At 45.2% G+C, this 275,991-nt stretch overlaps 2 protein-coding genes across 2 annotated transcripts; both read left to right on the forward strand.

Moving 5' to 3' along the window:
- The first annotated feature begins 348 nt into the window (after positions 1–348).
- Positions 349–190,636, forward strand: LOC148542085 (putative ATP-dependent RNA helicase DDX43). Its single transcript, XM_088471358.1, has 17 exons — positions 349–805; positions 23,422–23,477; positions 37,230–37,344; positions 38,513–38,635; positions 58,181–58,262; positions 65,570–65,726; positions 86,228–86,346; positions 90,062–90,172; positions 127,030–127,171; positions 137,383–137,483; positions 139,113–139,200; positions 163,222–163,349; positions 174,452–174,561; positions 181,336–181,474; positions 181,631–181,718; positions 188,896–189,013; positions 190,402–190,636. Exons 1-16 carry the CDS (start codon positions 469–471, stop codon positions 189,004–189,006), a joined length of 2,007 nt encoding a protein of 668 aa, XP_088327484.1. The 5' UTR covers positions 349–468; the 3' UTR covers positions 189,007–189,013; positions 190,402–190,636.
- An 11,947-nt stretch (positions 190,637–202,583) lies between these two features.
- On the forward strand, positions 202,584–207,705 carry LOC148542086 (uncharacterized). Its single transcript, XM_088472431.1, has 2 exons — positions 202,584–203,036; positions 207,055–207,705. The coding sequence occupies exons 1-2, from the start codon at positions 202,584–202,586 to the stop codon at positions 207,703–207,705; spliced, it is 1,104 nt and encodes a 367-aa protein (XP_088328557.1).
- Positions 207,706–275,991: the final 68,286 nt, after the last annotated feature.

Here is a 275,991-nt window from a genome sequence, read left to right on the forward strand (position 1 = left end):
TTTCGCCAATTTCTAATTGAATACGGGGATAAGCAGGCACGAGCGCGATACTCTTTCCCATGGAAAACCAGCGATATCGGCGACCTAATTGAATATGCCCCAATGGTAGCAAACCATCAATAGTTCACAGCAGATGCTTTAATGACATTGATGTTAGTCACCAATGGCACAATCGATGGTCAACCCACCTATTTTGATGTTTTGTATCTTATGGTATCATACAAGATTAGCCTTTTTTTCAGCATATTTTATACTTAATTAGCTTAAAAGTCTGAAGCACAAGTGGTTGGTTACTGGTGTGTGTATTCTCTCTTAATCCAGATGTACAATATAACTATCGATAGTTCCTAGGCGGGAAGCTATTACCCATGACCGCAGGTGCAGTGCCGCCCTCCTGCTGGTGACATCGCTAGTCGGAGCCCAGGCTGGGGAAGAGCGGCGCAGACCCGCTCTGTTTGTTTGGGCGCCATGTCGGACTGGGAGGAAGAAGCTGATGGCGGCAGCGCGGCCGCTAGCTCCGGGGCCTGTGGTGTAAGTAAGCCGTGGTCACCCCCGTCACGGCAGTGGTATGGTGAGGACAGCCAGGACCGCGCACAGTATAGGGAGAGGGGCCGGGGGTCGGACTCCTGTAGATGGCAGCGAGAGGACGGTGGGAGCAGGTTCCGCAGGCCGGATACGGCCTCTGAGCAGAGGCCGGGGAGCGATGCCAAGTGGACCAGGGAATTCAGGAGAAGAGAGGGCGGCCAGGACACAACGTCTCCGATGTGCTTCCACCTGGACAGCTCGGTGATCGGGAAGGTGATCGGTGAGCAGACTCCTACACACGCTGCCATAGCTGTACACAGTGACTGTATTTATTAATTAGAAACTAAAACACATTTGTCTTAGAGCAAAAATACGAAACAAATCCGCTCTCTGCCACGTCATTATTCTTTTTCAAAAATGATTAAAATAAATCATTTTTTTATATATATATATATATATATATATATATATATATATATATATATATAATGTGTTAATTCTAGCACCCTGCACCTGTCGCAACCTGTGCACTTCCACTATTCTGCCTGGGGTGTTGCGCTCTGCTCAGGTGCTTCTAGCACACTCAGCTAATGCATCAAATTGTGACACAGACCAAAGTGTGCTAGAAGCACCAGAGTAGAGAGCAACACCCCAGGCAGGAAAGAGGAACTGCACAGATTGTGGCAGGTACAGGGTGCTAGAATGAACACTATATCATAAGGGCACGGTCTTGTCCTTATATTAAAGCTGGATTGCATAAACGGAATTCTTTCATAGGGAATTCCTGAGATGGAGGCATGGTGTTTGAGGGGCTACATCTCAAAAGCTTTTGGACGTACTGAGCTGAAATTTGGCATGGACGGGAAGAACTGTCGCTCAGTGCTGCATGCCAAATTTCAGGGCAAAAAAATAAAAATTGCGTAATACCCCTTTCAGATCGCAAATGGCGGGTCACACCCGGGTTTGTACATGCGTTGATCCTGGGTGCCACCTGCCTGGGACCCCTTTTTCGGACTGGCGACCTGACCCGGCAATAATGCCGGGTCGATGAGCCATCGCTGCTGAGCCAGCGCTTGGAGATCTTATCCGGCTTTCCCTATGCAGTGAATGGGACCCGGGTTGCCTCTACACCGTGAGCCGGGTTGAACTCAGCTCGTTACCCAGATTGAAATGCCAGGTTGCTCGACCTGGGTTATTTCAACTGGTCCCTTTCACACTGCGCAGTAACATATTGTGTCATGGAGTGCCAGGGAGAGTTCAAGGGAAATCTTTCACGATATCGCATCGTGAGCACATCGTTCTGTGTGTAGGGGCCTTAATAAGCAGTTCAGGGCTGGGACTATCCACGCCAGTGAGCCTCTCTGTCCCCCACTGCTCCGCTCCCCCGCTGCTGCGACTGACCAGCCTGCCCCCGCAGCCATCTCTTTCTGCATCACCGAAACACCTCCTGTGTGCTGTCCCCTCCACCACCAGCGCTAGTATACCATTTTGATGCTCTTCCCCCTGCGGCTAGCCTGGTTTGCTGCTCTCGTCCGTGATGGTTGATAAATTATAAAAAAGCAATGAAATTCCATAGACAAAAAATCTTAAGGTTTCACATGTCCCATTAAGGCTTCTTAGAGATGATCTGAAATTTCACAAAACCTACTGAATTTCTGCCACTCAAACTTAAAAAAGCAATGAAATTCCGATCATTAAGGCTGTCGCCTCAATGGACGTGTTCCCTGTGCAATACAGATATGGTATGCCATCACACCCTGTGGCTAACTGCAGATTCAGCACTCTCACAGAATGAGATTGCTGTCACTCACAAAATGGTGGAGCTGCTCATTGTAATACACACATGCAGTCTATGCAACTGAAGACTGAGCAGTTATGTGGCACACACATCCCACTCAGTGCCCACAATCTTCCCATTTGGTCACCACAACAATCCCACTGGGTTCCACAATCCTTTCCACTCCATACATCCTTCTCATTCAGAATACACATTCAGCTCCCTAATCGTAAAAACTATCATACTCTGTATTCCCCTATATGCCCCCATGCTGCTCTATCTTCCCCAATCCCTACTGCTGTGTGGTGTCCCAACTGTGCTAGGCCGTATTCCTTCATCTGCACCAATCTGTCTTTACCTATCTGCGCTTCTCTGTCTTCCTGTGACCATGCCACTGCACCACTGCCTTCCCCCCAGCCACGCCACTCTTTCCCTCAACTGTGCTACTCTTTCTTCCTACATCTGCACCACTCTGTCCCCCCCCCAACCGTGCCACTCTGTCTAACCCCAATCCGCACCAATCTGTCTTCCACAATCCCTGTTGTGTGTTCTCCCTTTTGTGCTAGCCTGAATTCCCTCATCTGCACCAATCTTACCCATCTGCGCTGCTGTCTTCCCACGTCTATGCCACTCTGTACCCCCCATCCACGTCCCTCTGTCACCCCATCCGCACTGTTTTCATCCACCCATCTGCATCACGTTGCCCCACCCCCATCCGCACTGTTGTTTTCCACCCATATGCATCACTTTACACCCCCCCATCTGTACAGTTTGAATCCCCCCTTCTCCACGCCTTTCTGTCTCCTCTCCCCATCCACACCTCTCTTATCCCATCTGCACAGCTCTGTCTTCTGCTTAGATCTCAGTTGCATAGACTGCATGTGTGTATCCAATGAGCACACAATTCTGTTAATTAGCAGCTCCACCATTTTGTGAGTGACGGCAATCTCACTCTGTGAGAGTGCTGAATCTGCAGTTAACCATAGGGTGTGATGGCATAACATCTGTATTGCGCAAGGAACACGTCCTAGTGTTCACTCTAGGTCCGGCACCGGACCTAGAGAAAGGGCACATCGAAAAGGGGGCGTGTCTTTAAGACGCGTTCCCTTTTCGTCACTCTTGGGGAGATGCCGAGCTGGTCCCAATTGCTGCTGTCAGTGAATCGCCCAGCATCCATTCACCGGCGGTGACCGCTACACCACAGTTTTCCCCATCCGTGGGACACTGCGACCCGGGGTTGGCCCCTTCAGGCTGTTTCAGCGGGGTGCCGCTCCGGAGGGCAGGGTGCTTTTCGCCCTTTAGAAATAGGGCAGGGCGCGGCACCCTGCTAAAACAGGTTAGCGGGAATGTCACGTCCATTAAGGCGTTGGAATTTCATTGATTTTTTTTAAGTTTCAGTGGCAGAAATTCAGTAGGTTCTGTGAAATTTTAGATCATTTCTAAGAATCCTTCGTGGGACATGTGAAACCGTAAGGTTTTTTGTCTATGGAAAATATATATAATATAAGAGAGATTGATTGATTAGTGTTCACTCCAGCTCCGGCGGCAGGCAGGGCGCCGGAGCCAGAGAGGGCATCTTTGTGCGCGCGCCGACGGCGGCGTGGTCATTGAAAAGGGGGCATGTCTATAAGATGCATCCCCTTCTCGTGACTCTTGGGGGCGTGCCCGGCACTTACGGACACGCCGGGCAGCCCCCAAGCGCTGCAGACAGGGAGAATAGATGCCGGGTCACCGCACATTTCTCCACCCGCGGAACACTGCGACCCGCGGGTGAAGACGTCACCCGTAGGCTGTGAGGGCAGGGCGCTTTTTGCCCTCCAGAAGGAGGGCAGGGCGCCGCGCCCCGCTAAAACAGCCTAGCAGGAACGCTAATTGATTAAATGTCTTGATGAAAGTGTGTATTGAAACTTCGACCAAAGTGATGGTTGTGTCGTCTCTTTATTTAATCCCTGAGTGCCATCTTCACTAGTATACTGCATGGTGTTTTCAGCATCAATTACGGAGGGCAACATTGTAAATTACTGTTATTGCAGTGAGTGCCGGATTATATTTCTCCTCGCATAATAATTAGCACCGGCTGTGGATATTTTAAAATGTGTCGGTGATTAATGAATACATCTGTGCACCTGCTGGGTGACCTGGAAAATGTGAACTGTGGCCCTCATTCAGAGTCGATCACTAGATACATGCGGTCGCTCTGAATGAGGGCGGCCGCTTGTGGTGTGAAGTGCGGCCTCCTGGTTGGTAGCTAAGCTATGGGTTACCACCCACAGCTCTAGAGAACGACCAGGTTGATGGTCGCGTTGGTCAGGACCATTGCGACCATCGGGGCTTGTGACGAGACCCTAAGGTTGGGTCTCGACAAGCGCAAGCCCCAGGGAGCTTCCTGCTCTGATCAAGCAGGAAGCTCCCCACTGACATCATTGCTGATGTCAGTGGGGCCACCCCCAAAACGGCAAGTATTCTGTCAGGAACGCCTCAGTTTGTCCAACCATCCCCCCTGCCGGCCTCCCAAACGGGGCGAGCTGTCAAACACCATCGACAGCTCGTCCCCTTTGGTGCGAGACCCGTAGCGATGGGGTGCCTGTCGCTAGCCGGGTCTCGCGCATGCGCACCTCAGAGCCGGCTCCGACGTGCGCATGCCCAGTGGGCAAACATTGACCTGTTTGCGAGCGCTCAGCACTTGCGACCGGGTCTGAATAAGGCCCTATGTGGGGTAGGGATGGACATCGGAAGTCAATGGTTGTCAACTATCGATGTTTCTGGCTCAATGGAAGTACTTTTTCCATTTTATACTGGAATTTTGATGGTTGCCAGCGATTGGATGCAGCTCTCCAATGCCCATCCGATGGCTGGCTCTGCGGGGTGAGCAGCAGAAGAATAGATGTGGTGGGTGGCACAGCATCTCGGAGAGTCCTGGATACGCCCCCACATTAACGCGAGGGTAGTGAAGCTCTGCTCCTTCAGGCCCCACCCTGTTTCTGGCGGTAGTACAACCATTGCGATGGTTATACAGATATGTCCACATACAGCTATCCACCGTGCACTACAAGTCGTGTTACACAATTTCGGAGCTCCGCGTGACTCGGTACCGCATAATGTTTTTTCGTGCTACTCTTACCTTTTAATGCGTCTTATTCACACAGCTTCTGCTGATTAAAATATTAGCATGCCTATATTCTTTGAGCGACTACACGGTACAATTTTTATAAACGATATGGCATTTTTCGACCGATTGGAAGGACGTTTAAAAAGTGCCGTGTGTGGGCATAATAGCGATGCCGATGCGCTCCCACTGTCGTGGATCGTGGTCGTTGATCTCTTGAACATGCAGAAAGATCTCGATCAGTCTTTCACGATTTGGCAAACATCGTTCCGTGTGTATGCACGATGAACGATGTAATGAACGATTTGTCGTCAATTATCCTGGCCCTTCCTCTCCTCCATTTTGTGACAGACAACGAGAACGACAACGAGGACAGTATCAGCAGCCTGCATCGTCTTTGCTCTGATATGGCAACTTGTTTATGTGAGTATACACAGTATTGTAGCGCATATGTATACCACTGCACCACCAATGCCACTGCCCCACCAATGTGATTATATCACTGCCCAACCAATGTTGTAATGGCACTGCCCTATGTGATTATGGCACGCCCAACCAATGTGATTATCCTACTGTGCCATCAATGTGATTATCCCATTGCGCCACCAATGTTGTTATGGCACTGCCCCACCAATGTATTTATTTTTACACGCCCGCCAATGCTGGCCACAAATTTAGTATTAAAATGCAATACAAAAATGTTAACACAAATAATTGAATTTTAATGTATTAAAAAACATAACAAACAATAACCAGGTCAACATTTTAAAAACTGTCATACATTAAAACACTAAAAACATTAAAACAATTAGTGTATCTAAACATTATTTTCTTTTTCTATATTGTCATGGCAAGGGCAAGAGAGCGCAAATTCTTAACCGGGTTCTTGGAGATTTACCACAACCATAATTTTTTTTTTTTTTTTTTTTTTAATTTTTGTGTTTTTATTGAAACACCATGAAATCACAACCATGAATTTTTATGGAAGGTTAAGTGGAAAGACTATAGCAACAAACAGAAGGCAGCAGCCATTGAGGAGCTTGTTGTATATAGCACGCCGAACCATCAGGAAGCGTGTCCTAAATGGGTCAAGGCCAAGGTCCAGAACGTCCGCACTGTCTACCAGAAAGAATGTAAGAAGATGCAGGACTCTTCAGGCTGGTCAGGGTCGTCTGGCATAGCTGTGCCTGATGTCCTTTGTTGGGAGGTTTTGCGCCTGAGGAAGTTGTGCAGGACACAGCATGCCAAGATGACCCAATCAATTTTTTCTACGCGCTGGTTAATGGCGGTGTGGTAGATGAGAAAGCGGTTGCCAAGAATTCCAAAGGCGTTCTCCACATTCCGTCGTGCCCTGGATAGCCTGTAATTATATATACTCTTTTCTTTGGTCAGGCCCCTTTGCGCGTATGTCTTCATTAAGTGTTCATGTTGTGCGAATGCCTCGTCGGCCACAAACACAAATTGAGCCCGAACTTCGTTTCCTCCACAGTCGGCAATTCTAGGGTATTGGTGGTTAGCCTCTCGTTGAATATGGCTTGTTTCAAAGGCCCACCATCCGAAGCATGGCCATTCTTGCCAACATCAACAAAGATGAACTTGTAGTTGGCATTCACCACCGCCATCAAAACAATACTTAAAAAACCCCCTTATAATTGTAATAATAAGATCTGCTGTAGGCAGGTGGGATTATGTGGATATACTTTCCATCAATTGCTCCCCCACAGTTTGTGAAATTCCAATGCCTATCGAAATCATCAGCGATGGTATTCCACTCCTTCATCGTTGACTGGAACTAGAATAAAATAAGAAAAAAATAATTTAGAACATATTTATGCAACTTTTTTTTTCTCTCCTCCAACAGTCTTCTACACTAGACATGGACTTGAGCCCTATCCCGCAAATGACTACGGTGACGGAAAGCGAGGGTGAGTCAAGTCAACCACCGAGCAAGCGCAGATATCGTCGCAAATCGAAAGGGCTACCAGTCAACTTCATCTCCACTAATGAAGCGGGTAGAACATGCCCTACAAAGACTGCCTGATAATTACGACAACTTCGGCACCTGTATAGTAAGCTCCTTACGACTGATGGATCAGGATCAGCAGATCCACTTTGAACGACTTCTATATGATATGGTGATAACCCAAACAACTGGCCAGTACCCCAAGGCTTACGAACCTCTGCCCCAGCCGACTGGCCAGCTCGCTCAGATCATTGGTCCCTCCCCATCACATTATGACCTACCAGCCTACTACAGTGACCCAACCCACTTACCCTGGTCTCCAACCCACATTCCCGCCCACATCCTCAGGAACCATCTAGAGCAAGCCATGCTGGAGGCAGACAAGGAGCCGCCTCAACTTTTTGATTTTTAAAATACATTTCAAAATTTAGATTTTCAAAAAGCAATTATCAACAAGTTTTATCTCTCCCAATAGCTACTCTATGGTATATTGTGGTGAAGACGCTTATTGGACATGGTCACTAAACACATGGCGTAAAGACAGATTGTTGGAAGCCAGGTCCTTAAGCTGGACTTGTGCCATGTGATTTTTGGCCTATTTCATCCGGCGCCGGACCTACCATATACCATAGAGCAGCATAGTTATTGGGACAGATTAGACTTGTTGATAATGCAGTTTTAATATTGTTATAACATAATGCTACTTTTAGGTAGCAAATGTATACAGTAAGCAGCCTTGTTGGTTGCCTCATTTACAAAATACAGCCATGTTGGTTGTGTAGTTTACAAAATGCAGCAATGTTGGTTGCCTTGTTTAGAAATTGCAGCCATGTTGGTTGCCTCGTTTACAAAATGCAGACATGTTGGTTTGCCTTCTTTACAAAATGCAGCCATGTTGGTTGTATTTTTACATTTGTGTGAAAAAAAAATTAAAATTTTCTTGCAAAAGAAAAATATGTGTATTGTGTTTTTTACTTCCCTTACAATAGTGGTACTTGAGCACATTTACAATTACTTTGCAGGTCTCAGGAATGTTCCCCAAAACTTGAGGGGAGATGAGGGTCCCTAACTTCAGGTCTCCTAGTGACCTTCCTATAGCCAGGAACCTCCAGGGTAGCAATCTGCTGGGATGGACCTCCGCATATTGGTGTTCTGCTCCGGATGTAGGGGGTCTCCAGGCCAAGCAACTCCTGGAAGGTGGCGCAGGTAGTTGCGGTAGTCATCAGGATTGTTCTCACAAATCTCCATCAGCAGCAGCATGTGGGAGCGAGTGTCCCTCATCAGCCACTCTTTCATCCGGCAGGACCTCACCCTCCTCCTTTCCTGATCCCTCTCTGCTTCATATAACTATAGGCTAGCATAAGTTTATAGCGATAGGAATACATCACCACAGAATGCAGGATAAACACCCTTTGTAAAGCCAGGCAAAGAAAGCAGAGCACAATAGCAATGCACAGCATTCAGCAGATATACACAGAGCCTCACTACAGCCATGGCCAAAAGTTTTGAGAATGACACAAGTATCGGTTTTCACAAAGTTTTCTGCTTCAGTGTTTTTAGACCTTTTTGTCAGATGTTACTATGGTATACTGAAGTAATATTACAAGCATTTCATAAGTGTCAAAGGCTTTTATGGACAATTGCATTAAGTTTATGCAAAGATTTGTGAAGGCTGTCACATAATATTGCATTTGTTGCCTTTTTAATTTGAATATGTCAAAAGGTAAAGGGAAACAGGAGGTGGAGGCCCCTGTGCTGGTTTCATATAAGTTATGTTAGGCCAGTTTGTCCCCTCAGGATATTATAAAGGATGGTTTGTGTGTTGTTTTTTATTAAGGGACACCTCACCATTCCTGTTTACCTGCCTCTGTACACGAACCATCTTGGGTGTCCTCCTTGTCTCAGGTAATGAAGCAGTTTGTGGATCGTATGGCTACTCCCATGTTGCCTCCTTGTGTGGGGTGTCCACAGCATGCCATGTTTGCACCTCCTATACATCCTTCCTGGATCCTTCATGTATATGGCCATTCTAGTCAGAGTATGGCACAGTCAACTGTTGAAAGACTGGTAGTTACTAAGGTGCCTAAAAGCAAGCTTTCTTTTTATCAGTCTGCTCAGCATATGGATTCAGACGCATCATCAGAGAAATCAGATGATGCGCAGGGTTCTTCAAGGTTTAGCTCAGGAGAAGAGGACCATCCGTCCACAGTGGATGTTCCTTCTATGGTGAGGGCGGTTAAATCAATCCTAGATATTCAGGATGATGGTTCAGCCCTTAGTATGAAGGCTCCAGTGTTTAATCACTGGAAGGTTGTCACTGAGCTTATGGAAAAGGCATGGAGTAACCTGGATAAATGGATTTTTTGTTAATAAAATACTAACATAGTTGTATCCTTTCCCATCTTCTGAATGTCAGTGGGAGGTACCTCCTACTGTGAATGCTCATGTGACGCACTTAGTCAGAAATAATACGTTTCCTATTCTGTCAGCATCTTCTCTTAAGTATTCTACAGATAGGAAGATTGAAAAATGTCTTAAGGCAATATTTTTATCATTGGAAGCTGTTACTCGTCCAACTATGGCTGGGGCCTGGGTAGCCAAAGCTGTTGAAAAATGGATGGGGGCATTGGAAGACTCTCTACCAGATGCCACCAGGGAACAGATGTATATCTCCCACATACGGGAAGCGGCCTCCTATTTGGGAGGAGCTGCAGTAGATAATGGAATTTTATCTTCTAAAGTATCAGCAGCTTCAGTTGTGGTGTGCAGGGTCCTTTGGTTAAGATCCAGGAAAGCTGATACAGGACCAGGGAAGGATCTGGAATCCTTACCTTTCTATGGAAATATACTTTTTGGAGCAGAGTTAGATAATAGCTACCCTGGTGGCTGCAGGTCTGCCATCACAGATTCTCCATCAGGTGCTGTCAAAGCCTTGCCCTTAAGGAGGCTATTCACTCCCTGCTGCAGGAAAATTTAATAATCCCGGTTCCTGTGTTGCAACAAAGAAGGGGTTATTATTCCAATCTATTTTTGGTTCAGAAACTGAATGGGTCTCATCTCTCTATTCTAAATCTAAAAAAAACTCTCTACAGGTTTATCCATGTACCCAAGTTCCGTATGGAAACTCTCTGGTCAATTATTTTGGCAATGGACCATTTAACACACAATCTATCAGTCCTGCAGCGCTGCGATATAAATGTCCAATTCTCTAAAATATTTCAATAATGTTGCATATAGAAGATGGCTCTTCTAAAACTACAAAAAAGAAGAAAACCAGTAATTGCAGGAGCTCTGTAGTGAGCTGCTGGTCACAGATTAATAGTGTTTTTCTCCTCCGTTTCACCAAAAATAATTGAAGGCTGTTATGCAATGTCTGCTGCGATCCCTCTATAGTACTGTACATCTGGGGATCCTTAATAATTGTGAGTAGCCCGCTAAAATGCCAGTTTTTGTGGAATATTCTGTAAATATTACATTTAAATCACTTCTCGCCCTTTCCACACCAAATCCACCTACTATACCATCAGTGCCAAAGATCTTGCTGTCTGCTTTAAGGACAAAATGTATAAAATCAGACATGAAATATTATCTTCTTCCTCAGTGAGAAGTCTGCTAAATTCCTTCCCTGAGCCCTCTGGCATCTTATCTTCAGTTGATCTCACACAAGGACCTGAACTATCTACTCTATTACTACCTCTCTTCTTGATTCTATACCCTCACAAAATAGTTGCAACACTGTCTTCTGTGCTTATTCCAACCTTAACTAAAATTTGTAATATCTCTTTTCTTGTATTTTTATTCTGTTATCAAGCATTCACTGATTACTTTTGTTCTGAAAAAACTAAATTCTGCCCCAAATTCTCTCAAATATCCATCTGTCAGCTCTTGAGAGTCTTGTCCACCACTCACCTTACCCATTTTCTTTCCACTCACAGCATATTTTAGTGATCAGTAAAAAGAGCACGAATGCCCGAAAAGGGGCATGGCCATGAGAAAGGGGTGTGTCCTTAAGACGCGTACCCTTTTCATCACTCTTGGGGTTGTGCCCAGCACTTACGGACATGTTGGCTGCCCCAAACGCTCCACTCACTGTGAAAAGATGCCATGCGTATAGCTGCTGTTCACTGGGCGGGTGGGGACTGCACTCAACAGGCTGTTTCAGGGGGGCGTTGTCGGGGAGCATTTTCACATTTTGAAATCGGGCAGTGCGCGGCGCCCTGCTAAACAGCCTAACGGGAACGCTATAATTGATCATCTTTAGTTAGGTTTCATTCCCAGCACTCCACTCAGACTGTATTAATGGGTTGCTCATTGACACTGAGACAGCCACTCACAGTGACTGTCTACAGCCTCAATGACCATATTCGCGACCAGTACAGTTCCAGATGCAGAGTGTGTTTGTCACTCTCACTATGCCCTGCTGCCGCTGTCACTCATTGAAGGTGCAGGGACAGACTTTAGCCGCCCTGAGTGACGTGCTTAGTAGTATATAAAGCATGTTAATTCTGCAGTAGACAGTGGTTGTCGGGATAGGGGAGAGACTGAGTGATAGTGAAGTGGGAGTGTAAGAGTCCTGGGGACAGTTGTATTTCTTGCTGTTGCAGGCTTGCAGAAGCACTTTCAAAAGAAGCAATCATCAGGACAGAATTCAGGACTGGAGTTGTAAAAATAAAATCATACAGACATTGCAGGCTACTGAGGCAGCCTTTGCATTGCTCTGCCACGGAAGAATTGTCTTAAATTTGTGGTGAACTGAGTGGCAAAGTAAAAATAAAATAAAATACAGTATATATAGAAAGTGAAAATATATCTACGTACCTACAGTTTGTATATAATAAAAATATTAAATGTTTGAATTTTTAGACACACCAACTTTTTTTTTTTCTTGTGGACTGCATGTCAAAGTGTGGCATTAGTACCATTGTGGAATTTTATTTGTGGACTTGATGTCCATAATAGCAGTAAATTTAGATAAAAAAATAACTGATATTAAACTTCCTCTCTGGTATCATAGGAATACCATTCAATATTCATATATATGCCCCCGGACTGTAATAATTACTTAGGGAAGCCAATCTTGTCCCATTTTTGTAATCCCGGGTTTTGGGATTGAAAAAAAAGTCTCATTCTCGAGTTCCTGGGATTGAATTGATCAAAGAAAAAATTATTATTCTGTCCATTTTCTAAAGTGATATTGAGTGTCTTACCTCCTTGGCTGGCCTGTCACTCATCTCAGGCTCTTCACTCAAGAGACGTCAGGCTGCAGGCAGTGAAAGAGTAGCCTTATATCCTATCCTTCCTTCGCCCTCAGCCTCCTCTGTAAAATACTGTGTGGGCTGTCTCTGTAAATCTGGAGTGCGGCGGCATGACCTATGACGTCACATCGCCGCACTGCCGTTATAGGTCATAGCTTAGGCCATAAAGTGAGCTGTAGGAAGAGCTTAGTGGTGCCCAGGGTGAAGAACAAGCAGGTACTGTTCTATAATTGGATATGCCAGAGGCCATTGCTGCGGATTTAATCCCAAATATCTCGGGGTTGGTGCCTCCAATCCTGGGATTAAAATCCTGGGCTTTTGGGCGGCGATTCAATTCAGCGCGATATTGATTAGCCCCGGAAAGGAATTGCCAGAGCTATTCGATTGACCGTGCTGTTAACTCCGACTAGAACCACTTTAGTTAGAGAATGTTGGTTACCATGCCATAAACTGGGTGTTTAGTTGCGGTAATCTGTATTCTCTGACTAAGGTGATGTGGTAAAATGGAAAACTACATTGCATGTCAGGAGGGTGCGAGCAGCAATCCTATAGTCGAACCTAACAGCGCGTTCAATTGAATAGCCTTGGTAAATCCTTCCCAGGGCTATTCAGCATAGAGCTGAATTGATTTGCCCCCATAGAGGCTAAATCCCGGGATTGGCTTCACTAATATCGATGTGTAGAAAAAATTAAAACACACTTTTTCCTTGTGGACTGCACTTCAAAGTAGATCCAGTACTATTGTGGTAGTTTATTTGTGGACTTGGGGCCTGATTCAGAGCCGGACGCAATATGCGAACGGTCGTTCTGAAAAGGGGCTGGCTATTTAAATTCACCGTTCGCTCTTTGCGGTCTGTTGACGCCTCTCTGTGTCTGAACGAGCGAACAAAACATGCGGTCTTTTTTTTTAAAAAAACGCCCCCTAGCCGTTGGCATCCTACGTCATCTCCGCTATTTATTAGATTAATCGAGTACATCGGAAGGCGTCTGAACTGCTCGCAGTGCTTGTGGTCTGGATTTTCCTACCACAATATTGCGTTCAGTTCAGGCTAAGAAACAACCAAGTGACGTGGTTGATGACTCTGCTGTGTTAATTATGCACACCCTTACAACGCCCGTTTTGGCACGCCTGCGTTCGGATCTCCACTCCCCGTTTTCAAGCACCTTCCCCCGTTACCACCCACAAACGCCTCATTCTGTCACTCAAACTAGCAGGCACTCGCTATTTTGCGAGCGCTCGATTTCAGACCGCAATGAATGGTTCGCGCATGCGTATTACGAACCGTACGCATGCGCAGTTGGACAAACATTGCTCGGAACGAACGAGCGGCCGCTTACGAACGGCTCTGAATCAGGCCCTTGGTGCACTGTTGTCTGGTGCTTAATAGCAGAAAATAGATATAAAAATTAAGATTTGAACTGCCCCTGGTTATGTTACCGTACTATCTGTACTTGCTGTCTGATTTAAATAAAGGTGTATTAGTGTAAAAAAGACGCAAACTTTAATCTCGCATTTCAATTTAAGATATGGACATGGGCTTAACCGTACTTAACGTAGAGCCTGAATGTGTGTTTCTCTGCAGCCAGGTATATAGGGAATATAATCTGAAGATGAATTAGCAATGACACCCTGGACGCCTTGCTTATTCTTAGGCCATAGTTTCAGCAAATGAAAGACTCTAGGTTTTTTTTTTTTTTAATATTGCAGTTTGCATAGAGATTTGACCTGTTTTATGGGGTTTTTTTTCTTAATGCCAGTCCCAAAGTTAGCCCGGAAATCCTGTGATTTGTAAATAATTTTGGTACTGGAATCCCTGCTCGCACAGCAAGACTTTCTCCTAGTCTCCAAACCTTTAAGTGTACCCAGAAAACTCACCTCTTGCAGCAATTTTATCAAATTGCAGAACTACCCACTTATCTTCCCTTATACTGCTTTTACACCTAAATCCTGGGTCTGACCCGAAATCTGGAACACCATTCCAAAACGGGTCAGACCCAGGAAGGACCTTTTCTACTGTGGCGCCGATCCAGATTATTCCCAGATCGGTGCCGTTCGCACTGCACACGGGTGCAGTGGAACACTTCCCCCGGCGCTTGAAGATGACATAGAGGGGTATTCAATATGGGAGCGAAAAGTCCGTGCTGGACTTTTTGCTCCACATCGGAGATTTTCCTGGGATAAAGTATCGGGCGCGCGCCTGCTTTATCCCCGTATTCAATATGAAACCTACGAAAACGGGAAGGTGCGAAGTGGGATCTGCGAAAAAAATGAATTTTTCCTTGAATAAATTGTAGGACCCCCTAAAGTTGTAAAAACATGGGGGATCACTATGGGTACCCCTGTTTTAGCCTGCAAATGAAAGTCAGGGATTTAAATAGCCGCAGCAGGTGGTTTTTCCCGACATTGAAGAAGTGTTGCAGAAGAGCACTTAGGTTATTTTTTTTTGTTTTTTTAAGTGGTCCCATCAAATTTGGGGTACATGAAAATGGGTACTAGCATATTTTTATGTCCCTAAAGTAAGTTTTAAAAAATTCTGCAACTATGCACCTGCCGCTAATAGCCTATTCGAGAATACACCTGCCGCATACTTGCAGAATAGCCCTGAACCTATTTCCCTATTTTTAAACACTTTTTTTCACAATTTTTTTTTTTTTCACCCCAATTTTTAAATTAATTTTTTGGGGTGTCCCTATTTTTTTTTTAAAAAAAACTTTTTTTGACAGTTATTTTTAAAATGTCATTCCCAGGGGTGCAGGCTATTTTTTTTAAGCCTGCAACCCTAAACCCCACTTTTTTTCACCACCTATTCAGTGGAGAAGTTATCCCCGTTTTTTTTCAAAGACTTTTTGAACCTGCGAAAGTGTTTGAAATTGAATACAGTGTAAAACCAAAACCAGCGAAAATGACGTCATTTTTTGCAAAATTATTGCAAAAAAAGACTTTTCGCTCCATATTGAATACCCCTAATAATCTCAAAGCGCCGAGAAACCCGGAAGTCCCCATGCTGTAAACGGGCCCCCGGGCGAATGACCCAGGGTTCCCGTTTACACTGCAGGGTTTCACGGGTTGTTCCCGTGTAAAATCCTGCAAATTACCTGGGTTGGATTGCCGGGTCATTTGACCCGGGAATCCAGCCCTGGCCCCTTTTACACCAAGGAGCTACCCGGGTTAACCCTGCAATAACCCGGGTTTTAGCTCTGGTGTAAAAGTGGTATAACTTTGAACATTGTTGAGGGAAGAGAATTAGTTAAACAAAATTTCCATGTTTTCTATTTATACTCAAACAACAATCAGATTCCAGGCCAAAATTACTTCTAACATTGCTATATGACTGGATAATAGCTTTTTACATGTAGCACAACCTCATGTATCAAATTCCTATTTCCCTGTAAATTGCAGGCTTGCAAATCGGGCCCACTTATCTGTCTGTTTAATACCGAGTCATATTACTATACCAATTGTAAAGCACAACGTATTCTGCTAGCAACATACAAATAAATTGACTCCTCCCATAGCATGCTAGTGATTGTGCTTGACAAGCATGCAAGAATTCAATTGCTTTTTTGGAAGCCTGATAGAGCTATACAATTGTGCCAATTGGGGCGCACCCTCCTGAGGTGGCAAGCAGAAATTTGCGAAAAGCCTAAAGCGCCCAAACTGCATTTTCAGCAGCACGTCCAATAGTTTATACAGGTTTAGCTGCTTTATGCGTCTAAACCAGGTGCATTAAGGTGTGAAATTCACGGAAAGTAATGCACCCAGTTATTCGCACCCAATCTGCTTAACAATTGAATATCACCCTGTCACTTTAGATGGGAGGTCGGGTGCGGAAGGACGCGCAAAAACAATTTAATTCTTCCTTATGAGTCGTAAGCTGGCCACACACATGGCGATTTGCACACGATCAGCCGATGTGTACGATTTGTGTACGACTTCCCTTGAAACTTTACCCAGCACACGATCTCCACACAATTTGGTGTCCAATCTTCAAGCGATCTCTCCTGCAGTCAGACTTTCACAGTGCATCGTGTCCTAGATTGTCAGATCTGCCCTACTGCACGGCAGATCTGACGATGCGATGTGCGACCAGCGGGTACGCGCATTGCATCGTGATCGTGAGTGGGGACTCAGGATTTGGCCATATTTTACACGATCTGTCGTTCCAATGTGTCGGAATCGTCCAGATCGGGTAAAATATCGCTGTGTGTGGGGCCAGCATTATGTTACAAAGCAATACGGATTGTAATGTATTTATATTGTTACAAATGCGACCTTGTTACTATTTATTTGCCATTGTTGTTCAATCTTATGATCTGCTTCATGATTCAAGCACAAGTGAAAGAAGGTAAAAACTGTTGATTAAATTTAAAAAATCGTACAGGTTTTAAAATATAGATTAAAAAAAAAAAATCTGAATCTTATAGTTTAACCCTTCCAGCCCATCCTGCAGTATCAAAACATATTATTCAAGAGTATATGTAGAAGGGAATATATTTTTGCCCTATAATTAATTTTAACCCAGTGGTTCTCAAACTCGGTCCTCAGGACCCCACACAGGTCACGTTTTCCACGTCACCCAGCAAGTGCATAGGTGTAGTAATTACTCACTGACACATTTTGAAAGAACCACAGGTGAAGCTAATTATTTCACTTGTGATTGTGAGGTGACCTGGAAAACACGCACTGTGTGGGGGTACTTAGGACCGAGTTTGACAATCTGTGTTCTAACCTATTGTGCATTATGCTCCTAGTCCGTTCACTACAATACATAAACTGAGGCGCGTTGCACTGTAATCAAGTGAACAGTGAAATGTGCATGTCTGCCTATGGAGAGACCACATTGTTGGTATGGTCAATTTAAAATTGATGAACATAGTGGGATTGGATAATCCTTATGCATTTACATTAGATAATAGCTCAGTATGGCCCAAACAAGATGCAGGGCTCTGGATCAGTAATTACAGACAGTGTTGAAATGTTGATCTTTTCATTTTATCTGCTGTTTACTGTCCAGCAGACTTGATCCAGAAGTGACTTTGGATACTATTGTGGCTTCTTCTGATAACATGAAGGTCACCTATAAACATCAGTCTTAATGACAGTGGTATGCAACCCCTGCATTTGTTAAATATAGGAGCACTTATAGATGTGTCCACATACATCTTACCTCTGTGCGCTACAAGTCACATTAAACATAACACGTGAGCACTGTGTGACTCAGCAGCCCTGAGTGTCTTTTTGTGTGACTTTTCCCCTTCAAATGCGTCTTATCCGGAATGTGATGCGAATGGGACAAACAAGCTGCTTCTGCTGAATAAAATGAAATGCGACATGCCCAAACTCTTTGTGCAACTGTATTTGCATGCAAAATGCTACGTTAGAGTGTCGGTGGCTGAACATCTGAAATAAAAGCAGTCTCTGACCTCACCTGTAGAGACCGGAAAAATACGTCCAAAGTAGAGTACACACTGATAGATAAAGCTTCCAGCATGGGAGCGAAACAGGTCAGAAAACTTTTACTACCACTGGATCTTCCATTTGAAAGTGACCTTTGAATGTTACCATCATTCGCTTCCATTGTGGAATATATGCATGGCCTAATTGGAGGCCCACGATTTGAGGGGACAAATCACTGGTACACCGTCAATTGGGGCAGTCACATGCTGACTTGATTTCTGCCCACAAAATTATTGGGCCGCCCAGCCGCCACTGCACACACAGCATTATCAGCACGAGACGGTGCACTCTGCGACAGGTTCGGAGACCTGTGTACACAAGAGCGGACTCTGGTGTCCATTTTCGGTTGGATGTGGTGAGGTTTCCATGTGGACGATAAATCTGCATTTATACAGTGCATCCGGAAAGTATTCACAGCGCTTCACTTTTTCCACATTTTGTTATGTTACAGCCTTATTCCAAAATGGAATAAATAATTTTTTAATCTCAAAATTCTACACATAATACCCCATAATGACAACGTGTGAGTTTTTTTGAGATTTTTGCAAAGTTAATTTAAAAAAATAAAATAAAAAAATCACATGTACATAAGTATTCACAGCCTTTGCTCAATACTTTGTTGATGCACCTTTGGCAGCAATTACAGCCCCAAGTCTTTTTGAATTTGATGCCACAAGCTTGGCACACCTATCTTTGGGCAGTTTTGACCATTCCTCTTTGCAGCACCTTTCAAGCTCCATCAGGTTGGATGGGAAGCGTCGGTGCACAGCCATTTTCAGATCTCTCTAGAGATGTTCAATCGGATTAAAATCTGGGCTCTGGCTGGGGCCACTCAAGGACATAGAGTTGTCCTGAAGCCACTCCTTTGATATCTAGCTGTGTGATTAGGGTCGTTGTCCTGCTAAAAGATGAACTGTCGCCCCAGTCTGAGGTCAAGAGCGCTCTGGAGCAGGTTTTCATCCAGGATGTCTCTGTACATTGCTGCATTCATCTTTCCCTCTATCCTGACTAGTCTCCCAGTTCCTGCCACTGAAAAACATCCCCACGGCATTATGCTGCCACCACTATGCTTCACTGTAGGGGATGGTATTGGCCTGGTGATGAGCGGTGCCTGGTTTCCTCCAAACATAGTGCCTGGCATTGACACCAAAGAGTTCAATCTTTGTCTCATCAGACCAGAGAATTTTGTTTCTCATGGTCTGAGAGTAATTCAGGTGCATTTTGGCAAACTCCAGGCAGGCTGCCATGTGCTTTTTACTAAGGAGTGGCTTCTGTGTGGCCACTCTACCATAGAGGCCTGATTGGTGGATTGCTGCAGAGACTGTTGTCCTTCTGGAAGGTTCTCCTCTCTCCACAAAGGAATACTGTAGCGCAGACAGAATGACAATCGGGTTCTTGGTCACCTCCCTGACTAAGGGCCCTTCTCACCCGATCGCTCAGTTTAGACAGCCGGCCAACTCTAGGAAGAATCCTGGTGGTTCCGAACTTCCATTTACGGATGATGGAGGTCACTGTGCTCATTGGGACCTTCAAAGCAGCAGATATTTATCTGTACCCTTCCGCAGATTTGTGCCTCGAGATAATCCTGTCTCGGAGGTCTACAGACAATTCCTTGGACTTCATCCTTTTATATAGACAGGTGTATGCCTTTCAAAATCATGTCCAATCAACTGGTGGACTCCAGTTAAGCTGTAGGAACATCTCAAGGATGTTCAGTGGAAACAGGATGCACCTGAGCTCAATTTTGTGCTTCATGGCAAAGGTTGTGAATACTTATGTACATGTGATTTCTTTAGGTTTTTTTCTTTTAATTAATTAAATTTGCAAAAATCTTAAAAAACAAACAACTTTTTCCACGTTGTCATTATGGGCTATTGTGTGTAGAATTTTGAGGACAAAAATGAATTTGTTCCATTGTGGAATAAGGCTGTAACATAACAAAATGTGGAAAAAGTGAAGCGCTGTGAATACATCCCGGATGAGCTGTATAAACAGAATTGTACTTTTCAAAGCTGACTATTGATGGTTCAGATAGAGGGGTAAGGGGGGGAAAGAAAACACCGCACTGATCAAATAGACTCGTAAAGTCAATATTAAATCTCAAAATTACAATTAGGAAGTACATAGATTGTATGTCTGAACATCAGAACATGGTGGTGCTGCCTAGAGTAAATTATGATATAGAAAAAGAAGCGTTTGGTTGTAAAGCAACCAAACAAAAGTACTCTATAATGGTGCACTCATATGTGTAATCTGGGGAAGGTAATAAAACTTAACCTTTTATTGTTTTTGACATATTAAAAGTTAATAGCAGACATATATAGAAAGATGGACACAAAAAACACGGCATGTAGTGTGAAGCCGTATATAGTGAAAACGCTATTTGTACAAAAATCTAGGTTCTGTCCACCTTAGATTAAATCAGATGAAAGTACTTATAAGCATCACTCACAGTAAAAACACAAAACATATAAAATATAGAAACATACCAGGTAATATAGGTGCTATAGTACACTAAAGCATATAACGTTGCAAAAATTCCTATCCAAGAGAAATAAGTAAATGTCGGGAGTGGTAGAAAGTTGCTGACAGACTCTGCTTCTTACTCTCTTACTGATAAAGGAGAGAAAGTGAGAGATCTGACATAGCATACATCCCTAGAAACAACAGTCAACTGGGGTTCCCTTCATAAGCCCTAATCTCTGCTGTTATTTGTCTTGCCCCGTGGTATAGGACAAAATAATGAGGATAAAAAGGCTGGTATGAAAACCTCAGGGAGAGTATAGAACAGTAGAGAAAACAGTAGTGCTAAAGCTAGAATGTAGCTCCAAGAAATATAGATATACAGTGAAAGTCGGAGGTGGTAATAGTTGCTGGCAGACTCTGCTGCTTCTTCTCTTACTAGTTGTAGAGGAGAAAAAGTGAGAGATCTGGCCAAGCACTCATCCCTTGAAACAACAGGCAAATGTGGTTTCCTTCATAAGCCCTAATCTCTACTGCCTTTTGTCTTGCCTAATAGCATCGGACAAAATTAAGAGAAAATTAATAGGCTGGTATGAAAACCACATGGAAAGTATAGATCAGGTGAATATAAGAAAAATAACCTGGATTGAGTGTTAAATTCACAATAATTCACAATAATTACGACAACCTAGTATAAATAAACAGCTACTCAGGCAAATAGCATCTAGGGTGTACAGACATATAATGAGTGTATATGTAGTAACTAAAGGAGTGACATAGTCCAAGAAAAAAACAAAATAATGACACAATCTCTAAGATCAGAGACAGATGCAAATGCCATTCGGTATACCTAGTGAAAGTATATGGGACTATTGTATCCTGTAAGCAGCACCTTGTTCACATGTTATATTGTGTAACTATACACTAGTGAACCAATGATGTATAATATATTTAGAAATTCGACAACCTAGTAGGTACAATAACTATTAGGACACATTGCATCCTAGGTATACAGACGTATGCATGATGTTATTACCGTGACATAAAAATGAATAACTGAAGAAATAGTATATGTATGCAAAATAATATCAATATGTAGCAACTAAAAAAGTAGCAAACTGCAGGAGAGAAAAAAACAAAGTAACAAAACAGTCTCTAGATCAGGGACAGATGCAACGCTTAGAAGTATATTAAATCAAATATATATGGGACTAAAGTATCCTATAAAAAGCACCTAATGAACAGGTAATATGTGACTGCATATCAGTAAACCATATGCCAGAATCTAGTGCATCCGCACCCTAGTGCAGAGCGGCTAACTGGTATATGGTGTCCTAGGCATGTGCCTCCGTACAGATGGCACTGGTAGGTAAATAAGTCACGAAACCTGGTGTTGGGGTGTCCCGCTATGCGCAATCGCGGGGCACCCAGGGAATCCGACGCGCGTTTCGCCTGGCTTGCTTGTTCACGGAAGGTTCTCTCCTCTACTATCAGTAAGAGCGTAAGAAGCAGAGTATGTCAGCAACTTTCTACCACTCCCGATATTTACTTATTTCTCTTGGATAGGAATTTTTGCAACGTTATATGCTTTAGTGTACTATAGCACCTATATTACCTGGTGTGTTTCTATATTTTATATATTTTGTGTTGTTACTGTGAGTGATGCTTATAAGTACTTTCGTCTGATTTAATCTAAGGTGGATATAACCTAGATTTTTGTACAAATAGCGTATTCACTATATACGGCTTCACACTACATGCTTTTTTTTGTGTGTCCATCTTTCTATTTATGTCTGCTATTAACCTTTTATTGTTTTTGACATATTAAAAGTTAAGTTTTATTACCTTCCCCAGATTACACATATGAGTGCACCATTATAGAGTACTTTTGTTTGGTTGCTTTACAACCAAACGCTTCTTTTTCTATATTGATGGTTCAGGTCTGGACTCACTGGATTTCTTATAGCTCATTAGATCCCAGTGGGCTACTGCTAATATTCATGCTGCTATTACTAGATTATTAATGTGGGTGTACTGTTGTATTTTTATTGTTATGTTGTTACTTTTATTCAAAATACATATATAAACACTATATGATATTATAAATGGCGTCTTGATCTTTGTGTGGGTTCTACCATCTCCCTATTATACTTTTTATATTATCATATTTTTCAGATCAATATCAATTAGCGCAAAACCCATCTTTGTTTCTAGTATCTAGTGACCATTCTGTGTCCACAGTATTTGAGCTTACACAAGCTCATAATTGTTTTGCTGCTTTTTTTTTAGATGATGTGATATATAACCAATTTTTTATTAGCGCTGGCCTAGTGTTTTTTGTTTTGTTTTACTGATTGATATATCACCTGTTCCATTGAACAAGCGATATATCTATAGTGCATCTGTTGGTGTGTACGGCAGATATGTCTGAACAATGTTGTTCAAACATATCCAATCTGCTGTGTAGAACAGCAGATGAAGAAATATTGTTTCGTATTGTTTTATGGGTGACCTGACGATCACCCATACACATGCTGCAGGGAACAGTCTGTGAGTGACAGCTCAACTGGGCAAGCAAATTTAATTTAACTGTGCAGACACATCGCCAGAACGATTGGTAAGTAGTGTGTATCATTTAGAAGAGCACATCTGTCATATACAGATGTGTCCTCTTACGTTTATAAAGTAACCAGCTGCATGAAAAAGTATACACTTGGGAGAATTAGTTGAACACATTTCTGGCAATTTTGTAGGATTGATCTATCTATTCAACAAAAAGTGTAAATTGAAACATTCTAATGATTTGTAATTTTTTCCCCAAGCTGTACCATACATATGTTCTAATATGATACATAGGCAATGTATATGTTGCAGGTCGTGGAGGGTCTAAAATAAAAGAACTAGAAGAGGCGTCTGGTTCAAGAATAAAGGTAAAAAATCATCTAGATTATGTTTTGAATAGCAGCTGTTGAACTTTATATGCATTATCTTGTGGGTAAATAAATATGCATTGCCACAAAGGATTTAAAATGTGTATGTACAGACAGTGAACCAAATATGTATATACAAATAAAAAGTCATTTAGTAGGACATTGGGTCACTACATCAATCAGCTCTACTGGAGTTGTGCATAGAGAATTGCAGTACCATCCTTCCATAAGTGAGCCTTTTAATAAATGCCAGATTATTGTAGTGGAAAAATGCTGTATTAAGTTTCATTCCAGAATATTCCATAAATCCTCATTAGGTTACTGAGAAGGCCATGACACATGGATGACATCTGTGACCAGCCAGGTGATACATGTGCTGTGGTTGCAGGAATTGTCCTCATCCTGGAAGACACACCTCCTGCTAGGAAAAAAGTTCTGTAGCATGCGCTCAGAAAGCAGTGTCACTGAAAATAGTTGCTTAATGGTATTACGAGAAACACTGCTCCCAAGCTATACTGGGACAATGAGCCCTACAAAATACAGGTTTGCCAGAACCCTGCAGTGATGGAAACAAACATTCAAGGTTGTAGAGTTCTTCAGGTTGATGCCATGCTTGCATTTGCCCTTTTATTCCATATACTTAAGGTAGATTCATCTTACCATATCACTTTCCTCAACTGAACTTTGCAAAAGTGCATTAGCAGTTGTGATGACTAGTTTAAATACTGCTACCTGATTATATGCTTCCATGTGGAGCTCTCATCAGACTAAACTGGGTGCACAGACTACAGATGCTTGCCTGGTTTGCTGTTCACCTCAAATTAATGCATGTGTTGGATTGCAGCCTTTCTTTTTCATGGTCCAAAGGGTGACCTTTGGGTATAGCTGGATCTAGATCCACGGGCACCACGCAGTTAAAGCTTTAGCTCCAAGGATGCTCTATAACCCGCCCCCAAGCCACAGGCTCCTCAGTTTGAGTTGGTGCCTAGCCGGAGTCGGGTCACTGTTTACGCAGGGGAGGCTGATTAGCAGCCCCTAAGCTGAAATGTTTGAGTTTTAGTTTATTTTTACTTTAAACTCTTCAGACCAGGCAGCGACGGACTGTCCATTGGACGTCCGTGCAGTTGCTCCGTCACACCGCAGTTGCCGCAACGCCAGTACAGATCTGGGGATCTCCGTGGGACCCTAGAGTCTGTGCTAGCCAGACTCTGCGGGCTCCCCGGACTGCTGCCGGATCTACGGGGACAGGTAAGATCGCGGATCACAGCTTGCAGTGTTCAAGCAGTCTGTTGCCTCTGGTTGTTGGGGACACACCAGAGGTGCTGGCAGTGGCGGCGGACCCCCCATACCTCGCGCGTCCACTAGACCATCAGGGACTTAAATTTGGCAGCTGGAGCTGGCGTCCCGGGGGTTAATAGCCGGCCAGGGAAAGCAGCCTTCCCTGTATAGCAGCTCCTCCCCTCAGCTCAGCGCGCCTTTCTGCTCAAGTCTAACTTTGCTGAGCTGCTCTCCTCCTACGACCATGCCCCCTCTGAGGTCTTTGGCGTCCAACTTCTCTGGCACATCCCAGATCTCTGCGGACAGTGGCGTGGACTGGTCCCCCTGTAAACCTCTCCCCTGGGGTCAGTGTATACAGTCTATGGCCCTCCCAGACACTGAATCTGGACAGGTTGATTGTAGTGCCAAGGTGCAGTAAGTGCTTCTTCTACATTGTATTTGACTTATGCTAGCTCTGACTGTGTCTTTTTTTTTTTCTTTTCTGATTCTGTCAGTCTATACCTATCCCTTTCCTTTTCCTACAGCCCTGACAGGTGTTTGTAGGGAGGTTTCTATGACCTCTCATATATAAATTCAAGTATTTGTGAGGTCTGTCACATACGGTTGTGTGCTTCACAGTACCATATTGTTGGACCTGTGTTTCGCATACTTGTGGGTTCCCAGTGTGGCGCTTCCAGATTTCCCCTATCTATCTATCTATCTATCTATGTATCTATCTATCTATCTATCGATCAGGTTGAGTGCTCCGCTGCACCCACCGCTGCAGGGGTTGGTAAGGAGGATTTATCTCAGAATGGACTGTGTGGGATCAGTTGCCTGGTCCCTTAAACCACGCAACAATGGGACAGGACCCTCCTTGGGCAGTCTCTTCTCAGGTTCTGGCTTCCATTGCGGATCGTTTTGCAGTCCCATATGTTTTGCCCCATATGGGGTTACCCCAAACAGCCATCCTCCCCTCTCAGACTGCAATTATTGCAGTCTACTCCTGGGCCTCAGACTGTTACTCCCTGTATATGCCGTCTCCTCCTGTACCTCAACAGTCTCATTCCCTTTCAGGGAATTCCACAAGTTGGACAACCACCTTGGGAGGATGTGTTTTCTTGCTCAGTCCAGAGTCTGACGGCCTTTCAGTCCATGCTACAGAGCAGAGACCCTCAGGAGGCATCGAAACGCCCTGTAATGTCATCCCAATCTACACATCTTTCGGACACGGACGTGTCATCGGATGATGGGGAAATGTCTGAGGGGTCTGATTTGGATTCCCCTGCCTGGGAGGTGGAACTTAAATAAACTATTAATGTACCAGCGTTAGTTAGGACGGTTCGATCCATTCTTGATATAGAGGATGACGTCCCTGCCCCTAAATCCAAATACCCTGAATTTAAACAGGCAAAAGTGACTTTGGCAGTTTTTCCTCTCTGACCAGCTGACAGATCACATGGTGGAGGCCTAGTAAGAGGTTTCAACCGCAAAAGTGTTTTGGCTTCCAATTAGCCGTTCCCGGCAAGTCATTGCAAGAAGTGGGAATCGCCACCTGCGGTAGATTCTCATGTTGTTTGCCTAATTAAGAGCACTACACTGCCTAATCCTTCCATTTCATCCCTGAAAGATTCCACGGACAGGAAGGTGGAGACGTGTCTGAAATAGATTTTATTCTCTCTCAGGGACTGTGGCCCGTCCGTCCATGACTATCTCATGGGTGGCTAAGGCCATTGAGAACTGGGCCAATGTTATGGAGGATACTTTCCGTGAGGAGGCTCCTGAGGCTCAAAGATCTTTAGTGGGCCACATGAGAGATGCAGCTGCCTATATTGGTGAGGCGGCTTTGGATGCCATTCTACTGACCTCCAGAGTCTCTGTCGCAGTCGTGTCTGCTCGCCGCTCTTTGTGGTTACGCTTCTGGAGGGCGAATGCTGATTCCAAAAAGGGCCTGGAGGCCTTGCCCTTCACTGGGGAGATATTGTTTGGCCCAGACCTGGACACAATTGTAGACACCCTGGCAAAGTCTAAGTCCGCTTTTCTGCCATTGGCAGCTGCGCCTTCAAAGGCTAGAACCTCTGCATTTCGGTCCTTTCCTTCTCAAGGAAAGCCCAAAGGTAATCGGTGGCCAAGTCAACCTCTAAGCCTAAGAAACAGGCCTGGAACGCCAGACGCCCTACTTCCAAGCTGGAGGATAAACCATCTGCCTGATGGGACGGACCTCCCTCTGGGGGATCCCAGAGTGGGAGGCCGGCTTCTTCAGTTCGCCCAGTACTGGTGCAACACCACCACGGATTCTTGGGTAAAAGAAGTAGTCTCTCAGGGGTACGGCCTCTCCTTTCGTCACAGACCTCCCCTCCAGTTTTTCTGCATGAGCCCTCCCCTGGACGAGACCAAGGCCTTGCAAATTCAGGTAGCCATAGACCCTACTTAAAGCAGGAGTAAATGTTCTGCTTTCTCGGTGTGGGACTGGTTACTACTCTACTCTGTTTCTGGTTCAGAAACCCAATGGGTCTCATCGGTCTATCCTCAACCTAAAATCTCTGAACAAGTTCCTCAGAGTGCCCAGATTCAGGATGGAAACATTCTGGTCCATCATTCTGGCTATGGAACCTGGGGATTACATGGTATCACTGGACATTCAGGACTCATACCTTCATGTCCCCATAGAGCCTTCCCACCAGCGGTATCTGCGGTTTGCTATACTGCAGCAACACTTCCAGTTTTGGGTGCTGCCCTTAGGCCTCTCCACAGCTCCAAGGGTATTCACCAAAATTATGGCTGTCATGCCGGCCCACCTGCGGAGCCAGGGTATTCGGCTTCTATCATATCTAGACGACCTCCTATTGCTGGCAAGCTCTCCAGAGATACTTCTACAACATCTGCACCTGACAATAGTTTGGTTACAAGCGTACGAGTGGCTGATTAACTGGAAAAAGTCCTCCCTTATTCCAAACACAGAGGATGGTGCATTTGGCAGACCTTCTGGATTCTCATCAGCAGAGGATCTTTCTAATCCCGGAAAAGATCTCAACTCTGCAACTGCGGGTGCGCAGTCGCCTGAACAGCTGCAGGTTCTGGGATCCATGGTGTCCGCATTTGACATGGTGGAATATGCCCAGTTCCATTCAAGTCCCCTGCAGGGGCTGATCCTATCTGAAATGGAACGGGTTTCCACACCTGATCAGGACTCAGATGCTGGTACTGTCTCCGGAGGTGCGCCTGTCTCTGTCTTGGTGGCTTCAGACATCTCCTCTCACCAAGGGTTGACTCTTTTGGATCCCGGACTGGGTTCTTCTAACAACAGATGCCAATCTCCGGGGTTGGGGTGCAGTGACTGGTCTCAACGTCTGGACCTGTTGTCTCGGGGTCCTTGCCTTTACCCGGATCTGGGTCGTCTGTCTTTGACGGCGTGGCTCTTAAGACATCCATCTTAAGGTCAAAGGGCTTCTCTAGCTCGGTCATCAGCACGATGCTTCGGGCACGCAAGCCTGCCTCAGCCAGGATCTTACCACAGTGTGTGGCATACCTATTTTCAGTGGTGTAGCACAAGAAATTATGACCCTTGGCTGTTTCATATTTCTAAGATTTTGGCATTCCTTCAGTCTAGTTTGGACACTGTCTGTGTGGTTCCAGCAAAGGATAGCTCCGCTACCGAATATCCGCACCTTTTTCCAAGGTGTCCTCAGGATTCAGCCTCCCTTTGCCCCCCCCAAGTGGCGCCTTGGGATTTGGCGGTTGTTCTTCAAGCCCTCCAAGGTCCTCCTTTTGAACCGCTTGATTCTCAAGTAGTTGACGACTAAGTCGCTTTCTCTCCTGGCGATTGCTTCGGCATCAGAATTGGGGGCGCTCTCTTGTCGTCATCCCTTTTTGATATTTTACCAGGACAGGGCTGTGATTTGCACTCGCCCCCGGGTTCCTACCTGAAGTAGTGTCTAATTTCTACATTAATCAGGAAATTATTGTACCAGCCTTTCAGTCACCAGACCCCCTCGACTGGTGAGGCCTCCTTGGATGTGGTCTGTGCTCTTAGGATTTATGTGTACCGGACCAGTTCCCTTTGTTAATTGGATTCCTTATTTGTAGTCTTTGGATTTTACAACAGGGTATGGCCAGCCGACAAACAAACTTTTTGGCTAGATGGCTTCGTATGACTATCTCAGAGGCTTACACACAGGCGGGCCTGCCTGTTCTTGCTTCTGTTAAAGCTCATTCTACTCTCTGTGGGCAGCTCGCCATGGCGCCTTGGCTGTTCAGCTGTGTAAGGCAGCCACGTGGTCTTCCATCCAGACCTTTCTTGAGGTTCTATGTTTTTGACACCTTTTGTCTCTCAGGATGCTTCCTTTGGGCGCCGGATTCTCCTCTCAGCACAGGAGAGTTCCCACCTTTAATTAGACTACTTTGGGACATCCCCAAGGTCACCCTGTGGACCCCTATGGACCCTGAAGAAGAAAATGAGACAGATGGTAAGAACTTACATTTGTTATCTCTCTTTCTTCGAAGTCCATAGGGTCCACAGGGCACCCGCCCTGACTCACCTGGCTTCATATGGCTGTGTTACTGGTCACCGTTTTTTTCTGTCTCCCTTTCTGTGAGTGTGATTCTCGAGTGTTCCAGTCTTCCTTCTCTCTGTTTTTCCTCCTGTAGCCTTGGCTAATTACCACAACTGAGGTGCCTGTGGCTCGGGGGCGGGGTATAGAGGAGGATGGACCCAGTGCATCCTGGGAGCTAAAGCTTTAACTGTGTGCTGCCCGTGGATCCAGATCCAGCTATATCCCACGGTCACCCGGTGGACCCCAAGGTCACCCTGTGGACCTATGGACTTCAAAGAAAGAGAGATAACAAAGGTAAGTTCTTACCATTTTTTATTTGAGTAAATTTTTAGTTACTTTTGTTATGAATACAAACATAAAACAAAAAGACACATACAATAAAACTCTCCAGTATATCAAAATGAGTCAATGCGACACAGGTTCTTTGAACATTCAGGGTAATATACAGAACATTCAGTCAGTACAAACATTCTATAATCAACAGATCTATCCGATAACAATAAAATCAATATGAATGTTGCGAGCATAAAAAAAAAACCTTACTACAGGTAATAACTTTAACAAAAAGGGCTTGATGTGACGTACAATATATAACATATATCATATACATTATAGAAAATGTGTGCGAGATCCACGGAAACCAAAAGAAATGGTAGGAGACATACCTGTAGCATGATCCATTAAAACAAACATCCAATCAGGAAGTCTCTGAAATATAATAATACCTGGATCGAAGCCATTTGTCCCTAATAATTTAAAATTTAGACTCAGCCTTTCGGGTAATATACTGTACATATGTTTCTACTTCAGGGTCCATAGGGTATCCACAGGATACCTTGGTGTATAGGTGATGACGTCAGGCATCAGGCACCATAGAGTTAAAGTTTTCAGCCTCCCAGGATGCACTAGGGTCCCCCTCCTATACCCCGCCCCCGAGCCAAGGCATCTCAGTTTTGTTGGTGCCCGGCTCGGAGTCAGATGCACCTGTTTAGAGGGAGGCTAAGATTAGCCCCTGAAGTTTCTTCGCAAGCAGCTGTGACTACTTATCTGGAAGTACAGCATGGACAGTCAAGGCTGACGTCCATGCTGTCTTCCCTACACCCCCATCGGTACCAGAACGCCGGTACTGATCCGGGGATGCTGGTAAGCATCTGGGGTCACAGCTAGCGGTGACCTCAGATGTTTGGGACCATGGCCGGATTCAAGAGGGCAGCAGGTAAGCAGCGGGGTCCCGCGGTGGGTCCCTGCTGAGTACATGGTCCAGAGTCCCCAGGCAGGGGGCTCCCTGGGGACTGGCTGCAGCGTGGAGCCAGGTAACTAACCTGCGCTTCCACTACCCCCCTGGGACAGCGGACCGCGGCTGAGCGGTAGCGCTGCGGTGTCCCAGGGGGTTAAATGCATGCCAGGGGAGCGCGCCTTCCCTGTCTCACAGCCGGCGCCTCCCCCGCTGCACATAGCCCTCTCTGCATCTGCTGACTGGCCCTGTGGCAGCGCTACTCCCCCAGGCCGGCCTTCTCTCTGCTCCTCGGTGGCCATCTTTTGCGGGAAGCATGGTGAGCGCTGCTGGACGCTGATGATCGGTGACATTGCGGTCTGGGTCCCCCGGCATACCTCTCCTCCTTTGGTTACAGGTCTGTGTATGCAGCGCTGTGCCCTACCAGGCTCTGTGTCTGCGTAGTTGAGGATCAGTGCTGAATTGATTTCTTTGCATTGTATGTGACTTCTGCTAGCGTCTGCTGCCTGTACTTTAACTTTCTACTGTCGGCCATTTCACTGTCCCTGCTCTTCTTCTGCTAAAGCCCTTGCGGTGCGGTGATTGCAGGGTGGTTCTCCCACTATACTAACCAGTATCAGTGAGAGGGGTCACATACCATCATGTCAGAGAGTGACTTTCCTCTCCAGCTTATTTGTACTACATGCAATGTACCAAAAGCGGAGGGGGAAGGTAACGCGGAGGGGCAGTGTCATTTATTGTCTTCGGCCAATTACTGCCACGGCTCCTGTACAGGAGCCGCCCTGGGCTTGTTTCGCCAAAGCGCTTATAACCCTCGTGGGCCAGTTAGCTCCGCAGCCTGCGTTCCCACAGCTGGGATTGTCCCAGCAGTCAGTGGTGTCGTCACCCATGCAGGGTTTCCCGAGACAATTGATGGTACCCCACAGTCTCCCTATTTCCCCTCCTCAGGTCTCTCAGGAGCCTGCGTGGGTTAATTCACTAACAAGTTCTGTACAGCATTTGTCGAACGTGTTACAAGGGGACTCTGTGTTGCGGCCACATAAATGGCCGGTGGCGTCTGTCCGTTCCTTATGAGGACGAGGGCAGCCAGGCCGGCTATGGCCATTTGTTGGGTAGCCAGAGCTATGGAGCGCTGGGCTGATAGTTTGGAGGCGTCTTTGGATTCCGGCTGTTCGGCTGAACAGACCGAGTTGATAGGCAATCTCCGAGATTCGCCCACTTATATCAATGAAGCGGCCTTGGATATCAGTACCCTGACTTCTCAGATTTCTTCGGCAGCTGTAGCTGCTCGTCGCATCTTATGGCTGCGATCTTGGAAGGCGGATGCTGATTCCAAGAAGGGCTTGGAAGCTTTGCCTTTTAATGGTGATGTCCTATTTGGTCCAGATCTGGACAAAATTGTAGCCACGCTGGCGGCAACCAAATTGGCATGTCTCCTGCCTGTTGCAGTTCCTTCCAGTTCAGGTACGTCGTCCTTTCGGCCGTACAGGGCCCAGGGTAGGCCTAAGGCAGTCTTTTCCCCGACAGGCTGGCCCCAAAAAATCGGCCAAGCCCCGGAAACAGGCCTGGGGCGGGGTCTAGGAGGGGGACCCTAGTGCATCCTGGGAGGCTGAAAACTTTAACTCTATGGTGCCCGATGCCTGACGTCATCACCTATACCCCAAGGTATCCTGTGGAACCCTATGGACTACGTAGAAATAGAGATAACAAAGGTAAGTTCTTACCATATCTCATATTTTCTCATAAAGCACTGTGGGGTTAACCTGAGATTTCCATACCCTAATATCAGGATCTAAATGTGTCGTCTAGGTTTGATCTTTTATCACCTCTAAAGTATTTGGGCCCCCACATTTTAGTTATGCACTAGCTGTACTGTACTTGTAGGAAAAAAGTGCGTTTTGAGCAACTGTTCAAATGGTGCATTAATTTTTTGGACAATTGCTGCCGACATAATCTCCCCAGCCAATCGCCATCGGCAGCTTCTCCCCATTGGCCGTTAAAAGCTTCTAGCCACACCCCCAGTGTTATCTGTGGAACAGCATGATTCTCCAGTCTGACCGACACGTGGATCTCTGCTCTGAACCTGAGTTTTGTAGGTTTCTGTTCCCGGTTCTCAGTCTCACCACCAGCTGCATTACTTCACATCTGAGAGGCACCATGCTGTCAGCGTGCACACATCCAGCACAGCTAGTCAGAACACAGCCTCTCCTGTGATACTGTTGGATTCACCCACCCATGACCTCACCGGCGGCTCCGTTCGGTATGATCACGCTGTCAGTGTTTACACACAGGCTATCTGGACAATGGATCAATTCTCCTAATATACTCTGGCCGGGTGACCACTTAAAGCACAAACGCTGCTGCCAGCATTTGTATTGCCTTATCTACTTAGGCTGGAGCATTGAATCTGGGCACAGAAGGGTGAAACAGCTGGGAGTTCTACTAGGACAGCTGACTTGTGAGTCCGGAGTCTGTGAGAGAACAAGTGGCTCACGGTTCATAAATATTTTATGAACACTTTTTTTTTTTTTTTTTTTTTACTGCATTCAGCTTTCACTAACCAACAGTGGGTATTCATTAGCATTACATGAATTTATTACCACTAGCGTACATTGGTGTATTAACTTTTAAAACTAAACTATACTAATATCAGTGGGCTTCTCAATTATGTGGACCCAATTAGTCCATATATTGGAACAGAGATGGACGCTAATGCTACCGCATCTGCAATTTGCATGGACCACAGCTGCGAAAATATGCTAACAGTACCAAAGCATACCCGAGCACAGGGACGCCCACTGCTGCCTTTTCATCTGCGTCCGGCGTCGCGTACCAACGTAAATATCAGTAACATCGACTAGCCCTTGTCACTTGTCTCAAGTACAGGGTCTTTCCAGACATGCGTGGAGCTCTCGTGCTGCGTAGGAGAGCAATTGATAATTTATGTACACCCATGTAACAGCGTTTAAACTAATACACACCTGCGTTTTTCTCTAACCACCCCTTCCCCATAAATTGACTACCTGTCACTAATGCACACACCGACCGACATATCGACCGTTCAATTGAACGACCGATATATCGTGTGCACGTCCGTCAGTATGAACAATGTCGTTCGCAGACATATCGCGTCGGCTGTACAGCACAGCCGATAGCAGGTGAAACTACATATATATCTGCTCATCGTGCTGTGTGTACGGGATGCAACCCCTGAGACTGCAGTGATGATTGTTCAGTGTGTATTAACAACCATCAACTGCAGATCTATCTTTCTGGTGTGTATCCACCTTTACATTGCAAATGGAGTCTCTGTGCGTATGCACAATTGCTGCACATATGCAGTGTGGCATATATGCATGGGCAATTGCAAAACATTGCTCGATCTGCATAAAAATCGGCATTGCGAAAATTTCGGAATCGGGCCTTTAAATGCTGAATGATTATTTAGCAGTTGAAAGCGGGATGTAGTTAGTGGCAGGGATGTCGCCTGTCTGAATCCCAGCGCTGGAAGTCCAACACAGAACCTGATAGGCGTTGAAATACCAACGCCGGAATACAGACAAGACGCCAGCCCAAACCCCTGGGGAGGGGGTGGGGGTTGGCTTAGGCACCTCTAGCGGGGGTTAGTCTTAGGCACTAAGGGGTGAGGGTTAGGTTTAGGCAAGAATGGGGGACGACGACTTGGGTTTAGGCACTAACGGGGAGGGTTAGGGTGCCTGGAGGGTTAGGGTTTTGCTACAAGAAGGGAGGGTTAGGGGGAGAAGGGGGGAGGTATGCCGCTGTCGGTGTATTGACAGGAGGGATCCCGACTGTCTGTATTACATACCCATTCCGTTGAAAACCGCTTGCTTGAGCTTACTAATGCACGTAGACATCAGCACAGCAGTGTATCACATAGCTGCTGCTATTGTATTTTTTTATATTTAGTTTCTACACCATTATCATTGACTTTATTATTTTATATTGCTGGTTGATATTTGTGGATTTATCAGATTGAGACAATTTTATGTGATTATTCAATTATTGTATTCTGATATATTTTATATGTATGTCTATTTTCATTTATTGTATTATATGTATTCAATTGAGATATTACGCTGCAAGTGAACACTCCATATAATTTTTTGTTCTGTTTTAATTGCTGCCTGATACCTCCCTCCCTAAACCCAGCACTGCCTGCCCTTACCCCCTCTACCATCTCCCTGCTTCAATCACCAGCTCTACTCCAACTGCCGACTGCCTTTACCCCCAATTCTACGCAAACTGCTACCTGTCCCCAGCACTGCCCAAGCTGCCAACTGCACCAGTCCCAACTGCTGTTTGCCTTTAGCCTCCTCTCTGCCCACCTGTTGGCAATGTGAGATCAAGGAAATTTATTTTATAAGCAGTATCTGTAATTAACTGAAAATATGACTGTGGCTTTCCATAGTGTATAGGACAAGTAGGTTGGTATGATGGCATATGGGGAGCTCAAAAGCATAAATTGTGATGGGACCCTAAAACTGTGGAGTAGGACCCCAATATTTAAAGTGAGGGGTCCATGGGACCCACATTTTATTTCGTTCAGAGTGATCACAGTGATACAGATTTGACTTCAGGGAAAAGAAAGAAGTCACACGGTGCTAGGTCTGGTATGGGGTTTTTTCTAGCTCTGCAATCTGGCTTTTGGCCAAAAACTGCTTCGCAGAGAGCTGTGTGGGCTGATGCATTGTCCTGGTGGAGGATGAAACCATTTTTTCAGAACTCCCTCTTTCATCTGATTCTTTCCTACAAAGTTGCTAGAACATTTTTATAGTAATGTTGATTCACTGTTGCACCTTCTGGTACCCAGTCTTCCAAAAGAACACCCTTGATGGCAAGAAAGCATTTAACTTGGCTTTGAATTTGGATTTGCTGTGACGTGCTTTCTTCATTCGTGATGATGATGATGGTGTTTTCCAGTGCATGGACTGGCGTTCTGTCTCAGGATCGTACTGGAAAATCCATGTATCATCACCGGTTATAACGTTGTGAATCCGCTTGAATTTGTTCCAAAATGTCTGTACAAATTTGATTTTCTTTCTGCTCGGCAGTGAGAAACCTTGGAACCATTTTGGCACAAACATTTGTCATGTTAAGATCTTGCTGCAAAACTTACCTAACAGTTTTTAGTCGATGTTTACCATTCCTGTTATCATTCGGATGCTGCGTTACCTGTCAATTCGCACATTTTTCCAATTTTTTTTCCACATTTTCTTTTGTATTTGATGTGCAAGGCCTTCCTGGAGATCATCATCTTCGTCATCCTCACGACTGTTGGTAGATCTTTTGTGTCACTCAAACACACGTGTGCATTTGACGTACTGTACAGTCTGCCCTGTAAGCCTCGGTTGGCATACAGAAACATTTAGTGAGCGTTTTGTTTAATTTAACTAAACCTTTTTAGTTAACACGTTGCTCTACATTTGACCTAAGCATTTTTATGACTCACGAGAAAAACAACAAACTATGACCCGCATTCAAGTTGGAGCGAAAAGCCGGAATTGGCAAAAAAGTTTCGCCGATGACATCATTTCGTCAGGCGGAATAGTATTGCCGTATTCAATTTGAAAGACTTTCCGCCTCAATGCAATGTAATAGGCGGAAAAGTTTAGTCTATGAATAGCAGGCGGAAAAAAGTGCAGAATTGGGGTGCAACATTGCGGGAACCCCCGTGCAGCCTTCAGACATTCCCCCAAAGGTAAACTGCGTAAAAAAAAAAAAAAAATAAATAATAATAAAAAAAAAAATATATATATATATAAAAAACACCCCCCCCAAAAAATAACTTTCATTTTGGGGGTGAAAAAAAAAAAGTTGTGGGACATAGTTAAAAACTAGTGAACTAGACTCTAGGGGGGTCCCCATGTTATGCCCCAGGTGTTTTTTTCATTGCAGGTGCTTGCGGCAGGTGGATTTTCACAAATTTTTAAACTTAACTTTAGCAACTCAAAAATATGCTGGCCCCCATTTTCAAGTACCCCAAATTTGCTGGGAAAAGTTATTTTCTGCAAAAAAACGTCCTGAATACTATTCTTCACCACTTGTACAAAAACTCTATTTAGCAGCTATTGAGCCCGTTTAAAAACGACAAATACCTTCAGCAAGCCAAATCGGGGGATACCATAGCTAACCCCCATGTCAGAGCATCTTTTGGGGGGTGTCAGGCTGATTTCCCCAAATCTGACAGGACTTTCCGCTTGTTTCAATTTCGCCAGGTCCTGTTTTCGCGTACATTCAAATTGAGTACGGGCATACGCGGGCGCGCGCGTGATACTTTTCCGCATGCAAAACAGGCGAAGTTGACGGAATGTTCCGGGAGTCAAAAAAGTATCGCGGGTGTGAATCAAATTGAATACGGCTCTATCTGTGAGAGAGGGGTGAAACTTGAAAAAAAGTTTTGGGATATTCCAAGGTCAATGTTTCCCCACTCCCTTTTTTACTCAGGCAGTATGGTTTATTTTTTTACAAGTTCAGTCTCGTTGTTTAATACACACCGGAGAACAGCTGTGTATACAAAATGGCATCTGAGTGGCCCCTGCATTTGCTATTCAATAGGTGTCAGTTTAATGGGAGGGGATGGAATAGTGGTCTACAGATCTAAAACATAAGATGTGGGGACAATTTTAGTTATATCCCTGGGGCAAATTTTTTTTCCTAAAGTGTACATTTACATTTACTTTTATTCAGATTGTAAAAGAAGAACTTGATTCACAGATAACTATCTTTGGAAGCAGTGATCAACAAAGTAAAGCAAAAGCATTGATTGACAGTATTGTGGAAAGCTGTGAGAGGCCAGAAAGAGGTGAGTAAGTTGTCTGTTATAGGTAAAGTCATTAATTGAGAATTCTAACATACACTATACAATTTTCTGTCAGCTATCTGTACAATCTGGCTGGTTGGAATGAAAACCTGGTAATGTATGGGAGCAAATGACAGTCGTCCATTTGCTCACAAACACTGGAAAACAGACAAAAATGGTCGTTCAGACAAATTGGTTAAAACTCACAAGTTTAATCAATTTGAACAAATTTTTTTGTCCTTTTTTCAGTGTTTAAAACCATATGATCGACTGTCATTTGCTCCCATACATTACCAGGTTTTAATTCAAACCAGCCAGATTGGACAGATATCTGACAGAAAATTGTATAGTGGATGCCCAGCTAGTAGTTTTCAGATGCAGCTTGATTTTGGGTAATATTTTTATTCTATATAAATAATATTCAAGAACACTGCATTATCATTTAGTTTTAAATTACTTGGTCTTGGGGTGAATTTTCCTTCTGTCTTATTGTTCCATCTGGATAATTGCGATGTCAAAACCCAAATTTTGTTTAACCTGTCTATAGACAAGTTGGATGGAAAATAAGGACTAGCATTAATCTGGCTTTGTTCTTTGCATTCCCAATTTAGTGCTTACTATGTTGAATTTACAATACATAGCCACATTTGTGGGGGCCAATGTGAGCGACAGATGTTGTGCCTTAAAAAATTTAAAATCTTGTTCGGTGGCCTGCTAGTTGAAAAAGGTTGAAATACTGATCTACCCCCCCCCCCCAGGTGTCATAAATCCTAATAATAATATCCCCCACCACATTGATAGTAAAAAAAAAAATCCATGTTTTCTAAACCATCCCCCTTTGTAAAAAGACTCTTTCTTTGCCCCCCACCTTTCCTCCCATTTGACCAGTATAATTAGTTTTTTTTACTATTTTACCCTACCCCCCCCTCCCTCCAGAGTCTTAGAACTCTTTTAGACCCCCCCCCCTGGTCCCCCAGCCCCCCATGGGCATACACCCCCACCCCGCTCCCCCATATGCAGATCGCAGCGGAGCGTGTGTCGGGGGGGACTGATGATCAGTCCCGCCTGCTGAAGCTGATCTCTGCACTTGCAGAGCTGCAGGCCAGGTGTAAAATGGCAATTTAAAGAATTTTTTATTACTTTTTTTTATTTTTTATTACTGTATACGTAGGTTTTGGACAGAAGTATAATTACTCTTCCAGTTCTGCAGAGATGACTGTTCAAGATGGACCCGCTATAAACTGGGCTTCACTTCGGGAAAATAAAGCTAAATATGAAGCAATGAAGTGGGCAGGTCTGTATATGACGTAATTTTGCACTACGTCCTTAATTACTATTCCTTTAAATCTTTACTGTCCACATCATATGTCCTATGTCATATTTGCAATGTTACCTGTGTCCTAGGGCAGAGGTTCCCAAACGACGTCTTTAAGGCTCCCCAACATTTCAGGTATTCGAGATATCCATGGTTGAGCACAGGTGACTTAATTAGTACCTCAGTCAATTTGATATAACCACCTGTGTTCAATCATGGATATCTCTAAAACCTAAACTGTTGGGGAGCCTTGAGGAACTCGTTTGGCAACCTTTGTCCTAGGGTTTCATCTGATTGTCTGTTTAGATGACCACACGTGGTTGATCCTGTTACCCATTATTGTCTTTCAGTTTGGCCAAGACGCCTATTTGCACCTTTGCTCGAGCTGCCCGCATCATTGCAGTCTGTTTTGTGATATTAGATTATGCACTCCAGTAGGACCTTTATCTTTAAGCATAGTTGTTTTTGGGTAGATACCAGTGTGAGACAGCAACTTCCTTAAGTCCAGGATGCTGACTGCAATCTTGGCGAGGGGTGATTCAATGCAACGCGATGGACGCGGTGTGCCGTTACAAGCTCACCGGCATAGCAAGTGTTACTTCGCACCGAATAGATGTGGGAAGGACACTTGGGATATTGGCACTATTGTATTTGGGCGATATTTGTGCAGACAGGCATCGTGGCCAATTGAAATGTCCTTTTTGAAAGTTTCATGAATTAAAATATGTACAGTTTTGAATACTGTATTTTCATATAGTGCATTTATTATAGTAAAAATTATGCTTCAATCTATTTAAGTGAAATAAGTTGTTATACATGTCTTGGAATTCTAGATGTGTAGACTTGGTGAAAAAATTCAAAGGAATAATGAATTTGTAACTTATTCCTGTACTTTTATTTCCAATCTCCTGGCTAGATAGACATGTGTGATGGTAACTAAACTAGAATGGGGGGACACTTCAATTGTTTTGTTGCACTCTAATGTGACGGGAGATCGAGGTGCAATATTCAATTGTTTTTGGGTGCCAATGCATATATCGCAGACAAATAGACAGAGTTTAGTAGCGTAAAACAGCTAAACCCATCTAAAGTCCTGCTTTGGGCGCCCAAAAGTGCTGACTTATCGCACATTTCTACTCGCCTGCCCTGGGGGCTGCGAGCAGAAATGTGTGCTCCTGCGGCTGTATGTGTCCGAACAAATCAATTGCTCTGTTGGGTGCCTGACACCATCAGCCGTGGGCGAAAACAATTTAATTCCCCGCAATGTTTGTAAACTGAAAAGCTGAGTTGGGTGTATGAACTTAGGGCCTGTTTCAGAGCCGGACGCTATTTGCGCTCGCTCGTCCAGAAAAAGGGGCTGGATATTTAAATTTACCGTTCGCTCTTTGCGGTCTGTTCACGCCTCTATGTCTGAACGAGCGAACAAAACATGCGAACGTAATTTTGAAAAAAACGCCCCCTGGCCGCACGCATCATACGTCATGTCCGCTATTTATTAGATTAATCGAGTACATCGGACGGCGTATGAACTGCTCGCTATTCTTGTTGTTGGTTTTTCCTACCACAATCATGCGAGCAGTTCTGACTATAAAACAACCAAGTGACGTGGTCGATGACGCTGCTTTAGTAATTATGCACACCCTTAAAACGCCCGTTTTGACCGTTTGGCACGCCTGCGTTCGGATCTCCACTCCCCGTTTTCAAGCACCTTCCCCTGTTACCACCCACAAACGCCGCCTCCTGTCACTCAAAATAGCAGGCATTCGCTATTTAGCGAGCACACTATTTTCAGCCGCACTGACTGGTTCGCGCATGCGTATTAAAATCCGTACGCATGCGCAGTTGTGCGAACATCGGTCGGAACGAACGAGCGGCCGCTTACGAGCGGCTCTGAATCAGGCCCATCATGTGGAAATATTTGACAACACAATTTTCACCCATCAGAAGCCTGATATAACCACTGCTGCCGGAAGAACATTCTACTGTTTCTATAAAGATGTGTCCTCACTCTTCTTTGCTGCAGTCACTCCAAACAGCCCCTCTCTGCGCGCCAGGTCTCTTGAGAGTCTGCTAGCGCCGGGTGTCTTTTTTGCTGAAAATGTTTCTAGGTGGCAATGCAGTGTGACTAGGATGCCCCAGGAGACTTGCTGATTAATTTGATATGCAACACTATTATATCTGTGTGTGAATCACAAGTAGTCCTGAAGGGTGCTGGCACTAGGGATCTTTCCTCCACCCTACATGCAGAACTTACACAGTCTGGATTGGATCTGAGGGATCCACATAATCCAGCCTTAGGAGGCTGATTTAGGGGAAGCCCTAAATAATGAAGATTGGGAGTATAAACGGGGGTGGTTCCAAAAGTTAACAAGGTTTTGCATGTTTGTAATATTCTCTATTTCATTCTAGTTTCCCACCAAGCCAGAGCAGGTAGACCACTGCTTCCCCTCACGAACATTAGACTTCGCCTCATATTAGTCATACTGCCCCAACATCATTTGTAAGATGGTGGGGCTGGTGGAAACACGGTCAAACATTGAGGTGCGTAGTGTGATCAGATTTGTGCATCTAAAGGGCACATCGGCAACTGTATTTAATCGACAACTTGTGGAGTTCGTTGATGATTAACGTAATGTCACGGAAACAGGTTTGTATTTGGTGCACTGCCTGTGATAACTGCAGGACAGACGTTCAAGTGAGTAGCAATCTGGCCGGCCAAGCACGTCCACCACAGATGACAGTTTGTGCCACATTGAGGGTCTTAATCAGGAGGACAGACACATTTGAGTTAGTGATATTGCTGACGAACTAAACATCTCAGTGGATACTGTGCACAACATCCTTTATGAGCAACTGGGTTACAGGATAAAGTGCTAACACTGGGTACCGAAGCAACTCGCAGAAGTTCACAAAACCAATAGGATGGGATTGTCTCTCATGCAATTGATGCAGCACCATGAGGAGGGAGTGCAGTTCCTGTAGCATATTATTACAGGCGATGAAACGTGGGTGCATCATGTGACACCGGATATGAAGCAAGCATCCATGACACGGAAATGCACGTTGGCCCACTATCCGTTTCAGGCTCTGCCATTCGCTCTAGCAACGGCTATGCAAGTTTTTACAAAGATCAAGGCAGTGTTGACGTCTGTCTTGTGCATGGGGGGTATAACTAATGTACCCTACTTGGGTGATCTCATCAGGGTAGACTCTGAAAAGTCACCTCGACCGCATGGTTCAGCTGTTGCAGGAGCATGGTTGGATTCTGAACTTCATGAAGTCCCCTCTGGTACTCTGTCGACACTTGCATTTTCTGGGCTTGGTCTTCGACACCATCCTTCAGCGGGCGTTCCTTTCGCCAGATGAGGTCTGTTCCCTTTAGGCGTTGGTCCAGGGAATTCTTGCCTTGGAGCTTCTATCAATCGTATTATATATGCATATTGCTGGAGAAGAAGGTCTTGACTTTCAAGGCCATTTAGTACGCCAGGTTTCATTCCCGGAGTTTTCATGGGAAATGCTATAGGGTTGGTCTGGGTTCAACGATCACATGGAGTCTCAGCTGCTCAGCCTTTCACTGTGCACACGTCAGTCCCTGCGTTGGTGGCTCATTCCAGAGAATTTCAACAGTGGAAGCGAACTTTAGTCAGGGCAAGGAAGGTCTCTGGCCATGCCGTCCTTTGTCATGGTTTATACAAGAGTTTTCACTTCCCATCAGCTTTTTGGCGCTCTGATTTACTTTGCGCTGACCAGATCTTCTGCTGCCCGGTCCACATTCAACGAACAATGCCATGTTGATGGCGTATGTCAGCCATCAGGAGGGGCACTCGGAGCGTCAGGGCAATGGCGGAAGTGGCTTGAATATTGTCGTTGATGGAGGTGTTGGTGCCAGCACGATCATCTGTGTTCGTACCAGGGGTGAAAAATTTACAGGTTACTGAGTGCATAAAACCCGCTCTAGAGTTGTGGACCTTGAAAATATTTGCATTATCTGTCTTAGCATTTATCTTTATCTGCATATTTTTGAGGAGACAGCGTCTATTGGAGTTGATCATCTAAATAGTGGGATTAATTCTGGTAACCAAGGGCTCTCAATCTATATTCTCCTTTCCAAATAAGTGATAAATTACACTATCACATCTTCTATTACGCCAGGCTGTCCAGTGAAAATCAATTCAAGAATATATTCAACTTTGAAATTACACAATGACAACGGTATACAGTGTAGGTGTACATAAATATATATAAAAAAAACTATAACATAAATGTATAATTGTTTACCTTGACAAAGGGGTGTGCGAACCCCGAAACGTGGGCTATGACTTAATACACTTTTTCAATTTGGTTGATCAACAATGAGTGCCGCTTTTTGTTTCACATTGGATATGTACAATTGTTGCTATTGTCTTAGAAGATGTTTTAGATATGTGCACATATTCTATTTTATGCATTTAAATAGATATATAAAATAGTTTTATTTGATTTATCTGCAGTGTCAAGTATGATTTCATTATAAGCGCAGTACCATTATTTTATTGGTTATATTTTGTGGTGGACGCCATGACTGTTTTGTGACCTGGGGTATTTTTTTTTTCTCCATTGCCAATGCTGCCTTGCGTTGTCAAAAGAATTTGGTCTCTGGATACCGGTAATACTGGTGGCTCCAGATTGGCCCTGAAGGGTCCTGGTATGACGACGTTTACAAACTTGCTATGGGCCCAGGTTGGCACCTATAGCCATTTCAACACCAGGACCTTCCTCGGCTGACTTTAATGAAGTTTCTGTGGAAACCAGTATCTTTAAGGCTAAAGGGTTTTCTTCCCGCATTGTACAGACCATGTTGCAAGCCAAGGAAATTGTTTTTGCTAGAAACTACCACAGTGTGGAGGATTTAAATTTTTTTATGTGTGAAAGGAAAGGGTTCATTATTGATTTTTCGTTATTCCCGATTCCTTACTTTCCTTCACGATGGTTTGGAGACTGATCCCTGCATGAGTTCACCAGGGGTGTAAGTTTCTCTTTACTTTAAGTGCAGGTTGGCTCTCCTTCCAGAGATTCGTACTTTTTTTTGCAGTGGGTTTTGCCGGATCACCCTCTTCTTCCTTTTTTTTATTTTGTGGTTCTATGGAATCTGAATTCTAGTACTGTATGCAACTCAAAAGTCTCTCCATTCAAGCCTTTGCAGCCTGTTGCGCTCAAGTCTATTTTTTTTTTTTGTTAATCTGGAAGCTTGTTTTTTTCTGATGGCCATAGCATTGACCCGGCATGTCTCAGGGCTTGGGTTCTTGTCTTGCATGAGGATCGGGCGGTCTACAGCCATGGCCAAAAGTTTTGAGAATGAAGTTTTGGTTTTCACAAAGTTTGCTGCTTCAGTGTTTAGAACTTTTTTCTTCAGATGTTACTATGGTATACTGATATGAAATGCTTGTTATTTTACAAGTGTCAAAGGCTTTTATTGACAATTACATTACGTTTATGCAGAGAATCAATATTTGCAGTGCTGTCAATCAACTTCTGGGTCACATACTGACTGATGGCCGCCCATTCTTGCCTAATCAATGCTTGGAGTTTGTCAGAATTTGTGGGTTTTTGTTTGTCCACCCGCCTCTTGAGGTTTGACCACAAATTCTCAATGGGATTAAGGTCTGGGGTGTTTCCTTGCCATGGATCCAAAATTTTGCTGTTTTGTTCCCCGAGCCACTTAGTTATCACTTTTACCTTAGGGCAAGGTGCTCCATCATGCTGGAAAAGGCATTGCTCGTCACCAAACTGTTCTTGGATGGTTGGGAGAAGTTGCTCTTGGAGGATGTTTTGGTACCATTGTTTATTCATGGCTGTGTTCTTAGGCAAGATTGTGAGTGAGCCCATTCCCTTTGCTGAGAAGCAACCCCACACAAGAATGGTCTCAGGATGCTTTACTGTTGGCATATATATATGGGAAATTATATATATATATATAGCCAGTTGTTGCACGGTAAACGTTGGCTAGCATAAGGGGGAGTAGAGCTTAAAGTCTTGCATACTAACAAGAACAGTTGCAGCACTGTCTGTAATGAATGTGCGAGATGGATTCAGTGTTAACTGTCTCTGAAAAGCAGGTGACTCTGAAGCTTGGACATGTGTAATATAGCAACTGGAAATGTCTTCTCACCAAGCAGCATGTTGCTTCGACAGCTTCCCTTCTGATTCCAGCCTCAGCAGGCATATTGGTGGCTCTCCAAACTTCTGGAGCTCATCACTTCTCTGCAACCTGTTCCTCCACCTTTCTCTCATTTGGGATCTCTCCTGAGATTGTGAAAGCTGTTTCTCTCTCAGGATCTCTCAGACTGAAACCACTGTATGTTCTCTGCTGCTGTTCTCACAATGTCACCCTCCCTTTGCTATTCTGCCCACCTCTGCTCTATAGAAGATGGCGCCGCCACAGGATCAGGGAGCTTCTCTTCAGACGGCTGACAGTTACAGGCACTCAGCTGGCCTCTCTCCAACTGTCACTTTTGTGCACCCCAGAGGATTGTAGGGGCTCTAGTCTCCTGCAGCAGTGCAGCTCCCAGGCAAAAGAAAGTGATACCTCATGACTGTGGTGTATCGCATACAGATATAATATAATTTCTACATCAGGGTCCATAGGGTATCCACAGGATACCTTGGGGTATAGGTGTGACGTCAGTAATCGGGCACCATAGAGTTAAGCTTTCAGCCTCCCAGGATGCACTAGGGTCCCCCTCCTATACCCCGCCCCCGAGCCAAGGCACCTCAGTTTAGTTTGGTGCCCGGCCGGAGTCGGGTGCACCTGTTGGAGTGGGGGCTAAGAAGAGCCCCTGAAGTTTTCTGCATGCAGCTGTGGCTGCACATCTGGATGTACAGCATGGACAGTCAGTCCTGACGTCCATGCTGTCTTCCCTACACCCCCGCCGGTACCAGAACGCCGGTACCGATCCGGGGATGCTGGTGAGCATCTGGGGTCACAGCTAGCGGTGACCCCAGATGTTCCGGACCATGGCCGGAATCAAGGGGGACAGCAAGGTAAGCAGCGGGGTCCCGCGGTGGGTCCCCGCTGTTACATGGTTCAGAGTTTCAAGGCAGGGGGCTCCCTGGGGACTTTCTGCAGCGTGGAGCCAGGTATGTAACCTGCGCTTCCACTACCCCCCTGGGACAGCGGACCGCAGCAGAGCGGTAGCGCTGCGGCGTCCCGGGGGTTAAATGCATGCCAGGGGAGCGCGCCTTCCCTGTCTCACAGCCGGCGCCTCCCCCGCTGCACACAGCCCTCTCTGCACACTGCCGACTGGCCCTGTGGCAGCGCTCCTCCCCCAGACCAGCCTCCTCTAAGCTCCTCGGCGGCCATCTTAACAACGCATGGTGAACGCTGCTGGAAGCACTGGACGGAAGCATCGTGGTCTGGGTCCCCCCCGCATACCTCTCCTCCGATTTGGTCCAGGTCTGTGTATGCAGCGCTGTGTCCTACCAGACTCTGTGTCTGTGTAGTTGATTTATCAGCGCTGGTTAGAGCAGGAATTGAGTTTCTTTGCATTGTATGTGACTGTGCTAGCGCTGCTGCCTGTACTTTCCATTTCTGACTGTCAGCCTTATTACTGTCCCTGTTCTTTCTGCTAAAAACCCTTTGCGGTGCTGCAGGGTGCTCTCTCGCCTTTTTAAAAAACAATTGGTGAGAGGGGTCAAATACTTTGTACCATCATGTCTGAAAGTGACTTGCCTCTCCGGATACAGTGTACTACGTGTAAAGTACCTTTAGCGGAGGGGGAGGGTAGCGTGGAGGGCCTTTGCCGGCAGTGTTTGTCAATGGCGCGGCCTATTACGGTTACAGCACCGGTACAGGAGCCGCCCTGGGCTTGTTTCGCTCAGGCACTTACAACCTTAGTGGGCCAGTTAGCTCCGCAGCCCGCGTTTACACAGATGGGTTTGTCCCAGCAATCAGTGGTGTCGTCACCCATGCAGGGTTTCCCAAGACAATTGGTGGTACCCTGCAGTCTCCCTATTTCCCCTCTCCCGGTTTCTCAGGAGCCAGCGTGGTTTAACTCCCTGACGAGTTCTGTACAGCACTTGTCGGATGTGTTGCAGGGGGAGGCTGTGATGCGGCCACATAAACGGCCGGTGGCGTCTCTGTCGGCTCCTTATGAGGATAATGAAGGGACGTCTGATGATGGGGAGATTCTGGATCCTTACGATCAGGAACCTCTCCATATTAAGGACGCAGACGCTAGGTCCAAGGTATATATTCCTGGACTTATTCGGGCAGTCCGCACAGCCTTGGTGATTGAGGACGAAGTTCCCCCAGCGGCTAAATCCAAGTATGCCTTTTTTTAAGGATGTGAAGGGTGACGCCACAGTCTTTCCTCTTTCGGGTCAGTTGGTGGACCATTTAGAGGAGGCATGGAAACAGCCTGGCAAGCGATACCAACCGCAGAGGCGCCTGGCGGTGGCTTATCCGTTCGCGGATAATTATTTTGCTAAGTGGGAATCCCCTCCACAGGTGGATTCTCATGTGACACGTCTTGTCCGTAGTGCCACATTGCCAATGCCATCCATGTCCTCCCTTAAGGATGCTACGGACCGCAAGGTGGAGATCTGCCTGAAGTCCGCTTATTCCCTTGCTCGGGGGGGCAGCGCGGCCGGCTATGGCCATTTGCTGGGTTGCTAGAGCTATGGAGCGCTGGGCGGATTCATTGGAGGCGTCCTTCGATTCCGACTGTCCGGCCGAACAGGCGGAGTTGATTGGTAATCTCCGTGATTCAGCCACTTATATCAACGAGGCGGGCTTAGACATTAGTACCCTGGTGTCTCGAATTTCTTCAGCAGCGGTGGCTGCTCGTCGCACCTTGTGGTTGCGATCCTGGAAGGCGGACGCTGATTCCAAAAAGGGTTTGGAGGCGTTGCCCTTTAACGGAGAAGTTCTCTTCGGTCCAGATCTGGACAAGATTGTGGCCACGCTGGCGGCAGCCAAATCGGCATGTCTCCCGTTGGCCGCTGTTCCTTCTGGTTCAGGACCATCGTCCTTTCGGTCTTATAGGGCCCAGGGCAGGCCCAAACCTCAGTCTTTTCCCCGACAGGCTGGTCCCAAGAAATCGGCCAAGCCCCGGAAGCAGGCATGGAGTACCAGACGTCCGGCCCCTAAGCCAGATGACAAGCCTGCGGCCTGACGGTCCGGGCCTCCCTTTGGGGGATCCCAAAGTGGGAGGCCGCCTGCTGCAGTTCGCCCGGTGTTGGTCGGTCACCACGACAGACACTTGGGTTCTCGAGGTGGTCTCCCACGGGTACGCCCTCTCTTTCCGGCACATACCCCCGGCTCGTTTTTTCACCACCGGTCTACCATCAGACCAGAACAAGGCCACGGAGCTGCGGAAGGTCTTGCACACTATGCTCCAGGCTGGAGTTATAGTGCCTGTTCCATTCTCCCAGAGGGGCCAGGGTTTCTATTCCAATCTTTTTTTGGTGCAGAAACCCAATGGGTCATATCGTCCGATTCTCAACCTCAAAGCTCTCAACAAGTCTTTGCAGGTGCCGAAGTTTCGGATGGAGACCCTACGGTCCATCATTCTGGCGCTGGAACCTGGGGACTACATGGTGTCATTGGACATACAGGACGCTTACCTGTATGTCCCTATTCTTTTGCGCCATCAACAGTTCCTCAGGTTTGCAATCCGCAGCGACCACTTTCAGTTTCGGGCGTTACCTTTTGGGCTGGCGACAGCACCGCGTGTGTTCACCAAGGTGATGGCGGTCATGGCGGCTTCTCTGCGGCTGCAGGGAGTCCGCATGTTGCCGTACTTGGACGACCTTTTATTAGTGGCATGATCTCCGGAGCTCCTTCTGCGCCACTTGGACCTGACCATTGCGCTATTGCAACGGCACGGCTGGTTAATAAACTGGCAGAAGTCCACTCTAATCCCGTCTCGGCGGATTCTGCACCTCGGAGCCTTATTAGACTCGGGACAGCAAAGGATCTTTGTGACGGGGGAAAAGATCTCTGCTTTACAGTCGAGGGTGCGCAGTTGTCTGCACAGCCGCCGGGTGTCTCTACACTCGGCGATGAGGTTACTGGGCACCATGGTGTCAGTGTTCGACATGGTGGAATATGCCCAGTTTCACTCCAGACCTCTACAGCACCTGATCCTGTCCAAGTGGAACGGGCTGCCTCAGTCTCTAAAGTCCCAGACAATAGTTCTCACCCCGGAGGTTCGCCTGTCCCTTGCCTGGTGGTTGCAGACGACCCGTCTCAGCAAGGGACGTCCGTTCTGGGTACCAAATTGGGTCCTGTTGACAATGGACGCCAGTCTTCGGGGCTGGGGAGCAGTTTCGGGTCCACACTTGTTCCAGGGCAGGTGGACTCCGACAGAAGCGGAGCTTCCAATAAATATCTTGGAACTCCATGCGGTCTTCAATGCCCTCCAGCAGGCACATCGGGTTCTCCAGGGTCGCCCAGTGCAGGTTCAGTCGGACAACGCTACCACCGTGGCCTACATAAACAGGCAAGGAGGAACCCGAAGTCGGGCGGCTCTCGTAGAGGTGTCTCGGATCCTGGTATGGGCGGAGCGCAATCTTCTGGCCATATCAGCTGTCTTCATCCCGGGAGTGCTAAATTGGGAGGCGGACTTCCTAAGTCGCCAGGACGTTCAGCCGGGGGAATGGTCCCTGCACCCGGACGTTTTTCAACTGCTGGTGGACAAGTGGGATCTTCCAGAGATCGACCTCATGGCGTCCCGGCACAACAACAAGTTGCCGGTGTACGGGTCTCGCACAAGAGACGAAGAGGCGTCTCTGGTGGATGCTCTGTCCGTCCGGTGGACGTTCCGGTTCGCTTACCTGTTTCCTCCGGTTTCCCTTCTTCCACGGGTAATCCGGAAATTCAAACTGGAAAGAGGGACGCTCCTGTTGATGGCTCCTGGGTGGCCAAGACGGCACTGGTTCTCAGACCTTCAAGGTCTGTCCGTGGACAGTCCTCTGCGGTTGCCGCTACGACCGGACCTTCTGTCGCAGGGTCCTTGTCTTCACCCGGACCTGACTCGGCTGTCTTTGACGGCGTGGCTGTTGAGACGGCCATGCTGAGGTCCAGGGGGTTTTCCAGCTCTGTAGTGCGTACCATGTTACGAGCTCGGAAACAGTCTTCCGCGAGGATATACCATCGCGTTCGGCATATGTTCTTCCAGTGGTGTCGACCGAGAGGTTATGCACCGCGGGAGTTTCGTCTGTCTAGGATACTCGCCTTCCTACAAGCGGGACTAGATCATGGGCTTCGCCTTGCTTCTTTGAAGGTACAGGTTTCGGCCCTGTCTGTCTGGTTTCACCGTAGGATTGCTACAATCCAGGATGTGCGCACCTTTATGCAAGGTGTTCTCCGCATTCAGCCGCCCTTTGTTCCACCTGTGGCGCCTTGGGATTTGGCTGTGGTCCTGAGGGCTCTCCAGGGACCGCCGTTTGAACAACTGGGCTCAGTGGTTCTTAAATGGCTAACAGCTAAGACCGTTTTCCTTCTGGCCATAGCTTCGGCCAGACGTGTTTCTGATTTAGGGGCTCTTTCTTGTAGACCCCCTTTCTTGATTTTTCATGGGAACAGGGCTCCGCACTCGGCCTGAATTTCTTCCCAAAGTTGTTTCCCAGTTTCATGTTAACGAGGAAATAGTTGTTCCGGCCTTTAACTCACCTGGTCTTTCAGTGGGTGAGGCCACTTTGGATGTTGTGCGGGCCTTAAGGACTTATGTTGACCGCACTTCTTCGTTTAGGAAGTCGGACGCCTTGTTTGTCCTCTATGGCTTCCGTAAAAAGGGTTGGCCTGCTTCAAAGCAAACTTTGGCAGCCTGGATCCGTATGGCTATTTCTGAAGCTTATCTTCATGAAGGTCTGCCGGTTCCTCCTTCTTTGAAGGCTCATTCCACTAGGTCTGTGGGTCCTTCGTGGGAAGCTCGACGTGGTGCCTCTGCAGTCCAGATCTGCAAGGCTGCTACGTGGTCCTCTGTCCATACCTTCGTGAGGTATTACAGGTTTGACACCTTCGCCTCTCAGGATGCTTCCTTCGGGCGGCGGATTCTCCTTTCAGCACAGGAGCGTCCCCACCCTTAAAGGATACTGCTTTGGGACATCCCCAAGGTATCCTGTGGATACCCTATGGACCCTGATGTAGAAAATATGAGATATGGTAAGAACTTACCTTTGTTATCTCTATTTCTACGAAGTCCATAGGGTTCCACAGGACTCCCGCCCTGTCGCACCTATGCTGCAGATGGGTTTTGTTCTGGTCACCGGTTTTTCCGTCTCCCTCTGGTGAGAGTGTGATTCTTGTGTGTATCCTGATCTTCTTACTCTCTCTTCCTTCTCCTCCTCCGGCCTATGGCTTGGTAACTAACTGAGGTGTCTTTGCTCGGGGGCGGGGTATAGGAGGGGGACCCTAGTGCATCCTGGGAGGCTGAAAGCTTAACTCTATGGTGCCCGATGACTGACGTCACACCTATACCCCAAGGTATCCTGTGGAACCCTATGGACTTCGTAGAAATAGAGATAACAAAGGTAAGTTCTTACCATATCTCATACTTTTGTGTATAATTGTGCGTGTATTTTCATGGTGTGTGTGTGTGTACATTTGTGTAGTGTTTGTGTATATTTGTATTGTGTGTGTGTGTGTATATATTGTACATACAGGTGTATGTGCATTTCTTCTGTAAGTGTATGTATTTGTGCTTGTATAGTGTGTGTGTTTATTTTCTGTGTATTTAGGCGCGCCTAATAGCATAGGCTCTCAATTAGCATGCAAAGTGCTACAATGCAGCGGCAACCGCTTTTTTCCACACCAAGTTCTGTTTACAGTCTGAGGCCCCTATTCAATTACAGGCGAAAAGTCTGCGAAGTTTCGCCTGTCAGACTTTCTGCCTCATTTGAATGTTTCAGAGGCGAAATCTTTCTGTGCACGTCCCCGCTTTTCTACTTTTTTTCACCTCCTATTCATTGGAGATACTTTTTCGCCTGTTACAATGCTTAGGCGAAATCGTCCTGGAATTGAATATGGAGATACTTTGAAAACAGTCAAAGTATAAATCGGCGAAAACTTTTCTCCAAACGGCACTTTTTCGCCTCTTATTGAATCCAGCCCTGAGTTGCACACAGATATAAGTGTCACATATCAAATGAATTCAGACGCACCAGGAGGCTATGCTATGTGCATCGCACCGTGACTAGCAGCATATGTCACAGGTTCCTAAACTACGCCATTACAGTCCACGTTTTAAGGATAGCCATTTTCGAGCACTTGTGATAATTAGTACCTCAGTCAATTTGATTTAAGCACCTGAACTCAAGCATGTATAACCTTAAAACCTGGACTGTAATGGCAGAGTTTTGGAACTTCTGGTAAATGTAACAAACAAGTTTGAATTTGTACCCTGTGAACTGCTTTAATTTGAACCTTTGATGCTGTTTACTTCCTATTGGGAGGATATACCCCTTTTCAAGGATAATTGTGCAGCACTTTTCTGACTGCGTCATAATCGCGGGTTATCCTGCAATCGGAGAGTAGCGGTTGCTGCTTCTTGTTGTTCTCATCTGAACTTTTTTAATTTGTTTTGATTCTTATTTTCATCAGTGCAATATTCCAGATAATGAGGTACCATTGACCCTGTACGGATCTGAACTGGTTGGGTATCCTGTACAATCTATTGGTCCCGATTCAGATACATATATCCCCAGTTAGGGCAGGCAACAATTTGGGCAATGCTGGGTGCAGGAAGCAGTTAGGGTAGAGGGGGGTAAGGGCATTCAGCAGTTGGGGCAGGGAAGGGAGTAAGGGTAGATGGCATTTGAACAGTACTGGGGGTAGAGAGGGAGGGGGTAAGAGTAGATCGCAGAATTTTTTTTACTTTTGATTAAGCAGGCCCACTCCCCCTCCCCTGTTCACCTGTTTTGCAGTAATGCTAATACCAGCTCACAGAACACTCCAATCTCTCATCATCGGCGACCCTCCCCCATCTGCCTGTTTTGCAGCACTGTCAACTTACACCAATTTCTCATTTTAGGAGCTTCTCTATCACCCCACACCACCATTTGCATGATCATAAGCAGCTACCAGCACCCCTTCCCCCTTTGTATGATCACTTGCATGAATCCTCGTCATGGTCAGGAGCAGATTGAGGTACAATTCTGTCCTCTTGGTAAGACTTTGAGCCACTGAGCTGTATACTCCACCTTCTCCATGTCGCTGGAGCTGCCTTCTCCACTCCGCCAGATACCGCAGCTGATGCATCCAGCAGTGAAGGTGCCAACGGCTGTCTCCTCCTCCACTTCTTATAGTCAACACTGCAACGACCAGGAGACCTCACAAGAGCCACGGGATTGGGTGCAGCAGAGCGCGTCCCCAGGGACCCACCCATTCTGTAAAAGAGTCCCCAGTCATCAGTTTAGGGTAAAATACGCACTATAGCGCGTGTTTGTGATCACTGCATTTTAGTTGATATGACAAACTAAGTTAATAATTATCAATACTTTTCTTATTTTCGTAAACACATTTTATTTAAAAAATTTTGCTACATAGTATAGGGGGTCATTATCTTCAGAGCTCAGGCCCTGATTCAGAGCCGGACGCTCTGACAGAGCGCTCGCTTTGAATCAGGGCCGTCCCTGCTCCTTTTTGGAGCGGCCTCCTGGCCGCTCGCATAGCTGTGGTTGACCACCCACAGCTATAGCGAGCAGCCAAAATGATGGTCGCGATGGTCAAGACCATCGGGCTTGCGACGAGACCCTGCGGTAGGGTCTCGCTGCCGCAAGCCCTGGAGTGCTTTTGGCTCTATCAGAGCCAAAAGCACTCCCACTGACATCACTAGTGATGTCAGTGGGGCCGGTCCCAGGCGGTAGGCGTTCCCATGGGAACGCCTCCGTCTGGGCAGCCACGCCCCCGGCACGCCCACCAAAGGGGGCGTGCTGTCAATCACCATCAACAGCACGCCCCCTTTGGTGCGAGACCCATAACGACGGCTTGGCCGTCGCTATTCGGGTCTCGCACATGCGCACGACGGAGCCGCCTCCGTCATGCGCATGCGCACTTGGGCAACATCAACCCGCTTGCGAGCGGGTCTGAATCAGGCCCTCAGTTCATATATTTCTTTTCCTTCGATAAGTGTCCATTCTCGGTCTGGCGCGGGGCAGGCCTCCATACCATAGAAAGAGCACTCTAACGCGTACTCTAAAATGGGGTGTGGCCACGAGAAAAGGCGCGCGTCTTTAAGGCACACCCCTTTTATCTCTCTTGGGGGTGTGCCCAGCACTTATGGAAATGTTGGGCTGCCCCCAAGCTCTCCCATCTCATGCGCACGGCATCTATTCACTTGCGGTGAGCGCTGCACTGCAATTTTTTCCATCCGTGGAACACTTCGGCCCTCGTGTGGAGACAAAACCTGGCATGTTGTTTTAGCGGGGTGCCGACTTGCTGCTGCCAAAAGGGCAGGGCACATTCTGCCCTTTTGAAACAGCCTAAGGGGAACGCTCAATAAGATAAATAATTGTATTATAGTGATATATCAGTCTAATTGCTTTCTTGAATTAGCATCACACACCTTCTAATCAGTCATTCACATATTTAAATGGAGAAAAGTAGTCACTCTGCTATTTGATATTCTCATGCACCACTCTGAACATGGACCAGAGAAAGAAAAGGGGAGCAATGTCTGAGGAGATCAGAAAATTATAGACTAGCATTTAAAAGATAAAGGCAGTTAGACCATCTCCAAGCAGCTTGATGTTCCTGTGACAACAGTTGTACACATTAAGATGCTTAACGTTCATGGGATTGCAGCCAACCCCCCTTGACGTGGCTTGCAAGAGGAAAATCAACCACTGATTAAACAGAAGGATAATGAGAATGGTAGAAAAAGAGCCAAGGAAAACTGAAGAGGTACAGGCTGAACTCCAAGGTCAATGTCTGATTGCACCATTAAACATTTTTTGAGCAACAGTGCTCAATGGAAGAAGGTCCAAGAGGACTCCACTTTTGAAAAACAAAATAAACCTCATAAAAAAACCTTTCTGGAATTTGCTAAAATGCATACTGACAAGCCAAAATGCCTCTGGGAAAAATGTCCTTTGGACAGATGAATCAGAAGTGGAGCATTTGGCTATTCATATCAGCTCTAGTTCACAGATAGAAAAAAAATGAAGCTTTCAAAGAAAAAAATCACCATTCTTAATGTGAAACATGGAAGAAGACTGTTATGGTTTGCGACTGCTTAGCTGCATCTCGTACGGAGTGCCTTGAATCTGTGCAGGGCACAATGAAATCTCAAGACTGTCAAGGCATTCTGGAGCGAAACATACTGCCCAGTGTCGGAGAGCAACAGGTAATGACCTAACACACAGCTAGAAACACCCAAGAATGGATAAGAAGAAAACATTGGACTATTCTGAAGTTTACTTCTATGAGCTCTGATCTGAAACCTATTGTACATATATAGAACGAGCGGAAACGTGCGATCTGAAGCAGGCACTCGTAAAACATGACAGCTGACGCAGTTTGCTCAGGAAGAGTGGGCCAAACTACCTAACAAAGAAACCTTCAAGTGGTGTATTACGACCATAATTTGCTGTTAGTGTAGGGTACGCCCTTCACGTCATTGGGCGAGTATTCCAGTGTACTTGGAAGATTAAGGGACTCGGAAAAGAAACCTTTATTGGCTTATTCATACGTCACTTCACTCTGAGTTGGGTACGCTATCTCCTCTTATCAATGTGGGAGTGTTGCACTTAAACTTTTATATATTTATATTTAAACATGCCACTATTGTGTTTTGTTTTATTTCATGTGTCCGGGAGGATGTCATAATGGACTGACCACATATCCATTCCATACACTCTTAAAAATTCCAAAGGACTGAGTATTCTTATATGAAAATACATATTGTATGTTATACATTATTGACCATATATAGTTGCACTATTAGAGTTAGAGCAGCACCATCTCACATTCAGAAGTTTTTCTATAAATGTATTTATTCGAGTGTAGTGATTGGTGGATTATACATTTTTTTTCTATTCATTTGTTATGTTAAAATGCCTTTTCAACACCTAAGCGAAAATGCATGCTCTAATTTCAAGGAGATCCAATCTTCATTTTCTATTCACCAGTTAGATCTCCACTTTTGAAGTGGGCGTGAATAGAGCCTCCTGTGGCCTGTTCTATCATTGTAATGTTCACAGCAGCACTTAGTACTGGTATTATGGGAGGCATTAATGACATAATTGGTATATGTGACCATAGCAGTTTCATGGTGTGAGTAGTGAAATGTGGAGGCAAGTAGAAAGCCTTAGAGTGTAGTATGAAATTAAGTTAATACATGTAATTTAATATTTCATGTTTTCCTAGGACAGAAGTTACAACATTATATATAGTTTGAAAATAATTACAGGCACACATAGGGTGTGGATGATGATTTCTGTCACCCTTGGGGACCTATTTAGCAATAAGTGCATTTTTGCATTAAGTTTAATTTGTTCTTTACTGTAATAAGAGATTTTATCTGGGCAATTTAGCAAAATACTGGGACACAGGCTCTGAAAAGAGCCCATACTGGCGAACGGTATGCCCCCTTTTGGTAAATACTTATTCTGCTCAAAAATGCATAAATTTTTTATGAAAACACCATTTTCAGAGGTTTTGTTAAAATTTGTATTCTAATATATAAGCCCTTTGAACTGTTACAATCCCATCATGCCATGTTTGAGTGCTTTTTTGCATTTTAATAAACATTAACTTGTAAACCTAAGAGTGTGAGAATCAGGGCTGAGGAGTCGGTACACCAAACCTTCCATTCCTATTGGTTTTTTTTCTACTGTCTGAGTCTTCAATAAACAGCAACATTTATTTTTTTACATGTACAGTAGTCTATTGGACTACAATTTGGACCTTTAGGATAATTAAGTTTTTGCAATACATGATTTCATTAAGTTACAAATAGTAGGTTAGGTCATGAGATAGTGGAAGAATACATGTGAACTATAACAGCAGGAGGGGTTAGTTATATTGCAGTATAATGGGTGACTGGTAATGATCTCAGTGTAGTGGGTAATTGGGTAATTATTGCAGTCTAGTCATTTGCAACAGTTAATTATAATAGTATAATATATTACCTTTGCATACTCTTTGGACAGAAATAGTCCTTTACATTTTTGGAGGAATTAAATTACTCCTTTCAACACTGAGTGACAGATTGTGCTAGTAAGTAATTGTTTACATATTAGAAACTGTAGAGTAAATTACAGTAGGGTAATAGATGCAATACACGATTTCACTGTCATGTATTCTCCAGCAATTAATAACTAATGCTTCTAAACCTCACCCCTGCTGTACCAACATCAATTTAGTACTCATCACATATCCTTGAACTGTACTGCATTACTACCCCACCCCACTCCTATTATGTGTTACTTATTTACTCTGGCACAGATCAGTCTGGATATAGGACACTTCAACTTCACAAGACATCTAGTTATTTTTCCTGTATTTGTTTTCTTTTCATAGCAAAGGAAAAGCACTGCTGTGCTGGTCTTTTTTTTTTATTATTTATTTTTTTTGTCTTTGTCAACACGACTTTATTGGCTTTCTCCTGCTTCTGTTTAGGGTTTCTTTTCTGCAAAATAATGTTTAGGCTCATATGTTCAGAGTTACATGAGACTGAACTGGAAGAGTGCCTGGGAAATGGTGAATGATGTGTCAAACGTACCACTACATGTGTAATGCGATCACTGATATTTGAAGTTTTTTTTATTTTGAATTTAGAGTTGGTACATTTTTTCCGACTCCACAGAGCTGGTAAAAATATAGAACATGCAGTTAAATAGGGTTTTATGAGGTTGATCAGTAATGAAAATTGTGAGCAATTTCTGGAACAAATCTTTAAAATTTGTGACTGTCCCTGTGAAATAAGATTTGTTGCCAGCTAGTCCCAAAATATGATAAACCATACACTGCTAGTGCCTAACAATATATTGTGCACTTCCTCACTTGCTCCTTAAGTTCCCAATTTAATTACAAACCTAAAAACCAGTGGCATATTTCATTTAGTATTGCAGTAATACAAATGAATATGCTACTGTTATTCATCATTACTTACCCCTCCGGCGAGATCCAACGACAACATTCTCGTCGGCGATGTTCTCCGATCAACTGTTGGCAGGCTATCGTTGCCAGCAACAAGCTTTTCTGTTGTGCACATGTGCAATGGTCAGTCTGCACATGTGCATGTCTGTTTAACCCGACGGGAACCCGGCAGTGCCTGGAAGGCTTCACTGAAGATGATACAGTGACAAACGATCACCGCTGTTTGTTAAATATTTCAAGAATGACTTAACTTCAGCGAGTGCTAAAGGGGTTATGTATCATTGTTAAATGGGCTCTAATGGCTAGGTTATGCAAATAAAATGTTGGGATTCTGGGTATGTATTTAATGTGACATTTTACTGGAAATATTTGTGGTCAACTTCTGATCTGCATGTTAGCTTAAAAGTTTAAGTTGTCCTTTTCACTTTTCCCTGTCTTGCAAGACATGCCTCCAATTGAGAAAGTTTTCTACAAAGAATCTCCAAGCGTTGAATCAATGTCTGAAGACGAGGTAACAGAGTGGAGGTAAATTTTAATTTGTGCAGATTTGACATAATATGCGAGAACTTTATTGTTTATACGTGCACAACTGCCTTTGATAGCTGCCCATAGTTTTGGGAAAGTACTGTACATTACACATTCTCTAGAACTAAATAACTAGAGCCTGATGTAAGTGTTTTAAATTTATGCTATGCACATTTTTACAGGGAGCTGGAACTGTTGAAATCCTTAAACATTGTTTTGTAATATTAACACAGTTGGTTCTCTGTGTTCAAGGCTCATACTTTCAATCAATTTTACATTCTATTTCACTTACGTTCGGAAGTCGATTCGTGTGTGCACACCTGAACAATCTGACTTGCTATCCCCGAAACTCAACTCCTCTTTCTAAAATATCGGAAGAAAATATTGTAACACCGTATACAGATTTGTATATGTCGGACATACAGGACCATGCCAGCAATACACTATGTAAACTGTCCGAGATGTTTACATGTGATGTATTGTTGGCATGGTCGTATATAGCTGACATATACCACTATGGGCGGAATTCAATTCTTTCCAGCCCCTATCGCGCCCGACGGAGCTATTCTATTCTTGCTCCTGTCGGGCGCGATCAACTGCCAAGCGCTACATTTCAGCTCGCAGCCCTTGGGGGATGAGAGCTGAAATGTGCGAAAAGTGACATGTTTGGACGCCCAAACATCACTTTTCACGATCGCGCCCAGCACTTTGGTCGGGTTTAGCTGCTTTACACGGCTAAACCTGACCTCTATGGGCGCGATCAGCGTGAAAAGCTGGTACAATTGAATAGCGGCCCGCGATCTCCTGTCACTTTAGACGGGAGATGCGGGCCGCGAAATCAATTGAATTCCGCCCTATATGTTTGTAGAGCCATATAACCGTGTAGGATAGTGTCGTGTGGGGTTGGGGCGATGTTGGCAGGAAATTGGTTGGCATCCACTTACCGTCTCTAGAAGAGTGTTCCCTAGAACGGACTCCCTGTCGCTATATTATTTCTTGACACCTTTAACAGTAGTTGCAGAATAATTTCTTATGTTATATTGTTATGACATGATATTGAGTTTTCTCTTACTCATTGCATCACAATTACTTCATTACCAGGAGACTCCCATATATTGTATCCATTTATACAGTACCTGCGATTGTTCGTCTTTAAAGAAGTATTCCTGCTGGTTATAGATACGTGAATCATACACAATTTAATTGTATTATTATCTTTGCATTTATTGTCACCTTAGGACATACAAATTATTATCAACATTTGTCTGATATTACAACAATATGTGCTACTTGTATTCCTATACTGTGATCATTAATTGGTGCCAGCCAATTTCCTGCCTTTTAAACACCATTTAATTTGGGACTGGATCACCACATTGGGATAATTTAGTATAATCACTACAGTATTTAAACACTGATTCTGGATTACTACCCTAATAATTCTGTTGGGGGTTGATTATTTTCCTGAAATAACACAATAATTAATACTCACATATTGTCATCTAATTTTATCATGGTATTAAAATTCAGATGTTGGACTACTACCCGAATAACTTTGAGGTGTTGATTATTTTCTAACCCTATTGTAAAACTCAATATTTCACACACTGATTCTGTAAATTCTTCAATTGTGTACAAATCTGTTATTGCATTTTTTCAGCAAGGAAAACCTTATGCATGATCCCAGGGTTTTTATAACAAGTACTTTTCAGTACTATATTTGTCTGTTTGCGTTTTGTATGTACTTTCCTTGAGATTGCGTCTTTTACTTATTATTAAAAGTTAAGTTTTATACATAATATCAGCTCAGTACCCCAACCAAGAAGGTACTTTTTCTTATTTTCTTTATTGCATTATCAAATTAATCAGCACATTCACAGCAATGCTAACTGTTGTGTCTCCATGCTGCCTAGGATTGTCTGTGTGCATAGTCTTAGGGGATAACATTTTTCTAGTGTCTGCCGGCATGGATCTACGTTATTGTGCTTACATTTTACATAGGATCCTAGCTATGGCGCTATTAACATTTATATAAATTCATAGGTGCTCTTCTAGAAGTTGCTGCTGTCACTACAACAAATTCTAAAATACTATGGAGAAATGCAAATGTGCTGGGCAAAGGCCATAGGAAAGAAGAAATGAAAAAATACTTTACCTTATATTCTTGTAAAACTGCACCATACAGGTTTCACTAAACAGGTTTAGGGCCGAATTCAATTAGAGGCTAAAGCCTCGATTGGCGAACAGCTTTCGACGATTTCCGCTTTTTGCCCTATTCAATTCCAGGAAGGAAAACTCCATAGGCAAAAACAGGCCAATAAGTTTCTCCACCCAGAGGCAGGCGAAATGTAGGTGCAAAATCTCTATTTTGGGATACAAATGTGGGGACTTAATTCAGAACCCTTTGGACACGCCCTCCCCCCAATGACTAATAAGGCTAAAAAAATCAAAACCTTACAACACCCCAAAAACGACTTGCAATTAGTTCCCCAGTCAATTTATTTAAAATATCTGGACTCAAGCATAGAAAACCTGGACTGTAATGGCAGAGTTTGGGAAACTCTAGCCTAAACAGTATGCATGAGATGTGGAAAAGCTGCAGGGTATAAACAGGTGTCCTGATTCATGGGAACAGCCACTAAGGATTTGTCCATTTATCTTTTCCGTACAGTACTTTGTACCTACGTTTCCCTGTGACACGTGCAGTGCGACAACTCAAAAATGGCGGATAGGTGATGTTGTCTGGGAGGTAAGTCAGATCTCTTAGGGATCCTCTTCCCGTACTGTGTACATACATCTCCCTGTGACACTTCAGGGGAGAATATTTACTAAAGTGCCGGTTTATAGAAGTAGAGATGTTGCCCATAGCAACCAAACAGATTCAAGCTATTATCTTCTAGAAGGTGCTAGATAAATGATAAATAGAATTGATTGGTTACTATGGGTTAAACCCACACTTTAGTAAATATACCCCTTGTAGTCCACCTGCACCAAAATAGCAGAAGCGGGAGGATTTACAGATGTGTCCTCGTACATCTAGCCTCAATACGCCACACAGCACAACTTACTTGGTGTGAGCGAGCCGCCAGATCCCGTGCTACTCTGCTAGCATTGGGTGGCTTTTTTTGCCAAAAATACGCCTAAGTCGCGATGGACTAGGACACACCAGCGGACTGTGCTGATTAATTTGATATGCAACACTTGTGCACCTGAGTCTGTATATGAATCACAATGAAACTTGGAATGAAAAAAGCTGCAGCTGCTACATTGTAGCACTTTGTGTACGACAGAGCCCCTGAATCTATACAAATATACAAGTGTTGCATATCGAATTAATCAGCACATTCTGCTGGTGCGTCCTTATCACATCGCATTGTGACTTAGAAGCATTTTCTGCAAAAAAGACGCCCGGCGTTAGCACAGTCTCACGGGACCTGGCGTGCTGAAAGGGGATTTATAGTGCGACTGCAGCAAAGATGTGTAAGGAAACATCTGTAGGTCATGGCAGCAATTAATCCCTGTCCCTGCTAGGAACACCGAGTTGTAGTGAGGACGCCCTTGCTGAAAGAGAAGAGCAAACTCCAGCATCAAGCCACCAGAACTCTACAGAGATATACCGGTACTGACCATATGGAAAGGGGCCTCCTCAAAGGGCTGACTGACTTCCCTTTTAACCACGAACAACATTTCCAAGTTGTCACACTACAAGTGTCACAGGGTGATGTAGGTACACAGTACTATACGAAAAAGAGGATCCGTAAAAGATTTGACTTATTCCCAGACAGCACTGTCCCATCATTACTACTGGGTCATTCCATGTGACTCATGTTACATTTCATGTTAATTTTTAGAAGTTTAAATGCACATACACACAAAAATGAAGCTAAATTTCAACATTTAAATATATGACAATAATATATGGGGTAGGTAGTCATAATTAATGCTTAGTAGCAGAAAAAAAATATACTCTTGGTAAACTTTATTGTTTGTGTGACTCATGTTACAATAGAATTGACATAGTAGCTGAGGTGACTTATATATGTTTTTAAACAGGCTCTCCTAATTATTTTTACAATATGAGTGTTATACTATACACTTATAAGACCCTAAATTTAGGATTGACACACAAACAAAAAACTGAATGTTCACTAAACTATACTTAAAATCAATTTTTACTGCGCTGGTTTTCTGAGAAATACATGTATTCTAATGTAACAAATGAATAATAAAATAACTCAATATGTAATTATCAATTAAACTTGAGCAAGTTGTTTTAATTGGTTAACACTAAACATACAAAAAAGCACCACTCATAGAGATATCGGCCTATACAATATTACATAAAGATAAATCCTAATACACATAGATACTTCAACAATTAGCTAATATTTAAAAACAGTATATAGTGTCTGTATCTAAAAAACAGGATGATGTCCCAATGACAATAAACCTAGTGAGTTGAAAAATAACGTTCCTCGATATCAGGATAAAAAATCTCTCCTTATTTAGGAGCATTAGCCAGGTTCCTTTGAATAATTGATGGTACTGTATATAGGTAATCTCTTACCTGCTGCTTATATGAAAGATGCCCGACAGTGTAGAGGCCACTGTCTGACATCTTTCATATAAGGAGCAGGTAAAAGATTACCTTTTACCTGCGGCCAGATGACGGATGGTGGTGGTTCAGTGTGTATGAACAACCATGATCTGCAGATATCTGTTAGGTCTTTCTATCATATTCAACATAGAACCAGTCTCCAAAGTTCACTACTGTACATCATCTGAAGTCACTGTGACAGTTACATTAATATACTACGATCTTTTAGCAGCATAAATATACTAAAATGTTAGTGGTTATGCGAAATATAATTTTCATGTATTGTGTCCTATATTTCATGGACTGACCCTACTACATCTGTATCTTATGGACTAAAATTGTGTTAGGATACCTACATTGGGTTTTACGAGCACTGTGATTCCATTGTTTACCACAAAAAAGGAGTCTATGTACTAAGCCTTGGAGAGAGAGAGAAAGTGGATGGAGATAAAGCACCAACCAATCACTGTCACTTTACAGGCTGTGTTTGAAAAATGACAGGAGCTGTTTGGTTGGTACTTTATCTCCAACCACTTTCTCTCTCCAAGGCTTAGTACATAGATCCTTCAGTCATTTAGAAACATAACGGTCTATTTAAATTTTTTCACTTTATTTTCACACTTTATTTCCTTATTCATATCAAACCTTTATCATATACAATCACAAACCTTAGATCCAGCACCAGAGACATAGACACGAGTCAATCTTCAGACACATATTGCAGTGTTGTCACAACTCTCTCCATAGGTCTATAACCATATAGACTGGACACCTCCGGTAACAGCTGCACCATAGGCGTTGGAACAGGGGAGGGCAAAGGAGGAGGCTCGGTCCCCCCCAAACATGTAAAAGTATGTCAGGGGCTGTGCAGCTTTATAGTAATAGCCTGCATGGCGACTTCAAGGCACGGAGCAGGAGGTGTAATGTGCGGTGTTTAAGTGAAAACACTGCACATTACACTTCCTCCTCCGTGCCTTGCAGAGGCCATGCATCATATTACTATAAAGCTGCACATGCCCTGATGGTCCACGATCGCAGCGTAGATAAAGCGGGAGGGGGGGGGGGGGGGAGTTGGGCGGCACCGGAACGATTTTAGGATTAGTGTCTTGGTGCAGCTAACTTGCAAAATCCTTCTCACGCTAAATAAGGCTATTTGGCGCAATTCAAGGTTAGATGTATGCGGACACATCTTTACTAGGTTTCAGCAACATATTTGTGTCTGTCACAAAATTAGTCTCTGTGAATAAACTTAAGATGTTCATTCCCATTCCCTTGCAATTTGGCCAGTTAGACATAATTGACCTGATTTTGATCTGTTATATGGACACAAAAAGCCACGAATCTCAATCTACATAATCCTACATATGTAGAATTTGATATACTGTATAATATATGCGTACAGATAATTACGACATCTTAATGTTATAAAACCATCCCCCGCCCTGAGCACCACATGCCTTTGTGGCCAAATCTTGACTGATAAGCCACTGCCTTCTAGTTTAGGTTTACTGGGACATAGTTTGTGACTGTTCAAAACAATCTGAGACTGATGTTTCCATTCAAGGCAGTAACTAAAACAGCACTGGGATTGTGCTCCTTATTGCTGCCTAAATAATGACTGGTCTTTGTGCTGTTGACCATTGAGTATTTATAGATGCTTATGCCAGCTCCTAATACTTGTAAATGCACTGAACCCTGTCCATGCCCTAAATGGGATGCTGTGAGATTACCGCCGGCTGGGATGCTGGCTGCTGGAATCCCGACAATGAAAGCCTGACCCGGGACTAAAGATAGGTGTCGGGATTTCGATGCCTATCTTTAGCCCCACGCCGAAATCCCTACAGCCGGCATCCCGAACGAAGGTTATGCTGCCCATCCACTTAACGATGTGGGGGACGACGGCACGATTACGATGCCGTCGTCTCCCGCGGGGTGAACTGCATACACTAGACGTTCAGTGTATACAGATCAATCATCCCCGAACATGGCAACCTGACGGCGGTCGTCAGGTCGACCGTCATGTTCGTACGATGATTGATGTTAAAAACGACCAGCGGGCACGCGCATCGCTGGTCGTTTGTAACCTTTTACTGCCCGATTCGCTGGTGATTACCAAGCGTTGGAGCGATAACGACCGTCGTTATCTCTCCATCACTAGGTTTAATCGCCTAGTGGATGGGCAGCGTAAGCAGGGTTTTCTAGCTGTTAGACGTCGGGAAGTTTAGATTTAGGCACTCACGGGGTGACTTAGGGTAGGCACCCCCCCAGGGAGGGTTAGAGTTAGGCTAGGGAAAGGGGGGGTTAGGGTTAGACACCACTGGGGGGAGGTTAGGTTTAGGGTGCAGGAAGTGGGAGTTGGGATTAGGCACCACTGGAGGGAAGCTAGGGTTAGGCACAACTAAGGGAGGGTTGGGGGTGGGGGTTATGGAGACAGGGGAGGGTTAGATTACTTACTAGACCCATGCCGATTCCCCTAATATAGCATATTTGGAACTGGCATATCCCTGCATTTTAAGGTTAACTTCTGTTTGCAGTAAATTGCTGTTTTTTTATTTATTTATTTTTTATAGAATGTCGATGTGTAGCTTCACAGGTGTTTCTGTCCTGTATGAGACCCTAAAATGAAATCCTTAAAAGTATAGGAGACTTCTATGCCTTTTTTTTCTTAGATTTTAAATTTTTTTTGATTTTGCTAACATTTTTGTTTTAGGAAGGAAAACAATAATATTATGTGTAACGACTTAAAAGAAGGCAATAAGAGGCCAATTCCCAACCCAGTTCGCAGTTTTCAAGATGCATTTAATCCATATCCAGAAGTTATGTCTGCAATAAAAAATGCTGGGTTTGATAGACCCACTCCAATTCAGGTAAATAAGCTACATTAAAAGAGGATTTTTTTTTTTTTTCCCCCCTCTGCTGCACTTATTACTTCACCAATAGTTTTGCAGGTATGGGATCTATTTATTTTGAATGTTTGAGACTTTTTTAGTTTTTTTACTTGCAATTTGAAACAAATATCCTAAAGTACATTTCAGATGTACATTTTTCTCTATACTGCCACTGCATTATACCACTTTCAGGCATACGACCACGGAATTTCCCTGCTCAGACCTGTGTTTTTCACGGGTTGACCCAATTCAGACATAAGACTGTCTGTCCTGGGATTCTAATAGCCAGGGCATGACAGGCTGGTCTTATGTCACGCTTATACACACACAAATACATACGTCACACTCATACACACGCAATCACACACCCCTTCTCCAGCCACCAGACCTCACAACAGGCAGTGTCTCTGTATCTTCTGTGCGCCAACTGCTTCTCCACACTGCATCATGAACCAGACACATTTTCAATCTATCGGGTACTTGGTCTTCACCCCTTGTTATAAGGGCTCCCCAGATAATCAGTGCCAACCGTGTTTTTCCTGCCCCTTCCAGACAGCCCCATCCTTCCAGGAAACCCCAAACTGCCAATCAGTGGCCTCTAGGTGCAGCCTGGGAGTAAAATCCCAGGTTGCACCATGCAGACTTGAGCAGGGTTTTATACCCGGAACTTTAGTCCCGGGAAATACCCTGGTCAATTGCAGTGGCGGCTACCGTGTTCCCAGGTATTTTGGCCGAGCCAGCCGAAAAACCCGGGAATCTCGCCTTGTCTGAAAGGGGTATTACTCTTCTTAATTTGTACAAAACTTGCAGTGATTTTAGAAGTAACTTTTGGCTATGGGGCATATTCACTTAGACCTGGGTTGGGTTGCGCGATCTGTTTCTCCAAAATAGCAGTTAATACTTATTTCTGCTTGCAGCCTCCAGAATACATACAGTACCTATATACCGTATATACTCGAAGTTTATACCGAGTATAAGCCGAGTTTTTCAGCACATTTTTTGTGCTGAAAAAGTACCCCCTCGGCTTATACTCGAGTCATGCCCACATGGTACGCAGCTGAGCAGCGTACCATGCGGGCCGCGGTGCAGACTGTGTCTCTGTGACACAGCTACACCGCGTGTGTAGCGCTGACCGGACGGAGTTCGGTCAGCATTACACACTGACAAACACACAGCTGCCGGAGCCGGCAGCTGCATGTTTGTTGTAAACAGCAGCCGATGAGAGTCTGTCAGACTCTCATCGGCTGCTGCTGCTCCCACTGCGGGAGCCATCTTCTGGCTCCCGTAGTGGGTAATGGGAGAGACGTCATGACGACGTCTCTCCCATAATGCAAAGCGGCCGGAGGAGCTGATAGCAGCAGCGGGACCAGGAGCGGGGTTTCAGGTAAGTTGTTTTTTATTAGGACTACTGGGGGCACTACAAGGGGGGGATTACTTCTAGGGGCACTACCAGAGGGGGATTACTACTGGGGGCACTACCAGGGGGGGGATTACTACTGGGGGCACTACCAGGGGGGGATTACTTCTGGTGGCACTACCAGGGGGAATTACTACTGGGGGCACTACCAGGGGGGATTACTACTTGGGGCACTACCAGCTGCTGCATTTCCCACCCTAGGCTTATACTTGAGTCAATAAGTTTTCCCAGTTTTTTGGGGTAAAATTAGGTACCTCGGCTTATATTCTGGTCGATTTATACTCTAGTATATACGGTATACATTACAGAAAAGCAGAATTACTTTTTATTTCTGGTATTGGGAACATTCCTTATAAAAGGTAAAAATAAAAAATAATACCCACATTATATCAAGCATTTGAACATAAGAATACAGGTCAACACCATTCCAAAGATCCTAGGTTTTTTTTTTTCTCGTCCAATCTGGGGGACAGGGGACCTGGTATACTTTGGGGTGTATAGGGCACCAAACCAGCAGCAGGCACAAAACTCAAAATAGGCTTGTTTGAAATCTCCACCTCTACAGTCTGAGGCCATTGGACCTATAGGAAAACCATTTCACTTTTGTGCCTCACAGAAGTATGCATGCTTTGCTAACAGCAGATGTTTTGCCAGAATCTAACAGCTCTGCTTCGTCCCACTCTGTCACCAGCTGTACTCTGTCTACTGCTGTTCCCGACTGGTACTTGGGGATAGAGAATTCCCTACATTGTCCGGCACTGGGTAAGCCAGGCCACCACTGGCGCCTGTGCGACGCTTGCAGTGATCCGCGCATTTCCAAATGCAGTCCGATGCCCCTGGTCTCTGGGCACATACCGGAGGCGCCGACAGTGGCGGCGGGCCCCCCCATACCCCGCGTGTCCACTAGACCACCAGGGACTTAACGATCGGCGCTGGGAGCCGGCGTCCCGGGGGTTAATAGCCGGCCAGGGGAGGAAGCCTTCCCTGTTGTAGCGGCTCCTTCCCGCCGCTCAGCGCGCCTTTCAGTAACTATAGTCTGGCGTCGCTGAGCTGCATTTCTCCGCGAGCCACGCTTCTTCTGAGGTCTCCAGGCGGCCATTTTCTCTGATGCAGCTGCAGAAATCTCCGGTGATGGCAGTTGGTCCAGTTCCCCTGCGTACCTCACCATCAGGTCAGTGTACACAGCGCTATAGCCTTCCAAGACACTGAATCTGGGCAGTTGAATGTAGCAACATTGTGTATATTATATCTCGTGTGTGTGTGTGTGTGTATGTGTATATATAATATATATAAAGAAAGAGAAAGGGCGCTCTAAAAAAATATATTAAAATACAAAATGTGTAAACAACACAAACTGAATAATTAATAAATCAACAATTAATGCAGCAATGAAGCTACTTCAATGATCAGTCTTAGATGTCGACACAAAAGATGAATCTCCCTTTCATTTCCCAGAGAATAGATTTATTGAGTCCTTTGTTGGTCTTTCAATGATTTTGTAGAGGTCATAAATCCTGGTTTCAGGGTTAGCAATGATTCCTTGTAATGTTACTGAAAAATACCCTTCCACCAATATACACCCAAACAGGCCAAAAGGCCACTATTATTATTTGAATAAAACACTTCAATCTCAATAAAAAGAACAATATTTATTCAATAAAATCAGTGAATCTGATGAGCTTACATCAAACACTAGTCAAAATACGATGGAGCACCAACGCGTTTCGTCCCCACATGGGACTTCATCAGGAGTACATCATCAAATGACTGTATTATCAGTCCTATTAATAGTCAGGAAAATGTGAACACTGATCAAACGTTCCTAAGATCTGTTTACGGAGAATAAACTGGAGTAGACGTACTTTATATAGTGGATGGATTTATACTCCCAGGTAAGGATTGCTCAGAAGCAATAATCCTATTCAACTCCTGCAAAATACTGCTGACAAGTGTTTGTCTGCTGCAAATGTCATTTCACATTTGCAGCAGACTGAAACACTTGTCAGCAGTATTTTGCAGGAGTGAAACAGGATTATTGCTTCTGAGCAATTCTTACCTAGGAGTATAAATCCATCCACTATATTAAGTGCCAGTTTGTACAGGGGCCTCCAAATTGCCTCTTTTTCCTGCCAATACAGGTACGGACTGTCTGACATGCCTACTTGGATGCTGTCACCGATGTAATCCTCCACCATTCTGTCAATGGTGACAGTATCATATGCAGTGACAGTAGACTTGTCAGAAATTGTTAGCACGTCCTTCAGTCCGGACCAGATGTCCAAACTGGCCCTTGACTTATGACACAGGCGCACGCTTGGCGCTGCTGCTGTGTTGATGCACGTGCGGCTACTGCGCATACATTTCGCACACAAACACAGAAAAAAAAATAATTGTTTATTTTTTGTGGAATGCACTTTGGGGGTTACACCACCTTTTAACAGACTTATGGGACACAGGCACACGCTTGGCGCTGCTCCTTTGTTGATGCACGTGCAGCCACAGTGCACACAATTCACAAACACAGAAAATATTTATTTATTTTGTTTGGAGTGCACTTTGAGGGTTACAGCACCCTTTAACGGTCAAGCCAGCCGGCTCTTTACTCATGACACAGGCGCACACTTGGCGCTACTTTGTTGATGCACGTGCGGCTACTCTGCACACAATTCACAAACACTAAAAAATAATTTTTTTTATTTTATTTGGAGTGCAGTTTGGGGGTTACAGCACCCTTTAACGGACAAGCCAGCCGGCCCTTTACTTATGGGACACAGGTGCACGCTTGGCGCTGCTCCTTTGTTGATGCACGTGCAGCCGCAGTTCACACAGTTCACAAACACAGAGTGAGATACTGACTTTCTCAGTTCACCAAGTGCTGGTGTCAAGTCACCACGGATGCTTGGGTAGGAGTTGTAATCTCTCATGGGTACCACCTCTTATTGCTCAGTCTGCCTCCTCACAGGTGTTGTTACACGGGCCCTTCTTCAGACCCGATCAGGGCCTTACAAATCCAGAAAGCTATACAGTCTTTGGATTTGTAAGCTATACAGCCTCACTATCTCAGCGAGGGACTGGTTGTTCTACTTTCCTTCTGGAGCAGTGGCCGACTGGTGCTCATTTGCCTATCCTCTGTCTCAAATCCCTGAATCAGATTCTAAGGGTGCCTGGACGCAGGTGGAGTCCACCATGCTCCATCATCCAATGTTTGGAACTGGGGACTTTATGGTATCCCTGAATATTCAGGACACGTACCTACGGGTACATATAGAACCCTCACATCAGCATGCGCTCAGGTTTGCTGTGCCACAGCAACACTTGAAGTTTTCGGGCTCTGCCTTTTGGACTGTCCTCAGCCCCACTGGAGTTTACCAACTTTATGGATTTTCTGACAGTTCACCTGTTCAGTGTATCCGACTGCTCCAGTATCTGGTCGGCCTCCTGCTCTTAGCAGGATCACCATGTCAGGATAACCGTGGCTTCTTCACAGCACAGATGATTAATCAACGGGGAGAAAGTCCTCCCTGCATCCCTCACAGGGTATACTTCATCTGGGAACCCTACTGGATTCTCAGAATCTGAGAATTCTTCTGCAGTAAGACAAGCTCTCCACTCTTCAACTAGGAGTGCGCGGATGTCTACGCAGTCGACATATGTCATTACTCTCTGTAATGCGCGGTCGAATATCCAGAATGTCTACCTTTGGAAGGGTGAATATGCTCAATTCCATTCCAGGCCTTTCCATAATTGGCTCCTCTCCGGATTGAACAAGTTTTTTCCATCGGTTCACTGTTCAGACGAGGATGCTCTCTCTGGAGGCGAGTCGGTCTCCGTCCGGGTTACTATGGCCATCTTGTCCAGGGTATTCTTTGCTACTGACAGTGTCTGGTCCACATCCGTTTCGGGGCAGTTGGACGTCTGTCGATTCCGCCCTGCCAGTTAACTTGTTAGAACTTTAGATGGTCTGGGGCCTTCGCTCTGGCCTAACACACACATATTTCACGGGAAAACCTGGAAGGGTTCAGTCCGACAGTGTCACAACAGTGGCTTCCATCTAGGAGACACTGGTCGTTGGGTAGCAGTGACAGGAATGTCACACATTCTGACATAGCCCGAGGGTCTCTGCCTGGCCATCTCTGCAGTGTTCATTCCGGGAGCTCTCCATTGGGAAGCGGGCTTCCTCGGCCATCACGACGTGCATCCCGGGGACTAGTCTCTTCTCCGAGAGGTTTCAACTTCTAGTGAGCAGAGGGGGCCTCCCTGATGTGATCCTCATGGCCTTCTGACTCTGTCCCTCACTACCGGTGTTAGTCCAGCTCTAGAGGTACTGAAGCAACCTTCAGTGACTCTTTGTCAGTGGAGTGGACCTTCCACTTTGGGTACCTGTGTCCTCTGATCTCTCTTCTTCCTTGAGGTCTTCGGAGGTTTCATTCGAGATGGAGGGGCATTCCTTCTAGTGGCTTAAGATCGCTCCAGACGTCACTCGTACTTGGATTTTCGGAGTCTCCCCATCGATGCTCCGTGCCTGCTGCTTCACTATACGGACCTGTGGTCTCAGGGTCCTTGTTTTTCCTTGGACCTGGATAGTTTGTCTTTGTCTGCGTAACTGTGGTCCTAAGGCTTCCCTTGCTCTGTCATCTTTGAAATGTTTAGAGCGCATAGGCCAGCTTTTGCTGGGATCTACCACAGACTGTGGCATACATACTACTTTTGGTATCGTACCTGTTGCTACGATCCTCCGGTGATTACTATTTTCAGGAGTTCTGGCATTCCTTCCAGCTGGCTTGGGTCTCGCCCTCAGCCTGGCTTTCCTGAGAGTGCGGATCTCTGCACTGTCAGTATGGTTCGGATGTGGAATTGCTCCACTCCCTTGTATCCAGACCTCCTTCAGGGTGTTTTCTGGATTCTACATCCCTTTATCCCCCCTAGGGGCTCCTTGGGATTTGGCAGTGGTTCTTCGTGCCCTCCTGGGGCCTCCATTTGACTCACTAGCTTTGATAGCCATTGCATGGTCTATAGCTTAGGCTCTCTCTCTTATGGCGTTTGCATCCGCCAGGAGATTGTCAGAATTGGGAGCGTTCTCATGTGGCTCACTCTACTGGATGGTTCACCATGTCAGGGGTGTGAGTTGCACTCGTCCGTGTCTCTTCCTAGAATGGTTTTTAAGTTCCATATTGTTCTGGAACTTATGGTACTGACATTTTAGTCACCAGTCCTCTCGGCTGGTGTGGCCTCTTTGACTGTGGTCCGGCCTCTCCGGATTTATGTGATCCGTTCAGGAAATCAGACTCCTTATTTGTGGTCTTTTGGATTTCACAGGAAAAGGTGGCCGGCCAATAATTTGACATTGGCTAGATGACTTCGTCTGTCTATCTCAGGGGCCTACACATAGGATAGGCCTTTCTGTTTTGGTTGATGACTATTCTACTTGGGCTGTGGGCCACTCGTGGGCGGCTCGCTGTGGCGCCTCGGCTGTTCTGCCTTGCAAGGTGGCCACGTGGTCTTCCATCCACACCTTTTTAAGGTTCTATGCATTGGTTTCCTTTGCCTCTCAGATGCTTCCTTTGGGCGACGAATTCTCCTCTCAGCACAGGAGCGTCCCCACCCTTATAAGGACTGCTTTGGGACATCCCCAAGGTCGACCCTGTGGACCCTGAAGTAGAAAACAAGAGATATGGTAAGAACTTACCTTTTGTTTTCTCTGTTTCTATGAAGTCCATAGGGTCCACAGGGTGCCCGCCCTGACACACCTGGCTTCACATGGGCTGTGTTACTGGTCACCTGTTTCCCGTCTCCTTCTCTGTGAGTATGGTTTTTGAGTGTTCCAGTCTTCTCTCTCTTTCTTTCCTCCTCCGGCCTTTGGCTACTTACAAACTGAGGTGCCTCTGGATAGGGGGCGGGGCTATATGGAGAGTGGACCCAGTGCATCCTGTGAGCTAAAAGCTTTAACTGCGTGGTGCCCGGATTTGGTTCCCAACCTATACCCCAAGGTCAACCCTGTGGACCCTATGGATTTCGTAGAAACAGAGATAACAAAGGTAAGTTCTTACCATATCTCTTGTTTTTTTTTCTTATGTAGAGTACAGACTTTTATTTGACTGGTGTAGTCTGTCTTAGTTCTCCCCCTCCCCCACCCACTTTTTCATTACAGTGGAGTACGGATTTTTGTTCTTTAAATATATTCCAGGTTCCATATACCAGCTTCAGTTCCATATTCAAGTAGTGACCTTATGCATGGTTCGTACATCTGCAAACCAAGGTTAAGAGGTAGAAGATCAGCTTTTTTTTGTGCACAGCAAGTGCTTCTGCTCTGGAGTGTGGTCGCTGAGCTGTTACTGTGATGCTGTCTAGCTGTGCCTTGCATCCTGAAGTGGTGCACTTACTGTGTTTTAGGGAGGAGTACATTCTGATTGTTCCTTTCTGTGGTTTCTTAGTGCTCCATCCAAAAGATTCACTAGTCGTAAGCTTTGGGCAGGTCACATTTTCCAGTCGGTGCTTCAATGTTTCTTCATCCTTTTTATGTATCGGGCCATACTTCTGGCAAGATTCTTGTGATCTTCTCATAGGATAACATTTATCCATTCCTGGGCGTTCTTCCACATGACGCAAGATATGCTTCTCTCCTCCTGCTCCATTTGGTTACCATTGGAATTGCAGGAGGCACGTGGCATCATTATCTTTCATGTATAGGCATACTATTACTAGGTATACTTTTTTTGCTACCTTCTGTTCTAGAGTCTTTTAGATGGTCTATAGAGTCACAGGCCATTTTATTCTGTTTTCTTTGAGGACCCCGTTGTCAGGACTCCCCTCTATGGATCATTTGTGCTATGGTGGTGGTTGTGGAGATGTCATCTCGGCCAGGGTCCTTTCCTTTTTCTTGGGATGGTTTGTTATGGTCATGGATCTGTTTTTTTAGAAGTGCTGATGCGGTATCTTCACATTTTGGAAATCCTAGGCCTCAGCAGAGTTCTTTACGGATTTCCGTTCTCACATTAATGTAATGGTGCTAAAATCTCTGGATGCACTCACTTCTATGGGCCACCGTTGTCCTGTTTGTCGCTTAGGCGGGGGCATCCCTGTATAGAGGCATCATAAAGCCTTTAGCATAGACCAGAGGTTCCCAAAGTCCACCATTACAGTCCACGTTTTAGGGATATCCAAGTTTGAGTCCAGATGGTTAAATCATATGGATTGAGGTACCAATTAAGTCACCTGTGCTCAAGCATGGATATCCCTAAAACGTGGACTGCATAGACCGTAAGCAGTTACTTTGGGGTCAGATGGAATCTCCTGGAGACTTATGTCCCACAGTTGTTACCTGTACCACATCACCTCAGTCTGCATTCTTATGGGATGCCATCACAGTTTTTGCTTGTTTTAAATGCAATCTCCTTTTTCAGTTAATAATCGGTTCTTAAAAAGTAAAAAAAAGTAAAAACCCAGCGCCAATAAACTAGAGGGATCAGACAATAATTCAGCAGTCAGAGAAGGTTATGTCAACCTTATAAAAAGTTATATATAACAAAAAATAACTGTGCTCTAATGTCTATGCTTGGACACCAGTAATCAACACATCAATTGTGTAAAAGGCAATTTAATAATTAGGGCTAAATAGCCACACTCACAAGGAGTAGATAATAGAACATGAACATAAATACATACAATAGAGTTGATCAGACTCTCAAGAAACTATAAACAATATAAACAGAAATAGACAATACACACAATTAGATATAAAAATAGGTTATCAATCTTCGATGGACTTGTATCTAGTAAATGGATACACTAAAACATAGATGTGGTATTATCCCTGGAGATCCTTTCAAAAGAATCTATGTAACAACATTCCTTCATGTAAAGGATAAATGTAGAAGTGGTTACATAGACCTAGTATTCACAATGATAATTGAATGATCTATAATGTTTGCCGGGAGAAGGGAAGACAACGATCCACTTTGTTGTTAAACTGTATAATAAGTGTCTCGTATTAGTTCAGTGCGAGAGGGTGATGATATAACCGGCTCTCTGTAGAATAAAAACATTCTGTATATAAATCGGTGCAAGGGGTTTATCAGAAATTGGACTGACATCCCCTCTCCTAAAAGTAACTTGTCATTAGCTTAGAGCTGCATGAAGAGTGGCAGCTTATAGTGGAACTCACTTGCGATGTGAAACGCCGGCAGTCAGTCCCCTCCGGAGCGTGCAACTGTGTCCCTGGAGGCTGGTCAGCAGCCGGGAAACTGCAAAGTGGGAGCCGTAGACGAGGGGAATCACTTGCATGTAGTACGCCAGGTGATGGCTGTAGGCGATGTGAAACGCCGACTGTCAGCCTTCTCCGGAGTGAGCAAATGTGTCTCAGCAGGCTGGTCAGTGGCCGGGACACTGCAAGGCGGGAGCTGTTCACGATGGTAATCACTTGTATACAATGCACCAGGTGATAGCCGTCTCATTATAGCAGCGGCATAAATAATGAATAACAAGGTGAACGTCCTTCCGGCTCTGGATTGCAGGTCAAATCTCTGCTCCTTAAGCAGTGTAGGTCCCAATGGACTGGAGGCTGGTTAGGACGATAACCACCGGCTCGTTTGTAGAAAAGACTGGTACAGATAAGCACTGAATGTGGGTAGGATCTCCAGGCTCCTATATCCCTAAAACGTGGACTGTAAATGGCAGACTTTGGGAACCTCTGGCATAGACCGTAAGCAGTTACTTTGGGGTCAGATGGAATTTCCTGGAGACTTTTATATCCCACAGTTGTTACCTGTACCCCTCATCACCTCAGTCTGCAATACTTATGGAATGCCATCACAGTTTTTTGCTTGTTTTAAAATCAATTTCCTTTTTCAGTTAATAATCGGTTCTTGTAGTGAACGTTGGTTACCTTTCCAGAGGATTCACCCTCTTCCTCCAGGGGTTTTACACGTTTTCTCTGTCCATGTTTCTCAGCTTGTGGTGTGTGTGTTTATTTTGTCTTCTCTTGAATTAAGGATGCCTACTTTCTACTCCCTTGACTCTAGAGGTTTTTAGTCCCTCTCCATACTAGCTGTTGCAACAGGACAGGGCCTGCATTGTCTTCTCTCTCATAAGTGTTAAAGCTGAGCTCTCTTGCGTTCTGGGCCTTTGTTCCTGCGACTGTAGTTTGCATTCCATCTTTACCAGGCTCCATTAGCCTTGCCCTGGGGCTGTAACTTTCATGGTGTGGTACTGGCTTTATCTCGCAATTATGCCTGGATGGATATTTTAGCTCTGCTTCTTCCGGTTGAAGGATCCACTTGCAAGTCGATTGTCTGCAATTATAACTTTTACGGGCCTGTTGGTTTTTGCTTTTCATCAATATGTTTAATGGAGGCTCCAATGCCTCATATAAGTTTTGTCTCACACTCCCAGGTGGTGAGTATTATCTGCGCAGTATGGTCAGACACGCCGATCTTCTAATTCTCTGTTCTGAACTTCCACTGTTGACGAAATTGGGGTTTTGTATTTGAAAATGCCAGTCCAGTCAGATAGTTTTGCGCACTTCTTTGTTCATACCCTCCCCTGGTGGTAGATTTGGAATTTCCCCAAGGTTGGTCGAAAGAGAAAAGAGTACTTTTGGTAGTACTACTAAATCTCTGAATCCATCTGGGGGCCCCTGCATTCCTTCCCTTTCTTCAGATCAGATGATGGTTGTTAATGCACACTGAACAACCATCATCTGGCAGCGGGTCCCGCTTGCCGGGGGCGTGTCGCGCCCCCCTCCCCGCGGCCTCTGCTGCATGTGTACGTGCGAACGATTGACCACCTGTACACACAGCAAGATGAACAGATATATCTGCCATTGGCTGTGCAGCACAGCCGACGCGATATGTTTGTGAATGACGACGTTCAGACATATTGCTGGTACACATTGGCCGATGGGCCACCCGGTATTTTGGCCAATATATCTACAAGTGTACCCAGTGTGTCCTGTTCACTCTTGTTCAATGTGGGTTTAATTGAGTAATCTGCTAGCTCTCCTACAGGCTTGTTAAGATGCAACAGTTTTCCTAGAGGTCCAATGACCTCATGGGATCTAGATGGGAAGGAGTAAGATATCAATCAAGTTAACAGTGATCGCAAATACGCGTTATAGCGCTTATTTTAGCCGGGATTGAGCACTGGGGACTCACTTTTAAAAAGTGGCCGGGTCCCTGGGGATGCGCTGTGCTGTGGCCAATCCCTGACAGGCTGTCAAAGATTGGCTGCAGCACAGCATGTCCCCGGGACCCGGCCGCTCTGCAGACAAAGACACAACGCTGTTCTTCAGATAGGCGCCAGTTGTGAGCCAATAGGAGCTTGCGGTCCGGCAGCCAATCAGCAGAGATTGCCGGGTTGCAAGCTGCAATTAGCTTTCGGCCAGAGCTAGGTTTGAATGATGTTGGCACTATCTTTGAAGGCTTCCACGTTCAGCAGCAGCAAGAAGGGGGTCCCCCCCGGCTTCGGACGCCACATACTATCAGCAGCAGCAAGAAGGGGTTCCCCCGCTCCAGACGCCATTACAGGACAGATACCGGTAATGCACAGCACTATTAACACGGCCTATCCAGATCAGCTAGCTGCTTGACACCTAACAGATTTTGCTTACACTAATACTGGCTGCTGGGGATTTCATGCATGCAAAATTATTCTGCTTAGGACTTTTTGCATGCAATCAATTGTGCCCTTTTGATCCTGGAGTCACGCTTGCAGTTATATAGACAGTTTTTTTCTGCCGGAATCTAATTTTACTGCGCCATAATGTGCAAAGGGCATTACTGCGTGGCATTATGTGTTTATACGGGACACTATACTGTGAAAAGCTAAAACGACCATCCCCACCCATGGGCCGCAGTGTCCGGCATGGCACGGCATCTATTCTCACTGCAAGGAGAGCTTGGGGGAAACCCAGCATCTCCGTGAGTGCTGAGCACTACCCCTACAGTGATGAGAAGAAGGCACTGTCAAGGACACTCCCTCTTTTCTGAGTGACCATGCCCCTTCTTGGTTGTGCGCTGAAGTGTCCCTTTCTGAAAGGCCACCTACCTGCCCTAAGGTGAAAACTAGGGGATTGCAGCAGATATCTGGAATATCTGCTGTGGTCCCTTGTATATACAGTCAGGTGCATAAATATTGGGACATTGACAGAATTTTCATATTTTGGCCTCTATTCACCACCACAATGGCTTTGAAATTAAACAAACAAGATGTGCTTTAACTGCAGACTTTCAGATTTGATTTGAGGGTAATTACATCCAAATCAGGTGAACGGTGTAGGAATTACAATGGTTTCTATATGTGCCTCCCACTTTTTAAGGGGACAAACTAAACAAACCTAAATCTAACTTTCACTTTTTAATACTTTGTTGCAAATCCTTTGCAGGCAATTACAGCCTGAAGTCTGGAACGTATAGACATCACCAGACGCTGGGTTTCATCCCTGGTGATGCTCTGCCAGGCCTCTACTGCTTGTTCTTGGGGCATTTTCCCTTCAGTTTTGTCTTCATCAAGTGAAATGCATGCTCAATCGGATTCAACCCAGGGGATTGACTTGGCCATTGCATAACATTCCACTTTTTAGCCTTAAACAACTCTTTGGTTGCTTTTGCAGTATGCTTCGGGTCATTGTCCATCTGCACTGTGAAGCGCCGTCCAATGAGTTCTGAAGCATTTGACTGAATATGAGCATATAATATTGCCCGAAACACTTCAGAATTCATTCTGCTGCTTTTGTCAGCAGTCACATCATCAATAAATACAAGGGAACCAGTTCCATTGGCAGACATACATGCCCACGCCATGACACTACCACCACCATGCTTCACTGATGAGGTGGTATGTTTTGAATCATGAGCAGTTCCTCTCCTTCTCCATACTCTTCTCTTCCCATCACTCTGGTACAAGTTGATCTTTGTCTCATCTGTCCATAGGATGTTGTTCCAGAACTGTAATGGCTTTTTTAGATGTTATTTGGCAAACTCTAATCTGGTTTTCCGGTTTTTGTGGCTCACCAATGGTTTACATCTTGTGGTGAATCCTCTATTTCTACTTCAGGGTCCATAGGGTATCCACAGGATACCTTGGGTATAGGTGTGACGTCAGTCGCAGGGCACCAAAGAGTTAAGCTTTCAGCCTCCCAGGATGCACTAGGTCCCCCTCCTATACCCCGCCCCCGGGCCAAGGCACCTCAGTTTAGTTTGGTGCCCGGCCGGAGTCGGGTGCACCTGTTGGAGTGGGGGCTAGAAGAGCCCCTGAAGCTTTTTCTTCATGCAGCTGTGGCTGCACATCTGGATGAACAGCATGGACAGTCAGTCCTGACGTCCATGCTGTCTTCCCTACACCCCGCCGGTACCAGAACGCCGGTACTGATCCGGGGATGCTGGTGGGCGTCTGGGGTCACAGCTAGCGGTGACCCCAGATGCTCCGGACCATGGCCGGATTCAAGGGGGACAGAGGTAAGCAGCGGGGTCCCGTGGTGGGTCCCCGCTGATCACATGGTCCTAAGTCCCCAGGCAGGGGGCTCCCTGGGGACTGGCTGCAGCGTGGAGCCAGGCGACCAACCTGCGCTTCCACTACCCCCTGGGACAGCGGACCGCAGCAGAGCGGTAGCGCTGCGGCGTCCCAGGGGTTAAATGCATGCCAGGGGAGCGCGCCTTCCCTGTCTCACAGCCGGCGCCTCCCCCGCTGCACACAGCCCTCTCTGCACTGTGCTGACTGGTCCTGTGTCAGCGCTCCTCCCCCAGGCCAGCTTCTCTCTGCTCCTCGGCGGCCATCTTCTCTGCAACGCATGGTGAACGCTGCTGGAAGTCTGGAAGGAAGCATCGTGGTCTGGGTCCCCCCGCATACCTCTCCTCCGCTGTGGCTCAGGTCTGTGTATGCAGCGCTGTGTCCTACCAGGCCCTGTGTCTGTGTAGTTGAGTGATCAGCGCTGTTAGTGCAGGAATTGTTATTTCTCTGCATTGTATGTGACTGTGCTAGCGCTGCCTGTAACTTTTCTTCTCTAAACTGTCAGCTTTATTACTGTCCCTGTTCTTTCTGCTAAAGCCCTTGCGGTGCGGTGCTGCAGGGTGGTCTCTCGCCTATTTAATACTTAATTGGTGAGAGAGGTCACATACGTGGTGCCATCATGTCTGAAAGTGATTTTCCCCTCCGGCTACAGTGTACCACGTGCAAAGTACCGTTAGCGGAGGGGGAGGGTAGCGCGGAGGGCCTTTGCCGGCAGTGTTTGTCCATGGCGCGGCCTATTACGGTTACAGCACCGGTACAGGAGCCGCCCTGGGCTTGTTTCGCTCAGGCGTTAACAGCTTTAGTGGGCCAGTTAGCTCCGCAGCCCGCGTTTACTCCGATGGGTTTGTCCCAGCAGTCTGTGGTGTCGTCACCCATGCAGGGGTTCCCACGACAATTGGTGGTACCCCACAGTCTCCCTATTTCCCCGCTCCCGGGTTCTCAGGAGCCAGCGTGGGTTAACTCCCTGACGAGTTCTGTACAGCACTTGTCGGATGTGTTGCAAGGGGAGTCTGTGATGCGGCCTCAGAAAAGGCCGGTGGCGTCTCTGTCCGCTCCTTATGAGGATGACGAAGGGACGTCTGATGATGGGGAGATTCTGGATCCTTACGATCAGGAACCTTTCCATACTAAGGACGCTGATGCTAAGTCCAAAGTATATATTCCTGGACTTATTCGGGCGGTCCGCACAGCCTTGGTGATTGAGGACGAAGTTCCCCCAGCGGCTAAATCTAAGTATGCCTTTTTCAAAGATGTGAAGGGCGATGCCACAGTCTTTCCTCTTTCGGGTCAGTTGGTGGACCATTTAGAGGAGGCGTGGAAACAACCTGGCAAAAGATACCAGCCGCAGAGACGCCTGGCGGTGGCTTATCCGTTCGCGGATAATTATTTTGCTAAGTGTGAATCCCCTCCACAGGTGGATTCTCACGTGACCCGTCTTGTCCGTAGTGCCACATTGCCGATGCCATCCATGTCCTCCCTTAAGGATGCTACGGACCGCAAGGTAGAAATCTGCCTGAAGTCCGCTTATTCCCTTGCAGGGGGGGCAGCACGGCCGGCTATGGCCATTTGCTGGGTTGCCAGAGCGATGGAGCGCTGGGCGGATTCATTAGAGGCTTCTTTTGAATCCGACTGTCCGGCCGAACAGGCGGAGTTGATTGGCAATCTCCGTGATTCGGCCACCTACATCAACGAGGCGGCTCTAGACATTAGTACTCTGGTGTCTAGAATTTCTTCAGCAGCGGTAGCTGCTCGTCGCACCTTGTGGCTGCGATCCTGGAAGACGGACGCAGATCCAAGAAAGGTCTGGAAGCGTTGCCGTTTACCGGAGAAGTTCTCTTCGGTCCGGATCTGGATAAGATTGTGGCCACGCTGGCGGCAGCCAAATCTGCTTGTCTCCCGTCGGCCGCTGCTCCTTCTGGTTCTGGACCATCGTCCTTTCGGTCATCTAGGGCCCAGGGCAGGCCCAAACCACAGTCGTTTCCTCGACAGGCTGGCCCTAAGAAATCGGTCAAGCCCCGGAAACAGGCATGGAGTACCAGACGTCCGGCCCCCAAGCCAGATGACAAGCCTGCGGCCTGACGGTCCGGGTCTCCCCTTGGGGGATCCCAGGGTGGGAGGCCGTCTGCTGCAGTTCTCCCGGTGTTGGTCGTTCACTACGACAGACACTTGGGTTCTGGAGGTGGTCTCTCACGGGTACGCCCTCTCCTTCCGGCACAGACCCCCGGCTCGATTCTTCACCACGGGTCTACCATCAGACCGGAACAAGGCTACGGAGCTGCGGAAGGTATTGCACACTATGCTCCAGGCTGGAGTTATAGTGCCTGTTCCATTCTCCCAGAGGGGCCAGGGTTTCTATTCAAATCTATTTTTGGTACAGAAACCCAATGGGTCATATCGTCCGATTCTCAACCTCAAAGCACTCAACAAGTCTTTGCGGGTCCCGAAGTTTCGGATGGAGACCCTACGGTCCATCATTCTGGCGCTGGAACCTGGGGACTACATGGTGTCATTGGACATACAGGACGCTATGGCGGTCATGGCGGCTTCTCTGCGGCTGCAAGGAGTCCGCATGTTGCCGTACTTGGACGACCTGTTATTGGTGGCAGGATCTCCAGAGCTCCTGTTACACCACTTGGACCTGACCATTGCACTGCTGCAACGGCACGGCTGGCTAATCAACTGGCAGAAGTCCACTCTAATCCCGTCTCGGAGGATTCTGCATCTTGGAGCCTTATTGGACTCGGGACAGCAAAGGATCTTCGTGACGGAGGACAAGATCTCTGCTTTACAGTCAAGGGTGCGCAGTTGTCTGCACAGCCGCCGGGTGTCCTTACACTCGGCGATGAGGTTACTGGGCTCCATGGTGTCGGTGTTCGACATGGTGGAATACGCCCAGTTTCACTCCAGACCTCTGCAGCACCTGATCCTGTCCAAGTGGAACGGGCTGCCTCAGTCTCTGAAGTTCCAGACGATTGTGCTCACCCCGGAGGTTCGCCTGTCCCTTGCGTGGTGGTTAAAGACGACCCACCTCAACAAGGGACGTCCGTTCTGGGTTCCAAATTGGGTCCTGTTGACAACGGACGCCAGTCTTCGGGGCTGGGGAGCAGTTTCGGGTCCACACTTGTTCCAGGGCAGGTGGACACCGACAGAAGCGGAGCTTCCAATAAATATCTTGGAACTCCGTGCGGTCTTCAATGCTCTCCTGCAGGCACAGCGGTTTCTCCAGGGTCACCCGGTGCAGGTCCAGTCGGACAATGCTACCACCGTGGCCTACATAAACAGGCAAGGAGGAACTCGCAGTCGGGCGGCTCTCGTAGAGGTCTCTCGGATCCTGGTTTGGGCGGAGCGCAATCTTCCGGCCATATCAGCGGTCTTCATCCCGGGAGTGCTAAATTGGGAGGCGGACTTTCTAAGTCGCCAGGACGTTCATCCAGGGGAATGGTCCCTGCACCCGGACGTTTTTCCACTACTGGTGGACAGGTGGGGTCTTCCAGAAATCGACCTCATGGCGTCCCGGCACAACAACAAGTTGCCGGTGTACGGGTCTCGCACAAGAGACGAAGGGGCGTCTCTGGTGGATGCTCTGTCCGTCCGGTGGACGTTCAGGTTCGCATACCTGTTCCCTCCGGTCTCCCTTCTTCCACGGGTAATCCGGAAATTCAAACAGGAAGGAGGGACGCTCCTGTTGATAGCTCCCGCGTGGCCCAGACGGCACTGGTTCTCAGACCTTCAGGGTCTGTCCGTGGACAGTCCTCTGCGGTTGCCGCTACGACCGGACCTTCTGTCTCAGGGTCCTTGTCTTCACCCGGACCTGACTCGGCTGTCTTTGGCGGCGTGGCTGTTGAGACGGCCATGCTGAGGTCCTGGGGGTTTTCCAGCTCTGTGGTGCGTACCATGTTACGAGCTCGGAAACCGTCTTCCGCGAGGATATACCATCGCGTGTGGCATACGTTCTTCCAGTGGTGTCGACCGAGAGGTTATGCACCGCGGGAGTTTCGTCTGTCTCGGATTCTCGCCTTCCTGCAAGCGGGACTAGATCATGGGCTTCGCCTTGCTTCTTTGAAGGTACAGGTTTCGGCCCTATCTGTCTGGTTTCACCGTAGGATTGCTACAATCCCGGATGTGCGCACCTTTATGCAAGGTGTTCTCCGTATTCAGCCGCCCTTTGTTCCACCTGTGGCGCCTTGGGATTTGGCTGTGGTCCTGAGGGCTCTCCAAGGACCGCCGTTTGAACCACTGGGCTCAGTGGATATTAAATGGCTAACAGCTAAGACTGTTTTCCTTCTGGCCGTTGCTTCAGCCAGACGTGTTTCTGAGTTAGGGGCTCTTTCTTGTAGACCCCCTTTCTTGGTTTTTCATGGGAACAGGGCAGTGCTCCGCACTCGGCCCGAGTTTCTTCCCAAAGTTGTTTCCCAGTTTCATGTTAACGAGGAAATAGTTGTTCCGGCCTTTAACTCACCGGGTCTTTCCGTGGGTGAGGCCTCTTTGGATGTTGTGCGGGCCTTAAGGACTTATGTTGACCGCACTTCTTTGTTTAGGAAGTCGGACGCTTTGTTGTCCTCTATGGCTTCTGTAAAAAGGGTTGGCCTGCTTCAAAGCAAACTTTGGCAGCCTGGATCCGTATGGCTATTTCTGAAGCTTATCTTCATGAAGGCCTACCGGTCCCTCCTTCTCTGAAGGCTCATTCCACTAGGTCTGTGGGTCCTTCGTGGGCAGCTCGACGTGGTGCCTCGGCAGTTCAGATCTGCAAGGCTGCTACGTGGTCTTCTGTCCATACCTTCGTGAGGTATTACAGGTTTGACACCTTCGCCTCTCAGGATGCTTCCTTCGGGCGGCGGATTCTCCTTTCTGCACAGGAGCGTCCCCACCCTTAAAGGATACTGCTTTGGGACATCCCCAAGGTATCCTGTGGATACCCTATGGACCCTGAAGTAGAAAATATGAGATATGGTAAGAACTTACCCTTGTTATCTCTATTTCTACGAAGTCCATAGGGTTCCACAGGACTCCCGCCCTGTCGCACCTGTGCTGCAGATGGGCTTTGCTCTGGTCACCGGTTTTCCGTCTCCCTCTGGTGAGAATGTGATTCTTGTATGTGTCCAGATCTTTGTTCTCTCTCTTCCTTCTCCTCCTCCGGCCTATGGCTTGGTAACTAACTGAGGTGCCTTGGCCCGGGGGCGGGGTATAGGAGGGGGACCTAGTGCATCCTGGGAGGCTGAAAGCTTAACTCTTTGGTGCCCTGCGACTGACGTCACACCTATACCCAAGGTATCCTGTGGAACCCTATGGACTTCGTAGAAATAGAGATAACAAGGGTAAGTTCTTACCATATCTCATATTATTCACTCTTGTGAAGTCTTCTCTTGATTGTTGACTTAGACACATATACACCTACCTCCTGGAGAGTGTTCTTGATTTGGGCAACTGTTGTGAAGGGGTTTTTCTTCACCAGGGAAATAATTCTTCTGTCATCCACCACAGTTGTTTTCCGTGGTCTTCCGGGTCTTTTGTGTTGCTGAGCTCTCCGGTGCGTTCTTTCTTTTTAAGAATGTTCCAAACAGTTGATTTGGCCCCACCTAATGTTTTTGTTATCTCTCTGATGGGTTTGTTTTGATTTTTCAGCCTAATGATGGCTTGCTTCACTGATAGTGACAGCTCTTTGGATCTCATATTGAGAGTCGACAGCAACTGATTCCAAATGCAAATGTCACACCTAGAATCAACTCCAGACCTTTTACCTGTTTAATTGATAATGACCTAACGAGGGAATAGCCCACACCTGTCCATGAAATAGCTTTTGAGTTGATGGTCCCATTACTTTTGGCCCCTTAAAAAGTGGGAGGCACATATAGAAACCATTGTAATTCCTACACCGTTCACCTGATTGGATGTAATTACCCTCAAATTAAATCTGAAAGTCTGCAGTTAAAGCACATCTTGTTTGTTTCATTTCAAAGCCATTGTGGTGGTGAATAGAGGCCAAAATATGAAAATTCTGTCAATGTCCCAATATTTATGCACCTGACTGTACATCCTGGTAGTTCTTAATATTTACGTACCACCTCCGAAAACCGTTTTCTGGGATATACCGCACATACTCATTGATAAATATGCCTTTTATTACCTAATATCTTATTCACTATGGGTTTTGTGTACATACAAGTAATATCACATGTAGGATTGTGGAGGCATTAAACATACATTTAAGGGGCATGTCGGGAGGTCTGATGCTTTGGTGTATCAGATGGGTATTCGAAGGCTATGTGGGGATGTGTGATGGCATGTGGGGAATTCTGAGGGGCATATGAGGAGCTCTAAAGCATTAAATGATGGGACCTAGAAATGGTCAGATAGGACCCCATTTTTTTTAAAGTGGAGGGTCCCTGGGACGACATATTTTGTCACTCAGCGCGATCACTGGCTAAGTTTGAATTTTGTTCCTACTTTGGCGTCCTCTACACCCCAAGTGTACCCCAGATGGATTCGGAGAAATAGATTTAACGATAAGTACCAATAGTGTTTGCATTGCTTTTAACAGCCTTTTTTCCTCTGTATTTTTAAGTCCCAAGCATGGCCGATCATCCTTCAAGGAATGGATCTTATTGGAATTGCACAAACGGGCACAGGAAAAACATTGGCATATCTACTACCAGGATTCATTCACTTAGATCTTCAACCAATGTAAGATTGCTAATTTTATTGTTTTTATATAAAATCTATGCTCCATAAATTTGTGTTATATTCTATTACACCAGTACTCGTTATTACAAGTGTATGTACTTCTATTCATGCCCCTTGTTTATCCATATATAGTGAAGTGGGAAGTGCACTTTTTTCACCTCTGTCCCTGTTTCTTTAAGTGTCCCAATTTCTCAGATTTTACAGTCCCTTTTCCTGCATTATTTTGTGTGCTTATTAAGCTGCCAAATTATTAATGTTAATGATTCAAAACCTTAAACATACTGTGCATATTGTATTGCATAAGTCTGAACATGTTTGCAAGATAACATTTTATTTCACTGCATTTTTTTCCTCTTAAATCTCACCATGTGTAGGCATATTATATTGTATGTTGGAGCATGTTAACTAAGGTCGGTGCCTACAACTTTCTTCTTATTTAAGGAAGTCAGTACATTGATGTGGGATATGAAGATTCTTCATAACGCACATCTTGACGTTGCTGCAGCTGTGCATTTTCAGATAAAACCTTACTTAAATTTTTTTATTTATTTAATTTATACCATAAAGTAGGGGTGGACAATAAGTGGCCCTCCAGCTGCTGTTTAACTACACATTCCAGCATACCCTGCCACAGTTTTTTTTAGTATGCTCTGATGGCAAAACTGTGGCAGTACATTGGTATGTGTAGTCCCACAGCAGCTGCAGGGCCGTTATTGCCCACTCCTGCCATAGAGCCTTCCAACCTCACTTGTAAGTCCAAATAAAAACTCGATTGATTAATTTAAAAATGAGGAAAGCCTGTATGGTTGCCACATACAGAAATGCATGGTCAGCACAATTTTTCAGTGTTAAATAGATCTAGTCCCTGTAGAAATTTTAGAGAGGCCAAGCAATACAGGCCTGGAAGTAGCCAATTTCCCACTGGGGCTTAAAGGCAGATATTTTGGAATCCCGTTGGTACGTGCTTCCGATACTCCCGGTATCCAATAAAAAAATTAGCATGCAGGGTTTTCTGCTTGGAAAACACCTCGAGGCAAGAAAAAAATAATTACTTACCAGTCCGGTCATCTCCTATCCCCTCCATCTTTGCACTGAGGAGGGGGCTGCTGGGAGATGTAGTTCTCCCTACTCCTGCCTACAGTGGAGTTACACACACCCGGGGCTATCTCTGGGGTTCACACATATTTACACACTTTAAGGTGCATACACACGTAAAGATTTTCTGTCCAACCATTCAACTAGTTGATTGGTTGGAATGAAAATCTGGTAACATATGGGAGTAACTGATGATCAGCATTTTGCTCCTAAATGTCAGAAAACAGATGAAAATGGACGTTCAGACAAGTTTATTAAATGTTTGATCTAAATAATTTGTTCAAACTGTTTTTGTCCATTTTCTGGCATTTGGGAGCAAATTGCTGATTGTCATTTGCTTTCATACCTTACCAGATTTTCATTCCAACCAATCAACAAGTTGGATGGTAGGACAGAAAATCTTTACGTGTGTATGCACCTCTACACATAATACACACGTACGTACACACCGCTACTGCAGAAGACCAGATCACGACGCTGAAGGAAGAAGACACCGCTTTGGTAGGTGAGTAATTACTACCGTATATACTCGAGTATAAGCCGAGTTTTTCAGCACATTTTTTGTGCTGTAAAAGTACCCACTCGGCTTATACTCGAGTGAAGTGTAGCGCTGACCGGACGGAGTTCGGTCAGTGCTACACAGCACAAACACAGGGCTCCAAGGGCTCCAAGAGTAATTCCCGACCATATGAATTTTAGGAAAAATTGGTTGTGCTCTGTGGCTGTGAGGGGAAAAAAAACTCCCGCCGCTCAAAAAATGAAATACTCAGCACCTAATTGAATAGCAAAAATTCTGCACCTGTGGGAAAAACCCCACAGATGTGGGATTGTTGCTATTCTCACGCCTAATTGAATATCCCCTAAAGCTGGCCACACACTAGACCAACTTTCATCCAACCATGCAACTAGTTCATTGGTTGGAATGAAAATCTGGTAAGGTATGGGAGTAAATGATGATCAGCAATTTTCTCCTAAATGCTAGAAAACAGATGAAAATGGTCGTTCAGACAAATTTGTTAAATGTCTGATCTAAACAACTTGTTCAAACAAAAGTTTTTGTCCATTTTACGGCGTTTGGGAGCAAATTGCTGATTGTCATTTGCTTTCATACCTTACCAGATTTTCACTCCAACCAATCAACAAGTTGGATGTAAGTTGGTCTAGTGTGTGGCCAGCTTAAGAGTACCACAATTAAAGAACAACCATATTTGGTGGTCTACAGGTGGTGTACTTGGAATAAATGACCAGTGTTCATGCTTCTCTACATGTTTATCTGTCGTTATCCTAAATGCAGAAATCTGAAAGGGGGGGAGGGGGGGATTTTCTTAGCAATCAATCACTCGTATTTATCTGAGGAAGTGAACAGTTGGTTCACAAAACATGTAATGAATGATTTTAAAGTTGTCTGGCTACTCCAGGATCATGTAGTTAAGAAACTTTGTTTCAATATACTGTATCTATTTCCTTTGTTCCAAGCTTTAAGTATATCTAGTATTTCTTTCACTTTTCTTTTTACACATTATTTTTGATGGGACTTATACCGAAGTCAAACTGTACATGAGGGTTCACAGAAAAAGTACCAATAATCTTCTTCAGGTTATTAAATAATATATGTCCCTGACAACATCTCAAAGCATGAATCATTAGTACATCTTGAGAATGTATGATTGTACATTTTTCTATATTAGCAGAAAACCACTGTATTTTGCCGATCATAGAAATCTCAGTAGTGCTGCAGATAAGCAAAAAAAAAATCATACAATGAACTGATTTAACAAATGTGTTTGGTTGTACAGGTTGAGTCTCCCATATCCAAAATGCTTGGGACCAGGGTTATTTTGGATAACGGAATATTCCGTATTTTGGAATATTTGCATATAATAATGAGATATCTTGGGAATGGGACCCCAATATACACACAGAATGCATTTATGTGTTATATACACCTTATACACTCAGCCTGCAGGTAATTTTATACAATATTTTCAATAATTTTGTGGCTCAAGCAAAGTTTGTGTACAGAAATGAAATTAATTTATGTTTCATAATCACCTAATACACACAGCCTGAAGGTAAGTTTATACAATATTTTAAACAATTTGTGCCTTAGACAAAGTTTGTGTACTTTGAACCATCAAAAATCAAAGGTTTCATTATCTCAGTCATGCCAAAATGATTCCTTATTTCGGAATATTTTGATATGGGAGAGTCAACCTGTAGTAGAAAATAAGTCATATTTAAAATTTATAGCCAACGTAATTGGTCAAAATTTGCTATGTACTGACTGCTACATGGGGTCTATGCTGCTACTTGGCCTCACCGATCAACAGTATGAGTGTCCGACTTGCCTTCACACCATTAAAGCCAAACTGGACAATAGCGAAATGCTGCTTTTGGCAAGCAGAAAAATGTTTTTTTGAATATTTATTTTATTGAAGGGTAGTTTAACATTTACGTGTAGTGCTTCAGATGTATCCAGTATTCACATTATTTAGAATTGTTTTATGCATGATACCATATTTTCCCTTATTCGCTAATTTTAGAGTTACATTTTTTTTCCCCCACTGAATCCACGTTGTATGTAATATCTATATAACTTTTATCAAATCTCCTTACTTAGACCCAGAAATCAGCGTGAGGGACCCGGTATGTTAGTTCTTGCACCAACCCGTGAATTAGCTCTTCAGGTGAAGTCAGAGTGTTCAAAATACAAATATAAAGGATTTGAAAGGTATGGTATAGTTTCAATATTCCGTTCAAATAAGTGTATTATTTTCTAGAGTACAACTGTAGCACATTTAATACTAATTGAACTTGCCTGACTTACAGGGACACTGTCACCGAAATAATGTAGTAATTTTTAGAAATTTAACACCACTAAATTTTACTTTAGACAGGTGTTTAGTTTACACAGGTTTTCCAAAGAAATCTTATTGCTTTATTGTGCTATATAAGTATCAAGGTATTTGTACAGTGTGTGTATGCATGTATGTGTGTATATATATATGTGTGTGTATATGTGTGTGCAGCGGATATTTTAATTTTGAATGAAAATATCCCGCTATCTAACTCGTAGGAAATCTGACACTGGGCATGCGCAGTGTCAAATGTGGGAGAAGGATCGGAAGATGCCTCTAATGACATTTCCTCCATAGGGGCATATTCAATTATTTGTAAAAAGTCCCGTACTTTTCGCATGTTGGACTTTTTGCCCACATCGCTGGTTTTCCATGCTTAAAAGTATCGCGCTCGTCCCCACTTATCCCCCATATTCAACTCCAGATCAGCGAAAATGGAACCCGGCGAATTCAAAACCAGTGAAAAGTCCTGTCAGATTTGGGGAAATCAGCCTGACACCCCCCAAAAGATGCACTGACATTGGGGATGATTATAGATATCCCCGAATAGGCCTGCTGAAGGTATTTGGAGTACTTAAATGATCCCAATAGCTGCTAATTTGTGTCTTTGCTGAAGTGGTGAAGAATAGCATTTTGCAGATTTTTTTTGCAGAAACTAAATAGGCCCAGCAAAGTAGGGGTACATGAAAATGGGTGCTAGCATATTTTGAAGTTGAAGTTTTAAAAAAACGTAAAAAGTCCACTTGCCGCAAACACCTGCAAATCTTAAAAACACCTGAGGCATACTTGGGGACCCCCCTGGAGTCTCTTTCGCTAGTTTTTAAGTTTGTCCCACAACTTTTTTTTTTCGCCTCCAAAGTGAAAGTACTTTTTTGGGGTGTTTTTTTTTTTACTTTTTTTGACACTGTTTACCTTTTGGGGGCCTGTCCCAAGGATGCAGGGTGGTTCCCGCAAGTTTGCACCCCAAAACCCCAATTCTGCACTTTTTTTCGGCGGCTTTCATAGGCAAATCTTTTTCGCCTATTCCAATTCCACACCGGCGAAAAGTCTGTGGAATTGAATACTGGGAAAGTTTTCGCCTGGCGAAATTGTCACCGGCTAAACTTTTCAGCAGAAACTGACTTTTCGCACTTAATTTAATAGGCTTAAAGTGATTTACGCCATCTGAGTATGGCATAAACCTAAGGGGCTATATCTTTCAGAGTTCGATACATAGGAGTCAGACCATAGTCTGACATTTTTTTAACATCAATAATATATATTGCAATGTCTCAAGGGACATGAGGGAATGCAGGACAAAAATCCATCAATATACATTGCAGTGTAAAAGATCAGAAAATTTATATACAAATCGTGACTTAATAGTGAATAGATAAACCAAAATCTCAAACAGAGAGGATAAATCAATCTGGAGAACTGGCTTCATTTAAACTAAATGGCAAGGGATCTGACAAATGGTTTATGAATAACATATGCGTGCCAAGTCATCAACCTCATTATTGGGGAGGAAGCGAAAGAAGGCGGCATATACTCAGTCTCCATTAGAAAATGGAAGTTTACTCTATGGAACACCTTAAGTAAAGGAGGAGGAAGGACTGTTTCCAGCACTGGGCGAGGGCAGCTCATACTGCAATACAAATATGACCTAGCGCATACCTCTGATGGGCTGGACCAATGCAGGGTAAATATGTATCAGAGCTAAAGCGCACCACACTCCAATGTTGAATCTGGAGACAGTGAAATTATTCTGTAAGAGGTAGGGAATATCGGACTCTTAAATTGGGGCATGACTGCAAAGTTTCACCATCTATGAGATCCCCTAAGGTTGGGATACCCTGGAAATGCCAAAGGGAAATGTTAAGATTCGGGATCAACTTAGTTACAGCCTTAAGGGAAAGAATAGAGAACAGGAAAGAACTCCGTAACTGAAAACACTAATTTATCCCAGACCTGTAACGTGGCCTTAATAGATGAGAGAAATACAATGGCAGAGGGATGCATATGTTTGGGTGTCAAGAATAAATCGTCTAGGGGGAAGCTAGGGTAACAAGTTTGTTTGCACACAACAGTTAACGGTAGGTTGACCGAACCAGTCTTGAATTTGAGCGAGAATGCACGCCTTTTGGTATCTAATCGGGTCTGGTAGAGCTAGGCCATCTTGAACCTTTGGAAGAGTCCAAAGATGACGAGACATAACAGAATTACGTAATGTTAGAGAAAAATAATGTGTGGAAGAGGTACATAAGTTTGGGAAGTAGGGTAATTTTAAATGTTGCTAAGCAGCCCAGCCAAGAGATTTCATAAGATAGGTTACACTAATTCTTGGCTATCAAGTGGTCAATTTAAAGGCGGGAGGTTAATATCAAAAACAGAAGAAGAAGCAGGAGGAATATGAATACCCAGAAAAGATGTAGTTCATCAATTATATGAAAATTTAGAACGAAGAGAGGAGACAAGCATCTGCAAGATTAATAGGCATAGCATTAGTCTTAGTAGAACTATGTCTATAATAGGAGGCAACGCTGTACCTATCTAAAACATTATGTAAATGAAGCCACGATACAAAAGGGTCTGTAACAAAGAGAACGTCATCCGCAAAAAGGCAGAGTTTGTCTCTCATTCCCAACCTTAACATAAGGGAAGTCACCATCTAACCGGAGCTCAGCTGCTAAAGTCTCAATAGCCAAACCTGTGTGCAACTGCCGCTGACACTGTAACGTAGCATTTCCCATGCAAATACACTCGCAGTTAGTCACAGAATATAGGCATGCTGCATAGCATTTTAATCAGGAGAAGCTGCTTGTGCTACCTAATCGCATTGCTTTGTGAATAAGATGCAGTTGCAGGTAAAAAAGTAGCATGAAAAGACGCTCTCCAAGTCACTCCACAGCATGGCGTAACTAGAAGAGCTGTTTAACGCGCAAGGAGTCTAGATGTATGAGGACAAATCTGTACAGGAAAGATTCAACAAAAGAAACAGTGTTGAGGAGTAGAAGAATAAAGACAAATTATAGAGATGAAAATAGTAATTAACAATATCAGGGTGTGGTATAAAAGATAGACCGTTAAAAGGTAGACAGTATCTAGATAGACACCAAATGTTAGGGACAAATAGTCGACACAGTGAAGGACGGCAGGTACAAATGGTCGACGGGGTGAAATGGTCGACACGTTTTTTCTATTTCTTTTTTTAAGCCTCCCTCCTGGTGCATAACCCTAACTGACGGGATAGGTGCCTGACCCTAACTGTCCCTTCTAGTGAAGAATTGGAAAAGTTCCAGCGCTATCTTGAGATCTGCTTTGTAGCTAGATTTGATCTTGTTCCCGGTGTATTCCGAAATATGTGAAAAAATACAAAACTAATATGGTGTGATACTTGTAAGTGGAATATGTTCTATTCAATTAAATTGAAAATGCACTTGCGAGATAATTGCGAGAACGTTGATTCGATGTGTTCTTGGATCACTCAGGAACGGTGTCAGTCATTAGGGAGAAACAAACGTAACATGCCTCCATAGTGCAAATCCGTAAACCCAAAAGAAGTCCTACAAAATTCTGTAGTGTACTCATCTTCTGTGGGGTAAGATATAAGCCTTGGACGTTTATTTTTAACAACCGATGTCCGTCGGTTATATGGGATTTATGGTCCTTGGATCCAAAAGACTGATTTATGAAAAAAATCAAATAGCTGTATTTTTTTTTTATAAAAAATACTTTTATTGGTCCATAATTGGTGTAACCTAATTTACATCAATAATCTAAAAGGACATAAGATACACGATAAAAAATATATGTTCCAAAAAAAATTTTTTTTTAAAAGAAATAAAATAAACTAAAAGAATGAATGAAGGAGTGAAGAGAACCATGAATGGTTACCTAGCTAGTGATCTAAGAACACATCGAATCAACGTTGTATCTCGCAACCACCGTAGGACCACGGTGAAAATTGGTCTAACGCTCATATACCACCTACAAATGGTGAGTGCATTTTCAATTTCATTGAATATAACATATTCCATTTAACAGTATCACACGATATTGGTTTTATATTTTTTCACATATTTCGGGAACAAGATCAAATCAATCTACGTCACAGATCTCAAGATAGCGCTGGTACTATTCCATTTCTTCACAATTACTCTCTGGGGGCACTGTTGAAAGGTCCCTGTTGTTCCCAGCTGCACGTCTGGATCAATTGGATCTTACAGGGAATTTGGCACTAGTTATACACATCTCTGTCCCTTCTAGTGCCTAACCCGCCCTCCTGGTGCCTAACCGTTGGGGTAAGTAACCCTTCGGTAAGTGTCTAAACCTAAAACAAAATAGATATGTCGACCATGTTCGTGGTGACATTTTAACCATGTCGACAATTTGCACCTGTCGACCATATTCCATGTTGACATGTACTGTCGATATTTTGTGTCTGTCGACATTGTCGACCTTTTAACTGTGTATATATAGTCCGGATACCGCAATATCAGATGGGTTAGCGATCTTTCCTCTAAATGGAGAGATAATGTATTTAATTCTATTCTCGGCCTGCTGAGTACGTAATTTACTGGCCAACAATCTCCCAGCCCTATTGCCGGTCGGCATAATTTTATTTAAAAAAAATGCTTGATAAATAGACCCTATATATACAGTGGTGCTTGAAAGTTTGTGAACCCTTAAGAATTTTTTATTTCTACTTCAGGGTCCATAGGGGGTCCACAGGGTTGACCTTGGGGTATAGGTTGGGAACCAAATCCGGGCACCACGCAGTTAAAGCTTTTAGCTCCCAGGATGCACTGGGTCCACTCTCCCTATAACCCCACCCCCAAGCCAGAGGCACCTTAGTTTAAGTTGGTGCCCGGCCGGAGTCGGGTCACCGTTAGCGCAGGGGGAGCTGATTAGCAGCCCCTAAGCTTATTTTATTTTTTTAGGGACAAAGTTTTTTCCATGGACTTTGGACTCTTCAGAGCGGCAGCGTCGGACTGTCCATAGGACGTCTAAGCTGCCGCTCCGTCACCCCGCTGGCGCTGAGACGCCAGTACAGATCTGGGGATCTCAGCGGGACCCCAGAGTCTGTACTAGCCAGACTCTGCGGGCGCCCAGGACTGCTGCCGGATCCACGGGGAGCAGGCATTTCAAATGCAGTCCTGTGCCTCCGGTCTCAGGGGACAGACCGGAGGTGGCGGCGGGCCCCCCATACCCCGTGTGTCCACTAGACCACCAGGGACTTAACGATCGGTGCAGGGAGCCGGCGTCCCGGGGGTTAATAGCCGGCCAGGGGAGGCAGCCTTCCCTGTTACAGCGGCTCCTCCCCTCAGCTCAGCGCGCCTTTCAGTATCCATAGTCTGGCGTCGCTGAGCTGCTTCCTCCGCGGGCCACGCTTCTTCTGAGGTCTCCAGCGGCCATTTTATCTCTGTGGTGCAGCAGAAATCTCTGGAGATGGCAGTGAGTCCAGTCCCCCTGCGTACCTCACCATCAGGTCAGTGTACACAGCGCTGTAGCCTTCCCAGACACTGAATCTGGGCAGTTGAATGCAGTGTAATAGTGCAGTATATTATATGACATGTTTATGTATATATGTATATATCTGCATTGTATGTGACTTATGCTAGTGCTGACTGTACTTTATTCTCTCACCTGTCAGTGTATATCTATCCCTTTTCTTTATCTGCCCTAATACAGCTGTACTTAGGGTGGTTCTGAGACCTCACATTTATATACTTGTTAATATTTGTGTGGTTTGTCACATACTGTTGCGTGCTGCACGTTGCCATATTTTAGATGGAACTGTGTGTTGCATACGCTGAAAATGGGTCCCTGCAGCTAATTTTTGGCATCAGTCAGGACCAGTATAGTGCTGCTTAATATTTCCGCCAAGATTGGTCAGCTATGTCTGACCAGGAGATGGAGCGTTATACTGCACCCATTTTTACTATCCTGCAAGTCATGTGCTGCAGGTGTTAGTGCGGAGGATTTGACTCATAAAGGGTTCTGTATGTGGCGTCATCTGGTGCTGGCCTCTTTCACGACCCCCTTGGGCGGTTTGTTTTCTCGGGATCCTCTCAATTGCGGATCGCCGGGCGGGCCCCATTGTTGTACCTCACTTGGGGTTACTTCACCATACTGCCCTTTTCATCTCAGGGTATCTCGCAGCTTCTTGCACTCTTCCCCTGTGACACAGACTACCGCTCCCTGCAGGGGTTTTTCGCAGTATATGAATTCCCCCTGGTGCCACAATAGTCTGTCATTCCCCTTGCAGGGATTACCACAACAGCCACCCTGGGTGGATGTTGTTTTCTACGAAACGCTAATTGGCGTGGTTGACGCCCTGTGGTTACTTCCCAGTTGGCTCTGCCGTGACCTGGGTACTGTTCGGGGCTCTTTCCCTCTTACACGGGGGGAAGCCTATTTCAGGTATTATTATCCCTGCTTTAGGGCTGGTAGCAGGTCCATTCTGGTTAGAGTGAATGTTGACCTGCACCTGTATCATACACCCTCAGTATTGCGTGCCTTCGGGTTCCCTGTTGCTGACTAGCGGGTGGATCGCATAGCGGGACTCTGGCTGTTGCCAGATAGGAGGTGTTACAACAGTGTTTGGCCTCCTGTCCCAAATTCCCTGAGGGTCATCACGAGCCCCTCCTGGGGGGGATGGGCGTGTTACTCGTCTGATTACAGACGTTACTATCGGATTCTTCGGATCCGTAGGTGGTAACTCTGCCTGAAATCAGTATACTTGCTTTCAGGAGTTGTCACCCATCCTACCATGGCTATAGCATGGTTGGTTAATACTATTGCATATTGGGTTGATGCATTTGTAACGTTTTTTCCCCTCCAACACGTCGGGGGTTCAAATGTATTTGGTCGCTCACGTAATATATGCTGTTGTCATAGGTGGAAATGCCTATATTGGATACCAGTCTCCTAACTTTCAGAGTTCCGGCTGCGACTGTATCCTCCGTAATAACCTATGGCTGCGCTCTGGGAATGCAGAGGTGCAGATACCATCTTTAGGGTTGATATTGTTTGGTCCTGACCTTGACAAGATTGTAGTAACATTGGCAGTATTACTAACGACACGTTTACCGCTTTCAGCTATGCCCACTACAAGGCCTCAGACTAAGTCTGTTAAGTCTTTTTTGTCCTCTGGGTCAGCCTAAGGGTCTGTTTCTTCGTAGACTGTCGGCATCTACAAGGGCCGACATATCCAGTACCGAGCAGGCCTGGACTGCCAGCCGATCCTGCTTCTGAACCTACGGATATCTCTTCAGCCTGACGGGACAGGCCTACAACTGGGAGATACCGATTTTCTCAGTTCGCCCGGTATTAGTGTCAAGTTGCCGCGGCTACGTGGGTAGGAGGGTATGCCCTCTTTACAAGGGCCTTACAGATCCAGAAAGCTATGCAGTTGTTGCGGTAAGCGGAGCTAATTAGGCCATCCCCACTATCTCAGTGAGGGACTGGTTGTTCTGTTTTCTTTCTGGTGCGGTGGCTGAATGGTCCTCTTTGGCCTATTCTCTGTCTCAATTCCCTGAACCAGTTCCTAAAGCTACCTGGGCTCAGGAGGAAATCCCTATGCTCCATCATACGATGTTTGGAACCTGGGGACTTTATGGTATCACTGGATATACAGGACGCGTGCCTACGGGTACTTACAGAGACCTTTCCTCAGCATGGGCTGAGGTTTGCTGTATCACAGCAACACTTACAATTTTTCGGGCTCTGCCTGTTGGGACTGTCCTCAGCCCCACAGGGGTTTACCAGCGTTTTGGATTTTCTGACAGTTCTTCTGTTCAGTATATCCCAATGCTCCTGTACCTGGACGGCCTCCTGCTCTTAGCGGGATCACCGGGGTACTTTACGGCCAGGTCAGGATGACTGTGGCTTCTTCAGGGTGCAGACGTTTAATCAACGGGGAAAAAGTCCTCCCTGCATCCCTCTCTGGGTATTCTTCATCTAGGATCCCTGCTGGATTCTCAGAATCTGGGAATTCTTCTGGCGTAAGACGGAATCTCCTCTCTTCCATTAGGAGTACATGGTTGTCTGCGCAGTCGACAGATGTCTTTACACTCTGGGATGCATGGTGGAATGGGCTCAGTTCCATTCCAGGCCTTTCCATAATTGGCTCATCTCCAGATGGAATGAGTTTTTTTTTTTTTTTTTCTGTCGGATAACTGTTCAAACGATGATGCTCTCTCCGGAGGCAAGTCGGTCCCTGTCCGGGTGGCTATGGCCATCTCGTCCAGGGTTTTCTTTGCTATGGACAGTGTCTGGATCGAATCCTTTTCAGTGCAGTTGGACGTCTGTCGATTCCACCCTGTCAATTAACTTACTCTGGCATAACTCTTGTTTCCCGGTGAACCTGAAAAGGTTCAGTCCGACAGGGTCAGGACAGTGGCTTCCTTTTTAGCAACACTGTTCGTTGGGTGGCAATGACAGGTATGTCACATATTCGGACATAGTCCGAGGGTCTCCTCCCGACCATCTCGGCAGCGTTCATTTCAGGAGCTCTCCATTGGGAAGCGGGAGTCCTCAGCCGTCACGACGTGCATCCCGGGGACTAGTCTCTTCCCCAAGAGAGGTTTCATCTCCTGGTGAGCAGGGGGGGCCCCCCTGAGGTGACCCTCGTGGCCTTCTGACTTTATCACACTATGGTGTTACAGTTCAGCTCTGGGGATTCTGAAGCAACCTTCAGCGACTCTTTGTCGGTGAAGTGGTCCTTCCACTTTGTGTACCTGTGTTCTCCGGTCTCCCTTCTTCCTCGAGGTCTTTGGAAGTGTTTTCAATCGAGACGGAGATGCTTTCCTGCTGGTGGCTCCTGATTGCCCCAGATGTCAGGGGTACTTGGATCTTCGGAGTCTCTACATCGATACTCCATCCCTGATGCTTCACTGCCCGGGCTTGTTGTCTCAGGGTCCTTGGTTTTGCCTTGGACCTGGGTCGTTTGTCTTTGACTGTGTCCTTACAGTGGTCTTACGGCTTCCCTGGCTTTGTCATCGTTGGAATGATTAGAGCACATGGATCAGCTTTTGCTGGGACCTACCACAAACTGTGGCAGCCATAAATCTTATGGTATTGTACCTGTCGATACAATCCTCCGGTGTCCAGGATTTCCAGATATTCTGGCATTCCTTCCGGCTGGCTTGGGTTTCACACTTGGCCTGGTCTTCCTGACAGTGCGGATCTCTACACTGTCAGTATGGTTAAGATATGGAATTGCTCCACTCTGGTATCCAGTTCATCCTTTGGAGTGTTTTCTTGATTATGCCTCCATTTGTCCTCCCTAGGGACTCCTTGGGAGTAAGTAGTGGTTCTTCGTTACCTCCGGGGACAGTCAATGGAACCGCTGGTTGTGATAGCCATTACATGGTCTATTGCTTAGGCTCTCTCTTTCTCTCAGGGTGTTTATATCAACCAGGAGAGTGTCTGAATTGGGAGCGTTCTCATGTGGCTCCCTCTTCTGGAGGGCATCATGTCAGGGTGGGAGTTGCTCTCGCCCTGTGTTGCTTCTTAGTGGTTTTCAGGTTCCATATTATTCTGGAACTTATGGTACGGCCATTCTGTCCCCAGTCCTCTCGGCTGGTGTGGCCTCATTGACTGTGGTCTGGCCTCTTTGGATTTATGTGATCCGTTCAGGTTCCTTACGGAAATCGGACTCCTTATTGGTGGTCTGAGATTTCTGGTTTTCACAGGAAAGGATGGCCGGCCTATAACCAAATGTTGGCTGGATGGCCTCGTAGGTCTTCCTCAGGGGCCTACCCATGGGTAGGCCTTCCTGTTGTTGATGCTTGTTTTTTCTCGGGCCATGTGACCCTCGTGTGCGGCTCGCTGTGGCGCCTCGGCTGTTTTGCCTTACTAGGTGGCCACGTGGTCTTCTGTCCACACCTTTTTAAGGTTCTAGGCATTGGTTTCTTTTGCCTCTCAGGATGCTTCCTTTTTGGCGACGGATTCTCCTCTCAGCACAGGAGCGTCCCCACCCTTGGTTGAACTGCTTTGGGACATCCCCAAGGTCAACCCTGTGGACCCCCTATGGACCCTGAAGTAGAAAACAAGAGATATGGTAAGAACTTACCTTTGTTATCTCTGTTTCTACGAAGTCCATAGGGTCCACAGGGCGCCCGCCCTGACGCACCTGGCTTCATATGGGCTGTGTGGCTGGTCACCGGTTTTCCGTCTCCCATTTCGGTGAGTATGGTTATTGAGTGTTCCAGTTTTCTCTCTTTTTCTCTCCTCCTCCGGCCTTTGGCTACTTACAAACTGAGGTGCCTCTGGCTTGGGGGTGGGGTTATAGGGAGAGTGGACCCAGTGCATCCTGGGAGCTAAAAGCTTTAACTGCGTGGTGCCCGGATTTGGTTCCCAACCTATACCCCAAGGTCAACCCTGTGGACCCTATGGACTTCGTAGAAACAGAGATAACAAAGGTAAGTTCTTACCATATCTCTTGTTATTTCTGCTGAAATTTGGCCTAAAACTACCTCAGATTTTCACAGAAGTCCTAAAAGTAGATAAAGATAAAAAAAATCAAGCAAATGAGACAAAAAAATTGCACTTTCTACTTCAGGGTCCATAGGGTATCCACAGGATACCTTGGGGTATAGGTGTGACGTCAGTCATCGGGCATCATAGAGTTAAGCTTTCAGCCTCCCAGGATGCACTAGGGTCCCCCTCCTATACCCCGCCCCCGAGCCAAGGCACCTCAGTTTAGTTTGGTGCCCGGCCGGAGTCGGGTGCACCTGTTGGAGTGGGGGTTAAGAAGAGCCCCTGAAGCTTTCCTGTATGCAGCTGTGGCTGCACATCTGGATGTACAGCATGGACAGTCAGTCCTGACGTCCATGCTGTCTTCCCTACACCCCCGCCGGTACCAGAACGCCGGTACCGATCCGGGGATGCTGGTGAGCATCTGGGTTCACAGCTAGCGGTGACCCCAGATGTTCCGGACCATGGCCGGATTCAAGGGGGACAGCAAGGTAAGCAGCGGGGTCCCGCGGTGGGTCCCCGCTGTTACATGGTCCAGAGTCCCCAGGCAGGGGGCTCCCTGGGGACTGGCTGCAGCGTGGAGCCAGGTAAGAACCTGCGCTTCCACTACCCCCCTGGGACAGCGGACCGCAGCAGAGCGGTAGCTCTGCGGCGTCCCGGGGGTTAAATGCATGCCAGGGGAGCGCGCCTTCCCTGTCTCACAGCCGGCGCCTCCCCCGCTGCACACAGCCCTCTCTGCACTCTGCCGACTGGCCCTGTGGCAGCGCTCCTCCCCCAGGCTAGCCTCCTCTCTGCTCCACGGCGGCCATCTTCCTGAACGCATGGTGAACGCTGTTGGAAGCCTGGAAGGAAGCATCTTGGTCTGGGTCCCCTCGCATACCTCTCCTCCGCTGTGGTCAGGTCTGTGTATGCAGCGCCGTGTCCTACCAGGCCCTGTGTCTGTGTAGTTGCGTGATCAGCGCTGGTTAGTGCAGGAATTGATTTTCTTTGCATTGTATGTGACTGTGCTAGCGCTGCTGCCTGTATCTTCTATTCTGACTGTCAGCTTTATTACTGTCCCTGTTCTTTCTGCTAAGCCCTTGCGGTGCGGTGCTGCAGGGTGGTCTCTCACCTCTTTAAAATACAATTGGTGAGAGGGGTCACATACTTAGTACCATCATGTCTGAAAGTGATTTTCCTCTCCGGTTACAGTGTACTACGTGTAAAGTACCTTTAGCGGAGGGGGGAGGGTAGCGCGGAGGGCCTCTGCCGGCAGTGTTTGTCAATGACACGGCCTCTTACGGTTACAGCACCGGTACAGGAGCCGCCCTGGGCTTGTTTCGCTCAAGCGCTTACAACCTTAGTGGGCCAGTTAGCTCCGCAGCCCGCGTTTACACAGATGGGTTTGTCCCAGCAGTCAGTGGTGTCGTCACCCATGCAGGGTTTCCCAAGACAATTGGTGGTACCCCGCAGTCTCCCTATTTCCCCTCTCCCGGTTTCTCAGGACCCGGCGTGGGTTAACTCCCTGACTAGTTCTGTACAGCACTTGTCTGATGTGTTGCAGGGGGAGACTGTGATGCGGCCACATAAACGGCAAGTGGCGTCTGTCGGCTCCTTATGAGGATGACGAAGGGACGTCTGATGATGGGGAGATTCTGGATCCTTACGATCTTTGTGACGTAGGAAAAGATCTCTGCTTTACAGTCGAGGGTGCGCAGTTGTCTGCAGAGCCGCCGGGTGTCTCTACACTCGGCGATGAGGTTACTGGGCTCCATGGTGTCGGTGTTCGACATGGTGGAATATGCCCAGTTTCACTCCAGACCTCTGCAGCACCTGATCCTGTCCAAGTGGAACGGGCTGCCTCAGTCTCTAAAATTCCAGACAATAGTGCTCACCCCGGAGGTTCGCCTGTCCCTTGCCTGGTGGTTGCAGACGACCCATCTCAGCAAGGGACGTCCGTACTGGGTACCAAATTGGGTCCTGTTGACAACGGACGCCAGTCTTCGGGGCTGGGGAGCAGTTTCGGGTCCACACTTGTTCCAGGGCAGGTGGACGCCGACAGAAGCGGAGCTTCCAATAAATTTCTTGGAACTCCGTGCGGCCTTCAATGCTCTCCAGCAGGCACATCGGGTTCTCCAGGGTCGCCCAGTGCAGGTCCAGTCGGACAACGCTACCACCGTGGCCTACATAAACAGGCAAGGAGGAACCCAAAGTCGGGCGGCTCTCGTAGAGGTGTCTCGGATCCTGGTATGGGCGGAGTGCAATCTTCCGGCCATATCAGCGGTCTTCATCCCGGGAGTGCTAAATTGGGAGGCGGACTTCATAAGTCGCCAGGACGTTCATCCGGGGGAATGGTCCCTGCACCCGGACGTTTTTCAACTGCTGGTGGACAGGTGGGGTCTTCCAGAGATCGACCTCATAGCGCCCCGGCACAACAACAAGTTGCCGGTGTACGGGTCTCGCACAAGAGACGAAGAGGCGTCTCTGGTGGATTCTCTGTCCGTCCGGTGGACGTTCCGGTTCGCTTACCTGTTTCCTCCGGTTTCCCTTCTTCCACGGGTAATCCGGAAATTCAAACAGGAAGGAGGGACGCTATTGTTGATAGCTCCCGCGTGGCCCAGACGGCACTGGTTCTCAGACCTTCAGGGTCTGTCCGTGGACAGTCCTCTGCGGTTGCCGCTACGACTGGACCTTCTGTCGCAGGGTCCTTGTCTTCACCCAGACCTGGCTCGGCTGTCTTTGACGGCGTGGCTGTTGAGACAGCCATGTTGAGGTCCAGGGGGTTTTCCAGCTCTGTGGTGCGTACCATGTTGCGAGCTCGGAAACCGTCGTCCGCGAGGATATACCATCGCGTGTGGCATACGTTCTTCCAGTGGTGTCGACCGAGAGGTTATGCACCGCGGGAGTTTCGTCTGTCTAGGATACTTTCCTTCCTACAAGCGGGACTAGATCATGGGCTTCGCCTTGCTTCTTTGAAGGTACAGGTTTCGGCCCTGTCTGTCTGGTGTCACCGTAGGATTGCTACAATCCCGGATGTGCACACCTTTATGCAAGGTGTTCTCCGCATTCAGCCGCCCTTTGTTCCACCTGTGGCGCCTTGGGATTTGGCTGTGGTCCTGAGGGCTCTCCAGGGACCGCCGTTTGAACCACTGGGCTCAGTGGATCTTAAATGGCTAACAGCTAAGACTGTTTTCCTTCTGGCCATAGCTTCGGCCAGACGTGTTTCTAATTTAGGGGCTCTCTCTTGTAGACCCCCTTTCTTGATTTTTCATGGGAACAGGGCAGTGCTCTGCACTCGGCCTGAATTTCTTCCCAAAGTTGTTTCCCAGTTTCATGTTAACGAGGAAATAGTTGTTCCGGCCTTTAACTCACCTGGTCTTTCAGTGGGTGAGGCCACTTTGGATGTTATGCGGGCCTTAAGGACTTATGTTGACCGCACTTCTTCGTTTAGGAAGTCGGACGCCTTGTTTGTCCTCTATGGCTTCCGTAAAAAGGGTTGGCTTGCTTCAAAGCAAACTTTGGCAGCCTGGATCCGTATGGCTATTTCTGAAGCTTATCTTCATGAAGGTCTGCCGTTTCCTTTGAAGGCTCATTCCACTAGGTCTGTGGGTCCTTCGTGGGCAGCTCGACATGGTGCCTCTGCAGTCCAGATCTGCAAGGCTGCTACGTGGTCCTCTGTCCATACCTTCGTGAGGTATTACAGGTTTGACACCTTCGCCTCTCAGGATGCTTCCTTCGGGCGGCGGATTCTCCTTTCAGCACAGGAGCGTCCCCACCCTTAAAGGATACTGCTTTGGGACATCCCCAAGGTATCCTGTGGATACCCTATGGACCCTGAAGTAGAAAATATGAGATATGGTAAGAACTTACCTTTGTTATCTCTATTTCTACGAAGTCCATAGGGTTCCACAGGACTCCCGCCCTGTCGCACCTGTGCTGCAGATGGGCTTTGGTCTGGTCACCGGTTTTTCCGTCTCCCTCTGGTGAGAGTGTGATTCTTGTGTGTATCCAGATCTTCTTTCTCTCTCTTCCTTCTCCTCCTCCGGCCTATGGCTTGGTAACTAACTGAGGTGCCTTGGCTCGGGGGCGCGGTATAGGAGGGGGACCCTAGTGCATCCTGGGAGGCTGAAAGCTTAACTCTATGGTGCCCGATGACTGACGTCACACCTATACCCCAAGGTATCCTGTGGAACCCTATGGACTTCGTAGAAATAGAGATAACAAAGGTAAATTCTTACCATATCTCATATTTTTTATTTCTATTTTTTGAGGAAAATGATCCAGTATCACATCTGTGAGTGGCAAAAGTATGTGAACCTTTAGGCTTAGCAGATATTTTGAAGGTGAAATTAGAGTCAGGTATTTTCAATCTATTGAATGACAATAAGATGTGAGTGGACAACCTGTCTAGGGATCTAGCAAAGTCTGATGTTCACAACACGTTTGTGGAAGTGTATCATGCCACGAACAAAGGCGTTTTCTGAGGACCTCAGAAGAATTGTTGATGCTCATCAGACTGAAAAAGGTTACAAAACCATCTCTAAAGAGTTTGGACTCCACCAATCAACAGTCAGACAGATTTTGTAGAAATGGAGGAAATTCCAGACCATTATTAACCTCCCCAGGAGTGGTCGACCAACAAGAACAACTATTAGACACCAAGAACAAGGCGTTCACCAGATCACAAGGGAACCCAAGGTAACCTCTAAGCAACTGAAGGCCTTTCTCACATTAGCTAATGTTAATGTTTGAGTCCACCATCAGGAGTACACTGAACAAAAATGGTGTGCATGGCAGGATTGCAAAGAGAAACCACGGCTCTCCAAAAAGAACATTGCTGCCCGTCTGCAGTTTGCTGAGGATCACCTGGACAAGCCAGAAGACTATTGGAACAATGTTTTGTGGACAGATGAGTCCAAAATAGAGCTTTTTGGTTTAAATGAGAAGCGTTAGGTTTGGAGAAAGGAGAACACTGCATTCCAGCATAAAAACTTCATACCATCTGTGAAAAACGGTGGTGGTGGTATCATGGTTTAGGCCTGTTTTGTTGCATCTGGACCAGGATGACTTGCCATCATTGATGGTACAATGAATTCTGAATTATACCAGAATATTATAAAGAAAAATGTCAGGACATCTGTCCATGAGCTGCATCTCAAGAGAATGTGGGTCATGCAGCAAGACAACAACCCAAAGCACACAAGTAATTAGACCAAAGAATTGTTAAAGAAGAATAAATTTAAAGTTTTGGAATGGCCAAGTCAAAGTCCTGACCTTAATCCAAATCGAAATGTTGTGGAAGTACCTGAAGTGAGCAGTTGATGGGCGAAAACCCACCAACATAAGAGTTGAAGCTGTTTTGTAGGGAGGAATGGGGTAAAATTCCTAAAAACCGATGTTCAGGACTAATCAATAATTACCAGAAACGTTTAGAAGCAGTTATTGCTGCACAAGAGGGTCATACCAGATACTTATGTGATATTGGATCGTTTTTCTTAATAAACAAAAAAAGCACGTCTAATAATCAACTTCTTGGAATTTGAGTTATTCAAACTTAATAGAATTAACAAGTTAAAAGAATATTTTGCTTCTCAATACTTTACCAACCCTTGTAGCGCGATGACATGTCAACTTATACCGTTTCAACAAAGATCCACATTTGATCCAGGCAGTAGCAATGCCTCTTTAAAAACCTTTTACTAGACTTTTAAGCAAAACAGTGACACAACATCCAGATACATTTGGACCTAAATTCTGTAACATGACAAAAGATGAACAAACAGCTTTACTAGACGTCAGTACATTCAAAGATATTTGTCAGGTTGACAAAGGCCGTTCTATCGTCTTTCAGAATCTTCAAGACTTTAAATCAGATATTATAAATCAACAAACCGATACCAACACCTATAGAACCCTACCACATGACCCTACAGTACAGTTCAAACAAGAAAATGACCAACTATTATGTGTAGATATGATGATTTCAGTTAAGATGACTGCCTGACTGTTGCCTCAACTGTGATGCTGCCTGGACTGGCGTCTTGACAAAGATTTGCTCAAAATCGAAACGTCGACCCTTGGCATTCGTATGATTTATAAACATTAAAATATTCTTGAGTTGCAGCTGAGATTGGTGAGTACCCTCATTCCGATGTGTTTTGTATTTGGGCTGTCTGTTAGTGGCTGAGGAGCACCCGACTGGTTAAACTATATAAAGCTGTGTGTGCAGAACCATACATCTCTAGCTAGGGGAGGAGGTGGGAATACTATTGCTCCATATGGCTGCAGTGACTCTGTCTGATGATGTGGATATGGAGGAAGGATGCAGCCACTCAGATCAGGAAAGGATAATAAAGGGAGGGAAGCTGGAGATTCACAGTAAGTGCAACCTTCCCTGTGTGCCTGCAGCCAAAGCAGCACAGCATAGCCTATAAACTTGGATTTCGCAACAGGCAGTATAGACCATTTGTCTGTGGGTCTGGAAGTGCAGGGAGGTAGACTGGAGAGCTGAAAATGAAGGCCGCCAGTAGCCGAAAAGGATGGAGCTTTCACCTAGCTGACAGCTGTATAAAGTGCTCTCCTTTGCAGCTGTGTAGCCAGAGTATCTGTTGTTGCGGCTCTGACTGCAGCATTAGTACATCAGTGGCTGTGTGTTGCAATCGCCCTTGCCTGGATCCGCCATTGTCAGTAACCTTGCAAAACATGTAGGGGGAAAAAAGGATAACCAGTCACTAATAAGCTTTGTACAGCATATTACATTTTTCTTCACAAAAAGTTGTATTTTGTAACTTGGAAATCCTAGCGTAAGGAAAGAAATGAGCTTTTGTTGCTAAAGATCTTTTATTAGACGGGCTTAAATGAACAACAACTCTTGCAAGCATGGGTGTAGAAGATAGTTTTATCACATTTAAAAGATACTCATCAGGGATACAGTAAAGCTGGGCATACACTATACAATTATCTGTCAAATATCTGTCCAATCTGGCTGGTTGGAGTGAAAACCTGGTAATGTAAATGACTGTCAATCATATGGTTTTAAACACTGACAATTTTTTTGAAAAAAATTGTCAAATTGGTAAAATTTGTGTGTTTTTAACCAATTTGTCTGAACAACTATTTTTGGCTATTTTCCAGTGTTTGTGAGCAAATGGACGATTGTTATTTGCTCCCATACATTACCAGGTTTTCATTCCAACCAGCCAGATTGGACAGATATCTGACAGAAAATTGTATAGTGGATGCCCAGCTTTAGAGTCATCTAGGGATGAAATTGATACTTAAAAAAATATATATAAAAATTCTGGATTCTTTGAAAAATGCGTAAAAAGAAAGTTTCAATTGATAACATCCACATCAGCACAAAAGATCTCTTGATGAGCACAGCGAAGATTTGGAGATTCTCTAAAAGATCAAGAGGAAAAAGCTAGCGGTGACCCCAGATGTTTAGGACCATGGCCGGAATCAAGGGGGACAAAGGTAAGCGGTGGGTCCCCGCTGAAACACATGGTCCAGAGTCCCCAGGCAGGGGGCTCCCTGGGGACTGGCTGCAGCGTGGAGCCAGGTTCTAACCTGCGTTTCCACTACCCCCCTGGGACAGCAGAACCGCGGCAGAGCGGTAGCGCTGCGGCGTCCCAGGGGTTAAATGTATGCTAGGGGAGCGCGCCTTCCCTGTCTCACAGCCGGCGCCTCCCTCGCTGCACACAGCCCTCTCTGCACACGCTGACTGGTCCTGTGTCAGCGCTCCTCCCCCAGGCCGGCCTCCTCTCTGCTCCTCGGTGGCCATCTTTGGAAGAAGCATGGTGAGCGCTGCTGGACGCTGAAGAACGGTGGCATCGTGGTCTGGGTCCCCCTGCATACCTCTCCTCCGTTGGATAAGGTCTGTGTATGCAGCGCTGTGTCCTACCAGGCTCTGAGTCTGTGTAGTTGAGGATCAGCGCTGATAATGCAGGAATTGATTTCTTTGCATTGTATGTGACCTATGCTAGCGTCTGCTGCCTGTACTTTCATTTTCTATCTGTCAGCATTTAACTGTCCCTGTTCTTTCTGCTAAAGCCCTTGCGGTGCGGTGCTTGCTGGGTGGTCTCACACTATACTAACAAGTATCAGTGAGAGGGGTCACATACTTACCATTATGTCTGAAAGTGATTTTCCTCTCCAGCTGTTATGTACTACATGCAAGGTACCTATAGCGGAGGGGGACGGCAGTGCGGAAGGACTATGTCGACGGTGTTATTCGTTGACGCGACCGATTACGGTCACGGCTCCGGTACAGGAGCCGCCCTGGGCTTGTTTTGCCAAAGCGCTTACAACCCTTGTGGGCCAGTTAGCTCCGCAGCCTGCCCTCACTCAGATGGGTTTGTCCCAGCAGTCATGTGGTGTCGTCACCCATGCAGGGTTTCCCAAGACAATTGATGGTACCCCACATTCTCCCTATTTCCCCTCCTCAGGTCTCTCATGAGCCTGCGTGGGTTAATTTGTTAACAAGCTCTGTACAGCAGTTGTCAGAAGTGTTACAAGGGGAGTCTGTGATGCGGCCTCACAAGCGGCCGGTGGTGTCTCTGTCTGCTCCTTATGAGGATGACGACGGGACGTCCGATGATGGGGAGATTCTGGATCTTTCCCGCCCTAAAGAGTCGGATGCTAAGTTTAAGGTGTATATACCTGGCCTTATTCGTGCAGTCCGTACTGCTTTAGTTATTGAGGATGAGGAGCCTCCGGTATCAAAGTCCAAATACGCCTTTTTCAAAGATGTTAAAGGAGATACCACAGTGTTTCCTCTTTCGGGGCAATTAGTTGACCACCTAGAGGAAGCGTGGAAACAGCCAGGCAAACGATATCAGCCTCAAAGGCGTTTAGCAGTGGCGTATCCGTTTGCGGACAATTATTTTGCAAAGTGGGAATCCCTCAAGTGGATTCTCATGTGACACGCCTTGTCCGTAGTTCCACATTACCCATGCCATCCATGTCCTCCCTTAAGGATGCTACGGACCGCAAGGTGGAGATCTGCCTGAAGTCCGTCTATTCCCTTGCGGGGGGGGCAGCGCGGCCGGCTATGGCCATTTGCTGGGTTGCCCGAGCTATGGAGCGCTGGGCTGATACGTTGGAGGCGTCCTTCGATTCCGACTGTTCAGCTGAGCAGACGGAGTTGATCGGCAATCTCCGGGATTCGGCCACTTATATCAACAAAGCGGCCTTGGATGTTAGTACCCTGGCGTCTCGAATTTCTTCGGCAGCTGTGGCTGCTCGGTGCACCTTGTGGTTGCGATCCTGGAAGGCGGACGCTGATTCAAAAAAGGGTTTGGAGGCGTTGCCTTTTAACGGAGAAGTTCTCTTCGGTCCGGACCTGGACAAAATTGTAGCCACGCTGGCGGCAGCTAAATCGGCATGTCTCCCGTCGGCTGCTGTTCCTTCTCGTTCAGGTACTCCGTCCTTTCGGTCTTATAGGGCCCAGGGTAGGCCTAAGACACAGTTCTTTCCCCAACAGGCTGGCCCCAAGAAATCGGCCAAGCCCCGGAAGCAGGCCTGGAGTACCAGACGTCCGGCCCCTAAGCCAGACGACAAGCCTGCGGCCTGACGGTCCGGGCCTCCCTTTGGGGGATCCCAAAGTGGGAGGCCGCCTGCTGCAGTTCGCCCGGTGTTGGTCGGTCACCACGACAGACACTTGGGTTCTCGAGGTGGTCTCACACGGGTATGCCCTCTCCTTCCGGCACAGACCTCCGGCTCGATTCTTCACCACGGGTCTACCATCAGACCGGAACAAAGCCACGGAGCTGCGGAAAGTTTTGCACACTATGCTCCAGGCTGGAGTTATAGTGCCTGTTCCATTCTCCCAGAAGGGCCAGGGTTTCTATTCCAATCTCTTTTTGGTGCAGAAACCCAATGGGTCGTTTCATCCGATTCTCAACCTCAAAGCTCTCAACAAATCTTTGCAGGTGCCGAAGTTTCGGATGGAGACCCTACGGTCCATCATTCTGGCGCTGGAACCTGGGGACTACATGGTGTCATTGGACATACAGGACGCTTACCTGCATGTCCCTATTCTTTTGCGCCATCAGCGGTTCCTCAGGTTTTGCAATCTGCAGCGACCACTTTCAGTTCCGGGCGTTACCTTTTGGCCTGGCGACAGCACCACGTGTTTTCACCAAGGTGATGGCGGTCATGGAGGCTTCCCTGCGGCTTCAGGGGGTCCGCATGTTGCCGTACTTGGACGACCTTCTATTAGTGGCAGGATCCCCGGAGCTCCTTCTGCGCCACTTGGACCTGACCATTGCGCTACTGCAACGGCACGGCTGGTTAATAAACTGGCAGAAGTCCACCCTGGTCCCGTCTCAGCGGATTCTGCACCTCGGAGCCTTATTGGACTCGGGACAGCAAAGGATCTTTGTGACGGGGGAAAAGATCTCTGCCTTACAGTCGAGGGTACGCAGTTGTCTGCAGAGCCGCCGGGTGTCTCTACACTCGGCGATGAGGTTACTGGGCTCCATGGTGTCGGTATTCGACTTGGTGGACTATGCCCAGTTTCACTCCAGACCTCTGCAGCACCTGATCCTGTCCAAGTGGAATGGACTGCCTCAGTCTCTAAAATTCCAGACGATAGTGCTCACTCCGGAGGTTCGCCTGTCCCTTGCCTGGTGGTTGCAGACGACCCATCTCAACAAGGGTCGTCCGTTCTGGGTGGCGAATTGGGTCCTGTTGACGACGGACGCCAGTCTTCGGGGCTGGGGAGCAGTTTCGGGTCCACACTTGTTCCAAGGCAGGTGGACTCCGGGAGAAGCAGAGCTTCCCATAAACATCTTGGAACTCCGAGCGGTGTTCAACGCTCTCCAGCAGGCACGTCGGGTTCTCCAAGGTCACCCAGTGCAGGTCCAGTCGGACAATGCTACCACCGTGGCCTACATAAACAGGCAAGGAGGAACCCGAAGTCGGGCGGCTCTCTTAGAGGTGTCTCGGATCCTGGTATGGGCGGAGCGCAATCTTCCGGCCATATCAGCTGTCTTCATCCCGGGAGTGCTAAACTGGGAGGCGGACTTTCTCAGTCGCCAGGACGTTCATCCGGGGGAATGGTCCCTGCACCCGGACGTTTTTCAACTGCTGGTGGACAAGTGGGGTCTTCCAGAGATCGACCTCATGGCGTCCCGACACAACAAGTTGCCGGTGTACAGGTCTCGCACAAGAGACGAAGAGGCGTCTCTGGTGGATGCTCTGTCCGTCCGGGGGACATTCCGGTTTGCTTATCTCTTTCCGCCGGTTTCCCTTCTTCCACGGGTAATCCGGAAATTCAAACAGGAAGGAGGGACGCTCCTGTTGATAGCTCCCGCATGGCCCAGACGGCACTGGTTCTCAGACCTTCAGGGTCTGTCCGTGGACAGTCCTCTGCGGTTGCCGCTACGTCCGGACCTTCTGTCACAGGGTCCTTGTCTTCACCCGGACCTGACTCGGCTGTCTTTGACGGCGTGGCTGATGAGACGGCCATGTTAAGGTCCGGGGGTTTTCCAGCTCTAGTGCGTACCATGCTCAGAGCTCGGAAACCGTCTTCCGCGAGAATATACCATCGCGTGTGGCATACGTTCTTCCAGTGGTGTCGGCCAAGAGGTTGCACCGCGGGAGTTTCGTCTCTCGGGTTCTCGCCTTCCTGCAAGCGGGACTAGACCATGGGCTTCGCCTTGCTTCTTTGAAGGTGCAGGTTTCGGCCCTGTCTGTCTGGTTCCATCGTAGGATTGCTACAATCCCGGATGTGCGCACCTTTATGCAAGGTGTTCTACGCATTCAGCCACCCTTTGTTCCACCTGTGGTGCCTTGGGATTTGGCTGTGGTCCTGAGGGCTCTCCAGGACCGCCGTTTGAACCACTGGGCTCAGTGGATCTTAAATGGCTAACAGCTAAGACTGTTTTCCTTCTGGCCATAGCTTCGGCCAGACGTGTTTTCTGATGTAGGGGCTCTTTCTTGTAGACCCCCTTTCTTGATTTTTCATGGGAACAGGTCAGTGCTACGCACTCGTCCTGAATTTCTTCCCAAAGTTGTTTCCCAGTTTCATGTTAATGAGGAAATAGTTGTTCCGGCCTTTAACTCACCTGGTCTTTCAGTGGGTGAGGCCACTTTGGATGTTGTGCGGGCCTTAAGGACTTATGTTGACTGCACTTCTTCGTTTAGGAAGTCGGACGTCTTGTTTGTCCTCCATGGCTTCCGTAAAAAGGGTTGGCCTGCTTCAAAGCAAACTTTGGCAGCCTTGATCCGTATGGCAATTTCTGAAGCTTATCTTCATGAAGGTCTGCCGGTTCCTCCTTCTGTGAAGGCTCATTCCACTAGGTCTGTGGGTCCTTCGTGGGCAGCTCGACGTGGTGCCTCTGCAGTCCAGATCTGCAAGGCTGCTACGTGGTCCTCTGTCCATACCTTCGTGAGGTATTACAGGTTTGACACCTTCGCCTCTCAGGATGCTTCCTTCGGGCGGCGGATTCTCCTTTCAGCACAGGAGCGTCCCCACCCTTAAAGGATACTGCTTTGGGACATCACCAAGGTATCCTGTGGATACCCTATGGACCCTGAAGTAGAAAATATGAGAGATGGTAAGAACTTACCTTTGTTATCTCTATTTCTACCAAGTCCATAGGGTTCCACAGGACTCCCGCCCTGTCGCACCTGTGCTGCAGATGGGCTTTACTCTGGTCACCGGTTTTTCCGTCTCCCTCTGGTGAGAATGTGATTCTTGTGTGTGTCCAGATCTTTTTTTTCCTCTCTCTTCCTTCTCCTCCTCCGGCCTATGGCTTGGTAACTAACTGAGGTGCCTTGGCTTGGGGGCGGGGTATAGGAGGGGGACCCTAGTGCATCCTGGGAGGACTGAAAACTTAACTCTATGGCGCCCGATGCCTGATGTCATCACCTATACCCCAAGGTATCCTGTGGAACCCTATGGACTTCGTAGAAATAGAGATAACAAAGGTAAGTTCTTACCATATCTCATATTTTTGTCTTTTTGCCTGGCAGTATGCCCAATAGGAATATAGTCAAAATGTTGACAGTTTCGATGTCAACCGTTAAAATGGTTTGATTACAGGGGAGGGGGGGGGGGGGGGAAGGGGGCTAGGGTGGGACAAATGCTCATCCAAATACTGGAGGATCAGAGGTTTTACCCGGTAGTCACAGGACTGCCTGGATCCGGAAGATGTCGCTGGAGCCACTGCAGCCATCCGGATCAGGAAATCACTGCTGGGGAACCAGGGACGATATGTTGACATTGTAACATATTGACATTTCATCACTGTCTACATGAATATTGACATGTCAACGTCGACATAATGACCATGTCGACATGATGAACGTATACCCAACCCTGAAGGCTTACTTTTAAGTAGTTCACACACACTTAATATTTTCATGAATAAACTTTTTCAAATTTGACGGTATTTTCAAACAAATTTATTTTTAAAAGGTGAACATCAACATATAAAATGAGTTTCAAAAGATGGTAAGAATGGAGGCTTTTGCCAGATACTTGTCACATATGCACGTATATATTATGCTAGATTACACTGATTAATTTGATATTGGACTTTTGTATAGTGTGAATGAGCCTGAATCTGCATACAAAGTGATATGATGCAGCTGTTTTTTTTGCCAAGTTTCACTGTACTTCATCTTTGACTTTGTACGTGTTTAAAACTGATTGCTGTATGGTTAATCTTGCAGCCCAGCATATGTAGTACACTTTTGAGTGATGTTTTGCTGCTTCTGTGACGTGAATAAGATACAGAACTTGATGAGAAAGATTCTGAGGCTCTCAGAGCGGCTCACTTGCGCCAGGGGTCTCCCGCTGTATGGCATATATTAAGGCTAGGGGTATACTTACTAAAGTGCAGGTTTTTAAAAGTCGAGTTATTGCCCATAGCAACATATCAGACTCTGCTTACTTCTCTAGCACCTACTAGCAGATGATGTCTACAATCTGGTTGCTATGGGCAACAACTCCACTTCTGAAACCCGCACTTTAGTAAATATACCCCAAGTTGTATGAGGAGACATTTGTACATAGAAGCAAATACAAATAAATAGCAGAACTCAAACTTCATACTTCTCACTCACTTAAGCTGGCCATACACTATACAATTTTCTGTCAGATGTCTGTCCAATCTGGCTGGTTGGAATGAAAACCTGGTACTGAATGGGAGCAAATGACAATCGTCCATTTGCTCACAAACACTGGAAAATAGCCAAAAATGGCTGTTCAGAGAAATTGGTTAAAACACACAAATTTAACCAATTTAAACAATTATTTTGTCCTTTTTTCAGTGTTTAAAACCATATGATCAACTGTCATTTGCTCCCATACATTACCAGGTTTTCATTCCAACCAGCCAGATTGGACAGATATCTGACAGATAATTGTATAGTGGATGCCCAGCTTTACAAAGACCTCACCTAATCCTCTCCTATTACATCTCTGACCTCATCTCTCATTACACTCCCACTACGGTACACAAATGAACACCGCCTCTCCTTCCAACTTATTACTTCCTCCCACTCCAGCCTCCAAGATTTTGCCAGTGCTGCTCCCTACCACTGGAACACTCCCTCTCAGACTTTCCACCTCTCTGAAAAATGTCAAACTGGCCCTGAAGACCCACTTCTTTATAAAAGCTTTCCAGCTCTCATCCTAACTTACCGCTCCATTTTTCTTGCTCACTGTCTCTCCCCTCTGTCACCCATCTCTTTCACTCTCTTCTTTAGACTGTAAGCTCTCACGAGTAAGACCCTCTTCCCTCATGTACTTTTCCTTCCCTCACTTATACCATAATGTCCTTCCCACTGCCATCAACAACACCTAACCTTTGGGTTTGTGTACCCTGCTGCTCATTTCTGTATTATGACTTCTGCTACTGCAATGTTTATTTACCTTGTCCATGTCCTGTAATGTTTTGTACTGTAAGTAATTTTTATTCTTGTTTTGTTCATACTGTTCGCTTACGTACCCGGTAAGGCGCTGCAGTATATTTTGTGGGGCCAGCTAAATAAAGGTTAATAGATAACCGTTACTCTGTCGGAGGAGAGGTTTTTCAAAATACAGCACTTTGCGCATCAAGTATCGATTCATCACTGGACAAAAAGCAGGACAGTGCTTCAGTTCTTCATGTCTACAACAAAATAGTTCCCTGGGCAGGATGTCACATGCAGAGTATCCAATTAGAAATGTTAACCCTGTGGGAACAGTGGTGGTCTACTCAAATTACCAGGGAGGCACCTGAAGCAAAGCTATGAAGTAGCAAAACTAATACTTCAAGGTGGAAGGAAACCTACAGTTATTTTCATTTCACAGGCAAGAAGAAAGCAGTGGCAGATGGGATCCAGTCACATTGTCATAATGTCGACATTTTCAAAATGCAGATGATTAGGTGCTGTTTGGAGGATTAGGGTTAATCTGCTTGTGAGGTAGGTTAGGGTTAGGCACTGGGGAAGAAATTAAGGAAAGGCAGAAAATAATCCTCAAAACCACTGCTCTGTCACATGACCGCCGGAAGCCATGCTGGAGCCACCGGGACCAGTTAAGTGACCCCTGGGCCACCAGGAAAATTAGATCGACTGTCATGTCTGCACAGGGCCGGCTCAAGGGTGGTTCCAGCGGTGTAACCGCACGTGGCGCCACCCCACACGGGGAGTGGTGCAGCTGCCACCGAGACCCTGGACAGATCTAGACTGGTGGACCTGGCGGCACCCGCAGTTGCAGATGCACCTCTAATTACATATTCGGACCGGGCAGTGCTGGGCTTGTCTGAGCGGCCCAGACACAGCCTGGTCCACGACCTATGGTGATGCGGCGGTGTGACATCAGGTTATGCAGCCTCCCACCTTTCCGCCCACACAGTGCTCTGGTGTCTGCTACTTCCGGTGACGCCCATCGCTGAGGGCGTGCCAGGGGGGACTGGGAGTTCCTCACTTACAGGTCAGGTAAGTCTTCTTTGGGGAGGCTGGGGCAAGTGGTGTGTTATATTTTTCTGTGGGGTCAGTGTGGTTTTTTTTTTTCTCCTGTGGGGGCCAGTGTTTTTTGAGGTTTTTCCTGTGGCGTACAATGTGTGTGCAGTTTTCTTCTTCCTTTTTTTTTTTTTTTTTATTTAATCTACCTGTGGGGGACAATGTAATAATGATGATAATAATAAAAGTATTGATGTATATAGCTGGATTTGGGTGTTTTTTTGGGGGGCACTCCAAAGTTCTTGCACAGGGTGATAGTAGACCTGGAGCAAGCCTTGTGTCGACATGTCATCCTTGTAAATATGATGAATGTACACAAGCGGGATGAGGACATTTCGACTAAGTTGACGTTCTCATGTCAATCTGATTCCTGTTGACCTGATATCTCGTACACAGCATCTTTGGCTGATATCTTCTCATTTATATTCAGATAAGCCATACCTTTTATATACTTGTATGCCTGTTTTTAGGTTTGTATTATTCATGAGCATTATTAAAGAAGAATTTTTGATTATGAAGAAGTGTATAAGGCAGTGGTTCCCAAACTTTCTTGAATACTGGTGCCCTAGAGCATCAGCATTTTTTCCACTGCACCCCTAGGCCAAAAGTTTATTTTTTGAGAAATTTTGCAAAAGTGATTTAAATAAAATAAATTGTGTTTTACCTTTTACTCTTAGGTTCGTTTATGTGGTGGTGGGCAGGGTTGTGCAATTTGTCAACATAATTTATGATTGGCAGCCACCAGCACTGGTGTCTCCTATCACATGATTGACCATAAATATTTTGATTTGGTTTTGGACAACCAACCTGAGGCTCCCTTGCACGTACCCCAGGGTTCCACGGCACCCAGTTTGAAAAACGCTGGTCTAATAAAAAGTCATTCTGAGATTTTAGATAAGCTTCATCATTCTTTTGTATTGGTACAGGGCCACTCTATTTGAAGTTTTTGCACTTTGGTGATTTCTATGCGTTATTGCACTAGGAGGCAATTTTGTGTTTATTTTTTTTATATATAGAGATGTGACCTCATATAGTCCTACTCACATACACAGAGCAGAGGGGGGATGCTATTCTGAGAGTTGGAAGTGGGAGAAAGGAGTGGGTTTAGTAATTTTATATTTATTCAGGACAAAGTGTCTTAGGAATACAGGACAGTTATATTTGATTCTTGCAGAACCTTAGATAGGTTATGCACCTTTAAACAAGCCATTTCTACATGGATCAGTAAGTGATCATACATGTATACAAGAAATGTGGTCATAAGGTTTCAGAGATATTAACAGGCCACTGCAACCTTTTTTGCAAGGACGGCTCAGGCCTTGCTGACAGAAATTTGCAAGGCAGTAGGATGCACATCTGTCTATACCTTCTCTAATCGTTATTTATTTGATATTTTATTCTCTGCCCATTCAGGCAAACACTTACATAAGTGTTTGATTTTGCACCATACAGTATGTGGCTTAAATTGCTGCTTTGTGGCATTCCCTATTGTATTGGTTGCGGGGGCGTAGCTACCATGGGTGTAGGGGGTGCTGTTGCTATGGGGCCCGGGTCACCTCAGGGCTCACCTGCCCCAGCCCCTAACTCACCACACACGAGTCACGCCGCCGATCACAAACACTGCATGCCTTGCTGGGAGAGATAATTGTCGTATCTACGCCTTCCAACTTTTTATTCGGGGAGCATCAAGAGGATGCAATGGTAGATGTGGAGGAAAGATTTGGGAACTATGGCTGAAACGCAGACAGCGGAGCCGCCAGCTCTAGAGGTGAGCTGTTAATTCATTTGGAGGTGCTGAGCACTGCAGCTGCAGAGATTATTGTGGCTATGGGGAATTACCAAACAACAAGGCAGAGACCTGGTGTCACCATGTCCGTCACGAAACGGGCGTGGATTAAAACTCTACAGTAATTAGATAGTCAAAAGATCGACATCAACTAGTAGACAGGCAATAGGTCAACACACAAAAGGTCAACATGGTCAAAAGGTTGACATTTGAATGGTCGACGCATTTTTTTTTTTTTTTTTTTTTCTAACCCGTGTCTTCACTTTAACCCTCCATTTGGTGCCTTACCCTAACTGTCGGGGTAAGTGCCTAACGCTGAGGTTCCCAAACGCGGTCCTCAAGGCTCCCCAACAGTTTAGGTTTTAAAGATGTCCATGGTTGACCACAGTTGGTTAAATCAAATTGACTGAGGGACTAATTAAGCCACCTGTGCTCAGCCATGGATATCGCTAAAACCTGAATTGCTGGGGACCGCGTTTGGGAACCTCTGGCCTAACCCTGACCATCCATTTCTTTTTTGGATTCCATAGGGTCCACAGGATCTACCTTGGGGTATGTAGCTGGATCGCATTCAATGCACCAAACAGCAGAGATTTGGAGCTCCCAGCATGCACTGGTACTCTTCCCTATATACCCAGCCCCCAGTCACAGGCATTCAGTTTTTTCGTTTGGTGCGCGGCAAGATGCACCTGTTATAACAGCGGGACTGCTAGGCAGTCCTAGGCTTTTTTTCTTTTGTTTTACCATAAGTTTTTTTTATTTTTTTTATTTTAACTTTAGAGTTTAGCGTTACCAGGCACTGTGAAAGACGCTTGCACCGCGACTCCTACCTACGCCAATGCTGAAACACCAGCACTGCTATATTCCCTGAGGTTCTCGGCAGGCCTCAGCGTGGCTTGGCTAGCGGCTTTCGCTGAGGCCTGGGACTGCGGTCGGGTCACGGAGATGGCAGGTAAGTGATTCCTCTCGGGGAATCGTGCGCGAAGCAGTCCGGTGTTGAGATGCATCGGAGGCAGCTGCGGGTGAAGACCTCGTGTAACGTGTCCTCACTAAGGCGACCGGGGCCATATCATCTGTCGCCGGGGATGAGTGGTATGACACACTAGAGCGCACTAGTCAACGTCTTACTACCATGAGGTCAACGTACCCGGCCGTCAAAATCACAGCTGCTCCTCTCCCCCAGGCGCAAACTTCCAGCTACGGATTCCCACATCTGGTTTGCTAAAATTGACCACCTCGTGTGTGAGACGCACGCAGTTTAGCATTGGTGTGTGCACTGAAGCGGTTGATCTCAGAATTTTGGTTTGTCTCTCTATATACCTCTCCCTTGGGTTTGGCATATAACGCACTCTATATCCTACCATTACCCCCATGGGGCTGGTCAGTTGATCCAGAGTCCATATTGCTGTCGCAAATCTGCGTATTTATGCATTGTATGTGTCTGTATGCTAACTGCTGTGTATTTTTTCAAAACTGTCAGGTACAACTATCTGTGTTTCTCCTCATCCCTATGAAGGTATGTGGGGTGTCTCATTGATACAAAGTCACATTGCATTTATATTATATACCTTGTACCATTTATACATTGTCATGCCTGAAGGTAAAGGTGAGGATGGGAGCTCTCCAGTGCATATTTCCTGTAAGTCCTGTTGCATTTATATTATATACCTTGTACCATTTATACATTGTCATGCCTGAAGGTAAAGGTGAGGATGGGAGCTCTCCAGTGCATATTTCCTGTAAGTCCTGTTCGGCAGGCTTATCGGACCAGGATGTTACCCAGTTTGGATTGTGTAATAACTGTTGCAAACAGCTATCCAATATATGTGGTACACCTGCACCAGCACCAGAGTCATTGTGGATGGCTGTTACGCCTGAGGTTTTGTCCTATTTAATAGGCAAGGCCACGGACGTACAGGCTCCGACTGCTGTAGGGCCTCATGCTATGGGGTACACACAGCATGTGCATCATCCTATGTGTATGCCCCCCATTAATCCCTGTTGGGGTAATTTGCCTGCTTACTCTAGTCAAAGTATACTGCCATCTTCAGCCTCTCCGCAGGTGGATAGACCCAGTGGTAGTAAAAAAGGAGGGGCATAAAATAGATTCTTGTCATGTGTTGCCTCACGAGTCTGACACAACCTCCTCATCAGACTCTGATACTCAGAGTTCTGGATCTGTCTCTATGAAAGAGAACCATCAGTCCCTGGTGGATGTTCCCTCTCTAGTAAGAGCGGTCAGGTCTGTCCTCAGTATGGGGGAAGAGGAGGTGTTGTTGGCATCTAAGGAGCCAATCTTTGTGTCAGGCGGTGATTTAGGATTATTTCTATCAATCTGGGCAGCTGTCGAATCTCATGTCCGAAGCATGAGAGACTCCTAGTTAGCATTTTCATGCCACAAGTAAAAATTTAACTGTTCTTTACCCATTTGCACCAGGAGTGTGTAATAAATGGAAAATTCCTCCAACGATAGATGCTCATGTGACAGGATTAATCAGGAGCGCTACGTTGCCCATTCCTGCAGCATCCTATTTAAAAGAGGTTACAAGATAGATAGAAAACCGGAATTTCACTTGAAATCAATGTTTTCACTATCTGGAGCTGTTCCAAGTCAGCTACAGCTGTAGCTTGGGTGGTCAAGGCTATGGAGGAGTGGACAAAATCTCTGGAGGATACTATAGTTGATCCTTCCAGAGAGCAGCAATCCCTTCTTGGCCAGATGCGGGAAGCAGCTATGTATATGGGGGAAGCTGGAATTGACGCAGGCATCCTGGCTTCTAGGGTCTCTGCTTACTCGATTGCAGCCCGAAGAACCCTTTGGCTAAAAACCTGGAAGGCGGATGCAGGGTCTAAGAAGGCTCTGGAATCTTTGCCTTTTCCAGGGAAAGTACTGTTTGGGCCAGGATTGGATGACATAATGACTTTGGCAACGCCAAAGTCTGCTGAATTGCCATCTACATCTACCTCTAGAAGGCAGTAGTCATCGCGGTCCTTTCGTTCGGCAAGGCAGGACAAAGAAACAGTCTTCGGCCAGACAGTCAGTCCCACAGGAAACCGCAGCCCAAGAAACCTTGGTCTACTATATGCCCGGCTGCCAAGCCAGGAGGTAAGCCTACTGTCTGATGGGGCGGGCCTACCCCTGGAGGATGTCAGGGTTGGAGGCCGACTTTAACAGTTCTCCCAGGCTTGGCAGCAGACAACTACAGATGCCTGGGTGCGAGAGCTGGTCTCTCAGGGTTATGCCATCACATTACTAAGGCATCCCCCTCAGAGGTTTGTTGCTACAAATCTTCCTGCAGACCCGGTCAGAGCTTTGGTCTACAGAGAGTCTATTGGGGCACTCCTGAAGTCAGGAGCCATAGTCCCCGTTCTTGTGATGCAACAGGAAAGAGGTTATTACTCAAATTTATTTTTGATTCAAAAACCCAATGGGTTCTATCCTGAATCTGAAATCTCTCAACAGATTCATCCCGGTGCCCAAATTCCGTATGGAAACTCAACGGTCAATTATGCTGGTGATGGAGCCTGGAGACCTCATGGTCTCACTGGACATACAAGATGCTTATCTGCATGTCCCGATTGCAAGATCCCACCAGGCCTTTCTCCGGTTCGCGGTGGATCAGCAACATTATCAATTCCAGGCCTACCCTTCGGTCTGGCCACAGCCCCTCAGGTATTTACAAAGATAATGACAGTCATGACGGCTTGTCTCAGAAAAGGAGTCAGGATACTGCCATATCTAGACGACCTCCTGATATTGACACAATCTCAGGAGATGTTACAATGTCATCTACGGACGACCATAGGAGCACGGCTGGGTGATCAATTGGAAAAATACTTTTTTCTTTCTCCAACTCAGCAGATTGTGCACTTAGGGGTGCTGCTGGACTCTCTGGGGCAGAGGATTCTTCCTCCAGAGGACAAGATTGTAGCACTACAGTCTCGGGTGCACAATCTAGTTTGCAAGCAAACTGTCAGTTCACTTGGCTATGCAGATACTGGGCTCCATGGTAGCCACATTCAATATGGTGGCTTATGCCCAGTTTCACTCCAGCTCTCTACAGCTGTGGATCCTGGCCCAGTGGGATGGTCAGTATCATCGGTGGGATGGTCAGTATCATCGGATAAAGCATCAGATGATTCGCATCTCACCAGACGTTCGGCTCTGTCTTGCTTGGTGGCTGGAGATGACTCATTTGGACAAGGGTCATCCGTTATGGATCCCGGAATGGGTTCTCCTCACCACGGACGCAAGTCTGCGAGGATGGTGAGCAGTGACAGGCCATCACACCTTTCAGGGAAGGTGGACGGACCAGGAAAGTCATCTACCAATTAATATATTGGAGCTTCGAGCAGTGCACAAAACACTCAATCTGACGCAGGACCTTCTTCAGGGCAGGCCTGTCCAGGTTCAGTCTGACAATGCGACAGCAGTGGCCTACATAAATCATCAAGGAGGCACACGAAGTCCGGCAGCCATGAGGGAAGTGTCAAAAATTCTGCTGTGGGCAGAGGGCCATCTTCCAGCAATCTCGGCAATATTTATCCCAGGTGTTCTCAACTGGGAGGCGGACTTCCTAAGTCGCCAGGACACGCCGGAGAATGGGCTCTTCATCCGGAGGTGTTTCAATTCCTGGTGGACAGGTGGGGGTTACCGGACGTGGATCTCATGGCATCACTTCACAACAACAAGGTCCCCAGGTACGGGTCCAGAACAAGGGACCCCTCAGCCGCCTTTGTGGACACTCTGGCGGTGGGATGGAACTTCAGGTTGGCATACCTGTTTCCTCCAATTTCCCTCCTCTCAAGAGTTGTCAGAAAGTTCAAGCAGGAGGGAAGCAGAATGATACTAATAGCCCCTGCCTGGCCTAGGAGGCATTATTTCTCCGATCTGACACGTCTGTCTGTAGACAGTCCACTTCCACTGCCTCTAAGACAGGCTTTGCTAATGCAGGGTGACTGTCTTTACCAGGATTTACCTTGGCTGGCTTTGATGGCATGGCTCTTGGGTCGTCCGTCTTAAAGGCCAGGGGTTTCTCTGCATCTGTGATTCAGACGATGCTGAGAGCAAGGAAGCCTGCTTCTGCTCGTATCTATCACAGAATTTGGCGATCATTTTTTCTTTGGTGTTCCCACAGAAAATATGACCCTAAAGTTTTCAGGGTATCGAGCATACTAGGCTTTCTTCAGGCTGGATTAGACTTAGGTCTTCGCCTGGCTACCTTGAGAGTCAAAGTTTTGGCTTTGACAGTTTGGTTCCAGCGCAAGATTGCTCCCCTGCCGGATGTTAGAACATTCATTCTTACAGGGGGTTTTGCGGCTGCTACCTCCATTTCTCCCACCGGTGGCACCGTGGGATTTATCTTTGGTTCTCAGGGCACTGCAGTCACATCCCTTTGAACCCTTGGATAAGGTGGACTTGAGATGGCTGACTGCGAAGACACTTTTTCTTATCATTACCTCAGCTCGCAGAGTTTCTGACTTGGCAGCATTGTCATGTCGTTCTCCATATTTGATCTTTCATCTAAATAGAGCGGTCCTCCATATCACGGCGGGCTACCTCCCAAAGGTCGTTTCCCGTTTCCATATAAATGAGGAAATTGTAGACCTGGCCTTCAAGTCTTCAGACCTATTTACAGGTGAAGCTTCCTTGGATGTGGTTAGAACACTTTGTATTTACGTGGATTGGACCAGTTCCATCAGGAAATCGGATTCTCTTTTTGTGCTATATGGATTTCACAGAAGAGGTTGGCCAGCAAACAAACAGACTTTGGCTCGCTGGCTTCGTATATTTCTCACGTCTATACACAGGCTGATCTCCCTGTTCCTAACAAGGTGACAGGACATTCCACTCGGTCTGTTGGACAATCGTGGGCGGTAAGACATGGCACCTTGGTTGAACAACTTTGCAAGGCAGCCACTTGGTCTTCTATTAATACGTTTATCAAGTTCTATGCTTTTGATAAGTTTGCCCCCCAGGGTGCTTCCTTTGGGCGGCGGATTCTCCTCTCTGCGCAGGAGAATCCACCCTTAAGGGAACTGCTTTTAGGACGTCCCTAAGGTAGATCCTGTGGATACTATGGAACCCGAAGAAGAAATACAGAATTATGACATAACATACCTTGGATAATTTTTTTCTTCGAGGTCCACAGGGCACCCACCCTGACGCACCTGGCCTCAGTTGGGATCTGTTCTTCAGCCTTTTTTCAAAGATTCCCTCTTCGTATGTTGAGTGTTTCTTGTGCAATTTTTCTTCCTTCTCCACTCTGTCTCTTGTTGTTAGGCTTGGTTACAAACTAAATGCCTGTGGCTGGGGACGGGGTATATAGGGAGGAGGACCAGTGCATGCTGGGAGCTTCAAACCTTTGCTGTTTGGTGCATTGGATGCGATCCAACTACATACCCCAAGGTAGATCCTTTGGACCCTATGGACCTTGAAGAAAAAGAATTATCCAAGGTATGTTATACCATAATTCTGTATTATACAGCCTAACCCTCCAGTAAATGCCTAACCTTAACAAACAAACAAAAAAAGTCAGCAATTTTTTTCGACCATTCCAATGTCGACCCTTTGTAACACGTCGGCTTTTTGTATTGGTCGACCGATTGCCTGTCTACCTAGACACTGTCAACCTTTTTATTGTAGATCTGTTGATTGAAATCCTCATGAAACCCACCCCCCATCCCAGGGAAACGTGAGTATTGTGCGGTCTTGCTGGGGATCTCATGTTTATTGAACAACTTACAATATGAAATTATCTATTGGAAGTTATAGGATCCCTTACCTACATCAAATGAATCTAATTAAGATAAAAGTTTGCATTCTGGGAAAATAATTATTGTAATTTACAGATTTCTAGTGTTATAAACACAGACTTGTAGGAAAACTATCAAGACATTTTGTACCCTAGGCCAGTGGTTCCCAAACTGGGTGCCGTGGCACCCTGGGGTGCCTTTGGTTGGAGGTCCAGTACAAATAAAATAATTTTTAGTCAGTTTGATAGGCAAAACCAGTGCTGGCTGCTGCCAATCAAAAAATATGTGGACAAAAAAAGTGGAGCCCTGTCAACCACCACGTGACTGAACCTAAGGGTGACTTATAAGCACAATTTACTTCAATTAAGTTTTGCTGAATTTCTCAATAAGAAACTTTTGCCCCACGGCTGCCATGGAAAAAATGCTGATACTCTAGGGCGCCGTGATTCTAAAAAGTTTGGGAACCACTGCCCTAGGCTATGAATAATTATTATAATACAGGTTGAGTCTCCCATATTCAAATATTCAGAAATACGGAATATTCCGTTATCCAAAATACCCCTGGTCCCAAGCATTTTGGATATGGGAGACTCAACCTGTATTACTACAGTCAGAATTGGTGGGTGCAATTGGCTATACTATATATTGGCTAATGGGAATGCAGTGCAGTGTAAGTGGTTAATGCTTGTATTAAATGTTTTATAATTATTTTAAGGCTGATCAATCTTTGCTTTCGGTATAAGGTTAAGTATACTTGCATATTCATTTTTAGATACTTTATCATCTGAGCAGAAACTAACGGGGTGCTTTTAAAGATTTACATTAACAGCTTGATTTAAACTATTATATAGTGTTATTTATGGTTTTTGACTGTTTTATGTCTTATTGTCACTGCATATTTTACAATAAATGTGTTTTTAGCCATTCCACATTGCATATAATTACATTTTAATACAAACACTGAGCACTTTACACTGCATACCCAGTATATAGCCAATAACACACCAAAGTAGTTGTTTGCACCCCAATATCCACCAAAGCACACATTATTGTATTAATAGGCACCAGTAAGAATGTCCCCTATGGAGCACAAGGCATTGTGAAGAAAGATGTCTCTTTAGAATCATTGGGGGCTACTCACAACTGTTGCTATGGGGCCTACAAAGTTCTCATTAAGTCCTGATTGGTTGGATATATCCCAATGTAAGGTCTGCCATGGAGTACCAAAGGTAAAATCAGATAATTATATTGGCTCATAATTGCTTGTCTTTGTAGTACTTCATGGCATCCTAGGTTTCCCACAATGTTTCAGAGACATCTTGGGAAGTTAGTCAAGGACACAGCTGAAGAGGTGGAGACATGTTTTATGCCATCTGGGGGTGTGTTCTTACATACCGGCCTCTACATAACTGGCAGATACTTAACCCATTGTAAGGGCTGCTACTTAGAAGAAAAAAAATTATCCCATAACATAATTTGTTTTGTGCTTCTCAGTTGATTGTTAAAACAAATAACATAGTTCTTTTTGAAAATAAAATTTCAAATTCATATGCTGCAAGTTTATTTTGTATTTTGAACTGATTGTTGAAGACTCATAAAGACTTTATTTTCTAAACATTGTAAAAGTGATAGATGTCATAGGATGCCACCTTTTAATACTAAACTTATTTTTCAAGGTTCTCCTTGATATTACTTATAACATGATATACCATTACAGTCCAAATTATTGGAAATAATGAATATTCAAGCTCTAATGTTTAGTGTTATTTGCTTCTTATGTTTTAGCATTTGCATTTATGGTGGTGGCGATCGTAAAAACCAGATAAATTTGGTTACAAAGGGGGTGGACATTGTCATTGCTACTCCTGGAAGACTAAATGATCTGCAGATGAACAATTTTATTACTCTAAAAAGCATAACTTACTTGGTGAGTACCTTTTTTGCTCTTTGACTCTAAAAATACAGCAACCCAAATGGGACATCAATCTCTCATATGGTGCCACCATCCTGATGGCTACACTTTCTGAATTCTCTGTGCAACTATGCAAATATTAGCAATCCGCGTATCTGGTAAAAGTTATTTTAAGGGCAAACAGCACTTGTTTAAGCACATTCAGTTTATAAACGGGTATTAACACATTTTTTTCAATGTTTTATTATTCTATGCTGTCAACATTTTTATTGTGTGCATGCCCTACAAAGCAAAGTACCAAGTTGACAATTTTTTTATAAGTGAGAAGGAAAGTGTAAAATAATTAACACATCAAAAAGATCATTTCATTAACAAAACTAGAGGCTAATGATGCCTCACCAATATGAAATGAATTGGTAACCTGTTTGACGGATCGTAAACACAGCCATAATTTATGCTTAATTCCAAAGTGTAACCATCCTACTGCTTCTGTGTACACATACTTGGTGATAAGCTGTGTTCATAGAAGCAACCGTTAAATGGCTTCTGGTGCACACTTTAAATCAGACTTATTTCAATGGTGGCCTGCGTCGCCAGTTTAAACTGGCCCACGTGTGCTTCCTCCACCTTCAGTGGAAACGGTCTTGATAATTACAGAACAGCTTTTTATTTTGCCCTGTTGGGGATTACTGTTTTGTTGGGCTACTTTTCTCTTTTGTTTTTTGTATTGCAATTGCGCGACTGGTTAAGATTAACAGAATGCCACATCCAGGAAAAGAGAGGAGCCGGTTTAACGGGGGAAATAGATACCATGCAAGTCAGTAAGACGGTGGTTTAGGGGATGGAGTCACAAAATCAAGTTATATGAAGGGAAGAGGGGTCCCAACATCACTAAAGCCTAGTAGAGGGAAGCACAAATCTATTAAGTTATTTAAAGTGGGAAACAACAACATCCAAGCTTTATAAAGGGGAGAGTGCACAATAAATCAAGTTATGTAAATGATAACAAAAACAATGAGGTCTAATGAAAGGAGGTAGCATAAAATCTATAAAGCAATGTAATGGGTTGGGAAACTTTCAAATATATATTATCCTTTTTTTTTCAGTATTTTTTCCTTTGGTAGTATAGTAGTAAAATTTACATTTCCAGCATGCCAAATCTCCCTAACGATTTAGAGTGGCCCATTCAAAATAAATTAGTTGATAACCTCTGCTCTAAATGCTCTATTTTTGGTTAGGGAGCATTCGAGTGTGAGAACACCAACATGTCATCTTTAGGATTTACAAATAGTTAACACATTTCCTGAGCCGAACAGTAACTTCTTGTTCGTTATATTTTAAATGGCTGATTATACTGACAGCTAAGAAATTACACGCTAGAAAGAAGAATTGTTAACTAATTCTATAATAACTCATTTAAAAAAAAAATTGTGGGCGGTGTTCTTAAGATGTGCATCTTAACCTGGTCCCTTAACTACTGAAATACTTCAGTGCATCAAGTCTTCATTTGTTGGATCTGGGTCCTTAAGAACACTTTTTTTTATTTTTGCAAGTTTTTGGGGTCAAAGAATACATAATGTTGGCGGCACACACATCCTCATCAATAGTTTCTATTATACAAACTGGCCAAGTGAATGTGCACTTATTCTTTGAGATACACTGTTTCACAGTAGAGTAATAAAGTCCACCTGTTTTAAAAATGTTCCCCACCTACAAATTCTAAAAACAAATTAAAGGTACTCCTAAATTAAATCAAATCAGAGGTTAGTTGGCACCACAACCTGATGATCACACAAAATACAAATACATATGCACTCCACTATACTCGTGCACCCAGGGCCGGCCGGCCGGCCCGTTACGCCGACTACGCATGTGTGTAGGGCGCCAGCCAGCAATGGGCGCTCAATCCCCAGCACTGCCACACTTGAACAGCAACCCTCCCACTGCCACACTCCTTCCCTTTCCTCTACCCGCGGCCGCCGCATGGAGGCTTCATTTGTCGGGCGCCCACTGAGATTTTACCAGCGGGCGCCCGGCTCCCCGCACTGGCAGCCGGAGCTCACTCCTGAGCTCCGGCTAGGCTTCCCCCACGGGCACTATGTGAGAGACGTCATGACGTCTCTCCCATATTTACGAGGAGTGGCGGACGCAGGATCGGGGCTTCAGGTAAGATGTTTGTTTTTGTGTGTGTTGCGCGACTACTGGGGGCACTATTACAGGGGCTACTGGGGGCACTGTTACAGGGGCTACTTGGGGCACTGTTACAGGGGCTACTGGGGGCACTGTTACAGGGGCTACTGGGGGCACTGTTACAGGGGCTACTGGGGACACTGTTACAGGGGCTACTGGGGACACTTTTACAGGGGGCAATGTTACATGGGCTACTGGGGACACTGTTACAGGGGCATTACTATTGGGGGCACTACTACTGGGGGCATTACTACTTGGAGCAATTTTACAGAGGCACAACTACTGGGCTTTATTACAGGGGCACTACTACTGGGGGATAATTTCTTGGGGCATTACTACTGTGGGCACTTTTACAGGGGACATTACTACTGGGGGCACTAATACAGGGAGCATTACTTTTGGGGGCATTACTACTGGGGCCACTACTAATGGGGGCATTGCAGAAGGGGCACCACTACTGAGGGCACTGCGGAAGGGGTACCACTGCTGTGGGCATTGTACAAGGGCCACTACTACTGTGGGCATTTTATTAGGGGCACTACTACTGTGGGCATTGTATTAGGGGCACTACTACTGTGGGCATTGTATTAGGGGCACTACTACTGTGGGCATTGTGTATACGGGGCACTTAAGTTGGCATTGTGTAAAATGGGCACTACTGTGAGTCAGAACATAAATAAGGGACACTACTATGTGGTGTAATGTGAATCGGACACTATGTGCGGTGTAATGTGAATAAGATTGTGCTATTGTGTTGTGTAGTTTGAATTGGGAATACTGTTGTGTGACTACGCACCTTTCTTTTGAGACCTTTCCTTTAGCATGCCTCCCAACCATCCCTATTTTGGTGACAAAGTGTTCCAGATGGGGAGAGGGGGGGCAGAATGGTGAATAGATGACATGTGCTTGCATGCGGCATCTATTGACTGGAGCAAGGGACTGGGATCATGCCCAGGAGCTCCAAGAGCACTGGGCATGTACCCAGCATGATTGGTGCTCATGATTATGGCTTTTCCCATGAGACCACACCCCTTCCTTTGTCGGGTGCACGCACGTCCAGTGTGTGCAAATTCAGCCAGGGGGTGCCAAAATGTATCTTCGCTAATCAAAAATGTTAGGCTCGGGCCAGCCCTGCTTACACCCATACCAGTACTGTATATATACACAATAGAATGTCGCCTTTTACTAACTGAGTGGCACTCCCCCAGGGGGTTATTTAGCTCCATACGCCGCCTCCTTCAGAGTTGTTTTAAGTCCGAGGGAGAGATCACTTCTTAAGCACAGCAAATATTTTATCTCTGAAAATTAAAAAAAAAAAACAAGATTAACAAAGTTGTTTTATGCAGAATATTTACTTTTAAAGCCATACATATATATGCAAAATCACATTTTTGAGAAGACTTAATGTACACAAAGTTTAATCATGAAATAAAAATGTTGTATTTTTTACTATCTGCAGAAAGAAGTGAAAAGATAAAGTTCAACACCACTACCCTGCTTTTTAGGAAAAAAAAAATATGATCAGAGTTTTAAGTATAGTAATTGTAATGACCTGCCCAATGCAATTTAATACCTTCATGGATATTTGGATAGATTTCTGACCAAAATATCAGTGTTTTGTTTATTGGATTTAATAGAGGAAATTAGCAATAACGATTGTATTATAGGTGATCACATGAATAAGATCCATAACATTATTCCAGACGGAAATGTTATTTTATTGGTGTTTTGGAGTACGTTTTATCTGTTGTCATATCTCATATTCAGATTTTGGGGGGTATTCAATTTGGATGCGAAAACTCTGTCATTTATGACGTCATTTTCGCATGTTTCAATTATCCCCGTATTCAATTACAAAGACTTTTCGCCGGTTCGAAAAGTTTTTGTTCAAAAACGGGGATAAGCTTTCACCATGTTTTACATGGCGAAAAAAAGTGCAAGTTTAGGGGTGCAGGCTTAAAAAAAATAGCCTGGGAATAGCCCCTAAAAATGAACTGTCAAAAAAAAGTTTTACAAAAAATAGGGACACCCCCAAAAAATATTTTAATTTCGGGGTAAAAAAAAAAAAATGGGGAACAGTGTTTAAAAATAGGGAAATTGGTTCAGGGGTATGCTGTAAGTATGCGGCAGGTGTTTTCTAGAATAGGCTATTAGCGGCAGGTGCATTTTTGCAGATTTTTAAAAAAATAAGTTTAGGGACTTAAAATATGTTAGTACCCATTTTCATGTACCCCAAATTTGATGGGACCACTTTTTAAAACGAAAAAAAAAACCTAAGTGCTCTTCTGCATCACTTCTTCAATGTCGGGAAAAAAACACCTGCCGCGGCTATTTAAAAATGCAGAACACATTCTGCAGGGCTAAACTGGGGTACCCACAGTGATCCCCATGTCTGGGCATCATTAGGGGGGTCCCAGGATGAATTTCCGAATATTCCCCTATTTTTCCCAATACTTACCTTTCAACACGCTCCTATTTTCGCCGGCTCCAAATTGAATACGGGGATAAAGCAGGCACGCGCTCGATACTTTATCCCCAGAAAAGCTCCAATGTGGAGCTAGAAGTCCAGCATGGACTTTTCGCTCCCTAATTGAATACGGGCCTATGAGTATTACAGCAGCTAGCAATGTACAAGATATATTACACTGGATGTACATATTTTAAAGGAGTGGAGTATTCATACAGGGGTCATTCCATGCCAAATCATCACAACTTCAATCTCAGAATTTCATGAAATTTGGTAGAATGATGGCATAAAGTAACTTTCATATGTAAAATTTTAGCCTACATTGTGTTCATGCTACGGGGTTGCAAGCGTAACAAAAAATGTAAAATTTATGCTTGCAAGTTCAACTTAAATTTAGTTGTGGTAGAACTTTCATTTTGGCCTTGTTTTGAAGCTAAGGGACCAGAGTTTTCATTAAAAATAGTTTTTTATTTAAATATTGACTTACATTTCAAGGTCACATGATATGACCTTTCACCTTGAATATCTAAAAAATTAAATTTTTTTGTACATAAAGTATGTTATACACTTAAATGCAATCTCTCTTTGGTATAGGTTTCATTTTGGGAAGCCTTTGGGAACAGGAGTAAAAAAAAATATTAAAAACCCTTTTTGCACTAAAAATGCAACTGACAAGTTATAACATTTCTTTCTAGGGTCTTTCTGTGTTCTAGGGATGGCCATCGGTGGTACAATAACAATGTATGGTGAATCATCGATGGTTTGTAGCACTTGATGGTCACCGCTGCCGTGTGTCTGGCATGCCGCAGGCTAATAAACAGAGGGCAGGGCTTAGTGGACAGTCAGGGGGCGGGGCTAAGTTCTGTGTCATGAGCAGAAAAAAAACCCATTGAGTTCTAATTTGCCATCGATGGCAGAGAAGAATTGGAAAAGTTACGATTCGTTTTAGATGACCTTGCAAGCATAAATGTTAAATTTTTTTGTCATGTTTGCAAACCTGTAGTATGAACAACGTTTATCACTGAGGAATAATATTCTACATATGAGGGGGGCAGACAATAGTCGCCTTTAGGACCCACCCCCTTTACAAGAACCCCCCGCGGGTCTCGTGTGGAGAGGGCTGTGCTAAATGACGCAATTCTCGCAATGTAGCCACGACCCCTCCATATGGACCCGCAAACGTCTCGGAAAATCTCCCCACCCTGCCCACTTTGCTAGGAAGTGGGTGGGATGTGGGAGATTTGCCCAACTCTTTCAGGGTTGCGGGGGAGGGGGGGCATTACCCGAAAAATTAGGAGACTCCCGGGAGAGTAGGCAAGTATAGTGTACCTGCATGCGAAACACCGCTGACACTGTACCGTAGCATTTCACATGCAGATACACCCGCAAATGCACAGAGAACATAGGCATGCTGCATATCATTTTAATCAGCAGAAGATACTTGTGCTAGCTATTCGCATTACTGTTTGAATAAGAGGCACTTGAAAGTAAAACGTTGCACGAAAGACGCTCCGTGCTACCGAGGCACACAAAGCTCCCGTGTTGGTTGTGTGGCGCGACTTGTAGAGGATGGAGGATAGATGTATGTGGGTACATCTGTATATGATAGCGTCTATGAATGTTGTTTATCTCGCTACCAAAAGGCGTATTTAGCTAAACTTTCTGGAGCTATGTACGCCGCTCACGGGAAGGAAGCTTATTTTAGGCTTGGAGATGGAGGAAAGAAACCTTGGAGCTCAAATGCATAACCTCAGGAGCTCGCATGCATAATATCAGCTGTCTGAAAGATACCCCTATTCCACCATGAAGACACATCTGGGATCAACCTGGAACATTATATCCCAAACCCTGAGGGGAATATAAGATAGTTTGGGGGGAATTTTAAGATAGAGAACGCATCTGTTTAGGCGTCCAAATAAGGTCTGTGATTGTATATTCAGTATGGAGGGCTCTCCAAGTTAACCCACAGTTTAACACAGGGTGGCAATGCCCGGTCCCTTTATTAGTAGACTAAGTATGCAGCCTGATGAGCAGGAAAATTTGGGTCACATAACCCTCCCTGAACCTTTGATCTGATCAAATGGTTATAGGCCATGCAAGTGCGTTAAGTTTCCATATGTTATGTAAGAAAGAACCAGTTGATGAGCCGGGTCTAAGTATTGTTTAGGGATTGTAAATGGAATCGTTTGAAAAAGGAAGATTCATTTTGGCAAGATCATCATTTTAAAGGTTGTTATTCTGGCCAACCAGGAGACTTCAAAGCCTAACTAAACCATTCAGGAGGCTGGCTAATAAGCAAAGTGTTGAAGTTAACATAAGAAACTTAAAAACGACTTTGGATAGTCTTGGTCAGTTATATTTTATAACTGAACTAAGTCAACAGAGAATGTTAACGGTAATGCCTCGGTTTCTGTGGTGGTCAGCTTATATAGGGAGGCATTGGTAAAAAGTTGAATATTTGCATGTAATGAAGGCAGAACTTCTCCAGATCAGTTACAAATCGTAAAATATCATCAGCAAATAAACATAATTTATGGGTGGATGATGATATCTGGGAAAGTTATCAGCACCCTGATACTGAAAGGTTCTGCGGCCAGAATGTATATCAGTGGGCAAAGGAGCCATCTGTATCTTGTGCTGTACGAAATAAAGAATGCGCCTGACAAGAACCCATTACTTAAATAGTCTTGCTGAAAGGCCTTTGTAGAAAGCGAAAATTGAGACAAATTTGTCACCCCAAATTTCATAAGTGCTTCAAATGTCTTTTCGGCAGAAGGACTTTTTGGTGTATTGTCACCATTAATTCTACTATGTTAAAAACTCCTACAAAGCCAACCTGGCCTGGATGGATCAATTGGGGATTAATTGGGTTCAGCAATTAGTTTAGCATAGATTTTGATGTCTGTGTTGCGGAGCGCTATTGGATTATTTTCTTCAGTTGCTAAGATACTGCTCCAGTTTTGAGGGCATAATTATTTGTGCCTTTCAGTCATGAAGGATCCCTGCGAGGTGACTGAATTATAAGAGATATTGTGTGTGGAAGCAAGAAGTTGTGCAAGTTGTTTATAAAAAGAGTTAGTGAAGCCATCCAAATCAGGGGCTTTCCCCATCTAATGACTTTCCCCATTTAATGACTTAAAAGACCTCTTGTTCTGTCCATGGGGCATTAATGTCATGAAGGAATGCGGATATAGTTTCCGCTGTAGGTTGAAACGGGTCTCTATTATATATGTAGGTTGTTTGGCATAATACTCAGCAAAGGCATTAGCAAAAAATTTTTGCCACACAGACAGGAGAAACTTAATTTGATTCCTAGCATTCCACGCACAAAATTTACGTGTAAGGAATATACCTGTTCTATCTCACAGTATGTAAAACTTCTGCTTTAAGAGCACGGGTGGATCGAGATCTATTAATAGATTCTGCCTCTGATAAATATTTTTTCAGAGAGAACCAGTTTGGATGGCCACTCCCCCAAAGGACACTCTTAAGGGCGCACTAATACTTAAAGTTGGATGTTTCCTCTGGGATACTTGTAGCCTATGATATGCATCATGCCTATGTTCTATGTTCTGTGTATCTGCATGTGAAACGCTACGTTAGTGTCACAGCCGCTGACACTATATCATAACATTTCACATGCAGATACACCCACAGATGCTCAGAGAACATAGGCATGATGTATATCAATTTAATCAGCAGAAGCTGCTTGTGTTAGCTATATGCATCACTGTGCGAATAAGACACATTTGAAGGTAAAAAGTCACACGAAAGACGCTCTGTGCTACCAAGGCACACGGAGCTCACGTGTTATGGAGGATAGATGTATGTGGACACATCTGTATAAAAACAATCACTGAGCCGTAGTTCTGTCCACATACAATATTTACTTTATTAATGAGGTAGGTCAGAGGTGTATGCGTAGACTGGTACAATCAGACAGGGAGTAATTCAAATAATCATATATTACAACAATGCAGAAATAAGTTGAGTCAAAGTGGATGAGCTACAGCAGCGAAAAACCACAACAGGGAGCTGATTCAGAGGTGCACACAATGGTGATATTCACAGAGTTGGCCGATGTGGGAAGCAATGTGCATTAGTAAGAGCCGTACTGTGCATGCATCCCAATGGTTATTCCTAGAAAATGCAGAACGAATTTGGATACAAGAGCTGTAGATTTCAGTAGGCATTCTGCGGAGATAACAGGTGTTTAGGCAGACGCCAACATGTCTGTGACAGCAGCGGCGTCTAAATACCTTGTAGCGCAGACACCATGTACAGATGGATAAGGGCTAGTGCAAGCTGCGCTGGTGCATCTAAAGATACACTGAGATGAATTAATGCCGCAGCCAGTGGGCGTCTCAGAAGATGAGTTGCTGCATTATCATAAAGACCGATGTAGCTGCATGTAATGACACAGCTGAGTCTGCATGCACCTCTGAATTAGGCCCCAGGTTCCATTTCCATCAGCCAAGAACAGGAAGTGGAGTCTACAGTAGCCTTGTGTCATCAGTTCAGACTTGTAGTTTTGTTGTGTAATAATATGGGGAATCTTTTCTTTGCACACATTAGGGCACTGCATACTAGTTGAATATCATTTAAATACCAAGGCCCACCAGAGTATGTTTCTTATGGCTACTTCCAGCAGGATAATGCGCCATGTCACAAAGCATACATTACCATTTCTTATTCAATACAATTTTGTGGATTGTGAGATTTGCAGTATTTATGGACCATTGATATATGGCTTATGTAAAATTTACCAACAAAAAAAAAACAAACATTGGGCCAGATGGAGTCACACACAATGCCGATGTTTACGTAGAGCAATTATTTGCAACTGTGCATACGCAAAAAGCTCTGAATACCTATATGGTGCATGTGTTACTCAGTGTACACACAAATGAGCTGTTGCGATCAGGTCAGACTTTATCAGAAATGTAGTGGCAAAGTGATGGGCGTTGACTGGGAGATGGCTAGTAGTGCATGCAAAAATGGTCCGTTCAGTGGGCGTATTATGGGAGTGTTGAGGATGTGTTACAGCAAGCGGCTGCTTAGATAGACTAACGCATAGGATGCTTTAGTCAGATGGAGAAACTGCACCTGCCATAGGGCTGGTGTAAGTTTCAATAGTGGGGTCTAAAGACGCACCAAGCAGTATTTGAGAGTCTAAAGATGCTCAAAGTGGGGCATCTTAGTCATTGCACATTCAGACACACGGCTGTACACCAGGGAAATGCTTTGTAGCGGCATTGGCATAATATCACAGGCGCTGCAACAAGAGAGACGGACGCGGCTACATCCGACTCAGAATCAGCCATATATAGAGAGAGTAATTTTCCAATTACTAGAAAGTTCATGATAATAAGCAAGAGTTCATCATTAAAACTAATCAATGTGTTAGGGATAATGATCGATTATCCAAATTCTTCTGTATATTTGTTGTACCTAATCGTTTAATGTGATGCATTTCCAATACAATAAACTAGTTTGTAAAATTTGCAAATAGATATGCAACATATTGTTGCTGCATCAGAACTAAATTCAACTAGGAATTTTGTAATAGGTTTTGGATGAAGCGGATAGGATGCTAGACATGGGGTTTGAACCACAGATTATGAAGATAATTATTGATATTCGTCCTGACAGACAAACCATAATGACAACGTAAGTATTTGTTACATTATTGGGATTGTTTTATTTATTTAAACATTAAAAGTAAATTAGATCATAATAATGTACTTCCTTAGAATAGTTCTATATAATATACACTGAAGTGGCAAAAGTCATGGGATAGCAGTATGTAAAGGTAATGGTAGGTGGTGCCACCGTACTGTGATGTTTTGTAAATGCCCAGACCTGCATCAGTTATCTCCCCCCATGCATTCTGACAACTCATGAGTCAGTTTAAACACCGGCTAGGCTGCCCAATTGCAAGACGTGAATTATCGTAGTTTGAGCGGGGCATCGTATAGCGGGTACCCGACGGATGGAACATTCCATTTACGAAGTTGTGCTGGCTTTCAACATTCCTTTATTGTCACATGTGTACTGGGAATACCTCATGGAGGCCATTACCACCCACCGTTGACAGTGCTGTGGCTGACCATGGGTGCTTAATGAGCATGACCAGTAGCATCTAGACAGAATTGTCCGTGGTAACAGACAAGCGCCACTGGCTCAAATCACATCCACATTCAATTCAGGGGGTACCGGATGTATATCCAGCAAGTCAGTGCAACGTTCTTTAGCTTCTATGGGATATAAGAGTAGAAGATCCAACCTATAGCCCCTGTTAACACTGCAACACCGAACACAGTGCCTCACCTGAGCTTATGACGTTGCTAATTATACCCTGGAGGTCTGGCAACATGTGACTTGGTCCAATGTGTCACGATTTCAGATGCTCCGGGCTGATTGTAGGTTTCGGATGCGGCATAGACACCATGAGGCCATGGACCCCAGTACTCAACAAAGCTCTTTGCAGCCTGCTGGTGGTTCCATAATGGTATGGGGTGTGTTCACGTGGCATGGTTTGGGTCTGCTTGTCCGCCTGAACATGTCATTGACCGGTAACCTCTACATTGCTTTGCTGGATGACAATTTGTAGCCCTACATGGACTTCATGTATCTCCACAACGATGGAATATTCCAGCAGGATAATGCACTCTTATCATCTGTACCAGGTTGTCCATACCGTAATTTGTGGAGAATTCTTGAGAGTTCCGATGAATTATGTGGCCACCACATCCGCCGGACATGAACCTAATCGAGCATTTATGGAACGTAGTGGATAGGTCCATTCGCACCCAAGATTCTGCACCTACAAACATTAGGAAGCTGTGGGCAGACAGCATGGGTCAACATCTCTCCAGAGGTGTAGAATCGATGCCACGTCGAGTTGCTGCTCTTTGCTGGGCTAGAGGGCATCCTACATGATATCTATCTATCTGGTGACTTTTGGCACTTCAATTTATATAATTTGGTTCCATAGTTGTGTAAACACACACAAGCCGCAAAGCTGCATTCAGTGGTTTTGTATGTTACATTTAGTTTAGGGGGCTTTTGTGTTTTTTTTGTTTTATTTTGTTTTCTCTCCCATCATGTGAGATAGATAAGTCTATATTTACAGATATAGATTAAAGAATGTACTAAACTATGTAGTATCTGTTGCACTTTCTGTAAATGTATTAACTACTTTATTTGCTTATAATATGTATGTTAAATGTTTCATTATACAAGCTTTTTGAGTTCGGTTTTTAAATTTGTTTTGTCTGTTTTATCGTATCTTTTTAGTGCGACCTGGCCAGATGGAGTTCGTCGTCTGGCAAAATCTTATTTGAATGATCCAATGATGGTATATGTTGGAACCCTTGATTTAGCTGTAGGTTTCTTATTTTACAACCTTCAATAAATTAGATTTATATAATATATATCATGCACTCCCAATGAAATGTTATAGCAGCTTTCTTTTTTTGGTCAGGAAACTGGCCAATAAGAGATAAATAAAGTAAAGAAGTGCTTGAGATGCAAATAAAGTAAATGTATAAATAACCAATGTATTAAATGGCGCTGTAATGTTACTGATTAAATATCAGCAACAGAATAAGTAAATGTAAACAAAGTAATGGTGTGTTATATAGTACTGTAATGGGACGTTTCAATACCAGCAATGATGAAACACTGACAAACACTCAATACATATACAGATGTTTGTAGCGCTTTCTGTGAATATTAGCAAGTCCTGAAAAGAGCTTCCCCATCACTGCCGTGACAATGGGCAAGGTAAAATGGTCTGACCCTACCTTTCCTTGTGAAGAATCCTGCTCCCTGTGGGGCCGGCTAGGTACAGGCTGCTGCTGCTAGATCCTCTATCTCCGTCTGCCACTTGTAGTGAATGCTCGCGGAGACGCGTCCTTCAGTGCTGCCTGATTGCTGATTGCCGTCCTCGGTAGGAGAGTGTGATCTTCACGCTCACTAGATAGTGACGTCAGTGGGGGCGGCCGTAACACCAACGCGTTTCATCCCGTAGGGCTTTGTCAAGGTGTCTCCATGTAGCACTCCTTGTCCTTTTATCCATACACAGTCTTGTTGATTGGCTAATTGATTGTGTCATTCAAAGCTTAGTTATACCCGCATACTTTTCTACTTGGTTAGGGATAGAGGGCTGAGTGATTAACTTTGGTGTAAAATTAAATTAGGAAATCATAAAATATTTTATTTAAATCAAATGAAAAAAAAATAATTAGATGAAGTATGAAAAATAATGAAATATAAAAATGAATAAGTTTCTGAATAAAAATATGAATAAAAAAAGTGTGTGTGTGTGTATATATATATATATATATATATATATATGATGTGAATGTAATCAAAATCACAAATTGCTAACAATCAAACCTCTATAATAGGTTATCAGCAGAATGTGTCAAAGTGTTTAATGTTTTGCTGGGTTGTCGTTTTGCGCCCAGCTACGCGAATGTATTTGTCGCCAAATGGGAGGACGAATTCATATGGAACAACAACCCATTTCTAAAACATCTGATTAAATGGAGAAGATACATAGACGACGTCATCTTTATTTGGGATGGAGAAGAAACAATGCTCACACAATTCCTGACTCACATCAACAATAATACACTTAACCTAGAATTTACGCATAATTTCAGCAAACACACCATCCAGTTTTTGGACTTGGAAATTTATATAGGGAATAATATGCTACATACTCGGACATTTTTTAAGAAGGTGGACTGCAACAATTATCTTCTGCCCTCGAACAATCACCATCCAAAATGGATCAGCAACATCCCAGGAGGACAATTCCAAAGAATCAAAAGAAATTGTACAGATGACGAAGTTTTCAAAAAACAGAGGCCCTGATTCAGAGCCTGACGCTCTGACAGAGCGCTCGCTCTGAATCAGGGCCGGCCCTCTGGTTTTTTAGAGTGGCCTCTTGGCCGCTCGCATAGCTCTGGGTGACCACCCACAGCTATAGCGAGCGGCCATGATGATGGTCAAGACCATCGGGACCATCGGGTTTGCGACGAGACCCTTGTGGTAGGGTCTCGTTGCCGCAAGCCCAAGAGTGCTTTCGGCTCTAACAAGTGATGTCAGTGGGGCCGGCCCCAGACGGTAGGCGTTCCCATGGGAACGCCTCCATCTGGGCAGCCGCGCCCCCAGCCCCCCCACCAAAGGGGGCGTGCTGTCACTCAACATCGACAGCACGCCCCCTTTGGTACGAGACCCGGAGCGACGGCTTGGCCATCGCTATCCGGGTCTCGCGCATGTGCACGACGGAGCCGGCTCCGTCGTACACATGCGCACTGGGCCACCATCGACCCGCTTACGAGCGGGTCTGAATCAGGCACAGAGTACACTCCTTAAAAGAAGATTCCTCGAAAGGGATTATCCAGAGAAAATGATTGACAATGGCCGTAAGAAAGTGGAAAATTTGAGAAGGGAGGATCTTTAACCTAAAAGAACAGAGCCCGCCCAAGACCCTCTTCATTACCCAATACAACAGCCACACCAAGAGTTTGGAAACAAGCTTGAGAAAGCATTGGCACGTATTAGATTTAGACCCTGAGTTGAGAAACATAGTGACCACCAAACCTAGAATTGTTTACAAGAAAGCAAAAACCTTACAAAATCTACTGGCTGTAAGCTGTATACCTCCAGCCGGATCCAGACTTCCACAGAAACAAAAGGGTTTCAATCATTGTTTGAATTATAAGGCGTGTAAAGAAACAGGCAAGAATTCCACAAAACCTATTCTTGACTTTTGTTCAAATACAAACAATAAAAAATTCTCCATCAAACAGAACTTAAGGTGCCACACAGAGGGTGTGGTTTACTTACTGGAGTGTCCATGTGGCCTCCAATACGTAGGCCGCACGATAAGAAAACTGAAAACAAGGATTGGGGAACATGTATACAATATACAAAAAGGCCTAACCACACATAGTGTTTCCAACCACTTTTTAACCAACCATCATAAGAATCCACAGGGAATGAAATTTATGGCAATCAGAAAGATTGAAAGAGATTGGTGAGGAGATCAATACGTGGAAAAAAATCTCAAGATCAGAAACTGAGTGGATTTATCAAATTGGGACCTTACACCCCAAAGGACTTAACATAGACTTCGATTTACTAGCTTTTGTTAAGCTATGACATGCATAACTATATATAGATCACCTATATTCCTTCTAGACACTGTTTGCTAAAACATACCAAACCACAAATATAGAGCATGTATCATCTTAATATCTGGAAACATTGTAATGCAAACCAGCAATAAATTAAACACTTTGACACATTCTGCTGATAACCTATTATAGATGTTTGATCGATTGTTAGCAATTTGTGATTTTGATTTATTTATATATATATATATATATATCATTCATATTTTTATTCAATTCATTTTTATATTTCATTATTTTTCATTCTTCATCTAATTATTTGTTTTCATTTGATTTAAATAAAATATTTTATGATTTCCCAATGTAATTTTACACAAGTTAATCACCCAGCCCTCTATCCCAAACCCGGTAGAAAAGTATGCGGGTAAAACTAAAGGTATAGCGACATTTTACACGATTTGGCCGATTTCGACGAATCGTGACGACAAATCGGGTAAAAAAAAGGTACAAATCGTGAGTTTATACTCACGAGCACGATGCCGATGTGCTTCCCCGCTCGTCGTATATCGCATCTTCTGATCTGCCGTGCTGTAGGGCAAATTAGCCAACCATGAACACAATGGAAGCTGATCGTGAGGGTTTTTTTCCTCACGATGAATCGTACGATTCATCACACAATGCGGAATTTGACTGACAGAAGCCTGGACGCGCCCCATCGCCATCTTGTGCAGCATCGTGTATGGAGCAAGACAGTCGCACTTTGGGAGCCTGCACACTGGATTTTTGTTTTGTTGTAATATTTGGTGAGTAATTTGTACAATTTGCAACCACACTGACCACCAATATGTGCTCCACACTGCCCACCAATGTGTGCCCCCAGGTAATGCATGACCCAGCCACCGCCCGCCGTATTGAGGCGGACGGTGGCTGGGTCATGCATTAAGCTCCCACTGCCCACCAATGTGTGCCCCCAGGTAATAAATGCATGACCCAGCCACCGCCCGCTGTATTGAGGCGGGCAGTGGCTGGGTCATGCATTAAGCTCCCCCACTGCCCACCAATGTGTGTAATACATCAAAAAAAAATAATAATAAACACGTATTTTACAAAAAAATCACCATACATTACGTTTAAAAACACACATTATTTAAAGCTGGGGGTCTTCTACCTTTCGGTCTCCAGCTGTTGTGGAACTACAGATCCCAGGATGACCTGCCACCCACCTTTGAAACTGTTTTTAGGGCATCCTGGGATCTGTAGTTCTACCACAACGACAGGCCCAAAGGTGGAAAACCCATACTGTCAAACAAAGAAAAACATTATATTACCAACCAATAAACACACAACATTCCTGTAAAAGAAAACATGATTAGAATACCATAACAAACCTTTAAAAACCTGTAAAAAAGAAAATATGAAAACATTAAAAATGTGAACTATAACAACATTACATTTAACAAAACTATATACACAAATATTTACATTTCCTTTTTTTTCTTATTCATAGATAATGTCCATGGATTCTGAACGTGAATTCGTTACAGGATTCATTGAAATCCTGCACTCGAAAGAGTGTGGAAGATCAGTTCTCGGAAGTACCACAATAAGTCGCACAAGTTGGCCGCACTAGAGGAACTGTTGGTGTACTCGAAAAAATACATATCTGATGCAGACCTGAAAACTGTACGGCAAAAGATTCAAAATCTCAGGACAGTGTACATCAAAGAAAAAAAGAAGGTGGATGACTCCAAAAAATCAGGAGCGGCTACAGATGAAATATATACTCTTGCGCTGTGGTACTACCAAATGATGTCATTCATCAGTGAACAAGAGCCTCAAAGGGAATCAATCATCTTGATGTCTGAGCGTGAGGGAGATGAGAAGGTTGCAGAAGTCTTGGTAAGTAGTGACACAGTTTAAACCAAAATCCTTAATGTTTTTGTTGTTAAATCCCAAATGTCCAATTTAGTCAGTAGTTCAGACAGTCCTCCTGCCATGGTACAGCACCTGGTCCATTGAAATAGGTCATGTACTCCTCCCTCACTTCGTTGGCACGTGCGGTGGATGTTGTTGTAGTTGGTGGTGCAGACACAGATGTCAAATGTTCAATGTCCTCCAGGGGTCCTACATCTTCTGGTCTAGCTGGGACTGGTCCACGTTGAGTAGATTTTCTTCGCAGAACGTTGTGCAGCACACAGCACGCCATCACGACCCAGTCTATCTTCTCCACATGTAGATTGATGGTGGTGTGGAAAATGCGGAAGCAGTTGCTCATTATTCCAAACGCATTTTCCACAATGCGCCGTGCCCGGGATAGATGGTAGTTGTATATCCTTTTCTCTCTGGTCAGGCCCCTGTGTGCAAATGGCTTCATCACATGTTCATGTAATGCAAAAGCCTCGTCTGCAACGACAACGTAATTTATGCCGTGCTTTGTCTGGTCCAGTGAGGGCAGGTTGAGGGTTTTGTTGGCGAGTCTCTGGTAGAAAGCCGTCTTTTTGAAGGACCCACCATCCGAAGCACGCCCATTCTTGCCGACATCCACAAATAGAAATTCGTAGTTGGCATTCACCACTGCCATGAGAACGATGCTGAAGAATCCTTTGTAGTTGTAGTAATATGATCCGGTGTTGGCAGGTGGGTTGATGCTGATGTGTTTTCCATCGATGGCTCCTCCGCAGTTAGGGAAATTCCATCGTTGTTCAAAATCTTCCGCAATGCTGGTCCACTCCTCCACGGTGTTAGGAAACTGTAAAAATAGTAAAAAAGATGTTAAAACATGATTATAATATTTTTTATATCTTTTTTCCCTATATAGACTCCCACCCAAGACCCTGATTTAGCATCCACACCGGACCTCAGTCTGCTCGGTGGTGACAGTGATCCGGAGAATAGCACACAAGTGGAAACTCAACTTCCACCTGGACCCTCATCTTCTCAACAACCCCAAAACAAGAAAAAAAAACAAGGCAGAAAGGAGAATTTTACAGAACGTGAGGACCATTTTTTACAAAACGCAGAACGGCTGCTGCAGAAACCCCCAGATGCAATAGATGATTTCACAGCTCATGTGAACAGCACATTGAGAAATCTGGATACAGATATCCAAAGAAATCTTTTAAGGTTAAACTACGACCTCTTGAGTCGCTGTATGAGCAAAAATATCTCAAATTCTACATACATTGCAGATCCAATGCTATTTTCCCCTTCCCCAAATAGGTATATCCGCCCGCCCCCTGCCCAGTTAGATATTACTCCCCCACCAAGCACCAGCACCACCTTGTATAATGCTCTGCTGGATGCAGCAGATGAGTCGCCCCAATATACAGAGATGTACATTTTTTCTTGCTTTTAATATCACCAAATTTTATTAATTCTAATAGGTGCTTGCTGCATGGGATAGGGTGGTGATGACGCCATTTGGACAAGGTCACTACGCACATGGCACAAGTACACATTGCTGGAAGCTGGGGCCACAATGTGTACTTTTGCCATGTGTGTATTGGCCTGTTCAAACTGGCGTCTGACCCACCCTATCACATACAGCCAGCTACCTAATGGGATTCATAAAATTTGGTGATAATGTTCTTTTGTAAAGTTGTTATAAACAAAGTAATTTGCACACAGTTTAGTGCACACTTTCAGTTGCCTGCAGGTCAGTGCACATTGTACTAAATGAAGGATATTTTTTTCTTTGTTTTAGAAAAAAATAAAAATAATTTTTTTCTTTACACAAGAAAACAAAGTGTGGTGTTTTTTTTTAACTTACCTTGCAATAATGGTACTGTAGCACTTTTACGATGGCATAGCAGGTCTCCGGAATGATGACGCCCAAGGACTGAGGTGAGATGAGTGTCCCAAACTTCAGGTCTTCCAGTGACCTTCCTGTAGCCAGGTACCTTAGGGTAGCCACCAGTCTGTCTTCAGCAGGGATTGCCCTCCGCCACCTTGTGTCCTGTCTCTTGATGTGGGGGGTCACCAGATGCAGCAATTCTTGGAAGCTGGCGTCATCCATGCGCAGGTAGTTCCGATAGTCGTCCGGGTTGTTCTCCTTGATCTCCATCAGCAGGGACATGTGAGAGCGGGGTATCCCTTTGTAGCAGCCACTCCTTAGTCCAGCATGCTCTCGTCCTTCTTTGCTGGGCCCTCTTCCTAATCTCCCGGAGCCAGCTTCAGCGACCAACACTCTATACTGATAGGGACGCATCAGTACAGAATTCAGGAACAGGATAGAATGCAGGTAGGTAGCACACACTTGCAGGTAGAATAAAATTTGTATAAGGCAAGCCAAATACAAAGCGCACAGTAGCAATGTACAGGATTCAGCAGGAACACACCTAGCCTCATCTAGTAGCAGAGCAGAATGTACACAGAGTTTAAAGGGTGCCTGCTTTTTATACTCCCTAGCTAGCCCCTCCCATTGTTATGGCTATTTAAATTTCCCACCAATAGTCAAGAGCATGTTTTATTTTTTTTTTCAACTCACGATTTGTTGTGGCCAATCTCACGATGCGTACGATCCGTTAGATCGTGAGATCGTAAGACAGATTGGGTGTCTTTTTTCCAAAATCGTGATCACGACGGCAAGGGAGCTCCCGTGAAAGTTTTTAGGAAATTGGCCATAAAATCGTATCGTGAGCACATCGGTATATGTGTGGGCACCTTAAGTTTTGATTGACATCAATCAGCCAATCAACAAGACTGTGTAGGGATAAAAGGACAAGGAGTGCTACATGGAGACACCTTGAAAAAGTCCTACGGGATGAAACACGTTGGTGTTACGGACCCCCCACTGACGTCACTATCTAGTGAGCGCGAAGATCACACTCTCCTACTGAGGGCGGCAATCAGGCAGTGCAGAAGGACGCGTCTCCGCGAGCATTCACTATAAGTGGCACAGCGGATCTAGCAGCAGCAGCCTGTATCTAGCCAGCCCCACAGGGAGCAGGATTCTTCACAAGGAAAGGTAGGGTCAGACCATTTTACCTTGCCCATTGCCACGGCAGTGACGGGGAAGCCATTTTCAGGACTTAATAATATTCACAGAAAGCGCTACAAACATCTGCATATGTATTGAGTGTTTGTATGTCAGTGTTTCATCATTGCTGGTATTGAAACGTCCCATTACAGTACTATATAACACACCATTACTTTGTTTACATTTACTTTGTTCATATTCTGTTGCTGATATTTAATCAGTAACATTACAGCGCCATTTAATACATTGGTTATTTATACATATACTTTATTTGCATCTCAAGCGCTTCTTTACTTTATTTAATAATTTAGATTTGTGTTTGGTGCTTTTTTTTGCCTAGGTTTTTGTAGTGCTACATTGAGCTGTCATTAGCTCCTTCACAACAATTAACATTTATAAATAATATTCTTTGCAGTTGCAAATATGACCGCTGATGGCATCCTGAAATTTTAGCAATTTCATTCAATTTATTGTACCGAATCATTTAAGCCTTTACCTGGTAAATCTCCCTATAAAGATTTTGGTGGCTGTTTACTCTGTTGGCTAAGTTCTATAGCCGGTATTCTTGACAGTATTTGAAAACCTTTCACCTTGATTTAACCACCCCAAATATTTTAAGATCTTCTAAGCAGATACAACTGAGAGGGGATCTTGCTCCCCTCTTTCTGTTCTAAACTGGCCCATTTGTGCAGTGCTCATGTTACTGAACAATTGTAAGTCTGACAAGGATTTTGGGATGTCCTATAGATGTGTTCTGCTACATCTTATAGCGATCGCACTATAAACATGCGCACGCATCGCACCATGCTATTACCGCAGCAGCATACGCTATGGCATGCACTGCGATCGCACCATGCATTCCTATGGCGGTGCGGATGCGAACGCAGTGCGCGTATCCGCTCGTGGGCATGCACCTCGCGCCTTACGAGGAGCAAAGATGTGGCAGGACAAATCTGTAGGATTGCTCAAGCACAGTACATGTCAATCTGAGGTTTTATCCTGGAAGTGACCATCTTTGTACCTAGCTTTAGTCTATTAGCTTATCTGTCCAATCTAGCAGTGTAAGGGAGCAAATTACCATTTGTTCTCAAACACTGGAGGACAGACAAAAATGGTCGTTCAGACAAAGTGGTTAAATCAGTTTAATTCAACCAATTTGACGGATGACCGTTTTTGTTAGTTTTCCGGTGTTTTAGAGCAAAATGTTTATTGTCATTTGCTCCCATACATTACCAGATTTCCGCTCCAACCAGACAGATTTGACAGATAATCTTGTAATGTGTACCTAGTTTTAGAGGTAGATATACTAAACCTTCTAAAAATTAAATGGTGGTGCAACAATCAGATTCTAGCTACCATTTCTCAGTTGTGCAATTCCACAGACATTTGATTGACCATGCTGCACTTTATTGTGTGTACGGTTTGCATTTTAATGAGACGGCTTGAAGTATCGTTCCGTCGTTCATTAAATCTTTTAGTATATACCACCATTTCTACTTCAGGGTCCATAGGGGGTCCACAGGGTTGACCTTGGGGTTATAGCTGGATCAGGATCCATGGGCACCACACAGTTAAGCTTTTAGCTCCCAGGATGCACTTGGGTCCTCCCCTATACCCCACCCCCGAGCCACAGGCACCTCAGTGTAAGTTGGTGCCCGGCCGGAGTCTGTCACCGCGCAGGGGGGCTGCAGGAGCAGCCCCCAGAAGCTTTTTATTTTATTTCTCTTTTTTCCTACAGACGGCAGCGAAGGGCTGTCTATACAGACGCCCACACTGCCGCTCTGATCCCCGACTGGTGCCGCAACGCCAGTACTGATCTGGGGATCGCGGCGGGAGGACAGAGTCCGTACTAGCCGGACTCTGTCTACCTCCCAGGACTGCTGCCGGAGTCGCCGGGGATTCAGGTAAGCCGCGCGTCGCTGGCTAGCGGCGGCGCGCGGAATGCCTTCAGATGCAGTCCTTTAGCCTCCGGTCCTGGGGACAGACCGGAGGCTGCTGGCAGTGGCGGCGGGCCCCCCCCATAACCCGTGGGACCACTAGACCACCAGGGATAACAGGCAAGCGGGAAGCCAGCATCCCTGGGGTTATGGCCAGCCAGGGGAGGAAGCCTTCCCTGTTCAGCGGCTCCTCCCCTCAGCTCAGCGCGCCTTTCAGCACGCAGTCTGGCGTCGCTGAGCTGCAGTCTCTTCGGCCACTCCTCCTCTGAGGTCTCTGGGGGCCATTTTCTCACAGTGGCAACGCAGATCTCAGGGAGCACGCGGACCGGTCCCCCTGTGTACCTCTCCCCTGATTTAAGGACAGTGTACACAGCACTATAGCCCTCCCAGACACTGAATCTGGGAGGTTGATTGTAGTGGAAAGGTGCAGTGAGTATATCTTCTCTGCATGGTATGTGACTTTTGCTAGTGCTGCCTGTCTGTGCTTATTTTCCGCTTACTGTTAGCTTATACCTGTCCCTTTACTTCTCCTACAAGCCCTACAGGTGTGTGGGGGAAGGGTGTTTCTACTGACCTCACTTATATAGATCACGTATTTGTGAGGTTCGTCACATACAGTTGTGTGCGACACAGTGCCATATTGTGGGCTGTTGTTCAACACACTGGTGAGTGCGTTTACTTCTGCCCTGTTGCCAGATATATAATATATTCTGTCATGTCAGACGAGGAGGTTGAGCGCTCAGTGGCTCTGGCGTTGGCCTCCTGCGGACGCTGTTCTGCAGGAGTGGATAGGGAGGATTTGTCACAGGATGGCCTGTGTAGTCGGTGCCAGGTGGCTCCTGGCCCATCCAGACCTTCTGTGACGCAGGAACCACCGTGGGCGATGTTTTCTCAAGTGCTGGTCTATTGCGGACTGTCTGTCGGTCCCGACTGCTCTCCCTACTAGGGCGTTACCCCAGCCGACCATCCCCCATTCCCCGGGTGTCCCGCAGTTATTGCGGAGTCCTCCTGGGTCTCAGTCTGTGGGTCGCTATGCGGGGTTGCCTATGTATATACAGGCTTCCCCTGTGCCGCAGCAGCCTGTGGTATCTTTTCAGGCCCCTATGGCAACTCCTCCACCCTGGGTGGATGTGCTCTCCAACTCCGTGCACAATTTGGCGGCCGCATCCTCGGCTTTTCAGTCAATGTTGCAAACTGACATGCCTTCCAGGGTTTCAAAACGCCCACTCATGGCGCGGGCGGCTCAGGTTTCGGACTCAGAGGGTTCCTCAGATGATGGGGAGGTCCCTGATGACACTGACTCGGACGCCTCGGTCCAGGAAATGGATACCAAGTCGTCCATTAATGTGAGAGCACTGGTTAGGGCGGTGCGAGCTATTCTTCTTATAGAGGATGAGGCACCGGTTCCTAAGTCGAAGTTTCCTAGTTTCAAAAAAACTAAGGTGGCTTCTGCGGTGTTTCCCCTGTCGGATCAGTTGACGGATCATATGGCGGTAGCTTGGCAGGTGCCCAGTAAGAGGTTCCTTCCTCAGAAGCGGTTGACTTCTAATTATCCCTTCCCTGAGGCACATTGTAAAAAATGGGAAACTCCACCGGCGGTGGATTCCCATGTCACCCGTTTAACTCTGGGTGCTACCTTACCATTACCGTCGATATCCTCGCTGAAGGACCCCACGGACAGGAAAGTTGAAACTTGCTTAAAGTCTATTTTCTCCCTCTCCGGGGCGGTGGCCCGACCGTCCATGGCCATCTCCTGGGTGGCCAAGGCCATTGAGGGGTGGGCCAATGCATTGGAAGATACCTTCCCGGACGACGCTCCGGATGTCCAGAGGGCGTTGTTGGGACAGATGAGGGACGCTGCTTCTTACATTGGGGAAGCTTCTTTAGATGCTAGATCCTTATGGTTGCGGTCCTGGAGAGCGGACTCTGATTCAAAGAAAGGCCTGGAGGCCTTACCTTTCAATGGGGAATTACTATTTGGTCCGGACTTGGACAAAATAGTGGATACCCTGGCTAAATCCAAGTCGGCTTTCCTCCCTTCAACGGCACTGCCTGCTAAGGTTCGGAGTTCGGCTTTTCGTTCCTTTCGGGTTCAGGGTAAGGCAAAAGGTCAGTCCTTCCCGAGACAGTCTGCGAGTAAGACTGCCTCTAAACTCAAGAAGCAAGCCTGGAGTGCACGGCGCCCTTCTTCCAAGCAGGAAGATAAACCTGCGGCCTGATAGGACGGGCCTCCCTCTGGGGGACCTCAGAGTGGGAGGCCGACTTCTTCTATTTACCCAGTGCTGGCACAATACCACCACGGATGCCTGGGTTCGAGAAGTGGTCTCCCAGGGGTACGCCCTGTCTTTTCGGCACAGACCACCCCACCAGTTTTTCTGCACCAGTCCTTCTCAGGACAAGACCAAGGCGTTACAGATTCAGGAGGTTATAGAGTCCTTACTGAAAGCAAGGGTCGTTGTTCCCGTTCCTCAATCACAACGAGGGACGGGGTATTATTCGTCTCTGTTTCTGGTGCAGAAACCCAATGGTTCTCATCGCCCTATCCTCAACTTGAAGTCTCTGAACAAATTCCTCAGAGTTCCCAAGTTCAGGATGGAAACGTTACGTTCCATCATTCTGGCGATGGAACCGGGGGATTACATGGTGTCCCTGGATATCCAGGACGCCTACCTCCATGTTCCGATAGCACCTTCGCACCAGCGGTATCTGAGGTTCACTATCCTTCAACACCACTATCAGTTCCGAGCGCTACCCTTTGGTCTCTCCACTGCACCGAGGGTGTTCACGAAGATTATGGCGGTCATGGCCGCACATCTTCGGAACCAGAATGTACGGCTGCTGCCGTATCTGGACGACCTCCTGTTGCTAGCGAGCTCCCCAGAGGTACTGCTTCAACATCTCCACCTGACGATCGCTTGCCTGCAAGCACACGGGTGGTTGATAAATTGGAGAAAGTCCTCCCTGATTCCATCACAGCGGATGGTTCATTTGGGAGCCCTGCTGGATTCGCGTCAGCAAAGGATTTTTCTGACTCCGGAGAAGGTCGCCTCCCTACAGCTGCGGATACGCAGTTGCCTGAGCAGTCGCCGCCTGTCGGTCCATTCGGCTATGAGAGTTCTGGGGTCCATGGTGTCGACATTCGACATGGTGGAATTTGCCCAGTTCCATTCCCGGCCCCTGCAGGGGCTGATTCTATCGGAATGGAATGGGTTACCTCACCGGATCCGCTCTCAGGTGCTGGTGTTGTCTCCGGAGCTTCGGCAATCTTTGGCTTGGTGGCTTCAGACAGCTCATCTGGTCGAGGGGCGCTCCTTTTGGATCCCGGACTGGGTCCTGCTCACGACGGATGCCAGTCTCCGGGGTTGGGGGGCAGTGACCGGTTCATTGTCTCTCCAGGGTCGTTGGTCTGCGGAAGAAGCACTTCTCCCCATCAACATCCTGGAACTGCGGGCAGTATACAGGGCCCTGCAGTCGTCCGGTCCCGCTCTTCGCGGAAGGGCGGTACAGGTGCAGTCCGACAATGCCACCACGGTGGCGTATATCAACCACCAAGGAGGAACTCGCAGTCGGGTAGCGATGTCGGAGGTGTCTCGCATCCTGACTTGGGCGGAGTGTCACATTCCAGCGATCTCGGCGGTCTTCATCCCCGTGGACATGTGGGGACTGCCGGAGCTGGACTTGATGGCCTCCCGTCACAATCACAAGTTGCCCGTTTACGGGTCAAGGACAAGAGACGCAGGCGCAAGTCTGGTGGACGCGCTGTCGGTGAAATGGACGTTTCACCTGGCGTATCTGTTTCCTCCGATATCCCTACTTCCTTGGGTTCTGTGGAAATTCAAGCAGGACGGCGGCACGCTCGTGCTGGTAGCTCCGGCGTGGCCCAGACGTCCTTGGTACTCCGATCTCTGGAGCCTCTCCATCGACGCTCCGTACCTTCTCCCTCAGCGTCGGGACCTGTTGTCTCAGGGGCCCTTCCTTTACCCGGATCTGGGTCGGCTGTCTTTGACGGCGTGGCTCTTGAGACAGCCTTCTTGAGGTCTCGGGGCTTCTCCAGTTCGGTTATTGGTACCATGCTCAGGGCACGCAAGCCTGCTTCAGCACGGATTTATCACAGGGTGTGGCACACTTACTTTCAGTGGTGTGAGTCCAGACATTATGATCCTCAGGTGTTCCGAGTTTCTAGGATCTTGGAATTTCTTCAATCAGGATTGGACCTCGGCTTACGCCTTGCATCTCTGAAGGTTCATGTGTCCGCCTTGTCCGTGTGGTTTCAACGGCGGATTGCAATACTGCCGGATGTTCACACCTTTTTCCAAGGTGTTCTCAGGATCCAGCCTCCCTTTGTGCCTCCTGTGGCTCCTTGGGACTTGGCGGTGGTTGTACGGGTCCTGCAGGGTCCTCCGTTTGAGCCTCTTGAGTCGGTGGAGCTTAAGTGGCTGACATTTAAGACTGTTTTTCTCCTGGCAAATGCTTCGGCCAGGAGGGTGTCTGAATTGGGGGCGCTTTCCTGTCGCCCTCCTTTCCTGATTTTTCACCAGGACAGAGCGGTGCTCCGCACTCGTCCTGAGTTTTTGCCCAAAGTGGTCTCGAAGTTCCACATTAATCAGGAACTTGTTGTGCCAGCTTTTCAGTCCCCTGATCTTTCAGCTGGTGAGACTTCCTTAGATGTGGTCCGGGCGCTTAGAATTTATGTGGACCGGACGGCTTCAGTTAGGAAGTCTGATTCCTTGTTTATCCTCTTTGGTTTTCACAAGAGCGGTTGGCCTGCCAACAAACAAACGTTAGCCCGTTGGCTTCGTTCAGTTATTTGTGAGGCTTATGCACAGGAGGGTTTACCTGTGCCAGCCTCTGTTAAGGCTCATTCCACTCGGTCTGTGGGTCCCTCTTGGGCTGCTAGACGTGGCGCCTCTGCTGTTCAGCTGTGTAAGGCGGCCACTTGGTCTTCAATTCAAACGTTTTTGAGGTTCTATGCGTTTGACACCTTCGCCTCTCAGGATGCACCCTTTGGGAGGCGGGTGCTCCTTTCAGCACAGGAGCGTCCCCGCCCTTAGTTGAACTGCTTTGGGACATCCCCAAGGTCAACCCTGTGGACCCTGAAGTAGAAAACAAGAGAGATGGTAAGAACTTACCTTTGTTATCTCTGTTTCTACGAAGTCCATAGGGTCCACAGGGCGCCCGCCCTGACGCACCTGGCTTCAAATGGGCTGTGTGGCTGGTCACCGGTTTTCCGTCTCCCATTTCTGTGAGTATAATTTCTTGTGTGTTCCAGTCTTCCTTCTCTCTGTTCCATATTCTCCTCCGGCCTAGGCTGCTTACCAACTGAGGTGCCTGTGGCTCGGGGGCGGGGTATAGGGGAGGACCCAAGTGCATCCTGGGAGCTAAAAGCTTAACTGTGTGGTGCCCATGGATCCTGATCCAGCTATAACCCAGCTATAACCCCAAGGTCAACCCTGTGGACCCTATGGACTTCGTAGAAACAGAGATAACAAAGGTAAGTTCTTACCATATCTCTTGTTTTTGTGATGGTCTGTAGCAAAGGAAAATTTCCCCGACCGTCTGCACGATTGCCCACATATTCTAATCAGTATACAGTACCTGTTTAATTGCATAACTGCTATCTATCTGTACTGATATGCATAGTGTGATCGTTATTATGGTTATTATTAAACTATATTTTTATGAGCTCTGTAACACAATTGGTTAAAGCTCTTTCTTTAAGGCTGTGTACACAATTAGACAATATCGACCCAGTTTGTCTATTCCACGCAAATCGGAATGACAAATCTGGCATATTAAGTGTGTGTCTGATTTGTGTGCTCCCGAGGTCACATGCAATATCTTCTGGTTGGCCAGACTGCACGGTCAATCATATAATCACATGTACAATGTCATGCAGCTAAATGGAGCATGGCATCCTACATTGCCATCGCCCCCTGCATCGTGCAAGTGTGCACTTGCCAATGCAGGGACCCTTCGCCCGTTGGATCAGCCGGCTACACATTGTAGCCAGCATTGGCTGTTCCCTTGTCTCCTGGTCAGTTATCTCCCCATCATTTATTCCATGTAAAATAATGTTTCTTCCCACATCCATCCTTACCTCACTAAAATACAAATCTGTATGATTGTATTAGCTTGTGTGGAATCCTTCTAATATACAGTCAGGTGCATAAATATTGGGACATTGACAGAAATTTCATGTTTTTGCTATCTCTCTGATTTGTTTTGATTTTGCAGCCTAATGATGGCTTGCTTCACTGATAGTGACAGCTCTTAGGATCTCATATTGAGAGTCGACAGCAACTGATTCCAAATGCAACTGTCACACCTAGAATCAACTCCAGACCTTTTACCTGCTTAATTGATAATGAAATAACGAGGTAGCCCACACCTGTCCATGAAATAGCTTTTGAGTTGATAGTCCCATTACTTTTGGCCCCTTAAAAAGTGGGAGGCACATATAGAAACTGTTGTAATTCCTACACAGTTCACCTGATTTGGATGTAATTACCCTCAAACTAAATCTGAAAGTCTGCAGTTAAAGCACATCTTGTTTGTTTCATTTCAAAGCCATTGTGGTGGTGAATAGAGGCCAAAATCTGAAAATTCTGTCAATGTCCCAATATTTATGGACCTGACTGTATATATAAATATATATAGTGTGTGTTTATATGTATGTGTGTATATATATATATATATATATATATATGTGTGTGTGTATGTATGTGTGTATATATTTGTATATATATTTCTACTTCAGGGTCCATAGGGTATCCACAGGATACCTTGGGGTATAGGTGTGACGTCAGTCATCGGACACCATAGAGTTAAGCTTTCAGCCTCCCAGGATGCACTAGGGTCCCCCTCCTATACCCCGCCCCCGAGCCAAGGCACCTCAGTTTCGTTTGGTGCCCGGCCGCCGGAGTCAGGTGCACCTGTTGGAGTGGGGGCTAGAAGAGCCCCTGAAGCTTTTTCTTCATGCAGCTGTGGCTGCACATCTGGATGAACAGCATGGACAGTCAGTCCTGACGTCCATGCTGTCTTACCTACACCCCCGCCGGTACCAGAACGCCGGTACCGATCCGGGGATGCTGGTGAGCATCTGGGGTCACAGCTAGCGGTGACCCCAGATGTTCCGGACCATGGCCGGATTCAAGGGGGACAGCAGGTAAGCAGCGGGGTCCCGCGGTGGGTCCCCGCTGTTACATGGTCCAGAGTCCCCAGGCAGGGGGCTCCCTGTGGACTGGCTGCAGCGTGGAGCCAGGTATTGAACCTGCGCTTCCACTACCCCCTGCGACAGCGGACCGCAGCAGAGCGGTAGCGCTGTGGCATCCCGGGGGTTAAATGCATGCCAGGGGAGCGCGCCTTCCCTGTCTCACAGCCGGCGCCTCCCCCGCTGCACACAGCCCTCTCTGCACACTGCCGACTGGTCCTGTAGCAGCGCTCCTCCCCCAGGCCAGCCTCCTCTCTGCTCCTCGGCGGCCATCTTTCCAACGCATGGTGAACGCTGCTGGAAGCGCTGGATGGAAGCATCGTGGCCTGGGTCCACCTGCATACCTCTCCTCCGATTTGGGTCAGGTCTGTGTATGCTGCGCTGTGTCCTACCAGGCCCTGTGTCTGCGTAGTTGAGTGATCAGCGCTGTTAGTGCAGGAATTGATTTTTCTTTGCATTGTATGTGACTGTGCTAGCGCTGCTGCCTGTAACTTTTCTTCTAACTGTCAGCTTTATTACTGTCCTTTCTGCTAAGCCCTTGCGGTGCGGTGCTGCAGGGTGGTCTCTCGCCTATTTAATATATAATTGGTGAGAGGGGTCACATACTTGGTCCCATCATGTCTGAAAGTGATTTTCCTCTCCGCCTACAGTGTACTACGTGTAAAGTACCGTTAGCGGTGGGGGAGGGTAGCACGGAGGGCCTCTGCCGGCAGTGTTTGTCTATGGCGCGGCCTATTACGGTTACAGCACCGGTACAGGAGCCGCCCTGGGCTTGTTTCGCTCAGGCGCTTACAACCTTAGTGGGCCAGTTAGCTCCGCAGCCCGCGTTTACGCCGATGGGTTTGTCCCAGCAGTCAGTGGTGTCGTCACCCATGCAGGGTTTCCCACGACAATTGGTGGTACCCCACAGTCTCCCTATTTCCCCGCTCCCGGTTTCTCAGGAGCCGGCGTGGGTTAACTCCCTGACGAGTTCTGTACAGCACTTGTCGGATGTGTTGCAAGGGGAGTCTGTGATGCGGCCACATAAACGGCCGGTGGCGTCTCTGTCGGCTCCTTATGAGGATGACGAGGGGACGTCTGATGATGGGGAGATTCTGGATCCTTACGATCAGGAACCTCTCCATACTAAGGACGCTGACGCTAAGTCCAAGGTATATATTCCTGGACTTATTCGGGCAGTCCGCACAGCCTTGGTGATTGAGGATGAAGTTCCCCCAGCGGCTAAATCCAAGTATGCCTTTTTTAAAGATGGGAAGGGCGATGCCACAGTCTTTCCTCTTTCGGGTCAGTTAGTGGACCATTTAGAGGAGGCGTGGAAACAGCCTGGCAAAAGATACCAGCCGCAGAGGAGCCTGGCAGTGGCTTATCCGTTCGCAGATAATTATTTTGCAAAGTGGGAATCCCTTCCACAGGTGGATTCTCACGTGACCCGTCTTGTCCGTAGTGCCACATTGCCGATGCCATCCATGTCCTCCCTTAAGGATGCTACGGACCGCAAGGTGGAGACCTGCCTGAAGTCCGCTTATTCCCTTGCGGGGGGGGCAGCACGGCCGGCTATGGCCATTTGCTGGGTTGCCAGAGCGATGGAGCGCTGGGCGGATTCATTAGAGGCGTCTTTTGATTCCGACTGTCCGGCCGAACAGGCGGAGTTGATTGGTAATCACCGTGATTCGGCCACTTATATCAACGAGGCGGCCTTGGACATTAGTACTCTGGTGTCTAGAATTTCTTCAGCAGCGGTGGCTGCTCGTCGCACCTTGTGGCTGCGATCCTGGAAGGCGGACGCAGATTCTAAGAAGGGTTTGGAGGCGTTGCCATTTACCGGAGAAGTTCTCTTCGGTCCGGATCTGGACAAGATTGTGGCCACGCTGGCGGCAGCCAAATCGGCTTGTCTCCCGTCGGCCGCTGCTCCTTCTGGTTCTGGACCATCGTCCTTTCTGTCATCTAGGGCCCAGGGCAGGCCCAAACCACAGTCTTTTCCTCGACAGGCTGGCCCTAAGAAATCGGCCAAGACCCGGAAGCAGGCGTGGAGTACCAGACGTCCGGCCCCTAAGCCAGATGACAAGCCTGCGGCCTGACGGTCCGGGTCTCCCTTTGGGGGATCCCAAAGTGGGAGGCCGCCTGCTGCAGTTCGCCCAGTGTTGGTCGGTCACTACGACAGACACTTTGGTTCTCGAGGTGGTCTCCCACGGGTACGCCCTCTCTTTCCGGCACAGACCCCCGGCTCGATTCTTCACCACGGGTCTACCATCAGACCGGAACAAGGCTACGGAGCTGCGGAAGGTATTGCACACTATGCTCCAGGCTGGAGTTATAGTGCCTGTTCCATTCTCCCAGAGGGGCCAGGGTTTCTATTCAAATCTTTTTTTGGTACAGAAACCCAGTGGGTCGTATCGTCCGATTCTCAACCTCAAAGCTCTCAACAAGTCTTTGCAGGTACCGAAGTTTCGGATGGAGACCCTACGGTCCATCATTCTGGCGCTGGAACCTGGGGACTACATGGTGTCATTGGACATACAGGACGCTTACCTGCATGTCCCTATTCTTTTGCGCCATCAACAGTTCCTCAGGTTTGCAATCCGCAGCGACCACTTCCAGTTTCGGGCATTACCTTTTCTTTTGGCCTGGCGACAGCACCACATGTGTTCACCAAGGTGATGGCGGTCATGGCGGCTTCTCTGCGGCTGCAGAGAGTCCGCATGTTTCCGTACTTGGACGACCTTTTATTGGTGGCGGGATCTCCAGTGCGCCTTCTACGCCACTTGGACCTGACCATTGCGCTACTGCAACGGCACGGCTGGCTAATCAACTGGCAGAAGTCCACTCTAATCCCGTCTCGGCGGATTCTGCACCTCGGAGCCTTATTGGACTCAGAACAGCAAAGGATCTTCGTGACGGGGGAAAAGATCTCTGCTTTACAGTCGAGGGTGCGCAGTTGTCTGCACAGCCGCCGGGTGTCTCTACACTCGGCGATGAGGTTACTGGGCTCCATGGTGTTGATATTCGACATGGTGGAATATGCCCAGTTTCACTCCAGACCTCTGCAGCACCTGATCCTGTCCAAGTGGAACGGGCTGCCTCAGTCTCTGAAGTCCCAGACGATTGTGCTCACCCCGGAGGTTCGCCTGTCCCTTGCCTGGTGGTTACAGACGTCCCATCTCAGCAAGGCACGTCCGTTCTGGGTTCCAAATTGGGTCCTGTTGACAATGGACGCCAGTCTTCGGGGCTGGGGAGCAGTTTTGGGTCCACACTTGTTCCAGGGCAGGTGGACGCCGACAGAAGCGGAGCTTCCAATCAATATCTTGGAACTCCGTGCGGTCTTCAGTGCTCTCCAGCAGGCACATCGGGTTCTCCAGGGTCGGCCGGTACAGGTCCAGTCGGACAACGCTACCACCGTGGCCTACATAAACAGGCAAGGAGGAACCCGAAGTCGGGCGGCTCTCGTGGAGGTCTCTTGGATCCTGGTATGGGCGGAGCGCAATCTTCCGGCCATATCAGCGGTCTTCATTCCGGGAGTGCTAAATTGGGAGGCGGACTTTCTAAGTCGCCAGGACGTTCGTCCGGGGGAATGGTCCCTGCACCCGGACGTTTTTCAACTGCTGGTGGACAGATGGGGTCTTCCAGAGATCGACCTCATGGCGTTCCGGCACAACAACAAGTTGCCGGTGTATGGGTCTCGCACAAGAGACGAAGGGGCGTCTCTGGTGGATGCTCTGTCCGTCCGGTGGACGTTCTGGTTTGCATACCTGTTTCCACCGGTCTCCCTTCTTCCACAGGTAATCCGGAAATTCAAACAGGAAGGAGGGACGCTCCTGTTGATAGCTCCCGCGTGGCCCAGACGGCACTGGTTCTCAGACCTTCAAGGTCTGTCCGTGGACAGTCCTCTGCGGTTGCCGCTACCTTCTGTCACAGGGTCCTTGTCTTCACCCGGACCTGACTCGGCTGTCTTTGACGGCGTGGCTGTTGAGACAGCCATGCTGAGGTCCAGGGGGTTTTCCAGCTCTGTGGTGCGTACCATGTTACGAGCTCGGAAGCCGTCTTCTGCGAGGATATACCATCGCGTGTGGCATACGTTTTTCCAGTGGTGTCGACCGAGAGGTTATGCACCGCTGGAATTTCGTCTGTCTCGGATACTCGCCTTCCTACAGGCAGGACTAGATCATGGGCTTCGCCTTGCTTCTTTGAAGGTACAGGTTTCGGCCCTGTCTGTCTGGTTTCACCGTAGGATTGCTACAATCCCGGATGTTCGCACCTTTATGCAAGGTGTTCTCCGCATTCAGCCGCCCTTTGTTCCACCTGTGGCGCCTTGGGATTTGGCTGTGGTCCTGAGGGCTCTCCAGGGACCGCCGTTTGAACCACTGGGCTCAGTGGATCTTAAATGGCTAACAGCTAAGACTGTTTTCCTTCTGGCTATTGCTTCGGCCAGACGTGTTTCTGATTTAGGAGCTCTTTCTTGTAGACCCCCTTTCTTGGTTTTTCATGGGAACAGGGCAGTGCTCCGCACTCGGCCCGAGTTTCTTCCCAAAGTTGTTTCCCAGTTTCATGTTAACGAGGAAATCGTTGTTCCGGCCTTTAACTCACCTGGTCTTTCCGTGGGTGAGGCCTCTTTGGATGTTGTGCGGGCCTTAAGGACTTATGTTGACCGCACTTCTTCATTTAGGAAGTCGGACGCCTTGTTTGTCCTCTATGGCTTCCGTAAAAAGGGTTGGCCTGCTTCAAAGCAAACTTTGGCAGCCTGGATCCGTATGGCTATTTCTGAAGCTTATCTTCATGAAGGCCTGCCGGTTCCTCCTTCTGTGAAGGCTCATTCCACTAGGTCTGTGGGTCCTTCGTGGGCAGCTCGACGTGGTGCCTCTGCAGTCCAGATCTGCAAGGCTGCTACTTGGTCCTCTGTCCATACCTTCGTGAGGTATTACAGGTTTGACACCTTCGCCTCTCAGGATGCTTCCTTCGGGCGGCGGATTCTCCTTTCTGCACAGGAGCGTCCCCACCCTTAAAAGGATACTGCTTTGGGACATCCCCAAGGTATCCTGTGGATACCCTATGGACCCTGAAGTAGAAAATATGAGATATGGTAAGAACTTACCCTTGTTATCTCTATTTCTACGAAGTCCATAGGGTTCCACAGGACTCCCGCCCTGTCGCACCTGTGCTGCAGATGGGCTTTGCTCTGGTCACCGGTTTTTCCGTCTCCCTCTGGTGAGAATGTGATTCTTGTGTGTGTCCAGATCTTTTTTCTCTCTTCCTTCTCCTCCTCCGGCCTATGGCTTGGTAACTAACTGAGGTGCCTTGGCTCGGGGGCGGGGTATAGGAGGGGGACCCTAGTGCATCCTGGGAGGCTGAAAGCTTAACTCTATGGTGCCCGATGACTGACGTCACACCTATACCCCAAGGTATCCTGTGGAACCCTATGGACTTCGTAGAAATAGAGATAACAAGGGTACGTTCTTACCATATCTCATATTATATATATATATGTATGTACACAAACACTTTTTTTTCCATCACTGTGCTTCCAGGTCATGATTCACCCACAGACAACTCTGCACATTGCCACAGTGTCCTTACTTATCTAATAGCACACTTTAAATCTATTGACATCAACATCCCTAAAGGTGCCCATCCACTTACCGATAATACTGAGCGATTGCACAATTGTGACATCGTAACCGTGCAATCTCTCAATTATCAGCTGCAAATCAGGCATTTAAATGTCTAAAACGACCAGCGAGATGCGCGCCCGCTGGTCGTTTCCAACATCTATCATCGCCTGAACATGACGGTCAACCTGACTGTCAACCCGTCGTCAGGTTGCCCATGTTCAGGGATGATTGATGTGCATACACTGAACGTCTGAACGTTCGGTGTATGCACTTCACCCCTAGGGAGACGACAGCACGATTACGATGTCGTAATCGTGCCATCGTCTCCGCATCTACAAGTGGATGGGCAACTTTAGATTGTAATATTTTGTGGGCAGGACCCTCTCCTGTTCGAAACCACTACATAATTAAGTAACTTTCTCACTGTGATTATGTATATATAGACACCATGTTACCATTTTCAAGTACTGCCATTATTAGTTCGCTTGCATTTGACATCCTAGTTTTCTTATTTAGTAATCTTAATCTGCGGCAGTTGATCCCATGTATATATATGTTTTTTTTATTGTACAAAATAGTATCTAGCTTACCCACTAAGCTATTTCAGCAAGGAGTCATGCCCTGCCCAATTTTAAAATGGTGAAATTTATTTATTACTATTTAATTTACACAGCCATAGTGATTTACAGAGAATATTTGGCCATTCACATCAGTCCCTGCCTCAGTGAAGTTTACAATCTATATTCCTTAACACATGAACATGCATACACTTACACACAAGGGTAGCCATCCCTGGTCCTCGAGAGCTACCAACAGTGCATATTTTCCAGGTCTCCTCACAGAATCACAAGTGATATAATTGGCTCCACCTGTGGATCTTTTCAAATGTGAGTAATGAGTACACCTGTGCACCAGCTAGGTGGTCTGGAAAATGTGAACTGATCTGAGTCACAGAGAGAATATACAAGCTCAACACAGTTAGGGCTGTGGTGGGAATCGAACCCACAACCTCAATGCTATGATGCAGTTAATCTAACCATTGCACCATCTGTGCTGCCTGGTATGCTCCTACCCTTATGAAGGTGGTTTGTTGCTCATAGCCTGACGCCAGCGGGAACCAGTGCCTTGTTTCCTGTTTTGCCACTGCACTTCACTCTGTCGTTGGCGTCTTCCTTGTGGGCACGGCATCTATTCACAGTGTGGAGAAATCTTGGGGACTGCCCAACATCTACTAGATTGAAAAAGAGGGTTGTGATAGAAGGCCATGCCCCTCCCCCTAGCACCCTTCCTTCGGCACATGCAGATGTGCCCTCTTTCTTGATCTGCGCCCGATCAAGATGCTAGAGTGAACACTAGCATCTGTTCTCTACACACATACATCAAAGTTAATTTCTAGTGAAATAATTTTTTTTCGGTGGTTGGGGGGGCTACTGCGGCTTGTGCTTTTAGTACTGTCTATTTATACTTTTGAGTTTAATATTTTGGAATCGCTTTTGTCTGTAAAATTATTTCATGTTTTTTGTTTTCAGGCTGTCAATACAGTACAACAGAGAGTTTTGGTTATCCCAGAAGAAGAGAAGAGAGCAATCACTCTACATTTCATTGATTCCTTAAAACCTGAAGACAAAGTCATAATATTTGTTGGAAAAAAATTGATGTATGTATGGATTTTATGTTAAAAATATACATAGTAACATCTGTAATCGGATTCTCAATTGGGACAAACTTTTTTATTATGAAGGTAGTTATTAGGTTAATTAAAGTAGAAGACTTCAGCAGTGAATTGGAAAAAGTGAACAAATAATGAAATTGATCTAGTTAGATTCGCACCATGAGTCTGTGTGGCTATATGCCGCACTTACAGTAGCTCCAGACTCACCGTTTTTTGTTCCTGGCTCCACATGGCTGCACACAAAAATCTAGGTGATCGGCCGTGAGGGGGTCGAGATGAGGTGCAGCTGGCCCCACTCACGGCTAATTGAATTGACTGCAATGTGTTTCTTGCTGGAGGTGACTATGCAGTACTGTTATTCAGGAGGAATGGACTTGAATGCAGGTCTGGGAGTTCTCATTTACAATAACATAATCCAGAGTAATGTCCCTGAACTTCATTCTTGACAGCTCAGGAATCATAAAACCTCAACAGAGTATGGTGATGAATTTAAATCCAGAGGAAATTATTATTATTAGTAAGCAAAAAAAAGATGCTCTTCCCCCTACACCCAAGGTGTTCTTGAACCTATGTCAGTATAAAAATAGCCATTTTCATATGGTGTATAGTAATAGCAGATACTCTCCTATGTATGGTGATAGTAAAGTCATGCAAGAAGTCCTTTTTTTTTTTTTTTTGTGAACCCAAGACATTGAATAAAATTTAGAAAGGTTGTTGACCGAAGGAACTGTAATGGAAGGACAGGAGTTTCAGCCAGGAACAAAGCTCAGCAACCTACAGATGTGTCCTTACACACTATTGCCCCAATTGCGCCAAACATCCTTTCTTGTAGCTCCAGGTCCCGTGCAAATCTGCTTGCGCCAAGTGTCTCTTACGCCTGATAATGTGTTAGTCGCAATGCAATGGGACAAAACCGCTTAATGAGACGGCAAGGATTAATAGGCAACACCTCTTAATCTGGGTGCGAATGAGTCTGGATCTGTATATGAAGTGCTATGATGCCGCATCTTGTTTTCACGCCAAGTTCCGTTCTTCATCTGTGGCTTTGTACATATTTAAAACTGTCGCAGCCAGGAGTGTCTGGTTCAGATTGAGTGGTGTTTCGCTACGCCTGTGGTGGGAATGAGACGCAAGTTTAAAGAAAAAGCTACTACGCTATACCACTCGGTGCGGCTCACTCACACCGCACGGTGTATAAAGGCTAAGTGTATGAGGACACATCTCTAGCTCCTGAATACAGTACATGGCAATTGGAGGTCGTTGTGTCTCTTTGCTGGTCTTTAGGGTATGTCTTTCAATATGACGATTGGCTTTCATGTGTGGTTATCCAGTTTTATCCTGAAACACGAGAGCTATTGTGTACAGGAAGAAAATTTAGAGAATACAGTTAATACAAGTTGCATTCACCTTAATATGTAAAATGTGTGTCTTTGAATAAAATTTCACAGTTGTCCTGGTTGGTAAACAATATTGAAATCTCCTCCTAAGAAGTTTATTTGAGCCTTCAGAGTCGGCGCAGCCTCAATTATGCCATATAAGGAAAGAAGAATACAATAGTGCTCAGGGTTTACAACAAAAAGGGGACGATTCTCTCTGTATATTTTATCTGTATTTCACTTACTTTTTAAGAGAATCAGATATGCGTTGGACATTTATTTATTAACCCAATGTCTGTTGGTTTTTCATTCGAAGCATATAAATAAGAACAGGTAAGAGTTCTGTATTTGCATATACTGATAATATATTGTATATAATCAATAAGGTGTTTAACCTCACATAATAGCCAAAACATGCTGGTGAATCATTTAAAGATATTTGATTTCTACATAAAGAACATATAAAATAGGTATGTAGTGGAGAAAAGGATATGAACAAAACTTTAATCCATTAAACATGTTTCAATGTTTAGAGGATAAAAAAAAAATTATTCTCTTGTATCCAGATATGGGTTTCATGAGCTCCTGTCTGATTCCTTAGACTAATAGTTCATATATATTATTGTCTGTGTACATGTATGTATATATATATGTGTGTGTGTGTGTGTGTGTATATATAATATATATATATATATTTAGGAGTGAGCGGGTTCGGATTTCTGAAATCCGAACCCCCGAGCCCCCCCCGATCCGAGGCCGATCCGAATCAGGCTCGACTTTTCCCGCCTGACTCGGATCTGAAACCGAGGCAAAACGTCATCATCCCGCCTTCCGGGTCTCGCGGGTTTTGGATCCTATATAAGGTACCCGCGTCTGCGCCATTTTCTCACTCTGCTGTGGACAGTGAAGAGGGAGGGTGGGAGTTAGGGCTGGCTGGGCTGTGTAGTGTAGTGCAGAGTGGTGCTGTGCTGCGCTGTGCTGCTGTTGTCCATAGGGGCTGTGTCCACTACTTCAAAGTTCATAGGGGCTGGCTGTGTTGTGCTGTGCTGCTGTTGTTAATAGGGGCTGTGTCCACTACTTCAAAGTCCATAGGGGCTGGCTGGACTGTGTTGTGCAGTCAGTTGTCCATAGGGGCTGTGTCCACTCCAAAGTCCTGTGCAGTGTCCCAGTCCTAAAGGGGTGCTGTAGTATTGTCCAGGGGGTGCTCTGTCCATCAGGGGTGTTCCCCCCAAGTGCTAAAAAGAAAAATATTTTTTCTGTGTTTGTGAAATGTGTGCGCAGTAGCTGCACGTGCATCAACAAAGTAGTGCCAAGCGTGCGCCTGTGTCATAAGTAAAGGGCCGGCTGGCTTGACCGTTAAAGGGTGCTGTAACCCCCAAAGTACACTCCAAACCAAATAAAAAAATATTTTCTGTGTTTGTGAATTGTGTGCACTGTGGCTGCACGTGCATCAACAAAGGAGCAGCGCCAAGTGTGCGCCTGTGTCCCATAAGTAAAGAGCCGGCTGGCTCATTTCTTAAAGGGTGGTGTAACCCACAAAGTGCACTACTCTCCAGCAAAAATAAAAAAATATTTTCTGTGTTTGTGTGCGCCTTAGCCGCACGTATATATCAATATAACATAAATGGAGGACCAAACTTTCTCCGATAAAAATAAAATAGGGAAAGATCAAGAACCACTTCCTCCTAGTGCTGTTGCTGCTGCTGGGAGTTGTTCATCATCCCAGAGAGGAAGTAGGAAAACCACTACTTTTACTAAACAATTGACCCTCCAACAGTCCCTAGCGATGAGGATGAAGTACGACAGCAGTCATCCTGAAGCAAAACGTATAACTGAGGCCTTGACTGCTATGTTGGTGTTAGACGTGCGTCCGGTATCCGCCATTAGTGCAGTGGGATTTAGACAATTGATGGAGGTAGTGTGTCCCCGGTTCCAAATCCTGTCTAGATTCCACCTGCATCCTCAAAGCAGCAGCGACAAGCGTGCGTCTGTCTGTTAAAGGGTGGTGACACCCTCAAAGTGTGCTCCACAAACAATAAAAATATTCTTTTTTTTTCTGTCTTTGTGAATTGTGTGGGCTGTAGCCGCACTTGCATCCTCAAAGCAGCAGCAACAAGCGTGCGTCTGTCTGTTAAAGGGTGGTGACACCCTCAAAGTGTGCTCCACAAACAATAAAAATATTCTTTTTTTTTCTGTGTTTGTGAAATGTGTGGGCTGTAGCCACACCTGCATCCTTAAAGCAGCAGCGACAAGCGTGCGTCTGTCTGTTAAAGGGTGGTGACACCCTCAAAGTGTGCTCCACAAACAATAAAAATATTCTTCTTTTTTTTTCTGTCTTTGTGAATTGTGTGGGCTGTAGCCGCACTTGCATCCTCAAAGCAGCAGCGACAAGCGTGCGTCTGTCTGTTAAAGGGTGGTGTAACCCTCAAAGTGCTCCAAAAAATAAAAAACTATTTTTTTTAATGTGTTTGTGACTTGTGTGCGATGTAGCCGCACGTGCATCAACACAGTAGCAGCGCCAAGCGTGCGCCTGTGTCATAAGTCAAGGGCCGGTTTGGACATCTGGTCCGGACCGAAGGACTTGCCAACAATTTCTGACACGGCTACTGTCACTGCATATGATACTGTCCTCAAAGCAGCAGCGACAAGCGTGCATCTGTCTGTTAAAGGATTACATCGATGACAGCATCCAAGTAGGCATGTCAGACAGTCCGTACCTGTACTGGAAGGAAAAAGAAGCAATTTGGAGGTCCCTGTACAAACTGGCTCTATTTTACCTGAGTTGCCCCCCCTCCAGTGTGTACTCCGAAAGAGTGTTTAGTGCAGCCAGGAACCTTGTCAGCGAAAGGCGTAGGAGGTTGCTTCCACAAAATGTGGAAAAGATGATGTTCATAAAATGAATTATCAACTCTTCCAGGGAGACCAGCCTCCAGAACGTACAGAGGGACCTGTGGTTGTGGATTCCAGCGGGGACGAATTAATACTCTGTGAGGATGAGGATGTACACAACACTGAAGAGGGTGAGGAATCGGTGGATGAGGAGGATGAGGACGACATCTTGCCTCCGTAGAGCCAGTTTGTGCAGGGACAGATTAATTGCCAGCTTGTTTTGTGGAGGCCCAAACGAACCAATCATTTCAGCCACAGTCGTGTGGCAGACCCTGGCGCTGAAATGTTTGGTTTGTTAAAGTGTGCATGTCCTGTTTATACAACATAAGGGTGGGAGGGGAGGGCCCAAGGACAATTCCATCTTGCACCTCTTTTTTTTCTTTGAATTATGTACTGTTTGGGGCCTAGCTTTTCAAACTGCCATCCTGTCTGCCACTGCATTGTCACTCCTAGATGGACCACGTGTTTGTGCCGCCCACTCGTATCTCTTAGCATAGTCATCCAGCTACCTCGGTGCAACCTTTTGGACATAAAAACACTATTGTGAGGTGTTCAGAATAGACTGGAAATGAGTGGAAATTAAGGTTATTGAGGTTAATAATGGCATAGGAGCAGAAAAACCCACAAATTCTGTGATTTTAGCTGTTTTTATGCTTTTTTTAAAAAAATACAGATCCAAAACACAAAACCCAGAACCCAAAACACGGAAGGGTGGTTTTGGCAAAACCAATCCAGATCCAAAACACGAAGAAAGATCCAGAACCAAAACACAAAACACGAAAAGTGGCCGGTGCACACCCCATATATATATATATATACATATATATATATATATATGTGTGTGTGTGTGTGTATACTCTTATAATTTTTTTTATGTTTTCCTGGATATAAAAAACGTCGTACTTCATGTTTTTGTGTTGTCTTCTGTATTCTGTCCTTATATGAGATAATCGAGGTTGCACTGACTCTGTTTATAAACCACTGGCGGACAACGTGGAGAATTCATGCGCTGTACTTATTCAGGGTTAGTACAACCATGTATTAACTGTATTCCTTAAATTAACTTTATGCACACCATATATGTTTTATTCTTTGGAATAACATTGGATACCCACATATTGAACCGAACCATGCCTAAAGTTTGGGAGAGCACCAGAGTTACAGATGTATCCACATACATATTAGTTTCTTGCATGTTAAACAGCCCTTCTAGTTGTGTCATGCCATGGCGTGAATCGGTAGCGCAGATTATATTTAGGTGCAACTTTTTCCCTTAAAATGCATCTTATTCATAAAGTGATGCAAATAGGATGCACAAGCAGCTTCTGTTGGTTAAAATGATATGCAGCATGTCTATATTCGGTGTGTGACTGCGGCTCTATCTGCATGCCAAATGCTGCCCTTGTTAAGCTTGTTTTGTATTTTATGATGTAAAGGCAAATGTAAAGCACTTTGAGTCCTTTAGGAGAAAAGTGCTATATAAATAACATTATTATTACATTATCGTGTTGCACGGAAAGATGCTTGGCACTACAGAGTTGCATGGAGCTTATGCATTGTGTGTAATGAGACTTGTAGCACACGGAGTTAAGATGTATATGTGCATATTTGTACCTCCAATTTCCCAGGCATTGAGTGTCAAAAATGCGGTTACAGATCCAATGTTATAGATTGCTCAACAGTCTCTTTGAATATAAATGTTCCTTCTTCCACTGCAGTCATACCTTTTTAAAAATGAAACCAGTATATTGTGTAATACTGATTGTACAAGGATATTGGGATATCCATTTGTGTCACTAGTTAATATTTGTTACATGTAGTGTTAACCACTAATACCCCTTTTACAGCAAAATCCCGGGTCCGACCCTGGAATTTGAACACTGGTCAATCCCGGGTCGAACTCTGCTTCAGACCCCGTTTACACTGCAACTTGACCCGGGTTATTCCCGGGTTTGCCCCGTTCACACTGAACCCGGGTAATCCCTGCTTTTCTCTATAGAAGTCATTAAAAATGGTCTGTTTTAAGGTCTGACAAAGATGGTCACAAAAGGCAACAAAAGAGAGGGGTGGGGACTGATTACAGCATTGCTACAGGCTGCTGTTCGGGCTGTGGCAGGCTGTGTATCAGCCTGCGTTTGTGGCTGCTGGTCAGGCTGTGGTGCAGGCTGCAGTTCTGGCTGTGGCAGGCTGTGTGCCTGCCTGCTTTTGTGGCTGCTGGTCAGGCTGCTGTGGTGCAGGAGGTTAGGCAGGCAAGCGATGGCTTCATGTGCATCTCTCTGCAGGGCACTGACAAATTACATCATCTGCCAGTGCCCCAGAAGCTCCAATCAGCATCTTTCAGAGCTAGCCGGGTCAAATAAGCAGGGTAGCACCCGTTCACACTGCCTCATGACACGGGAACAACCCGTGTTCAACCCTGCTCTCAACCCGAGTAAGATTCCCGGGTAAATCAACCCGGGAAATTTTTCTGGGAGCTGTTCACACAGAGCATCGACCCGGCAATAACCCGGGTTATTCGGTTGGTGTAAAAGGGGTATTAAATGCATATATGTATTGAAGAGCACGCTAAAGAAGGGTCCAGCATTCAATTGAATTAAGTAAATATACTGGAAATGTATGGTGGATTAGAGAATACTTAAACATCCTTTGTAATATTGCAAATGCAGGACTAATTATGAAATAATTGAGTAGATTCAAATATGAATATTGAACAGCCCTTCAATACCATTTGGTAAACCCAAGTGATTGGAAAATACACATTTACTTTTTTGTATGGTGCACAATGGCAGCTTTGTTTAAATATGATTTAAAGAAAAACATTAACACATTGTGGCAAGTATGCAATTTACCAAAAAAAAGCGGGTTGCTGTCTCTTTATTCTGTGGTCACTGGGATCAGTGTTCCTGGAAAAGCACCCACCACACTATTACAACAGGAGTCTAGCAGCGAAATCACCGCACCAAGAGCCGCTGTTCCTAAAAAAAGTACTGGTCAGATTGGCCTATGCAACAACCAACAGCAGCCTATCTAAGCAGACTTCTGGTTAACTGGGATATCACCAGGCAATTCAGAACAACATTGTGACCACAAATCTGTACTTCCACAAGGGAAGTTCAAAGCAACTAAAGGCGTAATTCAGGAATTCAATTACACTATTTGAAATTTAAATTTGCAAATATTACTTCTGGATCATAAGCATTTTTTCCTGCATTTATACCATAAGCCACAAAATAGACAAGAGGATTACTTTTCTCATTTTTGAGTTCTGTCTCTCATACAGGACATTACAATACTTCTTTCTTAATCGTTATAGACCTTTGCTCCTTTTATCAATGTTGGACTTCATATGATGATAGAACTTTTTTTTTAGAATATTATATACTTGTTAAATTGTTTTTATTGATATCACATGTATCGTGTATATATAGCTGGGTTTACATACTATTCTAGTATTAAGAATGTGTTTCTATCTTGTACCAATTACAATATAACATAGCACTCACTTTGAGCATTAACCCACCTACTGCAGTCGAACGTTGCACCCCTTACATTTCAGAAATGAAAAAGGCATACTTACATTTTCAAACATTTCCATAAAACCCATGGGAAGAACCCTAAGGCAGGCACACACTTAATGGGAATTTTTTTGTTATTTGGGCATACTCTTTACCAGCTTCATTGTCTGTGCACAGCTAGCCCCAACATAAGGCCCACAGACCATCCAAGTGACAGTGATCGGAGTTCAAACTGTAAACTCCGATCAGCTTTACTTTAACATACACTCAACTGGCGGCTGTTGCTGCAGCGCTCTCCCTAAGCACCTCCCACCAAACCTGCCACTCCTCCCAGCCTGTTGCATGTACAGCCGCCTCCGCAGGTACATTCTATTCTCAACTATTTAATATAGAAGTTTCCAAAATTAGAATATACTCTGAAATTAGAGGTGGATATATCAGAAGGTAAGATAAATGTTTTTGTTGCTAGTACTATGCACAGGTATGCAAGATAGGTATTCCTAGTGAAATATGCACACGTTAATCAATAATGGGTTATATTATATTTTAGTTTTTTATTAAATTTTATTTTATTTTTTTATATACAGGTACATATTGATGTTTTAATTTTTTTAATTATATTATATCCTGTTATTTTATTTCTATCATAAGAGTCTAATAATAGATCTATTTTATAAGAATAAACTGTGGTTTAGTTTATCCTCTCCAAGCACTATTTACTACTAAATGGTTTCCCTTCTTCCTCTGTTCTTTCATCCCCTTCCGTCCAAGTGTGAAGTGGTTTTGTGCTACCTGTATGGTAGCTAATACTAAGGTGATTTTGAGGGTCTACTTATATACTGTGAGCATAGGCGTGCGCAGAAGTGTCACAAGGGGTGCCGTTTTGGCACTTCCCTCTCCACCGGGTCGTGAACTATCCAGACACCCCCCTCCCCCTGCCGCCCAGGTGAATAGTCCATGATCCGGCATACAGTAGGTGCATGTTGACGCAATTGCAGAGTATGCAAAGTTGGGCTTAAGTGTATATACGCATATTTCCAGGCATATAATTAGCACCTTGTATACACTGCTGTAAGTACGCACCAAAGACTGCTATTAAATTAGGCATATGAATCTGCCTGCTTAGATGCATACCGGAGAAAATGTACATATAGTTTCCTTCATACAATGTGGGACATTCTCTGCGCTCTTAGATCGTGGTGCAGGGCAGTTTCACCCGTAGTTCCACACTCTTTGGTCCGGCACGAGATATGCCGTAATTCGGAGTCCCAGGTGCCTGCTGCTCCTCGCGTTCGTCTGCTTTTGAGCCTGTGAAACGGCGCAAGTGCATGGTAGGTGCCACACTTTTTGTGGACCCCATTCTATATAGGGATACTTTATTTAACTTTCATAACTGTAGGTAACTAATCATTACAAACTGCAGGACAAATATAACAGCAACTTGGATAACTATGTATAGACCAGCAGAATTATACTATCAATGCAGTTTAGGGAATTGTTATAAGGATCTATATACACTATGTAGATAAAAGTGATTGGACACCCCTGCTCAAATGAAATGGTCCCAGGCATACCATTGCACACGAGTGGCGGTTTTGACAGGAACACTTTGTAGGGAGGCTCATGCACTTGCAGTTCTATGGAAACAACAAATGGTTTTTTTTAAGGAAGACAATGCCAGGGTGATGCTGGACTGGTATACAGAAAATTAGGTACCTGGATGGACTGGACAGATCAGAGTCCAGATTTTAACCCTACTGAGAACCTCTGAGACGAATTGGAGCGACTGGTGCATTCTAGGCCAACTCGACCTTCAGTGTCACAGTTGGTCACTGTACTGAAGGCAGAATGGCAAAACATTGCTGTTGTCCAGGAACTTGTGGGCAGTTTGCCAAGAAGGGTGTGTACAATAATCACTGCACGTGATGGACCTACAAAGTACTGACGTCCATAAAAATCTTGTTGATCTATTTGCTGTTAGTGTCCAATTACTTTTGTCTATATAGTGTATTTCATATTGACTATAATTCAGATGTGTCCTTAGACATCTTTGCTGCAGTCGCGCTAAAAAGTATTGAGACTCTACTAGCGCAGTGCAATGTGACTAGGACGCACACCAGAAGACACTGCCGGTTAAATTGTTATGCGACACTTGTATATCTGTGTACGACTTATGCTGGGCATACACTATCAGATAAAATGCCTGTCAGACCGACAGACATTTTATCTGGCAGCCTCACACCTTGCAGATCTCACAGGCATATACTGTGAGATATCTCAGTGTACTGCCCCTGATATTTGCGCTCGTCCCCTGGGGAGGAGACATTTCCCCGCTCCTTCCCTGTGAAGGAACTGGGGAAATATCTGTCGGTCGGCCGTGGCTGGGCATACACTGCCTAATGCGGCCCTCAATAAACTTCCAAAATATCGGACGGGCATGCTGGATGATCTGGTATGCCCGACCAATCGCACCATTCGACCGCACACATATTGGGCGGATCGGCCCGTTAATTGTATACTGTGTTCCCAGATTTGTTTCTGAATCTGTATACAAAGTGCTACAATGTTTCGACCCCAGCTTTTTTCATTCCAAGTTCCGTTGCGGTTCATAGACAGATTCAGGTGCACACAGATATACAAGTGTCGCTTATCAAAGTAATCAGCAGAGTCTGCTGGTGCATCCTAGACGCATTGCGATTTAGACGCTTTTTCGTCAAAAATAGTCACCCGGCACTAACAGAGTCTCACGGGACCTGGCGGACCACTCACGCCAGGCAAGTCGCGCTGCGTGGCGTATTGAGCCTAGATGTGTGAGGACATCTGTATATATACTGGCTAGGCATTTTTGAATCTCCGTTCACAGCACTTTTTACCAAATTGTGCACTTTATTTACAACATGCTAATTTGTTTGAATTGAAAAACTGGTGAAAGTAATATTCTGAATCCAGAGTATAAATAGTCTTCACATACTATATTAACTTATTCATGTGAATATCTCATTTAAAATTAAGATTGTAAATGTATTTTATTTTTCAATTTAAAGTTGGTTTTGTACACTGCAGTAATTTGAGAGTATTTGATAACCAGTAAAGATCCATTTCACTATTCTACCCCCTTTTTTTTCTCCTTTACCCTCTTTTTCCTTTCCTGTTATCCCCATTACAAAATACAGGTCTTGCGACAACAAATAAAATCTATTATGAGCCATTTTTAAACAATTATGCTTTGTTCCGTAATTTTAGCCTTCTGCTAGAATTATAATTGCAAAACTGTTATTTTATCATAATTATCTGCTTTCTTTTTTAGTGCAGACGATTTATCAAGTGACTTTAGTCTTCAAGGAATCCCTGTTCAGTCATTACATGGTAATAGAGAGCAATGTGATCGAGAACAAGCATTGGATGATTTTAAGAAGGGTGAGCTCTACAGATATTGTATGTAGTTTGTTAGTAATACTGTAGCTAAATAAGAATCATATCAGAAATATTATTTATTGAATCTGCATACTTAACCAGTGATTTCACCAAGTTCAGAATTATGTGGGTCCCACGCACCTATTATCAGGAAAAAAACCACTGTTTATGGGTCCCATAGAAATTTAGGGTTATGTGTAAAATCCCCTTAAGTCTAATAAACTCCTTCCCTTACATGCCCATCAGACCCCCCCCCATTCTATCCTACCACCCCCACATGACCTTTAAGTGCCAATTAGGCCACCTACGTGTCATCAGACTCCAACCCCATGCAGATTAGAACACCCCACATACCCTTAAGTGACAAATAGCGCACCACCCACCATGCCATAAAGCACAACACAAGCTCCTAAAGTGCCAAAGAAACCTCTGCCACATGACAATCAGACCACCCTCCCATGCCCATTATATTACCCCACATAAGTACCAAACAGACCTCCCCCTTACCATCAAGCCCACCATGACTTATACCTTAAATGCCAATCAGAAGGTTCTGCTGTCATAATGTCAACAAGAACATTGCAGACGACAATGTTCTTGTTGGCACCTTAATTCTGGCACCACAATGTCGACACCTTTAAAATGCTAAGCAAACATTTTAACGCTGTTGTTAGTATAACTAGGGTTGACATTGTGGTCCCAGTAAGAATGTTGGGCCTGATTCTGAGTTTGGAAGAAAGCAAGATAGAGCAAGTAACTGCACCTTGGTAAAACTTTGTTTGCACTGTAGGTGGGGCAGTTGTAAATTGTGCAGAGAGATTTAGATGTGAGAGAGGCATGTCCAAACTGAAATCTAAATTGCATTGTCTGCAATGTTTTTGTCGCTATAACATACAAAACCCAATCGGACCTACCCCATAGCCAGGAGCCTTCCCTGCAGCCAGAGGATCTTACCTCCCACAGAGCTCAGCTTCACCTGAAGTACCGCCTGAAGTAGCGGTCATGATGAAAAATATAATGGAAATGTACCAACAAGTGAAATGAGCACCTGTGGCTGCTTTGCTGGTAGTCGTTATTGTGAGTTGGAGACCACTCTGGATCTTCCACAGGACAGTGTTTTCTGACCAGCTGAAGCACACCCATTTTTAAAAATCTAAGTCCCCTACTCCCATTTTTTATTAAAATACACACTATAGCACATAAGTGTGACATTGCTGACAGTGTAGTGGGATGTTAAAGTTACCTGTCCCCTGATTTAACAGTATACAAAACAAAATACCACATTAACATAAATATATGAAATGTTCCCAATTTTGCGTGCTATATGGCCATTTAAAATATATAATTACATTTTAGTGCAACTGGCCAAGTGCTTCCCCAAAAATTAATTAAAATGAATCTAGTAGACAGCTTGTACAATATATTTGATAATGTAAAGGTGTAGTATTTTCTTGGTGATTGTCATTGGTCTCAGAGTTTTGCGATCACAAAAGAAAAGGTGTTACTAATCTTTTTCTAGTCCTTTTGTAAAGTTATCTGCAGTTTGAGTGCACCAGGTTTTGCTGTACACCTTAGTTTGTCTGACTAAAGGGCGAAACACGTCCACAGTCCTAGCTCTGCAGTGATAACCTCACAATTTGGGCATCGTTCACAAAATCAAGTTGGTTGTCAAATACTGTATATGTTGCATGTACAGTACTACACAATGACTTTTAAAGTTCTCGTTTGAGAAGAAATGCATTAGCTGATCAGCATGGTTTTCAGAGTGTCTGTCATATTTCTTCCTCCTGGGATTTCAGTCTGTTAAAAATCCTGACATCTAAAAAGTATATCATACAGTAGGGTGGGTCACCTTGTGAAATGAAGAAAAAAGTCTTACCGATGAGTGGTTCGTGCCAAGGATAGTATTTGTTGCTTACTTGTAACGCAATGTTTATAGCCAAAGCAAACAAATTTGAGTGTAGCTGTAACACAGTCCATGCACTGATCCAATGATGATAGAGACTGCAAATACGACTGGAAATGTCTGGTACAAATGAGCTGAACTGCACTTTACCCTATCGATCTCTCTCGCTCTTCCTCTCTTTGCTCCCCTTTCCACTAGTCTAGAGTGTGATAGTTTTGAAGGAGAGTGTTCCTGAGGTGATGAGTAGCACAGGAATGGTCTTGGAGGTCGAAGTAAGGTGAGGTCACCAAGTCGTGATCGTATAGAGGGCAGGGGAGGAAATATGTATGGAGTGGAGGTTATGGATGTAGGTAGGTTTGGGTAGAGTGGGTGAGGGTTAAGGCCCCCATACATCAGCAATTGATTGCAGCAATCGTGCAATTTGTAATCGATTGTGTATAAAAATCGTTCCCTTTTCAATTGATTGTGGCAATTCTGCAATCCTTTTGAAAAAGGGAAAGATTTTTATACACAATCGATTGCAAATTGCACGATTGCTGCAATCAATTGCTGATGTATGGGGGACCTTTAGAAACAGCAGTTAACAGATATGTACTGTTTATTGCAGTTGCTAATCTGCCTTGGTGATAGCATTCACATAGTATTTTTTATCTGGAGCATTGATCCTTACCTGATGCTCATTACATGGCTGAAACATATAGGATATTAAATTCACATGGACCAATGCAACCCTAGCTTCAGTGATTGGCATTCCAAACTCTATATCCTGCACACTAAATTGTTTGTCATTAGCATAGAAGTAATACTAGAGAAAAAAGGAGCTAATGAGTTAAAGGGATGTGGTATACAGAGAGAAGAGCATGAGGTATGCAGTCACTACATCAGCATTTATCATGTTGATATTGATGATCACAGGCAGAAGATTGCGTTTGATATTGGGGAGGTCCTTATAGACTAGCCTTTTGAGTATTTTGTAGGCAAATAAAAGGAGAAAGAGAAGGTGATAGTTATAGAGGGTGATACGTGGAAATGTTTGCAAGAGAAAATGTTGTATGAGAGAGTAAGTTGTTAATTTGGGCCAGGTGAAGTAGGTGTTGATAGAGAGCTGGTGAGAAGGTATTGGATGAGGAGGGAGCTGAAAGGTGGGGGCAAGAAGAGCATGGACTTTATCATGTATGGTCGGAGTACATGGTGGTGGTCGGAGGGGAAGAGAGGGTGATATGGGGCATGAGGAGATTTCACATCTGATGGAGTCAATATTGGTGAAAAAAGGTGGTCAGCGGTGGTGATGAAGAGGAGCTGAGAATGAGTAGTAAAAGAACTTGAAAGTGGTGAAGATTTGAAAGACTGACAGGATAGGAGATTTGATTGAAGAAGGGTTGTTTGACAAGGGCTGACAAATATGAAGGGAAGAAGAGTCATGGGCTGAGAAGGTGTGGTTGTACAGACTGTTTTCCTCATTGTGGATGGCAGAGGTTTTTTGGGTGGTGGAATGTTTCAAGCAAAGAGTAGATTGCAGGATCTAGCATATTTTGATTAAATTTAGTTGAGGGAGGTGCAGTAAAGAGTGAAGAGAGTGTTGAAGACCTCTAATGGTGGTACAAAACGAGGATGAGAGAATTACATAGATGGAGGGTGGGGGTGGAGATTCACTGAGAGCCCAAAGAAGGGAGAGAAGTTTGCTGATGGCAGGGTCAGGGGGTTATCAATAAGTTGGAATATTGAGGGGAGGTATGTACATATCACTAGACAGGAAATAGGGGGGTTAGATATTAAGTAATTGGGAGGCAAAGTCAACTATTCTGTAGATGACTGAGACATGGGAATGGAACAGAAGAGACTGATTACATGCCCTCTGAGGAAGAGAAAATGTTTGGTTTATACATATACAAACCAAACAAAATGTATTTTTATAATGAGCCAGGTCTTTAGATCAAGGCTAATACCACTCTGCAATTATTCAGATGTGTCCACATACACATATCCTTAAATCGCGTCACATAACCCTGTGCCGCAGACTTTGTGAATTAGCCGTGCCATGCAACTTCTCCTTAAAATATGCTACTTAATGTGGTGCATTATCCGAATTCATTTGTGACAAAAAAAAAAATTAATTACTAATCCTAAATAATTAGTACATTTAGTTATAGTAGAGACTTGGTACACTATTAGAGAATTAAGATAAAAATTCAGGGAGAAGTGCGTAATCTGGGTAAAAAGGCAAAAGAGATGCATAGTTATGCTTAATTTGCTACTTTATACCAATTTCATTGCGACTAAAAAACCTAGCACACTATTGGCGAACGAAGACTAATGGTGCATACACACGGTCAGATTTTTCTTCAGATCTGAACGATAACGATTTTAAAAATCGTTCAGTAGTTCAGATCTGAAAGAAAAATCTTGACATGTGGGCAACGATGAACGATGCACGTTCCCGTTTGTCAGATAACAATAACTGACATCTGATGTGTTTGCAGTCAGTTTTGGACGATTTCCATTCATTTTAATACAGGTTGAGTCTCCCATATCCAAAATGCTTGGGACCAGGGGTATTTGGATAACAGAATATTCCGTATTTTGGAATAATTGCATACCATAATGAAATGTCTTGGGAATGGGACCCAAATCTAAACACAGAATGCATTTATGTTCTATATGCACCTTATACAGACAGCCTGCAGGTCATTTTATACAGTATTTTTAATTTTGTGCATCAAAAAAAAGTTTGTGTACATGAAATTCATTTATGTTTCATATACACCCCATACACACACCCCGAAGGTTATTTTATACTGTATTTTAATAATTTTGTGCTTTAAACAAAGTTTGTGTACATTGAACCATCAGAAAGCAAAGGTTTCACTTTTTCAGTCATGCTAAAAATATTCCGTATTTCGGAATATTTGGATATGGGAGACTCAACCTGTAAAGTAAAAAATCGTTCAATCATTCATCTGACATATTTGACCATGTATAGTACTTAATGCACTATTAGTGAATTAAGATGCAAAATTTGGGGAAAAACTACTCAAGCATAGGAATCGCTACCCATGGTGGAGCATCGAAATTGAGCCTTGGGTCACATGCATATGGCGCAAAAAGGTTAGTTGTATGAAGACATCTCAGTATATATGAATATATACACATCAGTATGTGTGTGTGTATGTGTATATATATATATATACACACACACACTCTGCTGCCTGCAATGCATCCCACAGCTGCTGGAGGGTGTGTGGTGGAGTATCCATAGAGTGTACACAACGATCGAGATGGTCCCAAAAATGGTCAGGTGGGTTCAAGTTCGGAGATTTAGGGGGCCAGGGAAGTACTTGGAAGTCTTGGTCGTGCTCGTCCAACCACTGTCAGACACTACTAGCCATGTGACATCTTGCATTGTCTGGCTGGAAGATCCCATCCGCCTCAAGGAAGACAATCAGCATGCATGGGTGTACGTGCTCTGCGAGGATGGATTCATAACCAAATCGGTTGAGGATTCCTTCCACATGGATGAGTGGGCCCAGAGAATGCCATGAAAACTTTCCCCAGACAATAACACTTCCACCAGCTTGTGTTCTTCCAGCAGTGGTTGCAGGGTGTTTGTTCTCCGAAGTTTCTCGCATGACACGCCAACGTTCATCTGTTCGATGAAGCAGAAAATGTGACTCATCGGTGAAGGCAACCCTTCGCCAATCATCGGAGGTCCAATTCCGATACAGAAAATTGAAGCCTTTTCCACCGCTGCACCTTTTGTTAGCATAGGTGCAGTGACCATCCATTTGCTTCGGAGCCCCATATGCAGCAGGTTTCACTGAACTGTCATTTTAGACACACGTCTGTTGGCCTCCAGGTTAATTTTGACGGTGAGCTGCTCCACTGTAGCGTGTCGTTCAGCCCTCACGCACCTTCGTAGCTGACGTTCACCTCTCACATCCATGGCACGTGGTGCTCCTCAGTTTCCATGTTGGTTATTCGCAATGGTGCCATTTGTCCAGTGGCGATACACCTTCACCACATCAGCACATGAAAAGGCTACAAACTGCGCTGTTTCAGAAATACTGCCGTCCTTGGCCCGAAGGCCAATGATCATCCCTTTTTGCAACTCTGATTAATCGCCCCTTTTACCCATAATCGCAACAAGTGATATGTGTGCAGACAGCCTATCGCACACCTTATATAGCCACCAAGCCAGCACCCGGCTCGTGACTCACTTCATGAGCTACGCGCTGCCGACGTCATATGTAGGAGGTGGTCATAATAATGAGACTCGACTGTATATATGTGTATGCATATGTATGTGTACGTAGGTATATATACAGTATATTTATATAGCACTGAGACTTGAATACTACTTGATAATAGAAATACAGAGATCTCAGTTTGCATATATTTACAAAGAAATGTTTAAGCCACCAGGCCGCGTCAAGGCTTCTCTGCTCTGGTGGTCCCCTAACGCTACGTGATAATAGCGCTTGCCATAACCACCTAATTTTTATGTTGTTGGTCAATCAATTTTCTATTCTTTTCAAATGTGTGGATTCTTAACAGGCTCCAATAAATCTGCGGGATGCAGTCCTGCTAGTTAAAGGCCACAATATTACGGAAAAAGCAAACCAGCTACTTAGTAAAATGTACCCCAATGCCTGTGCACTCGTCCACATGGACGCCATGGCCATTGAATAATTTGCCATAGTTGTTACTGTAATGGATGTAAACGAGTAATTGAAGTTTATTTTGGCAGATCTTTTACATTCAAAAGGAACACTAGATATGCAAAATAACAAGAAACAGTTGTATCCACAGCAAGTGAGCATATATCTACCTTTATCTTTTATATTTTAAATATAATGAATTTTCTTCCCTTCTAGGTAGGGTAAGAATATTAGTAGCTACTGATTTAGCTTCTCGTGGACTTGATGTGCATGATATTACCCATGTTTTCAATTTTGATTTTCCGCGAAACATTGAAGAATATGTGCACAGAGTTGGTCGTACTGGAAGAGCTGGGTGAGTAGTTATCTCAATTGATAAGACATAGATTTCACATAATTTTGGCATTGACTCAATTGAGTTCTTGGAATGTTAAGGCGTTGAAATAAGTCTTATAACCTGGCCTAATTGTATTTGTCAATCACATTGTTTGATATCCATACTTTCCTATAGACGTTCTGGTGAATCTGTTACGTTGGTGTCTAGAAAAGACTGGAGAGTTGCAGGAGAACTGATAACTATATTAGAACGTGCACACCAGGTAAGTTTTAGAATATTTGTAATGCAAGGAATTTAAACAAGTTAGAAATGTGAGGCTTTATGATGCTCCAAAAAAAGATGCTGCCTACTGTGAATGTCCTTAAACTGAGAATACTTCATGCTAGTGTACTTTCATGTTGCACTGAAAAGAAGGAAAGTTAGGTTTCAATGTATCAATATGGGAGCATATTTTGATATTTTAAAGGGGGTGCCTGATTTGGAAAGTCGTCTTTTGCCCTGTAAGAAGTGCTAATTTATTTTCTTCTCAGGCCCTATAACAATAATACAGGTTTGCACTGTAGTTCTGTACCTTGTGAAAAATTTAAAAAAACTGAAGCCTGCATACAGCTAATTGTTATCTGCGTAACAATATCTAGTCTGTGGGTTCTTTTTTATACATGCCGACCACTAGTGCTGGTAGTACAAATGTGTCCACATACATCTTACCTCCTATTCTATACAGCTCATTATTGGTTCCACATCCATGGGCCCAGTCCGATATTATCATCATCAATTCTCATTCCAACCTGCTATATAATAAAGAAATTCCATTCCTGTCCATGCCTTTGGGCCCATCATCTACCTTCTTACATCTACACATGTGGATGTCCTGGCTCAAGCCACCCAGATTAATTCACGCCTCCCTAGTTTCCTCTTCAGCCTCCCATGTCTGTTCCGACCAACCTCAATCCTCAGCAGTGACAGTGTGTACTGATCCAATGGATCCAGCTGAGGATCAGACACAAGCTGCAGGATTTACACAGGATCTTGTTGCTCACCTAGAGCACAAAGAGGCATCACAGTATCAAGTTTTTAAATTCTTCCAAAAACTGGCTGTATAACATCCAATCCACACATAGACGCTCATGAATTGCCACTACATCTATTTCGATTCCTCCGGCTCCAGTCTCCTCAGCAGCACCTCTTCTACACCTTCCTATTCCTGCAAAATTTGATAGGAACCACAAAAATTGCAGAGGTTTCTTGAATCAATGTGAAATTCTGTTTGAGCCCCAATTCAGCAATTTTCCTACAGATCGTACCCTTTTGGCATATATCATCTCCCTATTATCTTGATCTGCCTTAAACTGGGTTTCACACTTATGGGAAAAGTCTGATTCCATTCTATCAGCTTAAAAAGATTTTGTCGCGGTATTCCGTCGAATCTTTGAGTCTGGGAGAGTGTCATTTGCATCTGCGGACTTTCTACGTCTACACCGGAGTTCAAATTCTGTAGGCCAGTATCAAATACAGTGTTTGTCTTCATCAAGTTCAACTAGTATGTTCCGCTGCTCCATCTCATCCGGATACTCCTCCTCCTTATGAAGAATTCACTGATGTTTTCAGTAAAGTTGGTGCTGATGTACGTCATGACCATGAATAGTCTTGTCCAATTGGGGAATCTCCCAGAGGGCGAATTTATCCACTATCGCTCCCAGAAACAAAAGCCATGATTGACTATATCCAAGATAATCTGGAAAAATGGTTCATCCGCCCTTCCACCTCATTCGCTGGTGCAAGCTTCTTTTTTCGTATATAAAAAAAAAAAAGATGGAGTTTTGCAATGCGGTCTTTCCACTCGTCTCCTTCCCGAATTCGTATAAGATTATATGCTCCTTGCAAGTCCAATTTAATGAAGATGGTGGCTTCACTAACTCAGTCAAAAAGCTCTGTAATCAGAGGGAGAGTATAGCGGTTTTTAAAAGCGATGTCAACGCAGGGGGAAAGACCGCATTTAACACCTGCGACGGTCACTAAGAGTACCTCAATATGCCCTTTGGTCTCTGTAATCCTCCCGCAGTATCCCAACACTGTCAACAAGATCTTACATGATGTTTTGTACAAACGTGTTGTTGTCGATGATATTTTCATATTTGCCAATTTTCTGGAGGAACATCGCTGGCAGGTAAAGGAGGTTCTGAGACGTCTGCGTTCCAATCACCGCTATTGAAAATTGAAGTGTGTCTTTGAAGTCAAGTCTATTCCCTTCCTGGGATATATCATTTTAAATTCTGATCTCAGAATGGATTCAGACAAACTCCAAGCAATTCGGGTATGGCCACTTCCTACAACTCTTAAGACTGTTCAACGCTTCCTTGGGTTTGCGAACTACTATCGTAAATTCATACAGAACTTTTCCATCATCATTGCACCTATCAACGCTCTCACCCAGAAAGGTGCCAAACCGTCCCGATCGTCAGAGGAAGCAAAGGAAGATTTTCAAAAATCAAACTGAAGTTCATCTCCGCTCCTGTTCTTCGTTGACCTGACGTCACACAGCCATTCGACTTAGAAGTAGATGCTTTTTCCATAGGAGTCGGAGGTGTGCTCTCCCAACGCGCTCTTGATGGTCTTTTCCACCCCTGTGATTTTTTTGCTAGGCTATTCACTCCGGCTTAGTGCAACTATTCTATTGGGCATCAAGAACTTCTCGCTATTAAGTTAGCTTTGGAGGAGTGGTGCTGTCTTTTAGAAGGAGCTTTACATCCCATTTCCATTCTGACAGACCACAAAAACCTTTAGTACCTTAAGACAGCCCATTGTCTGAATCCAAGGCAAGCCAGGAGGGCTCTCTTCTTCTCACAATTCAACTTCAAATTGTCTTTTCGTCTAGGGGTCCAGAATCATATCTGATGCCCTCTCTCGCTCCATGGAGTAAGAAAATGAGACTACCTCCGCTGAGAAGCATCTCCTCATCAATCCGGTGGCTTTCTCTGCAGTTGGAGTAGAATCCTCACCACCTGTTGGGAAAACTCTTGTCAAGCCCGCATTACGCAAGAAATTGCCAAATTGGGCTCATGTTTTCCACTTCGCAGGTCAAGCAAGCATACAAAAAACTTTTGAGTTCAAATCCAGGTCTCAGAAACAACGTTCAGGACTTCATAAAGTTCCTCGTCAGCCCCCAGCTGGGCAGTTACATCCTCTCTCTGTTCCACATCAGCCGTGGACTCTTCTGTCGATGGACTTCATTACCGATCTTTTAGTTTCAAACTAATTCAACATCTAGGTGGTAGTATTTGACTGGTTCACTTCATACTCCTCACCGGTGTTCCGCCGTCAGGTCCTAAGTTGACTCAATTGTTCGTACAAGAAATCTGGACTACCTCTGGAAAGCTTGTCTGATCGGGGAGTGCAGTATGTTGCCAAAATTTTGGCATTTCTTGTGTTCTACACTTTAAGTCAACTCAATTTCTTCACTGCTTACCACCTCCAGTCTAATGGAGAGACGGAAAGCGTCAACCAAGATCTGGAGTAATATCAACCTAGTTTTGTTCAAACTTCCTCCCTTCCTGAGGATAACAAATTCCTTTCATATTTCTTTATTGAAACCACTCATACTCAACCGGTTTCATTCAAAACTTCCAAAGGCACCCAAAATCCAGACTCATCGTGGAGTCGAATAAGAAGTGGAACTACTTCTGGACTCTAAAATCCGTTAGGGACGTCTTCAAGACTTTTGCTTCTGAAGTCCACGCTCCTCAATTGATCCGAGCATTCCATGCCAAGTTTCCCACGAAAGCCTAAAGGTGTGTATCCACTTAGCGATTAAACAGGCCGATTGAACGATAAGGACTTGTTAATCATTTGCAAATCGGCCATGTAAATGTCGAAAACGACCAGCGATGTGCGCGCCCGCTGGTCGTTTTTTTACATCTGTCATCGCCCGAACATGCTGGTCAACCTGACGAAGATGTCAGGTTGCCCATGTTCGAGGATGATTGATGTGCCTACACTGAACGACTGAACGTTCAGTGTTGACACATCAGACTGAAACGACTGCACGATTACAATGTCATAATCATGCACTCGTTTCACAGTTATGTGGATACTCACCTTAAGAGGTGTCCTGCGGCCACCTGTGATGCTCTTGACTCTTAAAAACTACCTTTTTACCTCTCTGGTATCTGTCCCTGCTAGCGCTGAGGTCTGCTCGCGCTTTGCATCACTCCCGAATAAGACAGAGGTCTGCTCATGCTGCACGTCGCTCCCAGCTGGTAGTGAGGTCTGTCTGTGCTGTTCCTGCTCAGTCTGCTCAGGGTTCTGTCTCTAAGTGTGGAGATGGCTCCTTGCAGTCCCTTGCTCACAGCATGTCTCCTCAGCATGATGTTACATAGGCTGCATGCCAGAGTTCCCTCCAAAACCACAGTATGGGTGCAGCCATGTTGGGCTTGATCACCTGACACTCTTCTTCCACTCAGAGCGCTGCTCCCAGACCAGCTGATCGCAGCATGTGATCCCAGGGGATCCACCCCTATAAATTCCATTTCCTGACTGGCTTCCATTGCCTGTACAACGTCTCTTCTGCTCAAGTTCTAGCTCTGTGCTGAGCTCCCAGTTACTCTGTATCTGAACGGTTCCAGTCTGTGCCATTCCAGTTCCAAGTCTGGTTATACAAGTCTCCTATTTCATCTAGTACTCCAATCTGTTTTTCCAGTGAGACTTGCTCCTACCTACCTACATCGCATCCTATCCGATATCGCCAAACAGCGGCCCCATCCAATATCTCCAAACAGCGGCCCCATCAGATATCGCCAAACATCGGTCCCATACCGATCCTACGCATCAATTCTGAATCAACAATTCCAATTCAGTTCTGTTGAGCTCATTATCCGTTCCACATCATCTGTCCCAGTCCAATATCATCATCTTCAATTCTCATTCCAACCTGCTGTATAATAAAGACATTCCAGTCCCCGCATTCAGGCCCATTATCTACTGCAGTTCCCCTACCTCCTCACATCAACACATGAGGAAGTCTTAGCTCAAACTGCCCAGATTCATTCACGTCTCCCTAGTCTCATCTTCATCCTCCCAAGCCTGTTCCGTCCAACCTCAACCCACAGTCCTGACATTTGCTAGTCAGATTTGTCAGGCCAGCACCATTATATCTCTGTTTTCTACAGTCCTGGTGTCCATGTAAAAAAATGAACTTTCCAATGAAGACAGGACAAACATCTGAGCTTTAATTGGTTTCTCCCGTTCCACTCTCCAGCAGAAGCAGGAATTTAGTCCTTGATATTTCATTTTACATTCTACTGCAGCAACATGATTCTCTAAGTACACTGCCAGTCAAAATCTTAGCATACCCCCATTTTCCAGTTTTTATTAAGCAATTCATATACAGTTAATAACCTGAAATGATACAAAACGAAGTAATAAACTGCTATAGATTAAATAAAAATATTTTGTTTAGTAAAAATATTATAAATTTCTGAATCATTAAAAAGGCTCTTTACAGGGAGCAAGTAATGGGTTTAGAATGTATAGTTGTTTTGCAGCAATTAAAAAAAAAAAAAAAAGGCTTGTCTGAACCATGAAGCACCGCCAGTGGGCTACTGAAGACTAGAAGATGGCAAATTTTAAAAGTTAAATGCAAACACCCATATGTTGCTATTAAAAGCATTTAAAACATGTTTCAAGCTTACAAATGACTGGAAGAGGAGGGTTTTGCTAGCTGTTGCTTAATAAGCAAACCCCTATGACACCCAAATTTTAAACATGGTGAAGGAAGCATGATGGTCCAGGCCTCTCTTTGCTTCTCCAGTTTGCAGCACAATTCATTACCCTTTGGTCTATGCCTAGTTGGTCAAGGGTACATTCTACAGCAAAAAAATAACCAAAAGCAAACCTTCAGGCTATGTCAGCACTCCCTTCAAGGAATAGAACAAGTAGGTAGTCTTCAAATCATTTAAAGGCCAGCACAGTCTCCAGTCTTAAATCCCATAGAGCTGGATTGGGATGAATTGGGCAGATTGGTGAAGGTAAAGCAACCTACAAGTGAACCACATTTGTGGGAACTTCTGAAACTATTGTAAAGAACTTCCTGAAAAATATTTGTTTTCCATTGTAGAAAGAATGCCACATATGAGTTCACCTGTTAAATCTGCAGAAGTTACGGCTTTGAGGAGTCAAAAATGTAAATCACATTTTGTTAAACCAACGGTATCCCGGAATACTGGAGGTACATCCCCTATTACAGGAGACTCAGTCTGACTCACAAAGTTCTGTAAAACTGCTAAATTACTGCTTCAGTGTATTTCTCGTAAAGACTCTCTAATTTATACTGTTCCAATCTTGTGGATTATAAATAAAAAGGACATCTACTAAAACCTTACCTGTGGGTGCATACAGTTTATAATGCAATTGGAACTTTAACTGAATTGGACTTAACAGTAATATACCATATACAACCAGCTGGATATACATTTAGGAACTGTACACCTATACTATTTGAACATTTTTCAATTATTGTGTGCCAGTTGTAATTATTTGTGTTGTTGTTCATTTAAATCTATAGTGCTGGTTCACCTTTGTAAATAAATTAAGGAGGGTTACATTTTATTTGCTGCAAGTCTGTCTTAATGAGACCAAGAACTGGGTAAATGACTATCCTTTTCAGGCAAATAACAAAATATTTTAAACACTTATTACCTCCCTACTCCTGAGATGTTGTAATTTGAAATTCAGGAGTTGTCCAAGATCAAGACTTGTTACCCTTGTTTAAACTAGAGATGAGCAGTTTGTTTTTGGGTGGGATCTCAGAATGAAGCAAATGTCATCTTTCACGGGCAGAAATTAAGTTTAGTCCGTGAAAGATTACATTTTTCCTCGTTTTGAAATCCGATCTTGGTGGGAAGATCCAAGCCAAAAACAAACCGCTGTAGCAATAGATGGTAATTCTGGATATCTTCCAAGTAGTATGGAATATCAAGCTCAAAGAAAAGAATATATTTCCATGAAGTCTCAGTTGGCAATGTCCAGATCATCCATGACACCTGCTGAACCACTTGATGAAATCCTCAAACTTCTCACTATTGAGTTTGTCTATCTTCTTACTATTACATATGCTAGCAAGTAGGCGAGAATCATGCTCTTTCTGTTCAACAGCCTTATCTTACCATCCTTGAAGAGAAGTAATATTCAGACTTGCTGCAGCATTTTTGCCAACAGTAGTATCAAGATGCCACTGATATCCTCCCCTTTATAACTGTTTCAATATCACTAATTCTCAGATGCTACCTCCAATAGGAGGTATCTAATACATTGTTTATAATAGTCAATGCAACATGGTTTATACTTTTTTTTCTACCCAATAGAATAATACTATTGCTTTTAAGCTAATGTATGCCTTTTACATGTATTTGTGTCACAGCCTTGTGCATTATTATTCTTCTCAGGAAGTTCCAAAGGAGTTGTCCGATATGGCTGAGAGGTACGAGGAGTTTAAGAGGAGAAAAGATGGCGAACGAGACCTGCTTCCCCGTAAAGGACGGTGGCGTGACAATTAATGTCCAAGTATGATAGTACTTCTGTCTATATAGTTACACTATTGCAGTGGGTTTTTCTACTGTATTAATGCAGACTACCAGTAGTAGTTGTATTGCTAGAAGTTCTTGACAGTTCAGGTTTTTTAGTAACTGCTAAGAAGCAAGACCTGACTTCTCTCAGACAGAACACACATGTATAGTTCTATGTGCTTTTTAGGCCTTTGTACCCACTGACGTTCACTTGCATTTTGAAAACTAATGTTAAATGTATTTCACATGTGTTAAATAGCACTTGTGTTTGGGAAATACTTGCAGCTAAGATTGGTAAGATCTGCTTTAAATGTATTTTAATACTAATGGGTATATATTGCTTATTACATAAAGTTTGGAGTTGACATATTTAAATAAAAAAAGGACACTGCTGTATCATTGCCCCTTTATATGTATACTTTTGCTCTTATAATTTTTTGAAATTTTAGTGAATCTGCAAAGGGTCTCCATAAATATGCTACACAACAGATAGGCTTCATTTGGTATTATTTTTTGGTTCTTCACATACAATATAGTTACCTTTGGGGCACACAGACGTGATACCAATTTTCAGATGTTGCTAAGATGATACTGGATAATTATTTCATTGAAATTTCAGTTCTGCCTGAATTTTCTCTAAGGTGGGAAAAAAATGTATGCTTTACTTTTTTCTCTCTGAAAGTTTTCTGTTTGTTTTCTGAATGCACCTTGAAATATTTACTAAATTGCAGGGTTTTAAAAGTGGAGATATTGCCCATAGCAACCAATCAGATTCTACTTATCATTTATCTAGCACCTACTAGTAGATGACTGTAATCTGATTGGTTGCTATGGGCAACATCTCCAATTCTAAAAACTCACACTTTAGTAAATATGCGACCTTAGTGCGTCAATGTAGCAGATTCCCGTCAGAAGCCTTTGTATCTGTAACCTTTCCCTGCTATGTTCTTTCCACCTTCCCAATCTTTCTTTCTGTTTAACTCCATTATTTTACCATTTTCAATCCTCTTTGCTTCACTCTCTCATTTCCCCCTACCTGCATACTGTTTAGATTCATTACATATGGGAGACATTTGGTTCATGATTTTCCACTTCTATTTTTATTCTACTAATCTGTGCATGGTTAGTTCATTAATATAAATTATGCCTTTTACGTGAACGAAGTCCAGATTCAAAATAGAAGTGCAAAGTCTTGAGTCAAATATCTCCCTCATGAATTGTATTATGTTGCCCTTTCTGCTCATCTGCTAATGTCCCTACTGCACTAGCTGATTGTTAAATGCTGCAGCTAGGTAACCATACAATTAAAGTAAAAAAAATAACACCTGATTCTTTACCACCAATCACACACATTCACCAGTCATCTGTTTTTATTTTTTTCTACAGTGTCTGAAAAAGTTGTCACATCTTTGTTGAAAATAACTTGTTACTTGAAATAAATCCTGTTAGATGACCGAGAACCATTTGCAAAGAACTTTACATAAATCTTCAGTATGGACTGTCTTGGTTGAGTAGAATTGATGCTACTTTTAAGGCATCTAGTACAGAGTTCTAAACATGATACAGTACGTTTTGTTAACATGTCATTGTTACATGGAATCCTGTGCTAATAAAGTTTCAGTTATCACATGATTGTGATTGTGTTAAGTCTGTACAATTTGTATATATTGTAATGTCAATTCTAATATTTTTGTCCAGGCAGGTTTAGTTTTCAATACAGTAACTGTGTAAACTCCATTCTGTTAGTGCTGACAAATTAGATTTTAGCAGAAGTTTACTTTTAGTAAGCAGATCTCCAACTACCTAACTCATAGCTTAAGCTATTTTACACACTCCTTTTTTACTTACGCCAGTCATATTAATTTTTGTTTAGTTCTTTGTTTTATCATTGTGGTTAGAGGCTGATTGTTCGTTTTGTGTAAATTTTAACATAAATAGTTAAGTCTAGAAGATTCAAAAATATAGAAGAATGTCCCTTTACTCTGTGCTTTTGATATATGGAATTTGTCTACATTCTAAACTGTTGCACATGTTGGTCGTTAGTTACTATGCCAACATCCCATGCATGTGCCAGCTATTAATGTACCTTCCATTACTCTACATTAGTCTTGCTACTTCAGCGCCTCCTTTTTCCTGTCATCGTGTCATCAATTCATGTGTTCCCCAGTTTTCCAACCATTGAGATGCACAGCTTTAAAATAACTTTGTTGTGTCGTAAAAATCAAGTTACCTTTAAAATCCATAAAGTAGTTTATTCTTAGACATTATAGGTACAAAAATAAGAATTCAATGAAAACTCCTCTAAAAGACCCTAGGTGGTACATACAAAAATAACTTTATTCTCTTAATCATTTGGACCAAACCCAGAGCTACAGTAGTTAGTGTTGGGATGGTTATTTTTAGCAGAGATGCACACAAATAATCATTCTGGTATACTAGATGCCCAAATGTTTTTTCTCAACTTTCCTATTAAACTAGAGAAACCTGTTGTGTGCAAGATAACTGGAGCCTATGCACTTAAGCTGGGTACATACTGTGCGATCCATTGCACAATATATCGTATTGACAAAGATCGGAACAATATATAGTGCAGATCGCATAGTGTGTATGCCCAATCGTGCAGGTCGTTCATCGCATTGTCCCATCTGCTGTGCATATGGAATGATGCAATGGACGACATGCTGCTAAATGCAGCTTATGGTGACACAGGGCATCCTCCACTGCAGTGTGTATGGACAGTGCAATGTATTGTGTTGTCGCTGGGTACACACATTGTGTAGTGTGTACCCATCTTAAGCCCTGAGATGAGACTGATCAGGCTAATTGGGCCTTGTCATCTGGATGCATGTTGACTGAAGAGTGTTGGCTTGCCTCCTTGTCTCAGGTGACCACAATAGCCAATGATCATTTCCAACAGCATTATGCTCTGAGGTTTTCAGTTATAGGAAGCTAAGGACTGGATGACCTTTACTGCTTCAAACAATTTCGAAATCTGTGAGTTAAAGGGATAGTAATTTTTAAACGGCGCTTATCCAGAGTAGCATCAGTGGTCATTGACATGAATGTTCTACAAGAAGATGATCTCTTGATCATAATATGAGTTCCAAGTAATGGCAGAACATTCTCTGTGAAAAGAAAATGATGTATAGGTTTGTCAGACTGTGTAAAAAGAATATTGAAGGGAAGAAGATATGCGTTAGCATGGACCACATATTGGTGCCTTGTACATATTCCCCCCCTAACAGAAGATCATGGTAGAGGTGTATATGGGAACAAGAAGTTTCCTCAAGGGAACAGTAGTGTTACTATAACCACCATAAATTAGCTGAATCATAGAACAGGCGCTGGTAGAATGCCCTTCTGCGAATATCTACTGCTTGAAATGGCAGGTCCAAACAACAGAAATGGGAGTATAAAGTCACAATAAGTGGATCGAAGTGCTTATGGTGGCTGAGATGGGTCAACATTTGTGCAGCCCACAAATCTGGAGGGATTGAGTCTTTTGGGGAACAAAGAAAAATGTAGTGGTTATTGGCAGCTAGAAGTCAAGGCTCAAGACAGGCAGTAAGTAGACTGTTTTTGATGTAACTGAATGCCATTTGGTCTTCCCAAAGTATCAGACACTTTAAAGTTGTCGATAAAACAATGACTGAGATCAGAAATAATAGACCATATTAATTTACCTGAATTGGTGTGATTGTGTTTTTTCAAAAGATTTTTAAAACTAGGTACTTTGTATGTGGTTTAATTGCTTTCAAAAATATGGATTGAAATTGCACCCCTTTAAATGTTATCTGACACAATATAGTCTGTTATCTGGGATACATTCAGGGCCTGATTCCTGTGTAGCACTCTGCTGGAACCGCTTTTGACTCTTTTGCCTTAGTCGCACGCGAAATTCAGGAGACGGAATAGGAACTGGCACGCATCTTACTGAAGCAGTCCTTAAGCCCAAGTACTATGCTAGACTGGCCAGAAGCTTGCTAACCTTGTCCCATGATATCCTACAGCAACCTGCCACTGTCAATTTCAATCCTAGGTAAGATAGAGAACTAGAGGGTACCCCCGTGACTCCAGGTACCCGCTTCGAATGCCCAGTGCAGAAAAGTGCTGAACTTCCCAAAGAAGGCGCAGCCTATCAGCAAGCACTTGCTAAAATAGTGTCTAGCAAAAATACATCAACCGAAATGAAGAGGGGTATAGAGGCAGCAGCCAGAAGCTGAACTCCACGTCCAGCTTGGCCTTTACTGCCTTGTGCCTGTAGTATTTTACCAAGTTGAGTGCTCTGCAAAGGACTGGTAGACTACTCTACACTGGCTGTCATCAATTGCATCATTTACCGACTGCTCCACAGGGTGAGATGTGCTGGATGAGACAACATTTTTCAGGTGTTTTATGGGAACCACACCTAGTGAGAAGGATGCAGTTAGGAAGCAGACGGTTGAAATGTCAACCGCTGGCTTCCAGACTATCATGCGGCTGGCGGTATTACATACTGATTCCTAGTGAGAGGCAGAGGTCACGTAAAAAGACTGGCCAATCTGCCTATGGAAACTCCCTTATCTGCCTACAGAGCAACCTTGTTAGGGAATTCCCTAGCTGACTTTCTAGGGGACCGTGACTGCACCTCTCTATATGTAGGCAAATGGAAACCACACTTAAACCCCTCCAACAAGAAAACATCCACCTACTGTCCAGCAGCAAGGCGGCCTTCTCGCTCCTCTTATAGTCTTATCATCCTGCCTTGCTTTTATCGCAATATTAGGTGGGGTGCTCCTCTCTGCATTGTGTGCGCATGTATTTAACACAGTATTTATTGCCAGCTCTGCATTATCTTTTGTTGAAGGCAAAACAATTCCTTTGTCTATGAAAGAGCCCATTATAACTAGTTCTGTTTGGTGTCTTACCTTCCCATTTGTATCTAGGGGGGAGGGCTTATGATGCATTACTTTAAACAAGACATCCATGTCCCGTGACCCGAAATCTATGCATGCCTTATTGTCTTGCCTTTTCCGCAAAGATTTGTTGTACGCCGACCATGTACCTGGCTCTGAGCGGACTCGCATGTCATTTATCATGTGCAAGTAACTCAGAAACCAGACCAAATGAGTACTTAAAATTTCAAAGTAGCAAGAAAGGAAGACTAGCATCTCCCCCATTACGTGAAAGAAGGTCTTGTAGCCTCCTCTCTGCTCTCGCTTTTCCCCTTGGCGACTTTGAGGCCTGCCCTGCTTGTGTGACTTACCCTTAAAACACCTGTCACACCCCTTTGTACACTAAAGGGAATAGAAATGAACCACTACACAATATCTACCCAATACTACAATGCATATCGCCAAAGTGATCACTGCGGATCTCTACTCTAATTACAAAAACCGCTATAAAATGGGAAACCTAGGAAATTAAGATAGGAGTGGGTTTTACTGATTGGGGTTTAAATAATGTAAAAACATAGCCTACAAAATAAGTTTACAAAAATCGCTCAAAAATGGTCTTTTTTTAAGATTGATTTAGGTCAAGAACATTTATTTATAACTTATACACTATACATTATTTTATATAAAAAAAATTTTTTAATATTGCTGTGGCCGGAGGCCAGCCCCACGTGTATAATGGCGGCCGCGGCACTGAAGGGGTTAACACCCGTGCTGCGGCGCCATTTTTAAAAGGACAAAAGGCGCCCATTGTAAATCTGTACTCTGCGCTAGGCGCTGAGTGTTAATAAGTGTGCTTTTAATGTTTAATATGCAATGGCCTGGACTTGCTGCACTGGGGGAGTGTGGGTAAAGTGTGGCTGCACGCTGGGAGACAGGGAGAGCCAGCTCCCACTGCGACCAGCGCTGAAACAGTTAAAGTCCCTGGACACAGTGTAAAAGCACACTGCACATGGTTTATAATAAACTGTATTAAAGTATATATGTATTGCTGTAATGCGCTGCTGCTGATCTGCAATGCATTAGTGCATGAAGCAACGTATATTTAATAGGCTATGCACTATATGGTTTAAGATTATATTAGTGTAATGGGGATTTCCCTCCTGACATAGGAAGTGATATGTTAATTGTCCTGACCTATGGTAGTGGTCAATCCCATTGTGTAACAAAGCTCTCTTTGAAGTGCATTCCAAGTGAGACCAGGATAGAAGCTTTCTGTGGGAAGGTGGGAAGAGTCAAATTGCCAAATCTTCCTTTGAAATGGCCTGATACCTGTCTCCTGTGTGTGTGCACTTATGGGGAAAAAGTGTTTGTTTTTCATGATTATTGCAGGAAGACCAAAGCGAATACTATTGCTGGTTATTCTACATAGATATGTTGTCACTGTGTGATGAATGTAATTTACCAGTTCCTGTGGGATGTTATATCAACATGTTAGCAGACAGTTATACAGTATGCTAAATCAGTTTATGTTTAGGAAGCAACTGCTTTTAGGTGGTAGATTAGAAAGGAAGAAATTGGGTGACTCCTTTGAAATGTAATATGTTGTTAAATTATATTATGTGAGGAAAAGTGATTGGTTAAGTGGAACCCAGGGTGGATTTACCCCCCTGTGATATTGTGTGTAAGAATGATATAAAAAGAGGGCCTGTGAGCCTTGTATGGTGTACAACCCTGTAAATTCTTTGAGGAGAAGAACTGCTTGATAAGATTTCTTGTATGCTGATTATTCCCCTTCATCCGGAAGGACGAGTCTTCTTCAAGATTTTGACCAATAAACATCTTGCCTGCCTTCAATTGTATGTCAATCCCGCGACCAACAGATTTGCACCAAACGCTATTCCGTTCTCCGGCTGTTCTGGGTTAGAGCTCAGTGTCTCCAAGTTCAAGCCCTCTGCCAAGCTACCGTGCAGACCTGGTCCATTGCGAGGGATCAGGAGGAATCAGTCGACACCAATCAGGGGCTGTCGGTGACAGGCGGTCACTGATGGGGAGTAGGAGTCCAAAAGCGTTAACCCGTGACCAGGGCCGGCCTAGACGAAAGGCGTCCGGTCACAATCGCCCAGTGATATATTGGACTATCAATGACTGGGCCTTTGCAACAACGCTGCTGCATTTCCCCAGCAACTGTTCAACTGAGCAACCGCCGGTTATACACTGGGTGGCTGTGGGCTGCTTCATTTATATTTCTCCCATTTAAACAGGCAATATACCTCATATTAATTGGAACTTTAAATACAGTTGAAGTTGTAAGCAATGCAATTAAATAAATGGTAACCCACGCATCAAAGTGATTTCAAAACCAAAGGTCTCAAAAGAAAAATTTTCTCCCCAAGATTCCTTAACAGCTCAGCTGACTCACCATGGGGCACTACAAGTGATAGTACTGTATGCGCAGGCTCCCAATTTACATTCTGGTACTTGCAATGCCACCGTTGCTTGCAATATAGATTTTTACAGTATTATCATAGTAAGCAGCCAGAAGTACCAATAGGGCCCCATGCTAGTGAACACACTGGGCTCATACTCTCTTGGTGCTGAGGCCCAATAATTTTTTTCTACTATTTGTTTGCAAGCACGGAGGTCCGCTGCCAAGGCCAATATCCGCTGCTTTACTTCATGAAGACACTGAGTACCTGATTCAGAGCTGGACGCAAAATGCGATTACAGGCGCAGATCGAGTGATTGTATGCCATCGCACATATGTATAAGCCGTGTGCGCAGCGATCACATTGCAACTATGGATGCACAGGAATCCATTGCAAAGTGGGTGGCAGGCTGTCAGCGTTGGGAGTGGTGACGAGGGGGTGGTCTGAAAAACGCAGTCGTGTCTGCCTGTTTGAACATCGTTTCATGGTTGTGCATAAATTAGCCCAAGCGCTCTCCTACGCAGCATCTTTCCCTGTCAGGTGAGCTCCCAAGGCTGCGGCAGATCAGACCTTCCGCAAGATGACTGCTCAAATGTGCTCCGATGTTACCGATATTTATGCATGTAAGCAATGTCGAACGCATATGAGAAGGCAGTAATGTGCTCCGGTAAGCTTTACAATCATTAGCATATTTTCGTAGGCACAGATGTATCCTCATACATCTAACCTCCTTGCGCCTTAAACAGCCCTTCAAGTCGCAACATGCCATAGTGTGACTGTAGCGCTGAGCGTTTTTTTTGCGACTTTTTACCTTCATATGTATCTTATTTGCACAGGTAGTACAAGCAGCGTCTGCTGATTAACACGAAATGCAGCATGCCTATATTCTGTGAGCGACTGCGGCTCTATCTGCATGCTAAACACTACGTTACAGTGGCAACGGCTGTCATGCAGATACCACCAATCGCTCACAGAACATAGGCATGCTGCATATCATTTTAATCAACAAGTTGCTGGTGTTATATATCTGCATCGCTGTATGAATATTTGAAGGTAAAAGTCACACGAAAAGATGCTCCGTGCTACAGAGTCACATGGAGCTCCCCCGTTATGTGTAGCGCTACTGGTAGAGCATGGAGGATAGATGTACAGTATGTGGACATCTGTATGATGCGTATGAAATCGCAGCTGCGATCACATTAGCATCTGTCTCTGAATGAGTCAGGCCCTGAGAATGCTGATTTGTTTGCAACAGGACTGTATGTAGAGTTTCCTTGATATCTGTGCGCGCTCACAAAGGAGGGAGCCCAGAACTACGACTGTCAGGAGGTTTCATATTCAATGGCTTAGGAGTTTTAGTAAGTTTCTGAGATGTCTGAGAAGGGTAGGAGCTGGGCTTGCTCAGAATCACTGGAATAACAACTGTGAGCATCCTCTACACAGGTAGGGAGTTGAGGTATTGCAGGTTTAGGTATAGATTGGTTGAGGTACTATTCCACTGAGTCAATTGTCAAGAAAGATGAAAAAAAGAAGTCACATTTTAAACAACGGAATAAAGAAATTGTTTATATTTTTTAGAAAATGTCATTGTGTCTGTGGAAATAAGGGAAGCACACAGTAGGTGAGGATTAAATGATTTGTTGTAAACCATTGGCAAAACCACCGGAGGGCACCAAAATGCTGATATCCAGGTTTTACAACTTGAGTAATGGTAGGTATCCTGTGGTAAAAGCTAGCAGAGGGGGAGAAACATTTACCATTATAATCAGCAATAAGGACATAATCATACTTAGGGCCTGATCTTATTACGGTTCACAACTGCGATTGCAGCTGCAATTACACATGCAGTCTCACTGCGAAAATATGCTAATGGCTGCGATCACTATGCCGTCACAGCACAACATAAGGACTCCACTTTCCCCTACTTACATCCTAATACTTCTCAAGTCTGCGAAACCATCGGTAACATCGGAGTCTCTCGCACAATTACACAAGGTCAGAGCTTACTCAGAAATTGCTAAACTTCCTGTACGCAGTGAGCACTCAAGCTGCGTATGCCATTGCAGTGGCTAATTTATGCACACCCTGTAACTGAGTTCAAACGCACTGGCACGTCAGCGTTTCGCTGACCAACCCCCCATCACCACCCCCACCCGCTCACTTCCTGTCAATCACACTGCAATCGGTCTGCATGATCTCTGCAATTGCAGTGGTGCCTTCGCGCACGTGCACTACGGTGCATGCGCAGAACGCAACAATCAGCCATCTGCGTGAGTAATCGCAGTTGTGATCTGTAATGAATCAGGCCCTTGGGTAGATTGTGCTGAAAGCGGAACTAAGCAGGCAGAAAAATGATGTGAACAATGATGGCAGCAGTAAAGATAGGGTATTACACATACAGAAGAAAGAACTACCAAGTGGTTCTGATTCAGGCGCTGCGTAACGCAGTGATTCCAGAGCAGCTGTTAGAATTAAAGCTAGTCAAACCTCAAATATGTAAATGAACTAATTAACCACTTGCCTGGCACGGTCGTATCAGATAAGAACATACCAGACTGGGCTTTACCGGACATGGTCGTATCTGATATGACCTGTCAGAAATGCCCACTTAGCTGCAGGAAGCTAATCTTCCTGCAGCCGCTACATCAGAGGGACCTGCTGGTCCCTCTGCACCCGTGTTTGCCCCTCCAGTGTGTCCCGATCACTGCTGGCCACAGTGATCGGGCGTCCGGCTGCACCCACCCTCCCCGCGCGTCTACAGGCTCAAGTGTATCCCGATCACTGTGGCCAGCAGTGGTCGGGCAGCCTGCCAGCCGGCGCTACTTTATATACTCCGGGCGCAGCTGGGTCCCCTTCTCCCGGCGCTGCAGTGTCCCCCCGGCCGACCCACCCTCTTCCAGCACTGCAGTGACACCCCGCGCTGGCGCACCCTCCACCCCGTCCCGGCATGGTGGCGGCTGCTGCGGTGTACTTACCTCCTCCCGGCCCGTCGGCAGCTGCTGGCTGTCCATCTTCTCCTGGCCCAGCAGCTGCTGCTGATGTGTGCCCACCATCTCCTTCTGGCCGGGTGGCTGCTGCTGATGTGTACCCACCATCTCCTCCTTCCAGGCCAGCGTCGGCTGCAATGTGCCCAGCGACCTCCCCCTTCTCCTCTGGGTGGAGATATGTATAATGTGTGTGTGTATACAGTATATATTCCAAGAGACCGGCACTCCAGATACTATTCAGCACTATGCTCTAGTGCCTTTCCTGAACTTTGTGTATCAAAGCCAAGTATGGATGGCACTTAGAGACTTTTATATAGAAAAAATCACAGAAACCATACGCTGAGAAAATCGACATTTCGGAGTTACAGGTAAAGGAGGGGGCGTGGCCTAATCAGGGGGGTGGGGTGTCATTTTAATGACCTGCTACATGTTTTATGATTGTTTACAGTTCACTATGGTGATGGGACGTCACAAGCCAATTTACACATAGTTTTGGGGTTCACGGCCGTCGGCATGTCCAACGCCTATGACGTCACCGGCTCTCGGTGTGTTGGTGTGATAGGAGTGGAGCACAAGGGTGTTTGCACAGGTATATATTTTGTTTGATTTAATGTATTTATATGTCTTGATAAAGGAGGTTGTACCTCCGAAACGTCAATGTTCTCAGCAGACAGTTTCTATGATTTTTTTTCTATATAGAAGTCTGTAAGTGCCATCCATATTTGGCTTTGATACACATCTTTCAGGAGAGGCACTAGAGCAAAGTGCTGAATAGTATCTGGAGTGCCAGTCTCTTGGAATATATTTATAGTTACCTGTGTGAACACAGGTGATTTGTCATGGCACCCGTCACTATATTACACAACTTGGGACATTCATCCTTGTAGTTCTCTGTCATAGAGTGGACGTCACCATTGCTACGGTCATTTCTGCTGAAGTTAACATCCCTGGATTCAGCAATATATGCCTCCCACCAGGAGAACAACTGAGTTTAACTGAAGCTGACAATATTCTATTTAACTCCAAACTACAGGACACCTCTGGAGAGGATACTGCAGAACAACTATATACTCAGTCCACTTCTCTTTTCCTCAGACGAATGAATTATTTCTTACATGGGGTGTCCCTATCGGACTATTATAGGGATAAAAAAATCCCCCAAGGGTTTAGGGTTAGAAATATTCCCACTATAGGCTGATACACATGGGCACCGAGAGGGGGGGGGGGGGTAGCGGGTACAGTTTACCCGGATCTGGCGTCGCCCCCCTCACAGCAGCTCAGTACACAGCTTGTGCTGCAGTGCGAGAGTGCTCACGGCTGCTGCAGCAGCCAGAGCAGTCTCCTATGGCTGTGGGGGGGGGAGCGATCACATTGATCGGGCCCCCCCGCTTAGCGCCGGGCTGGGGGGCTTACAGCACCCCCCCTCCCCAGCGCGCGGCGCTGCAAAAGTGATTTGGTTTTGCTTTTACAAGGGGGCATGGACACCTCCCCCCCGATTAGGCCACGTCCCCTCCTTTACCTGGGCCCGGCCGGGCTCTCTACGGCCCTGCCGATACAATCCAGAATTCTGCCGCAGATGGCAGCCGTCCTAAATAATTGCTCGTTTGATTTAATTTTGCTGGCAATAGAAAAAGCACAGCGAGAAATGAATGCAGTAAAAGAAGAGATTCAAAGCTTTGAGGACATACATCTATCTACTTTAAGAGCTGGTTCCTCACAAGATTGGCTCAACAAATTAACATCTCAAATAGACAAATATTGCACAGACTTGATCCAATTTAAGAAAACTAATTTTTCAAACGGTGACAAGAGATTATGCAGAACAAAAGTTATATAATTGGGCATATAATTAGGGCACTGAAAAATCACAAAGACCCAAATTTCGTAAATTCACGAAATTCCCGCTAGATACGGATATCTCCAGTGGTGCGGCATCGTCAAGTGAGGCTGAAAATACCAATAAATCCAATACCACCTCTAGTCAAAGACTGCCTTTAGGGGTGGTCACTCGGGCCACTCTGGATCTCACAGGAGATACACTACACTACATGCCAGTGGGCGAGGAAAACAAAAAACTTGCAACAAGAGGAAATAGTGTTTAATTTATCAGATAGGAGTCTGACCTCGGATGAAGTGAGAGTACTAAACAAAGGACTTTCATTTGTCCCTACTCATAAACCAGAAATTTTTCACAGTAAAGTAGACCTTTTCAAATTTGAGAGAAGGTTAAAACTCCGACAACACTATGGACCAACAGCCGTCCACTATAGCAAATCCTGTCTTTAAAAAATCTAGTTTTAAATCTATATCATCTAATGCTAGCATTAAATGCTTTACTACACATATGAATCGGATAATTGAACAACAAAACAATTTGGAGGTGACAAACAGCAAATTTATCCAGCAAGGAATCGAGTGCTTTAAAAAATCTAGAAAGTTACACGGGCATCACTATCCGCCCCGCGGACAAGGGGGCTGGGATATTGATTCAAAACATGTCCGACTATAAGAGAGAAATATACCAACAATTAGTGGATGCTAATGTCTATATAGAATTACCGGTGGATCCAACCTACGATTATAAGACAAAGGGGTCTATTTACTAAGCAGTGTTAGGAGAGTGAAAAGTGATAAGGTGCCAGCCAATCAGCTCCCAACTGTCATCTCACAGGCTGTGTTTGAAAAATGACAGTTGGGAGCTGATTGGCTGGCACCTTATCACTTTCTTATCACTTTTCACTCTGTCTCTTAACACCGCTTAGTAAATAGACCCCAGAGATTGATACCCTTCTGCATGAAACAGCTAGTGATTCAGTCATCACTTTGAAAATTAAAGAGGCATTGACACAGGAATTTCCTAAAATTCCCATTTTTTACACTATCCCCAAATTACACAAAAATGCTATGGCACCACCAGAGAGGCCAATAATAGCAGCTAGGAATTAGCTGTATTATACTATATCACAATTTCTGGACTATTCCCTACAACCTCTTGTACAACAACAAAAATCTATATTAAGGGACACCACAGACTTCATCTGTAGATTTCAGGAACTTCCAGTGAGACCTCAGAAATATCTCTTATGTACAATCGATGTTAATAGTCTGTACACCAGCATTCCTCAGGATGAGGGTATTAAGGCAGTAAGTACATTCATTATATAGAACCCGAAATACACCGGCCCACAGGTGGACTTCTTTATTAATGTATTGGAGCTCACACTTAAAATTATTTCTTGTTTGACAAAAAGTTCTACAAACAACTAACACAATGCGCTATGGGGACCTGTGTGGCTTCGAGTTTCGCCAACATCTATATGTTCTCTATTGAGCAGGACTTTTTTCTATCAAATCCTGAGGTATCTGCCTATATTGCTAGTTTCTATCGATTCATAGATGATATTTTTCTTTTATGGACTGGGACAATAGAGAACTTTGACAAACTCATGCAAGATATTAATCTCAAGGAGACCCCAATTAAATTTACATATGAAAGAAGTTTTGAATCTGTAAACTTCTTGGATGTGGTAATTACACAAAAAGTAGGGCAACCACTACAAACCTCAATGTACTACAAGAGTACGGACAGGAACACGATGCTGCAGGCTGAAAGTCACCATCCTCCCTGTTCTAAATGGGCTCTTCCATTCTCCCATGTTCTAAGGATTATTCGCATTTGCAGCGACCCTCAAGATGCCATCGTACACATTGATAAAATGATGAATACGTTCGTACAGCGTGGATACCATTATAAGTCTTTGAATACAGCAAAACAGCAGGCATTGACAATTCCGAGAAGCTAAACTCTACAAACCAAAGTGAAAACACAGGACAACAAAAGAATCATTTGGAGCCAGGATTTTATTACTACCAGTTACCATATGATGACCATTGCCAAAAAGATCTGGCCAACTGTGGGTAACAATGTTTTGATACCTAATCTATACGGTTGCATAATCCTACCGGCATATAAAAGAGGAAGAAACATCAAGTTTCTACTTCAGGGTCCATAGGGTTCCACAGGATACCTTGGGGTATAGGTGTGACGTCAGTCATCGGGCACCATAGAGTTAAGCTTTCAGCCTCCCAGGATGCACTAGGGTCCCCCTCCTATACCCCGCCCCCGAGCTAAGGCATCTCAGTTTAGTTTGGTGCCCGGCCGGAGTCGGGTGCACCTGTTGGAGTGGGGGCTAAGAAGAGCCCCTGAAGTTTTCTGCATGCAGCTGTGGCTGCACTTCTGGATGTACAGCATGGACAGTCAGTCCTGACGTCCATGCTGTATTCCCTACACCCCGCCGGTACCAGAACGCCGGTACCGATCCGGAAATGCTGGTGAGCATCTGGGGTCACAGCTGGCGGTGACCCCAGATGTTCCGGACCATGGCCGGAATCAAGGGACAGCAAGGTAAGCAGCGGGGTCCCGTGGTGGGTCCCCGCTGTTACATGGTCCAGAGTCCCCAGGCAGGGGGCTCCCTGGGGACTGGCTGCAGCGTGGAGCCAGGTATATAACCTGCGCTTCCACTACCCCCCTGGGACAGCGGACCGCAGCAGAGCGGTAGCGCTGCGGCGTCCCGGGGGTTAAATGCATGCCAGGCGAGCGCGCCTTCCCTGTCTCACAGCCGGCGCCTCCCCCGCTGCACACAGCCCTCTCTGCACACTGCCGACTGGCCCTGTGGCAGCGCTCCTCCCCCAGGCCAGCCTCCTCTAAGCTCCTCGGCGGCCATCTTAACAACGCATGGTGAACGCTGCTGGAAGCCTGGATTCAGAGGCATCGTGGTCTGGGTCCCCCCGCATACCTCTCCGATTTGGTCCAGGTCTGTGTATGCAGCGCTGTGTCCTACCAGACTCTGTGTAGTTGATTTATCAGCGCTGGTTAGTGCAGGAATTGAGTTTCTTTGCATTGTATGTGACTGTGCTAGCGCTGCTGCCTGTACTTTCCATTTCTGACTGTCAGCTTTATTACTGTTCCTGTTCTTTCTGCTAAAGCCCTTGCGGTGCGGTGCTGCAGGGTGGTCTCTCGCCTTTTTAAAAACAATTGGTGAGAGGGGTCACATACTTTGTACCATCATGTCTGAAAGTGACTTTCCTCTCCGGCTACAGTGTACTACGTGTAAAGTACCTTTAGCGGAGGGGGAGGGTAGCGCGGAGGGTCTCTGCCGGCAGTGTTTGTCAATGGCGCGGCCTATTACGATCACAGCACCGGTACAGGAGCCGCCCTGGGCTTGTTTCGCTCAGGCACTTACAACCTTAGTGGGCCAGTTAGCTCCGCAGCCCGCGTTTACGCAGATGGGTTTGTCCCAGCAATCAGTGGTGTCGTTACCCATGCAGGGTTTCCCAAGACAATTGGTGGTACCCCGCAGTCTCCCTATTTCCCCTCTCCCGGTTTCTCAGGAGCCGGCGTGGGTTAACTCCCTGACGAGTTCTGTACAGCACTTGTCGGATGTGTTGCAGGCCACATAAACGGCCGGTGGCGTCTCTGTCGGCTCCTTATGAGGTTGACAAAGGTACGTCTGATGATGGGGAGATTCTGGATCCTTACGATCAGGAACCTCTCCATACTAAGGACGCTGACGCTAGGTCCAAGGTGTATATTCCTGGACTTATTCGGGCAGTCCGCACAGCCTTGCTGATTGAGGACGAAGTTCCCCCAGCGGCTAAATCCAAGTATGCCTTTTTTAAGGATGTGAAGGGTGACGCCACAGTCTTTCCTCTTTCGGGTCAGTTGGTGGACCATTTAGAGGAGGCGTGGAAACAGCCTGGCAAGCGATACCAGCCGCAGAGGCGCCTGGCGGTGGCTTATCCGTTCGCGGATAATTATTTTGCTAAGTGGGAATCCCCTCCACAGGTGGATTCTCATGTGACACGTCTTGTCCGTAGTGCCACATTACCAATGCCATCCATGTCCTCCCTTAAGGATGCTACGGACCGCAAGGTGGAGATCTGCCTGAAGTCCGCTTATTCCCTGGCCCCCCGCAGCGAGGCCGGCTATGGCCATTTGCTGGGTTGCCAGAGCGATGGAGCGCTGGGCGGATTCGTTGGAGGCGTCCTTCGATTCCGGCTGAACAGGCGGAGGTGATTGATAATCTCCGTGATTCGGCCACTTATATCAACGAGGCGGCCTTAGACATTAGTACCCTGGTGTCTCGAATTTCTTCAGCAGCGGTGCCTGCTCGTCGCACCTTGTGGTTGCGATCCTGGAAGGCGGACGCTGATTCCAAAAAGGGTTTGGAGGCGTTGCCCTTTAACGGAGAAGTTCTCTTCGGTCCAGATCTGGACAAGATTGTGGCCACGCTGGCGGGAGCCAAATCGGCATGTCTCCCGTCGGCGCTGTTCCTTCTGGTTCAGGACCATCGTCCTTTCGGTCTTATAGGGCCCAGGGCAGGCCCAAACCACAGTCTTTTCCCCGACAGGCTGGTCCCAAAAAATCGGCCAAGCCCCGGAAGCAGGCATGGAGTACCAGACGTCCGGCCCCTAAGCCAGATGACAAGCCTGCGGCCTGATGGTCCGGGCCTCCCTTTGGGGGATCCCAAAGTGGGAGGCCGCCTGCTGCAGTTCGCCCAGTGTTGGTCGGTCACCACGACAGACACTTGGGTTCTCGAGGTGGTCTCCCACGGATATGCCCTCTCTTTCCGGCACAGACTCCCGGCTCGATTTTTCACCACGGGTCTACCATCAGACCGGAACAAGGCCACGGAGCTGCGGAAGGTCTTGCACACTATGCTCCAGGCTGGAGTTATAGTGCCTGTTTCATCTTCCCAGAGGGGCCAGGGTTTCTATTCCAATCTCTTTTTGGTGCAGAAACCCAATGGGTCGCATCGTCCGATTCTCAACCTCAAAGCTCTCAACAAGTCTTTGCGGGTGCCGAAGTTTCGGATGGAGACCCTACGGTCCATCATTCTGGCGCTGGAACCTGGGGACTACATGGTGTCATTGGACATACAGGACGCTTACCTGCATGTCCCTATTCTTTTGCGCCATCAACAGTTCCTCAGGTTTGCTATCCGCAGCGACCACTTTCAGTTTCGGGCGTTGCCTTTTGGCCTGGCGACAGCACCGCGTGTGTTCACCAAGGTGATGGCGGTCATGGCGGCTTCTCTGCGGCTGCAGGGAATGTTGCCGTACTTGGACGACCTTTTATTAGTGGCAGGATCTCCGGACCTCCTTCTGCGCCACTTGGACCTGACCATTGCGCTACTGCAACGGCACGGCTGGTTAATAAACTGGCAGAAGTCCACTCTAATCCCGTCTCGGCGGATTCTGCATCTCGGAGCCTTATTGGACTCGGGACAGCAAAGGATCTTTGTGACTGGGGAAAAGATCTCTGCTTTACAGTCGAGGGTGCGCAGTTGTCTGCACAGCCGCCGGGTGTCTCTACACTCGGCGATGAGGTTACCGGGCTCCATGGTGTCGGTGTTCGACATGGTGGAATATGCCCAGTTTCACTGCAGACCTCTGCAGCACCTGATCCTGTCCAAGTGGAACGGGCTGCCTCAGTCTCTAAAGTCCCAGACAAAAGTGCTCACCCCGGAGGTTCGGCTGTCCCTTGCCTGGTGGTTGCAGACGACTCATCTCAGCAAGGGACGTCCGTTCTGGGTACCAAATTGGGTTCTGTTGACAACGGACGCCAGTCTTCGGGGCTGGGGAGCAGTTTCGGGTCCACTCTTGTTCCAGGGCAGGTGGACTCCGACAGAAGCGGAACTTCCAATAAATATCTTGGAACTCCGTGCGGTCTTCAATGCTCTCCAGCAGGCACATCGGGTTCTCCAGGGTCGCCCAGTGCAGGTCCAGTCGGACAACGCTACCACCGTGGCCTACATAAATCGGCAAGGAGAAACCCGAAGTCGGGCGGCTCTCGTTGAGGTGTCTCGGATCCTGGTATGGGCGGAGCGCAATCTTCCGGCCATATCAGCTGTCTTCATCCCGGGAGTGCTAAATTGGGAGGCGGACTTTCTCAGTCGCCAGGACGTTCATCCGGGAGAATGGTCCCTGCACCCGGACGTTTTTCAACTGCTGGTGGACAAGTGTGGTCTTCCAGAGATCGACCTCATGGCGTCCCGGCACAACAACAAGTTGCCGGTGTACGGGTCTTGCACAAGAGACAAAGAGGCGTCTCTGGTGGATGCTCTGTCCGTCCAGTGGACGTTCCGGTTCGCTTACCTGTTTCCTCCGGTTTCCCTTCTTCCACGGGTAATCCGGAAATTCAAACAGGAAGGAGGGACGCTCCTGTTGATAGCTCCCGCGTGGCCCAGACGGCACTGGTTTTCAGACCTTCAGGGTCTGTCCGTGGACAGTCCTCTGCTGTTGCCGCTACGACCGGACCTTCTGTCGCAGGGTCCTTGTCTTCACCCGGACCTGACTCGGCTGTCTTTGACGGCGTGGCTGTTGAGACAGCCATGTTGAGGTCCAGGGGGTTTTCCAGCTCTGTAGTGTGTACCATGTTACGAGCTCGGAAACAGTCTTCCGCGAGGATATACCATCGCGTGTGGCATATGTTCTTCCAGTGGTGTCGACCGAGAGGTTATGCACCGCGGTAGTTTCGTCTGTCTTGGATACTCGCCTTCCTACAAGCGGGACTAGATCATGGGCTTCGCCTTGCTTCTTTGAAGGTACAGGTTTCGGCCCTGTCTGTCTGGTTTCACCGTAGGATTGCTACAATCCCGGATGTGCGCACCTTTTATGCAAGGTGTTCTCCGCATTCAGCCGCCCTTTGTTCCACCTGTGGTGCCTTGGGATTTGGCTGTGGTCCTGAGGGCTCTCCAGGGACCGCCGTTTGAACCACTGGGCTCAGTGGATCTTAAATGGCTAACAGCTAAGACTGTTTTCCTTCTGGCCATTGCTTCGGCCAGACGTGTTTCTGATTTAGGGGCTCTTTCTTGTAGACCCCCTTTCTTGGTTTTTCATGGGAACAGGGCAGTGCTCCGCACTCGGCCCGAGTTTCTTCCCAAAGTTGTTTCCCAGTTTCATGTTAACGAGGAAATCGTTGTTCCGGCCTTTAACTCACCTGGTCTTTCCGTGGGTGAGGCCACTTTGGATGTTGTGCGGGCCTTAAGGACTTATGTTGACCGCACTTCTTCGTTTAGGAAGTCGGACGCCTTGTTTGTCCTCTATGGCTTCCGTAAAAAGGGTTAGCCTGCTTCAAAGCAAACTTTGGCAGCCTGGATCCGTATGGCTATTTCTGAAACTTATCTTCATGAAGGTCTGCCGGTTCCTCCTTCTTTGAAGGCTCATTCCGCTAGGTCTGTGGGTCCTTCGTGGGCAGCTCGACGTGGTGCCTCTGCAGTCCAGATCTGCAAGGCTGCTATGTGGTCCTCTGTCCATACCTTCGTGAGGTATTACAGGTTTGACACCTTCGCCTCTCAGGATGCTTCCTTCGGGCGGCGGATTCTCCTTTCAGCACAGGAGCGTCCCCACCCTTAAAGGATACTGCTTTGGGACATCCCCAAGGTATCCTGTGGATACCCTATGGACCCTGAAGTAGAAAATATGAGATATGGTAAGAACTTACCTTTGTTATCTCTATTTCTACGAAGTTCATAGGGTTCCACAGGACTCCCGCCCTGTCGCACCTGTGCTGCAGATGGGCTTTGTTCTGGTCACCGGTTTTTCCGTCTCTCTCTGGTGAGAGTGTGATTCTTGTGTGTATCCAGATCTTCTTTCTCTCTCTTCCTTCTCCTCCGGCCTATGGCTTGGTAACTAACTGAGGTGCCTTGGCTCGGGGGCGGGGTATAGGAGGGGGACCCTAGTGCATCCTGGGAGCCTGAAAGCTTAACTCTATGGTGCCCGATGACTGACGTCACACCTATACCCCAAGGTATCCTGTGGAACCCTATGGACTTCGTAGAAATAGAGATAACAAAGGTAAGTTCTTACCATATCTCATATTATCGTCTAGTCAAAAATGACATCAGCCAGATGAGTAATTCTACTCCTTCACACTTTCTGACACGCTGGGCTGGCAATTACAAATATATTGGTTGCATTACATGTAGCTACCTAGAAACAGGAAGAACTTTTTCACATCCTAGGTCAAGTAAAAAATACAACATGAAATAACCTTTGACGTGCACCATTCGATATTATTTATTACATCAGATGCCCGTGCGGTCTATTTTACATAGGCAAAAATACCAAACAGATGAAGGAGCGCATGGTGCTACACAGATCAAGCATTCGAGCAGCCTTGGAAGGCAAAAATTGTGACCTACCTGTAGCCAGGCTCTTTCGGGATCTCCATCATGGTCTGGCAACAATTCGATACAAAATGATTGACTATGTGTCCCGGCGAACATTAGAGGTGGTGACAGGGGTCGGATCCTCTTGCAGAAAGAAGCCAAATGAATCCATATGCTACAAACAGTACACCCACTCGGACTTAACAAGAATCTGTCACTAGCTTGCTTCTTATAACATTAGCGTCAGTATGTTTCTTCTTCGGGGTCCATGGGGTCCACAGCCATCACATTGGGGTTTATGGATTCATCTAGGCACCAAACAGTTAATCCAAGCTCTCAGCTCCCAGGATGCACTAGGTCCTCCCCCATATACCCCGCCCCTGGTCACAGGGCGCCAGTGTACTGTTTGGTGCGAGAAGGCACAGTACTAGCAGTGGGACTGCAGGGCAGTCCCTAAGTTCTAGTTCTACAGGAAGGCAGGGGCACGTTTTCCCGTATAGGTAACCACGCCTCAAGCAGACGCACGGGTCCCTGCTTCATCTAACCCCACCGGTGCCGCAATGCTAGTTGCGGCTAGTGATTTCGGCAGGGGCTCTGCTCTGGACCGCGACCGGGATGGGGTGCAGGTAGGTGGGACCGTGGGCGGCCGCCGACGCCGCGGTCATAAGCGGTCCGTCCTCCGGCTTAGAGACTGGCCGAAGGATTGCTGTGTGGGCAGCCAGCCACTGGGTCTGCTTTCACAGACCACTGGGATATAAAATCTGACAGCCAGGGGGTGGCGGCGGCCATGTCAGTTGCCGGGTGGTCCATACAGCATAGGGGAGGCACGCTTCCCCGGCGGCCCCTCCCCCAACCCGAACTACGGCCCTCCTGAGGTCCCGCTTTTGAGTTGCTCCACCCAGCCTTCCTATATAAGTCAGCTACAGACCACTCTCAGTGCTCTCTATGGCTGTTGCTCAGGAAGCATTGGGTCAGTCTCCCTGTATACTTCTCCTTTGGGATCATTTATACAGAAGCTCCATATACAGTCAGGTGCATAAATATTGGGACATTGACAGAATTTTCATATTTTGGCCTCTATTCACCACCACAATGGCTTTGAAATGAAACAAACAAGATGTGCTTTAACTGCAGACTTTCAGATTTAATTTGAGGGTAATTACATCCATATCAGGTGAACGGTGTAGGAATTACAACGGTTTCTATATGTGCCTCCATCTTTTTAAGGGGCCAAAAGTAATGGGACAAACTAAACAGTCCTAAATCTAACTTTCACTTTTTAATACTTTGTAGCAAATCCTTTGCAGGCAATTACAGCCTGAAGTCTGGAACGCATAGACATCACCAGACGCTGGGTTTCATCCCTGGTTATGCTCTGCCAGGCTTCTACTGCAAATGTCTTCAGTTCCTGCTTGTTCTTGGGGCATTTTCCCTTCAGTTTTGTCTTCATCAAGTGAAATGCATGCTCAATCAGATTCAAGTCAGGTGATTGACTTGGACATTGCATAGCATTCCACTTTTTAGCCTTAAAAAACTCTTTGGTTGCTTTAGCAGTATGCTTCGGGTCATTGTCCATCTGCACTGTGAAGTGCCGTCCAATGAGTTCTGAAGCATTTGACTGAATATGAGCATATAATATTGCCCGAAACACTTCAGAATTAATTCTGCTGCTTTTGTCAGCAGTCACATCATCAATAAATACAAGGGAACCAGTTCCATTGGCAGCCATACATGCCCACGCCATGACACTATCACTACCCTGCTTCACTGATGAGGTGGTATGTTTTGGATCATGAGCAGTTCCTTTCCTTCTCCATACTCTTCTCTTCCCATCACTCTGGTACAAGTTGATCTTTGTCTCATCTGTCAATAGGATGTTATTCCAGAACTGTAATGGCTTTTTTAGATGATGTTTGGCAAACTCTAATCTGGTCTTCCTGTTTTTGTGGTTCACCAATGGTTTACATCTTGTGGTGAACCCTCTATATTCACTCTTGTGAAGTCTTCTCTTGATTGTTGACTTTGACACATATACACCTACCTCCTGGAGAGTGTTCTTGATTTGGCCAACTGTTGTGAAGGGGTTTTTCTTCACCAGGGAAATAATTCTTCCGTCAGCCACCACAGTTGTTTTCCTTGGTCTTCCAGGTCTTTTGGTGTTGCTGAGCTCTCCGGTGCGTTCTTTCTTTTTACGAATGTTCTAAACAGTTGATTTGTCCACACCTAATGTTTCTGCTATCTCTCTGATGGGTTTGTTTTGATTTTTCAGCCTAATGATGGCTTGCTTCACTGATAGTGACAGCTCTTTGGATCTCATATTGAGAGTCGACAGCAACTGATTCCAAATGCAAATGTCACACCTAGAATCAACTTCAGACCTTTTACATGCTTAATTGATAATGAAATAACGAGGGAATAGCCCACACCTGTCCATGAAATAGCTTATGAGTTGATAGTCCCATTACTTTTGGCCCCTTAAAAAGTGGGAGGCACATATAGAAACCGTTGTAATTCCTACACCATTCACCTGATTTGGATGTAATTACCCTCAAATTAAATCTGAAAGTCTGCAGTTAAAGCACATCTTGTTTGTTTCATTTCAAAGCCATTGTGGTGGTGAATAGAGGCCAAAATATGAAAATTCTGTCAATGTCCCAATATTTATGCACCTGACTGTATGCTACTAGGCTTTGCTAATTATAGTGCATGGGAGCCTAAACAAATTGCATAGACTCTGCTAAGTATATATGCATTGTTTGTGACCTGTGAAACTGTGTATGTACTGTTCACATTTCATTACTGTTTCTCTCCCTGCAGCCGGTGTGTGGGGTGGGGTCACATGTATATATAGATTTAGACTTTAAAATATGTCAAAAGATTCTGAAAGGCCCCTCTTTTGATATCATGTGTAGCCTGTAAGGCAGGTTTGTCCTCTCAAGACTTTGTGCAAAATGGCTTATGTGTCCGTTGTTTTAGAGAGTCTCTACAGCAATCAAATATGCCGCCATCAGGTTAGGAACCCCCTTGGGCTGCTTTTTCCCAGATCATGGCCCAGGTGGCCGAAAGATTGGCGGTTCCAGCTGCTCCGGGGATGAGAGTTCAGCAGCCATTGCAGCCAGCTGTATTTATGCCTCCTATGTTGCCATCTTGGATGGATATATATGCGCATGGGCAAGCAGGCCCTTTGTCGTCTATGGCTTTTCAGCAGCCGCTTCAGATAGCCAAACCAGTACAGCCAAAAGCTAGAAGGCATTTGGCTACACAGGCAAATCAGGACACAGATTATGATTTGTCTTCTGAGGAGGATGAAGTATCCTCTCAGGGGTCTCTCTCCATAGAAGAGGGGGATCTTTTTCCAGTGGCTGATGTCCCATTCTTAATTAGGGTGGTCAAAGCGGTTTTGAATATCGAGGAGGCAGAGCCTATACATAAGAAGGCACCGGTGTTTAAATGCCAGCGGGTCGTCAAAGCGGAGTTTCCCGGGTCGGAGCATTTATCGGAACTTTTGGGCGAAGCTTGGAAAGCTCAGGACAAAAGGTTCCATGTGGCTAAAAAGATTTCGGCTTTATATCCGTTTTCTTCTCAGTAGTGTTCTAAATGGGAGGTTCCACCGTCAGTGGATACGCATGTGGTACATTTAATGAAGTCTTCCACTTTACCAGTACCGTCAGCCTGTTCCCTTAAACATCCTACTGATAAGAGGGTGGAGGGTTGCCTTAAGATGATTTTTTAAATCTCAGGGGCAGCTACCCGGCCGGCAATGGCTACAGCCTGGGTGGCTAGAGCCATAGAAGAATGGATGAAGGCGTTGGCGGAATCCTTGCCTGAGTTGTTTTAAAGAGCAGGATATAGTTTCCTATGTGAAGGAGGCTGCTTCTTACCTTGGAGAGGCAGCTTTAGATGCAGGGATATTGTCCGCCAGAGCATCAGCAGCCTCTGTAGTCGCTCGTAGAGCATTATGGTTAAGAGATTGGAAGGCTGGTTCAGGGTTCAAGAGGGCCTTGGAGTCTCTACCCTTCACAGGTGGAGTCCTTTTCGGCTCGGAATTAGACAAAATTGTAGCCTCGGTGGCAGCCTCCAAGGCTGCAGGGTTACCCTCAGCATCGGGTCCTAGACAAAGGTCTTCTTCTTTTCATACCTTTCAGCCTCAAGGGAAGGTCAGAGGTCAGCCCTTTGGTAGAGCGTGTTGGTAGAAAACCATCACATAAAAAACCCTGGCAAACTAAACGCCCGGGTTCCAAGCCTCAGGATAAACCAGTGGCCTGATGGGACGGGCCTCCCCCTGGGAGATCCCAGGGTAGGAGTCCGACTTCTTCGGTTTTCGAACATCTGGCATCACACAACAACAGATGCCTGGGTTCGGGAAGTAGTTTCCCAGGGTTATGCCCTAACATTTTGGAGAAGTCCACCCCAAAGGTTTTTTTCCGTACCCCAGCCTGTGGGGTCGGTGAAAGTGTTGACTATACAGCAAGCTGTTCACTCCCTGCTGAAGACAGGGGTGATCATCTGAGTGCCACAGGAACAGGTTCAAAAGGGGTTTTATTCCAACCTGTTTCTGGTTCGGAAGCCAAATGGGTCTTTCCAACCAATTCTAAATCTAAAGGACGTCAATACGTTCATACGAGTACCTAAGTTTCATATGGAGACACTGAGGTCAATAGTATTAGCCGTGGAACCAGGGGACTTCATGGTATCCCTGGATATTCAAGAGGCTTATTTACATGTGCCCATTGTGGTATCCCATCAACAGTTTCTGCGGTTTGCAGTGGGGCAGGACCATTTTCAGTTTCAGGCATTACCGTTCGGCCTGTCCACAGCCCCTCGGGTTTTTACCAAAGTCATTGTGGTGATGATGGTAGCCCTCAGGCACCAGGGCATCAGAGTTTTGCCTTATATAGATGATCTCCTTTTGCTAGGGCAGTCTCCGCAGGAGTTGATGAGGCATCTCGAGGTGACAATCTCCTGTTTACACAGGCACGGTTGGATTGTGAATTGGAAGAAATCCTTCCTTCAACCATCACAACAGTTGGTGCACTTAGGAGCACGGCTGGACTCTGTAAAGCAGAGATTGTATTTGCCGGAAGAGAAGATTGCGGTCCTACAGGGGCACATACGCAATCTTTTACACAACAGACGAGTATCAGTGCATGCGGCCATGCGAGTACTCGGATCAATGGTATCCACCTTCAGCATGGTGCAATATGCACAGTTCCACTCCCGCCCATTGCAACGGTGGGTTCTCTCACGCTGGAACAGGGATTATCGGTCGATAAAATCTCAGAAGATCTACCTCTCCCCAGAAGTCAGGTTGTCCCTGTCTTGGTGGTTACGGATGGACCACCTCAACCAGGGTCGGCCGTTTTGGATATCGGATTGGACTCTCCTCTCCACTGATGCCAGTCTTCGGGGTTGGGGAGCAGTGTTAGGCCCGCATGTGTTCCAGGGAAGATGGACAAGGGCGGAAAGTTGTCTGCCCATAAATGTACTAGAACTGAGGGCAGTTTTCAGGGCATTGGTTACAAGCCCAGGATGTTGCGCACGGCAAGCCGGTGTAAGTACAGTCCGACAATGTTACCACAGTAGCTTACCTAAATCGGCAGGGGGGCACCCGAAGTGGGGGAGCGATGGCAGAAGTGTCAAGGATCCTAGTATGGGCAGAACGTCATCTTTCTGCGATAACGGCAGTTTTTGTACCAGGGGTACAAAATGTGGAAGCAGACTTTCTAAGTCGGCAGGATATAGACGCGGGGGAGTGAGCTCTCCACCCGCAGGTATTCCAGGTTCTGGTGGACAGATGGGGTCTTCCAGAGATAGACCTTAGGGCCTCAAATTGCAACCACAAGGTCCCCAGGTACGGGTTCAGGACCAGGGACCCACTGGCAGACTTCACGGATGCGTTGTCAGTAAGGTGGAAGTTCGGGCTGGCGTATCTTTTTCCGCCTCTAGCTCTTCTTCCCAGGATGGTCAGAAAACTCAAACAAGAAGACACCATGGTGATATTGATAGCCCCTGCTTGTCCCAGGCGCCATTGGTTTACCGATCTACAAAACCTCTCAGTGGACACGCCTTGGCCACTTCCTCTCAGGCGAGATCTGCTGCTGCAGGGTCCCTGCTGGTATCCGGATCTCCCTCGGTCAGCTTTGATGGCGTGGCTCTTGAAGCCTCCATTTTAAGAGCCAAAGGGTTGTCAGAGCCAGTAATAAAGACCATGTTGAGGGCATGAAAGCCTTCTTCGGCCCAGGTTTACTATAGGGTTTAGCGTTCTTTTTTTCAGTGGTGTAAACTAAGAAAATATGATCCTAGTGTGTTTAGGATCTCCCGAGTACTCGCTTTTTTCCAGTCAGGGTTAGAGCGGGGCCTTCGTCTGGCCTCCCTAAGAGTGCAGGCTTCTGCGCTTGGAGTTTGGTTCCAGCATAGGGTTGCTTCGTTGCCTGACCTTTTTTCAGGGAGTTTTGAGGGTGCAGCCTCAGTTTGTTCCTCCGGTAGCACCATGGGACTTGTCTTTAGTTCTTAAAGCTTTACAGGCTTCCGCCTTTGAGCCATTGGAGTCTGTAGATCTCAAATGGTTAACAGCAAAAAGAATATTTATTTTGGCCATCGCTTCTGCTCGTAGGGTGTCCGACCTGGCAGCCTTGTCAGTTCGCTCTCCTTTTCTAGTTTTCCATCAGGATAGAGCGGTGCTGTGGACCCGAGCAGGATATCTCCCTGAGGTGGTATCACGATTTCATATAAACAAAGAGATTGTGGTCCCAACTTTTCATGTGTCAGGGCTGTCTTTAGGTGAGGCTTCCCTGGATGTTGTGCGTGCTTTACGTATTTACGTGGAGCGCACCAGCAAGTTGAGGAAGTCTGATTTTCTTTTTGCTCTGTATGGCTGCCATAAGCGGGGATGGCCAACCAATAGACAGACTTTAGCAAGATGGCTTCGTATGACCATATCACAGGCATATACTCACATGGGTCGTAGGGTGCCAGACTCGATCAAGGCACACTCTACGCGGTCTGTGGGTCCTTCATGGGCAGCCCGCTGGGGCGCTTCTGCGGAACAATTGTGTAAGGCAGCCACGTGGTCATCTGTCCACACCTTTATAAAATATTATGCATTTGACACCTTTGCCTCTCAGGATGCCTCCTTTGGGCGCAGGATCCTCCTTTCTTCCGAGACACAGGAGCGTTCCCGCCCTTAGGGGTACTGCTTGGGTATATCCCCAATGTGATGGCTGTGGACCCCATGGACACCGAAGAAGAAAATAGGAGTTATGGTATGACATACCTTTTGTTAACTCCTTTTCTTCGAGGTCCATGGGGTCCACAGGATGCCCACCCTAACGCACCTAGTGTTAATGGGTAGTTTTGTTAAGTGTTTTCCTCATTGTGAGTGAATGTCTAGAGAACATATGTCCTTCCTTCTTGCCTCTTTTTTGCCTTCTCTTGGTGGGCTTTGTGACAAACTGACACCCTGTGACCAGGGGCACGGGGTATATGGGGGAGGACCTAGTGCATCCTGGGAGCTGAGAGCATTGGAGGACCCAATCTAGAAGAAAAAGAGAAGGGAGAGAAAATAACAAAATGCCAAGAGACCACAGTAGGATGCCATAAATCCTGGAAAGAAGGCACAATGATAAGGAAAGAGAAGCGAGAAATATAGAGAACTAGAGAAACACCAGAGTCACACAAATCTCCTTTTTTAGAAGAAAGGGTGAGGAGAGAAACTCATGGACACAGAAAAGTACGGGACACAAGGGAAGAACCATAAGTCGACAAATTGATAATAACAAGAATAGAAAGAAAAAGAAGAATAACAAGAACAAGAAAATAATGAATGGAAAAATTAGAAAAGAAGAAAAGAGAGGATGCAGATCAGGTGTCACTACAAAAAATAAAAAGAAAGTACAGTCAGGTGCATAAATATTGGGACATTGACAGAATTTTCATATTTTGGCCTCTATTCACCACCACAATGGCTTTGAAATGAAACAAACAAGATGTGCTTTAACTGCAGACTTTCAGATTTAATTTGAGGGTAATTACATCCAAATCAAGTGAACGATGTAGGAATTACAACAGTTTCTATATGGCCAAAAGTAATGGGACTATCAACTCAAAAGCTATTTCATGGACAGGTGTGGGCTATTCCCTCATTATTTCATTATCAATTAAGCAGGTAAAAGGTCTGGAGTTGATTCTAGGTGTGACATTTGCATTTGGAATCAGTTGCTGTTGACTCTCAATATGAGATCCAAAGAGCTGTCACTATCAGTGAAGCAAGCCATCATTAGGTTGAAAATTCAAAACAAACCCATCAGAGAGAGAGCAAAAACATTAGGTGTGGCCAAATCAACTGTTTGGAACATTCTTAAAAAGAAAGAACGCACCGGAGAGCTCAGCAACACCAAAAGACCAGGAAGACCACGGAAAACAACTGTGGTGGATGACAGAAGAATTATTTCCCTGGTGAAGAAAAACCCCTTCACAACAGTTGGCCAAATCAAGAACACTCTCCAGGAGGTAGGTGTATATGTGTCAAAGTCAACAATCAAGAGAAGACTTCACAAGAGTGAATATAGAGGGTTCACCACAAGATGTAAACCATTGGTGAGCCACAAAAACAGGAAGACCAGATTAGAGTTTGCCAAACATCATCTAAAAAAGCCATTACAGTTCTGGAACAACATCCTATTGACAGATGAGACAAAGATCAACTTGTACCAGAGTGATGGGAAGAGAAGAGTATGGAGAAGGAAATGAACTGCTCATGATCCAAAACATACCACCTAATCAGTGAAGCATGGTGGTAGTGTCATGGCCTGGGCATGTATGGCTGCCAATGGAACTGATTCCCTTGTATTTATTGATGATGTGACTGCTGACAAAAGCAGCAGAATGAATTCTGAAGTGTTTCGAGCAATAGTATATGCTCATATTCAGTCAAATGCTTCAGAACTCATTGCACAGCGCTTCACAGTGCAGATGGACAATGACCCGAAGCATACTGCAAAAGCAACCAAAGAGTTTTTTAAGGCTAAAAAGGGGAAAGTTATGCAATGGCCAAGTCAATCCCCTGACCTGAATCCGATTGAGCATGCATTTCACTTAATGAAGACAAAACTGAAGGGAAATGCCCCAAGAACAAGCAGGAACTGAAGACATTTGCAGTAGAGGCCTGGCAGAACATCACCGGGGATGAAACCCAGCATCTGGTGATGTCTATGCGTTCCAGACTTCAGGCTGTAATTGCCTGCAAAGTATTTGCAACAAAGTATTAAAAAGTGAAAGTTAGATTTAGGATTGTTTAGTTTGTTTTTATTGTGTATAAATAAGGTAGTGGGGAAGGGGGGTTGTGGGGGGTGAGGGAAGGGGATTATAGGGGGAAGGCAGGTTGTGGAGGAATGGGACAGTCCCAGGCCCCACAATTTTTGATGGAAGCCCTGTGTACAGACCTCGTAAGCGACGGCAACGATGACGCTAACAGTGTCGCCCGTCGTACCTGGGCGATGTAGCTGACAACGTTTGGTAGCGCACATAGCCAGTGACATAGCGGGTACACACTACTGTAGATAATGTGTCCAATATGTCGTCTGATCCGGCCGAATGGGACGACATGTTGTCTAGTGTGTAAATTGTACCTGTACTAATGGAAAATTTACATAGATAATACCAGACAACCAACAGTGTGGAAAATATCAATTGTTATGCAATGGCCAAGTCAATCCCATGACCTGAATCCGATTGAGCATGCATTTCACTTGATGAAGACAATACTGAAGGGAAAATGCCCCAAGAACAAGCAGGAACTGAAGACATTGCAGTAGAGGCCTGGCAGAGCATCACCAGGGATGAAACCCAGCATCTGGTGATGTCTATGCGTTCCAGACTTCAGGCTGTAATTGCCTGCAAAGGATTTGCAACAAAGTATTAAAAAGTGAAAGTTAGATTTAGGATTGTTTAGTTTGTCCCATTACTTTTGGCCCCTTAAAAAGTGGGAGGCACATATAGAAACCGTTGTAATTCCTACACCGTTCACCTGATTTGGATGTAATTACCCTCAAATTAAATCTGAAAGTCTGCAGTTAAAGCACATCTTGTTTGTTTAATTTCAAAGCCATTGTGGTGGTGAATAGAGGCCAAAATATGAAAATTCTGTCAATGTCCCAATATTTATGCACCTGACTGTATAAAATACAAGTAACAACAACATAGATGCCATTATCCCGACAAGTAAGAATCTGATATTCAATCTCAGTAATCGAATATTAACTGAAGAAGAAGAAACTGTCCTGCAAAAGGGACTTAAGTATGCACCAACTACACATATGAATCAATTTGATAAATTTGTAGATGTACACAAATTTATCAGAAAAGTTACGTTGAAGAAATTATTTAAAATCAAGGAGAAAGAAGGACAAAAGGAAGGTGTACAAGGAGGCCAAGGGGAAAGTGAACAAGAAAACCAGGACAATGAGCAGCAAACAAGAAAATATAAAAAGAAATCAACCTTCTATCCAGCTCACATCAAAGGAAATTATATTGAGGCCTTTGCTAAAGTAATTTTAGAGTAGCTGGAAACTTTGAAAAAACCAAGAGTGCGATTTAATCTTACTCGTAAGGAGAGAGAAATCATTCAAGATCTAGGGAAAGACGAGAATATAGTTATTAAACCTTGCGACAAAGGGGGAGGGATTGCCATCATGAATAGGGACGCATATGTAACAGAAGTTCATAGACAACTGTCGGATGTTGATACTTATATCAAATTAAAGAGTGATCAAACCAAACGGATTAAAGAAAAATTCCAAGAATTTTTAGGAGAACATCTGAAGAACAAGGGACTCTCGAAAGAAGGAGAGTATGTCAACTTACAGAATCCAATCATCCCTACAATATATGTGTTACCCAAAGTGCACAAAAGTACAACAAATCCCCCAGGAAGGCCAATAATAGCAGGAATAGACAGTCTTACGTCAAATCTCTCAGCATTTATTGATGGAATTTTGCAACCACTAGTACGGAAGATGCCCTCCTATTTATAGGATACTGGAGAAACTCTGTAAAAAATTAAGGATTTTAATTGGACTGAAGATATGAGACTATGAGATATGCGGACGTTACATCGCTATATACATGCATACTTCATACTAAGGGTTTGGAAGCTATCCAATAGGCCTTAGATAAAACTGATCTGTCCAGAGAGAGGAAAAAATTTGTTGTGGAATCCATTCATTTCATTCTTGAGAATAATTATTTTTTCTTTAATGGCGACTTCTTTTTACAATGCACGGGTACCGCAATTGGTACAAAATTGCCCCAAGCTACGCTATTCTCTTCATGGGCTATTGGGAAGAGACTTATGTGTATAGTAGCGTAGCTTGGGGCACGAGCCTCCTTAAGTGGTATCGATACAGTATATCGACTAGGTAATCTTACTATGGAAAGGATCAGAAGAGAGCCTAGATTACTTTTTTTTCAAGCCTAAATACTAATGAAATGAATGTGCATTTTACAGTCACACATAGTCAAGTGGAAATTCATTTTCTTGATTTAACCTTATTTATAGAAGATGGCCAGGTACAAACAAAGACATTCCAGAAACTGACCGATGTAAATACATTCATCCCGACGGATAGCCAGCACCATGCACTTTGGATTAAAGGGGTCCCAAAGAGTCAATTTTTACATGTAAAAAGAAACTGTAGCAAAGAGGAGATTTTTAAAGAACAGACGATCCAAATGAAGAAAGACTTTATGGATAAAGGTTATGATCAGGATCTTCTAAATAGAGCAATAGAAGACACTGCTAAAAAAGAAAGAGCCCAATTGATAGGACCAAAGAATAAGAACAGTCCAGACAATATAAATAACAACATGAAAGAAAAGCAGAAATGGGCATTGATTACCAACTATGACACACAACATAAACCATTTTTAAAACTCTTTCGAAAACATTGGCATTTATTAAGGAGAAATGCCATTTTAAAAGATATGATCCCAGAAAAGCCATTATTTATATACAGGAAATCTTAGAACCATCTTGTGATGAGCACCTTACCAATACCATCTAAACAACTAATTAGGACAAAAGGCTTCCACCGATGTGGAATTTGTATTGGGTGTAGAAATATAAAAGATACACAAAGCAAATATAATGAGATGATTGTCAATGGTGTCAAACAAAAAATTAGGGAGTTCATCACGTGCAACACTTCCAATGTTGTATATTTAGTGGAGTGCACATGTGGCCTCTCATATATTGGACGTACAACAAGACCCCTGAAAGTCAGGATCTCGGAGCATCTGAGGAAATTAAGAAAGGTCTACAAACACATTATTAGACCATTTTAAAATGAAGCATAATTGTTCTACCTCACATGTACAGAGATTCGTAGGCATTCAGCACATAAAAGCCTCATGGAGGGACAAAAATATAGAAAAAAATTTGGCTAAATCTGAAATGAAATCAATATATAAATTAAAAACTAAAACCATGTGGACTAAATCAAGACTTTGAGCTTAAATGGTTTTTATGAAATTTTTTATGAATATTTTTATGAAATGATTAGGAAATTTTTATGAAATATTTCAAGAAACAAACAGATAAGATTGAGAACCATCTACTCCATTTATCTTTCCTTTTTATTCTTCTGTCAATTTTTTTGCAATTTTAAAAGAATGTGTTTATAAAAATATTTTTATAAAGGCTGATACGATGTTTTTATAGGTCCAATTAGCCTTATTATCGATAAAATGTAACCTTCTGCCATTTGTCTATATGTTTTATTACGTTTTATCTATTATGGTAGGTTATAAAACACAATTTAATGCTGAATAGTATGAATATGCTCTTATTGCTTTCATTTTCCTTCATGATATAGGGAAAAGATGAATTATATCCTCTACTAAATAGAGATGAAGAAAAAACTACAAATTCCAAGATCCCTAGCGGCGGGTTGCCGATTTCCGTTTTGTGTGTTGGAAGCTACAAATCAGTAGACATGCTAGTAAAGACTACAAATCCCAAGCACCCCTGCTACAGGCTGTTGACTTCCGGTTTTCGTGCTAGGTGCAGAGCGGCACCAGAGGAGTCTTTTAAGAGAGGAAGATAGCCACAATGGAGGCTGTGGGATTACTCATTCCTCTAAGAGGATGGTGGGGAATCCAGTTAGTGCGCACAGGAGGGAAGCCGGCACCAGCGGACCGGAAGCGGAAGTGATGCCATCTTGGGAATATCGGAGTGTGGCTATTTAAGCCAGAAGAAGTGACAGCACAAACATACCTTGGAAAAGACAGTTCTTGTCTAAACGCGTTGGTGTTAGTGCTGCTAGTGGGGAACCCACACTGCTACTTGAACAGAGAGGTATGTGCTTTTTAGATTTTTGTAAACTTTAGGAACCGGACCTATTGTAAAAAGGTTTTTGGCACATACCGCACTCTAGTTCAGTGCAGATCCCCAATTCTGGCACATTGTTGCATTTATACAATTTTTTATGAAGTTTCTTATACATATATTTGTACATTTGAAGCAATGTTTTGTCCAAATAAATGAATTTTAAAACCAATTGGAAGCAGACCTGTGTGATAAAGATATCTTGATATATGCAACTACCTTGTGAGTACGAGTACGCTACTTTTGAACATTGTCATACAGAAAAATATGTGAATTGGGATATACAAATTGGAAGTGTGCGGAAAAGAAACTGCTACGAGTTTGAACATACACTCCACATGTGTAAGGGAGGTGTGTGTATATGTATCTATATATAGATTACATATGAAGTGATTGAGATATACCTATAGATGTGTTGGAAAAGAAACCAATATAAACTTGAATATACACTTCACATATGTAAGTGAGGTGTGTATGTGCATATACACGTATTAGAAGTTTACAATCCCACAGTGGGGAGGCAACTGTTATCATACCACTACATCTATACCATTGTGTATATATACAACTTGGAATATCTGAGAAATACTACACATGTTGGATTTTTTATTTACTCTTTTACATACATGAATGAATAATATGAACACGGTGGATACAAAAAAAGAAAGACATGCTGAACAATACTGACAGATAAGTATTCATACTTGTTTTAGATTCCACTTCTATTTCTTTTTCTAATCTGGTAGTAAAGGCAGCACCATACCCTCTCTTCAAACAGTTTTTGATATTAGTTACTCCTTAGACCAAAGGGAAGGTCTTTTAGTGAGGGGAGGCAGCAGCATTTACATGTGCAGTGCCATTTTTCTCTTTAATCACATTTGATATATCTGAGCTTGGATTAACTGTTTGGTGCCTGGATGAATCCATAAACCCCAATGTGATGGCTATGGACCTCGAAGAAAAGGTGTTAACAAAGGTATGTCATACCATAACTCCTATTTTCTCCGCTAGCCATGGGGATTACACTCTAAAATTAGCATTAAATATTGTTTTTTATGTTAGATGTTTTAGGGTCATGCTGCGTTCATATTACAGTCATTAATCAAGTATCATATAGGAGCCTTTATTATATCGATACGGGAAACAGTCGGGAAGCCGGTGGACGCAAAGCCGACCGCCGGCTTCCCGACTGCTAAATACCGGCAAAGGCCCCCCTGGCTGAAATCTCGACGCCTGTCATTTTACCTACGTCGGGAGACCGGCGCCCGGCATCTTGATCGAAGGGATGCTGGGCGCAGACAGCCGCGGGGGGGGGATGGGGGGAGCAGGGGCATATCTATAATGGGTGCAGGGAACAGGGGGGCCCTGCACCACACACCCTGCACCCATAATATTACTTACCTCTACGGAGTCCCACGTCGGTGCAGGGGTCCGGCGCTGTAAAACGACTGGAAAATGGTTGCGGCGCCCATTTTCCCGGTGACCTGTGCATACATTCTAGACTCTGGGCACACTCTTGACTTTCACTGCCATCTTGTGATTTTGGGACTTATTGCACTTGGTGATACTCTTTCTCTTCTGATTGTACGCTTGTAGGATGACCCAGTCAGTGCACAGACTGGGCTCCACTCTACCCCACACTGGTAATGTATGCTGGCTGACAGATTATTGTGTCTGGTCAGCCGGTTAGACTCATGAAGTCTTAGCCTGCCTTATACTGAATTCCCTATCTACCATTTAATTTCCTATTCTTTACCTGTTAATTTTGGATCTGTCTATAATTTGTTTTTGTGATGTAGCTTGTTTTTCATTTAAGGCTGCAACCACTTATGTATGCCCTATGAATTTTCTGTGTGGCATGCAATAGGACATTAGAGTTGTATATTACTCTGCCTTAATGTAGTCTAATATGGAGTTCTGAGCACTGCCATGCTGAAGCTTACCCATTTCTAGACATTATTTAATTACAGGAGATTATTTTGATAGGGACAGTTTTGAGCATTTGTTGTAATTACTATTACATATTCTCATTTTTCATAACATTGATGTTTCATGTCTATGTGGTTAACATCACATGTACATGTGTAATTTGTGATTTGTCAGGCTTTGTTACTTTGTTTGTCTTTAAAGTAGAGCTCCTGTTTATCATGCATATTTGGAACCTATTATAGTTTGAGATATAGTTACTTATGTGATGTTCTCTATAAGCTGTTATTTATATATGTCAATTGATTGCATCACAAGTAAGGTATGCCTATGCATCACTTGTCTTGATAGCAACTAATTATCAATTGGACTTCTCTGGTGAGAACAGTCCTACATTTTTATAATAGGCTCAGACCGTATGCATAGAGTGAATCCCCATATACTTTCAGTAGCAATTGTTTACAGTCATACTTCGCTGAGTATGCCCAAATACGTCTGATCTTGGAAGCGATCCAGTGATAGGCCTGGTTAGTATTGGAGTGGGGGACCACTCAAGAATACCAGGTTCAGTAGACATATATTGCACTGTTTAATGGAGATCATAGGACGGCATACTGTGTAGCCTACAGTACATACCAATTCCTATGGTATCTATTGCATATTTTCATGTTTAAGCATATTTATTGTAACCCATATTTTGGTGTGTGGGGTACCTTGTAGAAATTGTCAAAAATATTTTCGCCAATTATCATTTTTGTATGTACCTGTTATGTATTTTATTAAAAGTTATATTTTAACTATAATATTTCAGAAATTCATACATAAGAGTGCCCCAAGAATAGCCTTACTTTTTCTTCTGTAAACCACTTGTAGCCATCGCAAGGACTTGTGTGAGTGCCGGAGGGCGCGCAACGCATGTGCAGTGACGTCATCGGTTCCTGCCGAGTGGCAAATGGGACTGAGCAGCTGTCTCATCACTGGGGATTTCTTCTCTTCTACATAAGGTAAGCGGAATACACCGACCGTACCTTTGTCCTGATGAGATTTTGTATTAAATGAAATGGCTGCACGGAGGTACCTGTGTTGTGTTAGGTGGTACTGCACCACGTGTGTGTGTGTGTGTGTATATATATATATATATATATATATATATATATAAATACATATATATATATATATATATTTATTACAGTCAGGTGCAGAAATATTGGGACATTGACAGAATTTTCATATTTTGGCCTCTATTCACCACCACAATGGCTTTGAAATTAAACAAACAAGATGTGCTTTAACTGCAGACTTTCAGATTTAATTTGAGGGTGATTACATCCAAATCAGGTGAACGGTGTAGGAATTACAACGGTTTCTATATGTGCCTCCCACTTTTTAAGGGGCCAAAAGTAATGGGACAAACTAAACAATCCTAAATCTAACTTTCACTTTTTAATACTTTGTAGCAAATCCTTTGCAGGCAATTACAGCCTGAAGTCTGGAACGCATAGACATTACCAGATGCTGGGTTTCATCCCTGGTGATGCTCTGCCAGGCCTCTACTGCAAATGTCTTCAGTTCCTGCTTGTTCTTGGGGCATTTTCCCTTCAGTTTTGTCTTCATCAAGTGAAATGCATGCTCAATCGGATTCAGGTCATGGGATTGACTTGGCCATTGCATAACAATTGATATTTTCCACACTGTTGGTTGTCTGGTATTATCTATGTAAATTTTCCATTAGTACAGGTACAATTTACACACTAGACAACATGTCGTCCCATTCGGCCGGATCAGACAACATATTGGACACATTATCTACAGTAGTGTGTACCCGCTATGTCACTGGCTATGTGCGCTACCGAACGTTGTCAGCTACATCGCCCAGGTACGACGGGCGACACTGTTAGCGTTATCGTTGCCGTCGCTTACGAGGTCTGTACACAGGGCTTCCATCAAAAATTGTGGGGCCTGGGACTGTCCCATTCCTCCACAACCTGTCTTCCCCCTATAATCCCCTTCCCTCACCCCCCCCAACCCCCCTTCCCCACTACCTTATTTATACACAATAAAAAATCTTTGTCAAAGACTGGCCATTATACTGTATTATAGAGGGTAGAACATACCTAAAATATTGAAGCATATTAAATATAGTTGGATCCTATGTGAGAAAGGACACACAGTCAGCGTGTCAATGAGTGACAAACACTTAACTTACCTAACATTGCTTGCTCCTTCGTTCTCATGTCTGTCGGCCTCACGGACTGCCTGCTCCGGACAACTCCTCGAGCGTCCTCACACCACCCGCCCGCTGCGGCTCCTCTCTTTCAGTGGTGTGGCATGACGTCATGACGTCACGCCGCGACAGCTTCAATGACTGAAGAAAAACTTTATTCGAACGCGGCTAGTTGTTAAGGTATGAGGCGGAGCGGGAGGGTGCCTGGATGAGAAGTGACTTATTAGTCACTCATTTTATTGTGCGGCGGCAGCAGCAGCGCGGGGGGCGGGGACATAGCACTGGACGCAGGCTGCTGCATCATGAGGATAGAAGTGGGCCCCTAGCCGCACCTGTCACTTTCTTTCACCGTGTACCAGGGGGATAGTGGCAGGTAGGCGACCAGGCCCCCCCGAGGGCCCAGGACTAAAGTTCCGGCAGAACCCCCTTGATGGTGGCCCTATCTGTACACACTAGACATCGTCTAATGTGTACCTGCCTGTAGGGCCTCATTTATCAACGAGTTTTATCATACACAACGAGTGATAAAACTTGTTGCGTATGATGATGGTGATCCAGCCAATCAGCTCACAACTGTCATCTGTTTGAAAAATTACTGTTGGAAGCTTATTGGCTGGAGCACCATTTATCATACGCAATAAGTTAAATCTCATTGATAAATGAGGCCCTTAGTATTTACAGGGCTCTGTTAATTCTACACAGATTTAATACAGGTTGAGTCTCTCATATCCAAATATTCCCGAAATTCAGAATTATTTTGGCATGACTGAGATAATGAAACCTTTGATTTTTGATGGTTAAATGTACACAAACTTTGTCTAAGGCACAAATTATTAATAATATTGTATAAAATTATCTTCATGCTCTGTGTATAAGGTGTATATGAAACATAAATGAAATTCATTTCTGTACACAAACTTTGCATGAGACACAAAATTATTGAAAATATTGTATAAAATTACCTGCAGGCTGTGTGTATAAGGTGTATATAACACATAAATGCATTCTGTGTGTATATTTGGTCCCATTCCCAAGATTTTCATTATGATATGCAAATATTCCAAAATACAGAATAATCCGTTATCCAAAATACCCCTGGTCCCAAGCATTTTGAATATGGGAGACTCAACCTGTAGCTGTATTTTTGCCTTGTACAGTATGTTACAATGCTGCCACCTGGTGTTATAATTTAACATTACACCTGCTATTATAGTGCATTATTTCAAACACTCTGTACTTGCAATTTCATTTTCCAGTATTAATATTTCAACTGTGTCTCTGTGTTAATATTATATATGCTAGTATTAGGTAACCCCTTAAGGTGCATACACACACAACGATTTTGTTACCAACGATTTTATGAACGATTTTCTGTCAGATTTTTTAAAGTGTAATGATCGATTTTTTTGAACTACAAACGATTTTTGTAACTTCCCTTAATGAAAATCATTCAGTTGGTCAGTCAGAATGAACTACAAACTACAAACGGGAACGCGCATGAATGAGGCAAATCTTAATGACTTTTTTGACTGGGTGACAAAAGTAATAGATCAAGTGGGGCTGTAGATGTAGCTTATCTAGAATTTAGTAAGGCTTTTGACACTGTCCCGCATCGCAGACTGATAAACAACCTGGAAAGTATGGGATTGAATTCTATGACTGTTGAATGGTTAAGATCTTGGTTGCAGGATAGGAAACAGAGAGTTGTAGTAAATGGAGTATATTCACGGGAGGGAAAGGTTACCAGTGAAGTACCCCAGGGATCAGTACTTGGGCCAGTGCTTTTTAATATCTATGTTGGTGATATTGCAAATAATATTAAAGGGAAAGTATGCCTTTTTGCAGATGACACAAAGGTATGCAACAGGGTAGACACACTAGGAGGGGTTAAACAAATGATTGATGATCTAGGTAGACTAGAGGAATGGGCAAGAACATGGCAACTACATTTTAATGTAAAAAAATGCAATATCATGCACTTAGGTCTCAATAACCCAAAGGCTAAATATAGTGTAAAGGATGCTATAATAGAAAATACAGAGGAGGAAAGGGATTTAGGAGTCACCATTGATGATGACTTGAAGGCAGGCAAGCAATGCACCAAGCAAGGCAATGAGGAAGACAAGTCAGATGCTTGGTTGCATAGGGAGAGGAATCAGTAGCAGGAAAAAAGAAGTGGTAATGCCCCTGTATAGGTCATTGGTACATCCTCATCTAGAATACTGTGATCAGTTCTGGAGGCCATATCTCCGGAAGGATATAATTACATTAGAGATGGTACAAAGAAGGGCAACTAAAATAGTGCAAGGTCTACACCACAGAACTTACCCTGAAAGACTAAAAGATCTTAATACGTATAGTTTGGAACAGAGAAGGGAAAGGGGGGACATGATAGAAACTTTCAAATACATGAAGGGTTTTAACTAGGGGTGTGCACTGGCCACTTTTCGTGTTTTGTGTTTTGGTTTTGGATCTGGATCTTTCTTCGTGTTTTGGATCTGGATTGGTTTTGCCAAAACCACCCTTCCGTGTTTTGGGTTCTGGGTTTTGTGTTTTGGATCTGTATTTTTTTTTTAAAAAGCATAAAAACAGCTAAAATCACAGAATTTGTTGGTTTCTCTGCTCCTATGCTATTATTAACCTCAATAACCTTAATTTCCACTCATTTCCAGTCTATTCTGAACACCTCACACCTCACAATAGTGTTTTCATGTCCAAAAGGTTGCACCGAGGTAGCTGGATGACTATGCTAAGCGACACGAGTGGGCGGCACAAACACGTGACCCATCTAGGAGTGACACTGCAGTGGCAGACAGGATGGCAGTTAGAAAAACTAGGCCCCAAACTGTACATAATGCAAAGAAAAAAAAGAAGTGCAAGATGGAATTGTCCTTGGGCCCTCCCACCCACCCTTATGTTGTATAAACAGGACATGCACACTTTAACAAATCAATCATTTCAGCGCCAGGGTCTGCCACACAACTGTGGCTGAAATGATTGGTTCGTTTGGGCCCCCACAAAACAAGCTGGCAATTAATGTGTCCCTGCACAAACTGGCTCTACGGAGGCAAGATGTCATCCTCATCCTCCTCATCCACCGATTCCTCACCCTCTTCAGAGTGTACATCCTCATCCTCACAAAGTATTAACTCGTCCCCACTTGAATCCACCACCACAGGTCCCTCTGTACCTTCTGGAGGCTGGTCTCCCTGGAAGAGCTGATAATTCATTTTGATGAACATCATCTTCTCCACATTCTGTGGAAGCAACCTCCTACGCCTTTCGCTGACAAGGTTCCCGGCTGCACTAAACACTCTTTCGGAGTACACACTGGAGGGGGGGCAACTCAGGTAAAATAGAGCCAGCTTGTACAGGGGCCTCCAAATTGCCTCTTTTTCCTGCCAGTACAGGTATGGACTATCTGACATGCCTACTTGGATGCTGTCACCGATGTAATCCTCCACCATTCTGTCAATGGTGACAGTATCATATGCAGTGACAGTAGACATGTCAGAAATTGTTGCCAGGTCCTTCAGTCCGGACCAGATGTCCAAACTTGGTCCTGCCTGCCCTGCATCACCGCCAGCGGGTTGCTTAGGATACCTAAGTTTTTTCCTGGCAGCCCCAGTTGCGGGAGAAAATGAAGAAGGAGCCGTTGACGTGTCACGTTCCGCTTCAGCTGACAGTGTGTTCACCAGCAGGTCTTTGCACCTCTGCAGGCTTGTGTCGGCCGGAAAGAGAGACACCACATAGGCTTTAAACCTAGGATCAAGCACGGTGGCCAAAATGTAGTGGTCTGATTTCAACAGATTGACCACCCTGGAATCCTGGCAAAGCGAATGAAGGGCTTCATCCACAAGTCCCACATGCCGAGCGGAATCGCTCCGTCTTAGCTCCTCCTTCACTTTCTCCAGCGGCTTCTGCAAAAGCCTGATGAGGGGAATGACCTGACTCAAGCTGGCTGTGTCTGAACTGACTTCACGTGTGGCAAGTTCGAAGGGCTGGAGAACCTTGCACAACACGGAAATCATTCTCCACTGCGCTTGAGTCAGGTGCATACCCCCTCCTTTGCCTATGTCATAGGTGGATGTATAGGCTTGTATGGCCTTTTGCTGCTCCTCCATCCTCTGAAGCATATAGAGGGTTGAGTTCCACCGCGTCACAACCTCTTGCTTCAGGTGATGGCGGGGCAGGTTCAAGAGTGTTTGCTGGCGCTCCAGTCTTCGGCACGCAGTCGCTGAATGGCGAAAGTGGCCAGAAATTTTTCGGGCCACCCAAAGCGTCTCCTGCACGCCCCTGTCGCTTTTCAGAAAATTCTGCACCACCAAGTTTATTGTGTGAGCAAAACATGGGACGTGCTGGAATTTGCCCAGATGTAATGCCCGCACGATATTGGTGGCGTTGTCAGATATCAGAAATCCCCAGGAGAGTCTAAGTGGGGTAAGCCACTGGGCGATGATTTCCCTCAGTTTCTCTAAGAGGTTGTCGGCGGTGTGCCTCTTACTGAAACCGGTGATACACAGCGTAGCCTGCCTTGTAACGAGCTGGCGTTTCTGAGATGCTGCTACTGGTGACGCTGCTGCTGTTGCTGCGTAAGGTGATACATCTACCCAGTGGGCTGTCACAGTCATATAGTCCTTAGTCTGCCCTGTTCCACTTGTCCACATGTCCGTGGTTAAGTGGACATTGTGTACAACGGCATTTTTCAGGACACTGAGGACACTTTTTCTGACGTTTCTGTACAGTCTCGGTATCGCCTGCCTAGTGAAGTGGAATCTAGACGGGATTTGGAACCGGGGACACACTACCTCCATCAATTGTCTAAATCCCACTGCACTAATGGCGGATACCGGACGCACGTCTAACACCAACATAGCAGTCAAGGCCTCAGTTATACGTTTTGCTTCAGGATGACTGCTGTCGTACTTCATCCTCCTCGCTAAGGACTGTTGGAGGGTCAATTGTTTAGTAAAAGTAGTGGTGTTCCTACTTCCTCTCTGGGATGATGAACGACTCCCAGCAGCAGCAACAGCAGTAGGCGTAGCAATGCAGGATCCTCCAGAGGAATCCCGGATAGGAGAGTCAGTCATGCCAGTGACATGGCCTGCAGGACTACTTCCGATCCTGACTAAGGAGGAAATTGACGAGGAGGGAGTTGACGGTGTGGTTTGCAGGCGCTTGGATACAACAGGACAACGGGATTTAGGTGTCCCTGGACTGCTTACGGTCTTAGCCAAAGTTTCTGAACTTGACAGTAACTTTTTATGAACGCGCTGCAGGTGCCGTATAAGGGAGGATGTTCCTAGGTGGTTGACGTCCCTACCCCTACTTATTTCACCTTTACATATGGTACATATGGCAAGACAGTTGTTGTCCGGATTTGGATAGAAATATTGCCAGACCAAAGAGGTGGAATGTTTGGTCTTCTGCCCAGGCATGACCGTGATGGGCTTTTTCATCCCACGGACAACAACTGTCTCCCCCGGAGCCTGATTTAAACAAACCACATCACCATCAGAATCCTCCTCGCCAACTTCCTCCTCAGCGCCAGCTACACCAGTATCCTCATCCTGTTGTACTTCAACAGTGACATCTTCAATTTGCATATCAGCAAGTGGACTGTGGGTGCTCCTTTCAGCACTTGCAGGGGGCGTGCAAATGGTGGAAAGAGCCACCTCTTCCCGTCCAGTGCTGGGAAGGTCAGGCATCGCAACCACCACCACACTTGGACTCTCCTTGGGGATTTGTGATATCTTCTTAGAAAGCACAGTTCTTCGCTGTGCTTTTGCCAGCTTAACTCTTTTGATTTTTTTAGTGGGAGGAGGGCTTCCATCGTCATGTGAAGCTGAACCACTAGTCATGAACATACTAGGGATCGACCTTAGCCGTTCCTTGCCACTCCGTGTCGTAAATGGCATATTGGCAAGTTTACGTTTCTCTTCAGCTGATTTAAATGTCTTTTTCAAGGTCATTTTCCTGAACTTTGCCATTTGGGATTGTATGTGCCCTCTACTATGACATTGGGCATCGGCCTTGGCAGACGACGTTGATGGCATGTTATCGTCTATGTCATGACTAGTGGCAGCAGCTTCAGCACTAGGAGGAAGTGGTTCTTGATCTTTCTCTATTTTATTTTTATCGGAGAAAGTTTGGTCCTCCATTTATGTTATATCGATTTGATATATATGTGCGGCTAAACACAGAAAATAATTTTTTTTTTGGTTTGGACTGGAGTGTACTTTGTGGGTTACAGCACCCTTTAACGGTCAAGCCAGCCGGCCCTTTACTTATGACACAGGCGCACTCTTGGCACTACTTTGTTGATGCACGTGCGGCTACTGCGCACACAATTCACAAACACAGAAAATAATTTTTTTTTGGTTTGGACTGGAGTGTACTTTCGGGGGTTACAGCACCCTTAACGGTCAAGCCAGCCGGCCCTTTACTTATGACACAGGCGCACGCTTGGCACTACTTTGTTGATGCACGTGCGGCTACTGCGCACACAATTCACAAACACAGAAAATAATTTTTTTTTGGTTTGGACTGGAGTGTACTTTCGGGGGTTACAGCACCCTTTAACGGTCAAGCCAGCCGGCCCTTTACTTATGACACAGGCGCACGCTTGGCACTACTTTGTTGATGCACGTGCGGCTACTGCGCACACAATTCACAAACACAGAAAATAATTTTTTTTTTGGTTTGGACTGGAGTGTACTTTCGGGGGTTACAGCACCCTTTAACGGTCAAGCCAGCCGGCCCTTTACTTATGACACAGGCGCACGCTTGGCACTACTTTGTTGATGCACGTGCGGCTACTGCGCACACAATTCACAAACACAGAAAATAATTTTTTTTTGGTTTGGACTGGAGTGTACTTTCGGGGGTTACAGCACCCTTTAACGGTCAAGCCAGCCGGCCCTTTACTTATGACACAGGCGCACGCTTGCCACTACTTTGTTGATGCACGTGCGGCTACTGCGCACACAATTCACAAACACAGAAAATAATTTTTTTTTTTGTTTGGACTGGAGTGTACTTTGGGGGTTACAGCACCCTTTAACGGTCAAGCCAGCCGGCCCTTTACTTATGACACAGGCGCACGCTTGGCACTACTTTGTTGATGCACGTGCGGCTACTGCGCACACAATTCACAAACACAGAAAATAATTTTTTTTTTGGTTTGGACTGGAGTGTACTTTCGGGGGTTACAGCACCCTTAACGGTCAAGCCAGCCGGCCCTTTACTTATGACACAGGTGCACGCTTGGCACTACTTTGTTGATGCACGTGCGGCTACTGCGCACACAATTCACAAACACAGAAAATAATTTTTTTTTTGGTTTGGACTGGAGTGTACTTTCGGGGGTTACAGCACCCTTAACGGTCAAGCCAGCCGGCCCTTTACTTATGACACAGGCGCACGCTTGGCACTACTTTGTTGATGCACGTGCGGCTACTGCGCACACAATTCACAAACACAGAAAATAATTTTTTTTTTGGTTTGGACTGGAGTGTACTTTCGGGGGTTACAGCACCCTTAACGGTCAAGCCAGCCGGCCCTTTACTTATGACACAGGCGCACGCTTGGCACTACTTTGTTGATGCACGTGCGGCTACTGCGCACACAATTCACAAACACAGAAAATAATTTTTTTTTGGTTTGGACTGGAGTGTACTTTCGGGGGTTACAGCACCCTTTAACGGTCAAGCCAGCCGGCCCTTTACTTATGACACAGGCGCACGCTTGGCACTACTTTGTTGATGCACGTGCGGCTACTGCGCACACAATTCACAAACACAGAAAATATATTATTTTTTTAGCACTTGGGGGGAGCACCCCTGATGGACAGAGCACCCCCTGGACAACACTACAGCACTCCTTTAGGACTGGGACACTGCACAGGACTTTGGAGTGGACACAGCCCCTATGGAGAACTGACTGCACAACACAGTCCAGCCAGCCCCTATGGACTTTGAAGTAGTGGACACAGCCCCTATTAACAACAGCAGCACAGCACAACACAGCCAGCCCCTATGGACTTTGAAGTAGTGGACAACAGCAGCACTACACTACACTACACTACACAGCCCTAACTCCCACCCTCCCTCTTCACTGTCCACAGCCGAGTGAGAAAATGGCGCCGACGCGGGTACCTTATATAGGATCCAAAACCCGCGAGACTCGGAAGGCGGGATGATGACGTTTTGCCTCGATTTCAGATCCGAGTCAGGCGGGAAAAGTCGAGCCTGACTCGGATCGGACTCGGATCGGGGGGGTTCGGATTTCAGAAATCCGAACCCGCTCACCCCTAGTTTTAACAAGGTACAGGAGGGAAGCATTCTTCAAAGGAAGAAATGTACAAGAACATGAGGACATGCACTGAGACTGGAGGGTGGTAGGCTCAGAGGAAATCTGAGGAAAAATTACTTCACAGAAATGGTAGTGGATAAGTGGAATAGCCTCCCATTAGATTTGGTTGGAGCTAAAACGGTGGAACAATTTAAACACGCTTGGGATAGGCATAAGAATATCCTTAAGAGAGACGTAAGGAGTAAATAGGGTTGAAGTTGCCTAAAGGATAAATGAAAAGGGGTAGACTAGATGGGCCAAGTGGTTCTTATCTGCCTTCAAATTCTATGTTTCTATCATAATCGTTCATCGTTATAACTCAGAAACTGAATGATTTTTTCAACGATTGAACGATAACGACGTCGTTATAGATAAATCGTTCAAAAAAATCGTTACGTGTGTATGCACCATTAGTTTTATAGCCTTGTTTTACAACTAAGATTTGCCAGGTTTTTTTTTTTCTTCATTAAACAAGCTGAGCTATTTCTCATTATGTCTGCTCATAGGATTTTTCAATTGGAAGAATGCTCCTCCTGGAGGATCTGGATTCAGGACTTGATGTTACAGCTTTGGTCACTCATTTCACAATGGAGTTATTGAAAATTCTTAAGCTGCATACACACACAATGATTTTGTTACCAACGATTTTATGAACGATTTTCTGTCAGATTATCTGTCAGATTTTTTAAAGTGTAATGAAAGATTTTTTTTGAACTACAAACGATTTTTGCATATTCCCTTAATGAAAATCGTTCAGTTGACAAGTCTGACTGAACTACAAACGTGAACGCGAATGAACGATTATCGTTCATCGTTTGACTCAGAAGTGAACGATTTTTTCAAACGATTATCATTAAACGATTTCGTTTAACGTTAATCGTTCAAAAAATCGTGTGTGTGTATGCAGCTTAACACCTTACCTGGACAACAAGTTTAATAGTTTGTCTCTTTTTGGCACTGACCCAATTAATCAGCATGCACAAGCTCCTTACCCATCTACTCTAACCCTATTGCAGAGTGACTCTGAGATTAATGAGCAAGCCCAGATTAGTCTCAACTCTAGGTCTGTTGTTTTTATGCCCATGCCTCATCCTGAGAGTGCAGGCGCTAATTTTCCCCCTGACGCCTTCCCAATATGTTGCTTTCTTAATTTAGAGGGGAGCCCTGCCACTCACCTCTTTACAACTCAGGACCCACATTGGATGTTGGGGATCTCACTAATGCACACTCCCCATTCTTCACCCCAATGTCACGTGGACAGCAGACATAGGGGTCTATTTACTAAGCCTTGGATGGAGATCAAGTCAAGTGTGATAACAACCAACTAGCTCCTAACTGTCATTTTTCAAACACAGCCTGTGACATGACAGGAGCTGATTGGCTGGTACCTTATCACCATCAACTTTATCTCTAGTCAAGGCTTCGTAAGTAGACCCCAGACTCTGTTTTCCTGGCATTCTTACCTTTTATATTCCTGATAAGCTGATCTGTTTTATGTATTTAATGGGAAGAAACTAATTCATATGCTACAAATGTTCTCTTGGTGACTAGCATTACCCCCTGCTATGTTTATACCATCTCTATTTCAAGGCCCCCAGGTGCTATTACTTAAATTATGTAGTTCACTATCCCTGTCCATGGCTTGCTTTATATTGGATCTTTTGGCAATATAGTATATTAATCTTCTATGGCAATTTACAAATTAATATTCTGTTTGTTTTTTAGTTTTTTTTTCCCTTGTATTATTTCATATTCTTTCTCTCGCAGTTCAGTTTGATACAGTAATTGAGCGTTTTATTTGTAATGTTTGTTCAAGATGTGCAGTATGGTCTGGTCTTTGTTTATTTGGATTAGGAAAATTAGAGAAGTGGCTTTTGTGTTCTTCATACTGATCTTGATGAGACCATAACTTGTAGATTGCATATAGAGGAGTGAACCCAGCAATCCCTATGGCCTAAGTTTTCTTGGACTGGAGGGCTGGAAGTGGGATGAGGGAGGTGGGTGTATCAGAACATATTTCCCGTGAGTGTTTTTTTTTTTTGGACAGCAGTTTGGACCGATGAGGTCACAGAATGTTTCAGCTAATGTTGCTTCTGTGCATCTAATTCTGTGGAATCATCTTATTCATCACAGGTCGTATGTGTTAATTAGGTATCAGTATGATTTAGTTCAAATCCCAGCAGCGGCAGCCCGACACAGGAGGAAATCCCGGTCGTCTAGATCGGGATGCCGGGCTCCGGTCTCCCGGCGTAGGTAAAAGTACAGATCTCTCCTCATACACCTTTACTAAAAATCTAGCTATATGGACAAAGTTGCCATGCCATTAAATCTGCTACTTACCCACGCATTGTGATTTTTCTTAAAATTTGCTATTTTATATGAATGCTTTTGCAGGAAAAAAATTGGAATCCATCCAATTGCTAATCATCGTGGAGTGTCTTAGCCATGCTGGCATCTCGTGCCAAATGAAGCAAAAAAGGAAAGGTGTATGAGGACCGATGGCGGCCCCAGTGGTAGGGCTGCAGCGCAGTCCAAAATTCAAATAGGGGAGCCACACCAACTGCCATTTCAAATACTGCCAAACATAGATGGCTGAGTTTCACTGGCAGTTGGTGTGACTTGAATTTTGGACTGCGCTGCAGCCCCATCTCTGGAGCCACCACTGATGAGGACACAACTGTAAGGTGCCGAGTGGCTGAGGATGGTGGTGAGAGGCTTGAGACCTGGGAATGGTGATCAGGGCTGAAGATAGTGATGACCTGAGGATGGTGGTGTGTGGCTGGGGATGAAGAAGGTGCCGAGGGGCAGAGGACGGTGCCACGGGGCAAAGGATGGTGGTGAAGGGCTGAGGGCAGAGAAAGATGAGGAGATGAGGGATGAGGACAGTGATGAGTTGCTGGGGGCCCAGGTGAGTGAGGGAGTTGGGACCAAGGGCCTGATTCAGAGCTGCTCGCTCTGAATCAGGGCGTTGTTTTTTTTTTTCCCCCTCCAGGCCATTCGAAAAGCTGTGGGTTACCATCCACAGGTTGTGTGAGTGGGCTGGAGACTGTCGCGATTATCTCGACCATCGGGCTTGTGACGAGACCCTGTGGTAGGGTCTCGGCTCCTGCAAGCCCGAGTGGACACTAGTGATGTCAGTAGGTCCGCCCTCAAACGCAAGGCGTTCCTAAGGGAACGCATGCGTTTGCCCAACCACCCCCCCTACCCGCTTTATGAGCTTTATGGTAAATGTAGCCTAGTTCTGCTGTTAGTTTTAAACATTGTTATGTTTTTTGTTTAGCGTCTCAGTTGCCTGGCAACTGAGAACGAGAATTGTATCCCTGTGTCGCGCCGCTGATGACGTCACTGTGCCCGCGACGGACATGTGCGCCGGAACGAGCAGCAGGGCTTCAGACAGCGACGTTCCACAGGTGAGTGTGATCATGTTGTCTTTATGTAATGAATGTTGTATAAATGTTCACTGTGTTAGTCATTCTGTATTGCCTGTCCCTGAAGACGGGGTTACCCCGAAACGTCGTTGGAATAAAGGACATTACCTTTTACTATTAAGTCTGTTGAGTGCCACCTCTCTTCGCTTTCTATATATATAATATTTTCCAAATAGGAACAGCATTCTGTTTACATTTGGATGCATGACAATATTGCTGCTGCCTAATTAACTATGAAATCACGCCGCTAAGCCGTGCTTAGAGACCCCGGTGGAAGACCCTCCGCCCATTTGCGCTATTTCAATAAAGGGACAGCGTGCGCCATAGACGTGGTCTAAAAAGAAAGGGGCGTGGTCACAATAGTTTTTCCAATTCAAATTATGCTACACAGTAGCATAGTCTTATTCACATTACACCGCACATAGTGCCTCTGATTCACATTTCACCATAGTAGTGTCCCTATTTCATGTTATGGCACACAGTAGTGCCCCTTTTACACAATGCCCACATTAGTGCCCCTTATACACAATGCCCACAGTAGCAGTGTATCTAAAACACATGCCCACAATAGTAGTGCCCCTTCTACAATGCCCACAGCAGTAGTGCCCCTTACACATATTGCCCAAAGCAGTAGTGCCCCTTATGCAATGCCCACTGCAGTGGTGTCCCTTATGCAGTATCCCCAGTAGTAGTGCCACTTATGCAGTGCCCCAGTAGAGCTGTCCCATATGCAGTGCCCCCAGTAGTAATGCCCCTGTAATACCCCCTGTACTAGTGCCCCCTGTAGTAGTGTCTCCAGTCCTAGTGCCCCCAGAAGTAGTGTCCCTTACACAAAAAATATACAATTAAAAATACAAACACAATACTTACCTTAAGCCCCGCTCCTGCGTCCATTGCGTCCGGTCCATCCGCTCCTCGGAATTACGGGAGTGACATATTGACGTCTCTTCCATAGTGCCCAATGCGGGAGCCAGAAGCCGGAGCTCAGGAGTGAACTCCATCCTCCGGCTGCCACTGTAGGGAAGGAGCCGAGCGTCCGCTGGTAACAGAATCTTTGCGAGTGCCTAGCAAATGGAGCCTCCCTGCGGCACGAGGTGACTGGCCATTTAAGGTGGGCTGGAGGAGGCGGAACTCGTTCTGCCTCCAAATGGAGCTGACAGAACACACGTTCTGCCCCGTTACGGCCCACTTTAACTCCTGCTGCTAAGCAGCCTTAGATACCTTTGCATTATGCACTTCATCACATGTGACCATCATCATTCTGCTCAGTGTTTCAATATATTTTTCTAAAGCAAGATTGGTGTGTTGGTTTGTTTCTGTGTATTTATAAATATATATAAATATATATATATATATATATATACATATATATATATATACACATATATATATATATATATATATATATATATATATATATACACATATATACACATGCATACATCTGCAGTACATCCGGAAAGCATTCACAGTGCCTCACTTTTTCCACATATTGTTATGTTACAGCCTTATTCCAAATTGGAATAATTTAATTTTTGTCCTCAAAAATCTACACACAATACTCCATAATGACCACGTGTTTTTTTTTAGATTTCTGCAAATTTAATAAAGACCAAAAACCTAAGAAATCACATGTACATAAGTATTCACAGCCTTTGCCATGAAGCTCAAAATTGAGCTCAGGTGCATCCTGTTTCCACTGATCATCCTTGAGATGTTGCTAAAGCTTAATTGGAGTCCACCTGTGGTAAATTCAGTTGATTGGAAATTATTTTGAAAGGCATACACTTGTCTATATAAGGTTTCACACTTGACAGTGCATGTCAGAGCACAAACATATACGCCATTCATGATCATTCCGCCACATCTCGGCCACTTCCACTACACACGCGTCGCCAATGACATCAGACCCCGATGGCCCACTCTTGGAACGCAGAGATCCTACATCACGTGACGTGCTTCCTTGTCTCATGCTCGGTAGACAAGAGCCCACAAGTGGAACGCAAGCCTCCGGAAATGCGCTCCATGGACACTACTATGGTTTATGGCAATAGCACTTTAATATAGCTGCAGGAATAACCAATTAGCATGGCTCATACTGAGTACAAAGGAAAGGCGTACTAAACAATAAAGGGCTTGGTAAACAATATCAGAACCCGGCTGTTGGACAAATATAATTAGAATATACTGTTAAAGCAAAATAATACTAAAATGCAAATATGAAAATAAAGAAAAGGAGAACAGAAAAAAAAATAAAAAAAATACAACCACAATACATTAATCATCATATTTCAAATTTTTCTGGAAATACACAGATCACACATATATTGATATAATATTTCAATTAATCGTTAGTGCAAATCTTCCACTTACCAATCCAGTGCAGATACTGCTACAATAGTTATATGTTCTAAAACAGAGCAAGAGACAATCTCAAAGATATAGAGATGCACAATGTCCACCACAGTGTAGCGCATAACTATTGGGCATTATTTGCCTTTAAGGAAATGCATGGCAATTAATAAATACTGATCAGAGTATCAATAATAGACAATAGAATTCGAATAGTCATAGCAGACTAGTAGGTATGTCTTTTGGCCCTCTTGCTGGGGTAATACATCCTATGTGCCACATATACCTAAGGTAAGAATACTGAAAGGAGGTTGAGTTCATAAAGACCCCTTAGTTCAAGCTAATGAGGAAGCTGTGGGTTCTGCCACAACAAAACGCGTTTAACACCCCACAAACATTTGACACAGCACCTGGAACCTTGTGTGAACTTAATTCCGGACCAGCACCACTAAATTCTTATCCAGCCTATGCTCCCAACGTCAGCAAGCAAGTGCAGGTATCTCTGCATCTACTTCATGCCGCAGACATTCTAATAAAGTCTGGTAATACTAGCTGGATATTACTCCGGATTTATTAACATAGGATGGTGACTGTTGTGCTATTATGATCATTTGCATTTTGGACTGAGACTGTTCTTGAGATTTTTTTTAAACATCATTGTTTTGACCATTCTTACCAGTATATATGTTTTACTCAATTGATCGATTATTTGTAACACCCTTACTTGGATTTGGGGTCAGATAGATTTTTTTCCCCCCATCCTCATTTGGATATTGAATACATGTAATTTTATGCTTATTTGCACATTATTTGCAATTTTACCTATAGAAATAAATAGTTTCTTTAATCAAGCCATATAGAGTTTTCTATTTTTATATATTTACTTTATATATGTTACATTTACTCTCCATGAATTTTTCATAATTTAGATGCATATATATTGATACTTATAATATTGATGGCGCATACTGTATGTTATGATTTCTCAGTGTATTTGAGTAATTTAGTTACAGTACTTCAGCACTGTTCATATTTCTTTTTTCTTACCCTTGGTGCAACCATCTCTGATTGACTAATCCATCGGCTGTTCTTTTGTTGCAATTTTTTCACACGATCACCTCCTCGCGTCAGAAGGGGGACCCAATCAATAATTCTGTATTTCAGAGAAGAAATTTGATGATCCTTCTCTAGAAAGTGACGAGCAACTGGTTTATCGAGGCACGTGTCTGGAGGGCTGCCCGGAAGGATGTTCTATGGTTTGCCATCCATAATCGAAATCCACAAGTTGTTAGCTCTACATAGTACAAACTGCAAGGGCATATTCAGATGTACAGTAGATGACTAAATCCATCAAGCAGTGGAGTCTGTATCAAATTTGTATTTGTTTTCCAGTATGAATGTGTGGAAAAAAGGGTCCTGGCATTAGATTTCTGCAGGTAACATAGCTTCTACAGCTGATGCAACCAGGTTTTTGTTGCATTAACCAGTCCATACTCTTAGGGGGATCCGGAGTGGACATCGGCCTCAATAACATTTGCTTGAGACTGGGATTAATCTTAAATGCTAACATCGGTGGTGGTGTTCCTTTAATTTTCAGTGCTACATCAGCCATCTACAACTTAGCGACTTCCTTGTCACCTTTTGAGTGGTTATTAAACTTTGTTGTAAAAACCATTTGTGGCTTAGATATAACATCTTGAGTTCCCATTGATCTCTGAGATGTGTGCGCCATCCTAGCTTCCTCCAGACTCCTCATAATAGCTTTCTTGGAATAATTACACTCCAAAAATCTATCACTCATCTCCATCAATTGTTTGTCAGCAGTTTGAGGATCGAAAAATTTGTGATTTGGAAGGCTGTTTTTCAAAGCTGGAGGATGGTAGTTTTGTGTGTGTAAAATGGTATTATGATCTGTATCCTTCCGATACAATGTAGACATTAATTTATTACCAGACTTAATAATTGTCACATCTAATAAATGTATTTTGGCCGGTTTAACTGTACAGGTGAACCTGACAGATCAGGATAAGTTATTAAGGGCTCTATTTACTACAATCCGCATTTGTAATGCAGATTGTAGTGTGATATTACCGGCTGAATTTGCATTGCGAATTCAGGCAGTATCACAGGGATTTACTAAAAATCCCCTGCAGGGACAGAGTTTGCGATAAAGCTCTGTCCCTGCGAATCCCCACCACAGCCTTCTCGCAGTATTTTCGCAAAAAATACTGTGACAAGTGCCGACGCATGCGCCGACCGACCATCGCTAAGCTCCACCCCTGGCAATAAGCCCCGCCCCCACGATCGCGGACTCACTCGCGACCCCCCCTCCCTTAATTACACTTACCTGCAGTCATCTGTGCTCCGGTGATGTCCTTCATGGGGTGTTCGAGAACTGAAAAGTAGTCTCATCTAGCCAACCATTGGATAGGCCCGCCTATAGTACTAAATCTATTTTGTTTTTAATCTCATTCGTTGTGTCAGAGCAGAGCCTCTCATAGGTTTTGCCATCAGACAGTTGCCTAGTGACCTCCTGGTCATAATCCACCCAGTCCATGACCACCACGTCCCCACCCTTGTCTGCCGCCCTGATTACTAGACTACAATTATCTTATAGCCTCTTCAGTGCTGCCCTTTCATGGGTGGATAAGTTATCATATGTTCTTTGTTGTGTGGTTCGTGCTGACATAGGATTGTGTAACCTTCAAAAAAGTTTTAATGCTCACACTGGATGTGGGTGGATCAAATGTAGATGGTTTTTTAAAAGTTCTTTACAGGTTGGTTTATCCAAGAAGTGTTCATGCAATCTTATCTTGCGGGCAAACTTATACTGGGCTGTTGACCATTCCAGAAGATCAAACCTCGCAGTCAATAAAAGAAAAGATAGTTCCTTCGAGAGTAATGTCAACTAAGCCTCATCCAACTGCTGCGACGATAGATTAAACACTGTTTAGATTTTCTTTTGTCTTTCATCTTCTGCCCACCACCCCCTCGCCACATGTGCAGCCTGTGACTCTTCGGATGGTTTGCCTCTCTCCTACTTCCACCCTGGAGCCTTGATCTAAAAAAGGATGTATTTGTGGTTCAGTGCTGTGTGTGTCAGAGGCTGAAGCTGCTGCTCTCAGGGGCGCCGAGAGGGGGGGGGAGCGGGTACAGATTACCGGGGCCCGGGCTTCCTGAGGGGCCTGGCGGGGGCCCGGGTCCGGTGCCGCTCCCCCTCCCTCACAGTAGCCCAGCACACAGCGTGTGCTGAGCTGCAGTAGAGACTGCTCGTGGCTGCTGAGCAGCAGCCACAGCAGTCTCCTATGCCTGTGGGAGGGAGCGATCACACTGATCGCACCCCCCCCTGGCTTTGAGCAGGGCTGAGGGGGCCCAGAGCGCCCCCCTCCCCAGCGCGCAGCGCCACTTCGCAGCGCTGCATATCTTTTCTTTTTTCAGGAAGGGGGTGTGGCCACGCCTCCTATTACCCGGGCCCGCCGCGGCTCTCAGCAGGCCTGGCTGCACTAGTATCAACAATTCCAAATTGTCTTGGTTTTGAGGTCTTCTCTTCCTAGTCTCTCTTGCATTGCCATTTTCGCCCATCAGCCATCTGTATACTGTATGTGTTTTATAGTCATTGGCCACTGTCGCAAATTTTTGTTGCTTAAATTCCACCAGGTCACATTGATAGCTATTCATCTTTTTGGATAATTTACCAAGCCAGTTAGTGGTCTTATCGTGGCTAAGGGTTGAGACTGAGACATGTAAATTGCTCTATTTCTGCTTTCGTTTTCTTTAATTCTCCACCCACCACCTCAATCACCAAAAGTAAAAGATCCAGGGAACACTTATTCAACACCCTACACCATCAGCTGCAAAATGGAGGATTATTGAGTATGATGGTGGGGATGTTGCGTATCCTGAAAGTATGATGCTGTATTTTTTTTCTTCTATAATACATAGGCAAACGCAGGGGGGTTTCTGTCTGCCTGGAAACCCCCCTCCTCAGCCCACACCATGACCACAACAGAAATAGTAATATAATAGATTGTTACTAGTGCTGCATGTTCTTCTCAGTATCACAAATGAAATAATTAGCACCACCTGTGGATCTTTTAACATGTATCAGCCAGTAATAAATAACCTGTGCACCAACTAGAAGATCTGGAAAACATGCACTGTTATAGAGCCCAATATGTACATATACAGTATGTCCAGGGCAGTGCTAGGTTCTTCTGCTGCTCCTCCAGGCTCCCAGACATGCTCCAATACTCTGGAATGGTGCCCACATCTAAAATAAATACGTTCAGCTCAGGCAGGATGGCCCTACTGCCGCAGATAATGGCTTACTGTGATCGCTGGTCCTGTATATGCTGGAATTATGACAAACAAAACACTTTGTATGACGCATATTAAAGCTGGTTAAGTACTAAATCTGCCCTCTTCATTGACAGGCCACACTCACTCTAAAATTAAGCATTTGGAAACGCCCCTCTGGAAATCCTGCGTTTGCCACTGTAATACTCGGACAAAAATTGCCCATGCAAGTTCAGATCTGTTTCACGCTTCCTGAGGCACAGCAAACAATGGTATAAATCAACCGTAGTTTCTGCAGGAAAAGCTTGATTCTCTAGTTCATCAAATAATAAATTTTCAGCATAGTCATCAATGTGGACTAATGTGGTTCTTTCTGCCTGAGATAAAAGTATTTAATCTGGTAATAATACCCCTCCATGTGCCATATGTGGATCAGATGTATATCAATCAGTATTTTTCTAGAAAATAATATATATAAATAATGTCACTGGTACAGTCACTGAAAAGAGGCTACTCATATGTCAACAAATCCATACAAATATGGGGGGGCGTGGCTTGGCTGACCTGCGGAGAGGTCGGATGATTACCCACAGCTATAGCGAGCGTCCATGATGAGGGTCGCGACGGAGACCCTGCGGTAGGGTCTCCCTGCCACAAGCCCTAGAGTGATTTTGGCTCTATCAGAGCCAAAATCACTCCCACTGACATCACTAGTGATGTCAGTGGGGCCGGCTTCAGATGGTAGGCGTTCCCATGGGAACGTCTCCGTCTGGCAGGTACGCCCCCTGCACGCCCACCAAAGGGGGCGTGCTGTCAATCAACATCGACAGCACGCCCCCTTTGGTGCGAGACCCGGAGCGACAGCTTGGCTCCCTCCGTCGTGCGCATGCGCAGTGGGGAACATCGACCCACTTAGGAGCGTACTGCCGCTTGCGAGTGGGTTTGAATGACCCCCAATGTCCTCTTATACCTATATCTAATGCAGTATAAACATGTACTGCCTACATTTTATTACAACAGGAGAGCTGAGCCACTATTAGTATTGTGACCATATTGGAAACATCACACAGTTTATTTTGATTACCACATCTACTCTACTCAAAACTACATCTATGCAGGAATTCTGTTTGTGAACTTTATGTGAATCCATAAACGAGTGAATATCTCCACCCTGTGGTCTGATGCTGTCAACGCAAGCATTCAGACTCAATTGTGCTATATAGTCATTTGCCAAGAATGTAGATTTCTCTGATGACTGCCTGATACCTCCATAGGGTTTGGCGGGTGGGGATAGCCGCTGCTCATGCTCACTGATGTTACTGCAATTTTTCTGATGAATCAAATTATACATACTACTGGCCTGTGAGGGGCGAAGATATATCATCTTCTCTAAACATGCATGTCTCCAGAGATAATTAACCTGCTACGCTGACTGTCTCACCTTCCATTCCGCCTCCACTTGAGATTGAGCTACTATTAACACCCTACACACCCATCTTTCGATATTCGAGAAGGGTTTTCATGAATCGACGAAAAGACCGGGTGTCGAAAAGTATGCCCAAGCCTTCCAAAGATTCCTCCAGAACTGATCTCCGCCGCTTCCTCCACTCTCAAAAAGACTCCTCAATGTGCGCCTCCCCGTGTCCCACATCACCAACTAACTCTGCGGCTTCTGATACCCCGTCTGGGACTTCTTAAACATGTCTGGCCAGGGCGAGCGCCAGGATTTCCAGAAGGTCCTACAACTCCTTAAAACTTTACCCACTAAAACTGATATTCCTTCTAAAGCTGACTTTGCCTCTTAAGAAAATAAATTGCGGGTGGTGGTACATTCGGAGGTTGCATCGCTCAAAACGGAGTTATCACATCTAGGTTCACGAATAGTGACTCTGGAGGAACATGGAGAGACTATGGATAAATTCCAACATGCTCTTGTTGACACTGTCAAAGCGCAAGCAATGGAAATACAAAACATGAAAGCTCATCTAGATGACCTTGACAACAGAGGCCGCCGTAATAATTTAAGGGTCCGAGGTATTCCGCAAGACAGTCCGCACCAAGGATTACAGGACGTATTAACAAAATTGTTCAATGAAATCCTAGGTCGTGATCCGAATGATTCTATTGTCTTTGATAGGGCGCATAGAGCCTTACGTCCTAGAGGTTTGCAGTCAGAGCGGCCAAGGGATGTGATCTGCCGATTACATTATTTCACACAAAAAGACGACATTTTGTGGAAAATACGGGACTTGGACAACTTAAAGTTTGACAACCATCCAATACAAGTGTTCCAAGACCTCTCCTGGAAAACCCTACAGCTGAGACGTCACCTTAAACCTTTAACAGATGCTTTACGTTCCTACAATATTAGATACTGATGGGGCTTCCCCTTTAGTCTCACAGGTTCTAATGGAGGGAAGACGGTGATTCTACGCCTCTTAGATGACATTGGTCCTTTCTGCTCTACTCTGGATATTGATCCAGTTCAAGTTCCAGATTGCACTACTTCTCGTAATAATCTCTTTCCGCCTCCGGGACCTCCTAAGATGTTGCCCTTTCAAATTGTGAGGTCCTCCCCTAGTGCTCGTAGAAGACCTCATTGTACCTCACCCATCTCTGAGACGTCCCAGGCTGTCGGTTCATGAAGCTGTGGACCTTGATACTACTTTCTATGGGACTTCTGCTATAGTTATTATAGGACTCTCCTTTATGAGCTCTGATTGACTTATCTAGTTTTGAGAGATATGTCATTACCAGAGTCCCAATTTAATGATTCGTGTTCAGCCGTTAAATCCCTTGCAAGGAGGTCACGTGAGTATAGAGTGACCAGAGTTACGTGAGCTAAAGTTCAATTTGAACCAGGTTTTTTTTTTATCTGAAGGATATGTATAGTTCAACAGATTTGAATACTTTAAAATGTATATGAGACTGTTCTCTGTACACTTTATTCCTATATTAGTATGTTTGCCTACATACCCTTTTATTTTATTTAGATATCTAAAATCTAGCCGGATATTTTTGTTGAATGAAGATTTTGCCTTTGCCTTATGTGACTGATTCTAATTGTAATTTTAAATCTGATTTTTCTAATAGATTCATTATTCCTGATATTATTTAAGAGAGCGAAGCGGTTTCCCTACCTGTCCGTCCCCTGTTGCCTCCGACACCGCATACACAGATCCTGGTCCTATTGGCGGAACTGGTTTTTGCCACTATGTTGTCCGGGTGCGGTGTTACATGTCTGTTTATTTTTTTCACTGTGATAAGTGACTTCTGCCTTCTATATTATAATTTGTTTTTTATGTGCTCTTGTTATTTTACTTTTCTTTTTTTCTGTTTGCCTCTTATACCAGTGGTATGTAGTAATACTAGAATAGTATGTCTGACTGCCTCCGAATTTTCTGCTCATGACAATGTTTTTGAACACTCTAATTTTACTCCTGTTTCTATGACTATATCTATCATTTATTATGGCTAATTTAAAAATTGTCACTATCAATGTGAGGGGTCTTAACATCCCTGAGAGGAGATCTCGAGTATTAAGAGAACTGAAAGCAGAACGCGCCGAGGTGGCGTTTCTCCAGGAGACACACTTCAAAGAAGGTGATGCACCACATCTCAGGAATAGAGATTTTCCTAATGGGTTCTTTTCCAATAATCCTGAGGGCAGGTCTCTGGGGGTTGCAATTTTATTTGCTAAACATATTCCTATCACTGATATCACTTGTGTACCACTGATTGCAGGCAGGGTCTTAATAATAACATGTAAGTTGTTTACCCAAATATTTACCTTTGCTAATATATACACGCCTAACAAAGCTCAACCGGCCTTTTTTGAAAGAGCATTGAACCTGGTTCAGGAACATGCCGAAGGTATATTGGTCTTTGGAGGAGACCTTAACTGGTGTTTAGACCCACATCTAGACTCCTCTAATCAATCACCTAGGTACTCGGACAAATTTCATCGTAAGGTGAAGAAAACCCTTCATACACACCAATTAGTAGACATCTGGCGTATACAACATCCTAATACACGAGATTATTCTTTTTTCACCCACCCCCAACAAACTGTATTCCAGATTAGACTATCTTTTTATCTCACATAGATTTCTTCATTTAATAACGGAAACAAAGACCCCGTTTCAATGAATCTCACAATTCCATCTTCTCGCCCGGCTTGTTTTAATTGGAAGCTGAACGAATCATTGCTTCAAGACTCCTATTGTCAACAACAAATTCGGTCAACCTTGGAAGATTATATAACCACTAATGATCTCCCTGACATGTCCAAATTAACAATCTGGGAAGCACATAAGTGTGTCTTAAGGGGGAAACTAATCCAGCTGGGATCATATTTAAAAAAGCAACGTTCAGGAGCAAGAGATGCTCTAATACAAAAGATCCAAACCTTAGAACTCACACATATATCTTCCCTCTCCCCTGAGACATTCCAAGCACTCTCAGATGCGCGTCAGGACCTTAATATGCTTATGTCTGATCAAATTAAATCAGACATTCGTAAATGTCACAGTAGGTACTTTCTCTGGGGGAACAGGCCGGGTAGACTCCTGGCTAAAGCACTTTGTGACCAACGAGCAGCTACATTTATTGCAACGGTAAAATCGCATTCTGGCTCCACATGTAACACCACAAAGGATATTGCAGAAGCATTTCAGTTCTATTATTCACAATTGTACAATTTAAGAGATTCTGGTGAGGGGATTGACAAGTCCTCACGGAAGACCTCCATTAAGGCCTACTTGGAGGAAATTGGTTTTCCTACTTTATCAAAGGATGACATGGAGTCATTCGAAGAGCCATTTACCTCAGAGGAATTAGAAGCAGTGATCAAATCTACACCTAATGGCAAAAGTCCAGGACCTGACGGGTTTACTATCGCCTACTACAAAATGTTTAGAGAGGTGCTTTCCCCCCTGATGTTCCGTGCTTATAATGAGGTCTCGGACCTTTCCTGTTTCTCGTCCCAATCATTACTTGCACATATTTCAGTGATACCTAAAGCGGGGAAGGATCCGGCCCATTGCTCCAGTTACAGACCCATTTCCCCTTTTAAACATTGATCTAAAGCTTATTGCTAAGCTAATGTCGAACCGTCTCAAATTATTTCTCCCCAATCTGATCCATTCAGACCAGGTGGGATTTGACCCTGGTCGTGAGGCTAGGGACAATACTGCTAAGGTCTTAGACCTGATCCACGAGGCCGTTTCTCGGAAGATCCCAACTATACTCTTGTCTACAGATGCTGAAAAGGCATTTGACAGGGTAGACTGGGACTTCTTAATGGGGGTGCTGGAGCATATGGGCGTGGGTCCGACGGGCATTCAGAGAATTTGAGCGCTTTACTCAACTCCTTCCACACGTGTGAAAGTTAATGGAGATCTATCCGAGCTGTTTTTGATTACTAATTGCACTCGACAGGGCTGTCCTCTTTCGCCGCTAGTATTTATTTTATGCATGGAGGCTCTGGCGAGGGCCATTTGTCTCAATACTAATGTAACGGGGCTGACTGTGGGAGGGAGAGAATACAAGTTAGCCCTTTTTGCGGATGACCTTTTGGTGGTAATTACAAACCCACAGACTTCCATCCCTAACGTCCTGCATGAATTTGATCGTTTTGGAGCTCTTTCAAACTTTAAAGTAAACTTATCCAAATCTAGTGCACTTAATCTTACAGTTGATCAGATATATATGAAGGATATCCAATCTTTTTGCCACTTCTCCTGGCATCCCACACATATAAAATATTTAGGAGTTATCCTTCATAAAGATCTTTCTCAAATATTCCCCTCTAATTTTCTCCCTCTCCTTTCTAAGCTGCGAACAGACCTTTTTAATTGGCGTCTCAAGAAGATCTCATGGACGGGTAGGATAGGAGTTGTAAAGATGAATATACTCCCCAGAATCCTGTATCTTTTGCAAACCCTCCCAATTGCAATTCCACGTTCCTGGTTTACCACACTTCATAGAATTATTCGAGATTTTGTCTGGGCAGCCCGCAAACCCTGCTTCAAACACAATATACTATTTAGGAAAAAACACCAGGGAGGCCTACAATTGCCACATTTTCTTACCCATCATCATGCAGTCCTACTTATGAGGGTGATGGAATAGAGCAGGTCAAATAGGAAACAGTGGACTGATATTGAGGTAGCGTCCTGTTCTTCTTTTGATTCAGGTTTTCCCTGGCCTGCGAATGTGCCCCGGACCAATCATGCCCTCCTGAGCCCAGTCATCTCCTGTTGGGGTCGGCTTCGTTCACATCCCCTTCTTTGCCCCACCCCTTCCCCTTTAACACCTCTATTTGGTAATTCAGCTTTTCCGCCGGGGATCCCAGCAAACCCATTTAGATTGTGGAAGTCACAGGGGATTCTCAAAATCAACCAACTATTTAAAGGTTCGGAAATCATGAGTTTTCCCTCTATTCAAGCTAGATGGGCTTTACCTAACAGCAAGATTTGGAAATTTTTGCAGATAAAACATTTCCTCTCGACTCTAGGACCTCTTAAAACTTACGGGAGGGGTAATACTCCATTCGAGAATATGTGTGTAGTGCAGGGATTCCCAACGCACCCGCTGTCCTATATTTATACTCTGTTAATTGAAAGGCTTTTTTCTGGTAAACCAAAATTTATTTCTGATTGGGAATTGGATTTAAGGGGATTAATAGGGGAGGATGATTGGCCGGAGATTTTTAGAAATACTTTTGCTGCATCTGCAATTGCGTTAACTATGGAGACACATTATAAGATCCTCACACGCTGGTACCGTTGCCCTAGCCAGCTTTCTAAGATGTATCCAGGAGTTCCTAGCATTTGTTGGAGATGTGAGACAGAACTAGGAACACCTTTACACATCTGGTGGGAATGCTCTTCTATTAGACCCTTTTGGGACAAAGTAATTGAAACGGCAAAACTTATTCTCCATGAAGATTTGCCTTCGTGCCCTAGCTTTTGGCTTTTGAACCTTGTTCGGAAGCCCTATGCATATTTTAAAAAGTCGCTACTCCGTTATATATTAAGTGCGTCCAAAGCTGTGGTCCCTGTTCAATGGAGATCCAGGCTGGACCCCTCCATGTCGGAGTGGTGTACATGTCTTAATCACTATATGACTATGGATGATTTGATTTTAGCCCACTCAGACAGGGGTAATAATTTTACTGTGACTTGGTATCCCTCGTTGAAGTATAAGGAGTCAGACCACTATAAAATGCTTAGTCTTAATTAAAGAAGTGCACAACAGGCTCGGGATATATTTAATAACGCATTAAAATAGAGGATTAGACCTAGTAGTCTTACGATATGGTAAGAGGCTGCTTTCCTTTTCTTCTTCCTTTGTGTATCTTTTATTTTTAATTTTTCATTTAATTTTTTATTATTTTTTATTTTCATTTATTCTGATGCAACTGTGTTTGATAAAGATTTAGTTTGAAAATACGACCATATTGCGTAACAATTTCAATTATATGGATATGTCAAATGCTGATTCCTTTGTCAGGTTTTCAATTGATATTTGCATATGTGAAAGAATTAGTGTTTGTATTTTTGTTATGGTCTTCAATAAAAAATATAATGCAAAAAAAAAACAAAAAAACAAATCCATACAAATATGACTGGTGTCAGAATCAGTAGGGTCTTGTAGACAAAGACGCTATTGTATATATAAAAATTAATCACGTGTGTGTGTGTATACTGTATATTATTTATATAAAATACACTATATGAACAAAAGTATTCGGACCCCTGACCACTACACCAACAGGGACTGTAATGACATTGTATTCAAATACATATATTGTAATATGGAGCTGGTCCCCCTATTGCGGCTATAACAGCTTCCACTCTTCTTGAAAGGCTTCCCACCAGATTTTGAAATACTTCTGTGGGAATTTGTGCCCATTCATTCTGTAGAGCATTTATGAGGTCAGGCACTAATGTTGGACGAGAAGGCCTGGCTCGCAATCTCCGTTCCAGTTCATCCCAAAGGTGCTCGATGGGGTTGAGGTCAGGACTCTGGCCCTGATTCAGAGCCGGATGCTCTGACAGAGCGCTCGCTCTGAATCAGGGCCGGGCTATTTTTTTTTTAGAACGGGATCCTGGCCGCTCGCATAGCTGTGGGTGACCACCCATAGCTATAGCGAGCCACCAGGAATATGGTCACGATGGTCAAGACCATCGTGACCATAGGGCTTGCGACGAGACCCTTGTGGTAGGGTCTTGTTGCCGCAAGCCCCAGAGAGATTTCGGCTCTAACAGAGCCGAAATCTCTCCCGCTGACATCACTCGTGTGCCCGTCGCTATCCAGGTCTCGCGCATGCACACGACCGAGCCGGCTCCATCGTGCGCATGCGCACTGGCCCACCATCGACCCGGTTGTGAGCGCACAGCGCTTGAGACCGGGTCTAAATCAGGCCCTCTGTGCGGACCAGTCAAGTTCTCCACACCGAACTCATCAGATCATGTCTTTGTAGTCCTTGCTTTGTGCATCGGGGCACAGTCATGTTGGAATAGAAAATGGCTTTCCCCAAACTGTTGGAAGCATAGCATTGTCCAAAATGTCTTGGTATGCTGAAGCATTAAGATTGCCCTTCACTGGAGAAGCCCAAACCCAGAAAAACATTACTAACCCGGTGAAAGTGTTCCTCTGGCTGTAGCATTACTCCTCCTGGGACCCCTACTCTTTTTGTCCCCTGTATTTCCAAAACCAGGACAGTCTCTGCTGAGCCCAGTGCAGGGACGGATCTAGACTTTTCATTTAGGAGGGCGTTTTAATTATAATAACCATGACTCCTCCTCTTTCCTATCCTGGCACATCCCCTTTTGGGTCCGGTGGGAGCACACCTTAGTGCAATTGTGAACAGGTGCATGGAAAGGTATGCGTTCATTATCCCGGCGGAGGTGATGACGACGCTTACAATACCGGCATCAGAATACCGGCGCCAGCATCCCTTCTGTCGGGATGCCTAAGGTAAGTAGTGAGGTGGGGGGGACGGTTAGGGTTTGGCACTAGGCCGAGGGTTAGGCTTAGGCACTAAGGGGGAGGGTTAGGTTTAGGGTGCAGAGAGGGGGACGTTAGGTTTAGGCACTGAGGGGAGGTTAGGTTCAGGCACCAGGGAGGGAGTGTTGGGGTAGGGAGAAGGTTAGCATACCGACCAGCAAGTGAAGTGTCGGTATGTTAACCCGGTCAGGATCCAGACATCGGGATTCTGACTGCCTGGATCCGCTCCCCATGGAAAGCACCTATTTATATACATGTGTATATATATATCCACACATATATACACACATATATATATGCTGGCTGGCAATTATCACAGACTTATCACTTTTCACTCTGTCACTTATCACTGCTTAGTACATAGACCCCAAAGTCTTTAAACAGTATAAAATCACCCACAAAGAGGGTGAGCAAAAGCATATAGGCTATATATCAAATGATGTATAATGTGCAATATTAATAATATCAACTTTGTGGGGAACTACTATGTAAGCCCACGTGTACAATGTACATGTTGCCATCTAGTGGCCAACACACTCTAAAATTTCAAAATAGCAAATAAGACACATACATGGGAGGCCCTAGAGTGCATGAAGTATAGAGAAAAAAGATAATTACAAAAAACTGTGCAACCTAAGTGACTCTGAGTCCCTTAGGAGACAATGAGTCAAGTCGGAAAATCCAGCTTGATTCTCTCTGTAACAACAATTTGCTGCGATCACCAGCTCTATTCAAGGGGGGTATATGGTCGATATTTGCAGGCAATCGACCAAATCAGCCCATCGGCCAGGAAAACCCAAGCGAGTATGAACCAGATGTTCTAGAGGAGTAGGTTGCCTGGTCTTTAAAACAACTACCAAACAGGAAAGCCCCAGGCGTCGACGGTTTACAAGCCGAATTACTCAAGTGGGTACCTATCTCAACACTAACAGCACTTTGCCAGCATATATGGAGAATGAACTCATGGCCCAAACATTGGACTAGATCAGTCTTTGTCCCGCTTCCAAAAAAGGGTGATGCACAGGAATGTGGCAACTATCAGACTATTGCACTCATATCGCATGCAAGCAAAATATTGCTGAAGATTATTAAAAGACGCATGGCCTACTTTGTAGAGAAGGAACTCCCAGACACGCAGGCTGGGTTTAGCAGGGGTCAAATCGCAAACCTGCGATGGATTATGGAAAAGACACGAAAGTATCAAAAGGACGTCTACATTTGCTTCATTGACTACAGCAAAGCATTCGATTGCGTTGGTCACGACAAGCTATGGAAATGTTTACGGCAGATGGGCATTCCGGAGCACCTGGAGAAACTGATGCGATCGCTCTACATGAGTCAAAAAGCCACAGTCAGGACAGCTTTTGGCAACACGGATTGGTTCAAGATCGGAAAAGGCGTTCAACAAGGCTTTATTCTCTCGCCAGCTTTATTTAATCATTACGCCAAAATGATCATGAGACAATGCAGTTTGGACGAGTCTACAATTGGAGTAAAAATCGGAGGTAGGAACATCAACAATCTACGATATGCCGATGACATGACTTGCTGAAAGTAGAAAAGACCTGGAATATCTGGTCAGAAGAGTCAAAGAAGAAAGCGAAAGCACGGGACTGTACCTCAACATAAAGAAAACAAAGATAATGACTACGGCAAGTGAAGATGCAGTCCATATTGCAATCGATAATGAGGTAGTCTAATCGGTACAAGACTTCCTCTTCTGTCTTTCTGGGTTCTAAGATTGATCGCAGTGGAGAATCATCTTCTGAAATAAAGCGACGAATTGCACTTGGCTATGCTAGGAATGACAAAGATATGGAAGAGCAACGATATCAGCAGCGCAACAAAAGCAAGGTTGGTCAATGCAATTGTTTCTCCGATCTTTATGTATGCATGCGAAACCTGGACACTCAAGAAGGCAGATCGCAAGAGATTCAACGCTTTTGAATTGTGGTGCTGGAGGCGAATGCTGTGCATACCATGGATAGCAATGAATACGAATAAGGCAGTCCTAGAGCGGGTCAAACCAAAAATATCATTAGAAGGCAAGATCTTCAACAACGACTAATGCGGGCTAATTCCCTAGAAACAGTGCTAATGCTTGGATTCGTCAGCGGTTCCAGAAGAAGAGGACGCCAAAGAACTCGCTGGCTGGACACAATAAAAAAAAAACAGATGGGTCTTAAATAATAATACCACTTACGCATTATATAGAGGTTGAGCACAGCAACATCCTTTTTTCTATTGATTTCTATCTTATAGGCTAGGGTACCTATAATGTACTAGCAGCTCACCAACACAAGAGAGCTCAGTGCGCAGACTCATTCTGCTTTGTGACTGGACACAATAAAGGCTGACACGAACATGCCCATAAATGACCTGAAGGAATTGGTCAGAGAAAGATAAGCATGGCGTTCACTGATACATAAAGTGTCCGAAAGTCGATGTCAACTAAACGGATAATCATTATCATATGGTCGATAATTTTATGTTTCATGGAGGTCAGTGTCACCCATGGTGGCAAAGTGCCTGGCCACGGGTTGCTCACTGCCCCCAGAAAGGATGGCTGCCCTGATCGCCGAGGTAGCTGCATGACTGTGCTAAGCAATACGAGTGGGCGGCACAAACACGTGGCCCATCTAGGAGTGACACTACAGTGGCAGACAGGATGGCAGTTTGAAAAACTAGGCCCCAAACAGTACATAATGCAAAGAAAAAAAAGAGGTGCAAGATGGAATTGTCCTTGGGCCCTCCCACCCACCCTTATGTTGTATAAACAGGACATGCACACTTTAACAAACCAATCATTTCAGCGCCAGGGTCTGCCACATGACTGTGGCTGAAATGATTGGTTCGTTTGGGCCCCACAAAACAAGCTGGCAATGAATCTGTCCCTGCACAAACTGGCTCTACGGAGGCAAGATGTTGTCCTCATCCACTGATTCCTCACCCTCTTCAGTGTTGTGTACATCCTCCTCCTCACAGAGTATTAATTCATCCCCGCTGGAATTCACCACCACAGGTCCCTCTGTATGTTCTGGAGGCTGGTCTCCCTGGAAGGGATGCCCTGCATCACCGCCAGCGGGTTGCTTAGGATACCTAAGTTTTTTCCTGGTAGCCCCAGTTGCTGGAGAAAATGAAGAAGGAGCTGTTGACGTGTCACATTCCGCTTCATCCCTTTCACCAGCAGGTCTTTGCACCTCTGCAGGCTTGTGTCGGCCGGAAAGAGAGACACCACATAGGCTTTAAACCTAGGATCGAGCACGGTGGCCAAAATGTAGTGGTCTGATTTCAACAGATTGACCACCCTGGCAAAGTAAATGAAGGGCTTTATCCACAAGTCCCACATGCCGAGCGGAATCGCTCCATCTTAGCTCCTCCACTTTCTCCAGCTGCTTCTGCAAAAGCCTGATGAGGGGAATGACCTGACTCAAGCTGGCAGTGTCTGAACTGACTTCACGTGTGGCAAGTTTGAAGGGCTGGGGGACCTTGCATAACACGGAAATCATTCTCCACTGCGCTTGAGTTAGGTGCATATCCCCTCCTTTGCCTATGTCATAGGTGGATGTATAGGCTTGAATGGCCTTTTGCTGCTCCTCCATCCTCTGAAGCATATAGAGGGTTTAGTTCCACCGCGTCACAACCTCTTGCTTCAGGTGATGGCGGAGCTGGTTCAAGAGTGTTTGCTGACGCTCCAGTCTTCGGCACGCAGTCGCTGAATGGCGAAAGTGGCCAGAAATTTTTCAGGCAACCTAAAGCGTCTCCTGCACGCCCCTGTTGCTTTTTAGAAAATTCTGCACCACCAAGTTTATTATGTGAGCAAACCATGGAACGTGCTGGAATTTGCCCAGATGTAATGCCCGCACAATATTGGTGGCGTTGTCAGATATCAGAAATCCCCAGGAGAGTCTAAGTGGGGTAAGCCACTGGGCGATGATTTCCCGGGGACACACTACCTCCATCCCATCAATTGTCTAAATCCCACTGCACTAATAGCGGATACCGGACGCAAGTCTAACACCAACATAGCAATCAATGCCTCAGTTATACGTTTTGCTTCAGGATGACTGCTGTCGTACTTCATCCTCCTCGCTAAGAACTGTTGGAGGGTCAATTGTTTAGTAAAAGTAGTGGAGTTCCTACTTCCTCTCTGGGATGATGAACGATTCCCAGCAGCAGCAGCAGCGGCAGCAGTAGGCGTAGCAATGCAGGATCCTCCGGAGGAATCCCGGATAGGAGAGTCAGTCATGCCAGTGACATGGCCTGCAGGACTACTTCCGATCCTGACTAAGGAGGAAATTGACGAGGATGGAGTTGACTGTTTGGTTGCAGGCGCTTGGATACAACAGGACAAAGGGATTTAGGTGTCCCTGGACTGCTTACGGTCTTAGCCAAGTAACTTTTTATGAACGCGCTGCAGGTGACGTATAAGGGAAGATGTTCCTAGGTGGTTAACGTCCCTACCCCTACTTATTTCACCTTTACATATGGTACATATGGCAAGACAGTTGTTGTCCGGATTTGGATAGAAATATTGCCAGACCAAAGAGGTGGAATGTTTGGTCTTCTGCCCAGGCATGACCGTGATGGGCTTTTTCATCCCACGGACAACAACTGTCTCCCCCGGAGACTGATTTAAACAAACCACATCACCATCAGAATCCTCCTCGCCAACTTCCTCCTCAGCGCCAGCTACACCAGTATCCTCATCCTGTTGTACTTCAACAGTGACATCTTCAGTTTGCATATCAGCAAGTGGACTGTGGGTGCTCCTTTCAGCACTTGCAGGGGGCGTGCAAATGGTGGAATGAGCCACCTCTTCCCGTCCAGTGCTGGGAAGGTCAGGCATCGCAAACGCCACCACATTTGGACTCTCCTTGGGGATTTGTGATATCTTCTTAGAACGCACAGTTCTTCGCTGTGCTTTTGCCAGCTTAACTCATTTGATTTTTTTAGCGGGAGGAGGGCTTCCATCGTCATGTGAAGCTGAACCACTAGTCCTGAACATAGGGAAAGACCTTAGCCGTTCCTTGCCACTCCGTGTCGTAAATGGCATATTGGCAAGTTTACTTTTCTCCTCAGATGATTTAAATGTTTTTTTTAAGGTCATTTTCCTGAACGTTGTCATTTGGGATTGTATGTGCCCTCTACTATGACATTGGGCATCGGCCTTGGCAGACGACGTTGATGGCATGTTATCGTCTATGTCATGACTAGTGGCAGCAGCTTCAGCACTAGGAGGAAGTGGTTCTTGATCTTTCTCTATTTTATTTTTATCGGAGAAAGTTTGGTCCTCCATTAATGTTATATTGATATATACGTGCGGCTAAGGCGCACACAAACACAGAAAATATTTTTTTATTTTTGTTGGAGACTAGTGCACTTTGTGGGTTACACCACCAGTTAAGAAATGAGCCAGCCGGCTCTTTACTTATGGGACACAGGCGCACGCTTGGCGCTGCTCCTTTGTTGATGCACGTGCAGCTACAGTGCACACAATTCACAAAGACAGAAAAAAAAGATTTTTTTATTTTTTGTGGAGCGCACTTTGAGGGTTACACCACCCTTTAACAGACAGACGCACGCTTGGCGCTGCTACTTTGAGGATGCACGTACAGTGCAGACAATTCACAAACACAGAAGAAAATATATATTGTTTGGAGTGCACTTTGGGGGTTACAGCACCCTTTAACGGACGAGCCAACCGGCCCTTTACTTATGACACAGGCGCACGCTTGGCGCTACTTTGTTGATGCACGGGCGGCTACTGCGCACACACTTCACAAACACAAAAAAATATATATTTTTATTTTTTTTGGAGTGCACTTTGGGGGTTACAGCACCCTTTAACGGACAAGCCAGCCGGCCCTTTACTTATGGGACACAGGCGCACGCTTGGCGCTGCTCCTTTGTTGATGCACGTGCAGCCACAGTGCACACAATTCACAAACACAGAAAATATTTTTTTATTTTGTTTGAAGTGCACTTTGGGGGTTACAGCACCCTTTAACTGTCAAGCCAGCCGGCCCTTCACTTATGACACAGGCGCACGCTTGGCGCTACTTTGTTGATGCACGTGTGGCTACTGGGCACACAATTCACAAACACAAAAAAAAATAAAAAATTTTTGGAGTGCACTTTGGGGGAGCAGCCCTGATGCACAAATCACCCCCTGGACAACACTACAGCACCCCTCTAGGACTACAGCCTTTATGGGACACTGCACAACACAGTCCAGCCAGCCCCTATGACAGCAGCACAACACAGCCCAGCTAGCCCTTATGGACAACAGCAGCACAACACAGCCTAGTCAGCCCCTATGGACTGAGTGGTCACAGCCCCTATGGACAACAGCAGCACAACAAAGCCCAGCCAGCCCTAGCTCCCACCCTCCTCCTTCACTGTCCACAGCCGGAGTGAGAAATGGCGCCGACGCGGGGACCTTTTATAGAATCCAAAACTTGTGAGATCCGGGAGGCGGGATGATGACGGTTTGCCTCGATTTCAGTTCCGAGTCAGGCGGGAAAAGTCGAGCCTGATTCTGATAGGACTCGGATCGGGAGGGTTTGGATTTCAGAAATCCGAACCCGCTCATCCCTAGTGTATTGGGATGTGCAGCCTCGGTTTTACTCGGACTTACTCGGTTCTTATCGCCATTTTACCGCAAATTCGGATTTATTATATTGGCTATCCAAAACACATGATAGGCGATAGCCAATAAAATGCCGTTTAAAGATCCGAGTAAATCCGAGTAAAACCGAACCCGCTCACCCCTACCCCCACAGCTCCACAGTTGTTGGTGCCAGCATGCACATCACAGAGTGACACACACAGTAATTCGTCAAACCCTCCCCAGGGCTGCAGACACTGGCTGCTCCCACAGTGTGCGGCACTATTACCAGTGGGGCAGAGTGGCGGTGGTGGATGAGGGAGGCACAGTTGAAGGAGGTTGTGCCCTCCCCCCCATCCAACTGCAGCCTTTGATCCTCTACAGGTCCTTTATAAATGGGGAAAAAAATAGTTCTTGTACTTTACACATAAAGAGACAGATACAGAGACAGGTCTATGCAAATATTTACCAGACACAGAAGGTGGGGCAGCTTTGCCAGGCACCAGATGTAGTAAATTACCTTCAGCCAATAACCTCCATTCTAAGGACCCCAAAAGTTGTATATCTCTTTGGGTTAAAGCTGAGGTGTCAGGGAGGGGACCCCCTGGCCCATGTAGGTGTTGGATCCAGGAGTTAATCTTTCTCCAGAGTCGTCTGCAAAGGTCACTCCATCTAATACGAATAAATATTTATTTTAATATTTAAAACAACATCTTTCTATATAAAAAATTATATATAGAAAATTGAGATTAAAAAATATGCTTCTTTTGTATTATTTAAAATTAAATAATTAAATTTTTCCGATTCCAATTTAAAAGGAAATGTAACTTTTAAACAAAATTACCTTTTTCTAATGTTTGAGTGGAGTGCATAAGATTGATCTTCTTGGTTATTTCAACCCAGATCTTTCCACGAGCTTCAACTGTAACTTTTTGCCCGGTATAAAATCTGGTTAATGCCTCTTGGATTAGAGTATCCATTACTGTACAAGCAATACTTTGACCTTGTATCCTGCCATCTGAAGATGATGAATCCTCATTTGGAGGTGTTGTGTTTGTAGGAGGTGGAAGAGGAGGATCATCTGGTGTTGGCACAGGCCCACTTTCAACATCCACATCTGCAAGTGTATCATCAGGTAGAATTTCATCCAATAGTCCTATTCCAAATTTGGCCAGAAAATCGTTTATATCTTGGAAGCAGTCTGCCAAACTACAGGACTGATCCTCCATGACTGCAAAAATCCAAAACGCAGGTGTTGCTATTTATAGGCACGTGCGTATACAGGTATTATTGTGCAGTCCACATGCGCCCAACCATCACTAACACACGCCTATAAAACCACCCTTCCAAGTTATAGCCACATTCCCGAGGAACTGTGGAGTGGTGGGAGTGTATGGAATGCCGCACAGGCAAACGGCAGCTGTGGCACTAGGTAAGACACCTGTTGTATGGATGGAGTTATGTTGAAATGGAATCTAACAATAACTACTATCGTGTGTTCATCTGCCATTTTTGTGGGGACAGCCAATCAGATCGCACCATAGTTTATATAAAGTATGCACACTGTAATATTTGTCATTGCCATCATGAGAGCCGCAAGCCTCACCCGCAGGGAGCTGCGAATCTTGATTAATGTCATGGACTGGGGCCCGTGACCCCATATGTCACGAACAGGCAGAAACTGCAAGGGTATGCGGAGGTGCGGCACAGGCTACGCTCCATAGGCTGCAGACACACAATCGTGCAGTTAGAGAGAAGATGGTCTGACCTTCTGGCCCACTTGCAGGCCCTTAATTTGCAAAGTAAGTTAACTTGCAATGTGTATGCAATTTTTTTTTTTTTTTTTTAAATATATGGCTCGGCAGCCATTTTGTATATTTTCTACCAGCAGCCATTTTGTTTATTTTTTTATTTAATGGTTGATGCCATTTTACTGGATAAAAGTGTCTCTCTATATTTCAGGTGCATATTTGTTTAAATAAACTGTGTGTGTACGTGTGTGTTCTTATATTCTTTAAGTGTTTTTAAAATTGACAGTATTTTTAAAAAATTTTAAAAAATGCCAGACCAAAAAAACTTTCTCTCGCGCATATATTTTATATATATATATTATATATATATATATATATATATTAGGGATGTGCAGGCTTGGATAGGTTTGAGTTTGCACGCCGAGTTCGGATTTTTCCCTCCAAAAAACGGGACTCAGAAAGAGGCAAAACGTCATCTTGCATGGACAAACATCATCATTCCTGGACAAAAGTCCAGGAATGATGATAATCAATAAACCAATACCTAAAGAAGATAAAAGATGCAATCAAACGACAATTACATACACACAACAAGCTATTAACAAACGCATATCGATTGCTCAGGCAAGTACATCGTAATGCCGCAGATGTCCTGTTTACGGTTTTGATTTTTGGCTAGGGAGCGACGAGTCCGCTGATTTCTGGAGTGAACGGATCGCACGCAGAGAGGTGCTGTTTGTACGTGGACTACGGTGGGTGGTTTTGGCTGGGTGTGTGTGTCTTTGCGTTGTTTGCGTTGCGATTGTTTGTTTTGCATATATTCACTTGTTACGGCTGCGTGCGATCGCGGCTTAGCAAGCAGGTCTAAATCAGGCCCTCAGTCAGTGGAGCCGCCCTAGTGACAAAATCATGTATGAATCTGCTGTAATAACCCACCAGACCAAGGAATGTTCTGAGTTGTGACTTACATTTGGGTTTAGGCCACATGAGGACTGCTTCCACTTTACTGGATTGAGGTTTAACCTGCCCTCTGCCTACGACATTTCACAAGTGTTTCGCCTCCACCATTCCAATGGCACATTTCTCAGGGTTAGCGGTACACCCATGTGCCTGTAAAGACTGTAACACTGCATCTACCTTTGGAAGGTGGGACTCCCAGTCAGAGCTGACGATGTCGTCTCTAAATATGCAGCTGCATACTCCCATGGGGCCGAAGTAACTTATTCATAGCCCTCTGGAAAGTTGCTGGGGCTCCATGCAAACCAAAAGGCAGCATTTTGTAGTGGAACAAACCCTCTGGGGTAGAGAAGGCTGTTTTTGCTTTAGCAGCTTCAGTCAAAGGAATCTGCCAATACCCTTTTTTAAAATCAAGAGTGGCGAGATACTACCTTTTTGTTATATTCTCCACCAGCTCGTCAACCTGGGGCATAGGGTAGGAGTCAAACTAAGAAACTTTATTTAACTTGCGAAAGTCATTACAGAATCTTAAAGCCCCCGAAGGCTTAGGCACTAAGGCAATGGGTTTATTCCATTCCCTGTTTTATTCCTCTATGACCCCTAAGTGCAGCATCTCCTCCACCTCTCGTTTTACTGCTGTCCATTTGCCTCAGGTATGTGATAGGGTCTTGGTTTTATTATCAGCATGTGAGGAGGGACAATATGATGTTGCATGATTTGGGTCTTTCCCATAATAGCAGAGAATACATCTTGGTTTCGAGCTACTAAAATCACCAGTTCCTGTTTTTGACTAAGACTGAGGGTGACCTCAATGGGTACGTGACAGTCTGGGGGGGGGGGGGGGGTTGCCACTAAAGAGGGCTGACTGGCACTTTCTTTCCAAGGTTTTATTAGATTTACATGGTAAATTTGTGCCTCCTTCCATCTACCCTCCTGTAGTATCCTGTAGTTTACAGGTTCCACCGCCTCTATGATCTCATAAGGACCTCGCCATTGAGCATACAACTTGCTTTCAATAGTAGGCACAAGCACTATTACCTTGTCTCCCCGGTTTAAAATATCCTGACGCTGCTAAGCTCTGTTCATATGTTCATTCAGCAGTGGCGCGATCTGTCTTAGCAAGCCATACAAATGGGACACAAACTGAACGAGATTAGGATCTTGGCATGACTGTTGCTCCCACCCGTCTTTTAACACATCTAAAATCGCTTTAGGTTGCCTCCCATAGAGGAGTTTGAGGGAACTGAAGCCCATGGAGGATTGGGGCACCTCTCGAACTGCAAACATCAAATAAGGCAGGAGTAAATCCCAATCTCGCTTTTCTTGTGACACCACCCTCTTTATCATCTGTTTAACGGTCTGGTTAAAGCGTTCTACTATCTGTTTGCTGGTGATAAACTGAGGTGGTAATCATACAGTATCTACCCTTAATAGTCAGGATAAATCTTTCATTAATTTATATACAAAAGGGGTAACTTGATCCATCAGGACCTCTTTTTGTATTCCTAGATGGGTATATAGCATCAATAACTCCTGGGCAATAGTGCTAGATTTCATATTATGTATAGGTATGGCTTCCGGTTACCTTGTGGCATAATCTACTACCACTAATTTATATTCATGCCCACAAGCAGATTTTTCCACCGGCCCTATCAGATCCATATCAATTCTCTCAAAAGGTACAGAAATGACAGGGAGGGGAACCAAGGGTGCCCGAAACCCTGGTCAGGGTGCTGTCTTTTGACACACTGGACATTCTTGACACTATTTATTTACTGTTGCATGAATGCCTGGCCAAAAGAATCTTAATTGAATATGCTGGAGAGTTTTCTCCTCCCCCTAAATAAACCACCCTCAACACCAACTGCTCGTGTTTCCGGGGAACCAACAATTGGTCTACTCTCTTACCTTGCAAATATGTTACACGATATAACAAATTATATTTCATTGCATGTATTGTTCTTGGGACACCTCTGACTTGGTCTGTCTGCTGTCATCGTGCCAAGTAACCACCTCTTGAAGTCATGGAAAATCCTGACCTAGGATCAATGGGTAGGGTGGTCTAGCAGCTACTGCAGCTACCACCTTCAAAGATCACCCTTTTTTTCACTACTGGAAGGTGCACTCGGGGGCATTCTTCTACATCCCCATGTACACATATAATCTTTACTGGGGGTAGCACCTGATCAGCTCCAGGTGGAACCAGATTAGCAGAGATGATAGTTAAATCACTGGCAGTATCCACTAAGGCCCAGAACTCCCAGCTTTCCACTTGCACCATCAAACGATACAAGGTAGTTTCCACTGGGGAAATGCTTCCAGCATGCTGAGCACTGGTCGGGTTGTTTTTCCCACACTGCAGTCCATCGGCTTCACCTGCTTTGGGCAGTCCCAGCGCACACGACCGGGCTCGCCGCGATCAAAACACACAGCCAGAGGTGGTTTATTCGCTTTAACAACTGAGACCTGGGTTCTAGGCTTTGGTATTGGCTGGAACCCCTGTTTGGCTTTATTAAATTTCCCAAGAGTCAGGTACCGCTCAATTACCACCGTTAACTCCTCAAATGTTTTGGGGTCAGCTTGTAGAGCCCATTGTTGTACAACTTGGTCTAATGCCCATATAGCATGGTCGAGAGCAACCATTTCAACCACATGGTGTGCAGAATTTTTATCCGGCTGCAACCAGGTTTTACTCATTCTGGCTAGTTTTGCCAATTGTACTCTAGGAGGCTCAGACGGGTTCAACCGCCACTCATAAAACTCTTGGGCTTTACTGAGGCCAGTCACCTCAACCCTGCTGAGGATCTGGCCTCAGACACTGTTAAATCAACATACGCTCTTTGTGTCTCCCCTGTGAGACGGGGAGCTAATCTGACAGCCCACTCCTCTGGCCATTTTAAGCGAACATCCAGGGGCTGGCTGGCAACTTTTATCATGGGGGCAAATGCATGCATGTGGCCCTGGCAGAGGAGTAGCGTGTAGTCAAGGTGCCCGGAGCATGTGCGTGCTTAGGCGCCCCCCTCAAGTGTTTCAGGGAGGAGGCGGGTCCATATGGAATTAATGTAAAGTTAAAATAAAGATGGGGCAGCCCCCTGTAGTGGTGCCCATATGCAGTGCCCCCTGTGCCTCAGGAGAGGACCCCCTTATACAGGCCACCAATAGTGATCCTCCTATGCAGTGCCCCTTATACAGTACCCCCAGTAGTGGTCCCCCCTGTGCAGTGCCCCTTGTGCCCCCAGTAGTAAGCCCCTTATATAGTGCCCCCAATAGTGGTACCCCCTATGTAGTAAGCCCCCAGTAGTAAGCTTCTTATATAGTGTCCCCAGTAGTGGTCCCCCCTGTGCAGTGCCCCTTTTGCCCCCAATAGTAAGCCCCTTATATGGTGCCCCCAGTAGTAGTCCCCCCCTTGTAGTGCCCCCAGTAGTGCTCTCCCCCTTGTAGTGCCCCCAGTAGTAGTCCCCCCTTTGTAATGCCCCCAGTAGTAGCCCCCTTGTGCCCCCAGTAGTAATCCCCCTTGTAGAGCCTCCAGTAGTAGTCTCCCCCCTTGTAGTTCCCCCAGTAGCAGCCCCCCCTTGTAGTGCCCCCAGTAGTGTAGTCCCCCCCCTTGTAATGCCTCCAGTAGTAGCCCCCCTTGTAGTGTCCCCAGTAGTGCTCTCCCCCTTGTAGTGCCCTCAATAGTGCTCTCCCCCTTGTAGTTTCCCCAGTAGTAGTCCCCCCTTGTAGTGCCCCCAGTAGTGGTCCCCCCGTCCCACAGTACACACACATGTAATAAATAATAAAAAAAACACCTGAATCCCCACTCCCGCCGCCGCCATCTGCTCCTCTGTGTGTCCTCCCGGGCTGGGCTACTCTGCATTATGGGAGAGACATCATATGACGTCATGACGTCTCTCCTATTACCCACTGCAGGAGCCGGAAGATTGAGAGGCTTCTGCAGTGGGCGCAGCAGCAGTCAGTGAGAGTCTGACAGACTCTCATTGGCTGCCACTCAAAACAAACATACAGCTGCCGGAGCCGGCGGCTGTGTGTTTGTAACTGTGTAGCGCTGACCGAACTCCGTCCAGTCAGCGCTACACACGCGGTGCAGCTGTGTCACACAGACACAGACTGCCCGCGGCCCGGGGGGGCACATGGCACCCGGCCCAGCCAGCCACTGGGAACAGCAGTGCTTAAAATCTGTTTGTGTAAGATTTTGTAACACCTCTGGCTCCTGCACAGCTTTTCTCAATTCCTGTAATTCATCATGTAGTAACTGTATTTGAGTTTGCTGCCCTGCAGACAATTTAACAAACACTTTCACCACTTCCTCCATATTACACTGCTTTTCCACTTTGTGGATAAATATAGCAGGCTTAACTCTCTCATATTGATTCCCAGCAATCAGTATCAGCTGGCTTCCCTTAAAAGTGCACTACATTCCCTGGGTTCCCAGCCCCATACACAGGAATTAAACATTTTTATATTGTGCACAATTTGCATATACACATGGACAGATTATCACTGTGAACAACTGCCGTTTTATGGCTGGCCAGCCACATTCTCCTACCCAGCTGCTAGTAATGCGACTCAGACTCACCAAGCTGCTACGCAGCTGGTAGCATCCTGCAATGCATCTCACTGCAGCTGTGGGTGCAGTCCCACACAAACACCCGCAGTCCCACACAAAGCATAGACATGCTGCACATAATTTTAATCAGCAGAAGCTGCTTGTGCTACATATTCACATCACAGTGTGAATAAGATGCATTTGAATGTAAAAATTCATACAAAAAGACACTCAGCGCTACCAAGTCACACACGTTATCTGTAGCACCTGGAGGATACATGTATGTGGGCAGATCTATACAAATCTATATAAAATTGTCAACATGCCATACACCACACACAGTGACAAGGAAAGGCTCAGGCATTGACCTTTATTTTTGAGTGGTGGTTCTGCAAGTACTGTCAGTAAGGCATCTGATTCTGCATCACATGATGATGCAAGAGCGTCTCACTTGAAGAGGTGTCAAGAATAACGGAATATTAGTGGTGAAAAAAAAAGGAGAGTCTGTGTGTGTCCATGAGTGCTATGTGTGAGCCTGACCTTTCTGTACTTGTAGAGAAGCCTCCTTCGGATGTTGTTTGTGTAAGAGAGACACCAGTGGCAGCAGTACTTGTCCATGATAAAAAAAAGTAATTGTCATGCCTGGGCATAAAACAAAAAAATCCTCCTCTTATGTATGCAATTACGTTTACCCAAATCCAGACAACAATGGTCTTGCCATCTGTAGCAGTTGTAAAGCCACAGTAACTAGAGGTAGGGACATTAACCATCTAGGAACCTTCTCCCATGTGCATGACATTTTTTTTTACAAAATCTGAAAAAAGTAACATCAAGCAGTCCAGCATCAGCTAGCCCTCTTCTCTCTGCTAGATCCAAGCACCTGCAATCTCCACCACCAACACCTTTATCAGCAATATCCTCAGTCATGATCGATAGTAGTCCTGTAACTATTAAACAATATGATAATGGAAGCAAGTATGACAGCTGTCACCCAGTTGCACAGCGGATCACTGACACCATGACACCTATGCTAGTATAAGATCTGCGTCCAATATCCATCATTAATGCAGTGGGTTTTAGACAGTTAATTTAGGTCCTATGTCCCTGCTACCAAATCCCATCTAGATCCCCTTCACTACAAAAGCAATTCAACTGTCCATTTAACCAAAGATATGTGGAGAAGCAGAACAGGGCAAACTACAGATTACATGACTGTGACAGCCCACTGGGTAGATGTATTGCCTTTAGCAGCACCAACTGCAGCAGCATCTACTATAACAAACGTCAGCTCATTCAGAGGCAGGCTACTGTCTGTATCACTGGCTTCACTAAGATGCATACTGGTGTCAACTTCTTAGAAAAACTCAGGGAAGTCATTGCAAAATGCCTTACCCTGCTTGGACCCTCCACAGGATTTCTGACAATGCCACAAATAATATGAGAGCATTACAGCTGGGTGATTTCGAACATGTCCCATGTTTTGCTTACATAATCAATTTGGTGGTGCAGAATTTTGTGAAAAATGACTTGGCCGTGCAGGAGATGCTGTCTACGGCCTGTAAAATTTTAGGGCATTTTCAGCATGCAGCAGCTGCATATAGAACATTGCAGCACCTGCAAGAACAGTTTATTTTGCCCTGCCACAAGCTGAAGATGTAGTAACAAGGTGGAATTACATGCTTTATATGCTTTAGTGGATGAAGGAACAGCAAAAAGCCATCCAAAGCTACACAATGAGCCATGACATAGGAAGAATGTACCTTACTCCAGCGCAGTGGAGAATACATTCTGTGCTGTGCAAGGCAGTGACATAACTATACATTTTGCTCCCCCTTGCCAAAAAAGTTTCTGGCGCTCCCCCTATCCAAAAAATCAAACAAATCCAAAGATTTTTTCTGTGCGTGCCTCTGTGGCTTCATGATACAGTAAAGTCCCTTGCACATTATGCCACAACGTAATGCCCTTATAACAAATTATGCCACACCGTAATGCCCCTATTACACAATTTTCCCCACAATAATGCCTCTTATAACACATGCCACACAGTAATGCCCTTTATAAAACATTATGCAACACTAAGTAAAACCCCTAATAGCACATTGTGCCACATAGTAATGCCCCTTACACATTATGCCACACAGTAATGCCCATTACATCCCACCCTGAAAGATCTACCTCACCAACTCTCCTCTGCGCGCCTGCCAGTCTGTCACCTCAGCTCAAGACAGGTTGCATAGTTTCTATGTCCGTGTAGAACAAGGTTATTGTGAACAAAGTTTATTACCTGTAAACTAAGTGTATCAAGTTAGTGCCCTCTGTAGTAGTGCCCCTTATGCAATACCCCCTGTAGTAGTGCCCTTTATGCAATGCCCCCTGTAATAGTGCCCTTTATGCAATGCCCCCTTTAGTAGTGTCCATTATGCAATGCCTCCTGTAGTAGTGCCCATTATGCAATGCCTCCTGTAGTAGTGCCCATTATGCAATGCCTTTTGTAGTAGTGCCCCTTTGCAGGCCCCCCTGTAGTTGTGCCTATATGCAGTGCCCCTGTAGATGTCTCCATGTGCAGTGCCCCCTGTAGTAGTGCCTATTATGCAGTGCTTCCTGTAGTAGTGCCCCTGTAGCAATGCCTATTATGCAATTCCCCCTGTAGTAGTGCCCCGTATACAATGCCCCCTGTAGTAGTGCCCCTTATGCATTGACCCCTGTGGTGCCCATTATGCAGTGCCCACTGTAGTTGTGCCACTTATGCAGGGCCCCCTGTAGCTGTGTCCATATGCAGTGCTGCTGTAGTTGTTCCCGTATGCAGTGCCCCCTGAAGTTGTGGCCCCTTATCAGGGCCGGATTAAGGTCTGTGGGGGCCCATATTAAATGTGACGAACTGGAGTATGCACAATGGGGACCTCAGTAGTGGCAGTGCCCACAGAAGTGATGCCCTTTATGCAGTGCACCCAGAAGTAGTGCCCCCTATGCAGTTGTGACGCTGGGAGGCGGTTTTCTGGAAGCTGAGGCCAGAGGCTGCAGGAGGAAATGGAGGCGAGGGGCCTGAATGTACGACCTCCGCATCCACGGGTCTTGGTCGTTGGCGAGACCTAGTCAAAGGTGCGGAATCTAATCGACACGATGGTGTTCGTCAGTGACCCCACCAATCGGGATATGGGCTTGAACTGCACCTCGTAAGTGACCAAAGCCTGCGAGAAAAAGGAGAAACGAACACTCGTGGCCCAAAGGGTCGGTGCCAGTAAGGGGCACGTAGGGACACTGTACTTGAGGTACAAGAAAGTGTGCACTGCGGACACACTCTACCGGGTTGCCGGTCAGAAAGAGTGCACCACGATGCAATACTGTAACACGTAGGTAGAGACCACAGAGTCCAGTAACGAGGTAGGTAGTGGCAACGGAGCCAGCCAGAGACACTGGAGAGGTGGGTACGTATAACTACACTCAGGCTGTGATGGTAAAGCACTGGTGAAATGGATAGTATACTGCACACAGGTGGCGGTGGTAACGTACTGGTGGAATAGAGGTATACTGCACACAGGCGAGGTGATAACGCACTGACAATATAGCTGCACACAGGCTGAGGTGGTAAAGCACTGGTGAGATGAATGATATAGCTGCACACAGGCTGAAGTGGTAAAGCACTGGTGAGATGGATGATATAGCTGCACACAGGCTGAGGTGGTAAAGCACTGGTGAGATGAATGGTATAGCTGCACACAGGCTGAGGTGGTAAAGCACTGGTGAGATGGATGATATAGCTGCACACAGGCTGAGGTGGTAAAGCACTGGTGAGATGGACGATATAGCTGCACACAGGCTGAGATGGTAAAGCACTGGTGAGATGGATGATATAGCTGTACACAGGCTGAGGTGGTAAAGCACTGGTGAGATGGACGATATAGCTGCACACAGGCTGAGATGGTAAAGCACTGGTGAGATGGATGATATAGCTGTACACAGGAATAGATCACTGGAAGCAAGGGAACCTGGAACGAGAGACCACTAATAACACTAGCAGCGACAATGGTTGTTCAGGCAACTACCTGATACACAGGAGCCGGAAATATACCCCTGGAAGCCCACTGATTGGTCCACAGCGTCAGCTGACCGGCCAGACTGTCAGGGGAGGAAAAGCAGTCAGAGCAGGAAGTGTCATGGCGGCGCCCATGACAGGGACTCCGATCCCCGCGCACCAGGCCGCCCGGGACACAGCATCAGGGAGAATGCTCAGCACCTCCCATGTCGCCGCACGAGCCGCCCGACTGCCCGGGAAGTCAGAGAAAGCCGGCGGGACGGTAAGGGATGGCCGATCCCCGGCTGAACTCTGACAGCAATTCTCCCATTAGTAGTGCCCCTATTAGTTATGCTCCCTGTAGTTATGCCCCCAGTAATAATGCCCCCTGTGGTAGCATCCCCAATAGTAATGCCCCCTGTAAAAATACCTCCAGTAGTAATACCACTGTAGTTGTGCCCCCAATAGTAATGCCCTCAGTAGTACCTCTGTAGTTGTGCCCCCTGTAGTAGTACACTCTGTATAAATGCCCCCAGTAGTAATGCCCCTGTATTAGTGCCCCTAACAGTAATGCTCCCTCTGTAGTAGTGCCCCAGTAGTAATGCCCCACCTTCAAGTAGTAGAGCCCCCAATCATAATGCCTGCAGAAGTGGTGCCCCCAATAGTAATGCCCCCCGAGTAATGCCACCCAGTAGTAATACCCCCCCTAAATGCCCCCAGGAGTAATGCCCCCAGTACAAAAGTCGCTAAGCCCCGCTGCCGTCCATGTCCAGTCCACTCGACTGCTCCTGTGCACCATGGGAGAGACGTCATGACGTCTCTCCCATAGTGCACTGCATGAGCCGGAGCTCACGAGTGAGCTCCAGTCTCTGGCTGCGGGGAGGGAGCCGGGCGCCCGGTGGTAACAATCTCAGCGGGCATCTGGCAAATGGTGCCTCACTGCGGCTCCGGGGTTAGGTTGGCCGGAGGAGGCAGAACTGGTTCCATCTCCGGTTCACTTTAACCCCGATGGGTGTGGGGGCCCTTCAGTTGTGGGGGACCAGGGATTATCACCCCTGTCGCCCCCCCATTATTAATCCAGCCCTGCCCCTTATGCAGTGCCCCGTGTAGTTGTGTCCCTTAAATTAGTGCCTGCTGTAGTTGGGCCCCTTAAAGTAGTGCCCCTCCAGTACTTACCTGACCATGCTGGGCATCGTTGACTCCGCGTGGTCACTGTCCAGGTTGTCACTGCTGCGCTAACTGGAATTAACTTGATCCAGCAGGTGCGGCCGCGCAAGCTCCTCACAATGCAGGTGATGTCATGACGTCACCCATGCACTGCATCACTGGTAACACTGGCCTCTGAAGCAATCAGATGCTTCCTTAGCCTCTGATCGCTTCAGACACCAGCATTCACAATTGCAGTGGCATAGCAATGGCCTCCAGTGCCCCCAAGCCACTATTGGGTTTTGCGGGGGCCACTGGTGCAAGGTGCTGAAACCCTTTGAAGTTGTCACCTGTGAGTAAGTTCAGACACTAGAGGTATTGGTGATCTAACCTGCCTACACCTTGGTGCTTGTATGCTGGATAATATACAGACAGACAGCTAGAGGCAGGATTTTTTGTCGGGATGTTACCGCTATTATCCTTTTCAATCTGGCACGGGAAGCCAGTTAATCACTGCCTACAGCCACTACCGACTGTTCGCATCCCTACGAAGCGGTTAACACGGACAGCAAGGATACCACTACAGGGTGGAACAATAGAAGTAGCCCCTACCACACTACCATATCAGTACAGACGAGTCTGTACAGCTCCGGCAGGTGGGAAGCCGCTCTGTGCTGGGAGATGACGGGTGAGCTGTAATTATACTATTACGGAGTGTGGATGAGGCACAAGTGGCTATACAATATATGAGTTTTACACAGTGTCTAAAGATGCGGTGAGATATAATACCAATCATTATTGATCCTGCTACCAGTCTAAATAAATATATTGACTGAAATTGCAATATTATCAGCTATGTTCATTTCGGATTGTTTTCAATATAGTAGATTGCACATTTTATATTCATTATTGTTGCAAAAGCCATAGCAACAATTTGGACTGGCTTATTAGCGCTTGGTGTGTTCCATCGACAGTATTTATTTTTAATAACATTTTGATATTTTATTACCAACGTAGTATACATGTTTGTTAATTATTGGTGTTCAACATTTGTGTGATGACATATATGTATTACACTCAACTTTTAGATACAGAAAATAGTTCTATAAAAAGGAAAATTATCTGTTATTTATGCTATACCAAGTTGTTTCTTGTTAGAAGATTTTGTGCACCAAATAACATACTAGCGCAACACCCTAGTTGTACCTAGTTGTATTGTAAGTTGTATTGTAAGTTCAGACACTGCCAGTCTGAGTTAGGTGATTCCCCTAATTAGATTTTTGGAAAAGCAGCTGACGGAGGAGCTGAAATTAAATGATTCCGCTAAGTATGTCGAACTTGTAAATCAAGTCATTTATTGGCTTTGCCAGGATCTAAGGGTTATCAGCATCTTAAAATTGGATCTACATTTTGGTGACTGTGCTTGAACTTAGGTTTAAGTCATTGTGGTGTCTTTCTGTCCAACAGACACAGATCTGAAGAAATGCAAAGAGCTGTTGATGAGTTGTCAGCTCAAGCGGAACGTGACACGGCAACATCTTCTCCTTCAGTTTCTCTGGTGGCTGCCAGGAAAAAACACAGCTTTCCTAAGAGACCCACTGGTTATGCAGCTGAGTCAACACAACATTTTGACATCTGGTCAGGTCTAAAAAGATTGCCTAAAATTAGTGACACTTCTACCTTTACTCCATCTGATACAGTCACCATTCAAAGAGTGGTGGAGGATTATTTTAATTATAGCGTCCAAATAGGCATATTACACCATCCGTTTGACTACTGCCATAAAAAAGGCAATATGGAGGCCCTTGCACAAACTGGCTTTGCTATACTTAAGCTGCCCACCCTCCAGGGTGTACTCAGAAAAGGTTTTTACCACAGCCGGGAACCTTGACAGAGATCGGCGTAGGAGGCTACTTCCACAAAATGTGGAAAAGATGAACTACAAATTCCATGAGGAAGCCCTTTACCAGCAATTACGTCAAAGTCTATAGGCACCTGTAATGGTGGATTCCAGCGGGAATGAATTAACATTGTGTTAAGATGATGTACACACTGATCAGGGCGATGATGATAATGGCAACAACATCTTGCCTCTGTAGAGCTAGTTTGTACATAGATATCAGCTGCCCATTGCTAGCTTATTTTGTTGCAGCCCAAACAAACCAATCACTTCATCCACAAATGGCGGTCCCTGTCACTGAAGTGATTGGATTGTTAAACTGTGCATGTCCTTTTTAATATATAACATAAGTGTGGGTGGGATGGCCCAAGGACAATTCCATCTTGCACCTCTTTTCTTTGCATTATGCGTTGCTTGGGACATTGCTGACTGACAATTAGTTTATTAAAATGCTATCATGTCTGCCACTGCTGTCAATGTTTCATAGATGTCCTATATTTTTTAAACTGCTGTGCGTTTGTGCCACTGCTCTGTCGCTTCCTTTAGCCAGCCAGCTTGCTGCAGCCTTTGGCCTATATTGGTGATGAAAAGTAGTGAAAACGAGCTGTAAGGTGGTCA

The sequence above is a fragment of the Taudactylus pleione genome, unplaced genomic scaffold (genome assembly GCF_031769625.1).
Source record: "Taudactylus pleione unplaced genomic scaffold, aTauple2 ptg000015l, whole genome shotgun sequence".
NCBI classification, from domain to species: Eukaryota; Metazoa; Chordata; class Amphibia; order Anura; family Myobatrachidae; genus Taudactylus; species Taudactylus pleione.

Excerpts from the sequence above, each read along its gene's own strand:
- LOC148542085 (XM_088471358.1), top strand. The coding sequence starts at position 469 with ATGTCGGACTGGGAGGAAGAAGCTGATGGCGGCAGCGCGGCCGCTAGC. Across the intron at positions 37,345-38,512 it reads CTGTGAGAGGCCAGAAAGAG|GTTTTGGACAGAAGTATAAT; the intron begins GTGAGTAAGTTG and ends CTGTATACGTAG. Across the intron at positions 86,347-90,061 it reads CACTTAGATCTTCAACCAAT|ACCCAGAAATCAGCGTGAGG; the intron begins GTAAGATTGCTA and ends CTCCTTACTTAG.
- LOC148542086 (XM_088472431.1), top strand. The coding sequence starts at position 202,584 with ATGGGGACCTGTGTGGCTTCGAGTTTCGCCAACATCTATATGTTCTCT. Across the intron at positions 203,037-207,054 it reads ATAAAATGATGAATACGTTC|GCACATCGGGTTCTCCAGGG; the intron begins GTACAGCGTGGA and ends GCTCTCCAGCAG.